The 275,952-nt window shown below is 45.0% G+C and overlaps 2 protein-coding genes across 4 annotated transcripts; one reads left to right on the top strand and one right to left on the bottom strand.

Annotated features, from left to right (window-relative positions):
• Positions 1 to 9,323: 9,323 nt before the first annotated feature.
• Positions 9,324 to 44,888, bottom strand: ATOH8 (atonal bHLH transcription factor 8). 2 transcript variants are annotated; one of them, XM_082223311.1, is made up of 3 exons: positions 44,069 to 44,888; positions 32,892 to 33,087; positions 9,324 to 14,938 (listed from the first exon to the last, which is right to left on the bottom strand). In XM_082223311.1, the coding sequence occupies exons 1-3, from the start codon at positions 44,636 to 44,638 to the stop codon at positions 14,850 to 14,852; spliced, it is 855 nt and encodes a 284-aa protein (XP_082079437.1). In that variant the 5' UTR covers positions 44,639 to 44,888; the 3' UTR covers positions 9,324 to 14,849. The 2 variants fall into 2 exon arrangements, with proteins under 2 accessions (XP_082079437.1, XP_082079438.1); XM_082223312.1 differs by having other exon boundaries at positions 9,324 to 14,941; positions 32,896 to 33,087.
• Positions 44,889 to 85,181: 40,293 nt separating this feature from the next.
• On the top strand, positions 85,182 to 260,898 carry FGFRL1 (fibroblast growth factor receptor like 1). Of its 2 annotated transcripts, XM_082223181.1 has the most exons (7): positions 85,182 to 85,201; positions 86,656 to 86,766; positions 175,583 to 175,855; positions 243,959 to 244,039; positions 251,902 to 252,186; positions 256,596 to 256,949; positions 259,313 to 260,898. In XM_082223181.1, exons 2-7 carry the CDS (start codon positions 86,706 to 86,708, stop codon positions 259,732 to 259,734), a joined length of 1,476 nt encoding a protein of 491 aa, XP_082079307.1. In that variant the 5' UTR covers positions 85,182 to 85,201; positions 86,656 to 86,705; the 3' UTR covers positions 259,735 to 260,898. The 2 variants fall into 2 exon arrangements, with proteins under 2 accessions (XP_082079307.1, XP_082079308.1); XM_082223182.1 differs by lacking the exon at positions 85,182 to 85,201 and having other exon boundaries at positions 86,658 to 86,766.
• The last annotated feature ends 15,054 nt before the right edge of the window (positions 260,899 to 275,952 follow it).

Genomic DNA, 275,952 nt, shown 5'->3' with positions numbered 1-275,952 from the left:
AATGTAGGTCTTTCAAGACCGGTGTTATATGGTCTCGGCGGCTGCTCCCAGTCAGCAGTCTGGCTGCTGTGTTCTGGATTAGTTGTAGTTTCCGGGTCACCTTCAAAGGTAGCCCCACGTAGAGCGCATTGCAGTAGTCCAAGTGGGAGATAACCAGAGCATGCACCACTCTGGAGAGGTATTGGTTCGGTCCTACCTTCTCTGGAGCAGCAGTAAGCAAGCTTGCTCCCTCCTCCATGCGACAGCCCTAAGTATACCCAGATCCTTCAACCGTTCCTCATAAAGCTTGGCTTTGTTATAAGAATTTTAAGGTCTCAAATATAGAATTAATATTCATAAATGCACACATATCTAAATATATGAACCATGTATGGGAATGCAATCCTGAAGCCATTTTGACTCACCCAATGACCTCAAATATTTCTCTGCAGTAAGGGAGGGTTTTTTCCCCTTTGCAAATTCCCCTTTGTTTTTTCCCCTTGCAAATCCTGTCTTAAGGGCGTATTTGTGTATGAATAGGGTGAGCCTGTGAACTGGATTCAGGAACTAAAGTATTAACGATAACAAAAGAAGGCCAGACTGCCCAGGTAATGCAATCAGTGACCATTATCAGGTATCCTGGCGGGCAGGATTTCTGCTGTAGACCGCCTCCTTCTGAGATGTATGTATGATGTATTGAGGGGTGGTCTTGGGCTATAAGGTGGGCAATTTCAAACGTCTATACAAGGGCTTGTGCACCATTGTTCAGGGTTCTCTCTCCTCTGTGTGGTGAGTGGGCACCCTGTTGCAACAGTTCCTTAAATAAAGATCAGGCTTACTAGCCACTTTGCTTCTCAATCAGTGGCGTAGCGTGGGGGGTGCAGGGGGGGCCTGGCGCAACATCTGGGGGGGTGCTCGCACTCGAGTGCTAAAATCCACGGGTTAGGGGGCGCAAATTACTTGCCTTGCCCCGGGTGCTGACAACCCACGCTACGCCACTGTTCTCAATATACTCTGGTTGACCTGTGTTTTCTCCTACCGAGAGCGAACCTACTTAAGGACTCTATATGGGCTCCAGAATACCCTATAAGGGAAAGGGAGCAGTTTTTCTTATAACTTCTAGCTCCTACACCCTTGATCACCCTAGTTGCACTCCTCTGCACACATTCCAGTTTGTCAACATCCTTGAATTATGGTGCTCAGAACTGGGCACAGGACTCTATGAGTCACCTTGCCCCGTGGGTGGGCCAACCCTGCTGAGCACCGTAGTTTACAATGCACAGTTATAATTCCCAGCAAGCCTCAAGCTACAGTGCCCAGAATTCTTTGAGGGAAAGAATATTCCTTAAAATGTGCTTGAACATTATATTGTGTACACAGCCATAGAGTCTGCATGCAGTCCTATCCAGCTAATTTCTATCTGAAATCGGGTCACCCTATGCTGGTGGGGTCACTCTACATTTTATGCTGCTGTGGCACACAAAATTTCCAGCTGCTCCTCTGCAGGGTTGTCAAACAACACAGGAGTCCAGCTAGGGTAACTGTTTGGCAACATAATTTGTACCTTTGCATCATTCACTTCCTCCCTGGTTGGGTGATGCTTAAAACAACATCACCCTGAGTTCCATGATGGAAAAAATGTGGGATAATATGTAATAAAATACCGTATTTTTCGCCCTATAAGACGCACTTTCCCCCCTCCAAAAATGAAGGGGAAATGTGCCTGCGTCTTATGGGGCGAATGCAGGCTTCCGCTGAAGCCTGGAGAGCGAGAGCGGTAGGTGCGCACCGACCCCTCTCACTCTCCAGGCTTCGCGGACCTCTCCCCAAGCAGCGGGAACGTTTCCGCTGCTTGGGGAGAGTTGCCGGCATCCCGAAGCCTGCGCGCACTGACCTCAGCGCATCCAGGCTTCCCGGATCTCTCCCCAAGCAGCGGGAACGCTCGGGAGGGCTCCCCCTGCTTCGGGCGAGTGTCTGCAAGCCTCGCGCACCCGGCAGGAGGTCCCACCGGGTGCGCGAGGCTTGGGGCGGCAGCCTGTCGCCCGAAACACGGGGAGCCCTCGGGAGGGCTCCCCCTGCTTCGGGCGAGTGTCTGCAAGCCTCGCGCACCCGGCAGGAGGTCCCGCCGGGTGCGCGAGGCTTGGGGCGGCAGCCTGTCGCCCGAAACACGGGGAGCCCTCGGGAGGGCTCCCCCTGCTTCGGGCGAGTGTCTGCAAGCCTCGCGCACCCGGCAGGAGGTCCCGCCGGGTGCGCGAGGCTTGGGGCGGCAGCGGACTGCTTGCGCGCACCTAGAAGCTTGGGGCGCATTGAGCTCAGCACGCCCCAAGCTCCTGGTGTAGCGCAGCGATCCGCTAGCCCTGGGAGAGCCCGACGGCTCTCCCAAGCCTAGCAGACTGCTTGCGCGCACCTAGAAGCTTGGGGCGCGCTGAGCTCAGCACGCCCCAAGCTTCTGGATTAGCGCAGGGGTCCGCTAGCCCTGGGAGAGGCGCCCGGCTCTCCCACGCTAGCGGAGACCTTACCGGCACGCAGAAGCTTGGGGCGCGCTGAGCTCCGCACGCCCCAAGCTCCTGGTGTAGCGCAGCGCACCTGGGGGGGAAATAAATTTTTTTTCCTTTATTTCCCCGCAAAAAAACTAGGTGCGTCTTATGGGCCGGTGCGTCTTATGGGGCGAAAAATACGGTAAGTAAGTAAATAAATCATTATTCCATTACTGTACAATTTATGCATATTTTTGTGTGGTTCTTTTTATGCAGTAGAACTTTTCCATGGCTTTTGTCCAGAGCTTCTCTCCTTACTTAATTCACTGACACTGATCCTCCAAGCAGATATGCTTAGAATCAGGCTGTTGGGCCACATTCCTATACCCAAGTACCTGGGAGCAAGACCCATTGAGTAGACAAGCATAAAACGTATAGCTGCAAAAATAGCAACAGTACTACAAACATGTATTTGACCCACCAACCAAAAATTTGGCTGAACTAGATTCAGTACAGTGGTACCTCTGGTTGCGAACGGGCAGTGGCGTAGCGTGGGGGGTGCCAGGGGTGCCGGCCGCACCGGGCGCAACATCTGGGGGGGGCGCACTCGCTGCCTCCGGAGTCGCCGAAGAGCCTCGGGCGCAGGCTGTAGCGGAGCCGCATGTCTCGCGGAACCGACGAGCTGTGCGCGCGTCCGGGCTGAAGGCGCCCGGCAGGCAGCGGCTCTCAGTGCTCGCCGTGGAGGACGCGCCAGGCACCCCTCCTCACAGCCCTGCCTCCGCCGGTGCTGCTGCAGCTGCTGGGCCGTTGAATTTTCCTCGTCTCTCTGCCCCCCTCCTCCTCCGGGCAAGCGGCGTCGTTTGGGCGGCAGCGCCAGTGGCAACTCACAGTTTAGGGGTTAGGGGGGCGCAAATTTCTTGCCTTGCCCCGGGTTAGGGGGCGCAAATTACTTGCGTTGCCCTGGGTGCTGACAACTCACGCTACGCCGCTGCGAATGGGATCCATTCTGGAGGCCTGTTCGCAACATGAAAAGAGCGCAACCCTCAGCGGCGCGTCTGTGCACGTGCGGGTTGCGATTCAGTGCTTCCGCGCATGTCATTTTGCGCATTTGTGCATGCGCGAGCGGCGAAACCCGGAAGTAACCCTTTCCGGTACTTCCGGGTAACCTGAAATAACGTAACATGAAGCAAATGTAACACGAGGTATGAGTGTACTGATAAGCTTGCAAACCACATTCAGTAATTCAGATCAATTATTATTTTCCCTATTTATTATTTAAATTCTATACATGCTATTTCAGTGTTCACTGAGTGATCTTCATCACTCTTCAGTCTCATTATTTGTATGATTTTGATCTATACCTATTTTGTTTGAATTCTATCAGTATATTTTTTAATGATTTCCCCCCACACACAACCACTCGTATGTTTTTTTAAAGCTGTTCTTATTAATTCTGTAAGTTGCCTTGAGCCCCTATTGTTGTTGTTGTTTAGTCGTTTAGTCGTGTCCGACTCTTCATGACCCCATGGACCAGAGCATGCCAGGCACTCCTGTCTTCCACTGCCTCCCGCAGTTTGGTCAAACTCATGCTGGTAGCTTCAAGAACACTGTCCCACCATCTCGTCCTCTGTCGTCCCCTTCTCCTTGTACCCTCCATCTTTCCCAGCATCAGGGTCTTTTCCAGGGAGTCTTCTCTTCTCATGAGGTGGCCAAAGTATTGGAGCCTCAGCTTCACGATCTGTCCTTCCAGTGAGCACTCAGGGCTGATTTCCTTCAGAATGGAGAGGTTTGATCTTCTTGCAGTCCATGGGACTCTCAAGAGTCTCCTCCAGCACCATAATTCAAAAGCATCAATTCTTCGGCGATCAGCCTTCTTTATGGTCCAGCTCTCACTTCCATACATCACTACTGGGGAAACCATAGCTTTAACTATACGGACCTTTGTTGGCAAGGTGAGCCCCTATTAGGGGTAAATGAATGAATGAATGAATGAATGAATGAATGAGTAAGTGAGTGAGTGAGTAAGTAAGTAAGTAAGTAAGTAAGTAAGTGTTATTACAATTCGGTAACTCGTTCTCACCCATTCACCTCCCATCGTAATTTTGGACATAAGCCACGTTGACGTCAGACACATACTCAGGGGGAGGGGGGAGAGGGGAGAGCAAAGGCGGGGCTTCTCCGGCGCTGGAGGACGGAGCTTTTCCCATTGGCTGAGCTGCGAGGGACGCTGGCGGACGCGCACGCCCCGCCTCTTCGCTACGCACAGAGAGAGAGACTGACTGACTGAGACTGGCGCATGCGCGTTTGCGGGCTTCCCTTCGCTCGCCCGCCCGGCTTTTTCGGCGCAGACGCTGCGGCGGTTCGTCGTCTCCCGCCCGGGCAGGGGCAGAAGCGGGAGGCGGCTCAGGTTTGGCTCCTCTCACGCCGTCCCTTTGGGGGCTGCGGCCTCTCCGGGGTGGCCGGGCTGAAACGCCTGAGGGGGGGGGCGGATAATGTGAGGGGGAGACAGTCTCTTCTTTCCCGCGCTTTTCTGTGAGGGGAAAACTCCCCCCTTCACTTTTTTCTGGGGGGGGGGGTACCTGGTCCATGGGGCGGTGACGTCCCCCCTACACCCCGAAGGCGGAGAACGGTTGTCATTTGCTAAAAGTTAAACGGTAAAGCAGACACGCAACAAGCAGCCGGCGGGGGGGGGGTGTCGTTGCCCACCCCCCTTTAATCGAGTAAATGGTTATAAAAATTTAGGGTGAACGCACATAGCAGACGCACGCTTCAGTCTTCCCAGCCTCCCAAAAATGAGGAAATGTTTCCTCGAGAAAATTGCATATTATTTTAGCCCACAGAACCACCCCCCCCAAAAAAAAACCACACGTCTTGGCTCTCCTAATGGATTATTTCCTCTGCAGAAGGAGAAATAATAATAATAATAATAATAATAATAATAATAATAATAATAATAATAATAATAATAATAATAATAATAATTTATTATTTATACCCCGCCCATCTGGCTGAGTCTCCCCAGCCACTCTGGGCGGCTCCCAATCAAATGTTAAAAACAGTACAGCATTAAATATTAAAAACTTCCCTGCCTTCAGAAACCTTTTCCCATAGTTCTTTCATTTAGCAAATCCTGCCTTAAGGGCATATTTTGTGCATGAATGGTTCATCTGCCTGTGACCTGGATTCACGGACTCAAGTGTTTACCATCACAATAGAATGGGCCAGGCTGCCCAGGTAACGCAATCCGTGAAAACGTCATCAGTGACGTACGTGTGATGCTTTTAGGGTGGCCTTTGGCTAAGGGGTTGAGCAACACCGAAAGTCTTTGTAAAAACCCAAGAATTACCAACGATAGAAGAATGATAGATGAAGATGATGGATTTTTTGGAGCTAGCCGACCTAACCGCAAGAGGCTGCAACCAGAAGGAGGAGGAGTATCAGGAAGAGTGGATTAAATTCAATGATTACTTACTTAAATATGTTAAGTTAAATTAACTGAAAACAGCTTGCAGACACATAATTGGTTTAGGATTTTATTTATGTTTAGTGATGTATTAATATGTTTAATTTCATAATGTGAAGATCTAAGGATGTTAATATCTAAGTTAAATTTTATAAGAATGTTTATTTGGAAAACCGTTAAAAGGACATGCAATGAAATTCAACCAAGGGGAAGCAAGGAAGTCACTTAACAATGTTGATAAGTGTAATTTTCAATAAGGCTATGATTTATGTTTGTTTGTCTTAAGTGTTTGTTTATAATGTTGTGAAAACCAATAAATTTTTTTTGGGGGGGGGAAAGTCTTCGTAAAGAATATAAAAGATTCCTGCGCACTTTGTTCTTCTTGGTCTCTCCCATCTCCTTGCAGGGCGGGGAAACCGCTGCAACAGGAAAATAGAGATCTGCCTTGCTTTGCACTGGATCCTGCCTCCACCCATTCTTCTCTGACTGATCGTGGACTTAGGGGACTCATCAAGTCCCTTTGGGGAGTTAGGTAGCAAAAGTAGCTTGGAACAGTCTCCCTCAAGAGGCTGTGGGCTCTCTTTGGAGGTTTTAAAGCAGAGGTTGGATAGTCACTGATGCTTTAGTTGAGATTTCTGCATTTCAGGGGCTTGGACTAGATGCCCCTCAGGGCCCCTAATCCCTGTCTGTTCCCTATCTGACTGTCAAGACCTATCTCAGCCCTAACCGAACCCTATCTAACAGTTTTAACTGCCAGGGTCTAACTTTTAACTCTCCTTCCTCCTGACTGGATGGAACACTACCCAGCTCTGATTAGTTTCTAGATCTACAGGAGGCTGACCCAAGGTCCACCCATCACAATATGTGATTGAAGTTTAGACCCTGTAGCAAAGGAAAATATTTGGGAAGTGTATACAACTCATAAAAGAGGTGGAAAAGTTTTGTTAATGGGTGAAATTATTCTGAAATAATCTGAGGGTGCTCCCAGATTGGAATTCATTGTGGTATTGGTGCTCGTCATGCCCTGCATGTAAATTTTGCAGTGTTCACACTACACTGCGATTAAAATATAAGCCCACGCACCCACACATCAGATTTCCTCTGCAATGAAACATAGTCCTGGAAATTTCCACATAATTTCCACAATAATATGTAAAGGAGCCAGAAGTTAACTCCGGGATTGCACACAAGTTCCTTAGGATCTCATATTGCCCACCCCTGCATTAACTATTGTTCAGGATTTTCTTTTCCAATCAAATTTTCCTCTTGCAGGAGCACGTTTATATTTAGCAAATGCCACCAGGTGGCACTGTAATACACCATCTCTAAACAAACCTAAAAATTACAGCAAACTTAAATACTACAAACTTAAATACTACAAACTTAAATACTACAAACTTAAATACTATGGAAGCTACAAGATTGTTAATTTTAATTTTTGTATTTTATAATGTTAGAGTGTTTCACTAAATTACCTTACTTTTTCTCTCTTTATAACCAAAGATTAAATAACAAAACAAGTTACGTGGTATTTCGGATTTTTGGGAGAATGGACCACTTTGTCAGATGTATGAAGTTTTCTCCTTACTTGGCAAACCATATTCATGGTTACGGACATCAAAATAGTAAAAACAGGCAACAGTGATGCATCAGATTTCTATGCACAGTCCAAATTATTTGAAGAAGGAAAGTATTGGATCAAAAAACTTCTTGCATAAAGTTATTTCTCAGTACATTTTTCTTATGTACTCAGTGATTTTCTCACTTTGAATCGTTTGCATCATCCTGTGTGGCTGAGACATAGACAAAACTTTCCTATCACTTGAAAATGCAGTATTTTTCAATGGAGGTAACTTATTTGGGTGGAAGTTATCAAGTGATGATTTTTTAAGTGCAAGTGTCAACCAGCCCTAGAACCAGTAGTGATCAGTGGTGTAGTGCTGGCAAAAGGGGTTTGCTCCCATGCCTCTTCAACGCTGAGGGTTGCTCCTGGTTTCTGAGAGGCAGAGGTGAGGTGCGGGGAGGTCAGCGCAATGTGGTTGAAGCCAGCCCAGCATTTCTGCCTCTGTATATGCACCACACTGATCTCCTATGCCTTGCTCCGCTCTTAGGAACCAGCAGCAAACCTACCACATATGAAACGAGTAGGAGTTTGACAATTTTTGAGCTGCCTCCAGCTTCCATTCACTTAAGAACACCTAAACATTATAATGTATCTTTAAATAAGTAGTCATTTACAGGATCGTTGTTGATTCCCCCCCGCCCCAAGCTGGCAAGGCTCATTGGACAGCAACAAGAAACTGTGTCTTTAGTGTCACCAGTCCAGTCGAGGGATGCTCTGCCAACAGAGATTCAGCAGGCGCCTTCTAACCTCTAAATGCCTGTTGAAAACATTTCTATGCTGCCAGGCTTACACTGGCAATTGAAATATCCCTTTGCAATATTTGATCTCTGGTTTTCAATTTTTATATGTTTTCATTTTATGGTTTTATGCCTGGTTGTTGTAAAGGGCTCTAATTTTTATGAATGGCGGTATATAAATGTATTAATAAATAAAAGAGATATTCAAGATTGTCTCATCTCTTGCATTCATCTATCTCTCCAAGAGAACTATGACATGAATTGCAAACCCTTACAAACCCCCAGTTAGTGACTTTCCATCCAGCCCCCTCTCCAGATTAATGGCTATAGGTCCTTTTGGGACCGATGTTACTATGAGGCATATTGAGCTTTTTGCCTCTGACATTAGATTGGGGCAGGTAGTGGAAGGATTCTGCTGCTGCTCTCCCTGATAGTTGCAGCTGCCTGGCTGGCAACGTGTCAGACTGTGGAAGACCACCGGTGGGTCACTTGTATTTTAAGTGCTGTCATACAGAACCAGCTGTCCAGCCATTGGCATTCAGTTAGACCAGCCAGCAGCATTGGAGCAGGCAGAAGCTGGCCGTGCAAGGGAGAGGTCTTCTACAAGTCTCACAGGACTTTGGGCCACTACTCTGACAATACAGTGGGTGCAATAAGCATTGACTGCTGCCACTCCATGGTGTGTGTGGGGGGTGTCCCTCTGTTGCAGGCCGCAAAATGGCTTGGGCCACATGTCTTTTCTGCACCTCTGAACTGACTGGAGTGACACTTAGATAGGGCAGCTTTTCCTGTGTTTTAAAAACAACAACCAGTAAGGCAGTAGACTGGATCTGCTGATTTTAACTGAATGTGTATAGGATGTGCTATTTAAAAGTATTAAGTGGGTTTTATCTTTGTAAGCAAACACGTTTGACTGAACTAGCCTTCATAAACTATGAGTTGTGTGCTAATTAAGTCCTTACCCTGTAATGAAAGCTCATTTTTCAATAATATTTAAAGGTTCCATATTTCTAAAGGAGTTCAAGAAAGAAAGAAATGATCCATTTAAATGGGATATGACTTTATTCATCACTGCACTGATTTTCATGGAATTTCTCTCTCACACAGAGACAGAAGTTGTATATGCAGGATTTTAGTATTTCCTCTCCGGCTCCAACTTCAATTTGAAAGACTATAAAAGTTTGACTGGGTTCCAGTTGTGCATGGTTTGCTGGCCTCTGCTATGCAGCAGAGGCAAAGCAAGCCACATATTAACAGGCATGCTGTAAATCTTCAAGAGGAGTGTTTCCTTTCTTTCAACAGAACTGAGTTGTAGTTTCAAATTCAGGAAGTCTCCAGTAAAGAGACCTATAGAAACCAGTGGCCCTTGCATGTGAACAGTGTGCAATTTGCTCATCCTTCTACGTAACAAGCTAGCATCAGCTAGGGCCGGCCCTAGGTGGATGCTTACTAGGCTCAGAAGGCATGGCTGGTATGGAGCTAGATTGAGGTTTTGTGCCTCATCTGCCACGTCTTGTGATGAACTGGATTCATCCCACCCCGTCTTTTTCATTAGGCTCCAAAATCTGACTTTCCCCCCGGAAGACCCTTTGAAAACACACAGCACTTACCTTAACACACAGCTTGCTTGGGAAACCAGCCATATTTAAGTTTTAAATTAGTTTGCTTTGTTTTTATAAAAAAGTGCAGTATTGAAAGAAACAAGGAGCAATCCAACCAAACCTAAGCATGACCAGTTTGTAAAATATGCACAGTGCTTATCTTTGAGCTGATTGTGAACTTGTGAATGGATTACGTTTGAATGTATGTGCTACAAGACATAACCTTAAACTGGTTTAAACCTTCAGGTAGGTTGCCGTGTTGGTCTGAAGCAGTCAAAATATAAAAATAAAAAATAAAAAATTGTCCAGTAGCACCTTAGAGACCAACTAAGTTTGTTCTTGGTATGGTACTGAAAACTATGGAGAGACCTGGTCTGAATAGAGATACTGGATTCCTGTTTCATTACATAAGCTAATCATCTGCATACTATCCCTTGCTTTTTCCTGTAGGTCTAGTTGCAGTCGTTAACTGTCGTCAACAGGTTTACCATACCCATCTCATACTACCCTCCAGAGAAAAACCCCACCCCACCCACCCACTATATATAAGGGTTTGGTGACTTCTGTTTCAGTATATCTGAGGACGTGCCTACACATGAAAGCTTATACCAAGATGAAACTTAGTTGGTCTCTAAGGTGCTACTGGTTTAAACCTGCAGAAAAGAGTGTTCTGGGGGACTGGTGGGGCAGGACCAGAAGAGGAGCACTTACTGGGGATCCTAAGTCCATTCATATTGGTCCTATGGCCTGGCAGCCCAGCAAAAAAGCGTAATGGCACAGTAGAAGTCAATGAGGATGGTGCAATCTTCAAAAAGTGGGTCCTCACTCACCTGAGATCCTTATCCACACTGCTCTGGTTGTGTGACCCAGCAGTCTGTTTTCGGTGATTTTGTCTGCTGCATTAGGTGGACAAATGCCATTCTATATGCTTTATCAGAATCAAACTTCTCTGAGAACATAGTAATTGAATCAAGTTCAAGCACAGATTGCCATGACCTAGTAGTATAGAATTTTGGCTATATTCCTCATAATGCTTGGTTTCCAGGCCCTTGATCATATTTGTTGCCCTCTTCTGCACACATTCCAGCTTATCAATATTCATCTTAAATTGTAGTGCCCAGAACTGGACACAGTATTGCAGGCAAAGTCTGTTCAAGGCAAAATAGAGCAGGATTACTGCTTCCCTGGATTTGGACACTGTACTTCTGTTGATGCAGCCTAGAATAGTATTCACTTTTTTTGCTGCTGCTTTTGTTGTCTCATGCTCAGTTTGTGGTTTACTGAGATCCCTAGATCCTTTTCACATTTACTACTGGCAAGCCAGATGTCCCCCCATCTTATATTTGTGCAGCTGGTTCTTCCTGCCTAAGGGCAGAACTGTACATTTATCTCTTGCAATTCATTCTGTTAGTTTGGGCCCAGCTCTCCAATCTGTTAAGGGCATCTTGAAACCCAATTCTGTCTTCTGTGGTATTAACTACCCCTCCCAGTTTGGTGTCATCTGCAAATTTGCTGAGCATCCCCTCAATTCCTTTGTCCAAGTCATTTATAAAGATGTTGAACAACAAGAGGCCCAGGACAGAACCCTGCTGCTCCCAACTTGCCACTCTTTTGCAGAATGATGAGGAACCATTAATGAGCACTCTCTGGCTTTGGTCAGTCAACCAGTTACAAATCCACCTCACAGTTGTTCAACCCACATTTTACCAGCTTCTCCACAAGAATATCATGGACTTGATACCCTACACCCATAGCATTCCCCAGATCCACCAAGATTATAACTATGTCAAAAAAAGAAATGAGTTTCATCTGACATGACCTGTTATTCAGAAATCCATGCTGTGATTTTGCATACTTTTCTAAGTGTTCACTGTTTAATCATCTATTCTAGGACCTTTCTTGGTATTGACATTAAGCTGACTAGTCAGCAGGAGGAGTAGGAGGAGTTATTATTATTAAAATTTATATACGTGCAGAGTCTTCTCCCCCCCCCCACTTTGAAGATGAGGACCACACTTGCCTGCCTCCTGTTCTCCAAGAATTATCAAAAATGATGGACATAGGCTCTGAAATTACATCTGCAAGCTCTTTTATTATCCTTGGGTGCAGTTCATCAGGCCCTGGAGATATGAATTCATTTCAAGTCGCTAGATGTTCCCTTACCACCTCTCTTCCTATTATGGGTTTCAGGTCGCTCCTTGCATCATTTATTATGTTATCTGGTTGGGCATTGCTTTCCTTTTGGAAGGAAGTGTTTAGCAGTCCCACCTTCTCTCTGTCACTCAATAGTATTTGTCCATCTTCTCTACACAGAGGACCTAATACTTGCTCGCTTCTCTTGTTTTGAACATTGCCAAAGAAACCTTTTAAATTATGTTTAACCTCTCTTACAAGCTTGAGTTCATTCTTAGCTTTGGCCCGCCTGACCTTTTCCCTGCAACTGTGGGCTACTCATGTGTACTCTTCCATCATGATTTCTCCTTTCTTCCATTTCTTATACATGCCCTCCTTACATCTTAGTCCATCTGTAAGCTCCTTATACAGCAACATGGGTTCTTTAGGTGCCTACCACTTTTCTTTCTTGCTGGAATTGTCTGCATTGTGCCTTCAATATCGCACCTTTAAGGAACTCCCATCCACCTTCAACCCCCTTCTCTTTGAGTATTTCTGACCATGGGACTTGACCCTATAGTTCCTTAAGCTTTTTGAAATCAGCCTCCTCAAAGTCCAGGGTGCATGTCTGACTACACTCAGTTTTCCCTTGCCTGTGTATAGTGAAACTCAAGAAGACACAATCACTTTCTCCCAAGGTTCTGTCTACTTTTAGCTTATCAGTCAGTTCCTCCCTGTTGGTGAGGACCAGATCCAAGAGAGATGACCCCCTTGTTGCTTCTTCCAAATTCTGGGAAATCGTTAGCAAGGCAACTGAGGAATTTGTTGGACCGTACATTCTTGGCTGAGTTTGAGTTCCAACAGATATCAAGATAGCTGAAGTCTCCTATTACTATGATATCTCTCTTCCTCTCTTCCTGTTTGATCAATTCCATTTGAGCAGCTTGTACTCCTCAGTTTCTACATTCCAGTCCTGAGTCTCATCCCACTAGGTTTCAGTAGTGTCTTCTGGGTCATATTTACCATTCAATATTAAGAGCTCAAGTTCTTCTTGCTTGTTTCCCATACTCTCTGCATTTGTGCAGAGACAACACAAACCATGAGTCATTCCTCTGCACACTGCTCGCTCCTCCCTCCTCCATAGGGAGTCACCTGCTACCACCACATGTCTCTTTTCCTTCTCTGGGAAGCAGCAGAAATCACACTGAACCTTCAGCTGCCACCTTGGTGTGTTCTGAGGTCTGCAACTGCTGTACTTGCTCCTCTGGCTGAGAACTGGTGTCCAAGGTGAGGGCTTGGAATCAATTTTGTAGCTCCAGAGACACTCCTGACAGTCCAGCTTTTTTGTCCTATTCCTCCAGGGGTTTATCTAGTATTAACCCACCATCACCACGCCAGAGGGAGAAAGTATGTAGAAGCCCTTCAGTGCAGTGAAAGTGGTGGACATCAACTGAACAGTCCAGAATTCTGCATTTTAGCTTAGGCTTAAAGTGTAGGATTTAGTCTTGTTCTAATACATATAATAAGATAAGAGTAACTTACTTGGTCTCCCAACCTGATAGGTACAAAAAGGCTAATTTCAAACCCATTGCATTTTGTAAATCAATACCCAATTTATACTGAAATAACAGAAACCCAAATTTAACTACTTCATACAACCATTTCATTTGACTTCAAAAGGCCATATTATTTGACTGTGAGACTGAATTATATTCTTCATTTTTAGCAGACGCCTTATGTATGACATGAACTATTTATAATGCCTGCTTACTCCAAGTGAGTTTTTTCTATACCTTTTTTTTTTACTTCAATTTGAAGTGAAAGATACAATATAGAATTCAAATGCCTTTGCATTACATGTGTTTTTAAACATTGCTACATTCCAAAATACGACTTGACAAACAGTTTTGGAATAGTTCTGCTACTTTACATTCTTGCTCTTTATCCTTTGTTTTCTTTTTTCTTTCTTTTTTTTGGTATAAAGGTTAATACATTGGGTTAAATGACATGTTTAAAATATGAAAATATGTTTCCTGTAGTTATCAGTTCTCTTTTCTGTCACTATTTTACTCCCTGTGTGTGTGTCTTTGTGTGAAAAACTATCAAAGAAACAGAACTTTCCTGTTGAAAGTAAGAAAAATCAATAATTCTGGAACAAACGTTGGTATGTCTTAGCTGCTTCCTCCTTCAAATCCTGGTTTCAGTGCCTCAGAAATATCCATTCAAATGGATGATTAAAAATAATACAGAAAGAAAAGATTTATGAAGTATGATCTGGGAGTGATAATGACATTATATAAGGGAATGTTGGGATTTTTTCTACTCCAGGACGGTGTCATATCAGTAAAAAACAAGACCCTGATGTCACAGCCCAAAGGACGTGTCCACACACATCAGGAATCACAAGCATACATCAGATATACATCCGAATGCACCCATTTGTCTGCATTTCATCGCTTCCACTGGGATTTACATCTCCATTCACTTCCAAACGCAGACGGAAGACGCATTTCAATGTGCATTCCATTGAAAGTAATCAATGACTCCCACAGCAAATCTGATTCATGCGGATGGCTCCTGATACATGCAGAGGACTGCTTTTGCTAGTGGATCATATCATTAGGTTGAGTGACAAGTGTATAATCACCACCAGATCTTTGGCATTTACAGTGAAATCGCAGTACGCTATATTGCTGGGGGTAATAATTCCTATGGAAGCAAAGGGGGAAAGTGCTCAATACATTGCACATACTAGACTGTGGTTGGCTTAAGAAGAGAATGATGTAAGAAGAAAGCATCTGCAACTTCTGGGATGGTTTTCTCACATCCAGAGAGTTCTTGTTGGCAGTCTTCATCTTAAGGAAAGGTTGTGTTTTCAGTTGGACAATGTGTGCTATGACAACATGGGATGGGACTGTCACTGGATTCACCCTGGTCAGTTGTTACTCCTAGAGAGAAAAAAGACATTTTATTAGAACATCTGACAACCAAGTAGGAATCACTCTTGATTCTTCAATTGATTAAAAGGATTATTTTCCTAAGTGATAATTTTGATTACAGTGCGTGCAGGCAGACGTAACATCCCACAGAACTGAATGCTGTCTAGACAAGCATCTAAGAAGAAATATTATGGTGGCCCAGGAAGAAAAGTAAAAAATGATTATGGTCACAGTCTTACTTGGAATTAATGGGATGTAAGAGTATGGGCACTGTGGGTTAAACCACAGAGCCTAGGACTAGCTGATCAGAAGGTTGGCAGTTCGAATCCCCGTGACGGGGTGAGCTCCTGTTGCTCGGTCCTAGCTCCTGCCAACTTAGCAGTTCAAAAGCACGTCCAAGTGCAAGTAGATAAATAGGTACTGCTCTGGTGGGAAGGTAAATGGTGTTTCAATGCGCTGCTCTGGTTCGCCAGAAGCAGTTTAGTCATGCTGGTCACATGACCCGGAAGCTGTACGCCAGCTCCCTCGGCCAATAAAGCAAGATGAGCGCCGCAACCCCAGAGTCGGTCACGACTGGACCTAATGGTCAGGAGTCCCTTTACCTTTACCTTTAATAGTACTTTAAGAAGCACGAGCTGCTGCAGCAAACAGCAACCACATGTTGAGTTCTCCCCTTTCCTGCTCTGTAATGTTTACTGCAATTTATCCCATGTCTGATTCTTCTATTGATTAGCAGGATTATTCTTCCCATGTGATCAGCCTCTCTGTACCTGAGAACTGAGAAGCAGTCAGTGTAACACCATTTTTTAAAATAGATCTAGGAAACTATAGAGTGGTTACCTTAAGGTGTCTTCTGGGAGAACTGGTGGACAGCACGGTCAAATAAAAAAATACCAAGGATATAGAAGAAGTCTTGCAGAAGCAGACCAGCATGGCTTCTGCAAGAGTAAATCCTCCTTCACCAACCTATTAGTTCCCTGGCAGGGCTAAGAAGTGCATAGATCGAGGTGACTCAGTTGACACTGCACACTTAGATTTTCAAAAATCTTTTAACACAGTACCTTACCAAAGATTCCTGAATAAACTTAGCGGTCATAGACTAAGATGAGAGGAACTGGGTAAATAGCAGGAAGCAGAGAGTAGGCATACATGGACACGGAATTAAGAAGTGGAGTCCCGCAGCAGCAATATTGGGACATGTGTTTTTTAACTTGTTCATAAATGATCTAGAGCAGAGGTTTCCAATTAGGGGTCCAGGTACCATTTTCAAAAGTAGGGGATCCATGGCCCAGCTTTCAAAAAATAGGGGGTCCTCAGTAATTAGCTAATTGGGAACCACTGATCTAGAGTTAAGAGTGAGGAGTGAGGTAGCAAAGTTTGATGATGACATCAATTTGTTCCGGATGTTTAAAAGAAAAAGAGATTGCAAAGAGCTCCAAAGTGAGTGAATGGGTAATAAAATGCTAAGCGCAATTCAATGTAAACAAGTGTAAAGTGGTATCACGTTGGGGGTCAAACACATTGTTGATATACATTATTCTCTTAATCTCATGTATATGCTCTTGGGGTCTAAACTGCCATTGAATGACCAAGAATGAGACCTCAGGGTCATGGTGGATATCTCCAAGAAGATATCAGCCCAGTTTGCAGTAACTGCTTAAATAAAGGTGAATTCCATACTAGGGATCATTGAGCAAAGGATTTAAATATTAATTTAGTTATTTCACAATATTTATATATCACTTGATTGTAAACAAAAATCTCAAAGAAGTTTAATGAGAAATAAATCTGCCACTGTCATAATACAATGATAGAAATCTATGGTACAACAACACTTAGAATACTGTGTACAGTTCTGGTTGTCTCAATCCCAAAAGGATACTGTGGAGCTGGAAAACGTTTCGAAAATAGAATGCAGCAGCTACCCTATGAGCAAAGGTTTCAACATTTTTTCGGGTGAGGGGGGTTAGTTTAGAGATAAGGTAGGAGGAGATTAGAGAGAGGTACGTGGAGCTATGTATAGTGTGAAGAAAATGGATGGAGAGACATTTTCCCTCCCTATCTCCTAACACTAGAAATTATGTACATCCAGTGAAGATGAATGTTGGAAGATTCAGGACAGACAAAGCGCTTCAACACATTTTCTATCCTGCTATTTTGGGCAACATGTCCAATTGGGCAATGATATCTTGGGAGGCAGGATGCGGGTGGCGCTGTGGGTTAAACCACAGAGCTTAGGACTTGCCAATCAGAAGGTTGGCGGTTCGAATCCCCGCGATGGGGTGAGCTCCTGTTGCTTGGTCCCTGCTCCTGCCAACCTAGCTGTTCGAAAGCATGTCAAAGTGCAAGTAGATAAATAGGTACCGCTCTGGCGGGAAGGTAAACGGCGTTTCCGTGCGCTGCTCTGGTTCGCCAGAAGCGGCTTAGTCATGCTAGCCACATGACCCGGAAGCTGTACACCGGCTCCCTCGGCCAATAAAGTGAGATGAGTGCCGCAACCTCAGAGTCGGTCATGACTGGACCTAATGGTCAGGGGTCCCTTTACCTTTACCTATCTTGGGAGGCAACAGAACCCATAGAGAATAGGCAGGCAGACAAACCACTTTCCACAATACATACTAGATGCATGCAAGTATGAAGTGAACACATTCTGCAAATATGTATTATAGGGTTGCATGAACTGGGAAAGTGGGATTGGTCACAACTCCTCACTGCGTGCACATGTGGTCACAAGCATGCACTTACTATCTTCTCAAGGCTAGGCACACTGAGCCTCTTGCTCCAGTTGGAGGAGCAGAAGAATGTGCTGCAGCTGCCTGGCCACCGCTGTGTCACCTTTTATTTTGTTTTAAGTGCAGCAGCTGCCACACAGAACCAGCTGCCTGGCCGGTGACCTCATGGCCACTGACATTCAGGCAATGACTTCCTCACAGACCAAGGCTTGGTGCATGGCACTGTTTTGCTTGCTCTAGCTTGCTTTCCCCTGTGGCAGATGTCTTCAATACACCTTTGCCACCACTGCAAGAGGGCAAGGTGGAACTCTGTGTGCAATGTTAGAAACATAAATAAAAGCTTTGTCAGGAACATAATCTTAACGGCAATAATCAGCCTTACCGAGAGAGAGTAAGGGCTTGCCATGACTTCAGCAGCAGCTAGAGTTGCACTGCAGAAGCTCTGCTAAACATTTTGTTGCCATTGCTCCTAAATATTTAAAGCATGCTCCCTGTAGACCTGTATCGGCCATAAGTGCTACAAGACACCTGCCGTAGTAGATTAAGGTATGCAAGAAAGGATTTTGCATAGTTTACCTCTAAACCAGTAACCTCCTGCAAATTAGCAAGTTCCACTTTCAGTTCTGAAATCCCTGCCTCTGAATCTGATATCATTTTCAAGGTATCATCAGCAAAAAAAACCTTATGGCCTGTTTTTCATCGCTGATCATAATTTCTTTAATGTCATAACTGGCGCTTATCTTATATGCTAAAGCCTCAGCCACAATTGTAAAGAGGAAGGGGGAAGGAGACAACCCTGCTTCATCACCCTCCTCACTGCAACCACAAGTCCAGCACCTTGACCCTAATTGCAGTGACCAGAGAACACATTGTTTTACTAGATCTAAAAACCTCTGACCAAATCACAATTTTTCTAGCAGTTTAAGAAAAAAGGGCCATTCAAGACTATCAAAAGCCTTGTGGATAACCAACAAGACTCCTGCCCCAGGCCTCAGACAAGCTCTGCACAGGCATGACCATGTTTGTTGTTGTCATTTAGTTGTATTTGACTGTTCATGACAATGCCTGCCTTTCTAAGCACCTATGATCTAGGAGGACTTCCCATGCTCAAGTGTCTCTTGGCTCAAATCCTGATGGGTGTGCAGTCCTTGGCCCTGACAATTAAGATTCTGCACACTGCTCAAGGTCTGCACACACCTCTCACTGCATAGCAATAAAAAATGATCTATAAATGTTTTTGGTTGAGAGCAGGTGAGAAAGCTGGAAGTACTCAGTTCAGAACTGTCACTGACTGGGGCCACTGTTTTAGTGGGCTTTGACACCTTCCCTGGGCCTTCCGCCATCACGGACCTTTCTTCTTCCTCCAAGAAGTCTGAAGAGAGCAAAGGATTCATGCATCCATCTTGGTTTACAGCCAAGCCATGTTGCAACCAGTCTCTTTGTTAAGTATCTCTTTGCGTGACCAAATAATATAGGTGACTGGTTAGCACAAAAACTACCAGCTAGAGACACTTCCAGATGGTCCCCTCTTGCCTGGATGGAGGTGTTGTCACTGGTGAAGATAAGAGAGCAGCAGACACGAGGGCAGTTTTTGTCTTGGGCTGGGCTTACTCCCTCTGTATGCCTAATCTGAATTTACAACTTTGCTCCCAAGCCTCCAAAACTAATGGGGGAGAAAGATCTGTTGGAGTGTTGATGCTGCAACACCTTCCAGCTTATGCCCAGCCTGTATATATGTGTAAATAAAACCATATACAGCACAGTTGCCAATAACCTTCATTCTAAGGAATGCAGACTTGAAATATGCATCCTTGAAATATGTCTGCTTGGACACTGGTGTGCATGTAACAGTACTGTGACTGATCTAGCAAACATTAGTTTGTGATGAAGGTCATAGTCACTTGTAATGCTTAAAACCACTTTCGGGCATCTCTAGTGCTATCTAGCTAACCATCTGAATGCTTGAGCAAAAGAAGAAGACAGGCATGTAAAATGCCAATGAGCTAATGGAGTCTGAACTAACCATGCACAAGACTTCAATGAAGATGCTGACCCAGGATGCCACAGCTGTAGGACTGTGCTGTAAGGCTCTAATTCCATGCACACTTAACCCCATGCACTTGTCCTATTAAACAACTTACTAACTTGACTAAACATGCAAATGCTCGTGCTATATACTCCTGCAGGATGTACTGCCAACTAACTTTTGCTGGATTGCTCGCATTAAAGGATCATAGAGGGGCAAGGAATCTCAAAGGTCATCTATAGTCCAGCCCCCTGCTGCTGAAGGAAATCCACTAGTATCCCTGCTAGATGGATCAGCCTCTGCTTAAAAAAAACTTCTACCGAATGAGACCTCCTAAGGCAGTCTGTTCCACTGTTGAGCTGCTCCTATCACAAGGAAGTTTCAAATCTCTCTCTCTCTCTCTCTCTCTCTCTCTCTCTGTGTGTGTGTGTGTTGGAATTTGTACCTATTGGCCTGGGTCTTACCCCTCGGGCCCTTCTAATATTTGAGATGGACATTATATTGTGTCTCACTCCGTGCTTTTCCAGGCTAAACATACCCAACTCCCTTCAAACTTTTCTCCCTTGAATCTATAGTTAAATGCCACCCCATTCAATCACTTAACATTTTTGGTTATCAGTAAGCAACTATATTTATGGATATGGTGATTATCACACAGTGGTCCATATTCAGCTGTTTACTTCTGCTAGTAGCAGCTACTGCAATGAGTGACAAAGCTTCCTCCCCCAGTGCCCCTCAACTGCCTTGGGAGGTGTGGGTCAGGAAAACCTTCAGAACAGTATGCTGGCAGAGGAGATGGCAGGTTGTTCTGTCTGGCAAGCAGAGATGCTGATGTAATTATCATAACAGCACAACACTGAACAGAGATGGCTCATAGGGAGTGCGCCTGTTGCAGTTACACCGGCTCAGAGCTTATGGGGTGCCCAAGTAGGCTTTGCCACTATTATTCCAATGGAAGGTGAGAGGCGGCGGTGGCAGCAGATTTTGGAGTCATCCATGAAACATGAGATGCCGAGGTCTGCCACAACTGAATCCCAGCTCATATCTATACCATAGGGTAAAGATAAAGGGACCCCTGACCATTAGGTCCAGTCGCAGACAACTCTGGAGTTGCGGCACTCATCTCGCTTTATTGGCCGAGGGAGCCAGCGTACAGCTTCTGGGTCATGTGGCCAGCATGACTAAGCCGCTTCTGGCCAAACAGAGCAGCGCACGGAAACGCTGTTTACCTTCCCGCCAGAGTGGTACCTATTTATCTACTTGCACTTTGATGTGCTTTCGAACTGCTAGGTTGGCAGGAGCTGGGACCGAACAATGGGAGCTCACCCCGTCACAGGGATTCGAACCACCAACCTTCTGATCGGCAAGTCCTAGGCTCTGTGGTTTAACCCACAGCACCACCTGTGTCCCAACATCTATACCATGGTTGTACCCTTATTTCAAGAATATTAAATTACTTCATTGGGTGTTACTTTTATATAACTGGTGCTACACAAGAATTGTGTGGCTCTTGTAACTGTCATGTACGACTCTGAGGTTGTGGTGCTCATCTCGCTTTACAGGCCAAGGGAGCCGGCGCTTGTCCGCAGACAGTTTTTCCGGGTCATGTGACCAGCATGACTAAGACGCTTCTGGCGCAACGGAACACCGAGACCAGAGCAGCACACGGAAATGCTGTTTACCTTCCTGCCGGAGCGTGCCTTCGAACTGCTAGGTTGGCAGGAGCTGTGACAGAGCAATGGGAGCTCACCCCGTCGCGGGGATTCGAACCGCCGACCTTCTGATCGGCAAGCCCAAGAGGCTTAGTGGTTTCGACCACAGCGCCACCCACGTCCCTCCAATTTGCACAAGCAATCTGCAGTTCCAAACCTTACAGAGTAAACTACATAGTAGTTGTTTAAGAAAAATTGCTCATGGACCCAGAAGTTTAAGTCCTGAAATCTCCTAAACTCTCCTTGGCACTTAAAACTGCAATATTACACACAGTTATTTGGGAATAGGCTACATTAAGCTCAGAAGGGCTTAGTTCTAAGTAACTATGATCCGGATGCACGACCATTGCAACAATGCGGGGGGGGTTGTGTTGGGGGGGGCGGGTAGTTCAACCAACTGCAACCAAATTGGTTATTATCACCATTGATTTATTCATCACCTTCTAACTTAGATTATAGGCAATCTTATTGTCATAAAGCATTTGTCTCATGTTCGCCTTTTGCATTCTAAAAGTAAAAGCCTTCAAAAAAGGCTGTCAAGGAAACCTCGCGTGAAAAACTTGTTTTGTTCTTTGTGCTTGATTTTATTTCAATCTGACCACTAACGAGCAGCAACAAAGTATTGGTACACCAATATTGTACAACATTTTACATTATAATCCTTTTATTTTTAATTCTCTGCATGTACACACACACACACACACACACACACACACACGTAATTATAAACAGAAACAAATTTTAGCCGAAAGCTTTTATTGAGCAGCAACTATTCTGTTATTTAAAAGCCCGTTTCCTCTCTCACAAAGAGACCTTTTGCAGGGTTCCCTCCCCCTCCTGCCTCCCCTAACAGCTGCTCTCAATGTTGTATCCTGAGTGATGATGAGGTTCTGAAAGTGTTTTTTTGGAACAGATGGCTAGGAGAGTGCTGGGGAATGTGCCAGCAGAAAGCTGGGGGTGTGCCAAATCCTGCAGTGACTGAGTGCTTTGGGTTCCAGCTCGCGTGCCTTTCCCCTGCCCTCTGCCCTGAGTGGCGCCAGCAGGACTTCCCAACTAGCATTCTGAACATCTGGAGTCTGGGACTGCCAGGAGAGCAAGAGAGGCGGGGGGGGGGGGGGAGAGAAGGAGGGGGGTGGAAAACCCTTCCTGCTCCAGCTCAGCTTCCATCTACTCAACAGTGTTGCTCGCGCACAGAACAACTAAGAAGAACAAAAAAGGAGCACACATGTGGGTACACACACAACACACACACACACACACACACACACACACACACTTGAAAGTTAACCAGTGGCAGGTCAACAACCTCCCCCAACGGCTAGTCACTGTCACATTCAGAAAACTAAAGCAGCAAGCAATATTGCCTTTCCAGCACTGGAGTCAGAGTGGCTGGGTGCTACAGAGAAGGGAAAGGGCAGCCAAGAAACATCTAGCTTCTCTCTGATTGTGATGCACATGAGATACTTTCTGAGGATCACATTCTGCTCCTTTATTGCTCCATTTCACAAAGAAATTTGAACACAATTCTCAGAATGCTGCTGGGTTTTCAAAAAGGTGACACAAACCATATAATGTCAAAATGAACCTATTCTAGTAGCAGTTCCAGGCAGGAAGCTGTGTTGGTCTGCCATAGTGGAAACAAAATAAAAAAATTCCTTCCAGTAGCACCTTAAAGGTAAAGGGTAAAGGGACCCCTGACCGTTAGGTCCAGTCGTGGCCGACTCTGGGGTTGCAGCGTTCATCTTGCTTTATTGGCCGAGGGAGCCGGCATACAGCTTCCAGGTCATGTGGCCAGCATGACTAAGCCGCTTCTGGCGAACCAAAGCAGCACACAGAAACACCGTTTACCTCCGTGCCGGAGTGGTACCTATTTATCTACTTGCACTTTGACGTGCTTTCAAACTGCTAGATTGGCAGGAGCAGGGACCGAGCAACGGGAGCTCACCCCGTCGCGGGGCTTCGAAGCACCGACCTTCTGAACGGCAAGCCCCAGGCTCTGTGGTTTAACCCACAGTACCACCCGCATCCCATCCGCCACCCACGTTGTTGTATGAGCTTTCGTGTGCATGTACACGAAGAAGTGTGCATGCACACAAAATCTCATACCAATAACAAACTTAGTTGGTCTCTAAGGTGCTCCTGGAAGGAATTTTTTTATTTTGTTTCTATTCTAGTAGCCTTTGTGTCCTGTGTCCTGTTTGTTTGTTGTACACACAGAGTTGATATATGGCAATTTTTTTTAAAAAATGATATTTATTAAGGTTTCAAAGAAAAGAATTACAAGAATTAGAAAAAACGAGAAAAGAAAGACAAAAGAAAAAATAAAAGAAAAAATACAAAATACAAAAAAGATAAAAAATACTTAAAAAAATACATCAGTCTTTCCATACCTTACATTCATTTCCTTGTTTCCTTGACCTCCTCACACCTCCCTTTTTTGTATCCCAATTCAGTTAGTTAATTCAGCAATTTCTTTCCCTCTTTGTTTTTATCTTAGTCCTTTAACATAATATATTATAACTTTGGATTCTCACCTGTTAACAATCCATTTTTACATACACCTTTATAACATTGCTGCTTAAACCACTTAACTTCATTCTGACATCATTCTAACATTCATTAATTTTGCAATATTTCTGTAAATAGTCTTTAAATTTCTTCCAATCTTCTTCCACCGACTCTTCTCCCTGGTCTCAGATTCTGCCAGTCATTTCCGCCAATTCCATGTAGTCCATCACCTTCATCTGCCATTCTTCCAGAGTGGGTAGATCTTGTGTCTTCCAATACTTTGCAATAAGTATTCTTGCTGCTGTTGTAGCATACATAAAAAAAGTTCTGTCCTTCTTTGGCACCATTTGGCCGACCATGCCTAGGAGAAAGGCCTCTGGTTTCTTCAGAAAGGTATATTTAAATACCCTTTTCATTTCATTATAAATCATCTCCCAGAAAGCCTTAATCCTTGGGCACGTCCACCAAAGGTGAAAGAATGTACCTTCAGTTTCTTTACATTTCCAACATTTATTATCGGGCAAATAATAGATTTTTGCAAGCTTGACTGGTGTCATGTACCACCTGTATATCATTTTCATAATATTCTCTCTTAAGGCACTACATGCCGTGAATTTCATACCTGTGGTCCATAACTGTTCCCAGTTAGCCATCATTATGTTATGTCCAACATCTTGTGCCCATTTAATCATAGCAGATTTCACCGTTTCATCCTGTGTATTCCATTTCAACAGCAAGTTATACATCTTTGACAAAATCTTAGTTTTGGGTTCTAGCAGTTCTGTTTCTAATTTTGATTTTTCCACCTGGAAGCCAATTTTCTTGTCCATTATCTGATAATAATGAAGCCAGTATCGCACTTTGTTTTTTAATTTCTCAAAACTCTGCAATTTCAGTTCCCTCTTGTTCCAAAATTTCCCAATATTTCGGCCATTTGACCTCCATATTGAGCTTTTTCTGAGCTTTCGCTTCCATCGGTGACAGCCACCTTGGGGTTTTGTTTTCCAGTAGGTCCTTATATCTTATCCAAACATTAAACAATGCTTTCCTGACAATATGGTTTTTAAATGCTTTATGTGCTTTGACCTTATCATACCACAAGTATGCATGCCATTCAAACACATTATTAAAACCCTCTAAGTCCAAAATGTCTGTGTTTTCAAGAAGCAGCCATTCTTTCAACCAGCAAAAAGCTGCTGATTCATAATAAAGTTTAAGGTCTGGCAGGGCAAATCCACCTCTTTCCTTTGCATCTGTTAGTATTTTAAATTTTATTCTATGCTTCTTGCCCTGCCAGACAAATCTAGAGATATCTCTCTGCCACTTCTTGATGATATATGGCAAATCTTTGTACAGTGGTACCTCGAGTTACATACGCTTCAGGTTACAGACTCCGCCAACCCAGAAATAGTACCTCGGGTTAAGAACTTTGCTTCAGGATGAGAACAGAAATTGTGCTCCGGCAGCGCAGCAGCAGCGGGAGGCCCCATTAGCTAAAGTGGTGCTTCAGGTTAAGAATGGACCTCCAGAACGAATTAAGTACTTAACCTGAGGTAGCACTGTATTGCCAATTAAGGGTCTGAAGGAAGGCGTTGGGGCAGAATTAGATATCATGCATACAAAGGGCCCCTGGCAAATATCTAGGGCAAATATCTGAGAATCAGGGAACGATTAACCATTATGCTATGAGTACCTTGAGGAATGAATCTGGCGTCTTCTCATGGCCAAATATCTAAGCAGTTCTGCACATTACGATAACTCAAGGAAACAACCATGTTACACCAGTTTTCCTACAGCAAATACATAAAAATATACACCCACACACACCCCTTGAAACCTTGGTCTAATTGAGATTCCCAGACCTCTGTACGTGCTTGCTTAAAGACGTATGGGCATACATTTATTACATTCACCCTTTATATATTTGCTGTGAGAAAGCCTGGTGTTTCCTGCAGGACTCCTAAGGGAATTTGCCTCACCCTGCATGAAACTATGCAACTATCTCAGGCAGAGCTGGCCATCAAAGCAGTGTGGCCTCCAGGAATATTCCAGCTGGCCTAGGGGAACAATATCCTTTACCTCAGTCCTACAAACAGCAGGGTCAGCTTTGTGGTCAGAATTTTAAGAGCTAAAGATATCCATTGAAGCACAGCAGCTGCGCGTTCAGACTACAAATGCAGCAGCTGACTGCTGACAGGAGCCTATTTGTTTGAACGCAGATCACACGGATATTACATTAGTTGCACTGGCTCCCACCTTGTTCCCAGGCTCAATTCAAGGTGCTGTTCCTTACCTTCAAAGCACAGGAGAGCACCTTCTTGTCTGTGGCTCCCCCAAACTGTAAAACTGCTGCAGGAAATACAGCGCACCACCTCATTGTGTGCTTTTATTGGGCTGCAGACAAAAGCACTTTAGGTGTGCATTTTATGGAAATGCTTGCAAATTCTGACTGCTCAGGTTTGTTGATCTGGCTGGTTGTTCTTAGCATTTATTACTGCTGGTGACCAGTTGCTTATTAACTTGTTATAACAGTCTGATAGCTATTTTACATTGTTTTGTACTGCAAGCTCCCCTGAGGGTTCAAAGAGGATGAAAAGTGTGAGGTCAATAATTCCAGTAACTTTTTTGCTATGCTCTGAATGCTCACGGGAACTATGCAGTAGGCAAGGAAGCGAGGCCAAAGCTCAGTGGCAGAGCAGATATTTTTCATCTACAAGGTCCCAAGTATAATCCCCAGTGTCTTCAGATAAGCCTGAGAAGGACATATGCCTGGGAACAACTTGGAGAGCTGGTGCCATTCATAGATTATACTGAGCCGATGTACCAAGGGGCTGACTTAGTCCTACGTTACCAGAAAAGAGCCACATTTTATTTAGTCTGCTTTATCAATGATCTGCTTCTTCTCAGCCGTCATTCCTGCAACAACTGCTGTAAGAGAAGTTCTTGTGTGTGCTGTGAGAGATAAAGCAAATGAAATAGTGGAAGTCTCCCATAATCCTCAAAAGCTGCATCTCTGCACAATTTACCTTGCCTCCTACGCATCGGTCTCCAAGAGTAAGTAGATAATCTGGTGGCAGGAATGACGATTGGAAATTTTCGGTTACCCCCATGAATTTCCCTGCACTCAGAGGACACAGTTAACTGACCAGGATTTGTGTCCTGTCCTGATAGATGAGCCACCAAAACCAGCAACTTTTTCTAGGAGCAGACAATGCTTGTTTTTATATCATCGGAAGTAAACTTTTTTTCTGAGCATAAGAGTGAAATGGGCCTCTGATTTAAATCAGAAACATAGGCTCCGTCTTGGCTAGTGTTTCTATGTTCTACCTCTACAGCTGGAGGCATTGTGCCTCTGAAGAAGTGTTGCTAGGAATCACAAGTGGAGACAGTTCCTGTTTGTGGGCTTCTGGTCGGCCGCTGTAAGAATCAGTGTTAGAAACTGAGATAGGAAAGATAGGAGCTAAATGGCACCTTAAAACCTAGGTTGGGGACTCAACAACTGAATGTCTAGGCGCACTTTTTTATAGCAAGAATACAAAGCTGAAAATGAACTGCAGCTAAAATATTGCATTCATTTTTCACATGGTGTAGTCCTTCCCCTGCCCACCCGCCTAATATTCTTAAGAGGGTCTCTTCTCCGGTCTTCAGTAGATGGAAGTGGGGAGGCAGGAAAAAGGTCCTCTTTTCCTTCTACTCTGCAGTTTTAATCTGAAATCTTAGGTACAGTACGGCACCCAGAGCTCAGAAACTGCTCGCGCTAATGAAATTCCCTGTCGCAAAATGCGCCTAGAGCAATGGGAGTTTCGAACACTGGTAAGAATAGGATGCTGGAATTGATGGCCTTTGGTCTAATCCTGCATAGTTCTTATGTTCAATTTTCTCCTATGGAGGGGGGGCAGCAAGCTTTTCAAAGCTGACTGAATGATGGCCCTCTAAGAGAGAAGCATAAAAATATATATATCTTTTTTAGTAGCTTATTAAACTCCTTATTTTTTAATTCCCAAACTACCTCCAGCACTCAATTAAACATTCACCCATACTGAATTCACCCATAGAGCTTAGCATTTTAGCACTGGAAGAAGTGAGATGGAGCACAACATTTATCCATGATTTCCTGCTGTAATAGCAAAATGGAACGGGGATGGGAAACAGTATTTCCATGCTGGGAGCATCATATAGATGATCGAACACAAAGGTTATACGCAAGCCGGTAAATGTAACATCTGGAGCCTCTGCCTGCCAGAACAAGCTCTAACCAGCTACATCTGGGGAGTGTGAAAAGCTTGCCCTGCAGTGGAAAAATGGAACAAGTCTGAAAGTGACACAGGGAGGGAGAAAGAGGGAGCAGACTGTAGTATTGCATTCTGCAGTCAGGTGGGCTTGCGGGAGACGGATTATATTGGCTGAATCTTTCAATTCACAATCAAATAATTTCCTATGGCTACTTAGTGAACAGCAGGCTAAAAACACACACCACACAGAAAGCATGTTAGTTTCCAGGTGGAAAAGAGAGGGTTTGTTTAAATAATCAAACTGTAGGACTAAGTCTCTCAGCCAGTACAGAAATGCTGTTGTACAATCAAAGATAAAATGGATAGATATCACATCTCTTTAACAGGGCTTTACATCTAATATGGACAGTGGACCATAGCTGTCAACCGTCCCTTATTTGGCGGGAAAGTCCCTTATCGCAGCGCTGTGTCCCGCTGCTGTCCCTTATTGATGATGTCCCTTAAATTTCCCAGGTTTCAAAGGAAGCAACTCCTCTCCCTCCCTGCCTGCCGGCCAGGGAGGAGGGAGGCTCCAACTGTGTTGCTTGGCTGCATTGCTCACCCAATAAGGAGTCTAAGAACGACTGGGGGGTGGAGCTTGCATGCCTTGTGCCGATCAAATCGGCCGCGTTGCCTGGGGACTCGCCTTTGCTCAGCGCTTCCCAGCGGAGAGGTGACGGTGGTTTTCCTTGCTGCATCCCCTTTGCCGGGTTGCTGCGCTGTGGGAACCACCGCTTGAGGCTTCGTTTGGCTGCTAGCTGGGCTTTCTGCCTTTGGCTCGGAGGGGCTCAGAAGTTGAACATACCTGTGCTCTGAAAATCCCTTATTTTGGCTGCTGGATCCCTTATTTCCGAGGCTGCTGGTCCCTTATTTTCAAATCTGTAAGTTGACAGCTATGCAGTGGACACAGATTATATAAAATATGAAGCTACTTTTAAATTATATATTTAGAGACAGGAACATAGGAAGCTGCCTTATACAGAGACAACCCATTGGTCCATCTTAACTCAGCACTGTCAACATGGACTGGCCAAGGCTCTTTAGTGTCTCCGATGGGAATCTTTGCCACGCACGCCTGTGGCTGTTGGGGGTTAAACCTAGCACCTTCTGCAAGCAAAGCATGCACTCTGGCGCTGAGCTACAGCCCTTCCCATGCCACCCTTTATTTTTGAAAAATGCATTGTATCTAACGGTACATGCATGATGCAGCTGGGCGACAAAAGGGATTTGCAAGCACTGCTGATCAGCCGATTGGTGGCGTCTGCAAAGCCTGTTCCAAGCCTCTGCAGAGAGCTGCCCCTGGCACTTTGAAGTTAGGGTTTGAAAATGCCATCCACAGTGCAGGGACTTAGCTACCTGTTCTGGCACCCGAAGCGGTGGGGTGATCCGCCCATGGGGGCGCCATGGCAATCCGTGCACGGAGTCTGCCTGGCGGACGCAAGCCCCACGCTGCCGTTTCTGGCAGCACGTGGCCCCGAGCCACCGCGTCACTCCCAGGATAGACGCGTGGCCTGGGCACACTGCAGGCTAGGCCCAGTGGTAAATGGGGTGTGCCATTTTGTCACCCCCTCAGGGATGACACCCGGGGCAAAGCGGGCCACACACCCCTCCCTATGCTCCTCCCATAGCGTGCTTCAACCTGCACGGTTTAATTTTAAACCTGACATCACGTTTCATCCATGCAGTTTAAAATTCACCTGTCGAACTTCTCCCATCAGTGAGAGAAGCATCCAGCTTGCTCTCCTGATCCAAGCCCCTTCCCCTCAATTTATGGGGTAAATTCATTTTTTGACCTAACCTCGCTGTGAAAAAAGGCTGTTGCACTTGCCTGCAAATCAATGCTGATTCTGCTATTGGCTTACCCCATATGTACATTTATTCAATTCAGCCAGGCATGTCAAAAGTCCGTTCCGAGGGCCTAATCTGGCCTGCCTGTCGATTTTATCCGGCCCCTGTGGCAGTGTATGTCCTGGGGTAAAATCCTTAAAAAAGCTCAACTTTGGTCGGCCCTTACGCATGTTCACTTCATCAAATCTGGCCCTCTATGAAAAAAGTTTAGGCACCCCGGAAAGCCTTTTTCTTTTCTTCTTTTCTTTTCTTTTGCCAATTTTTCAAAGCTAACAAATTGCTCCAGGGGAGGCAACTTTGTGATGTCACAGAGGTGAACCAATTCGCCAGTGATCCATGTGCTTGACTACGGCTGCGAATGCACAGAACAAAGTTTCTGGCCCTGATGCTAATTTACATTCCCTCCACAATCCTCTGATTTAGCCATGCTGATCTACCAATAAGTCTCTGATGGAGAAGAATGGGGTCGTATTGCTGTCTATTTATAAACTACATTTTAATGAAATGATTGCTAGGATAAACAGAAATCACATTGTTCTGGGGAGCAGGTAACTCTTAAGAGTCAAGAAGTATCCCTCAAGCTTAGCTATCCATTTGCCCATTAAAACCCAGCTGATTTATTACCCTGCATGCAACCGAGTCTGAAATGCAGACAGGAAGTTCACTCGTAGTTTAAAGATCTCTTTTTGTCATAAAACCCTGAGCAAAGGCATCAATCTCTCCTCCAATTTATCCATGTCACTTTCTGGGCGGAAAACTGACCGAATACTTGGTTTCCTCCTTAGCATAGTTTGATGAAGATTTCAACTAATTGACTAAGGGTTTTAAGTTAACCTAAAGGAATGCAGTGCATGACAGGTTTCTTGTTTATCTTTAATATTGGCATTTGCACCTCTCTTTTAAGTGTCTGTTCACATGGCAATGTTGTGTAGTAGTTATCCTAGTGTCAGGCTAGGAGAGGAGAGATCTCCATTCAAATCCCCTTTCATCAGTGAAACTCACTGCGTAATTCTGGGCCAGTCATTCCTGTCAGCATTATCTGTCTCAGGGGGTTGTTACGAGAATGAAAATGGAATAAGGATGCAGCCTTAAGCTCCTGGTATAAAAGGCAGGATATCAATATTTCTAAAAGCCTCCAGATGATTGCTTGGTACTTCCCAGCATGCTATTACAGAACTGTGCCATATGTCTGGGAAACCCAGTTCACGCATAACTTGCCCTTGTGTGTTTTTAGATCCCTGTGAGAGTCCTATAAATCATAGGTAAAGGTAAAGTCATGGACGACTCTGGGGTTGCGATGCTCATCTCGCTTTACTAGCCGAGGGAGCCGGCATTTGTCCACAGACAGCTTCCGGGTCATGTGGCCAGCATGACTAAGCTGCTTCTGGAAACCAGAGCAGCGCATGGAAACACCCTTTGTCTTCCCGCTGGAGTGGTACCTATTTATCTACTTGCACTTTGACATGCCTTCGAACTGCTAGGTTGGCAGGAGCTGGGACCGAGCAACGGGAGCTCACCCTGTCGTGGGGATTCGAACCACCAACCTTCTGATCAGCAAGCCCTAGGCTCTGTGGTTTAGACCACAGTGCCACCCACGTCCCCATATATATCATATGGGTGCACAAAAAGGCAAGCATAGGGTAGCTCCAGGATGAGAGACAAAAGCATGGGGAAAGCCAGTGGGTGAGCCTTCTTGTCAGAGGGGGAAATGCTAATTCAAGATTGCAACCTGATAATTCAGGGGCCAACATAACATGTCAGTACTCAGAGGGTAAAGAAGCAGTTCTGACAAGCCTGGATTCTGCTTTGGATGTCCATACTAGATAGGCTGGAGCCACGTCTGGTTTTGGGTTTTTTTGGCACATTAAATGGATTTTCTGTAGTCTGATAAAAGCTGGAAAACACAGAAGGACAACATTTTGATGACCCTTGGGAGCATCCTTGGTTTGGGAGTCATCCTCATGACCTCCTGCATGGGAGCACACTCTCTGTTCATGGGGGTGAAGGTGTTGATATTTTGACTTCTGGGGTTGGCGCGATCTGGAAATGGCAGATTCCTTTATTACTGCCCTACAAGTAGTGCTGCTTCACTCACCATAAAACTTTAGCTTTCCCTTTCAACCCCTGAGTATTCGTTATCTCACAGCCCAAATTACACTAATTGCCCTCTATTTGCTGCTATTCCAACAGAAAGAAGTTACAAAAACTAGTCATTCTGAAGATAGGAAGGCAAGGCCACAGTGGGGCCTCGTTAATCCTCAAGAGGCAGAACCCACAATTCTTTCTCACGGCCTCCAACCTTCTCAGTTGCCAGGGAAGTGAGAACAGCAGCCCAACGTGGGGTGTGTGTTTGTGTGCAGTTTGAAGCCCTGGCAAATACGCAATGTTGCGATACTCTCAAGCCGATCAGGTGTTCCAAGTCTCAGTAAGGGGAATGGGGTAGTGTTAAAAATTGCAGTTCCACCACTGGCGGCAAGGGTTAGGTTCAGAGAGAGATTAATTGCCTTGTCTTGTTGCCTTATGCTCCCCTCCTCAGAGATTACATTAAACAACACTGAAAAACATAGTTGAATAACTGTGTTTTTACTGTTTGCAAACAGTGTCCTAGAGATGGCTGTTTTCAGGGAATATAGCAGCATAGCTTCATCAATATTACTCTTGTATTCAAACATAGAAAGGAATGCAAGTGAAGCATGTAAATAAACTTCCATTAGAACGTAAATAAAAAGGTGAAAGGATGCAGAAGACTGGAGAAAGGCATAAGCGTAAACAACCAACAGCAAAAAGAACCAGCAAATGTTGGTAAGACTAAAGAGGTTACGCATCCATTTATAACTGGCTGTCATTTTATCCTCCAGAAACATACCTTCCTTTTTTTAGACCTCCCTTCCGCTTGCAAGGTCCTAGTACACTGCTCCACACATTCCGAGAAGCTCATGTTACTGTGGTCGGCACTGTAATCCAGGTTGGCTAGTCTAGCCAAGGAGAGTATATAGTTACATGCTATCCTCAGGATGGCCAGTTTGGATAGCTTCTGTCCATAGGAATAGCAGGGAACCTAGAAAGACCAAGAAGAGCAAATTAGAGCGGATCATCAAAACTCAACACTTGAAAGGCTACCAGGTAGACCTGTTTGCTCCTGTTTCATCTTGCGAAATATCAACGGGCAACTGCAGATGTGAAACTGTAACATTACCATAGATAGCAATGATAAAACCTCAGATGTCGAGCCTCTGTGTTATACAACATGTAGCTGTTGGTAAATAAATAAATAAATCATCATCATCATCATCATCAAGTTTCTTGCTCCTTTTATTTGCAAAGGGGTAACAATCTTGTTCTTGCTATTTTCCTGGAGAACAACTACCACTCGTTATATAGGACAAACATTACATGTATAAATAAATAGTCAGATATTGCATATTCTACTGAATGTATGGAACTGAAGCTATTGTCCATGCATAAACCTCAGATGGGACTGCTATAGAAACCATTGATTGACCTACATCATTCCAGGCTTGCAGCTGCAGACATCTGCCAACTGCTACAGAAGCTACCATGGTGAAGCCACGAGATCAACCTAAATGTGTTGATGCCACTGTGTGAACAAAAACAACAGTAGCAGCAGTTTTCAAGCACTTATTTCAGAAGTCTGCATAACTGACCGAGGGAGGCAACGGGGCAAAATAAATAAAGTGAAAAGCAAAATCTCTTAAGACAACTTTCCGCTCTCCCCAGACCTGTTGTCTGTCTCTATGCATATTAACCTGGGAGTAAACACAATAATATGATCATTTGCAGCTAAGTTGCATAATAGCTGGGCTATACAAGATGATGCTTTAGGTTTCTTAAGTAGATGTCACATAAACGTTGATGGTGTTACTGCTGCTTGAAGGTGTCTAAGTGGCAACTCTAGTTCCTTTCCCTGACCATAGCCCATTTCATTCCCTAACGCCACCATAGCTAGGTCACAGGTGTGTTCAGGTGGAGTCCCTTGAAGTCTTCCCATTGTTCAGGGTTTCTGAGGTCTTCACCAGAAGTCTAGACTGTGACTTGTTTCCTCAACTCCACTGTCACTGTGGCCTCAGCTCTACCAAATACTGTTACTGGAGTCCTCTCCCGCAAGCATTCGCAGCTTTCAGGTTGGCTACTCAATCTTCAGCCTCTGCTGCTTCTGACTCTTCCTCTCCAGGCTTCTTCGTGCCTCTTCAGAGTTCATCAACGCTTGCCTGCCTGACCCTCATAACTGTCCTGAGCTTGGCCTTGTATTCCCACCAGCTTGTTCTGAAGGAATTCCAAGTCTCCATTGTCCTATAATGATGGACTGATACAAATGACAACCTTTGGATGCTAGAGCTCTGTACATAGGAGGCAAAATCTTGAAAGCACACAGTCGCACCCTTAACAACAGTGACTATCACAGATTAACTGCCACTTGGAGGATTGCTGGGTACATTTGTGTTTCTCAAACAGTGGGCAGTGGGCCTCGGTGCCAAAGCCTGCCCAGAGCCTCCTGACTTGCCTGCCCCAACTCCTAACCATGTCCAGTGTCAACACAAGCAACTATTAGCATGCTGAGTAAAGGTGTCTTGGGGAAAGATGTTCAGAGGGGGAGAAAGTGTGGGAATCAGACTCTAGTTCCCATTTGCAGAGGAAGACAGCCCTGGGTCCTTTGACCCTTCAATTAGTTCTCTTTTCTCCTCCTATAAAAACCATGCAAGACAGTCTCTTTTAAAGTTTATAGAACAAATAACTTTTACTTAGTGTACTTGCAGTTGCAGATTAAAAATACAGTGGTGCCCCGCAAGACGAATGCCTCGCAAGACAGAAAACTTGCTAGACGAAAGAGTTTTCCGTTTTGGAGGTGCTTCGCAAGACGAATTTCCTATGGGCTTGCTTCACAAGATGACAATGTCTTGTGAGTTCCTGCTGGTTTTTTCCCCTTTCTCCCCCCTTTTTCTAAGCCGCTAAGCCGCTTATCAGCTGATCCGATCAGCAGATAAGCCGCTAAAAGCCGCTAAAAGCCGCTAATAGTGCTAATCCGCTAATCCATCAATGGGTTTGCTTCGCAAGACGAAAAAACTGCTAGACGAAGAGAATCACAGAACGGAATCTTTTCGTCTTGCGAGGCACCACTGTACCATGAGGGAGACGATACTTAAGTCGCAAAAACATCTTACATAGATTTGACTGGCATTTACAGACTGGCTGGTACTCTGAGACAGACAGTGGCACAACATAACATCCCTGCTGCCCTTACTGTTAAGACTGTTAACTGGCACAACTGTACCAATTGCCATAGCTGCCACAGAGTGCAAGACATCACAGAGTTCGACAGCTCTTGCAATTAATGCTTCACATATGCATTTTGGTTGCTAGCATCCCACGGAAAGGAGGACCAAAGGAGGTGTTGAAGGAGATTAGAAAGTGAGATTCAAGGTTAGTATTTATTAACAACAAATGAATTCATAAGCTGTGAATGAATATGAAAGATGCTACAGGAGGAAGAAGTGAATGTAAAAGGACCAGGGAGGAGGGAAACTGGTACATGGGCGTAACTGGGGGGAGCAGCTGTCCCCCCGCATCAAGTAAATAAATAAAAAATACTTAACTAACTGACCAACTGTGTCACAGATAACTAGGTTCTGCTCCTCTAGCATAAAAAGTAATTATTATTACTTTCTCTTGTGAGTTTTTCTTTATACTGGGAGGGAGTAATTCAGAGCAGTGAACAGATACTTAACCTGTTCCTACCTGGTGGGTGTTGGGTTTTTTACTGCAGGTTTCCTTTGAAAGTAATTCCCCCCTCCAGGGGCCCAGATGAATGCATGGGAGAGCAGACACACATCTGGAACCCTGTGGGGAAGACGTAGGTTGGACAATGGTATATCAAGTGGGAAAGTGACCACAGGGGAAGAATTAAGCATTCCCTGCTGCCAAAGCTTCTCTGTTCCATACTGGTCTGCTACTGATTGTTTTTTGGGTGGGTGGGGAAGCTTTTTCAGGGAGAGTTACGTATCTGAATATGTAACATCTAGTTCAGCTCTCCGAATTTCCTCCTTTGGAGATGAATTAAATCAAGTCTTTGAAGCTTACTCTACATGACTTTCTTACAGAAGATTTGAAACACATGGTTTGCATTTCCCCCCCTACATAGACATGTTATCTGTGCAGGAAATTCACCATATCTAAAAATTTGAAGGAACCCACAAAGTAGGTATGCTGAAAATACTCAAAGAGGTGGGGTGGGGGGGAAGAATGCAGCAATGTGCTCAAAACAAATAATGTTGTTGTTCTGCAAATGAAGTCTTCCAAAACAAATCTTGGCTTCCAACACAAATCTTGGTTTATCTGGAGAGAAACAAACCATGAACATTTGTTTGCATATGATGGTAAGCTTAGACTTATGGTTTGTTGCTCCTGGCTTGAAGTGCAAAGCAAAACATGAGGAGTTCAGCAGCACGCAGTCGCGCACTGTAAGCCATGTTCACAGTAAGCCATGGTTTTGGGCAGGAATGGAGAACCTCAAATCCAGGGGCCAAAACTGCCTCCCCCAGTTTATTTTTATATGGCACTTGGAACTCTTCCCACACCACACCTCTCACAGGCTCTGCTTCTCCCCCTGCTCTTGAGCTCTGATAATGCTCTTGCTCCTCTAGTTGGAAGATAGAGAGGAGAGTGTCAGCGGATGTGGACACTTGCCCACAAGTAAAATGTGCGCTTGGTGACTCTGTCCACCGCTGGCCCATGTACTGCGAAGATTGCACAGAAGGGAATGTGACCTCCCCAGGCTGAAGAAGGGTCCCCATCCCTTGTTTATGACTTTCTATGATGCGTAAATTTGGTTAGTATCTCCTTTCCAGTTAGCAGCTTCAACAGTTTATCAAACGGTATGGAATATTCCTTCTGCTGCAAGGGATGGAGAAAATAACTTGACAGGAATGGACAAGGAGACAGGGCTAGAGTTTTGTGGAAATTTTATCATAATCTGCTTTAATTGGTAAGTAAGATCATGGCCACTGGTCCCACCACCTCCTGGCAAATAGAAGGGGAAGAAATGGAGGCAGTGAGAGATTTTACTTTCTTGGGCTCCATGATCACTGCAGATGGTGACAGCAGCCACGAAATTAAAAGACGCCTGCTTCTTGGGAGAAAAGCAATGACAAACCTAGACAGCATCTTAAAAAGCAGAGAAATCACCTTGCCAACAAAGGTCCGTATAGTTAAAGCTATGGTTTTCCCAGTAGTGATGTATGGAAGTGAGAGGTGGACCATAAAGAAGGCTGATCACCAAAGAATTGATGCTTTTGAATTCTGGTGCTGGAGGAGACTCTTGAGGGTCCCATGGACTGCAAGAAGATCCAACCTATCCATTCTGAAGGAAATCAGCCCTGAGTGCTCACTGGAAGGACAGATCCTGAAGCTGAGGCTCCAAGACTTTGGCCACCTCATGAGAAGAAAAGACTCCCTGGAAAAGACCTTGATGCTGGGAATGATGGAGGGCACAAGGAGAAGGGGACGACAGAGGATGAGATGGCTGGACAGTGTTCTCGAAGCTACCAGCATGAGTTTGACCAAACTGCGGGAGGCGGGGGAAGACAGAAGTGCATGGCGTGCTCTGGTCCATGGGGTCACGAAGAGTCGGACACGACTAAACAACAACAGCAAAAAACAAGTTGTCACAGGAAAAAAAAATCAGTCACAACATCAAAATCCCATGCTGCTCTTCTGCTCTTTCTGGAGAGCCTCTCTTATGCAGAGCAGGGAACCTGTGGCTCTTAGGATGTTGTCTGACCACAACTCCCATTATTCCCAAACACTGGCCAAGCTAGCAAGGTCCTATGGGAGCTGCAGCTCAACAACATTTGGAGGGTAATCTTTTAGCAACTTCAGAATTGGCTCTGCAGAGTCAAAATAGGTAAGAGGTATATTAAACTGTTGAAAGAATATGCAAGATTTGAAGCTACAGAAACAGTAGTAGAAAGGACAGGTAATTTGTGATCAGTTATGAATACAGCAAAGCAACATCCATGCACATGTAAATACTTCCAAGAAAATAGCTAGACCACAAACCATTTAGCACATCAAAAGCTGTACTTAAGTCAGTAGGGTATTAATTACTGTTGTAACAAGCCAAGATTCCTGTTCAGCTCATTGTTCTTGGTTTTTCACAAGGTTTATACACAGGGTTGTTTATAAAGTCCTTGATGTGATTAAAACATTGAAATGTTACTAAACTGAGATAAAGCAGCCGTTCTACTTACTATATTAGGTTGTTTAACCACATTTTCTGTTTATGCAACAAAACCTTAATTCTGATGTGGCTGAAGGTGAACATCTGCCATATTATACAACAACAAGTAAGATGTGCTTCAACCTTTGCAAAATAGAACTAAATGATGCTCTACTTAGATGTTATGGGGGCTGTATAGCTGTAGCCAAGCCAGATCTTCCCCAATATGTCTCCTTGTTGGACAGGGACCGCCTTCAAAGGCAACATCGGCCCCTTCCCACAACTAACCTCCTTCAGTCATTCTCCTGTCACACAAAAAAACAGTTGTGTGGGGCTGCACTCACTTGCCCCTCATTTCCGATTCACATTAAGCACAGAACCTCCTTGTTGTGGGGGTAGGCTTTCCAGTCATCCCAGCATTGAGCATCAACTGATGTGTGTGTGGGGGGGTGTCTATCCTGCTTGGTTGCTATCTAGCCCACCCATGCTGGCCAACTTTGCCAGATGGGCACGTCCACCCACCTGCCAATCATCACCTGATGTCATTGTGATAGCTGATAACACAAAGTTGTCGGAATTAGTCCACAGAGGAAGACAAAGATTTGGCCTGCTGGGCCACAAAGGTTCCTCATCTTTAATTTAATACTTAGGATGGTGGGCAAAAGTCCCCAGACCAACAGTCCATGTCAATCTTCTGGAACCAACTTTCAAGTAAAGACTGAAACCACCATAGCATAGTGTTGCTAAGTCAGTTTTTGCCATGCAGTTTTTGCAGCTTTTCAGAATGCTTCAATCTGAATAAAGAGAAGTCGGCTGTGGCTGGCACTAAAAAGCTAGTGCCAACGGTATTGCCAAACTGCTGGGGCACATCTGCAACTATTTCCAGAATGTTCATTCTGTAAAAGGTAAAGGGACCCCTGACCATTAGGTCCAGTCGCAGATGACTCGGGTTGCGGCGCTCATCTCACTTTATTGGCTGAGGGAGCCGGTGTACAGCTTCTGGGTCATGTGGCCAGCATGACTAAGCTGCTTCTGGCGAACCAGAGCAGTGCACGGAAATGCCGTTTACCTTCCTGCCAGAGTGGTACCTATTTATCTACTTGCACTTTGATGTGCTTTCAAACTGCTAGATTGGCAGGAGAAGAGACCAAGCAACAGGAGCTCACCCTGTCATGGGGATTCAAACCGCCAACCTTCTGACCGGCAAGCCCTAGGCTCTGTGGTTTAGACCACAGTGCTACCCATGTCCCTCAACCAATGACTTAGGGAGAAGCATTCAAGCAGTAATCATCTTCATGACAACCAATCAGTCTTCTTAGCAAAATGATTCTGCATGTACCATGTCCAAGCAGATAAAAGCAGATAAAGTAGAGGGAACAGGTAAGCCTGCTGTCTGAATGAGCATTCATCTACTGATATACTAGGGAAATTTGCAACATTCAGTTGCAGCGGGGTTCTTTCCCTGGAAGAATTTGCTGTTCTTCACTGCTGAAGTTTGTCTTTGCCAAAGCCTATTCACCACAGTATAGGTACTGACTACAGACAGAATGATAATGTTCTTGGCTCTTCTTTCCTTACACTTCCTTCCAATATATCCACATATATATATTTGTATCCACACTTCACACAGAGCCAAGCATAACATATGACCAAAGTTTGCAAAAGACTTTGCAAAAAAACCCCACTAAACAGCAATTCCCTGCCCCCCACCCCATAAAGGCTCACTGCTTTCAGACGATTTAAAATAAGAAGGGAGGGAGACAGGGAGAGAGATAGGGAGGAGGAACTTAAGTCTTTTTGAGGTTCACAGGAAGCAGGTATACCTTTTTCAAGAGTATGGGTCTAAGACCAGCAGGTTAAACTTCAGGACAGCTTGGTGACCTTTATGAGCTGGATTCACGCTACTCTCTCAGACAGTGTTCATTCAGAAAAGTTTACTATGTGATATTATGTCTTAACTAGGAACAAAGGATACCAGTTTTGCCTTGGGATTTATTTCTTGTTTAGGCTTGTGGCTGGGTCTTTCTTTGGAAGCTCAAATATGGTTTACATCGAGGGTGAGAAACCTGCAGCTCTCCAGGCATTGGACATCCAATTCCCATCAACCCCAGCCTGCGTGAACAAAGATGATGGGCACTGTAGTCCAATGACACCAGGAGGCCACAGGTGCCCCATCCTTGCCTTGAATGAAGCTTAATTCCAGAAATCTCCACCAAGGTACAGGATCACAATTTCAGAGCTTCAAAAATGCTTCAGAATCAGGTGCTCCCAAAGTCCCAGTGCTGTAGGCAATTTATCAAGCCACTTCCTCCTATGGGTGAGGAGATAGCAAGAGAAGTCATTTGAGTGTTTGATTGTTCAATGAGTGTTCATTGATGCCCATAGGAGCGTCTCCACCCCCATCGTTCAGCCCGGACACTGAGGTCCAGCGCTGAGGGCCTTCTGGCGGTTCCCTCATTGCGAGAAGTGAGGTTATAGGGAACAAGACAGAGGGCCTTCTGGGTAGTGGCGCCCGCCCTCCCTTCAGATGTGAAGGAAATAAGCAGCTATCCTATCTTTAAAAGACATCTGAAGGCAGCCCTGTTCAGGGAAGTTTAGGGAAGCATACTATTTAATGCTGTATTGTTTTTAACACTTGATTGGAAGCTGCCCAGAGTGGCTGGGGAAACTCAGCCAGATGGGCGGGGTATAAATATATTATTATTATTATTATTATTATTATTATTATTATTATTATTATTATTAGCAAGCATAATACAATGTCCCATCAGAGATCCTGCTTTTCAATGGCACATGAGTTCTCATTCTTGCAGTCAGTGTTAGGCAACAGCTAAAGTATATTGACAGAAAAAGTCAATACAAATGTTCCTCATCCTCAGCAGTTATGCTTTTACCTATCTGCTGAGAAGCAGAAAAATAGAATCACAGAACTGTAGAGTCGGAAGGGACCCTGAGGGTCATCTAGTCCAACCCCCTGCCTTGCAGGAATCTCAACTAAATCATCCATGACATGTGGCCATCCAACCTCTGCTTAAAAACCTCAAAGGAGGGAGAGTCCATCACCTCCCGAGGGAATTCATTGCACTGTTGAACAGCTCTTGCTGCCAGAAAGTTCTTTCTGGTGTTTAGTCGAATCTCCTTTCTTGTAACTTGAATTCATTGGCTTGGGTTCTACCCTTCAGAGCAAGACGGAACAAGCTTACTCCATCTTCCATTTGGCAGCCCTTTAGATATTTGAAGATGGCTCTCACATCTCCTTTCAGTCTCCTCTTCATCAAGCTAAACATACCCAACTCCTTCAACTGTTCCTCATAAGGCTTGGTTTCCACACCCTTGATCATCTTTGCACACGCTCTAGCTTGTGAATATCCTTCTTGGATTGTGGTGCCCACAACTGTGCACATGACTCCAGCTGGGGTCTGACCAAGGCAGAATAGCAGTAAATGTGGATCACAGCATCCCTTTTGGTCATGTTTGGATTTTAATAACTTAATGTGGTGACTGGACATGACATTTGTGGTCTTTGACCAGGCAGTAAGTACCACTTCAAATGCTATCCAAAGTGTGGGAAAGCCTCTTTCTCATTTAGGATCTTCATTTCAACTTGAGGATCCCATCCAAGAGGGAATGGAAATCTGTTTTCTGGTGTCAAGAGGCTCTTATAAACAGAGAATTTGACTGAAATTCAATGTATGCAGATCAGTCTTACATTTATTTTTTCTTTGCTTTTAACTTGTGTTTCTATCTTATTATTTATGCTATTGTCTGGTTTTCTGTTTCTATATTGTACACCACTGTGATATTTCTTATCACATGGTGGTACATCAATATTTTTATAAATAAATAAAACTCCCGTCAGCCCCGGGGAGTGTGGCTGTTTTGAACTAAACTTCCCCATCAACTCTAGCACAGTACAGGAGCTATAGTCCAAAATACCAGGTTTTTAATGTCCACACGAGCTATGTTTTTGTGGCACAAGTCGCAAAAATGCAATTAATGACCAATACGGATACTGATATTAAGCCTTGGCCATTGTCTGCGAGGGCTGGTAGGAGCTGGTGTCCAAAGAAGTGCAACAGCCTGGTTCTAAACAATACATTCTAAAATTGTGTGGGAGACAAGCAGAGGGAACAAGCTTGTTTTCTCCTGCTCTGGAAGGTAGGATGGCTTCAAGTTACAATAAAGGAGATTCTGAAGAAACATCAGGAAGAACTTTCTGACAGTAAGACCTGTTCCAAGGTGAAACGGTCTCCAAAAGAAGGTTGTGGTCTCTCCTTCCTTGGAGGTTTTTAAGCAGAGGTCAGATGGCCATCTATCTTGCATACTTTGGCTGAGATTCCTGCTTTGCAGGGGGTTGGACTTGATGACCCTTGGAGCCCCTTCCAACTCTACACTTCTATGATTCTACGATCTCCCATCATTCCTGACCATCGGCCATATTGGCTGGAGTGGATGAGGCCAATAATATCCTGGGGGGCACCATGTTGGTGACTTCTGCCTTACACACACACACACACAATCCAAGGGGGAGACAGGATTTTTAACAAATACAACTTGGATTTCAGAGCTTGCCCCCCCGCCTGCCCCCCCTCTCTCTCGCATACACCCACCCACCCTGGGAAAACATGTTATGAGGACAGAGCTGGCCAACTGACAGGAAAGTGTATTTGATTAACAGGAAGATATAATTTTCACCTAGCATGAGACCCGTGTGAACTTTTGATAATGGCAATGCTTCATCCAAGTTGAGTTTTTTGGCATGGGATGGGGGGGAAAGGCAATTACAGGTCAACGCAAATCACAGTGTCAAGCCGAGAGCCACATACCATTCATTGTTTAAGCATCCTAGGAGAGAACCCAACGTTCTTTCGGAGCTTTCTACCCAAGCAAAACAGCCCCTTCCCTGCAACCCAATAATCAGATTAAGAATTAAGACCAACATCTCGTGAGCAAAGTGTTGAATGGCCCTTGGGCGACGCTGCGTGTTGTATAGGTCACCAACAAGTAATCTGCTTCTTTGGGTAGCCAATGATGCAAAGTGCAAGCATTTCACTCTCTTTTAAAGCAGAACCAATTATGGAAGTAGGACTGATTTGAGCACAGCCTGGCATTTGCTGTAACAGGGGTGCTAAGTTGAATAACAGGGGTGCTAAGTTGAGTAAGTAAGTCCTACCCCACATAATCACGTGACGTGGTGCATCGACACCATATGAATGGCAATTTTTTGGGGGGGAGGACCCCTCAAATATTTTATTGGGGAGACCAGAAGGGCCTCAGCCCCTAAGAGTTGACTGTAGGGTCCAACCTGAGTTTACGAGGACCCTAGCAGAGGGGTCAGGATTTGGATGCCACCCTGCAGGGGTGGGAAGAGAGCTCTGACCCAAGGTGTACAGCCCCCCAATAAATCCTCCTGACCCAGAGCTACTAAAATAAGCAAGGAACTTATGGGGTTGTCACGCCAAAGCGCTCTATCTTAGTTTGTGGCATGGGATTTCTCGTTTTTGTCCCCCCCCCCCTTCCAATTTCAGGGCTCCCTGGACCCAGTGGCGTAGCGTGGGTTGTCAGCACCCGGGGCAAGGCAAGTAATTTGCGCCCCCTAACCCGTGGATTTGCGCCCCCTAACCCCCAGATGTTGCGCCCGGTGCGGCCGGCCCCCCTGCACCCCCCCCCACGCTACACCACTGCCTGGACCCTGGTTTTAATGCTACGGCTTCAAAGGCGCCCAGAGGAGAGCGTTCCTCTGAGCATGGGCAGAGCGCCGGCTCCTTCTCAGCATCCCGAGGGGGGGGGGGTCCCTGCCGCTGACCTGTTTCCTCAGAGCCTCGAAGGCGGCGCTGATGGTGTGCACGCGGGTCCTCTCGCGGGCGTTGGCCAGCAGCCGCCTCGTCTGCTGGATGGCGCGGATCTCCGGGGACGCTCCCGCCGCCTCGCCCGCCCGCCGCCCGGGCGACAGGGACGCCTCGCCGCCGCCGTAAGTCGGGACGCGCGGAACGGGCGGGAAGGGGCTCTCGAGCGGCCGGCAGGCCATCACCCGGGGCGGCGGCGGCGGCAGGCTGGGGTCGGCGAAAGCCTGGCCGCCCCCCGTCCGGAGCGGCCCCTCGACGTCTTTCCTCGACGCGCGCGGGTGAGGCGCCAGCAGCCCCGCGGGGAAGGCGCCTTTCCTCGCCTCCGCGCCCGCCTCGCCGCCGCCGCCTTCGGGGGCCCCGTCCGGAGCGCCCGCCGAGGCCGCGCGGGAGCTCCGTCCGCCGCCGCCGCTGAGGCGCTGCTTGGCGGGCTCTTTGCTCCGCTTCCTGTGGAGCTTCTGGATGCCGCCGAGCTCCTTGAGGCAGAGGCGCCCCCAGCGCTCCTCGTCGCCGGCCAGCGGCAGGTTCCTCATGGCGGGAGCCGCCTCTCCCCGCCCGGCGCCCGGCCTCGCGCTCTGCCCGGCGACGCCGCTGTGCCCAAGCCCCAGCCGGATCAGCGCGTCATCTGGAGTCCCCGCCGCGCCGCCAGCCTCGCTGCGGAATGCGCGCCGCGGCGGAGAGACCCATCTGTGTTTGCTTAGCCGCCGTTGACACAGGAGCCCCTCGGGCGGGATCAGTCGGCTCGCCGGCGGCCTCTTGCCAGCGGGACGCCCGCCCGCCCGCCCGCCGCGCCCGCGCTGCCCCGCCGGTGCCCGAACAGCTGCGCTGCCCGTCTCTCGCCCGCTTTGTGCTCATGTTATTGCATCGCGCCGATTAAAGGCAGGCGCCTCCCCGCTCCCTGGGATTCCCGCCCCGCCACCGCCGAATCATCTCCCTTTTTAAAGGTCCAAGGGCTAATAAGAATGAATGGCAGATGGCCGGGGCAGTGGCGTAGCGTGGGTTGTCAGCACCCGGGGCAAGGCAAGTAATTTGTGCCCCCTAACCCGTGGATTTGCGCCCCCTAACCCCCAGATGTTGCGGCCGGCCCCCTGCACCCCCCACTGGGCCGGGGTCATCCCGCTGTCGCCCAGGGTGGGCTGCAAACTGTGGGGTGGGCTGTGATAGGTGGGAGGGGATGTTTGACAGCCACACCTTGGTTCGCAAACGTAATCTGTTCCAAAAGCAAAGCGTTCCAAAACCGAGGCTCGCTTTCCCATAGAAAGGAATACAAAACGGATTCCAGACTTTTAAAAACAATCCCTAAAACTGCAATTTAACATGGTTTTTACTATCTACGGAGAACATTGATGCGTCAAATGAAAGCAATAAACAATGTACTGCAGTCATGAGGTTTGAAAATCATTCGACGCGGTTGATGGAAGTCTCAGGCTTATAGCCAAAATGTTGTATAGGATGAGAGGAGATGTTCTGTTCTGTTTGGAAAATGTATGTAAAAACTAATAAAAATGTATAATAAAAACAAAACAAAAAAAATGTACTGCAGTCAAAATCAGTAGCTGAACTGGGTTCCACACAGTCACACACACACAAAAAAAAAGAGCCACAAAAATACAAAATAAATAGCAAAGACAGACATCAGCGTAACACTCAAAACAGAAGCGTGGCACTCAAAGCAGAAGCGTAACACTCAAAACGGAGCATGTTCAGCTTCCGTAAAAAGTTTGCAAACCAGAACACTTACTTCTGGGTTTGCAGTGTTTGGGTTCCAAGTTGTATGAGTCCCAAGGCGTTTGAGAACTGTAATTGCAATTGATCCTTCCCTATGTGGGTTGAAGAGAGCTTCAAAAGCCTGTCGGCAAAATTAAAAGCTTAGGAATTAGGCTATATGGCCTAATTTTTGAGCAAGTCCAGCTATCAAGGAAGCTGGCTCTCCCTTTCTTACCTCACTTAACAATGACTCAGGCCACAACTTGAGAAGTATTTTTAAAAATCTAATTTAATTACTTATAATCTTGCATTGCTTCGCAGCAACGGCAGCAGTAAAAGCCATGCAGGCGAAATACTTACATTTAAAGCATAACCAGCGTCACGCATCAGCCTGAGCTACAAACAAGCAGAGGCATGTCTGCATATCACTGGTCAAAGGAAGGGGGGAACAGGAAGTACTATATGCTTCCTCTCTAAGAGAGGAGAGGAAATGACATCACACAGAGCCTTCTCTACCAATTGTGTTTCTATGGTCTGAGTTTCTGCCTATCTGCAATACAGCTCTGTGGACTTAGCCCCTTCTCATGCTAATTAGCATGAATATGCATTTGTTAGGTTTGGCTGCTAATCTCCCACACAAATATTTCTTCAGAGATGTGGAGAACCTTAAAAAAAAGCCAAGTCTACTTCCCCACTCCTCTTCTGTTTACATTCAAATGGATAAGCATGTAATGAATCAATCAAAACTCCTTCCTTGGAGGTTTTTAAGCAGAGGTTGGATGGCCATCTGTCATGGATGCCTTAGCTGAAAATCCTGTATTCCAGGGGGTTGGACTAGATGACCCTTGGAATCCTTTCCAACTGTATGATTCTGTGATTCGTTAGTCAAGTGAAGTTTCCCATCTTGGGTAACAGGAGAGAATATATTTTCCTTCATTCTCCACATGCCAGGGAGATGAAAATGCCTACATCAGGAGAATAAAAGAAGGCTGAACCATTTTAAAGGTGTTTGCTTCCCTTGCCCCCAAGGCTCGCTGCAGAGCGACACAAAAGGCCCCCTTTGTATTTACCCTTTAACATTGGAAGCATGTGGGAGGTGTGGGGCTGTCTGGGTGCCCCTGCCCCTCCACCCCCTTGCTGTGCTGGCTGGGAGGTGGAGGTCTGAAGGGGGGGCTATATGTGCATCTGGCAGAACACACTGGGGACAATGCTGATGTTGGTTACTACTTCCCAGTTCTCTCAAAAGTTTGAAGCACTAAGAAGGAAAGTCCCTGAACCCCTAAATAAACATTGGGCTATCCCATATCATAAAGGTAAAGGGACCCCTGACCATTAGGTCCAGTTGTGGCCAACTCTGGGGTTGTGGCGCTCATCTCGCTTTACTGGCCAAGGGTGTACAGCTTCCGGGTCATGTGGCCAGCAGGTCAAAGCCGTTTCTGGTGAACCAGAGCAGCACATGGAAACGCTGTTTACCTTCCTGCCGGAGTGGTACCTATTTATCTACTTGCACTGATGCGCTTTCGAACTGCTAGGTTGGCAGGAGCTGGGACCGAGCAACGGGAGCTCACCCCATTGCGGGGATTCGAACTGCCAACCTTCTGATCGGCAAGCCCTAGATTGTGGTTTAACCCACAGCGCCACCCGCATCCCTATCCTATATCACACATACCTGCAATTGGGGAACTCATCACCTTCAAGCACAACAAAGTTCCTCAGTCAAAATGATCACGCTTCTGAAATGATTACAAATGCAACAGGACACCATAATATCATTAAAACCAATAATTTATTGAGGGTGCCCACAGCAAACTTTGTTTCAGGCCAGGACAAATCACACGCACAAAGGGAAGAATGTCCTCTATAAGATACCAATGCAACCCTCCTAGACCAAAACTTTCTGTGAGCTACTGGGGGGTGCCCACCCGAAAATCTGCTTTGAACCGGGACAAATCATACATCTAAACAAATGGGCAGTTGTCTTTTATGACACTGCTCTTCAACCTGTGGGTCACAGCCTGATCCAAAGTGGACCGCACCATTCAAATATAAGGTGAAAGATGAAGATCTGGATGCCCAAATGCATGTTTGGGTTAAAAGTGCTTCCTGGGTCTGAAAAGGTTGAAGATACGTGGCCTATGGGATGCCAGTGCACAGCTAATGGCAGCTATGCACACCAAAAGCAGACAAACCATGCAGAAAGAAAAACTATGTAACTGGGGGCGCCTACCCCAACATATACTTTGGGGCACCACAAACCATACAACAGGATATTCCAGTATTTGAAACTATGATGCCAAACTGGAGCAACAAAATTTTCAGAAACATTCAAGACCATGCAGTTTGGAACGATTTGGTCAGTCATCTTGATTGGAAATGGCATTCAGCCGCTTCCGAAGATAGGCCAGAAATCCCTCCTTGAGGTCAGGAACCGTCACACCAAACCGGGTGACAATATTTTCAGAGGTGTCAGAATTGGCGCAGCTGGCAATCATCACACCAAACTGAGCAATGATATCTTCACCAGCATCCTAATCAGTCCACCTTGGAATGGTTCTCCTGCCATCTTAAATCAAGATGGTGTCAAACTGCTTCCAAACACAGACCAAAATGTATTCTTCAATCTTGGGAAGTGTCACAGCAAATTGAAATGACAATATCTTCAGATAGCACCAAACTGGCACAGTTTGGGACCATCAAATCACCACCAGTGATATTTAAGAGGCATCCAATTCAGCGCAGATTAGAACAGTAAGGTCAGCCATAGATGGTGCTGTGAGAATCCTGTTTGACCCCATGGCTTTTGTCCTCTGATGCCCCACAGGTTTCATTCTGGCTCTCATGTTGCTTAAAATTTAGAGTTTTGTAGGACACGAAGAAGCAACTCTCCAGAAGTAATCCAACCATAAAATAACCAAGGCGTGTAGCATCATGCCAGATCGGCCTTTTCTAGGAATAGACACAATTGGACACATCTGCCAACTATGCATCTAGGTTCAAGGCCAGGTCCATGTGTAGGTAGGGCAAGCAGCCTCATGTAGCCAGAATGCTTGAGTCTAATTAATGCACGAAGGGGTTAATGCCATAGAGTAAGCTGTCCTGCCAGGCTTTGCCTATGTCACTTCCCGTCACCTTGGGAGGAAATGGGCCACCAAGCCATTTGTTGTGCTTAATTTACATGCAAATTTGGTGTGTGAGGAGCTCTGAGTTGCTCCCTTCACCCACATGGCTTTAACCGGCATCTTTTGTTTCAAACAGGAATGGAGTCTGTAACTAGCATTTTTCTATACCAATACAGTCATACCTCGGGTTGAATATGCTTCATGTTGAACGCGTTTGAGTTGCGCTCTGCGGCAACACGGAAGTAAAAGAGTGCGTTACTTCCGGGTTTCACCACTCGTGCATGCGCAGATGCTCAAAATGATATCACACGCATGTGCAGAAGAGGTGAAAAGCGACGCGCATGTGCGCAGAAGGGCCGTCGCTAGTTACGTTTGCTTCTGGATGCGAACGGGGCTCCGGAACGGATCCCATTCACATCCCAAGGTACCACTGTAGTTTAGGAACTCTTCCCATTTTGTAACGAAGCAACATTTTACTGCCCGTGCAAGTTTTTTTAAACTGCTATATGGAAAAACACATGAATCTGACCTTTGAAGAATTTTGTAAGTAAACCTTTTTATAACTTACCAAGTGTGTGGCCTGTGTGCTAGGGAAGTGGGATACTTTAGGATTCACTGGGAAAGGCACATTTTAAAGGTTTGACAGCCAATACTTCCATGCTTTTCTTTGCTGCATGTTTTGCCATGTTAAATCTCTGCATGGGTTCTCTCACCAAAGAGTACTTGCCCCAGTCTTGGGTTTGGGCTCCCAGGGATTCCGGCATATTGTTGTGGATGGTGCTACATAATCCAAGAAAAGCTGTTCCCCTCAACAACCTCTCCAGAATGGAAGGCAATGGAAAAAATGGAATAGAACTGGAAGTCATTCTCATTCTAGTAGCACCGCAGACAAAGGACCTGGTTGACCTAGCAGTTTCATATCCTAGAACAGCTTTTACCAACTTGGTACCCTTCTGATGTTTTGAGTCCTCCACTTCCATCTGCAACCAGCTTTTTCAGATGCATTTAAAAAACAAAAGCAAAACTAGATGTTAAGGAGCAAAGACAGAACAAGCCCAGTGGGTACATAGCTTGGCCATGAAAATGAAGCTAAGACTCGATCTTGTATTACGGCCTTCATTTTAATTATGGTGCCACAATTAACCATAAGGCAGCATAAGCATTTCGATTTTATTCATTTGCTTGCAAGAGATATATTTGAAATTTATTTTGTATGTATGTTGCAGTGTGTAAATGCACATAGTGAAAATCATTCATATGGAAGAAGCAATGAGCTAGTCCTACAGGAACAATTTTATAATGAAATATTGAGATAACATAAAAAAACACACAATTTGGCATGCATACGTCAGACCCAATTTCTATGCTTAAAAAAAGCACTTCCATAAAACTACATTTATAAAAATCAGCAGATTGATAATATAAAGAATATGAGAAGACAACATATAGTATTAATAAAAATATTTTCCCCAGTATTAGGATTCATGTAGCCTGTAGCATTGCCTAAAATGTACACTGAGAGTTGCTACAAAATGAAGTTGGTGGTCTCTCACTGGTGGTTTTTAAAGCTATTTCGAGACTTAGAAAGAATATACAGGCAGGATTATAAGAGAATTCACTTGGAATGGAATATGGCTAGTAAAATAAGGTACGAAACGAGTCTTTCCCTACCCAATATATATTGAGTGTGGCCAGCAGCCCTCCCATTTCATAAGCAGCAAGTGCAGTTTATTCCTTTCTAGTGAAAAGCTCCAAGATATGTGTGTGTGTATCATCAGTGTTGTGCCAATGCATAGTAAGCAAATAGCAGTGTTATATAGGTGTTCAGAATAATGTGTGAGGGCACAGCAGAAGGTGTAGGATGGCAGCTGCTAACCTAGCTTTCATTGGTGCCTCCAGGCAGGGATTCTAAGTACTGAGCTAATACTTCTTCTCCCTTAAAGTACCGTATTTTTCGCTCCATGAGACGCACCTGACCATAAGATGCACCAAGTTTTTAGAGGAGGAAAACAAGAAAAAAAATGTTCTGAACGAAACAGTGGATGTATGAATTTTATGGTTCATGCTGTGGCCACAGACATGTGATTTGACGGTGAGTTTGGGGTAGCCCAATGCAAAAACCCTGAGGATCCATGGGCTTTTACCTCCCCCCCTCCCAGGCAGCCTCCTTTACCTCTAGCGTCCCTTATCTCTCTCCCCGATCGCTTGCCGATTAGCTACTTCCTTTCAACACCCCCTTCCCTCTTGTTTGTCTTAGTGTCTTTTCCTTAGCTGGAGCAATTTTTTGCTTCACCTTTTCTCCTAATTTCTCTCCTCATTGCTTTAGTCTTCCTGTCTCCTCTCCTTGCAAGTTTGCTCTTTACTTCCCCCCTCCCAGGCAGCCTCCTTTATCTCTAGCGTCCCTTATCTCCCTCCCGATCGCTTGCCAATTAGCGGCTTTGTTTCAACACCCACTTCCCTCTTTCAAAATAAAAAGCATGATCTGCTTATTGCCCCTGGGCAATTCGGCTCCAGGGACCACGCATTCGCTCCATAAGACGCACAGACATTTGCCCTTACTTCTTAGGAAGAAAAAAGTGTGTCTTATGGAACGAAAAATGCGATAAGTCTCTACTCATCCTAGAAAGTTACGAAGCAAAATGTGCAGGTACCTTCTAATCACCACCTGTGAAATGAACCAGACTGCTTGATCCTGCCCGCCTGTATATTTAGCCAACGGGTGAAGTCGGAGCTGTGATTGGTAAGTGGGTTGTTTGAACATTAGGAATCCTTGGGGGCCTAAAGATCTGCTGTTTCCCCCTCCAGTTTAGTACACTTTTCCTACTTCTGTAGTTCTTGGAATCGCCATACTTTTCCCTTCCTTTTTTCATAGCAAGCAGGAATGCAATTTTTTCCTGTGGTGGGTTTGTCTGAGATCAGGTCCTTGCTCTTAGTTAGTTTCTGCAAATACACAGGAGTATTTTGTGTTGGCAAATGCAAAATGTTAGACGAGTCCCCTCACTGGGCGGCAAATGAAAACTTTGCAAATAATTTTAGGCATGCCTCCTGCTGCCTAGGACCAAAAGCCAGCCACTCATTTAGAATTCACTGTATAGTTAACTTACTGTATAAACTGCTTTGTTAATTATCCCTGACCTCTCAGCAACTTTCAATACCATCAACCAGGGTCTGCTTCTAGGGTGACAGTCCGAGTTAGGGGTGGGTGACGCTACTCTGCAGAACAGTGTGCTGAGATTGTTCAGCGGTGCAGCAGGATGTGCTGAGGGAACTGCAGGTCATGTTCAAGGTCTTATTGCTAACATGCAAAGCCCTGAAGAACTCAGGACCAGGTTCCCGGAAAGACCTGTAAGATCACTTAGATTATTCGTGGCAATTCTACTTATTGTGCCACACCCTACAAAATATCAGGGTGGTGATATAAAAACAGACATTTTCTGCTATTGCCCTATACTATAAAATATCCTCTAATCCACCATACTTGATGCAGCAACTATCAGTTGATTCAGGTGCCTTATAAAGGAGTATATTTTTGCTCAAGCTCTTTATTGACCCATAAGATTGGACCATTGTTTTTATATTCTTTCATACTACTGTTTTTATGTCATATTTTTGTTCTGAGGATATTGTTTATTGTTTTTATCTTGTACACTGCGTAGATATTTCAAAAATTTTAAGTGGTTTATTATTACTAAAATAATAATAGAAAGCTTCTAAATATACCGGATAAATATAAGAAATGGTCAGAAGTCCTACAATGTTTCCTTGCCTGCATATTTTGTTTCCCTGTTGGGAAGCAAGCAATACCTTTTGGCAACACAGATGAATTTATCTTCTTTGTGCATTTCTCTGTGTGTGAATCAGGAAGGGGGAAACTTCATCACAAGAATCATGATCAGGAGCAAATATAAGATGGGGGACACCTGGATCGCAAATAGTACAAGTGATTAGGATCTAGGGGTCTTAGTAGACCACTAGCTGAACGTTAGTCAACAGTGTGATGCAGCAGGGGAAAAGCTAATGCTATTCTAGGCTGCATCAACAGAAGTATGGTGTGCAGACTGAGGGAAATAATAGTATCACTCTATTCTGCCTTCGTCAGACCACACCTGAAATACCATGTTCAGTTCTGGGCACCACAATTTAAGAAGGATATTGAGAAGCTGGAATGTGTGCAGAGGAGGGCAACCACGATGATCAAGAGTTTGGAAGCCAAGCCTTATGGGGAAAGGTTGAAGGATCTGGATACGTTTCGCTTGGGAAAGTGATGACTGATGCTAGCCATCTTGAAATATCTGAAGGGCTGACATGGAAGATGGATCATGCTTGTTTTCTCCTGCTCTGGAGAAACTCAAACCAATGACTTCAAGTTACAAGAAAGGAGATTCCAACTTCCAAGAAAGGAAGAACTTTCTGACAGTAAGAGCTGTTTGATAATGGAACGGTGTCCCTCGGGATATTGGAGTTTTTAAGCAGAGGTTGGATGGCCATCTGTCATGGATGGTGTAGTTGAGATTCCTGCAGTGCAGGGGGCTGGACTAGATAATCCTTGGGATCCCTCTGAACCCTGTGGTTCTATGATAGCCTAAGAGAAAGGTGATCATTCTTTTGTCGATCTCATTTGTCCATAGGCATATCCTTTGCTTATTTACATCAGTTAGGCCCATAATAAAAATACAGCACTATCTCTGGCAGCTGCAAAATCAGATCTTCCCCAGAAATATCAATTCGTTTATATCACTTTAGTTGGCACAACTCACACCCCAAGAATCCTTTGAATTACGGTTTGGGAAAGGTGCTGAGAAATCTGTTAGTGGATCCCCACCCTTCCTTTCAGAACTACAGATCCCACGGCTGACCAATTACTGTTAAAGCACTTGAAGACCTTGGTGTAAAGGTAAAGGGACCCCTGACCATTAGGTCCAGTTGTGGACGACTCTGGGGTTGCGGCGCTCATCTCGCTTTATTGGCCGAGGGAGCCGGCGTACAGCTTCTGGGTCATGTGGCCAGCATGACTAAGCCGCTTCTGGCGAACCAGAGCAGCGCACGGAAACGCCGTTTACCCTCCCGCCAGAGTGGTACCTATTTATCTACTTCCACTTTGATGTGCTTTCGAACTGCTAGGTTGGCAGGAGCTGGGACCAAACACCCCGTCGTGGGGATTTGAACCACTGACCTTCTGGTCGACAAGTCCTAGGCTCTGTGGTTTAACCCACAGCGCCACCCGTGTCCCCTAGACTTTGGTGTAGATCTGGCCAAAGTTTAGGACTAGCCATTCAAATGGAAATATCATGAAGCATAGTACTGCATGCTCTCTCTACAGAGACTCTTGCCTTTCTGAGACATATCTCTTCTTTTCCATCTCCCAGAGTAATAGGGTTCTGTTTAAGAACAAGAAAAATTTACAACCCACCAATTAAAGAAAAGCGGCAGCGGGGGGAGAGACTAAAGGCATCCAGTTGCTTCCAGGCATTCTGCCAGTGATTGAGTGACCTGCTGCTTCCTCTCAATATTACATTCCGCTGGCATGTCTGTTGCCCTGACTGACGCCAGCCTCCCATCTCACCCCCAAAGCAAACATTTCCAGTTGGCATCCTTGCCTTGTTTTTCTGAGGAACTCATTCACGGTTCTTTTAGTTGAAAAAGGGGAAAGGGGTGGGTGGGATTTGATAGGTTGTGAGCAGGAGTCGCAGGGGAACTGCTGCAGAGTTTTGTAAGACTATCTCAGAAGTTTTTATCTGAGTATCTCCAACTATTTCTTTTAAAATTCTGTTTCTAATTCAGGCATAATTGTTCCCTGAGGGACACAGTCCACCCCTTCAAAACATGATCAACTAAAATGACCTGGAGAAAAACAAACAAATAAACAAAAAGACACAGTGAGCAGACACAAAATGGGTCACAACTGAGAGTTTTCAGCTTCTCTTATGGTCAGGTTCATTTCTCCCATTTACAGATAAAAACACACATGAGACACACAGAATTATTTGGATTTTAAATCCTGTGGGGATATTTGTTTGTGAGGAGTATACATGTTGCCTTATTTTTTTCATACCACGGAAAGAATGACTGCTGAGAACACAGTGTTCTTGCCTGCTCGGGGGAGTGAGGGAAAGGACAGCATTGCTCTGTGCTGACTTGGTCTGATGGACATATAACCAGGTTGGGAAGAAAGCCAAGTGCTGCTGATCAAAGCCAGCTAAGATGTGCGGCAACAGAGGATCTCTCTAGGAATGGCAGCATTGTGGACAGTAATACACCTGGACAATACTTTGTCATATGCTAACTGCTATCATAAGGGGCATGGGTGGCACTGTGGTCTAAACCACAGAGCCTAGGGCTTGCCAATCAGAAGGTCAGCGGTTCAAATCCCCGCGACAGGGTTAGCTCCCATTGCTCGGTCCCTGCTCCTGCCAACCTAGCAGTTCAAAAGCATGTCAAAGTGCAAGTAGATAAATAGGTACCACTCCAGTGGGAAGGTAAACAGCATTTCTGTGCACTGCTCTGGTTCGCCAGAAGTCGCTTAGTCATGCTGGCCACAGGACAAACGCTGTCTGCGGACAAACGCTGGCTCCCTTGGCCTATAGAGCGAGATGAGCACCGCAACAACAGAGTCGATAGCGACTGGACCTAACAGTCAGGGGTACCTTTACCTTTACCTACTATCAAGGCAGATTAAAGGTCTCTCATTGGCTCTTTACCAACAGAGATAGTGTGGTGTTCCATGATAGCCAGACACAAATTTGGCTGTCAATTTTCACTTCCAAAAAGAAGTTGGAACAAAGGGATGAATTTCTTGTTGCTTTGAAAAGTTGCTCTTTGCAGGATAGTGAGATTGCCAGGGGGCTGTTTTCCTGCCCTGTGTATCGAGGGACTGGAAGTCAAGGTCTTTCATCCTGCCCAAACCACACTGCAGTCCCGTTATGGACTCTGGGACCACAAACACCTCCCTTTCTGAATTATCTTTGGAAAAGGACAACTTACAACTTAAGAGAGAGAGAGAATTTCTGAGGATGTTGATAACAAAGAGACAGTCTCTGTGCCCCAGCTTACAGTCTGAAAAGACATGACACAAAAGGAGAATGGATTGGGAGGGAGAAGGAAATAAGCAAATGCACGTAGAAGTTCTTTGTAACAAAACAAAGTAGAAAGGAATAACTCACCAGAGACAACTTCTGAGTCGTGGTTAGGAAACACTAGTGTGATGACTGAGGCTAAAGGTCATCTGTAATTTGTAGAAAAGACTCATCAAGCAGCATGTTGTTTCAAGTCCAGGAGAAAGTCAGTCAGTCAACAAAGCGAAAAACATCCCTGAAGAAATGAACCCTCACCTCCAACACAAACAGAAAATTAGTAGACCCCAAACACAGAAAGAGTGCCCCCCACAAGCCCACAATCATGAGGCGGGGGCCCTGGCAAGAGAAAGGACAGTGCCCCTCTCGTAGTTCTGAAAGGAAAAAACCCTCCAAAAGGAGGCGTTGGAAAAGTCGCCTCTATTGCCCAGAGATTTCCCATTCAAGCCAAAGCGTGTCTTCATACCACCGCTACCCTGAACAGAAAAGGTTTAGCAACCTTTTGGAACCAGTGAAGGCAGCAAACATCCTGTGTGAGTGCCTGGAGGCGGTTGAAGGATGTATGGCTGTTTATGGATTGAGGTTGAATCCCAACAAGACAAAAGTACTGTTTCTGGAGGACAGGGGATGAACAGGGCTGAGAAACTCCCTGGTTCTGAATGGGGCAACTATGCCCCTAAAGAACCAGGTGCGCAGCCTTGGGGTCATTTTGGATTTGCAGCTGTCCATGGAGCCGCAGGTCAACTCTGTGTCCAGGGCAGCAGTCTACCAGCTCCATCTGGTACGCAGGCTGAGACCCTACCTGCCCACAGACTGTCTTGCCAGAGTGGTGCAAGTTCTGGTTATCTCCTGCCTGGACTACTGCAATACGCTCTATGTGGGGCTACTTTTGAAAGTGACTCAGAACCTACAACTAATCCAGAATGTGGCAGCTAAACTAGTGACTGAGACCATATAACACTGGTCCTAAAAGACCTACATCAGCTCCCAGTATGTTTCCAAGCACAATTAAAAGTATTGGTGCTGACCTTCAAAGCCCTAAACAGCTTCGGACGTGTATTCCTGAAGGAGCTTCTCTACCCCTATCAATTCAGCCTGGACATAGAAGTCCAGCTCCTAGAGCCTTCTGGCGGTTCCCTCACTGCAAGAAGTGAAGCTACAGGGAACCAGGCAGAGGGCCTTCTCGGTAGTGGCATCTGGCTTGTGGAATGCCCTCCCATCAGATGTCAAGGAAATAAACGACTATTTGATTTTTAAAAGACACCTGAAGGCAGCCCTGGATCAGGAAGTTTTTAACATTTGATGTTTTACTGTGGTTTTAATATTGTGTTGGGAGCCACCCAGAGTGACTGGGGCAACCTAGTCAGATGGGTGGCATATAAAATCATCATCATCATCATCGCCGTCGCCACCACCACCGTCATTATACCTGTACCACCAGTTGCAAAGTGTTGCCTGTACTCTTCCTGTCCAGAACAGAAACAAGTGGAACTGACTTTGGAAAGGGGTTTGTGCTCAGCCTACATTTAGCCCAGCAAAGAATGTGAACCTTCCGCAAGCATCAAGGTGGGTGCTTATAGGTGCCGTGCCACCTCTGGCCTTCATGCTGGCAACCCTCTGTCTTTAGGGAAGAGGTAATAAGAGACTCCCCTTCATGGATCAGTGGCGAAGGGGCTTGAATAACTCAGAGGAGCTCTGAGCTATGATGCCGTGCAGGGCCACCCAAGACAGACAGGTCATAGCTGAGAGTTTAGACTAAATGTGATCCACCTGGAGAAGGAACTGGCAAACCACTCCAGTATTTTGCCAAGAAAACTCCATGGACATAAAAAAGGAGAAGCTATGAGAAGAAATTGAGAGTTTCCTATGCATGCTCTGGTCCATGGGGTCACGGAGAGTCAAACATGACTAAGACAACTAAACAACAAAGAAGAGACTACTCTGTTGTTGGTGCTGCGGGCAAAGGGAGACGGGCAAGGGAGTGCGAGCTGGACTAGCCAGGTGAGCAGAAAGTTGACCAGCCAAGTAATACCTGTCTCCTTTTATAGTCTTTCCTGCAGCTGAAGAAACTGAGGTTGCCTTGTCCAGAAACTATTGTATCCAGTGGTGATTGTGGTGTTGTCAACAGTGGCAGTGTGACTGATATATCACTTCTTGTCAGTGTAGATGATTGTGGTGCCAGAGCCCTACCCTTTAAATTTCCCCAGAACAAGTTTTTTTTTATTAAAAAAAACACCTTCCCAGTTAAATAGGAAAACTAGGACTTTCTCTGTGGCACTGATTTTTTGTTTCGTGTTTTTTATGGCAGAGCATTCCACAATATGATGCCCACCTGCAGCCTGAAATGGCGTAATCCATTTTACCAATAAAGTTTGCTCTGCACCATTCTGCTGCATGTTTAGGGCCAGGGCGCACGAAATCTTTCCCACAAACTGATGGCAGGTACAGGTTTCGGTTTCAGTTTAGAAAGAGCCTAATTCAAGCACCAAAATGTGTTTCAGATAGCTGTCAAAATGCTAAGGCAAAAGAGGCAAGAGGACTAACTTTTTAAAAACTATTCTGTGCTGCCCTCTAGTGCTTTAGGATGAAGTAATTCATCAGACCTTTTCTGATTTACCAAACTGTCTTTGGAGCAATGTTTTGACAAGCATATTTGTGGTCAGTGCATGCATGAGGCAGTGGCCAGCTTGGAAGATTTAAAGTTAAATCCAAGCAAAACATTGTTTGATTTTTTTAGATGTGCTATAACTCCGCAGAGGTGTACATTTGAAACAAAATTTCAAAGCTGAAATGCAGAGTGAATGCAGCAAAAACTGGAGAAGGGAAGATTTGAAGATGCAGCAGAAAAAATTTATCAGAGAGACAAAATATCCACCCACCCACAACGTTTCCACCTCCCCAGGGTTCAAGCACAGTTTATCAGCTCTCACAACTCCATCCCTTCAATGTTCTGGACCATACAGATCCTCTCCTAGTTCAGGTGTTACTGTGAAATAGAGCTGCGTATCAGCATACAGTGGTACCTCTCGTTATGAACTTAATTCGTTCCGGAGGTCCAGTCTTAACCTGAAACCGTTCTTAACCCGAGGTACCACTTTAGCTAACGGGGCCTCCCGCTGCCACCATGCCACCGGTGCGTGATTTCTGTTCTCATCCTGAGGTAAAGTTCTTAACCCGAGGTACTACTTCTGGGTTAGCGGAGTCTGTAACCCGAAGTGTTTGTAACCCGAGGTACCACTGTACTACTGATACTTTGCCCCCAAATGCATAATGTCTACTCCCAACAGCACCAGCAACAGGATCGTGCCCATAGCAGAAGGACTGGAGGATTGAGACAAGAGACGGTTTTGAGAACCTTTGAGTCAAGATGGGACCCTGGGTGGCTTATTCATTTGTGCATGCAATTGTTTTATTTGCCTGAGAAGAGATTTGTGGCAAGTTGCAATCAAACATAACTAGTAATCTTAGGGCTAGTTAATGCATGAAGGGGTTAAGACCACAGAACTGTATTGCTAGAATCAGCTAGGTCACGTCCTAGCTGGAATGAAGGAAGTAAGTTCACTTTCCTCCTCTGTTTATTCTTTTTTACCATGTGAACTCACCAAGCTAGGACGCTCCTGGGCTTGCTTTCTCCAAGCTCAGACTGTGTTCTTAGAGCTATTTCACTATATTTTCTTTCCGAAAAGAATTGAAGACAGTTTTGTTTTGATCAGCTTTTCCAGCTGGATGTAAAGGTCTCTGCCTTGGGTTTAAAAACATTACAGAATAAAAACCTATCTTTAGTTGTTTTTGTACTGTTTTTAAAGCTACTGTTAGTTGTTTTTATAAAAAGTTGCCCTAAGACTCATGCGGGTTAACTGTTGCAGAGAGATGAGACATTGTGATCTCAAGTTGCCAATCGATACACTGCACAGCCAACTTCTGCTTCGAACTGGAAAATAAACTAGATAAAAAAACACAAGCAGTGTTTACTTTGTGTCCACACAGAAAAAAACTTTATGCTGAAACACACAGAATTTGCTGTGTGTTTTCATCGTATTTATAGCCAGCTCCACATCTTTTAACTGGGAGATGGGTTAGGTTTCTATTCCTGTCTCCTGTGTCCCAGTGTGGACAGATGACTAAAGACACTACAGTGGTACTTCGGGTTACATACGCTTCAAGATACATACTCTGCTAACCCAGAAATAGTGCTTCAGGTTAAGAACTTTGCTTCAGGATGAGAACAGAAATTGCGCTCCGGCGGCACAGCAGCAGCAGGAGGCCCCATTAGCGAAAGTGGTGCTTCAGGTTAAGAACAGTTTCAGGTTAAGTACGGACCTCCGGAATGAATTAAGTACTTAACCTGAGGTACCACTGTATGTCCTGTGCCCCAAGGGGAAATTTCACGAGCAGAAATGAAGCCTTAATCGTTTAAAAGACTTTAGCCCTTTCCCTTTGTTTCTCTTAATGGCCCATCACCCAGGCTATCACCTCAACACAAGAAGCTAGCCTGGCTAATATTTAAACACTTGCTGGATCCAGGAGGCATAGTGATGATTTCTCCTTGAGCTGGGTGGGCAAAAGTTCAACAGCCTGAATCGCTCAGTTGGTTAGAGAGTGCTACTGATAAATGTCAAGATTGAAGATTTGATCCCCATATGAGGCAGCTGCATTGCAGAATTTGGATTAGATGACTCCCAGGGTCTTTTCGAACTCTACAATTCTGTGATCAGCCTGGATACCCTTTTTGTTCTGGGAGATACTCCTTCTTCAAGCACACTTCAAACCTGCCCATTCTTGACTATGGTCCTTGAGGAGCCCACAGCAGTGCTAAGTTATTTAATATTATTTAATATCATTGCCTTATCTATGATATATTCAACCAATAAATTTGTGGATGTTTATTCAAAACCTGCCAAAGAGTCCAAATCATTTTGTTGTCTGATTGTTGTTCAACATCTTTTGTTGTTGTTTAGTTGTGTCCAACTCTTTGTGACCCCATGGATCAGAGCACGCCAGGCCCTCCTGTCTTCCTGTCAACATCTTTATGTAACATTAAATAAAAAGCAGAGACATCACCTTGCCAACAAAGCTCCGTATAGTTAAAGCTATGGTTTTCCCAGTAGTGATGTATGGAAGTGAGAGCTGGACCATAAAGAAGGCTGATCGCCGAAGAATTGATGCTTTTGAATTATGGTGCTGGAGGAGACTTGAGAGTCCGATGGACTGCAAGAAGATCAAACCTCTCCATTCTGAAGGAAATCAGCCCTGAGTGCTCACTGGAAGGACAGATCATAAAGCTGAGGCTCCAAGACTTTGGCCACTTCATGAGAAGACTCGACTCCCTGGAAAAGACCCTGATGTTGGGAAAGATGGAGGACACAAGGAGAAGGGGACGACAGAGGATGAGATGGTTGGACAGTGTTCTCGAAGCTACCAGCTTGAGTTTGACCAAACTGCGGGAGGCAGTGGAAGACAGGAGTGCCTGGTGTGCTCTGGTCCATGGGGTCACGAAGAGGCGGACACAACTAAACGACTAAACAACAACAACATATATACAGGCAGGTTGCAATCCTAATTCGTCTCAGACAAGGCTTCTGTGTGTTTAACAAGCAACTGGAAATCAAACATACTTAAATGAAGCCCCCAAGATGTGAAAATGCCCTCTGCCACTAATCCTCCTGCAGGTGGCAATATTTAGCTAGATTTTGAGCCTGTTGCTGGTGTAATAGGGGGAGGTCAGTTCATTCATTCCATTGATTATATGAATGTTTGCTGCATTTCCATTTTGTTAACTAAGAAGCAGCTGTCTAGCTAGATATCAGAGTTATTAAGGCACATGTAACTGAAAACCCAAAAAATTATTTCACATATTCTGTTATTTTGAAACAAAGGATAAACAGCTGCAGTGGAACCTTTTTTAAACAACAACAACAACAGCAACTCCCCTCTCTTGGTGGATCTACACACAGATATTTAGCTGGTGCACATTTTCCCATTCCATCTTCATGCTAGGAAAAAATTTGCTCGCTAAAAATCCCAATATTCAGCTGATGATGATACATGAGGAAGTATGAGCCAGTCCAAAAAACTGCAGTGGTAGCACCGACCGTTTCATTTTCCCGAAAGGTGAGTCCCACACAGTACTGCAGGAGAGGGGCGTAGGGGACAGGCTATACTAATTCCTTTCAGATGTACCTAAAACCATCACAATTCCGTTCCCCTCATTCTTCAAGCACGATTTCCAATACAGTGGTACCTCTGGTTAAGAACTTAATTCGTTCTGGAGGTCCATTCTTTTTCCCCCAAATTTTTTTTTATTAGTTTGCACAATATTTGTTTCTTTATAATATTGCACAATATTATAAACAAACAAACACACAAGACAAACAAACATAAATCATAGCCTTATTGAAAATTACACTTATTAACTTTGTTAAGTGACTTCCGCGCTTCCCCTTGGTTGAATTTCATTGCATGTCCTTTTAACAGTTTTCCAAATCCCAATTCTTATGAAATTTAACTTAAATATTAACATCCTTATATCTTCACCTTATGGAATTAAACATATTAATTCATCACTAAACATAAATAAAATCCTAAGCCAATTAAGTATCTGCAAGCTGTTTTCAGTTAATTTAACTTAACAAATTTAACTAGATAATCATTAAATTTATTCCACTCTTCCTGATACTCCGCCTCCTTCTGGTCGCAGACTCTTCTGGTTAGGTTGGCTAGCTCCGAGAAATCCATCATCTTCATCTGCCATTCTTCTATTGTTGGTAATTCTTGGGTTTCCCACTTTTCAGCTAACAAAATAAGAGCAGCAGTTGTGGCATACAAAATAATTTAACATCTTTCTTGGGCAATTCCAAACCTCTGGAGGTCCATTCTTAACCTGAAACTGTTCTTAACCTGAAGTACCACTTTAGCTAATGGGGCCTCCCGCTGCCGCCGTGCAGCCGCTGCACGATTTCTGTTCTCATCCTGAAGCAAAGTTCTTAACCCGAGGTACTATTTCTGGATTAGCGGAGTCTGTAACCTGAAGCGTCTGTAACCTGAAGCGTCTGTAACCCGAGGTACCACTGTATATTAATCTGAAAGAGCTTCAAGGTCCCTTCCATCCCCATTGCTGCTGAATCTTGATTATTTTCTGTAGCAGTGATGGACACAGAACCATAGAACTGGAGAGTTGGAAGGGACCCCCAGTGTTATCTAGTCCAGCCTCTGCAATGCAGGGATCTTTTTGCCCAACGTGGGGCTCAAACCTAAAACCTTGAGATTAAGAGCTGCGTGCTATGCCAATTGAGCTATCATAGTTCTCAATGTTTTAATAGAGCCGCAGTCACAGGGACCACAGAAATAACTACATACTTTAGCTGCCTTGTTATATTTTTTTTAAGCTGCTTTGTGTGCATGTGCAAAAGTTGTTATAACAAAAGAAACCATAAACTGAATTTAAGATGCTGGGATTATGGAGCCTTGAATGATCGGTATTATATTTGTCACAGCATTTTGTAATTCAGGGTTATTTATTCCGGGTTAAGCTTTAATAAGAAGAGGCTATAGACTTTTTGAATGGAAGGCTTAGAGAACACATCAGCAAGAAGCTAGACAAGAGTTTTATGGTTGTTCTGCTTAAACAAGAACAGAACAGCAACAGTTTAGTGCCATCTAGTGACCAAATTATATAATGACACTATCCACACAGTTTTAGAGATACAGTGGTACCTCGCAAGACGAATGCCTCGCAAGACAAAAAACTTGCTAAACGAAAGGGTTTTTTGTTTTTTGAGCTGCTTCGCAAGACGATTTTCCCTATGGGCTTGCTTCGCAAGACGGAAATGTCTTGCAAGTTTGTTTCCTTTTTCTTAACACCGTTAATACAGTTGCGACTTGAATTCGAGGAGCAACTCATAGCACGCGGTGTGGTAGCCTTTTTTGAGGTTTTTGAAGACTTTGGTGATTTTTGAAGCTTTTCCAAAACTTTCCCGACACCGTGCTTCGCAAGACGATAAAAAACACAAGACGACAAAACTCACGGAACGAATAATTTCGTCTTGCGAGGCACCACTGTACAGTGGATGCTCGGGTTGCGAATGTGATCCGTGCGGGAGGCACATTCGCAACCCCCAGTGTTCGCAACCTTCAGCGGCGCGTCTGCGCATGTGCGGGTTGCAATTTGGCGCTCCAGCGCATGTGCAAAGCGCAATTTAGCGCTTCTGCACATGCACAACATTGAAATCCAGAAGTAACCTGACAAAACGCAACCTGAAGCGGCTGTAACCTGAGGTATGACTGTATGTGGATTTCTCTGTCAATTGAGTTGTTTATCTTCATCTATCATACAAATGAAGACACATTTGAGACACTTAAATAGTTTCCTGCCAGACCTGGTCCTTGTATGCTAAATGGCTCGCTAAAAGAAGTGTGCACCAGGATCAGGCATGTTCTATGGCAGGGGTCAGCAAACTTTTTCAGCAGGGGGCCGGTCCACTGTCCCTCAGACCTTGTGGGGGGCTGGACTATATTTGGGGGGGGGGCGGAATGAAAGAATTCCTACGCTCCACAAATAACCCAGAGATGCATTTTAAATAAAAGGACACATTCTACTCATGTAAAAACACGCTGATTCCCGGACTGTCCACAGGCCGGATTTAGAAGGTGGTTGGGCCGGATCCGGCCCCTGGGCCTTAGTTTGCCTACCCATGTTCTATGGCAAGGTGATAAAAAATAGGACAGAAAGAGGAGTGCCCATCAGCCTCCCACTATTGCAGCTCTAGAGGGAGGAAATAATACACAATAATAAATTCTCTTCTTCTTCTTCTTCTTCTTCTTCTTCTTCTTCTTCTTCTTCTTCTTCTTCTTCTCAGGGTTCTGGGAGTGAAAAAATGTCTAATTTAATTAAACATTTGCCGCAGTCTACTGTCTAGGGGACAGTAAGACAGTAAGACACAGTAAGACAGTAAGAGGGATGCGGGTGGCGCTGTGGGTTAAACCACAGAGCCTAGGACTTGCCGATCAGAAGGTCGGCGTTTTGAATCCCCATGACGGGGTGAGCTCCTGTTGCTCGGTCCCTGCTCCTGCCAACCTAGCAGTTCGAAAGCACGTCAAAGTGCAAGTAGATAAATAGGTACCGCTCTGGCGGGAAGGTAAATGGCGTTTCCGTGCGCTGCTCTGGTTCGCCAGAAGCAGCTTAGTCATGCTGGCCACATGATCCGGAAGCTGTACGCCGGCTCCCTCGGCCAATAAAGCGAAATGAGCGCCGCAACCCCAGAGTCGGCCACGGTCAGGGATCCCTTTACCTTTTACTGTCTAGGGGTAGCCTTCTTTTGCTCACTCTCAACAGGAACATTTTCAAATGTTATCCCCATTGTTTTATGCAGGCTCGTTATCAGCTCTAATTAGAAGCATTTGTACATTTAGAACACTCTGCTGGATGAATAATTGCACAATGCAGCTTCATGCCCGATGCTGGTTGCAACCTGGCCCCAATTCCATTGCTGTTGCGTGTAAGGAATCTAGATCCCTTGCAACCCAGCCCTATGCATGTTCCCTCACATAAATTCCAAACTTCATTTGCTCTTCATGGTGCTGTTCCACCGAACTAGGCTTCTGAAATGAGTCAAGGAACAGTTTTAGCTTTCCATTAAAAAGCTATTGTATACCTGTTGTTGTTGTTTAGTCATTTAGTCGTGTCCGACTCTTCGTGACCCCCTGGACCAGAGCACGCCAGGCACCCCTGTCTTCCACTGCCTCCTGCAGTTTGGTCAAACTCATGCTGGTAGTCTCCTTTGTTGGCAAGGTGACGCCTCTGCTTTTTAAGATGCTGCCTAGGTTTGCCATTGCTTTTCTCCCAAGAAGCAGGCGTCTTTTAATTTTGTGGCTGCTGTCACCGTCTGCAGTGATCATGGAGCCCAAGAAAGTAAAATCTCTCACTGCCTCCATTTCTTCCCCTTCTATTTGCCAGGAGGTGATGGTACCAGTGGCCATGATCTTCGTTTTTTTTGATGTTGAGTTTCAGACCATATTTTGCGCTCTCCTCTTTCACCCTCAATAAAAGGTTCTTTAATTCCTCCTCACTTTCTGCCATCAAGGTTGTGTCAGTTGTATACCTCTGCAGGCCTTTACATTTGTTCTAAGAAGATTTTGACAGAAGAGAGGTTGTTCAGGCACAAGTAGTATGGGGGCAGTTAGGTGCACATCGAGTGCATTTTCCTTTTAAGAAAGAAACAGGATTGTTTACATCCAGGCCCTTTCCCCAGCACAGTTGCTTGTTTATAGACTGTTTATATCTTATAGTTTAACTATGTGCAGCATGAAGATCAACAATGAGTTTCTTTGGATCTCCTTGAGTTCTGGTTTTTTGAGGCAGAGAGAAAAACCTTTCTCTATCCCCCTTTTCCATTTCATACATAATTTTATATACTTCTAGCATGTCACCTCTTAGTTGTCTTTTCTCTAAAGTAAACTGTCCCAAATGCTGCGACCTAGTTTCATAGTTGATCATTCAGCTTGCCCTTTTCCAACTCTACAATATCCTTTTTGAGGTGTGGCAACCAGATAGCTTAGATAGACCAGATCTTGATAGTTCAGGGAAAAAAATGAGATCATTTTCTTAGGCTGGCTTTTCTCCCCAGATGCTAACTTTGTGGAGATAGCAAATGGCATTTTACTGATGCAGAAACGATACATGCAAGACGGATGGATACAAAAGCTTGGACCGCCAAAGCACATTTGGAATCAATTTCCTTGAACTTCAGTGTGCAACAGATGGGAGCTTGTTCAGCTCTCGCATTCCACGCTGAACACCTGTTGAAGCCTTCTGCAATCCCTGAGGGTTAAGGGTCACTTCATCGTAAAGTTAACTTGAATGAACAGCACCAAAAAGAGAAAAAGCACACAAGTGCATCACCTCCACAAAAGCCTTCAAATCCAGAAAGGTAGCCAATTGGCTTTGAGCTCTTATCTTAACATGGAGCCACAGTTTACTGATCTGAAATCATTAAGCTACATAGCAATTGATGTTTAGAGACACTAATCACCGTAGAGTCAGGGATAGCTGAGCTCACTAAAAGTAGTCCTATTCATAGAACCAAGAATCATAGACTTGTCCAATCCCTTGCGATATTCCTAGGGCTCCAGGTACCACTTCCGACGCTATAAACCGCACCTTTGTTCAAAATGCTTTCAACTGAAGAAAAATCACATTGTCCTCCTTGTATCCTGTTGCTTTGCATCAATTTTCATTCACAGGTAGCTCCAGATAGCATGAATTAGAGTAAAATCTGTGGCTGTTTCCTGTTGCTGTGGTTAAACTTTATAAGTATTCCCTGAATGATGTACACATGTGCCCACCTGGCTGCTTTGGTTGGAATCGGCACTGCTATAGGTGCCTCTTCACACCTGTCCTGCGTCCGTAAGAACTCAATCATTTAGGACTTCCAGGTGAGGAAGATGGCAGACTAGACTTCAGCACTAAAGAAATACAGAACACAATGAGATCACCCCCAAAATAATAAAACACCTGGTCTGGATGGATTAGCTGCGGAATTTTTTAAAAAAGCTTTCTAAGATACATTGATGGGCTCATTAAACAGCTTATTTAGATAATGTAGATTCTTGGAAAATCTTGGGAAAGTGCAAAAATAACACAAATTTACAGTGGTACCTTGGTTTAAGAACAGTTCTGTTTACGAACAATTTGGTTTACGAACTCTGCAAAACCAGTAGTGTCCTGGTTTGCGAACTTTACCTTGGTCTAAGAACAGAATCTGAACAGTGGAAGGGCGCCGGCGGCGTGAGGCCTCATTAGGGAAAGCTTGCCTCAGTTTAAGAATGGTTTCGGTTTAAGAATGGACTTCTGGAACGGATTAAGTTCGTAAACTGAGGTACCACTGTATAAGAAAAGAAAATATTGTTACAGATCAGTATCTTTGTTAAATCAAGTTTTATTATAGGCCATTTAATATCAGATGATACAAGAAGAGTGCAGTGTTTAATCAATGAAAGTTGTTATAAAACTGAACCATCCTTCTTCTTCACAGACTCTGAAAAAACATTCAAAAGTATTTCTATTCACTGTTGGAGAAATTAAATACAGTGGTGCCTCGGGTTAAGTACTTAATTAGTTCCGGAGGTCCGTACTTAACCTGAAACTGTTCTTAACCTGAAGCACCACTTTAGCTAATGGGGCCTTCCGCTGCCGCTGCGCCGCCAGAGGACGATTTCTGTTCTCATCCTGAAGCAAAGTTCTTAACCTGAAGCACTATTTCTGGGTTAACGGAGTCTGTAACCTGAAGCATATGTAACCTGAAGTGTATGTAACCCGAGGTACCACTGTATTATTATTTAGGATTTCAGGATCTCCAAGATGATCCACATGCTGTTTTGTGGAAAGCTATTTAATTAGATCTTGTAACTGTAAATCAGTATAAAGTGATATCTGTTCTACAGGTGTGTTGTTGCCAGAAACAAAGGAGTATACTGAATTTGATTTATGGGTTTTGAACGGCATCTTCCAGGTGTTGGATTAAGCTTGATGGGAAGATTGGATATATGTTTTCCCCACTTTGTTCTTGCAAACATGCCCTTTCTCAGTCTCCAGACACTGAACTGGGAAACCAGGGAGGTCAGTGGCTTATGCTGGAAATCCTCGCTTACGCATTGATGTGAATTCCAGAGTATGTTGCAGTGGTGCAGAAATTGACAGAATGGGTAGGACGAAGGGGTTAACCAGTCACACACCTCAGAAGGTAAATACTCTTCCAAAGACAGCAATCTCCTATAATACAGCCTTTGGGTTGTGACATAAAAAGGTAAAGGGACCCCTGACCATTAGGTCCAGTCGTGACCGACTCTGGGGTTGTGGCGCTCATCTCGCTTTACAGGCTGAGGGAGCCGGCATTTGTCCGCAGACAGCTTCGGGGTCATGTGGCCAGCATGACTAAGTCGCTTCTGGCGAACCAGAGCAGCACATGGAAACGCCGTTTAGCTTCCCACCAGAGCGGTACCTATTTATCTATTTGCACTTTGATGTGCTTTCAAATTGCTAGGTTGGCAGGAGCTGGGACCGAGCAACGGGAGCTCACCCTGTCGTGAGGATTCGAACAGTCAACCTTCCGATTGTCAAGCCCTAGGCTCTGTGGTTTAACCCACAGCACCACATACCTGGGCAAATAAGCCAATACTTCTCCCCCACCAAAACATTTAACAGGAGCGCCAGTCATATCAGCCAGAAAATCTCCCAGAGCTGTCTGAAAACCCATTGGATCCATCGGCCTCCAAAGGAAGGCCATCTTAATAGGTCCCCCACCTCTGCAACAGAGAAAAGGTGCTAAAAGCCTAAATCTCAACAGGAAGTGATCTGACCACAACAAGGGTCAATATCCCCCACTTTCAAACCACCCTCTTCCTGTCCAGCTGAGAAAGCAAGGTCCGGGGTGTGGCCTGCCACATGCATTGGGCCAGTGACATGTTGAGGCAGCCCCATGGTTGTCATGGCAGCCATGAAATCCTGAGCCACCCCAGAGCCAGTTGCCTCAGTGTGGATGTTGAAGTCTCACAGAACCAGCAGCCTCTGAGACTAGCTTGGCCAGCTCAGGCAGGGAGACTGCTGGCCATCAAGGTGGGCGGTAAACCAGAAGAATCCCTAATCCAGCGGTCAGCAAAGCTTTTCAGCAGGGGGCCGGTCCACTGTCCCTCAGACCTTGTGGGGGGCTGGACTATATTTTGAAAGAAAAAAATTGAACAACTTCTTATGCCCCACAAAAAACCCAGAGATGCATTTTAAATAAAAGGACACATTCTACTCATGTAAAAACACGCTGATTCCCAGACCGTCTGCAATCCGGATTGAGAAGGCAATTGGGCAGCATCCGGCACATGGGCCTTAGTTTGCCTACCCATGCCCTAATCTGTCCCAACTGCCCAGTGCCAGCAACACTCATATCAGGTCATCTACTGACAGCTGCTAGGAGCCACGAGTGAGGGCTGACTGCAGGGTGGGGACCAGAGGCGTACAAATTACTTCAGAAGGAGAACAACGTGTTCCCCACCAGAGGTACTGCCCTATTCCTAACATCCCATACACCCCTAGGTCACAATGAGGTATATTTTATATTGAGTTGTGGCAAGCTCCCTCAATAAACATGGGAGTGAGGTAACTCCAAAACTTAGAAACTCCTTGTCAGTAACACTTGATAGGTTGATATCCAGCAGCAAGGGAAACCTGTGACCAATGGAGAGCAGGATGAGGCACATGGTAAACAAAACTGGAATTGTATTTTACACACTCAATGGGGACTAAAACATAATGATTATTCTGATTACAGTGGTACCTCGTGTTATGGATGGGATCCGTTCTGGAGGCCCGTCTGTAACGTGAAATGCCCACAACTCAAAGCGCTGCGTCTGCGCAGACGAGTGGCGGCGCTTCTGCGCAGGCGTGAAGTGCAATTTAGCATTTCTGCGCAGGTCTGAGCGATGAAACCCGGAAGTAACCCATTTCAGTACTTCCGGGTTGCCGCAGGATGTAACGTGAAAAGACGCAACATGAAGCGAACGCAACACGAGATATGATTGTACTCTGATTAGGCACAAGGCTTCTTCTCAGTCAGAATCACTTTTACGGAAGTGATGAAGAACTTTATGAGTTTTCCTAATTAAACGGATTCCTTCTAGAATAGCTTTGGATTCAGGAGAACACTTCCAGCCCCTTTCTAGGATATTTTCCTTTGAGGGAAGCAATCTGATTTCCCCTGCCTAGCAAGCCCTAGGTCAGGGGTCTGCAACCTTTAAGACAAAAAGAGCCACTTGGACCCGTTTCCGAAAGGAAAAAAACTGGGAGCCGCAAAACCGGGAAGGTGATGTCGGGATGGTACGTGACTAACGCACGCACTGCCCCCATGCGACGTCACAGCCAGTACAGCGCCCGCCACAGTGGGGAGTGTCGGGGTGCACAATGCGCCTCCTCCCCTCGCTAGTATCCGCCCCGGAGCCGCGGCAAAGGTGTAAAAGAGCCACATGTGGCTCTGGAGCCGCGGGTTGCAGACCCCTGCCCTAGGTGTTATGTACTGAAGTTCTCACCCTGGGCCAGCAGGGGGATACTGTAGATAGTTTTCACTCAGGTCCACATATGCAAATAAGGGATTGAAATAGTTCAGTGATTGGATAGTTACAGAAAATGGTTACTGTTGCGTTCTAGTGGAGCTCTATATAAGCAGGCTGGCTGAACCCTTCAGTTCAGTTCTATTTCTGGCCTGTGAATAAACAAGAACTGTTTGAAGAATCGCTGTGTCGTCTGATATGTTCACCCACAATCCAACACTAACCATCCAGCGAATTCCTTGGCCAAGCCCTTTCCAAACCAAATCCAATCCCCATTTAAAAGTTACATACAGTAGTCAGCTTCTCTCTTTCTTCTCTCCACTCCCTCCTGAATGGATGACACTCTACCTGGTGATTGGATGCAGGGTGTCCAGGGAGATGGTCCAAGGTCTGTCCACAGCACAAATTATGCCAATCTTTCTCATGCCATGATTTACAGAAATAAAGCATAGAAAAGGTTCGGATTGCCACACACCACTACAATGCCATAGCAGCTTTTTGTCTTCACAATGGAGCTGCAAGGCAACTCTGCTAAGCTGGAGAAGTTCAAGTGACCCACATTTCACATAGCCAAAGCCTTTATTTTAGCCACTACACAGCTCTGTCTCTGCTCTTTAAGACTGCATGCAATGTGTTCTGTTCGTGTTTTGTAGCTGTCATGGTTAGAGTGGAAGTGAGATGTTTGCTTGCTGCATGGGGTAGACTTCAAAGGATTCGGATAAGTATCTAAACTAAAGATGGATACTCTGAACCAGGATCAAGAATTTTAGCACCAAGAAATGTTGGCTTAGCCTGTATCTGAAGATCACTATAGCCTCCCTTGATCTCTTAGCTTTGGATGAGTTCAGATCTAGGGCCAAACTCGATGCGATGGTGGGCCACTGCTGATATGAAACTGATGGGGCTTAGCTGAACCTTGCAAGCTTTATGCATCCCTGGGGCTGAATCTGCCAGTGTTATGGATGGCATCATCATTCCTTTGCATTGTTAAGAAGCACTTCACACCATGTGCGTAGCTCATTTTGATCCTGGCTGCGCCGCATTGCAACTTTCATCTATGGAATTGCTGGCTATAAATAAGGATCCTGCTTGTGACTGACATTTGAACCAGCCCAGAAGAATGACAGACATTTAACCCAAGTAGTGCTTTATTTTATTTTTATTTTATTTTTATTTTTGTGCCGGGGCTTTGCTATGTCCTTGGTAGGAAAACTGTGTCCCAATAAATACCACCCAGATTCGTCCGCTCAGAATTCTTCCCTGCACTTCAAAGGCAGATCCAAGCTGAGGGGGCAGCTGTTTTGTTTTCATCTTAGACTATTTTTTATTTATTTTTGGCTTTAAGCTACAACTTGGCGTCAGCTAGGACTGGAACTAGCTTTTTCATTAAAGAATAAATGTTCCTACTTCTCGTTTGCTACCTTCAACACCACTAGTTGCAGATCAGTCAACCCCTCGTTGGCTGGCTTTTGTATTCATTAGTGGGGCAAATGTTGTTGTTTAGTTGTTTAGTCAGGTCCGACTCTTTGTGACCCCCTGGGCCAGAGCACGCCAGGCACTCCTGTCTTCCACTGCCTCTCGCAGTTTGGTCAAACTCATGCTGGTAGCTTCGCGAACACTGTCCAACCATCTCATCCTCTGTCGTCCCCTTCTCCTTGTGCCCTCCATCTTTCCCAACATCAGGGTCTTTTCCAGGGAGTCTTCTCTCCTCATGAGGTGGCCAAAGTATTGGAGCCTCAGCTTCAGGATCTGTCCTTCCAGTGAGCACTCAGGGCTGATTTCCTTCAGAATGGAGAGGTTTGATCTTCTTGCAGTCCATGGGACTCTCAAGAGTCTCCTCCAGACCAGAATTCAAAAGCATTTATGGGGCAAATACCTACTGCTATTTTCTTGAGTTACCTTTGTATTTTGGCCCATGGTTTAAGACCACCAACTTAAAAGGGCACTCCATGCGTTTCACAAACTAGACTCATTGCTGGCACTTAATATATCACATGACACCGTTTTTGCTGTGAGAGACTTAACATGGTCACCCAATTGGATTATGATCCAGTAGGTTTAACAACAAACAGACAGAATGTCTAGATAGGGAGGAAAGGATAACCGAGGGGGAAAATAAGTGCAATAGTCATTTCATAAGGAAATGTACAAATAGATTAGTTGTACGGATGCCATTGAAACAAATGGATCCAGTAATTTTCAAAAAGTAATGGATCTTGTATTTTGGTGGTGAGGCTCTAGTTGTAATGCAAAGAGACAGTTTGAGAGGGGAAATTACACAAATACTGTAAAACACTAACTCAGTTTTTTGTAGAGAAATGCACGTTTTAATAAATAAGGATTATTATTATTATTATTATTATTATTATTATTATTATTATTACAGAACTGAAATAAACATAGCTCAGTGGTAGAGCACATGATCTTTTCATACAGAATGTCCCAGGCTCAAGCCCTAGCAAAGGGTAAAAAGGTAAAGGACCCCTGGACAGTTAAGTCCAGTCAAAGGCGACTATGGACTCTCGCCGTTTGTCCACAGGCAGTTTTCCAGGTCATGTGGCCAGCATGACTAAAGCGCTACTGGCACACCGTGACGAGTGCCAGAGCGCATGGAAATGCCATCTACCTTCCCGCTGGAGTAGTACCTATTTATCTACTTGCACTTTGACGTGCTTTCAAACTGCTAGGTTAGCAGGAGCTGGGGCAGAGCAACGAAAGCTCACCCCGTCGCGGGGATTCGAACCGCCAACCTTCCAATCAGCAAGCCCAAGAGGCTCAGTGGTTTACACCACAGCGCCACTCGCGTCCCCAGATTGAGTTGTGAAATCCTGCTGCTCAACCAGAGCCATCTTTCCTATTGGGCTTACTGGCACATGGCACCAGGGTGCTGGCCTCTCAGGGGAGCCCCAGTGAGTGGGGGAGCTGTGCGGCTTTGCCGGCGGCCTCCCCTTTCCCTGCATGCCTGACAGCTGTGCCCCATCAACCATAAGGCTGGCGGGCATGCAGCTTGCCTCCCAACCCTCCGCAGGAGGAGAGCAATCCCTGCAGAGGCTTAGGATGGAAGCTGCGCCCCGCCAATTATATGGCTGGCGGGCGGGCGGGTAGTTACCTTCCCAAGCCTCCGTGGGAGGCAGTGGCGTAGCGTGGGTTGTCAGCACCCGGGGCAAGGCAAGTAATTTGCGCCCCCTAACCCGTGGATTTGCGCCCCCTAACCCTAACCCCCAGATGTTGCGCCCGGTGCGGCCGCCCCCCCTGCACCCCCCACGCTACGCCACTGGTGGGAGGAGAGAGATTTCTGCAGAGGCTTGGGAAAAGGTCAACAACTCCGGAAAACAGCGGGGGGCGGGGCGCTGGAGGGATTCCCCCCCTCAATTTTTTTTATTGGTTTCACAGAATTATAAACAAACAAACACATAAAACAAACAAACATATATAATAACCTTGTTAAAAATTACACTTATTAACATTGTTAAGTGACTTCCTCGCTTCCCCTTGGTTGAATTTCAATGCATATCCTTTTAAGGGTTTTCCAAATCACAGTTCTTATAAGGTTTAACTTGAACATTAACATCCTTAGATCTTTTCATTTTGAAATTAAACATATTAATCCATCACTTAACTTATATAAAACCCTAAGCCAATTGAGTAACTGCAAGCTGTTTCCAATTAATTTAACTTGACATATTTAACTAAGTAATCATTAAATTTGGTCCATTCTTCCTGATACTCCTCCTCCTTCTGGTCACGGAGAAGGAGTATCAGGAAGAATGAACCAAATGGCCGCCGGAGGGATCTTTGCACTACGGCGCCAGATATGCTTAAGATGGCGCTGTGATCAGCGCTGGCAGTGCCAAGCTTGATGGGCAAGTGGTCTGACTCAGTTATAAGGCAGCTTCTTGGTCATTACGCCACAAAATTAAAACCAATTTTCTGTCACCACATGGTTATAAGCCCATACCTTATGTGTTAAATGCCTGAGGCCTGTCTGTGTGAAAGATAAAAGAAAACAAGGAGAAAAGGAGAGAATGTGGCCGCGTTGTTTATTAAGAGCAGCTATTTCAGTGCTGACACTGCAGGTTGTGTGTTTAAAAGTTCTCTGTTCGCATTTTCTCAGCATGCCAAGATATGCTGAAAAACTGGCCACTGAAATATAAAGCAGGAAACACATATATAGCTTTTGAAATTCACTTCTTTGGTTACATAAAAAGCAGCCAAATTTTCCCCTCTCAGACCCTGGCATCTCCTACATTCCAAATGTTTCTCTGCTTCTTTTAACATTTTAAATGCTGGCCAGAATACACATTGGTTCTCAGGCAAGGTGACAAGAACAGTTGTTTTTCAAAAGAATTACTAAGGCCTACGGGGGAAAAAACTTCTTGATCCCCCTGAAGATGGAAATGAGCAGTGGGACTTGCTTCTGAGAAGGCACTGGGCTACTTGAGTCAGAACACATGCTTGATGCACAAAGCCCTTTCCCAGACTGAAATGGTGAGGGTTAAATACTTCTTACTAGAGCAATGCCACTGGTCCCATCACCTCCTGGCAAATAGAAGGGGAAGAAATGGAGGAGTGAGAGATTTTACTTTCTTGGGCTCCATGATCACTGCAGATGGTGACAGCAGCCACAAAATTAAAAGACGCCTGCTTCTTGGGAGAAAAGCAATGACAAACCTAGACAGCATCTTGAAAAGCAGAGACATCACCTTGCCAACAAAGGTCCATATAGTAAAAGCTATGGTTTTCCCAGTAGTGATGTATGGAAGTGAGAACTGGACCATAAAGAAGGCTGATTGCCGAAGAATTGATGCTTTTGAATTATGGTGCTGGAGGAGACTCTTGAGAGTCCCATGGACTGCAAGAAGATCAAACCTATCCATTCTGAAGGAAATCATCCCTGAGTGCTCACAGGAAGGACAGATCGTGAAGCTGAGGCTCCAATACTTTGGCCACCTCATGAGAAGAGAAGGCTCCCTGGAAAAGACCCTGATGTTGGGAAAGATGGAGGGCACAAGGAGAAGGGGACGACAGAGGACAAGATGGTTGGACAGTGTTCTTGAAGCTACCAGCATGAGTTTGACCAAACTGCGGGAGGCAGTGGAAGACAGGAGTGCCTGGCGTGCTCTGGTCCATGGGGTCACAAAGAGTCGGACATGACTAAGCGACTAAACAACAACAACAACTAGAGCAATGCAACCAATGTGGCCAAAGTCAGACATACGAACTGAATCAGGATGATTTGCACTGTACACAGGATGATATCCAGAACTGGCCCACCCATGAGGCAAGGTGGAGCCACTGCCTCAGGCGGCAGATCCCAATGTCAACCTTTCTCTCCTCACCCCTTGTTTCTGATGCAGATCTTCCCTGACCCCTTCTTCCCTGGGGTGGTGGTGCCATTTTTGGGTCTGCCTCAGATGCCAAAATATCTTGGGCCGGCCCTGGGGGATACGCATGGATCATGATGGGCTGTGCAACCCCTTTTGGCAATCATGAGTAAAAAAGGAGTAAGTCAGACTGAGTGTCTCCAGAACAGAAACAAAAGGAAACAGTCACCATGTATGGAAAACACCAGAGTGGGGAGTGGGGGGAGGGGAGCTGGACTCCGCTTTGACAGACGGTACCTTCTTCCAATCCAGGGCCAGTCTTTCTTTCCCCACCCTCTACTCTCTCTCTCTCTCTATCATCTATCTATTATCTATATCTATCTATCTATCTATCTATCTATCTATCTATCTATCTATCTATCTATCTATCTATCTATCTATCATCTATCTATCATCTATCATCTATCTATCTATCTATCATCTATCTATATCATCTATCTATCTATCTATCTATCTATCTATCTATCTATCATCTATCTCTATCTATCTATCTATCTATCTATCTATCTATCTATCTATCTATCTATCTCTATCTATCTATCTATCTATCTATCTATCTATCTATCTATATCTATCTATCTATCTATCTTCTATCTATCTACCATCTATCTATCTTCTATCTATCTATCTATCATCTATCTATCTATCTATCTATCTATCTATCTATCTATCTATCATCTATCTATCTATCATCTACCATCTACCAGTATCTATCTATCTATCTATCTATCTATCTATCTATCTATCTATCTATCTAATCTGCCACTCAGGCAAACCTGCAATCCTGTCAGTAAATTTCAAAAAAAGCATCCAATCAGAAGCCGCGCTTTGGTTTCTGAACATTTTGGAAGTCAAATGGACTTCTGGAACAGATTCCGTTCGACTTCCAAGGTATGACTGTACTGGGTTGAATCCCGTGGGCAGAGAGAAAGCAGACCTGCTCAACACCTAGTTTGCCTCTGTCTTCACCCAAAAGGAAAGCAGTGTCCAGCCTGGTGATAACAGAATAAACAATGCAAGGATTGGGGAGCTGTATCCCAAGAGATGTTGTCTAGACAGCATCTTAAAAAGCAGAGACATCACCTTGCCAACAAAGGTCAGTATAGTAAAAGCTATGGTTTTCCCAGCAGTGATGTATGAAAGTGAAAGCTGGACCATAAAGAAGGCTGATCGCTGAAGAATTGATGCTTTTGAATTCTGGTGCTGGAGGAGACTCTTGAGAGTCCCATGGACTGCAAGTAGATCAAACCTATCCATTCTTAAGGAAATCAGCCCTGAGTGCTCACTGGAAGGACAGATCATGAAGCTGAGGCTCCAATACTTTGGCCACCTCATGAGAAGAGAAGACTCCCTGGAAAAGAACCTGATGTTGGGAAAGATGGAGGGCACAAGGAGAAGGGGACAACAGAGGATGAGATGGTTGGATAGTGTTCTCGAAGCTACCAGCATGAGTTTGACCAAACTGTGGGAGGCAGTGGAAGACAGGAGTGCCTGGCGTGCTCTGGTCCAGGGGGTCACGAAGAGTCGGACACGACTAAACGACTAAACAACAACAGCAACATCCCAAGAGATGAAAAGAGGTGGTAAGGGAACACCTAGCTACTTTAAATTAATTCAGATCCCCAGGGCCTGATGTGCTGTACCCAAGGGACTAAAGTTGTACTAAAAGAGCTTGCAGATGTAATCTCAGAAGCCCCTTCTATAATTTTTGAGGACACGCAAACACAATTTGAACAGTCCAAAGATCTCAGAATGCATTCTATAAACCTTAACACAGTAGGCCAGCCCACTATTTTAAATTTACTGCTTCCTGGAAGACATGCATCAAAAATATATAGTAGCTGCAACAGAAATGCCAGGCATTTTTTAAAAAAATGATGTATTATCAGAAACTTCAGCTTAGCCATCTTTCGCAAGCGCCAACTTTGAAAAGCATATTTAACGGTTTTCCTCCTTCTGGTCACTAGGTGGCAACAAACATGTAGCATTCAAAATCCTACACAAACTAGGACTATAGTAATAAGACATAGCTCGGAGATGTACAGTATGTTACCACTGTGTAGGTCTTGGGTTTGGCTGTGTACAGACCTAATAGGTATTGCCTGTCTCTCTCTCTCACACACAGCATGCAATGGCTGAAGTGTTGAACTACTGACAATTAGGTTGAGGTGAGTGTGAATTTATCCTCAAAGTGTTTATCAAATAAGTCACGGCAGATCACTTTGTACGCCAAACTGGAGAATGCTGGAGACCGCTCAGAAAAGCTCTGAAAAGCTTCCTCACTTGCATTTGAGTTTTCTTCTTCTTCTTCTTCTTCTTCTTCTTCTTCTTCTTCTTCTTCTTCTTTCTGGTCAGCTAAGGACTTGGCTGAACTCGTGTTCAGTGGGAGAAGGTGATTAGGAGCGATCATACCAGCTGCCCAAGTTACTGCCATATCTCACAGAAGGACTGGGGCTTCGACAGAAGCACCATTTGCATCAATTGAAAACCCCTCGGGTTGGATTGAACTACTAGCAGAAGTCAGAACCAAGCCTTCCACTAGTGCAAAGGGGGCTTTTTGACCCTCTCTTCCCCCATGCATCCCTTTTCCTGCCCCTTCCCCACAAACTTGGCTTGGGTGGTGATGGCCAGGAGAACCTCCGCACCAAAGACGTGCAGGGAGGAGAGAGGAGATGCTTCCATCTGGTCAACTTAAATTCTTGCCTTGACAGAACAATCTCCTTAGCACTATGTTGAGTTCCTCACATGTCCCGGATCCACCAGCCAGGGGAGAGAGGAAATAATGTAAACAGGTCCATGAGCTTTGTAACTTTCTTGGGAGAAAAGCAATGACAAACCTAGACAGCATCTTAAAAAGTAGAGACACCACCTTGCCAACAAAGGTCCGTATAGTTAAAGCTATGGTTTTCCCAGTAGTGATGTATGGAAGTGAAAGCTGGACCATAAAGAAGGCTGGTCGCTGAAGAATTGATGCTTTTGAATTATGGTGCTGGAGGAGACTCTTGAGAGTCCCATGGACCACAAGAAGATCAAACCTATCCATTCTGAAGGAAATCAGCCCTGAGTGCTCACTGGAAGGACAGATCATGAAGCTGAGGCTCCAATACTTTGGCCACCTCATGAGAAGAGAAGACTCCCTGGAAAAGACCCTGATGTTGGAAAAGATGAAGGGCACAAGGAGAAGGGACGACGGAGGACAAGATGGTTGGATAGTGTTCGCGAAGCTACCAGCATGAGTTTGACCAAACTGCGGGAGGCAGTGGAAGACAGAAGTGCCTGGCATGCTCTGGTCCATGGGGTCACGAAGAGTCGGACACAACTAAACGACTAAACAACAACAACAAATGACCTTTGTAGATAGAGGTAGTTGCTGCAAGGCTCTAATCCACACTAGGGAGAAGGCTGGCCCAAGACATTTTGCCACGGAAGGGGTGAGTGAAGATCTACATCAGGAACAAGGGAGAAATCCTTCAACTCTACAATTCTATGATGCTATGAAGATCTACATTGGCCCTGTGGAGCAAGCTGCATGGGATGCTGGACTCACCTTGCCTCATGGGTGGGTGCTAGGGAGTGGTGCTAACCTTATTGCAGTACGAATTTAGTGTAATGTGCCACTGAAATTGTTGTAATAATATTATGGCATGTGTTTATAGAAAACTTCAACAATTTTATTTTTGGTTTCCTGTTTCTTGTTTAGTCTGTTTCTTGGATGCTTCTCAAATGAATTTTGTATATAGAAACAGTGGAAGACTTATGAGCTGAGATGAATGAAGAATGTGTGAGTGAGATTTCCTATTCATGGCAATATGATTTCGGGTGGTGGTAGTGTTAAATTAGCTGTGCAAGTTCTGTATCAGCCAAAAACAAAATAAGAAATACTGTTATTAGTAGCAGATGCTTAGGCAGGGACCCTTTTCTTGTATTTAGTCTATTTTGTGAGTGTTTTCAGATTGGTTTGCATCATTTTTGATCAGATGGAACATTTCAGCCTAGTAGTACACAACACTAAATTAAAATGAAATATTTTATTATGCTTCATTATAATACTTTCTTACAATATAACAAGGATATTTTCCTCTTACTTCAGATAGGTTTACAGCTGACTCATCATATTTAGATAATGTCTCTCTAGCAATTATCTGAACAGCTGTCTGCTACACAATATGACTAAGCTGCCCAGATTGCCAGATATTGCTGATTTTATGAGCATCCCCTCAATTCCTTCATCCAAGTCATTTATAAACACATTGAACAACGGGTCCAGGACAGAAAGCTGCAGTTCCCCACTTGTTTCTTTCCCCCCAGAATTATGAGGAATCATCAGTGAGTATTCTTTGGGTTCAGATAATATAGTATTAACTCATACAAAGAGTTCCTTTACAAACAAGAAAGAAATATAAAAATATTACCCACCTGTGAGTTCCATCATTAATGAGAACAAAGGTTCCATAAAGTCTTAGATGAGCCAGACATTTGCATATACTGGTGACACCATCAATGAAACATGAGTCAGCAATGTGATGTGGAGTGATTTTTAAAAATAAGTTAAGCAATTCTAGGATACCTTAAGAATAGTGTCCAGATGGGTTAATTATTCACTAAGTAATACACTTCATTTCAAACTCCGCAGTTAAGTCACAAGCCCTCCTGCTATTGACATCTTTTGAAAATTCACTTTTGAACGTAACTGAGGATTCAACCATTTCTTTGTCAATATGTACAAAATACTCATAACAGACTTAGGTACTGAAATTGAAGAGGCTGCCTGGAACAATTTATGGGCAAAGAAATCCTTTAAGTTCAGTGTCAACCCGTATTAGGAAAAAAACATTTTAAGTTGATTTATAGACAGCCCTTGACACCTTTAAGATACAGCTACATAGGCAAAGCATCCTCATCGATGTGCTGGACAAGTTGGTACAACATTCTGCATGTGGTGCTTATGCGAACTTGCACAGCCATTCTGGGAAAGAGCATTTGAGGAAATAAGCAATATTGCAAATTGGCATGGGAACAGTAGAATATTCTGGGTTTGTTCATAATATTTAAAGGAGATCAGGTCAAACTGCGACGACTTCTCATTGCACAGAACTAGGATGGACTTAAGCACCTATGCACATGATGGCAACAGAAGGCACGGGCAATTGCCTTATCTGAAAAAATAACAAAAAGTGTGCATGCTTTGAGTAGTGCAAATGATGCGGACAATTTTGTTGATACTCAAATGAAGATTCCAATGACAGGCATCCAACCAAACTTGCAAATAAGCTTATGGAAAATTTTGATAATCTAATCTTTTCTTGGGGCGAGGGAAGAGGACAGAAACACTATGTTTTGTTGGTATTTTGTGGAACTTTAATTTAAAAATTCCGTTAAAAAAAAACCCTCAAATGTCCAGATCACAAGATGCTCAGGCCTCACCTAAACTGCGGTGTCCAGTGCAGAGCAAAGGCTGGGTTGTATTCAATGAAAAATTACTCAGAGCTGAGCCATTGATATTAATGACCACGGCTGGTCATTTAAATTGGTCTTCTTTGAGTAAAAGTTGGTTGAATACAACTGACCTCAACAACCTGGAGGAACAGAACCAATGGACTCAGATTAGGAAAAATTCCCTAGCACAAGTTGTTTGACAGTGGAACAGGAAGGTGAGGGACTGACATTTGTCAGATTTTTTTTTTAAACAGAGGCTGGATGACCACCTATCAGAAATGCTGCAGTAGTGGATTCCCCGCATCAGCAGGAGGTTGGACCTTTCAATGATTCTTTAGATGTGCTGCCTTTGAAGTCTCTTTGGAAACTGCAGCTAGCTCAGCATGCATGTTGCTCCTCCTAAACCAGTTGCTCTGTCTATTTCTGAGCCCAGTTCAAAGTGTTGGCTGTGACCTTTAAAGGCTTAGGACCAGGGCACCTGAAGACCCACCTGTCACCATATGTGCCTGCACATATATTGAAGGCCTTCTGTGGTGCGCCTGTCCTCTGAGGCAAGGAACTCTGGCAAGTGGAATTGTCAATAGTTTGGAGCAATAGAGGTGACCGGGGCTAAGTGTGTCTGTGCTGTACAACTGGACTGAAAAATCCACTGTACGTACTCAGTGTTCCATATATTCCCTAGCAGTGAAACAGGTTCCTGGGGTGCCCTTGGTGGAGTCAGACTTTTCAGCAAAAGTGATATACAGTGGTACCTCGGGTTAAGTACTTAATTCATTCTGGAGGTCCATTCTTAACCTGAAACTGTTCTTAACCTGAAGCACGACTTTAGCTAGTGGGGCCTCCTGCTGCTGCTGTGCCGCCGGAGCCCAATTTCTGTTCTTATCCTGAAGCAAAGTTCTTAACCTGAAGCACTATTTCTGGGTTAGCGGTGTCTGTAACCTGAAGCGTATGTAACCTGAGGCGTATGTAACCCGAGGTACCACTGTAAACTGAACCAAGGGTGCTAGGAAAGCAGTTGATTAACTATGACCCACTGAGGCTCTGAATGGATGTGTTAGTTAAGCATGCGCCCTGCTTTATGTGCCTATTTTGGATGCTTCACATGGTGCTTCACAAGGGAACAAGCAAGTGAGTTCTTCAAAGGAATAGCTAGAATCCGAAGGTTTATAGCCAAATACAACATTTCCGTTACGTTGCCCTCCATGTTACTAATTACTTTACTTCATATTGGTCATATAGGGAGAGTTGTAGTCCTTGTTGGCCAGCCTGATGCGGAATGCACTGAACACCGGAGATGAAATGTCAGCCAAAATGGGAATGGACTATTATGGAACGCGTGTCCCTATCATTAGTGATATGCCTCTAGCATTGCTAATTCCCACGGGAGTGTTTCCATAACCAAGTCCCACAGTCATTGTTAGAAGTTTTATTTTTCCTTTGCACAGAAAATAGCACGGCCAAAAGATGCTCACAACACAACACAGAGTGTTATAGCCCTATTGGTTCAATACCTCAAAGAAAGTAGAAATGACTTTATAACTTGATCTGACACACACTAGTGACAGCCATCCATTTCAAACTCCTTTTGAAATGTATGAGAAGAGAAATGCAAGCTGTATCCGTTCCTTTATCACAAGAAGTATTTCCTATTTTAGCATTGCCCAAGCAATTCTCCTCCTTCTTGAGATAAGTTGCAATGGCAGATAATAGAAGGCTAAAACTTTAGAACTAGGTGGAGAAGGAACTTAATGAATGGTCTGCATGCCAGAAGCCAAGGTAAATGGTCAGTCATTCTATGAGGATGAAATAGAAAAGGGGCGATCAGCTCCTGAAAAGAGACTAAATGGGTATGATAACATCTTCTCTGAATTCCTAAAGATCATGGGAAAAAGCAGCAGACAATAGCAATCCACTTTCCTATCCAAAGCCATTCAGGAAAATACAAAGAGTGAGAAGTGTCACAGAGAAAAGGATAAATGGTTTGAGAAGGGAAAAAAACACATGCTCGGCCCAAGTTACCGCTCTGCTGTTGATGCTCGTGATTTGCCAGCACAAATTACTTAGCCTTATTAAGAGTTTGAACGCAGATTAAAACTGATACCAAGAATGCCTTCGGCACAACCCGCGGCGCTATTTCACTGCGCGTGTGATTGCGCCCCAGGAGGAGCGACGGAGCTGCTGCTGCGGCTTTCGCAAAGGTAAGCCCAATATTTTAGTTGCTGAGAAACCCAATTTCCCTCCCATTTGTTTTTCTGGTGTTGGCAACGAAGAGCGGTTCACGGTCCTGGGGTGAGACTGAGGATCTCCGAGGGGCGCGCAGCTGCCTTCCTCCCCGACTGGAAAAGGATGGGGGAGCTCCTAGGGTTTGGATTGCAAACTCCAATGAGTTTGCAATGAGCTTGCAATGAGCTCCTAGGTCCAGGATTGCATTTCAGCAGGCGCACAACAATGCAAATGTACCGGAGCGAATCAGAAAATCAAACGAATACAACCTCCCCCGCCCCCCCCCGGACTGGCAACGCAGAAGCCCAGACGGCGCGGAAGGGATGGAGGAAGCCTGGACCAAGAGAAAGCTCTTGATCGCCAACGCGGTGCCCGGGGGCGCCTTTTGCGCAGGTGGGTCGCCAGCCCCGGGGGAGGGGGGCGTGGTTCCTTCCGGGGGGGGCATCGCCTTTTCGCAGCCGCACTAGCTCCGCGAGCCGGGCAGAGGAGAGAGGCTCCTTCCCGGGCCGCGAGGAACAGTCGCGGCATCTTCCTGGCCGGCGGCCGAGGGGTCCTCTGGGCGCGGCACGCGAAGGGTTAAGCGCGGGGCGGGGCGGCGGCGCGATTGGTGCGAAGTTTGGGGGTGGGCGGGGCGGCCCAGAATCGCGCAGCCTGAAGGGAAGCCAAGCCCCGCCCCCGCCGCCCCCCCCCCCCGCGACGGGACCCTGAGGCGGACGCAGCCCGGGCGGCGGCGGCATCGCTCCCTCCGACCCTCGCCCGCCCGCTCGCTCGCTCGCTCGCAGGGACCGGCAGCCCGAGCCAGCCCCGCCGCCGCCGCCGCCGCCGCCGCCGCCCTCTGGGTCCGAGCGCCCCGAGCCGGTGCCTCCTCGGTCCGTCCTCCCGGCTCCTTTGTGAGGAGAGCAGCCGCGGCGCCTCCGACAAGTGCGCGCCAAGTCCGGCGCGGCTGAGGGGACTCGGCGTCGCGGCACATGGGGCGAGCGGGAGGCGGAGCGCGCGGCGGCGGCGGCGGCGGCCCAGCGGCGCGGCAGCCCCGGCGCCCCGAGGCGTGAGGAGACCCCGCCGTCGCCCAGGTACGAGTCCGGAGCCCGTGGAGCTGCAGCGCCGCCAGGGGAGGGAGGCAGGCAGGCGGCGGACACCTGGGACACCGCGGGCAGCAGCCCCGGGGAAAGCGCGCGGCGGCAGCCTCCTTCCGAGGGGAAGCGGAGTGCGGGGAAAGCGGGAGGGCGGCGGCGGCGCCGTCGGAACTGCCCGCTGCCGGGCGGGAAGGGCAGGCAGGAGGCGTCGCCGATCGCGGGGCAGCCGATCGGCGGCGATGCCGGTTGCGGATCGGGGCAGTGTGCGGACTCCGCCGGGCATTTGAGCGGCGAGGCTGTGCTCGCTCGGTCGTTCCCCCCAGTGGCGTAGCGTGGGGGGGGGGGTGAAGGGGGGCCGGCCGCACCGGGCGCAACATCTGGGGGTTAGGGGGCGCAAATCCACGGGTTAGGGGGCGCAAATGACTTGCCTGGCCCCGGGTGCTGACAACCCACGCTACGCCACTGGTTCCCCCCCCCCCGCCCCGTAGATGCGCGGGTAGTCGAGCTACAGCAAATTGGGAGCAGGGTTTAATTCGATCAAGCTTGGAAGTGGGGTGCCCCCTCGGCCTTCGCCCAAGACACGCGTGCTTACTGTCGTGGGGATGCTGCGCACGTGTATCTTCGCTACGCCACTGGTTCCCCCCCCCCGCCCCGTAGATGCGCGGGTAGTCGAGCTACAGCAAATTGGGAGCAGGGTTTAATTCGATCAAGCTTGGAAGTGGGGTGCCCCCTCGGCCTTCGCCCAAGACACGCGTGCTTACTGTCGTGGGGATGCTGCGCACGTGTATCTTCGCCCCCGGCACCCTCCCTCTCCCCGCGCGCCCCGCGGCGTTACAAATTTGTAAGGTAATGGCAGCGTGTAATTATTTGCTTTGTCGGAGGCTCGACCCGGAGTGGTGTTGTGAGTCCCGAGGGCAGAGAACGTTTAAATCGGGGAGTTTACAAGAGGGAGGAATTCGGCGCGTGTTGGGAGAGCCGGAGCGGGCGAAGCGGGCGGGATTCGCGGCCGTGGATGGGGCGCGCGTTGGTCTTTCAAAACAAGGGTACTGCTGCTGGAGAAGTAATTAAGAAAAGAAACGATTTAAATCGGTGCGCTTCGAGCTTCAGAGAATCCGCGTGTTACTCACTGCTGAAGACCGTCTGATGCAAAGCTGCACTATTAGCAGTTTATGCAGAAAACGGCTTTTCTCTATTACGGATACCCCTCTTCCCTTTTAAGAAGTGCAAGGGATCTTTTTAAGGGCAGCGCTAATTATTATTGTGATTCTTTTTGAAAAAAACACATGCAGTTTAATTGATTGTGTGTTTCTAAAACTACGGCAGTGCGTTTTGATCTTTACTACTGACCACTTTCGTTCTTTTTAATTCTCACATAAAGTGTTGAGTTCGGCATTTGATATTTACAGCTCTCTCTCTCCCCTCCCCTCTTTCCCTGCTCTCCTATTTCCAGGTTGGAAAGAAGAAGGAATTGGAAACTAGAGACAATCCAGCTTTTGAAATGGAAATTCAGTTTGTGCTGCTTTTTGTGGGCGTTCTTGTGTTTGCTGATTCTGTGAGAGGTAAGTAGAGAGGGCCTCAGGCCGCCTGCAAATGGTTTGTGCTCTGTATTTTTGCCCCATTGGAATACATTCTGTCTGTGTGCATTTGAATTCCTTCCAGAGACCCTCTAATAATATAATGTTCCTTGTTGCATAGAAAGCTTGCTTTCTCTTTGCAAATGGGGCAGAACTATTATACTCTCTCTTGGTCCTTCTTTCCTGCCAGGCAGGTGTGCTCTGGGGGGGCTTTCCAGTTGCTGTTATTTCTTAGGTGTGAAAATACGCAGTTGGCTTCCAGTTTTCAGTCTGGAGTAAAAGGAAAACAATTGCATTCCTCGGTGGATCAGGAGAGCCTCTCCCCTTCTGTAATCTCTCCCAGCCTGGCTCTGTATTCCCAATAGCGCTAAACTAAACAAACAAATCCATTAAGTTCACCCAAGTGACAGGCAAATGACAGTTCTCAACAGCTAGCACATATTTTAGCACTGGGGTTTCAGTGTGTGATCAGATTCCCTTAAACAGGTTGCATTACCAGAGGGAGGCTGAGGAAAAACAATAACCAAGGAAGTAGAGTGTATAATTCCTTATAAAGAATAGAACTTAACAGAGGAACAGTTAGGGGAGCTGTTGCTGTCTCTTCCTTATCAGAGGGCTGGAGCAGTCATGTTGACGCTAAGAAATACTGGGAACCAAAAAATGTTTTTTTCATTTGACACATAAAATCCCCTGTTGAGAGCACTGTTCAATTAAAGCCACCTTAACTAGGTATTTTACTTAGTGTACTTTTGACGATGGGTACAAGCACTGGTTCATACCATTTCAAGGCAGGTGCCAGAACTCTGATAGATGTTGATAGTTCTGGACTGCAACGATGAGCTGCGGAAATAGGGAAGAGTCATAGCTTAATGGAAGAATCTCAAAGGTAGGGATGGGGGAAACTGCCTAAACTTTGGAGAACCACTGCCAGTGAATTTGGAAGTACTGTAGATGAACCAGATATGACTTGGGGAGGAAGGGAGTCAAAGCCTTGCTCCAAGAATTAGTGTCCACTTGATTAATGTGTGTTTCCTCTATTGTGCTCATTCCCTAGCATATATCTGCCATTTATGTTGCATGCCTTATGAAAAGAAAATAGTATATGACTTTGAAAGACCTGAAGGTCCAGTCACAGTACGGAATGAACTGAGACGATGTCATACATTTAGATTCATATATCATGCAGAACTCAAGGAAGGATCCAGAATGACTTACAGGCAATAAGGGTGTTGTGTTTACTTTGGATGTGAAACTGATTTGAAATACTATTTGTCAGTTGTTTAACTGAATGTTCAAAATGCAATGTGGCACTTGCATTGAAGTCTCCCGGGTAATGATATTTTATTAAACTAAGAGCACAATGGCTTTTCTTTTGGGCTTTGTCTACAGAGGAAATGTGATACCTGAGACAAATGATGAACATTTGTGAACTTTTGATTGCTAAGAATAGGTTTGTGATTTTTTAAAAGAAAAAGCTATAATTACAGCTCCATGATGCAGTGTTGATGGAACATGGCATGTCAGTGTGATAAAGTGGCAGGCTTAAAGATCACCACTTTGCTTCAGTCTGGAAAAAAACTTTAGTATATTTCAAAATGAATGGAGAATCATTTTCTGCTAGAAAGTGCCACAGTTTCTAAAGTGTGCCTGTGGTGTGTTCCTTTCCCCATAGGTCCAGGTAGATGTTCACTGCAATTATATAAGAGTTTCCTATTTCAACCACTCAGGTTTTGTGTGCAGTACGGGGTGAAGTCACATGGTTAATTTGTGTTAAGGAGGAATAACTGGGTGGGTAAGAACAGGAACATCTAAGTGGCAGCTTGCTGGGTAGAGCTGCCTCTTACATTTGTGGCCCTGCCAGATTTTAATAATGGAGTGGTAAAACCTTTGCTCTACTTCCAGACGTAAGGAAAATGAGATTTCTTGCTCCCCAGTTGGTAAGACATTAAGAGGCCACACTGTCTTAAGTATGTGTCATAATTATGAAGCTCTTACTAGATAATGTAAACTTTATTATGCAACTTGACCATACATTAATAGGTTGGTTTGAGTGACAAACTGCATTCCCACTCACTGCAGTGGTGTCTGGAGAACAGAGTCACCTACGAATTTGCAGTAGCTGCCCATTCGTGGGCTTAATAAACAGGAATTGTCTATTAGGGTTAGGAAGGATGGAGACGAAAGGAGGGATTGGGGTAAAACTAATTTGAGAATGAGGATGGAGAGTGGCTGCTCTTGGGCTTGTTTTGGAGGAGATGGTTGCATTATGGGCGACACAACTGAGTAAATGAGATAGCTTGCATTGCAGGGGGTTGGACCAGATGACCTCTGTGGTTCCTTCCAACTCTACAATTCTATGATTCAATGCCCTGTAGTTTTTGAACGTTCTCTGTAACGTACCTTGTGGCCTCAGCATAGAGATGCATCAACGTATAAATAATAAATCCAGGATTCTGGAATGTTCAGATATGAAGCTTTGGGAAGAAGAATGATGTAGAGCACTTGATTTGCGCAGTCTGACAGTCCTTTTGGACTTTGTGGGTCAGAACATTTGCACTGAGCTGCAAAATATAGATTCGAAAACAAAATGGGATTTCTCTGTATGAAACAGAATTAAACTCAGAAATGTCGATTCAAGTAAAATTAAAAGAGTATTGCCAGATGGTGGCATGAAGGGAGTGTGATATTCTTTTCCATGTGTATTTGGACGTGCTCTAAAATTCCTGGATCCTGTACATTATTTTCCTCTAATCTGAAAGGATTACACAAGCATTCGAGATTCCCTGGGCAAGCTTTTGCATCAGTTTCGGGCTCCTGGATGATACACCAGATTATATTGGGCTGGAAAATTTGGAAGTATAATAGAACAGGTGCTTCAAGAGACTCCAAAAATTTATTTCATCTCTGAGCCTTCAAATGTCCCAGAGGGCTGACATCACAAGGAGTCATTCTGGGATAACAATCCTGTGGAGTTTCCATGGTCAGGTGATCACATGTGCATGTGGTTAGATTAAACTGGGCATCTGTCTTTGTGAATGGCACTCAGAACTAGTCCCAGTCACCAGTCTGGCAGCTGCATTCTGGATTAGTTGTAGTTTTTGAGTCACCTTCTGTCTTGTTGGGATTCAACCTCAATCCGTTAACTGCCATCCATCCTCCAATCGTCTCCAGACACACAGGACATTCACCACTTTCACTGGGCCCAATGTAAACAAGAGGTAGAGCTGGGCATCACCTGCATATTGGTGGAGAGAGAGGATAGAGCCCTCAGGTACCCCACAAGTGAGCGATTGAGGTGGTTTCAGTCCCATGATGGGGCCTGAAACCCGATTGGAAGGGGTCCAAAATAACCTTCATTCTTCAGGTGGGCCTGGAGTTGGACCCACTCAATCACTTTGCCCAGGAATGGAATATTTGAGACTGGGTGATAATTGGCCATAGTGGTGGGGTCCAAATAGCTTTTTTAAAGAAGCAGCTTGATAACCACCTCTTTAAGGGGTTCTGGGAAGGCTCCCTCCAAGAGGGAAGCATTCACCAACCCATGAAGTCCATTGCCCAGCCCTATCTAGCTCCTTTCTGTGAGCTAGGATGGGCAAGTGTTAAGAAGACAGGTGGTTTGGTTTTACTCGTCCATGCAGCCTGTCCACATCCTCAGAGGTAACAGGTTGAAATTGATCCCATACAACTTGACTAGACAGAACACTATGGCAGCAAATAAGATTAACAAATATTTCGTGTGTATTAACAATCACTGTAACATATTTGTGTGTGTGTTTGTGCAGTACAATTTAGGTTGCCTTCTCAGGTGCACACCCTATTGACTTTGAGACTTAGTCCTAGGTAAGCGTGTATCTTAAAAAGACGAAGGGACCCCTGATCGCTGGGTCCAGTTGCAGACGATTCTGGGGTTGCGGTGCTCATCTTGCATTATTTGCCAAGGGAGCCGGTGTACAGCTTCTGGATCATGTGGCCAGCATGACTAAGCCGCTTTTGGCGAACCAGAGCAGCACATGGAAAAGCCGTTTACCTTCCCGCCGGAGTGGTACCTATTTATCTACTTGCACTTTGACGTGCTTTCGAACTGCTAGGTTGGCAGGAGCAGGGACTGAGCAACGGGAGCTCACCCTGTTGCGGGGATTCGAACCGCCAGCCTTCTGATCAGCAAGCTCTAGGCTCTGTGGTTTAGACCACAGCACCACCCATGTATATTATTGCTACCTAAATCAGCTTTGTCTATGGTACTCACAGAAAAATGAATCGAGTGAATCTGATATTTGACTGGTTTTGGTTTTTTTACATTGTATGTAAACTCCATGATAGTCACACAAAGACCTTTTAGTTTGCCTTGGGTTGGGGGAATACTCTGAATGCCGCCTTTTACTTATTGAGTTTGAGAGTTATCAATGCAGCTTTCTCCTTCTCCATAAATTTGTAGCACCCAACCTGGTCTGCACTGACTTGTAAAATCATGGTTTCTTCCCCTTCAAATGGTCTGCTTTCAAATTAATCCCAGTGTTGCAGTGCTTAGTGGAAACTCTTTTCCTTTGGTTATATGAAAAAAATGATTGTTTTATTTCATGTCAAAATGTTTGCCTTCTGTTTCACTTTTACATCAAGGAGCATGTGTTTAGTTTCAGCTGGAATAGTTCTTTGTGTAGATTGCTCTTTAGTCAGGAGTTCTTGGTTTTTCCCGGCAATGTGAAAATACAGGGCAGTCTCTTGTTCCTCTCATGGTCTATAGCAGGAAGAGCCAATGTGGCACACTCCAAATATTCTTGGACCAAGCCAGCATGCCCAGTGGTTAGGGAATGAGAAGATAAGTTCTTCCAGGTCACTTAATGGTTAATTTCACACAATTATTAAAATCCATTTTAACAAATACAGTGGCACCTCAGGTTAAGTACTTAATTCGTTTCGGAGGTCCGTACTTAACCTGAAACTGTTCTTGACCTGAAACACCACTTTAGCTAATGGGGCCTTCTGCTGCCGCTGCGCTGCCGGAGCACGATTTCTCTTCTCATCCTGAAGCAAAGTTCTTAACCTGAAGCACTATTTCTGGGTCAGCGGAGTCTGTAACCTGAAGCGTATGTAACCTGAGGCACCACTGTATACTACTGAGAGACTTCAAATGAGTGCTACATTGGATACCACCCAATATGCCCAAATAGTTTAGTTCTTTCATTTTCCAGGGGATCATGGTAAATTTTGAAGGCCTATTTTTGACTTGGATTGGGTTTTCCTATTACAGTGGTACCACGGGTTACAAACTTAACTTGTTCCGGAGGTCCATTCTTAACCTGAAACTGTTCTTAACCTGAGGCACCACTTTAGCTAATGGGGCCCTCCACTGCCGCTGCACGATTTCTGTTCTCATCCTGAGGTAAAGTTCTTAACCCGAGGTACTACTTCTGGGTTAGCAGAGTCTGTAACCTGAAGCGTTTATAACCCGAGGTGTTTGTAACCCGAGGTACCACTGTACTTTCCCTGCCCTGTTTGGGGATTCATTCAAAGCTTCTGACCTATTTCCTTTCATGAGGAATCTTATCATTTAAATGTAGTCAAAAGGTGAAAATGTGGGACTTGCAGTAAAAAACTGCAGTTGTGGCCTGTGCTTATGTGAGAGGGGTCACTGGAATTGAGACCTTCATTCTTAATCCGTATTGCAGCGATTCACGATTTTTGGCATGGCAAGTAAAATCCTTTTGAAGTGTAACTAAAAGAAAATAGATGGTTCGTCAGGCAAAGTTCACTGTTGCTTTTAGTCCTGGGAAGGAGGGAGGGCACCAGTGCAGAAAGAGCAAGAGAATTGCTCTGCCACAGTATAGCAGACAGTGATTCATTAGTAGCCTTAAGAGTCGATTATTGCAGTGCAGTCTGTGTGGAGCTACCCTTTGGCCTGATCCGAAGGCTCCAGCTGGTGCAGAACATTGTGGCTCGACTGTCGATGGGGACAGACCATAGCCAGCACATAAGTCCTGGGCTCAAAAGCTTGCATTGCCTGTCCACATGTTACCTGACCAGGTTCAGGGTTCTTGCATTAATTTACAAGGCCCTTACCAACTGGATACCTCTGGAACAGCTTATATTCCAACCCAGCCGCTGAGGTCTTTGCGGGAGCCACTGTTAGTGGTTCCCTGTGGCTCAGGTCTGCAAGGTGTCATGCGTTGAGTCAGCCCAATTTTGTGGAAGTCCCTTCTAGTTGAAGCGAGACAGGCCCCCTTCTCTGTTGAACTACCAGCGTTCACTGAAGACTTTATTATTCCAGCAAGCTTTTAACCGAACTCTGATTTTATAGCTTTATTTCATGATTTTGGTCTTATTGTATTGGGTCGTGTACACTTCTTAGAGATAACCATGAGTAAGTGGTACACAAATTGTTTAAACAAACAAACAAACAAAAACAGTGCCCCTGAAGACAAGGTAATGGGTATACAGTGGTACCTCAGGTTAAGTACTTAATTTGTTCCGGAGGTCCGTACTTAACCTGAAACTGTTCTTAACCTGAAGCACCACTTTAGCTAATGGGGCCTCCTGTTGCCACTGTGCCGCCGGAGCACGATTTCTGTTCTCATCCTGAAGCAAAGTTCTTAACCTGAAGCACTATTTTTGGGTTAGCGGAGTCTGTAATCTGAAGCATATGTAACCTGAAGCGTATGTAACCTGAGGTACCACTGTAATACCAATATGGCGCAAGGTGAGTGTTCTATCAGTGCAATATTTCCTGCTTCCTCAATGGAACATTCTCCTCCCCTTTTGTACTCCCTAAATCTGGTCCAGGGATTTCCCCAACTCTTTGGAGAAGATTTGGGGAGAGTGTAGAGCAGTGGTGGGAGGAGAAGGGCACAAGTGGAAATACTTGCAGTGATGAGATGGTTTAGTTGAATATATCACATTGACTTAAAAACATGTTGGGAGAAAACTGTGAGATCCCTTGAGGAAGGAAGATGAAGGATGATGGTGGACCAAGCCCAAAATATCTCTGTTCCCTGGTGGCAACAATGAAATCCTTTTGTGCAAGGAACAGGAGGAGAACAGAACCGAGGTTTTGATACCTGCCCAGCAATGGAGCTTGCAGGTGACCTTGGCCCTGTCTCTTCATCTAACTTACCTGAAAGGTTTGTCGTGAGGGTAAAATGGGATGACCTATATGCTACTATGAGCTCCGTTGGAAGAGTTAACAAAAGTGATTATCCACATCAGTTCTAATCTGGTGGTGTATCTGTTGACCCCATCAGGTCACAGGCATTTATTTATCTCTTGTGGGGTTGTGAAGACTCTTTCATAGATCACTGCTAGTATAGTATTAGTCTCTTGGTTATAAAGTGAGTGTTTTATGAAGCTACAGTAACTCTTCTTCCGTATTCTGGAAGTTACACAGTCTTTGTTCCCTGCCCACAATGCTCACCAACTTTTCTCTGGCCTATTGCATCTGTTGCAAGTAAGTTGGTCTGTTCTAAACATCTGGCCTAGTAAATTTGCCTGCAGTTGAGACAAAGTAACACCCTCCCCCTGTTTTTTAGTGTCACTTTGTGATGTGGTATTGCAAGCCTAAGAGCTGTTTTATACATTACATGGCAACCAACCAGCATTTTTCATTGAATGTTCACTCAGCCGAAAGCTGCAGTCACCCCTGGCTCTCCGATGAGGGTGCCTTTATTTCCAAACCCCAACTTCGCCACCTTCAGACTTCGCAATTTTGAAAATAGGTGAACACATCAAAAGGCCTTAGAATTAGTCATTAACTGGACAGGGACAAAAGCATAAGGGTGGGAAACAGGGGCTAGGACACAGCCCCAAGAGAACCTTGGAAATCCAGACCGGAGTTTTTTGCAGGGATCTTTGTAGCTGAACCATGCAAATTGTTGGTGCTTTCTAAAGTGAGTGCAGTGTCTGTGTTACTATACTGGTTCAAAGCTTGCATGTTATGAGTTAATGCAAACTGCCTACCCTCAAAATCCAAGCCCCTCTCCGATTCCCCCCCTCTCCCTTCACAAGTCAGATAAACATCGCTGCCTTGCATTTTGGTTAGTTGCCCTGATTATACAGTCTCCCCATTGTGTTTTTGTAGAAACATGGTATCCAGCAGTGCTCTGAATAACCTAAGTTTTATTTCATCAGAACCCATCCAATTTTCAGGAAGAAATCCAGCCAATAACTCTAGGCTACTTCTTATATTAAGTGCTCAAACTTAATTTTGAACGTCAGTAAAGGAAGAAAAATGTAAATTGGGAACAGAGACCTCTTGGAGAAAACTTAGATTTGTCTTGATTTTTGTCCTTTTTGAGTCTCCAGCCCCCCCTCCCCTCTCATAATTGCTGAAGAAAAGTTTCACTCTTGGCAGGAAACAAAGTGATTTCTTTTCATGCCTGTTAAATTTATTTCATGAAAGATTTACACAATCTTAGGTATCCTGTCAAGTGACTGTGGAAGGAGTAATGGAAGATGTGTCACAAGCTAGATGCCTCTCAGGTTCTGTTGCTTTTTTAATGGGTATTTTTGGAACTGTCCGTATTTGTACCTGAAGAACTGGAGAGCTGATAATTCCAGAAAGAAAGAAAAAACTGAAAAACTTGGGCAGTGGTTGTTTTTAACTTTTGGTGGGGGGGATGCCATAGCTGTCCCCCACGCCTACCAGGGCAGTTTCAAAATGGGTTGTCAAATTGTACTTGCCAATTTAATGGTATTTAGTGTAAGCAGTGAAAAGGCCCCTATGGAAATTCCGGAAAAGTAGTATGTTGTGTTTCTTGGAACATATTCCTTCCATTACACATCCATTCATGTAGAGTGCAGTTTAATTGTTCTGAAAAGTAGCTGACAAACCAGGTTGTGATGGTTCCTTGTACCTATCTGAATCTGAGATACAAACTTCTGTCCTTGGCCCTGTAAAATGTTGATGCATTAAGGCCAAATTATGAAGAATGGGAGATGGGGGTGATCCATAGGAGCAGTACCAGATTAAAGTTTCTGTGGGGTCGGGAGGGAAAATCAATCAGATCAATGACTAGGTAAGATGTGTTGCAGAAGGGGTGGGGCATAGCTGTCAAGTGTCCCTTATTTTAAGGGACAGTCCCTTATTCCAGCGCCATGTCCCGCCGCTGTCCCTTATTGATGGATGTCCCTTAAATGTCCCTTAAATTATGTCCCTTAAATTTCAAAGGAAGCAGCGCCTCTCCCTCCCTCCCTCCCTGCTGGCCAGGGAGGAGGGAGGCTCCAACTGTGTTGCTTGGCTGTGTTGCTCACCCAATAAGAAGTCTAAGAACGACTGGGGGGTGGAGCTTGCATGCCTTGTGTGTGGCTAGTTAATGCAATCTGAGGGGGTTTTTGAATGCTGGACGCCATTTTTGTTGCACGTGCTGCTGCAAACTTTGCAGTGCAAAGCCAGGCCAGGGAGCCATCTTAAGTTGAGGCTGCATAGGCCTTGTGGAGGAGGACAGGAAGACTGGAGTGCCTGGAACAGGTGAGGCTGCAGGTCCCTTATTTTGGCTGCTGGTCCCTTATTTTCAAGGCTGTAAGTTGACAGCTATGGGGTGGGGAGATCTCTAGCCTGCAGTCCAGATTAGGCCCACCAATTGGGTCTGCGAGGCCATTTTCCTCAAACGGTACCTACTTGCCCCACATATGTGATGTCAGATGTGAGGCAGGTAGAGACATGGCCGGATTGGCTGTGTGGTCAAGGCCACTTTGGGAAACTGCTTCGTACCGCTGACCCCAGCAGAGAGCAGGGCTGACGTCACTATCCTTCATCTCACGCACAGCAAGTGCAAGCCTTACAACAGATGACTCCTATCTAGACTCCTATCTTCTTCCTGGTCGCTGCTCTCCCAAGGCCTCAGAAATTATTCCCAGCCCTTCTACCATAGAGTCCTTGACTGAAATTGAACCTTGGGCCTTTTTCATTGTAAAACCTATCCTCTGGCACTAAACTTTCCATATGAACCTACCCAGACCCTGAGATCATCTTTTGAGGCCATTCTTAGTGTGCCTCTTCTTCGAGAGGTCCAGAGGGTGGCAACACGAGAACAGGCCTTCTCTGCATCTGTGGGATGCTCTCCCCAGGGAAGTTCGCCTGGTGCCTTCATTAAACACCTTTAGGTGCCAGGCAAAAATGTTCCTCTTTAACCAGGCCTTTGATTGATTGACATCCAATGCCCTTTTAAAATGACGTGGGGGTTTTTTGGGTTGTTGTTTTTGTTTCAATTGTGCATTTTGTGGTTTTATATTTTGATTTTATTCTGTGAACCGGCCTGAGACCTCCTGGTATAAAGTAAAGGTAAAGGGAGCCCTGACCATTAGGTCCAGTTGTGTCCGACTCTGAGGTTGTGGCGCTCATCTCGCTTTATTGGCCGAGGGAGCCGGCGTACAGCTTCCGGGTCATGTGGCCAGCATGACTAAGCCGCTTCTGGCGAACCAGAGCAGCGCACAGAAACGCCATTTACCTTCCCGCCGGAGCGGTACCTATTTATCTACTTGCACTTTGATGAGCTTTCGAACTGCTAGGTTGGCAGGAGCAGGGACTGAGTAACGGGAGCTCACCCCATCGCAGGGATTCGGATTGCCAACCTTCTGATCGGCAAGTCCTAGGCTCTGTGGTTTAACCCACAGCGCCACCCTTATTCTGTGAACCGGCCTGAGACCTCCTGGTATAGGGCAGTATATAAATTGAATGAATGAATGAATGATGCTGTTACTCAGCTGCCTGGTGGATCACGTGCCCTTGTAGCTCATTTATTTGGACCACCTGTTAAATAACAATAAACACATTTTCTTTCCCACTGCAACTGAAGCTGAATTGGAAAACTAATATTAGGAAGGTGTCAAAGGCATATTAATGTAAGCCTGGAAAGTTGGGACCCTCGGCAACATGGAAACAGAGAGATCTTTTTAGACCACGAGCAACTTGCAGCTCAGATTACGCAATAATATTTAGTGTACATTCCTTTCCAAATAAATATTTTAAGTCATTGTTCGATGCACATGGGAAGATTGATTAAGGAGCTGTGAGTTTCTGCAACACTTTCCTTCTGAACTGTGCTGAAAAGCAACCGCCAAATATGGTTTCGTCCTTAGCTCTCTGTTACTTGGTTACAGAGAAATAGACCAGGCCCTGTGGTACTAACAATATAGACCTGCACCAAGCCCCACTTGTTGGCTGGCCATGCATGTCAATAGAAGTTGTTGAGTCAATCGGAAGCTTTGCATTGTCCAGACTAATTTCATCAAGGATTAATGGGATTGGGGTTTCCTGCTTAGTAAGACACAGAAAAACGTTTGTCCCTCCCCCGCTCAATGTGTGAAATTGGCTTAGGAGAATTTAATCAGATGTCTCATCTGAGAGTGTTTTACTCCGGTTCTTCCTGTGTTAGACATTTGCCATTCATGCAGTCCTTGCCACCAAAGGATGCAGACAAACATGCCATTTCTGGATCCTAAGCTCACACTCAGAAGTTGCTGTTATTTGGTCTGAGGAGTTAATTTTTAATAGTGGTTTTCAAACTTCCTAGCTTTCATTGAGGTCTCCATAATAAACTTTAAAGGAACATCAGGTTTCCTCAGGTTGCAATTTTAAAATGACTGGTCCAAGGCCTGCTTCTTCTCACATTGATTACAGTGCTAAACATGGACCTACACTCACATGCACTTTTTGCAATTAACAACAAATGGGTAACAGTTCCTGCTTTTATTTTCAGTCCAGATTGGCAGAAAAACTAGGGTTGACATATTTCAAAAAGTTAAAATTCAGACACAAATGTTGTTTAGCTTTTTTTTTTTTTTAGTTTTGCCCAAAATCACAAAAAATGGAGTTTTTGTGCTCCACATCCTTCTACTATTTACTCAGTTGAATAGTTGGTCAGGTTTTTTACTCCGATGGATGAGAACGCACACAGGGCAAGCCCAAGCCATTTTTCTGCCTGAGGCAGAAGTCACTTCCCTCCTCACTGTCAGTCACCACTTACCCTAGATGTTGCACCACCCCAGAGAAGCCACCCCAGATTGGGAGATCTGGCCAGGCAAGACTTGTGGGAGGCCTATATAAGGTGTCTTTGCATGTGAGTGGGTGCTGCCCAGTCAAGTGCTCTAGCTCTTGACTGGTGTAGGTATATAAAAAGGTAAAGGGACCCCTGACCATTAGGTCCAGTCGTGGCCGACTCTGAGGTTGCGGCGCTCATCTCGCTTTATTGGCCGAGGGAGCCGGCATACAGCTTCCAGGTCATGTGGCCAGCATGACTAAGCTGCTTCTGGCGAACCAGAGTAGCGCATGGACATGCTGTTTACCTTCCCGCCGGAGTGGTACCTATTTATCTACTTGCACTCTGACGTGCTTTTGAACTTCTAGGTTGGCAAGAGCAGGGACCGAGCAATGGGAGCTCACCCGGGGATTCGAACCGCTGACCTTCTGATCAGCAAGTCCTAGGCTCTGTAGTTTAACCCACAGCACCACCCATGTTCCTGGTGTAGGTATATACCAAGGGGCTATTGAGTGTCCAACCAGGTAGTTGCCATTGCTAGCTTTCTCTTTTATTTGAAGTGCAGCTGCTGGTGCTGATGCAGGTCAAAAAGAGCAAGAAGGTGACCTGGCAGAAGTGGGGACTGAAGCAGCGTGGTAGAAGCTCAGGTGATGGGGGGCAGTGTTATTGAGCCTAGCTGGGAGTTTGATTGACCATGGAGCATTGGTTAGAGGCTAAGTGGAATGGCGGTAGCTGGTGGGGTCTGCATGCATTCATTTGCTGGTGCAATGGGGGCTTGTGGGGGCACACGCTCATTGCGCCGCACCACCTGCTATCTGAAACCAGAGGCCCGCCATTCCTAAAGGTAGGGTTGGCTCTGAGTACACAATTTTGGCAACCGATTTATAATGTATGTAATGCTGATCAGGAGGTTGGCGGTTCAAATCCCTGTGTTGGGGTGAGCTCCCGTTGCTCAGTCCCAGTTCCTGCCAACCTAGAGTTCAAAAGCACGTCAAAGTGCAAGTAAATAGGTACCGCTCTGGCGGGAAGGTAAACGGCGTTTCCGTGCGCTACTCTGGTTTCACCAGAAGCGGCTTAGTCACGCTGGCCACATGACCTGGAAAACTGTCTGCGCACAAACGCCAGCTCCCTCGGGCAGTAAAGCGAGATGAACACCACAACCCCAGAGTCGTCCGTGACTGGACCTAACGGTCAGGGGTCCCTTTACCTTTACCTAATGCCAAGTAAACATTTGTGGACAATCACTGGTTTTCCAAAGGTTAATTTTTCTGAGTTAGTGTTCATAACAATATCTTATGGTAGCATTGCATGGGGTGTGACTAGGTGACCCTTGGAGTACTTTCCAACTCGATGATTGTACTTGGCTTTGGGTTTATCCACATCGTGTAATTACAGCCAGTTTTAATACAGCCACAAGTGCACAGCTCTGCTTCTTGCACAGTGTGTTGGGGATTTGTCCCATGTTTCATCACAGCAAACGTGTGTGGAAGGCACTGCTTGAAAAGCGTATTCCAGGAGGAAAGAAACAATAACTCAGAAATTTGGGTAGCATCTGCACTGTCTGTATTGGATGCTACCTCTGTGTGAATTGGATCTGAAACATAGTTTGCCTTTGAAGAGAACTGAACCCTGTGGAAGTTGAGTCATTGTCAAACAGGGTAAGAAGGCGTGTGAATACTCTGTTAAGAGGAAAAATAGGGGTGGCAGTGTTACTCCCACAAGAATTACTGTATTTTTTGCTCCATAAGACACACCAGACCATAGGGCGCACCTAGTTTTTAGAGGGGGAAATCAAGAAAAAAATCTTATTTCCCCCCCAGCCCCAAAGAGCAGTGTACAGGCTGCACACAACCTCTCCCTGCCGGAGGGGTTGCGTGCGGCTAAGAAGCCATAGCCACGTGCAGTCTCTCCCTGCCTGAGGGGCTGCGCGCGGCTATCCCTGAAGCCTTCCGAGCGCAGCGCAGGTTCCCGCTGCACTCCTCAGGCTTCGGGTTCCTTTTGCTGAAGCCGGGAGAGCAAGACTCTCCTGGCTTCAGCGAAAGGAACCTGAAGCCTCCAGAACGCAGCGGGAACTTGCGCTGCGCTCCGAAGGCCTTCAGGCGGCTATCCCTGAAGCCTGGAGAGTGAGAGGGGTCAGTGCGCATCTACGCCTCTCGCTCTCCAGGCTTCAGCGAAAGCAATGCGAAGCCCCCGGAGCGTGGAGGGAGCGCTCCCTCTGCGCTTCGGAGGCTTTGCATTGCTATCACTGAAGCCAAGGAGCCTGCATTTCGCTCCATAGGATGAACACACATTTCCCCTCAATTTTTGGAGGGGAAAAAGTGCGTCCTATAGAGCGAAAAATACGGTAAGTTTGGCATACCCTGGCCTGCATATTTTTGTAACAGTATGGGATAATTTAATTCATTTGTAGGGGGTGACCAGTATGGAACACCAGCTACTGCTGTCTTCTCACCCTAGATAAAGCCAGGGGAACTTTTTGTTGCTTTGAAGAATAAGGCCTCAGTAAGTGGAATCTGAGGCTTATTTTTTCTTTATCCGTCTAAAGCCACTAAATTCTTCCAGTGCAGTCTTCCAAGAATTTTTAACCATGCTGTATATGTATTAGAAAGTGGGGGGCTGGGCAAGCTAATTCCCATGACTGTGTGCCTGCCCTTTCCCCAAACTGTGCTGATCTAGCTGTTGGGAGTCCAGCCTAGGTAGCACACTCAGGAAATTATTTTGCTGATAGAAAACAACAAACTGGCTCCAAGTCCACATGTTGGCTGCGGTAGCTCTTGAGACTCAAATAGCATGTGGGAGATAGCTGCTGGGATGAAGAAGGCAGCTTGTAGATAATACTGGCTGATTTCCTGGATCTTGTGAATTTACCAGCTGTCTATCAAGCTGAAAAATAAGCGGGGAAAGTTAGCTGAAGCAATGGTAGACTACAAGGAATAATTCTGCACCATGAAATAACGTCCTTTTCTAAAGAGGCGTTTGGTCATGTTATCACCCCTCCTCCTCCTCCTCCTCCTTGTAATCGACTCCTGTTTACTTTTCCTGTTCTCCCTCCCCCAAGTTTATTACCGCTGTTTGGCCAGAGGAAATGAATTAACATAATTTACTGTTTTAAAAACAAGACACACACACCCTTCTCTGGCACTGTGCTGAGACGCATGTTTGCGGAGTCTGGGTCCATTTAGAGAGAACAATACCCTGATTATGGTTTTAAAAGTAGCTACTGCCCTTTTGCGAGGTACATGTAGCATGAGCTGTAAAAACCCCAACTGTTGTTGACACTAAACTGGAAGCCATTGTTCTTGGTGGAAGTTGGTTTTGGGGAGGGACCGTAGGTGGGGAGCGAGGGTGGCTTGAGCGCAGACCGTGCCAAGTTAGGCAAAGCTTTGTCAAGATTTCTAGTCGAATTGTAAAGTGCAAGCAATGGCTGCTAAATTGCAGAGTGGGAGCGGCAGAACGGGAGAAGCAACAATGAATTTGCCTCGGACAATGCTAGGCAATGGTGGCTGACAGCACACAATGAATTTGGCAGGTGGACAGGACCTGTCAATCACCTGGAAACACACACGTCCGGTGACTCGGTGCTTTGAAGCTCCCATAATCAGATGATTGTAGGGACTTATGAAGAGTTGTTTAGTTCTTTGGAGCGGCAGGTTGCAGAACAGTTCAGGGAATTTTGGCAGCTTCTCACAACTTCCCATGCTACCATTTTCCAGCACTCTATTCTGTGCTTCCTGGTCCATGGGAAGCCCACCAGTCCCTTAACCTGAGCATGGCAAATATTCAAAGATTGTGTAGGAGATTGCTCCATGTGCAGTGGGAGCAGCGGAGGAAAGGCCAAGGGAGACAATGCTTCAGAACAATGCTCAGAAGCAGAAAAGTGTCTTGTGGTACATGGTTATGCCTAATGCGTTCCAATACAGTGGTACCCTCTGGTTACGAACTTAATTCGTTCCGGAGGTCCGTTCGTAACTGGAAACCGTTTTTAACATGAGGTGCGCTTTCGTTAATGGCGTCTCCTGCTGTGCCGCTGGCGCGTGACTTCCGCTCGCATCCTGGGGCAAAGTTTGCAACCGGGAGCATCTACTTCCAGGTTAGCGGAGCTCATAACCTGAAGCGTTCGCAAGAAGGACTGTATGTAACAAGAGGTTCCACTGTATATAATTGTCTCCAAAAAGTTAGAAACTCAGATATATAAGCTAGGCTACAAACCGCTCTTTAAACCAGGGTTACCATTGCCAGAACGGAATGTCTACTTGCCATTTGGGGGCCGGACAGCTCAAAAGCCGTATTTTTCAAGACAAGTTTTTGGTTCCTGAAATGTTTTCTGATTGTGCAGATAAAACATCACAGATAGAATTCTCCAGTGTGTGAAAACAGGCAATACCCAAGGGCTTCCAGGCGTGCACCTCCAGATGGTGGAGATATCAGGTGCCACCTAGACACCTAAACATCTTAACTTGGTCGTAAGTGGCCGAAAGCCAGGTGCAAAATGTGCCTGACAAATTTTGAACAGTAGTCTCCAAAAGGGTTGGCATGAAAGCATTTTTTGATGTCTCTTACGCACCTGATGAGAACCTCAAAGGTTTTTGATGTCACGGCTGCCCAGTTGCCTATGACATTCCCCAGTGTTGCGCCACTTAAACTCGTTGTAGCTCTCCTTCAGCAACCCAATATCCAGCCGTCTGTCTCCTTGCCCTATATCCTATCCTGACGTGTGTCCATTCATTGTGGATTTCTCAAATCAGGGCCAGTAATTGCTGAGGTGGCTTTGCTACATGCAAAGGCACAAGGTCAGCTCCCCTTGCATTTTGCTAATAGCTTCTTGGAACTGTTTGTGCACATCCCTCAATGCAAGAGAAATGGACTGGGGTGCAATTGAGGCGCAGAAGTGGCGAGGCGATGTACAGTTGCTGAGGAAGATTGCGAGGCTTCTTAAGGGTGGGGGTCAGGTCAGAGGTAGAAGCCCAGACAACTTTTACTGGAGGCTTTTGAAATAACAGGGCAGATTCCTAGTGAGGGTTCCTTCTGTCTTCCTGTCACTTTCCCATTGACAAAAAGAAGATTGCCTGCCCCCAGCTGTTCCTTCTGTCACATTACAAATGAGATGTTGAAAGGCAACTCTTGGGCCGCAGATAGCTTTTCTCTTTCCATTTCATTCTGCTTGTCAGTTGCTGCCAAACAATGCTGTTTTATAACTAGTTTATATCTTTCCTTTGAGCAGGAAAAGCTAAGCTTATATGGTGTGCAGTAAGTTGAGCAGGAGTTGTGGAGAAAGAAAATGGAAAATTGTTTATGTGGGGAGTAACTTATAAACGCTGTTCTCTTTTGTCTCCTGGATTCCCCGAAAGTAAATGTAACAGTCCTGGCAGAACAGGACCGGAGTCCCTGTGGATCAGTAACTGGTTAAAGAACAGAAAGTAGTCGGTAGAAATAATAATTAAAAAAAACCCCAACAATACTTCTTGCAATGGAGAGAAGAAAGTTGTGAAGTTCCCAAATATCTGTATTTGGCGCTCTTTCATTTATTCACAAATGAGCTGAAACCAAGAGTGAAAAGTGAGGAAACTAAGTTTGCTTATGGCATCAAATTTCAGGATGGCAAAGACTCAAAAAGGATCCAGACTGTGTGAATTGGCATTAAAACAGCCAAAATAATGGGCCAAATAACACCTCACTTTACATGTTATTCGAGGTAATGTGTAAAGTGAGGTGCAGTGGGGCAAAAAAAAATAAATTAAAAAAATCCTTACTTTGCATATACACTGATAGGGTCTGAATTAGTGGTGATGACTGAGTAGGAAAGAGATCTTGCGACCAAAGAAAACACCAATTTAGTGTGCAGCAGCTACCCAAAAAGGCACTTTTTCTAGGGATAATTTGTGTAGGGATTGAAAATATAACACAGTGTAATAAACCAGCATGCAAATAATGTAACTCTCTAGGTGCCTGCATTTCAAATACTTTGGGCAATTCAGAGTGCAGAAGCGGGCAATCAAAATTATTGAACAATCTGAGCATCTTCCATAGGAGAAAATGCTATAGCATTTGGGGCTTCATTCATTCATTTTTTAAAAAGATGAGTTATGAAACCCCGTGCACACTTACCCAACAATAAGCACCAATGAATACAAAGGATTCTGCTGCATGGCTGTGATGTAATACATCCTACTTAGGCTGGCTAGAGTGCAAAGCTCCTGCAAGTTTGAAAGTTGTGCAGAAGAAGACATTATAGCAGGCGTATTTTGTCTTGAGAATTAGCCCTACTGAATGTAGTAGGACTTATTTCTGAGTAAATATCCATAGGATTGGGCTGAATGGTTGAGCGTGATCAAGATTTATATAATAGCACATGGTGCGAAGACAAGCAGATTCTGGGAAGTTTCCTTCCCTCTTTCATGACAGGGTAAGTTGCATTGGAATTGTCTGGAAATAAATTTAAGCACATTATTGAATGACGGAATTCGTAGCTGCAAAATGGTTTAGGGGGCTTTAAAAGGGGATGAGACAAATCTGCAGAGGATTGGTCTGTCAATGGTCGTTAAATGGGAATCTTCTTGCTCAGAGCAAATATACCTGTGAATACCACTGGTTGGGGGGAGCAGATAGGAGAGAGCTTTTGTCTTCATTCTATGCTTGTGCACTTCCTGAAAACAGCTGGCTGGCTCCATCGAGAAACATGGGCATTTGAGCTAAGCAAGCAAGACTCTTAAGTGTTTTCAAATAATGTAAACTTTTGTGAGCATCTAAACACAGCAGTTTAGAACAACTAAGAATCTCATTGTCTGTATTCATTCTTATGAATTGAAATAGCTGAAAGTATACATTAGAATAATAAAAAAATGACTCCCACCTGCTAAAAATCTCTGCCTATCGTCCATTTTTGCCAGTTGCTTATGCCTGTCACTCGCAGGTTCCCAAGAGGCAAAAAGCATGAAATGAATTGAATCAAGGCTTTGAAATTGCATTTAGAAAACCATTAAACATAGTAAAAGGTATGATAGCAACTTTATTTGCTCTGTGTTTGTTCTTATTTGACAAACAAGCTCCCACCCAGAATTACAACTTTCTAATGACAGGGTTTATGTACCTTTGACAGCTTGATGACAGGCAGAAATCAGAAGTCAAAATGCTGGGACCTCCCCACTTCAGACATACCGCGATAAAATAAACATCACCTGCTGAATTTCTGTCTGATGTGCATATGCTGCAGCCATAGTTGCTCACCGGGAAAAAGATGGCAATCCTATACCCAGAAAGTCAGGGGTAGGCAACCTAAGGCCAACGGAGGCTGTTTAACCGGCCCACGAGCCACCCCCGAACTGAGCCGCCTGCTCAGCGAGTCCCTGTGCGCTGCGCTAAACCGGTACAGTGTGGCGCGGGGACTCTCTTCTGCGGCTCCAGAAATCGCCCAGATGCCGAAAATTGCTTCTGCGCAGGTGCGATTTTCGGCATCTGGGCACGTGTAGAAGCGCTTTCTGGCGTCACGCTGCGCCGTTCTGGTCCATGGAGGATCTCCGCGGGAGTGATCCGGCCCATGCCCGGTAAGCCTTGCCGACCCCTGCAGAAAGTTATCCAGAACATGTTACTTACCTTTCGTTCACAGCTGATAAACTGAAAAGCCTGAATTCAGAATGGGCGTTCTGAGAGATATCCGCTTGCCTAGTGATAGTGGGTTTTTAAAAACCAATTTCTCTTCTGCAGTTTTTGTTCCTTCCAAATGGTCTTGGCATGATCAAGAAACTCCAGAGAGATAGCTCTGTTCTGTTCTATTCTATTCTGTTGGTTTGTTATGCCACCCTTTCTCCCAAAGGAATATTACGGCATTTTAAAGACTTAACACTTATAAGCCCACTTTGTCAGACAGCTGTATGCACCTGATGAAGGCGGCTGTAGACTTCAAATGCATGTTTTGTTTATGCCACAGTAGTGTAACTCTGATACCTCCTTCTTGTTTTATTGTGATGAATCAATCCTCAATACTGGAATCCCTTAGCTGTATTTACGCAATAAAATACTCTTGAGTGGACGTGGCAGCCATCAACAAAGGGAGGATGCTCCTTACATCAATCTTTTAATGTTTTAAGGGATTCTCAAATTCTGTATATTAAAAGGAAGGTTTGCAAAATGCATTAACATTTACATAGTTAGCTTGCCACGGTAACTGTGGCATCCCAGTGGTACCCAGAACCTTTCATGGAGCAGGATTTTGAAGGTTCGGCTGTACAGGCAGTCCCGCAAAACATGTTATCTTGTGTTGATGGCCTCGGATATAAGATCACCAGGTTGAATGGGCCAGACTAAAGGGACAAAAAGGACTGATAATCCCGGGACCGGGGGGAGGGGACGCTGGAAGAAGATTGGATTGTTTTTATTCTTTTTTTTTCTTTTATTGTCAGAAATGTTTTTATGAAAGTTGCAAAAATGCTGAAATGGATTTACTAGGCTCTTGTAAGAATGCTTAAAGAATTAGGTAAAAAGGTAGTGGTTATGGGAAGCTGGAATAAATAAGATTTAAATTTTAAGTTTTAAGGTTTAATATAAGATAAGTTGAAAATAGAGCAAGGTAATGTATGTTGATATTGCAGAGTCCTTTGCACAACGGAATGATGAACAGTACGTGCCACATGCTTAAAGTTGCTTTATTTTCAGTTCAAAGTGGAGAAATTACAAACATGCATCTTGCCTCTGCGGGAGCAGAGAAGCAACCCTCCTTCTCCTCGAAATAACGAACACCGAGAGAACAGTGAAAAACAGGAAACCAGTGTACGTCACATCCAGCTTCCCATTCCTGTGTGAAAACCCAACAGTACTCTGACTGTGGAATGTAAACATTGTCTCGTGACAAGCACTTCGCTGCACAGTGAAGAGAGCTGAAACTAACATCCTCCCCCTTTCTGTGAACATCACTGGGCAGCGTGTTCGTACAATATCAGTACAAACCCAACTTCTGTACATAGGTACAGTGTTGATCCCTTGATACAATCTTGGATAATACATCAGCAGGAATTTCATTACCTGGCATATAGGACACCGTTACGAGTCCCTTCTGAATATGTTCCCTAGCATGTTGCACCTTCAATTGCAAGTGCTTCGTGCTTTGCTTACAACCTTCCGAATTCAGCAAAGCCAAACATGCTTTGTTGTCCTGGTAAACCTGGATTGGACATTTGACAGGAATTTTCATGTCTTTGCACAATTGTAACAACCATTCACAATCCTTAAGTGAATAAGACAGTGCATTCAGTTCAGCTTCACAAGTACTTAAGCTAATTGTTGTTTGCTTCTTGCATGACCAATCAAAAAGACCCTGATTGTACATGTAGCAAACTCCAGACGTACTTTTCCTGTCTGCAGTGTCACTTCCAAAACTTGCATCTGCAAAGATCTCAAGACCACCAGACTTCTGATTGTTAAATCTCAGTCTGTAATGCATAGTGCCTTTCAAATAGCGTGCTATGCGTTTTAAAGCTTTCCAATCCTTAATAGTAGGATTGTTGGCTTGTCTGCTTAGCAAATTACAGCTAACAGCAATGTCAGGTCTTGAACATCTGGCAATGAAGTTTAGCTTGCCTAGCACACTTCTGTACAGTGTAGTGTCAGAAAATGCTTCTTCAGTGTCTTCTACCTGATAACCTGTTGTCATCGGTGTGTCTACAGGGTTAGCATCCATCAGGTTTAGTTTGCTTAACACATCAGCAATTTTCCGTGACTGGTGTACTAGAATGTTACCACTTTGATCTCTCTCTATTTCCAGAGATAGGTAGTTGTTTACCTCACCAAGATCTTTCATGTCAAAGTGCTCTTTCAGTTGAGCTAGGGCGTTATTGTACATTGTGACATCTTTCCAAAAGAATAAAATATCATCAACATAAAACAAACAGTACAGCTTCTTTTGCCCCTCCTCTTTGACAAATACACATGGATCAGCTTTCCCTTGCTGAAAACCTAGAGAAAACAATGCTTCAGTGAGTTTTGTGTGCCAACACCGTGCACTTTGTTTGAGACCATAAAGGGACTTCTTCAGAGCACAAACAAATCCCTGTTTTACCTGTACGCCATCAGGTGGAAGCATATAAAGTGATTCACCTAGAGATCCGTACAAAAACGCTGTATTCACATCGTGGTGACTAATGTGTAGATTCTCCTCTGCAGCTAGCTTGAGCATAAGCCTTATGCTCTCATATCTCACTGTGGGTGAGTAGGTCTCGTGATAGTCTTCACCTGGTACCTGTGCAAAACCTCTGGCTACCAATCTGGCTTTGTGTCTGACTATCTTGCCATTTTGATCAGTCTTCGCTTTGAAGACCCATTTGCTTCCAAGCAGTTTCATTCCTGGAACTACTGGAACTAGCTCCCAAGTTTTGTTCCTTTCTAAGGAATCAAGCTCAGCCTTCATGGCATTTAACCATGGCTCAGCTTCCTTAGAATCCAAATCTTGGATTTCTTGGAAACTTGAAGGTTCAAATACCTTCTTGGAGCTTTTAACAGCTGCTACTGCTGTCTTAGCAAATTCATCAGCAAATCTCTTTGGAGGTCTGCCTTTTGTGGCTCTTTGTGACCTGCGAATTAGCCTTTGGTCTTCAACACTCTCCTCTTCCTTCTTAGGAGAAAAATGACCTATTGTGAACAATGGTTCTTCCAATTCCTGATCAGAGCTTTCAGAGGGTCGCATAGAGGCTTTCGCACTCTTGAAATCCTCTGAATTATCCGATTCAGTTTCAGACTCAGAATCAGAACCTTCATCAGTGGGTGTGGGTTGTTGTTGCTTATCCTCAGTCTCATCACTGTCATCAGGATAACATTGGAAAATTCCCACATTCTCCCCCCACTTGGCATTGTACTCAACACTTCTTGTGAGCCTAATTGTCTTAGAGTCAGTCATCATTATTCTGTAAGAACCTTTCTGATAACCTAGAAAGATACCATGCAATCCACGTTTGCCTAACTTGGAGCTTTGTGGCGAGTGAATCCACATGTCAGAACCAAAAATTTTCATGTGTTTGATGTATGGTTTCTTGCCAAACATCTTCTCATAGGGGGTACAACCAATCGCTGAAGATAACCTGCGATTGTAACTGTAAACAAAACACGAGAGAGATTCGGCCCAATAACTCTCTGGAAGATTGGCATCATGCAGCAAGGTTTTTAACCCTTGAAGCAATGTCTGATTTGCCCTTTCGCAAAGTCCATTCTGCCATGGCGAGCGAGGACTGGACAAATCGTGTTGAATTCCTTTCTCAGTCAGAAAAGCTTCAAACTGCTGAGAAGTGAATTCTCCCCCGCGATCTGTGAAAAGAATTTTTATCTTCTTACCATGCACATTTTCCAACCAAGCACAGAATTCCTTGAACCTTGGAAAAGCCTCTGATTTCTGTTTGAGATTGTACACGTAAATATACCTGGAAAATGCATCAATGAGAACCATGAAGAACCTATTGCCACCCAAAGAGGGCGATAGTGGACCAACTAAATCAGCATGAACAATCTGGTATGGTTCTGTAGCTTGTCTACTAGACACCTTACCTTTCGCAGCCATTTTCACCTTGTTTGCTGCGCATGCCTTGCACTTCATGTGGTACCTGCAGGGTTTAATAGTCATACCTTCAACCAAGGCAGGCATTTTAGATACTGCCTCAAAATGCAAATGACCAAATTTCCTGTGAAAATCATGAATACATCCTGCATGCAAACTTTTGTTAGAACCTGCAATGCAACAAGTATCATTCTGCACAACATCATCATAATACAAAACAAACAAACGATCAACACATTCAGCATGCAATACATAATCTTTTTTTCAATAAATATCATTAAAAAAACAAAAAAAAAACATGTTATCTTGTGAATGGAGTATTCACAAGCAGGTTGCTGGACAGAGATGCTGCTCAGAAATAATGAATTAGGTTGCAATTCCATTGAGATCTATTTCGGTGGAGAATTGGTTAGGATTGTGCTGTTAGGCCCGTTCTTCCAAGACTTTTGATACAATAGACCTATTTAGCTGGCTGGGGCTGCAGTACTTGTTGAAGCTGCGATATATTGGGTTAAGAGTGAGTGATGAGCTGCCAGTTCCCAGTTTGAACCTCAGCCGTGGCCTCATAGGGGCCAGATTTTCTCAGTTTCAGTTCCACTTAATGCAGGAAACAGAAATGCTGTCCAGTGTACCTGTTGTAGGGATACCTGGGAACAGAGAGATGTGTAACGTACAGTATTATGCTAGAGTTCTCGCCAAATTCTTCCACTTTAGCCTGCCAGCAGGGAAAATCACATTTTGGATGTTGCCAGATTTGAAAGGGTCCTCAGCCTAATGCCCCCTCCTATATCCGGGGCTCCCAGAGGGGAGGAGGTGACAGCAGCAGCAGTAATATGAATCTGAAACATGTAGAGGGCTACATTTGAATTTCCTGTAATGCCCTCAAGCGCCCCATTTCTTAAAGCGGGTTAGGGCCGTGGAGTGTTGAATCTGGTAGAGGGCTATTTGCTGTTTGTGGTGGACTTGGCACCTGTATTGTTTAAAAGTAGCACAAGGTGCTTTCCTCTAGGAAAAGTAGCTTGCTTGCTTTTTCTCTTCCTATCCCTTTCCCCCTTTAGCATTGCGTCTGTAAAATTCAAAGCGAGGGTTGTCTTATTGTTTGATGCCTCTACAGGGTGTATAATTTGTGCTTTATAATAAAATTGACGAGCCTGCCTTGTCATCTGTTAGAAAAAAATGCCTTGCCATTTAAGCATCCTAGCTCTTTTGAGAGCACTAATTGGCAAATACAGCAGCAATGGGACCTATGGATTAATTCTGCACCGATGGTCTTAAGACTTCGTTTTAACCGAGTTTGCTTTCTTGTTTCTCCAATTTCCAGTAAGTAAAATGTTTTGTTCTGACAGTTATTCAACTTTCAGTATTTGAAATAAACTTCAAATACACATCTCTTGACAACTGTGTTCAGTAATGGGAGCGAGGAACAGAAAAGTGAGTTCTGGATGTCTGTATTCGTAGGAAACTGACCACTGTGGTGTTGTGGTCACAAAATTCTATATGTTGTGTAGCTGTTGTAGAAATACAGTAATTTATCTGTTTTCATTGCAGTTTACAAAATGTATTTTGTAAGCTACCAGAACGTACTAATTTCCCCACCATTGACGTCACTTTGACCTTCTGTCACTCATAGAGATAAAATATTCTCTGTTTCAAGGGATGGAAATAGTTGACATTGGAAATAAACAGCACCAACCTTGTGTTATACAGACGGTTATGACTCCCACAAAATCTTACATTTCTTGCTGAAGTAATTGGCTTGTTGTTGTTTTTTGCATCTTTGTGGACCAGAAGAACTGAAACAGTGTATAAATACTCTCTCCACTCCTTAAAACAAAGCCCCAAACTGAAACATTTGGGCAACACAAACCTTTTCCATCTCTATGTCCCTTCCTCCTTTTTGAAGGATCTCTTTTATTCAACTTCCTGTCTTAGGAGTTAAAACAGGGAATTCTTCACGAAGGAAGAGAGTTAAATCCAAGAAACTTGTTGAGTGGAAGCACTCCACAGAGATGCTGAGATAAGGATAGTTTGTTTGAATGTGTATGTAATCCTTTAATCCGTTTGTAACTCATTTCTCCCCGCCTGGAAAAGAGGGGTGCCACTTTTCCACCGCCTAGGAACATTAGACAAAGTTCAGTAAGCATTGTTATATCATCTAAGATTCTTAGAGAAAGGAGGCAAACATGGGCATTTTTGTTGCGTGTTTCATGGAGGGATTAATGTTGATGCCACTGAGTTTTCTGGTAACAGATGACTAGACTGGCCAAAATATAAATAAACGAAGTTGTTCTTTGAGGTTTTCCGTCGGAGCCCACTTGCTAATCTCCGAGATCTCCAAATCAAGTTAATTGGGTTATGTCTGACTGCTTACTACAGTATGGTAGCCTAAAGGGTCGGGGGTTGGTCTATAATTTTTTTCCTTCAGAAAATGGCTTTGACACATATATAAATTATGCTTCCATGTATTACTAATGATAGATTTCTTTCTACATCCTGTGTCAGTCTTTCTCTGGAGACAGACAGTCTGTGTTATTTTAATGAAATGGAAAAAGATTAGCAGGAAGGTTTCTACTGAGGCTTCAAACAAAAAGGAAGGATTTGAGGCACGGACCAGAATGCACTGTGGTTTTTGCAGCTAGCCATTTCTCACCGGGATTGTATATCCCATATGCTTTTGTATATCAAGAAGAGGAATGCTGTTTTCTATGTAAAGGTAGTGGAAACAGCAGCATCCCTCCTTGTATTCAGGAATGGAGAGCCTCATTCAGGAATGGGGAACCTCAGGTGAGGTGTCTGAATGTGGTCAGAGGAGTCTCTGACCTCAGAACACTCGTGAGGTGGCTGTGGAAGGTACAGTGCACAGGATGATTCCTGCCACCCCACAGAGGAGGAAGAACTAGGAGTCATTATCCATTCTTGACCTAACCCCTTCCCATCTAAGGCTATTGATTTTGGATGGGTATGCACTTGCTACCTTCCAAGGAAATGATCTCAGAGAAAGGGAACTGCAGTCTGGAAAAGGCAAGTTGAGAGAAAGGTGTAAGAAGTACTTGAGTCATAAGGTAACCTATTACAATAGGCAATTTCTGGGCACCACCATTTAAGAAGGATTGAAGCTGGAACGGGTGCAAAGGAGGGCGACCAAGATGACCAAGGGTGTGGAAACCAAGCCTTATGAGGAACGGTTGACGTATCTGGGTATGATTAGCCTGGAATAGAGGAGACTGAGAGGAGCTATGGTAGGCATCTTTAAATATCTAAAGGGTTGTGCTAAGTTGTGGCTGAACATACAGACGACACAGTGATTCTTCAGACAGCTCTTGTTTATTCACAGGCCAGAACAGAACTGAGCTGAAGGGTTCAGCCAGCCTGCTTATGTAGAGCTCAACTGCAACGCAACAATAACAACAACAGTAACTATCCAATCACAGAATGTCACTTTCAATTCCTTATTTGCATATGCGGACCTGAGTGAAAAATATCTACCGTATTCCCCTGCTGGCCCAGGGTGAGAACTTCAGTACATAACAGGTTGTCACATGGAAGATGGAGAAAGTTTATTTTCTCCTGCTCCAGAGGGTAGGACCCACACTGCTGGATTCAAGTTACAAGAAATGAGATTCCGACTCAACATTGGGTAGCACTTTCTGACAGTAAGAGCTGTTCGACAGTGGAACAGACTCCCTTGGGAGGCTGTGGACTCTCCTTCCTTGGAGGTTTCTAAACAGAGGTTGGATGGCCATCTGTCATGGATGCTTTAGCTGAGATTACTGCATTGCACAGGGCTGGACTAGATGACACTCAAGGTCCCTTCCAACTTTACTATTCTATTATCCTGTTGGTGAAGGGGTGTGTGCATGTTTGTGGGGGCGCAAACCTCTGGGTTTTTGTTTTGTTTTTACTTGGTTGGAAATTAACCTAATGTACAAGTAGTGTATGAGGGCCGTGGTTGGCGCTGTGGGTTAAATCACAGAGCCTAGGACTTGCCGATCAGAAGGTCGGCGGTTCGAACCCCCACGACGGGGTGAGCTCCTGTTATTCGGTCCCTGCTCCTGCCAACCTAGCAGTTCGAAAATACGTCAAATGCAAGTAGATAAATAGGTACCACTCCGGCGGGAAGGTAAACGGCGTTTCTGTGCACTGCTCTGGTTCGCCAGAAGCGGCTTAGTCATGCTGGCCACATGACCCAGAAGCTGTATGCCGGCTCTCTCGGCCAATAAAGCGAGATGAGTGTCACAACCCCAGAGTCGGCTACGACTGGACCTAATGGTCAGGGGTCCCTTTACCTTTACTTTTACAAGTAGTGTATGACCACAAGCAGGTTGCTCTCTAGGGAATGTGTTCCCCAGACTGAACAAGGTTCCCCACTTCTGCCATGAATGTTGCTTTATGTGTTACTTTAGCAGTCACGGGTGAGTAAATTGTATCTCAGGTTAATACGCAGAGATATGAACCTCCCTTTTTTACTTATACACACAGCCCCCCTTTGTTCTTTCCTTTGTGTGAGCCATTACCGAACCAGGAAGTCTCTGATGAATCATAGTTTCCCATATCATCTGAACCAGGAGCCAATAGTTACCAGGTTGAGATCAAGCTAGGCTCACAAGCCATGGTTTGAAGCTGAGATCATTGCTTGTTCTGAAGCTTCTAACCAGATTTTTATTCGTTAGACAAAATCGGAAGCTGGTTCATTCGACTGCTGCATTGCATTCAGGCCTGCAAAGGCATTGTGGTTTTTGGCTTTCCCTGTGCTGCTGTGACCTCAAAATGTAATGTAAACCCCAACTGGTACTGCTAGAAATATATGTTTGAGGTGTGGTGAACTCCAAAGCATGGCCTTTTGATCATATGGAAGTGTGGGGGGGGGGTCAATCAATACCAAGGACCCCCCCACACACCCTTTTTGGTCCAATGGACAGCTTTGGAAAGCTGTGGAGGTGTCATGGGAATTGCAAAATCCCAAGGAAAAGTACAGTGGTACCTTGGGTTACATACGCTTGAGGTTACATACGCTTCAGGTTACAGACTCCGCTAACCCAGAAATAGTGTTTCAAGTTAAGAACTTTGCTTCAGGATGAGAACAGAAATTGTGCTCTGGCGGCGCAGTGGCAGCAATGGGAGGCCCCATTAGCTAAGGTGGTGCTTCAGGTTAAGAACAGTTTCAGGTTAAGTACGGACCTCCGGAACGAATTAAGTACTTAACCCGAGGTACCACTGTAATGATGCTCAGAGAAACACCCATGTCCCTCAAGGAAAAACTGCCAGCACCCCCCAGCAGACCAAAAACAGTAGGCAGAACTCCCCTCTCAGTCTTGCAAACAGCCCAGCAGCGAAAGCCCCCCCCACAAGGAAACAAAGGGAGCAGACCAAAAGCACGTGGCAGAACACATAAAACAGCCAAAACACACAAAACAGGCACAATCCCAACACCCTGCAAAAGGGGGGGGGGACAGCTTGACATTTTGGACTTGTAAACCTGAGGGATGAAGTTTTTAAAAAGAATGAATGGGCAAGACACTCCCCCCAACAAAACTTTTAAAAAATTTCAAAGTCAAAAAAAGAAAGCAACCCCCCCTCAACTTGCAGAAATGCTCCAGAACACAACAAAGCAGGCAACATGCATGTGTGCGCACCCACATCCACAAACTGGCAAAGTCCCCGTCCTGGTCGTTCCTCATAGCTACTAGACAGCAGAAGGCCTCAAGAAAAAGCGCAGGCCTTCAGTCTCCTCACTCGCGTCCTTTTATTTCCTAGGAAGAATGCCTGTGGGCCCAGGTAGGGGCCAGAGAACGTTTATCTGGTTTTTACATGTGATTTGGGTCGGCCTGACTTGCTGATCAGAAGGTCGGCAGTTCGAATCTCCACGACAGGGTGAGCTCCCATTGCTCGGTCCCAGCTCCTGCCAACCTAGCAGCTCGAAAGCACATCAAAGTGCAAGTAGATAAATAGGTACTGCTCCAGTGGGAAGCTAAACGGCATTTCCATGCACTGCTCTGGTTACACCAGAAGCGGCTTAAGTCATGCTGGCCACACGACCAGGAAGCTGGCCGGCTCCCTCGGCCATTAAAGCGAGATGAGTGCCGCAACCCCAGAGTTGGCCACGACTGGACCTAATGGTCAGTGGTCCCTTTACCTTTACCTTTAAAGTGGAACAATAATGCATAAAGGAATCTGGCGCTGGTTGGGTTTGACATTTTGCAGCCAGCCACTGCATTACAATGTAGGCATGGTACAGAGCCACAAAAGACGGCCTCATAATGTTGAGTCTTGTAAAGCATATTAGGGTCCTAGAGACAGGATGGTCCAGATCTTTGAGGATCCTGATATTATTTCCAGACTGTTTAAGGACCCCTGCCTTCAGCGAAATGCTCTTACAGTAACCGGCTTAGCACCAACTTACCCCATGGACCGCTTCCTCTTATCCTCCGCAGGAGAAACCACAGCATCAGGGATTGTGTCTCAACTCCACACTCCTTGTGCTTTGGTGTGCTGCAAGGCATGATCCTATCCTTGGTGCTGTTTAACATCTACATGAAGCCGTTGGTAGCAGTCATTAGGCTTTGGGGGGGGGGGCAAAGCGTCACCAGTATGCTAATGATACGCAGCTCTGTTTCACCTTGACATCTGAGCCAGGAGAAGCAAAATAGGGTCCAGAACATTGTCAGGGATGAAAGACTTCCGGGAAAAGGTTTATAATGAATTGAAAAAAAATGTTGAAATACACATTTATAAAGAAACCAGAGGCCTTTCTTCTTGGAAAAACAGGTTTGGAATTGCCCAAGAAAGATGTTAAATTATTTTTGTATGCCACAACTGCTGCTCGTATTTTGTTAGCTAAAAAGTGGAAACCCCAAGAATTACCAACAATAGAAAAATGGCAGATGAAGATGATGGATTTCTCGGAGCTAGCTGACCTAACCGGAAGAGTCTGTGACCAGAAGGAGGAGGAGTATCAGGAAGAGTGGAATAAATTTAATGATTACTTAGTTAAACAAGTTAAGTTAAATTAGCTGAAAACAGCTTGCAGATACTTAATCGGCTTAGGATTTTATTTATGTTAAGTGATGAATTAATATGTTTAATTTCATAATCTGAAGATCTAAGGATGTTAATGTTTAAGTTAAATTTTATAAGAATGTGATTTGGAAAACTGTTTAAAAGGACATGCAATGAAATTCAACCAAGGGGAAGCGAGGAAGTCACCTAACAATGTTAATAAGTGTAATTTTCAATAAGGCTATGATAAGGTATGTTTGTTTGTCTTATGTGTTTGTTTGTTTATAATGTTGTGAAAACCAATAAAAAACCTTTCAAAAAACAACAACAACAGAACATTGTCAGGGATGGAGTTGTGAAATGAATGAGAGCTGATCAACTGAGTTTGAACCCTGGGAAGGTGGAAGCACTGTGGGTGGGGGACTCCTGTATCCAGGAGTGTTTAGCAGTATGTAGGAGATGGGCAGGAATACCCAGTGAGGTTTCCAAAATGCATAGGAGACCACTGGAAGATAAATTAAATGTAAGAGGGCATGTGTTTTTTCCACATTACATTTTAGGTGCATCCCTGCTATGTTTTAAGTTACTCTAAAAGAGGTAAAGTGTGGTAATGTCAAGATACTAGTTCCCTGCTGAGTACGCTAGGAGGAAAACCTGGTTTGCCTCTGCTGTGTGTGTGAAGTAGTGAAAACCGTGAGTTATTGTTTCACAATGAAGCTTTAGTGTAAAGCCCTGCCCATGAAAGGACTATTCATATTGTGCTGCTTTTCAGTAAGTTGATAAAGGGCCAAGAGAACCAGTTCATTCGTGACATGAAACATTATCTGCAAACCATATAAATGCAGACCATGTGAAATGACTCTTTGCTTACATCTTGTAAGCTTTGAAAGATAAATGATAATGAAGGTAGAGCAATAATGAAGTGATTTGTTTTGAAGTGATTTGAATGTGTGTTTCGTTAATGGTTTTATGGCATCTTTTTTTTGTGTGTGATAACTACTGGAAGGAGGAATATAGTACTTTTGCTCCCTTGAGGGTTATATTTGCGGCTCAAAAAAATCTTCCAAGGCCCAATTAAATTTGTGTAAAATAAATGGCCTCTTTGGGGCTTTTTTTTGGGAAGTGTTTGGCAACAGATATTGTAGCAACTATGGAGTTCCATACTGAGGCAAACAATATTTCTTAAGTGAGAAAATCCACGTTATTTTGTATTGGACTGTGCTGGCCCCATTCATACAGCATGATTTGGTTTTAAGGAAGATTTTTCAACAGTCTTCTAATATTTCATTGATTGCTGCTGACCAAGCAGAGATATTGGTCTATTACAGGCATAGGCCCTCCAGATGTTTTGGGACCACAGTTCCCATCATCCCTGACCACTGGTCCAGTTAGCTAGGGATGATGGGAGTTGTAGTCCCAAAACATCTGGAGGGCCGAGTTTGCCTGTGCCTGGTCTATTACATACCATGTAATAAAGCTTGCTTGAACCTCTCTACCTCACGACTTTAAACATTAGTGCAAACAGTGTCGAGATATTCTCTGTATAATAAATTTAGGAGCCTTGGGTAAACATTGTGGCGTCAGTATCTGAGGAAGATTATGCTGACCAACGTGAAGCTGTTTTCTTGGCTTGATGTTAACTTTTTGGTGAAGAAATAGCAACCATGTTGCAGTGAGTTCAGTTCTAGGATCTACAGGTAATTTAGTTCTAGGGCAGTGGCGCCCACCCTGTGGAACGCCCTCCCATCAGATGTCAAAGAAATAAACAACTATCTGACATTTAGAAGACATCTGAAGGTAGCTCTGTTTAGGGAAGTTTTTAATGACTGATGTTTTAATGTATTTTTAATCTTTTGTTGGTAGCCACCCAGAGTGGCTGGGGAAACCCAGCTAGATGGGCGGGGTATAAATAATAAATTATTATTATTATTGTTGTTGTTGTTGTTGTTACTATTCAGCAGGATCAATTCAGTTACCAATCCAGCATTTGAAGGATTCAATTTTTCAAGGAGGAAATTGGCCTTGCAACTTTCTAGGAATGTGGAAGAATGGAAAATGAAAGAAGAGATCATTTTGAGGCATCTCCTTACATTCAGATACGGGCGCCTTCCCGTTTAGTAGAAGAAGGATTCTTGATTAATGCAGGGGTTCTTGAGAGCAGAACCAGCCTCACCATTTTTCTAATCTTAATGAGAGGCAGAGGAACACACAGAAATAAACATGTCTGTCTTGGAGTTGTTATGATGAGACAGCCTGAGGTTAGCTGTGGGATTTTTTTGTTTCGTTTTGCAGATTTGAAAAGCCAGTGTTTTGGTGGGGGTAAGATAATTCATGTACTTAGAGGCTTTCAGAAGAACTTGGTTATTGGGTAGGCAGATGCTTAAGTAAGACCAGGGCATTAATCAATTATTTGAGACATACCTACTGAAAAGTAAATTCGCTTGCTTGTAATCCTAAGTAAATTCACTTACCTCAATAGCTTCCTGGTAGTTTCTGTCACTTAGAGACATGCTGCATGTCTTTAATGAAAATTACATTTTAAATGCTAGGTCTCGAACCTCCATCTCTGTGCATTTTGACATGAAAAAGTGATTGCTTGTTTGCAGGGTACTTTAAGTACTTTACAAAGACACACACAATACAGCATCATTAGTGTGATGATGTCTTTAGAGAGTTTTGTGAGCATTTTGTGTTTCCAGTCTAAACTGGACAATGGCGAAAACAGGAAAAGAGTCAAAAGTATGAAGGGGTGAATGTGGGCATTTCCATGTGCGCAGACTTAAAAATTGGCTACATCTGGGAATGAGGGCTAAGAGAATAAGTGTATTTATCACTCTGTTTGTATCTCTCAGATAACAAACTTTTATCAGTAAGTCAACAAGATGACAGTTTCCACCTGTCAGATGTGTGATGCTAAATGCGGAATTTTATTTTCTTATTTCATACAGTGCAAGCCTTTGAGAGACTCTTGGTGATATAATTTAAAGTGCATAATTAAAATAACTCTCCTCCAGCACTGCTCTATGTAAATAGTCCTAGGAGGTGGTGCCATATTTATGTAGCATTAAAATCTCTCCCCCTCTAACATCCAGTCATGCAGTTACATCATAGAAACACAACATTCATTATAGTTGGCATGTACAGACTTTGAAAAGTCTTATTCACAGTGAGGCCTATGTTAGACTTGCTTTCATGCAAACTGAATTCAAATGCACATGAAGATGTGTGCCTATAAACTTTATGTGTCTTAGCACTTTAGGTGACAAGATATGAGTAACACGCATTATTTGTCTCCCGAAGAAACTTGGTGTTTACGTATTCAATTTGCGGCACAGAGTAGTACCAGGGACCAGCTAATGAAAGGCTGGTAAGAAATTTCAGAGGTCCCCTCTTCTGCCCCCCTCCCTCTCTACCTCCAGAAAGGAGTTTTAAGTATGCATTGGAAGCCTTCCATGGACTTAACTTCCTCCATTGTTTTGTTTCACAGTAAAAGCTTGACTGAAAATGTCTGGGGCAGCAGTAATGCCTGGCTGCACTTGGAGAAAACACTGTGCCCCCATTTAGATGCTTCGTTTGAAAGAAGCCTCCATTATCTCCCTATTAGCAGTTCTAGGTAGCAAGAACCGCTATGCGTATGTGCTATGTCCGTATCTTTTAACACAGGGAGCCAGTATTCTTTGCAGCAAAAGCATTAGAATTTTACAGCCATGGTTGATTAATAAAAATGCAACATTTCGTGTGATTTTTTAGCTGTTAATAAGGGAAGGGCTAGTGATGTATGGAAGTGAGAGCTGGACCATCAAGAAGGCTGATCGCCGAAGAATTGATGCTTTTGAATTCTGGTGCTGGAGGAAACTCTTGAGAGTCCCATGGACTGCAAGAAGATCAAACCGATCCATTCTGAAGGAAATCAGCCCTGAGTGCTCACTGGAAGGACAGATCCTAAAGCTGAGGCTCCAATACTTTGGCCACCTCATGGGAAGAGAAGACTCCCTGGAAAAGACCCTGATGCTGGGAAAGATGGAGGGCCCAAGGAGTAGGGGACGACAGAGGATGAGATGGTTGGACAGTGTTCTCGAAGCTACCAGCATGAGTTTGACTAAACTGTGGGAAACAGTGGAAGACAGGAGTGCCTGGCGTGCTCTGGTCCATGGGGTCACGAAGAATTGGACACGACTAAATGACTAAACAACAACAACAACAACAACAACAACAACAACAACAACAACAACAACAAAGGGAATGGCTGCTGGTTTTTTGAAACACTCCCTTTAAAGAATGGTTGCTGCCTCTGCTTCTACCTTCTCCCTTGTCTTCTCCAATCCCACACCAGCCCCTACTGAGGCTCCCTGCCCTGCAGAAAGGTGGGGAGGGGTGGAGACCTGGAATTCCCACTCCCTCATCCCGGGTGACTGAAGCCAGGGTGGTAAGGGGAGATCTCCCCCCTCCAGCTCAGGTTCACACCATTCAGCACCCCCACCCTGTTTCTTCCTGACAGAGGTCAGTGCCTGCCAACTCAAGCCTGATCCTAAACACACTGTGGGGCTCATAAGAAACAATGGGCTATTTAGCCACTTTTGTTTGTTTGTTTGTTTGTTTGTTTGTTTAGACTTTCCTGTCTCTAGGTTTTTGTGGCTTTGAATAATTTCCTCATTTACTCCCAGAATGTTCTGCTGTTTTTATATTGTAATATTCCATCTGTCTGTCTGGCCGTTTTTAACTGTATCTGGGTTTTGAAACTGTTTTGTGGGTCTTTGGACCTCAATAAAGTTTTGATGATGATTTTCATATTGATAAATATTGGCTTAATATGAGTGTTTTGGTAAGTCCTCTTCAGGCATTTGGAAATGTGAGCCTCATCACATTTCCCAAGCAAGAACCATAAATTTCCAGAGGAGGCTCTCTGCTTCCAAAGGTCATTAAAATGGTATCTCTGGTTGCGAACGAGATCAGTTCTAGAGGCCCGTTCGCAACATGAAAAGAGTGCAACCCACAGCTGTGTGCGGGTTGCTATTCGCCGCTTCTGCGCATGCGTGTGATGTCATTTTCCGCTTCTGCACATGCACGAGCGGCGAAACCCGGAAGTAACCCTTTCCGGTACTTCCGGGTCGCCGTGGAACGTAACCTGAACGAACGTAACATGAAGTGGACGTAACATGAGGTATTACTGTATGTTCAGAATGATGAAATGGGTGAGGGGGCAGAGTTAGTTTGTTCCTGTGTGTTAAGATTGCTGATTTTATGAACACATGCAGAGGGCTAAATGGTGCGGTTTCTAAATGCATTATGAAACAAGTACACCCCTTTCTTAAATAAGATGTGTAGTTCCTCTGTAAACAAAAAGTACATGTGTTTATGGGCACGAGGTTCTGGAGGATAGGACTTGAACCAATGGATTCTCAAGTTATAAGAAAGGAGATTCTGACTAAACATCAGAAAAAAATTTCTGACAGTAAGAGCTGTTTGACAGTGGAACAGACTGCCTTGGAAAGTGGTGCACTCTCCTTCCCTGGAGATTTCCAAGCAGTGGTTAGATGGCCCTCTACTATGGATGCTTTAGCTGATATTCCTGCGTTGCAGGGGGTTGGATTAGCTGACCCTGAGGGTCCCTTCCAACTCCACAATTCTATGAGGGTGCCCACACTGAGGTGTCCACAAACAGGCAGTGTTAAGTAACATTGCTTTATTTTCTTCCTCTTCTCCCTTCTCCTTAAAGGTAAAGGGACCCCTGACCATTAGGTCCAGTCGTGACCGACTCTGGGGTTGCAGCGCTCATCTCGCTTTATTGGCTGAGGGAGCCGGCGTACAGCTTCTGGGTCATGTGGCCAGCAGGACTAAGCCGCTTCTGGCAAACCAGAGCAGTGCACAGAAACGCCGTTTACCTTCCCACTGGAGTGGTACCTATTTATCTACTTGCACTTTGACATGCTTTTGAACTACTAGGTTGGCAGGAGCAGGGACTGAGCAACGGGAGCTCACCCTGTCGCGGGGATTTGAACCACTGACCTTCTGATCGGCAAGTCCTATGCTCTGTGGTTTAACCCATACCGCCACCCGCATCCCATGCCTTTATTTCTCCTGGGAGACACAATTCACACTTTGAAAAACTAGATCCAAACAAGTTTCTTTCGGAGCGTATTGAAGCTAACATTCTTATCCAGAAATGACCAACATCTAAATTCATGAAGACCAGTGTACCTGGTGGTATCTTGTTTGCTTGCATCCCTTGGACACGATTGGAGCAGAGCAATGTCGTTTTACGGAGTGCGACCATGAAATCAACAAGTTGAGCATGTAATGTCTCTTCATTGTGCTTAATCTTCAGGAAAATGCTATGTATGTAAAAATAGTCACATTGCTTCTGTTCTTCTAATACTCTGATTATTTGGCATGCTTCCTGTCCAGCTGTTGTCTCCTCCTCAGTCCTTGCCTCCTGGCCTGTCATAGTGAGACTACTACAGCTGTGCACAGGTCTGCTCCATGAATCATTATCCGCTCCTTTTCCAGCCCATGTATAAGAGCCTCCCGTCCCCTGGACTGCTTGTTTGGCTTCCATATTTGGTGCAGCCACAGGCTCCAATCCTGGCCCAGCACACTGCTGCTGACATGATTCATGCCTCTGGTGTCCAGGGCTACTGTTGAAGAGCACTACTGCAGAGCTACCAGGCTGCTGTTGTTACTTGAAAGTGACTTCTGCATGCTTCTCTTGGGCTGGGCAAGCAACCTTCTCCCTAGCTTTCATTCAGCTTGGCAGCTAAGGGTGCTTGTGTAATAGGCATCAATGGCTAATTGATGGTCCTAGAACCAGGAATGTAGGTTACACGTACCTGCCAGACTGGGAGCTGAGTCAGGAGGAACAGAGGGAATTTGGATCTACTTAAGTGAATTGATCTTAATTTGGGCTCTAGCTTGCATGTTTTGCAGGGTATTGCTGACTGGGTTTATGCCCAGCACCCCCACTGCATATTTCTAAATAACCAGGGGCTCACTCTGCCCACCCTTGCCACCCCCCACATTAACACCATAGAGCTTCCCCTTCACACCTGTGCAACTACTAACCCCCCTTTTCACCTTTCCAGACTCATTTCTGAAGCCACTTCTCTCTTCTATTCTGCAGCCTTGCTTTTGCACCTGTTTTCACTTCTACCCCATGCCCATGCTAGAGCTGGGCGATAGATCAATATATTGTCCAAAACCTGTTTGAAGTCCATACCATGGCATCAGTTTCATAATTTTTGACCTGGCCATGTAGTGTGAATCATGGTGTTTATGTGTGCGCGCACTATGCAAAAATCACAATGTGGGAAAAACTGTGAAGCCAGCCAGTGCCTCTACAGACATAATGATATATCAGTATATCACAATATTTAGGTAAAGGTAAAGGTACCCCTGCCCATACGGGACAGTCATGACCGACTCTGGGGTTGCGTGCTCATCTCGCTTAAGAGGCCGGGAGCCAGCGCTGTCCGGAGACACTTCCGGGTCACGTGGCCAGCGTGACGAAGCTGCTCTGGCGAGCCAGCACCAGCGCAGCGCACGGAAACGCCGTTACCTTCCTGCTAGAAAGCGGTACCTATTTATCTACTTGCACTTAAGGGTGCTTTTGAACTGCTAGGTGGGCAGGAGCTGGGACCGAACGACAGGAGCTCACCTCGCCGCGTGGATTCGAACCACCGACCATACGATCGGCAAGTCCTAGGCACTGAGGTTTTACCCACAGCGCCACCCGCGTCCCACTATCACAATATTTAGCTGGTGATATATCACAAAGTTGAATACCAGATATTGCCAGTGCCCATCTTCACACACAGACCACCTCATGGTGATCTCCTGTAGCTTTTTCCTCCCATACATTTCATCTTCTAAGCATCCATGTCATCCTCTGCCCAATTATAAAGCTGCTGGCTCCTCCAGATTCTTTAATGCCCCTATTTTCATTTTCAAACTCGTTCCCATGCCTCCAACTCCCTGATTTTTTTCAACCCCTTTTGCACCTTCTTTTTTTACATTCTCTCCCCTTTTTCAGCTCCTTTACACACAGACCACCCCCATTTCCATGCCTCCACCTCTCTCCTATATTTTAGCTGCCTTCCCCCCTCCAATGCTGATATACATAAAAGGTAAAGGTAAAGGGGCCCCTGACCATTAGGTCCAGTCGTGGCCGACTCTGGGGTTGCGGCGCTCATCTCGCTTTATTGGCCAAGGGAGCTGGCGTACAGCTTCTGGGTCATGTGGCCAGCATGCCTAAGCCGCTTCTGGCAAACCAGAGCAGTGCATGGAAGCGCCGTTTACCTTTCCGCCGGAGCGGTACCTATTTATCTGCTTGCACTTTGACGTGCTTTTGAACTGCTAGGTTGGCAGGAGCAGGGGCCGAGCAACGGGAGCTCACCCTGTCACGGGGATTCGAACCGCCAACCTTCTGCTCAGCAAGTCCTAGGCTCTGTGGTTTAACCCACAGCGCCACCTGCGTCCCTGATATACATTACTGTACTTTAAAGATGACTAGAATTTTCAGAACAAGGCTGTCAGCTTGTCACGTTAGAGAAAGCTTAGTTCAGTTTTCGGATGTTGTATATATATGGGTGTTAATAAAATATCTCTTCTATATTAGTATGTTGATTCTGGAAGTTCATGCTACAGACAAGACAACACGTGGTAGTAGAAGGGAAATAACATTGTGGAAGGGTACTGTGGGAAATTTGAGGAATTTCTTATCTCTCACACATGAAGCAGCTGAGGAATAGTAGTGGTAGAAGATTAAAACAGCACCCCTGCCCCCACCTTTCAGTGTCTCTTCTCTTCTTGCTGTATATAGACATTGACAGAAGTTTGAGTACAGTCATACCTTGTTTTGTGACTGGGATCCGTTCCAGAGCCCCAACTGCTAGCTGAAAAGGACGGAGGGCAAAGGGCTGCATCTGCGAACGCATGTGGAACAGTTTGCGCTTCTGCGCATGCGTGAGCGGCAAACCCAGAAGTAACCCGTTCCGGTACTTCCAGGTTTGCCGTGGACATTCACCGGAATGGATACTAGACGAGGCGGATGTTTGTGGAGCTATTACTGTACAGTGCACGTGGAGAGACACTGAGATGAAAATTGTGATTTTAAATAATGGCAGAGGTTTCCGAAAAGCAGGGATGGGGTGTCACTAAAATTTGTTTGCTTTTTTAAACCATCCAACCAGTTTTAACAAGGAGAAATGGCAGAGGGGCATACAACACATAAGCCCACACCAAAAAGATGACACAACAGAACTTTTTCCAACTCCCTTCTCACTGTTCTCAAAAATCTTGTTGTAAATTTCCCCTCTCCTCCCGCCCAAATATCACTCTCTGCATACTGTATTCAAGCCTTTGACACTGTTTAAAACTGCCACCTTCCCCCTCTGTTTGTCTCCATCCCTGGTTTATTCAAAAGTATGCTGTTCTTTAAAACAGCCACTTTCCTTCCTTTCGTTGTCTTTCCCTTGTCTCAGTACAGTGGTATCTTGTTTCTCAAACGCCTTGGTTCTCAAACGCCAAAAACCCAGAAGTGTTCCAGTTTTCAAAAAAAAATCAGAAGCCGAACCTCCAATGCGGCTGTCGGCTATTGTTTCCAAGGCGCCTGCACCAATCAGAAGCTTCACCTTGGTTTTCAAACATTTCGGAAGTCAAAAGGACTTCCGGAGCAGATTAAGTTTGGCACTTTTGTTTTTTGCTGTTTATTTTGCGTTTTTGTTTTTGAGCCTTTTTCAGTTAATTTGTTTTTGTGACTTTGTGGAACCCAGTTCAGCTACTGATTGATTGATTGATTGATGGATTGATTAGTTGTGTGACTGCGGAAATGGATAAAAGGCCCACATCCAAACAATGACTATTATGCAGATAAGTTTTTTTTTAAAAAAATCTACAATACTGTCTTATTTGTTTTATAGTACAGTACACTGATCATTGCTTTCATTTTATGGATCAATGATCTCATTAGAGAGTAAAATTCACGTTAAATTGCTGTTTTTAAAAGTCTGGAACGGATGAATTCGTTTTGCATTACTTTCTATGGGAAAGCGCACCTTGGTTTTGGAACGCTTTTGTTTTGGAATGGACTTCTGAAACAGATTAAGTTTGAGAACCAAGGTAGCACTGTACTCAAATTTCCCCCTCTTCCATGAGAGATAAAGGATACAGAGCCCTCAAATATTCCATAGCACTTTACTCAAACCTCTGCTGTTGTTTCAAACCACATCGCTTCTCTCTCCCATGTCATGGCCATTGCTTTTGTGCAGCCTATCTCCTTATTTTGCTTCCCTCCTCTGCCCAACTTTATGCAAATCCAGGATTGGATGCGGCACTACATATCCTACAGTGGAAACTACGCGCTGACAGCATTACATTTTTATTATATTGGAAGATAATACAGGGGGGAGGCCAGTGCTGTGTAATAAACAGAATGTCTGATGTGGACCAAGGATACCTGGGTTCAGATTTCTGCTTCAACCATAGCTGACCTTCACAGGGCTGTTGGGAAGAAAAAAGGAAATAATAACTAATAATAACCACAGCCTTAGCCTTTTTAATCAACAGAGTGATGCAAGGCTGTTTATCTCAACGGAACGATTTTATCTCAAGGCCAGAAGAGTGTATATTTTCCAAGGGTGTTCAGTGCACAAAATTCTGTCCATTGGAAATGTGAGCCTACAATATTGTTAGGCAAGCAGCCTTAGGGTTCAGATCTGCCTGTGGGAATAGCACATTTTGACTTCTCTCTTCCATGAGAAACATACGATTGCAACTTTGCTGCTCCTGTGAAGCTGGCCTGGGGCTTAGAATGCAGCCCATTAGCCCCTTCTGTGTGTGTGTGAAAACAACAGTTAACTTGGTTAGCTGTGTCTCATAGCATGCTCCAGTGGTCCCCAACCCCTCTCAGGGGGGAGCATCCAGCTATGTAATCCTCCCCACCTGCCACCTGAAGCAGTAAAGTCCACAGTCTTAAAAGATGAACTGTTTGTACACCCATTTCCCAGTTCTAGCATTCAAAAGCTTGCTGTAGGTGGAATTTCTGTGTGAGTGGAGAGCAGGAGTAGGAACCTCTGTTTGGTTTGTCTGTGGATGGGGGAGGCACCCTTTCCAGGCTGAGTTCTTGGGATAGTTAAAACAGAACTCTCCCCTCCCTTTCACTGCTCTTATGCTTGGCTTAACAAATAACTTCCTGGTTTGATCATTCCAACCAGCAAGTCCTCTAAAGCAGGATTGCATATTGCAGTTCGATTCTGGTTTGCAATCTCGGTTTTACAAACTATGAATTGATCCAACCAGGCAGTTAAACTCATTAAACATTGCTCCTGTAGGTATTTTGAGAATGACACGATTCTTCTCTTCCTGGTACGGCTTTTACTTTCTTCATTACTAGCTTCAGTGGAGCTACTGGATTGCTGCCCTCCTAGTGTCCAAAGTCAAAGGATGCGGGTGGCGCTGTGGGTTAAACCACAGAGCCTAGGGCTTGCCGATCAGAAGGTCGGTGGTTCAAATCCCCGCGACAGGTTGAGCTCCTGTTATTCGGTCCCTGCTCCTGCCAACCTAGCAGTTCGAAAGCACGTCAAAGTGCAAGTAGATAAATAAGTACCACTCCAGCAGGAAGGTAAATGGCATTTCCGTGTGCTGCTCTGGTTCGCCAGAAGCGGCTTAGCCATGCTGGCCACATGACCCGGAAGCTGTCTGCGGACAAACGCCGGCTCTCTCGGCCTATAGAGCGAGATGAGCGCGCAACCCCAGAGTCGGTCACGACTGGATCTAATGGTCAGGGGTCCCTTTACCTTTTTTTTACAACAGACCCATTTGAGGTCATTCTAGAACCCAGAAAGTCCTAAGCAGATCCATGGATTTTCCTCCATCAGGATGTTAAATGTATGGTCCAAGCAATCAAGGTTCTCTGTTCTGGTTTAGGGTGAATGTTGTAGCCATTTTCCTGTGCACAGTGTCTGACGTGGTACTAAATGGGGCATAGTTCCGTGGTTTGCTGTAGTTGCTCACACCTTTTGGGGTTGGTGCTAAGCACCAGAAGTAGCTTGCGTGTTTTACCTTGACTCCTGTACATGCTCTTGAGTTTTCCTGCTATTTAAAAACACTTTTAAGATTCTGAAGCAGATTTTATTCAGAGCCATACGCTAAGAGCATCTTGCTGCACAACCCCCTTAAAGGAGCCTGCTTCCTAGCTCCTCTTTGGAAAACAGCGTTTCCATTTTAAACACATCATTTTTTCAACTTTAAAGCAACAAACCTTTGCAGTTCCCCATGTGTCTGGAGCGGCCTGCCTGTAGCCAGCCCCTGTCTTGCTGAACTCTGCCACAGTTTTCCAGTGTTCCCCGCCACAGTTGTGTTGGCTTGCCTGCATTCACACTTAATGTCTAAGAAAAAAATATATCCAAGAAGCAGCCAGACAGTCCTGCTGTACTCTGGGTTGTCCTTGTGTTTTCGCTCCCTCCCTTTGCAAAGATAAGGAGTCTGTGAAAGGCCGTGCAAAGCACCATGTCGTTTCAATCAGCACATGGGGGAGAAACCAGATACGCCTTGTTAGCGTGGGTCTCAGACCAAGCTTGCAATCCAGGGGAGGTGGGTACAGCCACAGGAACCGGGTTAGTCTCCTAGCCGGGCCTGGCGGCATTCAGGCCCCAGGGGAGGGGGATTGGATCAGTGTCCTTGAGGAAAGCCTTCTGGAGCCAGGCAGGCCAGGGGTGAAACTTCAGTGCTATGTCTAGCAGTTCTAGTTTGTAACCCATCGTGACTCATGCTAGCGGTTTGTACGACAGTATTAAGTGGTGCTTTGGGAGCGGCTGCAGTCTTTGTTAAAAATTTGACGTGAATTACAGGAAAAGCAAGGTGGGGATAGACGTCCAGGTGGTCTGCACAAGGGCAATCTCCTTTTGCACCTCAAATGATGAAGATCCTGCAAATTTAGCATTAGCGCTCAATGTGTTTGGCCACTCCTCTTTCTCCTCTGTTTTTCACTGTATGCAGATTCTCATTGCTTTGCATGAACCTCCTATGCACCTTTGCACAATCTTTTGGGTTTTCTTAATGAACACAGCAGCCTTGTTTTTGTTCATCCTCCTTTTGGCCCTTGACACTTTACTCAAGAGCTAAGGATTGTCATAGAGATGTGGGCACCTGTTCCCCTTCCAGGTGATAGTAAGTGGGTTTAAAGGAAGATTAAAACAGTTCATGCAACTCCACGTTTAATGGTTGGTACCCTTTTATTGAATGAATGAGTGTGGCTTCCCCCATCAAAGTTGGGAAGCAAAAATTGCCCGCAAAAATAAAAGAGTGAGGGAACTCAGCTTCTCCTCCTAGTTTCTGGAAGGGTTGGTTTGGCTTGTTTGGTGCTGTATGTAATTCTATATGCAGTTTTATGTGCATGATTTTCTCTGGTTTTTAGCGTACAGACTTCGTCTACTTGAAATTTGCATGCGTTTAACTGAAAATGTAGTTTGATTTTCTAATCCTTGCAGCTCTGTTAAGAGGTTATTTCTCCAAAAATAAAAAATCAAAAATCAATTCATTTAACTTTTCCCTTCCTTGGTACCAATATTGTTTTGTGTTTTTCCTCCCCAAATCAGCCAATAATTCTACATTGTAGCCTGTTTTCTTGTGTCTGCTACATCCTCACTGTTGCATTCTTAGAGTCTTTTATGTTCAGGCAGGCAAGCTTCAATAAATTGATAGGTTGAATTTCCATCCTCTATCAAATGTCTGACAATATTCAGGTATTTTCAACAGTGGTAGAATGGAGGCACTGCATAGAAGAAGGCCCGTAGTTCTGTACCTAACAGCTACTGGATTTCTGGTATTGGAGCAGGCAGGGAAATATTTAGTTATTTAATTATTATCTGAAATTATTTAATTTTTAGCTCCTAGCTGTGTCCTTCCCCCAAAGAGACCTTTATATTTTTCTGAGATCCCAGGTGCACAGAATGAGCTCCAGGCACATGTGTTTTAATTCTGAATGTTAAATGCCATTAGGATTTTACTGTTTAATGACTACTGGTGGGCACATGTGTTGTGCTTTTGCCCTGGTCAAAGGCATATTTGAATGGGCTTCTCTGCTTAAGAGAGTTAATATAGCCATGTGGGGAAGTGTGTGTCTCTTGCATGCCAGGTGTGTGCTGAGGCTTCTGGCATCATGCTGAGCTTCAGAAACTGGGGAAATGAAAGTGAGATAGTTTAAGCTCCCTTGTTTCCTGTGGGATCTTTGGGTCCTGGGCTCCTCCATCCTAGATGCGAGCTCTCTTCCTTCCACCAGCTGCCAGGGGTGGCAGAGCTTTTATCCACAGATTTGGCAGACAAAGGGAAAATTCTGCAATTTCCTCTATAGCTGGCCCTTCCAGTTCACTAGAGCGATGTGGTTGTTGGTGACGCCATCAAGACACATGATGGACCTGCCACCAACTGGGCTGGTGTTGCTTTCAGAAGGCCCTGTGGGACTTAGTGCTGTGGGTGTGAGCCCACTCACTTGTATACTTGTGCTGTTTTGTTTTGTGAAAGAGAGAGTGATGAAACAGAATTTACGTTGCCTCCAAAACTACTTAAACTTGCCACATTCACTCTGGCTCTCAGGGAATTCGTTACTGATCACTCCTGCTGGCATTTTCTCTTGCTGTGCAGTTGCAGGGTATTATTTGTTCTTTTATTTGGCTTTGGAACTTGTTACTATATATAGAGAAAGGACATTTTCACAAGCAGTCTTTTAAATTGCTCTTTGCATTTTCTGCATTTGCAACTTTATGCAGAAGCATCAATACAGTGGTACCTCTGGTTACGAACACTTCAGGTTACAAGCTCCACTAACCCGGAAGTAGCTGCTCCTGGTTGCGAACTTTGCCCCAGGATGCGAAGGGAAACCGCGCACCGGAGGTGCATGCGCAGCGGGAGGCCCCATTAGTGAAAGCGCGCCTCAGGATAAGAACGGTTTCAGCTTAAGAACAGATCTCTGGAACAAATGACGTTCATAACCAGAGGCACCACTGTACTTGATTAAATTTGCTTATGAATAACAGTCACACGTTATTTAAGCGAACAAAACAGTGTCCTCCTCTCAGGCAAATATTTAGCTTGTGTTATATCCCTTAGTGTTTTAAAATGTGCACCAGCGACATCCAAATAATTTGTTCTGTACAGGTAATCTATGATAAGGAGGTTATTGATTCAGGTAGGTAACTGTGTTGTTCTGACGCAGTAGAAATATAGAAAATAAATAAATAAATTGTCTAGTAGCACCTTAGAGACCAACTAAGTTTGTTCTTGGTACGAGCTTTCGTGTGCATGCATACTTCTTCAGATTGGTTTGTCTAGCTTTTGTTAATGGTATTATTATTTATTTTGTGTTTTCATTTTGTGTTTTTATGTTGTGAACTTCCCTGTGACCTTTGAATGAAGAGTGTTATATAATAGTAGTAGTAGTAGTAGTAGTAATCATCATCATCATCACCATCATCTTTTAAGTGGTACTCCACAAAGGCTAAAAACAGTTATTTGAGAAAATCTGGCTGGCACACTATTTCTCTTCTTGTGGGAATTGCTGAAATTAATATCCCCTTTTCACCCCTCTGCTGGTGATGCAGTGAGACTCAAGAAAAGAAAACCATGAGGTGCATGGAAAGTGCAATCCTAAACTCACTATTTGGAAGAAAGTTCAGTTGAAATCAGTGGCACTTGCTTCGTGGTGAATATGCTTAAAATTAAAGCTGACAAAATTGGTTGTGAAGTGTGGGCAAGCAGCTTAAGGCTTCCTATACAGTTCCAAATTTTCAAAAAAAAAGAAACCCCGGCACCCTCAACTCAGAACAGCCAGATTATCCTCTGACATTGGAATTTTTGGAAACCACTTACACAGACTTGAGCTCCAGCTCTAAGATTCTTTGTTCTTAGTGATGAAGCAGTGCAAAATGTCTGCTCTAGTTGACTGTCGAAAGCACACAAACGTTGCTTTTCTGATAGGCTTTGAGGTTCACTGAGAATTTTCTTCTGTTGTTCAGAACCACGTTGGTTTCTGCTTTGGTGGGCTCATCTTTGGTTGCCCGCAAACCCTCTGTAATTTTGCGGTCCTTCTCTAATGTTAGACCTTACAAACTACTTTCCATAATTACAGAGTGTGCAGGGCAGAAACATTAGCTTTAAAAATTATCTGTTTCTACCCCAGTTCATGTAAAATATAAATGAATTCTTCAGTCGGGCACTAGTAGAGCATGAGGAGGATGCAAGAATAAATTCAGAGTGGGATGTGATCCTAGCAAAGGATGGGTTCGGATCAATTTTGTGCTGCTGCTTTTCACAGCGAATTGCTTCTGTCCTAGACTGTCCTCATCAGCCCCTGGACCTTCATGCCTTGAACCCTGGCACCAGAGTGCTTTGAATTTGCTTGCAGAAATAATGTCCTCTTGTCCATCAATGGCTTCACAACATGCTAGATTAGCAGACTGTGGACCCAGGTTCTTAGATTACCTAAGTAAAGGATAAAGGGACCGGACCCCCTGACCATTAGGTCCAGTCGTGGCTGACTCTGGGGTTGCGGCGCTCATCTCGCTTTATTGGCCAAGGGAGCTGGCGTACAGCTTCCGGGTCATGTGGCCAGCATGACTAAGCCCCTTCTGGCGAACCAGAGCAGCACACGGAAACGCCGTTTACCTTCCCGCCGGAGCGGTACCTATTTCTCTACTTGCAGTTTGACGTACTTTCGAAGTGCTAGGTTGGCAGGAGCAGGGACTGAGCAACGGGAGCTCACCCCATCACGGGGATTCGAACCGCCGACCTTCTGATCAGCAAGTCCTAGGCTCTGCGGTTTAACCCACAGCGCCACCCGCATCCCTAGATTACATTAGCTGATAGGTTTTCCATAGTAATAAATGCTGGGATTCTGGAGAATGGTTTTGTGCTGTTTGTTAAAGACAGTAAGTTTAAATTTCACCATATTGAGTTGTCCTGTTACAGCATGTTGAGTTCTGTTGGTGTTACAACTGAAGTTGCTACGTACTGACATCTTGGAAATGAGAACTGAACCAGGATACTTCCAGCCCATGACAAGCTGTGTTAGAAACCCAGATATATAAGCTAGGCATCAAATGGCTCCTTAAACCAGGGTTGCCAAAATGGAATGCCATGTTGCCATTTTGGGGCCAGATGACTCAGAAGTCAATTTTTTCAATAGAACTTTCTGGTTCCTGAAATACATTCTGATCGTGCAGATGAAATATAATGAATCGAATTCTACAGGATGTGTTGCTAGTGTGTGAAAACAGTTGAGATCCAAAGATGCCCAGGCATGCACATCCAGATGGTGGAGATGTCAGGCGCTATCCTGTCTCCTGGGCATCTTCACTTGGTTGCAAGAGGCTGGTAAAGGTAAAGGGACCCCTGACCATTAGGTCCAGTTGTGGACGACTCTGGGGTTGCAGCGCTCATCTTGCTTTACTGGCCAAGGGAGCCGGTGTACAGCTTCCAGGTCATGTGGCCAGCATGACTAAGCCGCTTCTGGCGAACCAGAGCAGCACACGGAAACACCGTTTACCTTGCCACCAGAGTGGTACCTATTTATCTACTTGCACTTTGACATGCTTTCGAACTGCTAGGTTGGCAGGAGCAGGGACCGAACAATGGGAGCTCACCCTGTTGCGGGGATTCGAACTGCCGACCTTCTGATCAGCAAGCCCTAGGCTCTGTGGTTTAACCCACAGCGCCACTCGCGTCCCGAGAAGAGGCTGGTAGCTAGGTGCAAAATGTGCCTGGCAATTTCCCAACCCTGCTGACAAGCTGACCAACATAGTTCAGCATATACGTATATCTCAACCATAGGACTCATCCTCAGGGCTTCTGTCACAGCCCCATGCAACTGTCAGCGAAGAGCAATTCTACCCAGAGAGTGCTTCATTCATGCAAGTCTGCCCATTACATGTAGATGTGGGGCTGGCGTGGAGACTTTCCTGTGTTTCAACCGAGTCTCTGACAGCTCTGAGCTGCAAACAAGGATTCTACCAAAGTGTTGTTTACCCTCCCACCTTCTGCTTTTGGTGTGAGGAAAGAATGGCAAGGGAGCCCATGACATTGGAATTGGTAAAATAAGGGGTGGATTTATCTGTACACAATCAAAGCTGCACTGAAAATGCTTCATTCAAAGTTGAGTCCTTTTCAAAAGTTGGCAGAGAAGCAAGTTTGAGGACATGAAGAGATGTGGCTCAAGTTTGGGGCCATATTATTTGCCTGGGTAGCAGTGTAGCACTTGACAGAAGAGCTTTCAAGAAATACAACTCCCCTTTCTTCAGATAATTCTGAACAACCTGATCGTAGGGTTTGGTGGTGGCTGTCTCCCCACACGCCCATCATACTGATAAACACTTAATTGAAGTAAGTAGGGGAGCAGAGATTGGCAGCTCAGACGGAAGAGGCCTTTTGGTTTTGCCTCACTGCAAAGTCCCTGTTCTGACCCTCTGACTAAGGTTACTGCTTAGAGAATACAGTGGTACCTCGGGTTACATACACTTCAGGTTACAGACACCGCTAACCCAGAAATAGTGCTTCAGGTTAAGAACTTTGCTTCAGGATAAGAACAGAAATCGTGCTCTGGTGGTGCGGCAGCAGCAGGAGGCCCCATTAGCTAAAGTGGTGCTTCAGGTTAAGAACAGTTTCAGGTTAAGAACGGACCTCCGGAATGAATTAAGTACTTAACCTGAGGTACCACTGTATGGTTCACATTTGCTACTTGCACCTCTTGAGAGGCAGGAAGTGATGGCAGGTAGCAGAGGTCCAGGTGAAAAATCAATCAGACAGTATTCCAAGTATTCCTAGCCATTGAGCTAGGAATGAAGAATTGAGTTGGTCATGTGATTGAGGCTGCAGTTCTTAGACCTGCATTATGCTGTTGTACAAAGGCCATGTGTTGATGTGCACTACTGCACTGAAGAGGCAGGACTGCAAGTTGGTTATCATCATGGTCTTATGTATTGTAGTAACCTGAGCCACCCTCTTCCTTATTAAAGAGATGTGCAGTGAACTTTGCTTGTTCCTCTCTTTTGTCTGGCACTGGAGCTGCTGCTTTGCAGCCAGAGATAAATACGGCTGACGAATACGGAGGCAAATCATGGTTTTGGTTTATATACCAATCAACAAGCAAGTTACATGCCCAAAGGAGCAGAGCCCCAGAATTATTGATAAAGGATTTGCCCTCAGATATGTTATGTTAATGAACTTCAGATGCAAGGTAAATGGACTTTGCTTTTTGCCATTAGTTACTTTGGAGGGAACTTAGGAGTTTGAATGTGCTCTGTGTGCATTCATGAAGTTTGCTTTGAGTACATGGTTCAGTGCCAAAGAGGAGTAACTTTAAGCAAGAGTAAAACATACTGCAAAGACACTGCTCGGGCTGTCTGGATTTACTAGAAATCTTGACAAGTTAAACAGAGGCTGAGATTAAAGGTGAATGGGGCCTGTGTTGGAAAGATCAATCTTGGAAGACTGTAAAAAAAGAGAGGAAAAAGTTAAATCAACATAAAGGTCACCTGACTAATGAGAAAAGAATCCAAGCATGTGGGCGGTTGTTGCTGCCGCCACCACCATCATATTAAAACAGGCGACTTGAGAGATGAAGGCCTGAAATGGTCGGAGTGAAATTAATTGCGGTGCAATTCCTTCAGCAGGAGAGGCATGGAGAAACTGCAGAGGAGCGAGATGATAACTACCCGCAGCAGAAACATGGCGTCACTTGAAGGCACTCCCAGAGCCGACTCCAGACGTTCAGAAACGTCTCCATAAAATGCAGGTTGACTCTGCTCTCCTCCCTGCCGCCTGCCTTCAGAGATTCATTCCTGTGCAGGGCTTTTTCAAATAATAAACTATGGTTGGTTTAGCATTACACATATGAGTCTTGGGTTCTTGTCCTCCCCCGTTCCCCTTCTGTGGTTTGGTTGTGAGGAGAATAAAAGCTTTCACTTCTAAATTAACCAGAGTTCTCTGTTATTTATGAACTTGAGGAGCTTTGAATAGCATAAAACAATGACTTGTTCAAGAAAGCCAGGATCAACCCTTGTTTTATTATCTAATTTTTATTTACTAATTATAGTGGAGTTCCCTAAATTTGGATGTAACAGAGAACTTGGGTCAGTTTAAAAATGGAAGCAAAGCTTCCATTCTAAATAAACTTGTCTTATTTTGCCTGAATTGATTCTGCGTGAAACTATTAGTAGATTGGGTTGCTGCCACATACTTACTCAGATCCACATTTATTTCTTATTACTAGCAATAATTTTTTTTTTTTTGTCATAAAATGTCTAGCACAAGCACTCTTTCCTGACAATTGTGAATGATGGTTGCATCAAAATGTGAGGTGGCCACATCTACTGAGGTGAGAGACAGCGAAGGTCTTGACTGGCACACGGGAAAGGAGCTGCTCTTGAAGTATTTACCTGTCTGAAGCTTCAATATTATATATACTTGTTGTTGTTGTTGTTTAGTTGTTTAGTCGTGTCTGACTCTTCGTGACCCCCTGGACCAGAGCACGCCAGGCACTCTTGTCTTCCACTGCTTCCTGCAGTGGAATATACTTACCTGGGAGCAAATGCAGCTGAACTTAGTGGCACTTTTATCTTGGTTGACATGCATAGCATAGCATTCCCTGTGCGTACTTCAAGCTGTGGACTAAATCAAGTGTTTCTTTGTTAACAGGAATCATTATGGTTCTACCAAAGTGTTATTTTCACATAGTATCTCTATTTCACACAGAATGTTTAGGAAAGTGTCAAAGGAGGATACAGTGGAGCAGTTAGAAAAGCAGAATTTACACCTATGAGTCAGACATTCTCCTTGTAACGATGCGGGTAGGTGTTTCTAAGGCAGTGTTTCCCAACCGGTGTTCCGCGGCACACTAGTGTGCCGTGAGACACCGGCTGGTGTGCCGTGGGAGGGAGGCGGGCGAGTCGGGCGGCGAGAGGCGGCGGCGGCGAGGATCCGCGTCGAGCCGGGGGCGGCTCCGCGGTGGTGGTGCCGAGCGGCAGGGCAGCGCGCGCAAAAGGGAGGAGCGCGAGACAGAGGAGGAGGAGGAGGCCGGCATGTCCGGGCAGCAGCAGCAACAGCAGCAGCAGCAACTCCCGGCGACGGCTCCTCCTCCGCCCGCTATCGCCGCCACCACCACAACAGCCGCCGCCGCCTCAGCTGCCGCCGTCCCTCAGTCCCTCGCTCTGCTGCCTCCTCCCACCCCGGCAAGGGGAAGGGAAAAAACGTTCACTTTTGTGCGTCCCTCCCGGCGTGACGCTGCGCGCTGACGTCACGGGGCGGGGCTTTAATGGTGGTGTGCCGCGAGATTTTTTTCCGGTAAACAGGTGTGCCGTTGCCCAAAAATGTTTGGGAAACACTGTTCTAAGGAACTTTCCTTAAAGTTCATTAGGGATGCTTCATAGTAAATTCATATGCATGTACACCTGGAGGTAAAGGTAAAGGGACCCCTGACCATTAGGTCCAGTCGTGACCGACTCTGGGGTTGCGGCACTCATCTCGCTTTATTGGCCGAGGGAGCCGGCGTACAGCTGCCGGGTCATGCCAGCATGCCTAAGCCGCTTCTAGGAAACCAGAGCAGCACACGGAAACGCTGTTTACATTCCTGCCAGAGCGGTACCTATTTATCTACTTGCACTTTGACGTGCTTTTGAACTGCTAGGTTGGCAGGAGCAGGGACTGAGCAATGGGAGCTCACCCCATCACGGGGATTCGAACCGCCGACCTTCTGATCGGCAAGTCCTAGGCTCTGTGGTTTAACCCACAGCACCACCCGTGTCCCTATACCTGGAGGTAGTTCTTGTTAATTGCAGTATACTGTTTCAGGTGTGTGTGTGTGTGTGTGTGTGTGTGTCTTTTTAGGCTTATTTCTCGGAGACTGGTCTCCATTCATATTCTGGACCTCATGTATGCAAGGCCTGTGCCTTTCCACAGAACCAGTGGCGTAGCGTGGGGGGTGCCAGGGGTGCCGGCCGCACCGGGCGCAACATTTGGGGGGGGCGCGTTTGGCTGGCCCTCCTCGAGGAAGCAGGAACCCCACTGTCCTCGGACCTCCTCCGAAGGCTGGCGGTGGGGCGGAGAGACCTCCTCCCGCCGCCAGGCTTCAGATGGCTGTCCTGAAGACTTGTGGTGGGAGCAGTGGTGTAGCGTGGGGGGTGCAGGGGGGCCTGCTGCACCTGGCGCAGCATCTGGGGGGCGCGGAAGAGACTCGAGTGCTAAAATCCACGGGTTAGGGGGCGCAAATTACTTGACTTGCCCCGGGTTAGGGGGCGCAAATTACTTGCCTTGCCCCGGTTGCCGAGAACCCATGCTACGCCACTGCACAGAACTCCCCCTGGAGGTTGGGAGGCTGGTCCATTGGGGCAAGTGGAACATTGCCCCACCAAACCTGCCCTCAGTCTGCCCGCCCACTGCTTTCTTACTTGCATCCAGTCTTGGTAATGGTGGTGCTGGCTGTTTCTCGTCCTTCGCCTCAGTGTTGCCCTTGGGGAAGTCAGCGGCAGGGAGGATGGGAACACACCTGGGGAAAGTTGACTTCGATGGTCATTCTTCTGTTGGTGTCCCTTCCTTCGGCCCCACCAACCCAATGGGCACCGGTTGTCCTTGCAAACTGCAGCTTCATATAAAGAGCTTCTTCAGTATTGATACATTGAGCTGGCAAAGGTGGCATGTCAGGACCAGCCTTCCAGGAGATAACAAGCACCTTGTGACGTCAGCTCTGCTCTGCAACCCACATTTTAGCATGGCCACCTGAGGTGAAGAAATCTTGGTGCATTTACCCCTTCCTTTGGTTACATCCTTGGAACTCTAACTGCCTGGAGGTAGGGCTGTATGCTATGCTGGCCGGGCCAGAAGTCTTCTTGCTTTCCCTCTGCTGGAAGATGCAGTGGTAGCAGTGGCGTAGCGTGGGGGGTGCAGGGGGGGGCCCGGCCGCACCGGGCGCAACATCTGGGGGTTAGGGTTGGGGGGCGCAAATCCACGGGTTAGGGGGCGCAAATTACTTGCCTTGCCCCGGGTGCTGACAACCCACGCTACGCCACTGAGTGGTAGAAGACTAGGAAAGGGAGCCATGGATGATATTTTGTCCCAGCATAAAGTAGCCTCAGTTCCTTCATATTTTGGTAATTTTTTTGGAAAAGCTGTTTTCTTTTCAGATGTACATACTCTACTAAAATTATTCATAAGGGATCTGGACTCCATCTTTATTTATGAATATAAGAAGATGGAATAATAAAGTTCACACCCAATATCAGACCGGATGTAACTCGCCTTCAGATAGTTTTCAGCATGAGCGCAAAAGGGTATTATTTCCCCTCTTTCAATGAGATAATATGCAAAAATATTAAGTCTTGCTTCCCATCATCACAAGTGAGATTTTTTTTTGGTTTGAGGGAAAAAAATCAAATATTTTAAAAAAACCATTATGTGGAAAGGCACAGAACTTGCATGCATGAGGTCCCAAATATGAATGTAGACTAGTCTCTGAGAAATAGTAAAATACAATTTTTATATTTAAGCTTAGTTTTGACCATTCAACAAGTGTACAAAATACTAAGAGAACTGGATGAAACGAGGTAAAAAAGTTGGATCACTTGATATGGAATGACCCTCCAGACAATGCAAATTGTGATAGTTTGCATAATTCATTTCCCCTAAATAATTCCAAATTTTGCTCTACATCATTGCTCTTTTTCAGCCATGGGCCAGTCTACCATTCCTCAGACCATGTGGGGGGCTGGACTATATTTTGATGATGATGATGATGATGATGATGATGATAATAATAATAATAAATTTATTTATATCCCACCCTCCCCAGCCGAAGCCGGGCTCAGGGTGGCCAGCAACAATCAAATAATCAAACAACCAAATAATCCAACATTCTAAAAACATTTCATTATAAAAATTAATTAAAATCAAATTAATGGCAACCGTTGAGCAAAATTCTGTGCAGGTTGCCAAAGGAGGGAGTCAGGCTGGGCCCTGAACAAAATGAACAAATTCCTATGCCCCACAAATAACCCAGAGATGCATTTTAAATAAAAGCACACATTCTACTCATGTAAAAACATGCTGATTCCTGGACCGTCCGCGGGCCGGATTGAGAAGGCGATTGGGCCGCATTCGGCCCACGGGCCTTAGTTTGCCTACCCATTGTCTACATGGTTTCTTCTCATTTTGCTAATCATGAGGAGGGATAAAGTGCCACAAAGACTACTTAAAGGATTGCATGCTTGAATGTTTACCTAACAGATAAAACTGGGTTGAATTCTTCTCTCTGACAGGATTTTCCTATATGCATGGAGTCGGGTTCCCCCCTCTCCCCTGGGGAGCATTCAGGCATGCTATTTCCTTCCCCTCACTTGGGCTGAAACAGTACACTCCTGCTGAATGTACAAACTGGTTCTCACTCTGGAATAATTTAATTTATTTCAGCAGGAGTATGGACTGTGTTTGGTAGATTCTAGGACTGTGGCCTTTGATCTCCCTTACAATACTGTGACTTAAATGATCCAGAAGTACTGTCCAAGTGAAGGCGTTCCTGGTTCCTTTGTTGTCTCTTGACACTTTTAGGAAAGGAGGGTGCCTTTTTGCATGTGTACGTGTGTGTCTCTGCATGCACATGTGCCTATAACCCACTGTCGCCCAGTAAATTATATGGTTTAGCAAGGTCAGCCATTCTTAGAACTTGCCCCTTGTGTCTATCCACTAGATTTAGAGGGGCAAGGGAGACAACTTGTTACAGCTTGGAGAGAATTTCATAAAACCAGAATGCCTCTTAGTGTTTCAGCTTTTAGACTAAAGTGACCATAATGTGCAGCAGCAAAGGGTGTGTGTGTGTGTGTGTGTGTGTGTGTGTGTGTGTGAGAGAGAGAGAGAGAGAGAGGGATGCCTGAATTACTGGCATTCTTGCAGCCTCAACAAACCCTGTTTAATCTCTTCCAGCCCCTGAAGGTTTCCACTGAGTTCCCAAGCCTCATGCTCTTTTGCGCCTGATAACTTTGTCATTGCCTGGATTCCAGCAAGTCTGTATTACATAGTTTAGTTATCAGCTGAAAGGCAGCAAGATAAAGGCCATAGTTTAAAGTGAGCACCAATCGTAATTTAGATGTCAGGGATACGTAGCATGTCTTTTCGGAGGAGCAATGGAAATTTAAATCTATGGAAGCTGGTTCTGAAAGATAATAAAACATCTCTTTGGGCAGCGTGCTGAAGAACCTGACTGCTCATGTGATGGCTTGGATGTGGATGAATCATCAGCTACCTGCCCCGCCCCAGGCAATTTAAATTAGAAAAGTGTTTAGGAAAAGCTCCAGGATTTAGATGTAATCCTTTGGAAGACTTTCCTCCACTTTGGAGTGCAAGAAGGATCGGGCCAGGAATAAAGCAGCATAGAATTAGCAGGCAACGAAAAAAACAGATGCCAGATTTCTGATTTGCTGATAGTTGGGTGATGTCTGAAGGTGTGTGGTGTGAAGGCGGGAGCTGGAAGAACGCTGAGCCTCACGACCACAGTCGTACCTTGGATCCCGAACACCTTGGTACTCGGACATTTTGGCTCCCGAATGCCTCAAACCTCGAAGTGAGTGTCTGGTTTGAGAACGTTCTTTGGAACCCAAACGTCCGATGGGGCTTCCGCAGCTTCCGATTGGCTGCAGGAGCTTCCTGCAGCCAATCAGAAGCTGCGCTTTGGTTTCTGAACATTTTGGAAGTTGAACAGACTTCCGGAACGGATTCCATTTGACCGGCAAGGTATGACTGTATTATGCTTTCTGGAAATGGCATGTGGAGGAATCCTACAAGTAGGGTCAGCCCAAAGGAATAGTTACCCTTTGGTGTTGCCTATAGTGGTGGCCTCCAAAGAAATAGGTTTCTTCCCTGAAAACAAGCTAGAGTTGTGGAGTTAGTTCCTACAACAGTCTGGTGTTTTCCAGGTTCCTAGTCTGGTTAGTGTTCTTAGCCTGTTTTAGAGCATTATAGAAATAAATGGAAAAACTGCTGACCATTCTTCTGTATGGAAGAGATCATTTATGATATTTCCTCCCTATATAATGTAGGAAATCACATTGTCTTTTATTTGAGTCTCCTGTTTCTCCTTAGGCTTTATTTCAGAAATAGTCTAGAGCTGCCAAGCTGCTATAAAATGATAGGGGCTAGTCTGGAGAGTTCTTTATTGTTAAAACAGTTCTGCAGTGTAAAAAATAATTTGATGTTTCTCTTGTGGTTAGAAAACCAGTGTTGGCCTAGGATCTGAAAGATGTGCATCAAGTCACAGCTAAGCATAGGGTCTGGAACAGAAGCCACCCTAGGTCCCATAAACTGTTTCTTGATGGGACATGGTGGTTCCTTTGCACACCCATCCATGCAAGTGGAAACCGCTTCCACGCAATACTGACCCACTGATGTAACTGCATCGTCAAAATGAAATTCGCTTCCAAGCCTTCTGTTGCCATCTTCAGCTCCGTGCAGGTGGGCAGGCCTCAAAAGGATTTTGTTATTATCACCCCCTGGTTCTGCACCCCACAAACATACTTGGAAAATTGAGTGGTGGTGATCGTTGTGGCCTTCTGTCCTCTCTTTGTTCTGCAGTCACAGTCTGGTTTCCCTCTATAAGAGAGAAGTTCACAAATGATGCATTGAAGTGGAGTGGGGCAGGGAAATAGAGATGGGAGAGAAGGACTTGCCCGACTAGTACACTAATCCATGCACATACTAAGGATGGGGGTGGGGAGAAATGCACAATAGAAGATATATTTTTGCTGGGTTTGGGCAACAGGCAAAGCCATAGCCCAATTTTCCAACTTCAGATGGTTGCCTTTCATAAGTTGGCAGGTGATAGAAATAGCGAGGAAGGTTGGGCTTAGCTAGTGCGCTTGACCCCCACTGCACCCTCACCTTCATATTATCCCTTATAATGCCTGAATGTGGCTTACGATCTGTCACCAGCCTTCCATCCTTTGCACATCTAGATAAGAAGAGACGGTGCAAGTCTGAGATTCAAGGCTGCTTGTGTTCATAATTTGTGTTGGGGGATGCAAGTCAAGATGAGAAATATGATGAGACATTTCTGACCTATTGTGTTTGTTTAGTGAAAACCACACCTAAAACAATGGTCCTGGTGACTTCAAAGCAAACTATAACAAGGGGAAGGGCTTGAGATGACACAATAAAGTTGTATTCAGTGGCTGCACAGATGAAGGACCAGACTGATTTTTATCTGTCACGGCTAAAATGGCCGCTGTTTCTTTAATGCGAATAAAGCTGGGTCAGCATGACTCAGCGGTCTGCACCAAGTTGTATATATAAGTGAGAAATGTTAGTTTGGGCTGTGGCTGGTGTTTGGGTTGGTTGGTGCTGGTGTGTATAGGTATTCAGTCGTGTTTTGCACAAAGACTTTTAATAAAACTCTGCAAGGATATTCCCGTGGACTCTTTTTGTGCCAACAAGGAGGCTGAGAAGATAAAGGGAGGTCAGAACCCTTTCCTTCTTTTTTGCTTTTTACAAACACTGTCAGGTTATGGGCCCAGTGTTTCTGAGCATGTGCAGAGTGCAAAACAACTAACAGCATTTCAGCAAGGAGCTGGTGAGTCCTGGTGGTGCCTGGAGACAGTGGCTGTGCGTTGGAGCAGTTGGTGGCAAGCTGTAACTGTCTGCAGCGACGCTGGAGCGGCTAGGATCTGAGGATCAGGAAAGCACTCAGCGTCGGCTACTGGAACAGTTTGAACTGCTAGAGGACCACAGTAGGCGACTCACAGAGCGGCTACACCAATTGCAGAGCCAGGCGGGACCTGAGGGTCAACAGAGGCAGCAGCTAGAAGCCGGTGAGTGCCAGCCAGGACCATCTAGTTGGACTCTAAAAGGAGAGTCAGGAGAGATTGCTGGAGGCCCTACAGAAGGGGCTCAGCAAGCACCAGCAGAGATGGCAGATTTCCAGTCTTCCCAAGTTGTAAATATTGGGGGAGGCATCCCTTTTGAACTTCTCTTAGAAAGCAACTGGCTGAGTTGGTCAATTAAAATACAGCAGTTGTTAAGGAGAGATGGACTATGGGACTGTGTTGAAACTGAGGTTTTGAGAACTGACTCTGCTGAGAAAAAACGGCTAGATGAAAGGGCCCGTGCCCAAATTATGCTGTGTTTGAGCAACTCTCAGTTATTGCATGTAGCAAATGCCAGCACAGCGTTTGAGTGCTGGAATTTATTAAGGGCAATGCATGTCAGAGAAACTGCTGGAACTATCATTTCTCTGACCAGAAGGCTGTTCAGGACTGTTATGAAGGAAGGCGAGAGTTTGGCAACTCATCTTCAAACGCTGAAATCTCTGTTTCTTCAACTACAACAGAGAGGTAAGCGTTATGATGAGACTGACCAAACCTACATTATCCTTTCAAGTTTGCCTGAAAGCTGGTTGCCTGTGATTAACAGCATGGAGAGTATGCGTCCCCGAGATCTGACCCTTGAGTATGTGGTTGGCAGATTGACCGAAGAAGCAGAAAGAAGGTCAGATAGACAGGCTGAACTCCAAGAGCGGAGGAGTTACAGCGAAGGGGGCCAGCAGCAGAATCTGCCAATGGAGCAACGCCAAGGTTTGGACTTGGCCATGGCGGTGAGGAGGTGCTATAGATGCAACCAACCCGGGCATCTCCAACGTCAATGCAGGGCAAGACTTCCAGGAGACGACATGGAGCAGAGACAGCAATCGACACAGAAACGTAAGCAGAAGGGGTTCTCTTCAGGGAAGAAGAACACGCGTTCTGCTCAGTTTGTGTCTGCATTTTCTCGGGAGGAGAGGAAAATACCTCGAGGAACATGGTTGCTGGACTCTGGCAGCAGCAGGATTATCTGCAATAGTCGGGAGGACTTCAAGACCCTGGAGAAGCCAGCTGATGGAAAAGACTCAATCTATCTTGCTGATGGTCGTAGAAGCAAGATTGATGGCCAGGGAACATGTTTCCTGCAGTGCTTGAACACTACTCTACCAGAGACTCTGTTTGTCAGCAGTTTGGACTATTGTTTGCTGTCTGTAAGCTGTTTGATTAATGCAGGGTATAGTGTTAAGTTCACGCAGGATGGCTGTCTGATAAAGAATGGAACTCAGGTATGTGGCCATGCAAAGTTGGAAAATGGGTTATATGTAATGCAGGACAAGCCTGTTAAAGCAGCCCAGGTGGTTCAGGATAATTTGCCAGTTCAAAAGGGGTGTGTACATCACCTGCACAGAAAACTGGGTCACGCCAATTTCCGTGTGCTTTCAGAAATGCAAAAGGTGTGCAAGAACCTAAAAGTAAATAGCTGTAACTGTTTCCTAGATTGCAATGTATGTAAAATGGCCAAATCTAAGAGGAAGCCTGTGGCTTCTAAAAGCGACAGAGTATCTAAAGAGGTTTTAGAACTTGTCCATTGTGACGTGATAGGCCCTTTTCCACAGAAGACTGAAGGGGGCGCCAGATATGCTTTTCTGGTAATAGATGACAAATCACGTTTTAGTTGGCTGTTTTTGTTAAAGCAGAAATCTGAGTGTTTCCCCACATTCAGAGAATGGGTTGCCCAAGCTGAAAAGCTCTTCGCTCGCCCTGTTGTGCAGCTGCAAACAGATAGGGGCGGAGAATTTCTGAACAAACAATTTGGGACATGGTTGCGACGTAAGGGGATCACTCACCGTTTGACTAACCCTTATAGCCCTGCTGAAAATGGTGTGTGTGAAAGACGTGGGGCTGTGATACAGTCAGTAAAGGACTGCCTGCTAGTGGATGCAGGATTAGGTCACAACCATAGGCTGTGGGGTGAGGCTTTTCTGACCGCGAACTTTTTGATTAATAGAACCTGGTCTAGCTCTATAAAAGATATTCCATATCGTGTGTTGTTTGGGAAAGAACCAGAGTGGACAATGCTCCATAATTGGGGTTCTTGGGCACATGTAAACATTCCCAAAGCTCAGCGTCAGAAAGGGGGCGCTAGAGCGCAGAAACTGCAGTTTGTGGGATATCAGTCCTACGGCAAAGGGTGGCGTTTCAATTTACGCCCAGGACGCGTGGTTCTGTCACGAAGTGCAGACTTCGCTGACCAGGACAGATGGACTGTGATCCATGCCAACCCTGACTGCCTACTGCCCCTGCAAGTAAGAGAAGAGGCTCCTCCTCAGCCATTGGCAACACAGGAGCAGAATGAGGAGGAGGAGGAACAGATTTCCCCAAAAGATGTGGCAATAGATAATACTTCTCTAGAGGAAGAGGAAGAAGAGCCAGAGATAAGGGGGGAAGAAGAAGTAGTTGTGCCTAGGCGCTCCCAGCGTTCAAACAAGGGTGTACCTCCTCAGCGTTTGACCCTAGGAGGAGTGAGAGTATGCAATGTGAGTTGTGTGGAACCACAAAGTTATAATGAAGTCTTAGACTTACCCCCTGGGGAACGTGCTTTGTGGGAACAAGCTATGAAAGAAGAAATGGACTCTTTTAAACGTAACAAAGTGTTTGAGGTCATAATGCCGCCACCTGGTGGCAGAGTGGTGTCATGCAAGTGGGTTTACAAAAGTGGGGTTCCCCTTGCATCTGGGGAACCACGTTTTCGAGCCAGATTAGTAGCCAGAGGGTTCACTCAGATTAAAGGGGAGAGTTATGATGAAGTGTTTTCTCCCACGGTAAAGAGTGAAACTTTTCGTTTAATGCTTTCCATTGCTGCTGTAAGACAACTAGCAGTGCACCATTTTGATGTTGATGCTGCATATCTGCATGCAAATTTAGACCATGAAGTGTTAATGAGACAACCCCCTGGGTTTGAAGAGGAGAATGGTGCAGTCTGGCGTTTGAGAAAGGCTGTTTACGGTCTCAAACAAAGTGGAAGGTGTTGGAACCAGTGTTTAAATGAAGCCCTTGTAAAACTTGGTTTTAAAAGGAGTGTGGCTGATCCATGTCTGTACACCAAGGGGACAGGCAACAAATATCTAATGCTCTTAGTCTTTGTTGATGATTTGCTTGTGGCAGGGAGTTCCACAGATGAGATCCAGAAGCTCACAAGTCAACTAGAAAAGAGGTTTAAGCTTAAAGCCTTGGGGCCTGTAAGCAATTACTTGGGAGTAGAAGTAAGGCAGGAAGCTGATGGAAGCTTCCTATTGAGTCAGAAAGAGAAAATTCTTCATTTGATAGAGCAGTTTGGCATGGAAAACTGCAAGACAGTTCAGACTCCCATGACACCAGATTTCCCAAAGACACTGTGTGATGATGAATTTGATCAGCCTGAATTGTATCACTCAAAAATAGGATCACTGTTGTATTTAAGCCAGTGGTCAAGGCCAGACATTGCATGTGCTACAAATGTTCTGAGCCAACGTGTATCTAAACCCAGTACTGCCGATTGGTGTGCTTTGAAAAGGCTTATCAGATATCTAAAGGGGACATTAAATGTATGTTTGAAGATATCTAGTACACAAGATGAAAAACTAAAAGTATTTGTTGATGCGGACTGGGGAAGCTGTGTACCTACTAGAAAATCTACAAGTGGAATGGTCATGATGTTTGCCAATTCCATAATTGGATGGAGGTCAAAGAAACAAGGATTTGTTGCGACCTCATCCTGTGAGGCAGAATATGGGAGCCTGTCGCTAGCATGCAATGAAATCATATGGTTTATACAGATACTAAAAGATCTAGATTGTAAAGTAGATTTGCCTATCCAAGTGTATGAAGATAGCCAATCGTGCATTGCATTAGCGGGCTCGGAAATAATGAAATCCACATCAAAACATATTGCTATCCGTCATGCGAATGTGAGAGACTGTGTACAGAATGGGGTAATCAAACTGGAGTATTGTCAATCACAAGATAATATTGCTGATTTGTTTACCAAGCCTTTGCCAGCAACATGCCATAATGAATTGATGACAAAACTGGGTTTATGTATATAATGTATTGTTGTATTGTTGTAATGTATTGTTTCTGTTGGGGTTTTTCGCATTTAAGAAACAGAAGGGGTGTCACGGCTAAAATGGCCGCTGTTTCTTTAATGCGAATAAAGCTGGGTCAGCATGACTCAGCGGTCTGCACCAAGTTGTATATATAAGTGAGAAATGTTAGTTTGGGCTGTGGCTGGTGTTTGGGTTGGTTGGTGCTGGTGTGTATAGGTATTCAGTCGTGTTTTGCACAAAGACTTTTAATAAAACTCTGCAAGGATATTCCCGTGGACTCTTTTTGTGCCGACAAGGAGGCTGAGAAGATAAAGGGAGGTCAGAACCCTTTCCTTCTTTTTTGCTTTTTACAAACACTGTCATTATCTTCCTCCTGCTGCTTCTTGTACCCACTGGAAAAGCACCCCCAGAGAGTTGGGAGACCTGCTGGACACTGTGGGCTCTGTTATATGATGTGGCAGTGGGTGGCCAGAAACTGGACAGGGGGAATTCATCCTTTCTGGTCCTGCCATCCTCAGCCTCTTGGTGGGAAGGTCCGTACGCATGTAGGCTGCCCAACACAATTTTGAACCTTGGGCAACCAGGGTTTGGAGCTGCTTGGGGAGCCCAGATGCCTATAGCCGTCACCCTGCTTTTCTGCCTGTGTACCAAGAATTGGGGTAGACCGGTGAAGGGGAGTACAGTGGAGAGACAGAGACAATTCAGCACAGCCCTGCTGTTCCCCTCCTACAAATCTAACCGTGTGAGGACTGAGCTCCTGAATAGGGCTTCCTTAAAACTGTAATTAGGAAATGAGAGGGGAAGGGAGAATAAAACAGTAAATGGTTTGGGATTTTTTACCCATGGCAATGAACAGAAATGTGCAACCTTAATGTGAACTGAAGAAACCTAACCTCTCTCCTTGTTTCCTACCCTTTGAAGACGATGCATTTTGTATTCTCTGCAATTACCATTTGAATCAATAAAAATCCAGCATCTTGATAAAAGAGAGCCCAGATACACTTTACTAGACCCCATCCCATAAGGTAACTGGAGCAGCTAATTTTCCATTAGCCATTGTGGCAGCTCAGATTATGTTCTTCAAAGACTGTCTCTCTTGTTCAAACAGAGGGTCCATATCTTGGCTGAACATTAATGTTACTTGATAGGACTGACGTCCAGCTCCACCTTGCCCTTCCCAGTGAATTAGGTTTTATAATAATAAGCAAAAGGAATAAAGGTCTTTTTGTTCTGCTGTTGGGTCCATCCCGTGAAACTAATCAGGGACCAGGATTGATTACCATCAGGAAGGCAAAGAACTGATAACCTACAGAATCTGTATGTGGAATCATTTGAAACTTACCAATTTGTAATTCTGACTTATGGATTTTTTTTAAAGAATGTAACATTAGCAGCTTGGAAGCTAGTAAGTATCAGTTATAATTTAAACAGCCTATAAACCACAATTGGTGCCATCTCGCTCCTCCATCTCTCTCTCCCACCCTCATTTTGTTGTGGATAAATTTGGAGGTTTACAGCATTAGTTTCTACTATCTACCTGTGAAACTCAGTCCTGACACGATAGTGTAACAGTATTATCTACGCTTCTCAAAACACACTGATGAAATTGTATGACTCCATATCCTTCAGGTTTTGGGGGGGGGGGTTCCTCCTCCTCTTCTTTGTTGGCCATGACAATTGAAGCTGATGGCTGTTGAAATTCAACAACATTATGAAGGACACAGATTCCTTACCCCTGCTCTGCACATTTACCTGGGAGTAAGCCCCATTTAACTTAATATTTGCTTCTGTGTAGACACTAATAAGATTGCACTGTCAGGATTTGTATAGGTTGATGAACCCACAAAATTACTTCATCGTCATCATCATCATCATTGATTCATTCCACAGCTTTTGATAGTTCCTTTAAATATTAAGCAAAAGCTACTTTTTGTTATTTTCTAGTTAAAAAAACTGGGAAAATATGGATTTTGGCTAATAAGGATGCCAGTTTTAATTTTCTAAGAATTTTTACTAAAAACCTGGGAGATAGTGATACCTTCCAAAACTTGTTTGGGGCATGACTGTAGTCCTATGCTTACTTTCCTTTCATTCATGGTGCTGCTGCTTCTGAATGCATAGGCTCAACTTGGGCTCTAACAAAGCTGAAATGCAAAATTAAGCTTTGATTAGAAATACAAACCATATGCATGCAGTGGTGGGCTGGAAGACGGCCAATAAACTGTGTTTGAATCCTGGGAAAGACGGAGGCTCTTTGGGTGGGTGGTTCTCATGTTTGAGAAATTGGCAAGCTACCTGTCCTGGATGAGGTTGCACTCCCTCCGAAGGAGCAACTGCATAGCTTGGGGGTACCAGGATTCACCTCTGTCTCTAGAGATCCAAGTGTCTTCTGTGGCTAGGAGGGCCTTTTCCCAGCTTCTTCTGGTTGGCCAACTACGGCCATTCCCGGACAGGGAGAGCCTTACCACTGTATAGTTCATGCATTGGTAACCGTGAGAATGGACTACTAAAATTCCCTCTGCTGGTGCAGAATGATGCGGCCAGATTGCTGCTGGGAGCTGCTGGTCATGTCACGTGACACCACTGGCTGCCCATCTGTTACCAAACTAGGTTCAAGGTTCTTGCATTACCTTACAAAGCCCTGAACAACTTGTGTCCAGGATACCTCTGGGATAGCCTGGACCCTTATATTTCTTGATCGCTGAGGTTGTCTGCAGGAGTGCCACTGGTCATTCCCTGAGTTGGTGAGGCTTGTTTGACAACAAGAAATTGAGCTTTTAGTGTCGTCAGCCCAGTCCTGTGGAACTCCCTGCCAACAGAGATTCCTTGGGCCCCTTCTGTGCCAACTTTTAAATGCCTGCTGAAAACTTTTCTATTCCACTGGGCCTATGCAGGCAATCAAGAGAGTACACACAATGGTTACTGGTGTCTTGTTTTTAACTGTTTTTAACTTTTTAATTGTTTTTATTGCATGGGTTTCCATTTTTATTCTGTAAAGCCCTTTGATATTTTTAGGATATAGTGGAATATTTTTTTTTGGGGGGGGGGAATCAAGAAGAAGTGTTACTCCTTAAATTGTTAGCATATACAGTGATACCTCTGGTTAAGAACTTAATTTGTTCTGGAGGTCCGTTCTTAACCTGAAACTGTTCTTAACCTGAAGCATCACTTTAGCTAATGGGGCCTCCTGCTGCCGCTGTGCTGCCAGTGCACAATTTCTGTTCTCATCCTGAAGCAAAGTTCTTAACCCGAGATAATATTTCTGGGTTAGCGGAGTCCGTAACCTGAAGCGTATGTGTAATGGGTATGAGTTACTCGTGCGTAAACTGGTGCCTTTCTTGGTTAATTTGCCTTGTTAAAACTTTCTGACTGCACAGCCCCTTCTCATGGTGGCTGCCTCAGTCACTGGCAGAATCCGTCAGTGGGCGTTTCTTGAACCTCTTCCAACATAAAAGTTGTTTGACACCCAGTCTCCTCCTCCTCTCACTGCGCGGGAGTCTTCTGCGCAGGGAAGGCGTGGGTAGCGGAGGACCTGGGCTCTCCTCACTGATGTCCAGGGAAGAGTCCTGGAGCCCTCTCTCCAATTCCCCCGTCTGCCCCCCTTTATCCCTGGTGTTGCGCTGATTGGCTTCCCCCTCTACTGAGCTGTTTCTCCCCCTGCTGCTGGGTCCTTCGCCAGCATCATCTGGGAGCCTCCCCTTCGCCTCTCGCTACGATGTGAGTTCCCTGACAGTATGTAACCCGAGGTACCAATGTATAGGGTAAGGCAATCCCACAGTCAAATTTGTCCCAAGCCATTAAGAACTTTATATATTAATGGTAACACCTTGCGCTTGGCGTGGTAGCAAAAGGGCAACCAATGCAGATCTCTAAGCAGAAGTGTTCTGTGCAGACAGGGTCTTGATCCTGTTAGCAACTGTGCTGCAGCATTTTGCACTAAAAATGATAATAATAATAATTTATTATTTGTACCCCGCCCATCTGGCTGGGTTTCCCCAGCCACTCTGGGTGGCTTCCACAGAGACCAAAAATACACCAAAATGTCACACATTAAAAACTTCCCTGAACAGGGCTGCCTTAAGATGTCTTCTGAATGTCAGGTAGTTGTTTATCTCTTTGACATCTAATGGGAGGGCGTTCCACAGGGCGGGCGCCACTACCGAGAAGGCCTGGTTCCCTGTAGCTTTGCTTCTCGCAATGAGGGAACCGCCAGAAGGCCCTCGGCACTGGACCTCAGCGTCCGGGCAGAACAATGGGGGTGGAGATGCTCCTTCAGGTATACTGGGCCGAACTGCAGGTTCTGGGTCAAGTGCAAGGGAAATCCCGCACAGAATGCATCGCTGTAATCTAATCTCGAAGTCGCCAGTGCCTGAGCTACTGATGCCAGTCTTTTCTTGGCCAGGAATAGCTGTCGCTATTGCACAAGTTACATCTGGCTAAAGGGTCTTCTAACAATCGAGGCTACCTGGGCCTCTGACGACAGAGTTGGATTCAGACACACTCATTTACAAATGCTCCATCGAGAGTGAATTCAGCACCATCCAGGCAGTTGACCAATTTCTTGGACACGGAAACAACTCACACACAGTGCTTCTGTCTTGTCAGGATTCAAGCTCAGCTTATTTTCCCTCACCTGTCCTACCAACATACTTAGGGGCATGGTCCAGGGACTCCACAGCCGATGCAGATGTTGTACCGAAATAGAGCTCACTCTCATTGTCCCCCAACTCCCAATGACTGCTCTCTCCCAGCATTAAATAGCATAAGGGATCGAATTGGGCCCTGTGGCAGCCCACAGTGTAACTGCCAGAGGCTAAAAAGCTGTCTCCCAGTGCTACTTTCTGCACTTGGCCCCATAAGTAGGACCAGAATCTCTGTAATACAGTCTAGGAAGATCCCTATGGCCAAAGGTGTTGAAATCTGCAGAGAAGCAGGAGCAAAGTCTCGCTCCCCTTTTGTAAAGGTCACCCACCAGGAGGTCCAAGGCAGAGTCGAGGACAACTTTGTTTGCTTAGCTGCAAGCCAAAGCAAAGCAAAAACGGTATTCAGAGTCGACCCGCAAATTTGGCTTTTAGTTTCCCTGCAGTCGACACAAATAGAGAAACACGTGAGGTAACGTACTGTATTTTCCGCTCTATAACACGCACCCGACCATAACACACACGTAGTTTTTAGAGGAGGAAAATCCGTAGGTATGCCACCCATAGGCATTTCCTCCATAACACACACAGACATTTCCCCTTACTTTCTAGGAGGAAAAAAGTGAGTGTTATGGTGCAAAAAATACGGTAATTTCCCTTATCCAACAGCAAGAAGTACACAAACTCACATGGGGTAACAATTCCCTGCAGCTGAACTCAGACGGATATTTTTCATGAAAGTCTTTATATTGAGGGCACTCCTCTATAACAGGCTTGACAGGACACACTGAAACACTCTTCCGAAGGCAGTTTCTCATAGCAGCTGACCAAGGTAGAGTCGTTCCCTTGGCTAGGCCTGAACCCAGATTGGTATGAATTTGGTCCTGCCCCGTGGCACACGGATCCTCACAGCCTGAAGTGAATAAGTCTTTATGTGTTTTCTTCTTCCCATAATCGGAAGCCCTGAGCAGTTTCTTGCCTCTGAAAGCCGTTCTGGTGCCTGGAAGGTGCGGGTGATGCTTGAGGAGGGCAGCTGCGTGTTTTGGTGGGGCCCCAAAGAGTAACTCCACATTCCACATTCGCTCCCTTTCTCTTTTTGTGTGAGTAATGCGTAACTGCAAGGCAAGCAGACTGAAATTGAAGGAAGTCCCCTCCCCGCTCCTTTCAGTCACTCAGTCTTGTTTTGGGTCAGGGTTGCTTCAATTGGTTAGCGCAGGTAAGAAAACTGCACAAGCAGAGAAACTGGTTTGGGTTGCTCTTATCTCCACACCTTTTGAATGTGAGCTAAATTGTCACAAACAAGAACCGTTCATTCACTCCTCTGAGGTGGGGCAGCCATTGCCACAATTACCCACATCAAGTGGCTTTGTCGGATAAGTTCATTACTAAAAGTCTGGTACACACATTACCTGCAACAACATGGGAACCACTTCTTATAATGTATGAAATAGGATTTTTAAAAATCCTTAAACTTGCCTTGAACAACCACCACACCCTACGGCCTTATGGTAAGAGGCAGCTTTGCCTCCAAAGTAATCTCTTGGATAAACAGGAAAAATAGGCACACAACCCACCTCCATGTAACTGTACACATGCGTTTATTTAATTAAAATGAATATTATATAGCATAACTTTCTAACTGTTCATTTGTTGTTTAGTCGTGTAGTCGTGTCCGACTCTTCGTGACCCCCTGGACCAGAGCACGCTAGGCACTCCTGTCTTCCACTGCCTTCCACAGTTTAGTCAAAGTCATGCTGGTAGCTTCGAGAACACTATCCAACCATCTCATCCTCTGTCGTCCCCTTCTCCTTGTGCCCTCCATCTTTCCCAACATCAGGGTCTTTTCCAGGGAATCTTCTCTTCTCATGAGGTGGCCAAAGTATTGGAGCCTCAGCTTCAGGATCTGTCCTTCCAGTGAGCATTCAGGGCTGATTTGCTTAAGGATGGAGAGGTTGGATCTTCTTGCAGTCCATGGGACTCTCAAGAGTCTCCTCCAGCACCATAATTCAAAAGCATCAATTCTTCGGCGATCAGCCTTCTTTATGGTCCAGCTCTCACTTCCATACATCACTACTGGGAAAAACCATAGCTTTTACTATACAGACCTTTGTTGGCAAGGTAATTGTTCATATAAAAGCGCAAATAAAATAAAAGACACCAAGAACGAAAACACCAACAAAATCCCACAATCAAATTAAACTGAGCTCTTGATGTTTGCAAATTCCAAAGAATCAAGCTGACCGACTGAACCTCAACATGTGAGTGGATTTACGTGGAGAGAGGTGGTCCCTGAGCGAGGAAGCTCCCTAGACCATGCAGAGCATTAAAACAAGCTCCTTGAATCATGGCCAGAAGCAAATTGGTAGTTATCTGTAGCTAGCGCAGAAAATAGCAAGTCCGATTGTCCCATTCATCACTGAAGGTTGGCACCAGCTGAATCTTCCAAGTCAACCTCAAGGGCAGCATTTTGAAGCATCACAATAATCAGGCTTGGAAGTGAAGGGAAGTCTTGATTAACATAGCAAAGTCTGACCTGTCTAGGAGAAGGAACAACCTCCTCGTGAGCAAAAGTTGCAAAAGGGTCAACAACTCCAGCTGACTTTTCAAAAGCCAGTTGGCGAATGGTGGACTTCAGGTAGCATCCAAATGTGCAGTGGAAAGTGGGATTAGCGTATTGGTAAAGTAAAAAGTAGAGACATCACCTTGCCAACAAAGGTCCATATAGTTAAAGCTATGGTTTTCCCAGTAGTGATGTATGGAAGTGAAAGCTGGACCATAAAGAGGGCTGATCGCCGAAGAATTGATGCTTTTGAATTATGGTGCTGGAGGAGACTCTGGAGAGTCCCATGGACTGCAAGAAGAACAAACCTATCCATTCTGAAGGAAATCAGCCCTGAGTGCTCACTGGAAGGACAGATCCTGAAGCTGAGGCTCCAATACTTTGGCCACCTCATGAGAAGAGAAGACTCCCTGGAAAAGACCCTGATGCTGGGAAAGATGGAGGGCCCAAGGAGAAGGGGACAGCAGAGGACGAGATGGTTGGACAGTGTCCTCGAAGCTACCAGCATGAGTTTGACCAAACTGTGGGAGGCAGTGGAAGACAGAAGTGCCTGGCGTGCTCTGGTCCATGGGGTCATGAAGAGTCGGACATGACTAAACGACTAAACAACAGCAACAACAAAAAAGTGCTCTGAGCAATCTCTCTCGCTTTCTGCCTCCAGCCAAAGTATGACCTTTGTAACAGAAGTGTCAGTGGAGGCTGGTCTACTAGGGCAGAAGGGGCCTTGCCCCACCAACCACAGCCTGCCCCCCCCACCTGCCTGCTTGCCTTTCTTGCTTACAGCCAGTCCAAGGGGGCTACTGGCTGTCTCCTTTCTCCTCCTTAGTCTCAGCTTCACCCTCGTAGAACTCGGCGCGGAAGAGGATGGGGCAAAACTATAATTTGTTGGCTCTGCCTTCCGTTGGCTGGTTCCAACTCCTGTTGGCTTTTCTGCCTTCTGCCTTGCCAGTCAACTATGGGCATCAGCCGCCACTTAGGAGTCTAATGGGGAAAGGCGTACAGTCGTACTTTGGTTTTTGAACAGCTTAGTTCTCAAACGTTTTGGCTCCTGAATGCCACAAACCCGGGAGTGTTCTGGTTTGCGAACTATTTTTGGAAGCTGAATGTCCAACGGTGCTTCCAAGGCTTCTGATTGGCTGCAGGAGCTTCCTTGGTTTCTGAATGTTTTGGACTTCTGGAACGGATTCCTTTCGAGAACCAAAGTACAACTGTACTTCTTATTTGTCAGCTATTTTTATTTTGGTCTTAAGATTTGCTGGGTTGGGTTGTTTGTTCTAGATGTATCACCCAGGCTCTTTTCAAAAGCAGAGAATGAGGGTTTCTGAATTACTTTCACCCTTGGTTTAAATCTCTCGTGAAATATTTTGGTGGTGGTTGCTGTTTACTTGGGAAAATTCATGTGTTTAACAACACTGTTACACTTACTTAGTCCGTATTTTGTTCTACAACTCTTTGGATGTGCTTGCCATCCCATGTACTGAATTCTGGAAAAGATGTTAATTCCTTGACAACCAACTCCCTCCTTTGTAAACACAAATGCAAGAAGAAGAGATCCCTCATTTTTCTGCAGCCAGTTGTGCTGCTGCTTCAATGACCACTTGATAATAACCACAAAGGAGATGTTAAAGCTTAGGAGCCTGAGGAAGGCTAGAGAAGTCAGGAGAAAACACTGGAGGAAATAACTTGCTGAAGATAATTACTAGCATGTTAAAATCAAATGTTGTGGCTATAGGCTGATCCGTACGATTGCTTAATGCAATATGTGAGCTCTGGGAGAAGATTGCGGCTGCTTCACTCAGGGTTGGATTAAGATATTTAGAGACCTTAAGCACTGAAAAGGTTATGGTGCCCACCATTTGCAATTCAAACAACGTGCACTGGTGTGTGTGTGTGTGTGTGTGTGTGTGTAGAAAGAAAAAAACAATCAAGTACACATAATTCAGAAGAATATATCAATAATAAAACATAGATTTATTGAAGCATATGAAGGCTCTGATTTCCATGCATTATTTTTATCTGTGTTAGTAGAATGAAAGCATGAAGAGTCTAGTATAAGGAAGTCTAACAAAATTCTGATTTCCCCCATGATTATATATACCGTATTTTTTGCTCTATAAGACTAACTTTTCCCCTCCTAAAAGGTAAGGGGAAATGTGTGTGCGGTCTTATGGAGCGAATGCAGGCTACGCAGCTATCCCAGAAGCCAGAACAGCAAGAGGGATCGCTGCTTTCACTGCGCAGCGATCCCTCTTGCTATTCTGGCTTCTGAGATTCAGATTTTTTCTTTCTTGTTTTCGTGCTCCAAAAACTAGGTGTGTCTTGTGGTCTGGTGCGTCTTATGGAGCGAAAAATATGGTGTGTGTGTGTGTGTGTGTGTGTGTGTATAAAATATATATATATGCAGGTTTTGGTGTCTTCGGGTGTCTTCCCGTGTAAGAGTCGGGGTGTCTGTGCGACGTTTCGACGAGGTCTCACTCGTCATCTTCAGGCTGGTGCTTTCGGCTTCTTGTTACTGGAACAGAGCAGAATCTGGTGTTTGAGTTCCTATAAATACTGTTGAGGGGTGTGGTGTATAGCCTCCAACGTTCTGGGCAGAGAGGAAGTTCCTAGATTAGTGTGCCTCTTCTTCTTTTGTTCCTTAATTACTTGAGGGATATCTTGAGTGATTTCATGAGTGATATTCTGAATACCACTGGGTGGGTCATTAAGTGTAGATTAGTTGCTAAAGCTTTTGTGTCTTGACCTCTTGAGCTTGTGAAGAGTTTTTCTGAGAAGATGGCTGTGCTGCATTTAGTTGTGCTCTGGCTTGGCCAGATTCTGCTCTGTTCCAGTAACAAGAAGCCGAAAGCACCAGCCTGAAGATGACGAGTGAGACCTCGTCGAAACGTCGCACAGACACCCCGACTCTTACACGGGAAGACACCCGAAGACACCAAAACCTGCATTCCTGTACCCGTGAAAATCTACGAAAGCAAATATATATATATATATCTCAGATCCTTAAAACACACACACCAATTTTATTTTGGTTCCCCTGCTTTGCTCAGCATGTGCTCAAGTCTTCACTCCTCCCCCTGGATCTTGTGCTGCACTGAGCGGTGCCATAGTTTGGCTTAACATGTTGTCCAAGCCTGAGTTGATGATGGTTTTGCTCCTTCCAGACTAACCAAGGTTTGGATGACATGCTAATCCCAGTGTGGCAAAGCATCAGGACAACCAGGGGAAAGTGAAAGGGTGACGATCTCTCCAGGATTACAAAATGCACAAGTGAGAAGGGATGTCCAACTGAGTTTTCACTAAAAAGAGAAATAATATAAATTGGTAATGATAGACTTCATGCTTCATCTCCTGCAATAAAATAACAAGCACTTAGTTTCCGTGTGTGCCAGGCTCACCTCCTTGCTTGCTGTGTGTGTGGCCTCTCCCAGCAATTAACCTGAGGGTCTACTTTCCTTTTCTAATTTGTAGGAAGTGGCTCATGACATCTGTTTGGGCCCCGGGGCTACTTCTTGGAAACCTTTAGTTGTCTGTAGGTTGTTTGATTTCTTTCACAGCGGGAGGACTAGAAAGATACATAACAACTGGCAGACTTGATTCATAGCTCTAGGAGGAAGAAAAAAACATTTTCAGATTATAAAGGAACTACTAAAAATACAGAGACTAAAAGCTTTTATGAGAATGAAGTAAACATAGAGGGGAATCCATAGATTGCTGAAAAAGGATTTGTGAATATAAAACTCCCCAAAAAGGCCCTTAAGGGTGTCTCCCGCTGCTAGAAATTTAGATGACTAAGCTGAAAGACCTGCCTATTGGTTGCTCAATCCACTTGAAAGTTCGCTGTGAAAGCTCAGCTGGGCAAGAGTATATTTATTTCAATGAACCATCTGCAGGAGATCTTCTTGGCAGAATGTGTTTCTTTATGCCCATTTTGCCTTATTGAGCCTTATTGTGCTCTCTCTGTGGCTTTATCCTGAACCCATTAATTTTTTGAACAATGGAACCACATCTCCTTTTCGAAAAGGCTGTGCTGCAGAAAAAAACACAACCCTTAATAGAGTCCAGGTCAAGGGTAGTAATAGTACCACTCTATTCTGCCTTGGTAAGACCACACCTGGTATGCTGCATCCTATTCTGGGTACCACAATTTAAGAAGGATGTTGACAAGCTGGAACATGTGCAGAGGAGGGCAACCAAGATGATCAAGGGTCTTAGGGTTGCCATATTTCAAAAAGTGAAAGTGCGGACACAAAAGTTGTTGAACTTTTTTTGGCAAGGTTGTTGAGGGTTTTTTTTGGCAGCTTTGTTGAGCTTCTTCTAGTTTTGCCCTGGACAAAAGGGTCTGAAAACTAAGCCTGATGAGGAATGGTTGAGGGAATTGGGTATGTTTAGCCTGCAAAAGGATGCGGGTGGCACTGTGGTCTAAACCACTGAGCCTAGGGCTTGCCGATCAGAAGATTGGCGGTTCGAATCGCTGCGATGGGGTGAGCTCCCGTTGCTCGGTCCCTGCTCCTGCCAACCTAGCAGTTCAAAAGCACATCAAAGTGCAAGTAGATACATAGGTACCGCTCCAGTGGGAAGGTAAACGGTGTTTCCATGCGCTGCTCTGGTTTTACCAGAAGCGGCCTAGTCATTCTGGACACATGACCCGGAAGCTGTCTGCGGAAAAATGTCGGCTCCCTTGGGCAGTAAAGCGAGATGAATGCCGCAACCCCAGAGTCGTCCACCACTGGACTTAACGGTCAGGGGTCCCTTTACCTTTAGCCTGCAAAAGAGGAGACTGAGAGGAAATATGACAGCCATTTTCAAATATCTTAGGGGCTGTCACATGGGATATGGAGCAAACTTGTTTTTTCCTGCTCTGGAGGGTAGGACTTGAACTTCAACTTACAAGTACAAGAACCTTCTGACAGTAGGAGCTGTTCAACAGTGCAACGGTCTCCCTCAAAAGTGGTAGAACCTACTTCCTTGGAGATTTTAAAGCAGAGGTTGGATGGCCATCTGCCATGGATGGTTTAGTTGAGATTCTTGCATTGCAGGGGGTTGGAGTAGATGTCCCTTCCAATTCTACAATTTTATGTACATGGCTGTTAGTGACTTTTATCATCATGGGATGTTGTTTAGTCGTTTAGTCATGTCCGACTCTTCGTGACCCCATGGACCAGAGCACGCCAGGCACTCCTGTCTTCCACTGCCTCCCACAGTTTGGTCAAACTCATGCTGGTAGCTTCGAGAACACTATCCCACCATCTCGTCCTCTGTCGTCCCCTTCTCCTTGTGCCCTCCATCTTTCCCAACATCAGGGTCTTTTCCAGGGAGTCTTCTCTTCTCATGCGGTGGCCAAAGTATTGGAGCCTCAGCTTCAGGATCTGTCCTTCCAGTGAGCACTCAGGGCTGATTGCCTTCAGAATGGATAGGTTTGTTCTTCTTGCAGTCCATGGGACTCTCAAGAGTCTCCTCCAGCACCAGAATTCAAAAGCATCAATTCTTCGGCAATCAGCCTTCTTGATGGTCCAGCTCTCACTTCCACACATCACTACTGGGAAAACCATAGCTTTAACTATACGGCCTTTTGTTGGCAAGGTGATGTCTCTGCTTTTTAAGATGCTGTCAAGGTCATGGGATATTGCATACTAAAAACTACCTAATGCAGTTGTGTGTTGGTGATCCATGCACATAAATGCACCTACGTCACCTACTGACAGCCTTTTGTAGGGGTGCAAGAAAAGGGGCCCTGTGCTATGCTTTGCCACAGGTTACCTCTCTGTGACCCTACTAAAAGCCCTCAGTGTTTACTCTCCTTTCTTCCTACTCAGAGAAGAATGAATTGGGGTGGGGAGAGCTGACAGAATGCAATGTGCTTGGTAGGTAGGAATCCAAAATAAACAGATGATCTGATTGTGTACTTGGACATGTTTAAATGGTGGGGGCCTGCTTTGATCTTCGGAAGATAGCTCTACACCTTGTTCAGCAGCAGGGAAAAATTGCTGAGTAAGCAGGCTTCTGGTTTCAGAGAGGTGAGCAAAATCTTTTCTTTCTTTTTGGGGGGCACTAAAGCCTTTCTTGCTGCAGCTGACAGTAGGCCTGCCTACTCAATGGCCTCATATTCTTTCCTTTTCCCAAATAGCTGGTAGTTAGGAGATATCATTCCAGTTACTGTGATGTACTACTATCAAGCGGATAAGGTAAAGGTAAAGGGACCCCTGACCATTAGGTCCAGTTGTGACCGACTCTGGGGTTGCAGTGCTCATCTCGCTTTACTGGCCGAGGGAGCCGGTGTACAGATTCCGGGTCATGTGGCCAGCATGACTAAGCCGCTTCTGGCAAACAAGAGCAGCGCATGGAAACGCCGTTTACCTTCCTGCCAGAGTGGTACCTATTTATCTACTTGCACTTTGACGTGCTTTCAAACTGCTAGGTTGGCAGGAGCAGGGACCGAGCAACGGGAGCTCACCCCATCGCAGCGATTCGAACCGCCAATCTTCTGATCGGCAAGCCCTAGGCTCAGTGGTTTAGACCACAGTGCCACCCGCATCCTTTTGCAGGCTAAACATACCCAATTCCCTCAACCATTCCTCATCAGTCCTAGGCTCTGTGGTTGAACCCACAGCGCTACCTGTGTCCCCATCAAGTGGGAAAGAGAGGCACAAAATTGCTTTTGTTGTTTAGGGCAATATACTTTTAGAAAAGCACCCAGCATCAATAGGCCAACAAGCAAACTGAACATTTCGAGTTTGATGGTTAAACTTTATATTAGCTCATGTTTGCTTTTTATAAAGTCATGTTTAGCTTTTACCACTTTCTTTTGAGGAAAAGCATCTGTGGGGAAGGGGCTCAACTGGATTCAGACTGTGGGGAGAAAAGGTTAAGCCCCCTCCCCACCCATTTCCAAAATCACCCCCCCCCCTCACCACTGTTCCCCCTGAAGTTTCTGTAAATGGAACTTTCAGGGTTAAAATAACAGCTGGGGAGATTTTCAGTGCCTTTGGTTTCCTAGTCTGGTGTGGGGCCTTGCACAGCTGCTTTGTCTCTAAAAAAGAAAGCAGCCAGCATAAAATGTGCAGCTTAATCCTGATTCACACAGTTTTAGAAACAAAGCTGGGTTTTGAAACAAAGATTAAGCTTTTTGGACATGTTGGCACAGTTAAATGACCAGTATTTTTTCCCATGTTGTGTCCTTGGCCCAGTATACCTGAAGGAGCATCTCCACCCCATTGTTCAGGCTAGACACTGGGGTCCAGCTCCTTCTGGCGGTTCCCTCATTGCGAGAAGTGAGGTTACCGGGAACCAAGCATAATAATAATAACAATAATATTCTGTTGGGAGCTGCCCAGAGTGACTGGGGAAACCCAGCCAGATGGGCAGGGTAGAAATAATAAATTATTATTATTATTAGTCAGTGATGGATGCCTACAGAAGGGATGATGATTGTGATTCCTCACACTCTTCCACATATTAGGGTACTATCCAGCTGTAGCTCTGCAGAGTACCTTGAGGCCAAGGGAGATGCTCCAGCTGTACTTGAGCTCGTCCCAAGGTCTCGCATGACCAAACTGGCACTTGCCACGCCATGCCACAAACTGGCACAGAGTCTTATCAGGACATGACATGACCATGATTCCAGTTTTGCTGGGTGTGCCAGAATAATCACACAGCAGTGTCTCCAAATGTTCAGTGCACACAGCCACCATGTGCAGAACTTGGCATGTGCATCAGTTTCAATGGATTTCCCCCATCACCCTTGTCTTAATGAATTGAATTACAACACTCCTGGTATTGCAGAAGAATGATGTAAGGGGAAATGAAGAACTGCTAAGGTGTTTTATTTTTAAATGCATTATCAGTTTTCTAGCATTTTTCTATCCAACACAAGGCTATCAATACTGGACATTCATTATGATAGGGTTGGCAATGTTTGCTGCATTTATGCATAGTAAAAGTCCGGGCTTCGCCTACCCAACAAAGCTGCTGTTATCGAAATTAACACCTTTCTGTCCATTACACCCAGAATGACCCAAGAAAATCAATTCTGAGTTATCGTGGTTTAAACCAATGTGGAAACAACCAAATAAACAATGCTAGGAATTGTGTATTAATGAAGACAAAGCTAGGATTTTAGCCATGGGCATAGCTGGGGAGGCAGGCAGGGCTCAGCTGCCACCCAAATTAAGTAAATCAATAAAAATACTTAACATAGGTTCTGCCCACTCGCATCATAAAGCCTGTCCCCTCCCCCAGCATAAATCCTGGCTATGCGCATGAATTTATCTTTGTTCAGCCTCCAATAATCTGGTTAAAGGTTTCTTGTAGCTGATGTAAGCAGGCTCACTTGCTTTTATAAACTTATTTGCCTAAATGAAATTATGTGTATATATTCATATACTTAGTCATACTTGAAGCTCTTTCTAAAGTTTCCAGATGAATTTTTGAAAGCTTTTTGCTACAAACTTCCTGTACCTCATTGAGAAGGAGCTCCAGGGATTTCACATTACTAGACTGTGAGGTAACTGAGCTATGCTAAATGGTATTCCAGTTTCCCTGTATCTCCGTATTCATCAGGTAGGCACGTCCCATTTTATTTTCTGCCAGTGTAGTGACATGATGAAATTCTACTAGGTTTGATGGAATTGGTAACTTGGATCAGTTTTATCTGAGAAGGAAGAGCGCTTGCTTGAATTCATCTAGCACATGACAGGGAAGGGTTTTATGCAAGATACAATAGTTGTCTTGTCTATCTGTTGGTGCCCAGCATTATAACTTTGTCCGAATTCTAGTGTCACGCTAGCCAAGATGAGGAACTGGATTTCAAGAAAGCAAGGTCTCTTTTGCTCAGTCTTAGTTCTTGGACTGACCATGGTGGAAAAAGGGGAAAGCACAGGGGAGAGACTACATATTCATCCTCTGCCCATGTAATTTTCTGTATGTTATACAGAAGTAACTGGCAACTACATCCTATGGGAAGTTTAGCTGCTGTTCTACTAAATATTGGGCTCTTGTAGATGAAGCATAATCATTTGTCCCCAGGGTTTTGTAGGAGCATTAGCACAAAGCCAGAAGATTAACCTGAAAAATAGGTGCCAGGTGGAGCAGAATGAGATGATTCTCTGTTCACATTACACCTGTGGTGGACCAGATACTGCAGCTGTCACACTCCTGTGGGTGGCTTGAGTCCCAGTTCTAGGTGATGTAAGCCACTGTCCAAAATAGTCACCAAGAAGGACAGGTTTGCAGCCGCAGTGTAGCCCAAAGTCAAGTGCAGAGAATCAGTCTAGGCCCAAAATGTGATCCAGAAGCAGGATCAGGCAAAAGTCCAAGATCCAGCACCTCGATGTCATATTCAGCAGCTGGAAAGCTCAAGAGAGAGACCTTGTTAGCTTACAAGGTGACCCCATACTCGTGGGCTGTGCAATCACTCTGAGTCGGTAGATGCATGCTATGTTGTTGCTCAGTGGTCTTCAGCTTGTGTCTCCTCTGGTGGCTCTCAAGTGTTCTTTAGCAGATCTCAACTCAAAGAGCCTTTCAATGATATCCTCAGCGCTGGTTCCAGGGGACCCTGTTGGCTGGCCAAGTCCTTGACCTGTGGAGGGTCTTGTTCATCCTCTGTGGATGCCGTATCTAGTACCAGCTCAGAGCTAGGCACGGCAGCTATCTGGACAAACCCTCTTGTCATCCCCATTACTGAAAGTACAGCTGAGTGCAACAAGAACTGGATGCCAGCTGAATGCATTCCATTGTTAGCAGCCACTATTGCAGGGGTTAAATGTGACATGAGGTGTGGAGCAGGTAGAGATGTGGGGGGGGTTGCCTGCTCATGCAGCCAATCCCTGCAGAAATCAGACCTGAACTCCCTGCATGTAAGCTGCTGCACCTAGAATTGAACCCTTTCTTTGGGTGTGGGGGAGAGTTCCATATGGGGAACTCTTTCACTCACCCAAGCCCTGAAGAAAGCAGGATTGGACATCCACTCCCGCCCACCACCCCATGTGCATCAGCTAATGTGCAAGGGGTTCAGTCCAGCTTGGTCCGTATCTCCCTCCCTATGTGTCATGGGGTGGTTGGGTTCAGAGGAATGGTGGGAGGAACCACCTGGGGAATCACCAAGGGAAGAAGGCACAGAGCCTGGGGAGTAGTGGTGGGACAACGATGAGTGGTTAGAGGGAGAAGGCTGGGAAGAAGAGGTATCAGGGCTTGGTGAGCTGGGAGAGTCTGTGGCAGAGAGCAGTCAAGAAATAGAGGCAGAAGCTGAAGCAGGCGAGTGGGAGGAGGGATGTCAAGAGGCAGAGATCAGTCTGGCTGGTGAAGAATCAGGGGTGTCTCTCCCTCCTGCTGTGATAAGCTCCCCTCCCTCCTTGGCTCCCAGAACCAGAAGAGGCATGAAAAGGGTGGAGGGGAGTTTGGTTTCGCTCAAGAACGGTCTCTGATTGCTTGGAAAAGGCCCTGAGGAGGCAGGGAATTTCAGTTTTGGCAACTGAATTTCATGGAGGAAGACCAGTGGGAATGAGCTGCTCTGCTCATTAGACATGACACTCAAGTCTGTGGAGATTGTGGTTTTGCTAATAAGGAGTTAGCTCCATCTTTGAACCGTGTGATTACTGACTGGCATGCTTCTGTGACGATACATGTCAATTATCTGATGTTGTTATGATGACATCAGAGCTGGGTGGTCTTGTCCACTTGTCAGAGGTGTCTTGTGGAGTGGGGGAAGGTAAGGTCTGGCCAACTGAACCAATAAGATGCCTCACCTCCATGCTATAGTGATGTTCCTATATTACAACAATCACATTAGCATATGCTAACAGCAACAGGTGACAGTAAAAGGGCCAGGTGGTGCGTAAGAATGAGTTCAAAATGTAGTAAGTCCGGCTGACCGATTAATTTGATGGATAATATTTCTGTTCCGCTTTTCATTCAAATGAATCCCAAAACAGCTTACAAACAATAAATGACAGTAACATGATAGAACATCACAAATACAGCATCAGTGAAACAATTAAAATCTGTAAATCACTGTTAAAAAATCAACAACTAAAAAATAAGCTAAACGTCACAATTAAAGCAAACGTCATATACGATTAACAAATCCACACGGCATCTATAATCCATAAATCTATCTTAATATTAGCAAAATAGCAACCAAACATTAAACCAAGCACTATGGAGTTCATACACACGCTCTCCCCACCCCTATGACCAATAATCTTTCACTCTATTCATCAAAATACAGATCCACATAATTCCTGTGGCAGCAACTTCCTTCTGAAGCTTCCTTGGGCTGAAGTTGGGGAAGCCCTGGTGAAACCAACCACCCCCTGATGGCAAACAGAGTTTCTCTCCCCTCACAGCTCTTCTTCTGGAAACAACTCCCTTATGAAGGCCCCTATGGCTGGAGGGTGGGGCAAGGCAGGTGGAAAAAGCCATTAGTTGCTGGCCAACATGTAAGGAACCAGTCTTCCTTTTTTCACCCAGAAGCATTCACCAAAAACATCCCCTTAATGCCTCCTGATGACATGGAAACCTATGGAACTTGTAGGAAAATGTTTAGCTGGTTCATCGATGTTAACCATTCTGATCAATTAAAACATCTTGAAATGTCCACCGAAGTGTCTTAATTTCTTTTTCATCCAGCAGCCTCCTGCCCCACCAGTGGTCCGTTGGTTATTTTTATGTGTAGGAACCTTTCCTTCTTCATCTTTTCTTGTACTACCTGAAAATGTGGACTGCACACATGGTTCATGAATGAAGCAGAGTTTCTGTGTTGCAAACGTTAGTTCAAAAGAAATCTTATCTTTGTAGAAAGTCAACATGTTTGGTATTAAATAATAAAATAAATGAGACCTGGGGGGCTACTAAAAATTATTTAACTGCTTAATAAACGTTACGATCCAATATATATATTACTTTTCCATTTTGGGAACTTGTCCAGGCTAGTTGACACTCTTTGGAATTTTTTGCAATTATATTTAGTGTGTTAATAAAGATGACTGTGAACTCTGTTGTGGCCAAATGGTCTCCCAGGACATGGTTCAACAATTCTGCAAAGGCCCTATGTGAATCTCCAGCCAGATAACTACTCCTTAGCTCAAAAATAACAAGGCTGAATCTAAACAATTGTTGGCGAAATTTCCTTCTGCCTGTCTGCCTCAATTGAGCAATAAAAGGTCTGTGCACACTCTGGAATGTGTTGTGTGGGAAAGCACTTAACCTTCAGTTTTAGCGGTGTTACTACATTATATTATTCTGTTCAAGTCACAGTCAAAATACCATACATCTGAGGATTTTTCCTGAAGAATCATAAATCTGATTTGTATATACTTGCGTACTGAATGGCAGCACGACCTCTGTAATTCTGTACAGAAAATATATGTTGAGATCACATGAGTTCTTGTTAACTGAGAAGAGGACGGGTAGTGGGGAAGATTATAGATGTTGTATTTTTAATTAAACTCCAAGCTAGTTTTTCTGTTTTTAAGCAGCCAAGTTTAAAGCAAGATCTGAATTTGTCAAGCAGCTTGAAACAAAGATTATGGCTATATCTTAAAATAAAAACCCATGATGTTTTAGAAGAGCTTAAGGCAGGGGTCAGCAAACTTTTTCAGCAGGGGGCCGGTCCACTGTCCCTCAGACCTGGGGGGGGGGGCAGACTATATTTTGAAAATGAATTCCTATGCCCCACAAATAACCCAGAGATGCATTTTAAATAAAAGGACACATTCTACTCATGTAAAAACACGCTGATTCCTGGACCGTCCGTGGGCCAGATTTAGAAGGTGATTGGGTCAGATCCGGCCCCCAGGCCTTAGTTTGCCTACCCATGGGCTAAGGAGTGAACCCTACACAATCCAGAGTGGAGTCCCTAAAATGGTTGTGCTTGTGTTCTGAGACCTTGGACCTTATCTGCTGATTCACATATGGTAGGCATGTCCAATCTGCCAATCGCAAAAAGCTCAACAGCTTTGGGTCTTCCTCCCCCCCAAAAAGCTCAACAACTTTAGTCAATCCAATAGGTAGATCACAGTCAGTTTTTTTTATAGTGGGAGTAGATCGCAGCCTCTTGGGAGTTGGACATGCCTGACATATGGCCTTACAGAAATGTCTGTCCAAATCAGCATGTGTTGGGGGCTCTATCTCGCCCTCAGGATTGTGAGTGCCCACCGCTGCAACGCGAGCATGCAACATCACACGCACATGCAGTGCGTGTGTCATTGCACATGCTACGTGCAGGTGTTTGCATGTGACGTCACACATCTGCGTTGTGGTGACTCCTCTTCCTCCTTTTATCCAAAGGGCAGTCTTTTCCATGGGCAGAACAGCAGGGACCACCCTACATCTCAGCACATGCTCCACTAAGCCCACCTCTTGCTTTTGTTTCTTATCTACTCTGTAAATTAAGAAGGGTGGTGCTGTGGTCTAAACCACAGAGCCTAGGGCTTGCCGATCAGAAGGTTGGTGGTCTGAATCCCCGCGATGGGGTGAGCTCCTGTTGTTCGGTCCCTGCTCCTGTCCACCCAGCAGTTTGAAAGCACGTCAAAGTGCAAGTAGATAAATAGGTACCACTCTGGTGGGAAGGTCAACGGTGTTTCCATGCGCTGCTCTGGTTTCACTAGAAGTGGCTTAGTCATGCTGGCCACATGACCCGGAAGCTGATAAGCGCACACCCCCAGAGTCGTCCGCGACTGGACCTAACAGTCAGGGGTCCCTTTACCTTTTTATGTTTTGCAACATACTCAGTTCTCAAAACTATTCATAGTTAGATACCCTTGATAACGAATTAATTGCCATCTCCTGGGCAAAATTTTGTTCTAGATAGTAAGGGCTAACCTCTTCTTCTAAAGCCATTTGGTCTTTGCCCTCCAAACAAAAGCCCCTTCTCAGAGTTCTTCTGTATGGAGAGAAGCAAGAATAATTCGTGATCGAAACAATAAAAAATAGTTCGCTTTCTGTTTGCGCAGACCCAAATTGCGCGGCAATAACAGGTTTCCTATAGAAGCATTGTAACACGTACTAGATTCTAAAATGGTAAAAATATTGTTTAAAATGTGAACGTAAGAAATCACACTAACATTCTTCTGGGTAGTAGAAATTGGTTTGATTTCGATGACATGCTTACTATCTGCCACTAGCTTTCAGAGTACATCTGGCATATTATAATAGTCAAAACATTAATTAACTATGCAACTAAATAATTAAACTTGTACTGTAGCTTTTACCTTACATCTCCAGCACGGCTTTCAATAACAAAGCAGATAAGACAAATAATTAAAACTGCACAAAACAAAACCAACCAGCCATCTGTAAACTACCACTAATCAGCCCAACATCTTAATTACAAAGAACTGCAGAAAGCGAGAGAGAGGCTTATAACTGGAGCCTGGAGTTTCTGCAGTGTCAGTGCAAGATAATCCTCAGAGCAAGGGGTGTTATCTGCTCATGAATCACTGTATTTTGATGAAATATAGAAATAAAATAAAACAAATTGTCCAGTAGCACCTTAGAGACCAACTAGGTTTGTTCTGGGTATAAGCTTTCGTGTGCATGCACACTTCTTCAGATACTGTATTTTGATGGTTATATCAGAGGCCTTCAATCTTTCTGGGCCTGCGGCACATTTTGAAATCTTAAGAAACTTGCCGCGGGTATCACAAAACATTAGTTTCCCAGAAGAAAAACAAGTGGCGATATCAAAACAACAGGCTGGCGCACCTACATCCTCCATAAAAACAAATACAAAATGGTAATTTGTACTTAGACAGTAACACCCCACCCAACAAAAATAAAATATGAGAGGGGCAGGAGGTCAATGGTTCCAATTAGACTTTTTTCCTTGGTGATTTAAACCATGACTTAATTAAAATCAACCCTCCCTGACGGTTATGAATGCTTTCTAAATTTATATTGTCACTAAGAAATGAGTCTACTTGCTGAGGCAACGTAGGGGGAAGGAAGTGAAGAGGAAAGACAACTGTATATTTTAAAGGTTTTAACAGGGTAGCAGCCAGAAGTCCACCCCCCACCCCCACCCCCAATGGTATCTGATAAAAGAGCCTCTGCCATGGGATCTAAACTGAAGATAACTCAGCTGCTCAGTGAGACAGGTGTAGGATCCCTGATCTCTTTTTATATCCAAACAGAATGGGGATTCCAGTTGCTTGTAGTTCTAGGCAAGGGAATTACATCAGCCCATTTATCTCTGTATGTGTGTTTGTTTGTTTGTGTGTGTGTGATCTGAAGTACTTAAACAAACAAAAGTTGCCATAACTGATTTATTCACTACAAATGCCCTTATGAATTCACATTGCTGTTGTGGTTAATTCAGTTTATATGCCGCCCTTTTATCAAAAGATCTCAGGGCGGTGTACGGCATTAGAAACACAAAGCATCAGCGATAAAAACCATAGTAAAAAGCATACTGACTGACAGCCTAACAAATGGTAAATTCTTAGATAATCCGCTCTTTCCTTTAAAAATAGGGTTTCTTCAAATTCTGTTAACATTCTGATTGCGTTTAAATATTTCAGAACAGCAAGTGTCATTTGAAAATACCCAAACCATTCCAGATTCTTAGGGTATCGTTTGTTGCTTAACCTGGCATAATCAATAGTTTTTGCGTTTTTAATAACATTTTGTACCTAAATAGATGACTTTTTTGTTTGACTTCTGATATTGAAATTTGTCTGCAGGTCAGCTAAAATTGATTCAGAGGGAGATACAGGTAGGCTTTTATTGCGGCGCCATATTTTTCACCAATTGGATACCAAAAAAATGGCTTTTCATTATTTTTCTGTACGTTTTCTCTCTATTTTTGAAAAAAAATAATCAGTGCAACTTGAAATTTGTGCACACTTTGCCCGTCAGTGTGCCAGTGTGGTGTAGTGGTTAAGAGCGGTAGTCTCGTAATCTGGGGAACCGGGTTCGCGTCTCCGCTCCTCCACCTGCAGCTGCTGGGTGACCTTGGGCCAGTCACACTTCTCTGAAGTCTCTCAGCCCCACTCACCTCACAGAGTGTTTGTTGTGGGGGAGGAAGGGAAAGGAGATTGTTAGCCGCTTTGAGACTCCTTAAAGGGAGTGAAAGGCGGGATATCAAATCCAAACTCCTCCTCCTCCTCCTCCGTCACTGAGGCACAGCCTCTGACAGCCCTGTCCTTAGGTCCCTGAGTGGACAGAAGAGGCTGCTTAGCGGTTGTCAAAGAAGACACACTCCACCTGGTCCCACTCCCAGACTAATACGCCTGAAAATATTTTATAAGACATTGCTATCAAGCCATCACTCCAAGGAACAATGTTATTCAGTGAGCCTGGCCACCATGGGGATATTCCAGGACAATCTGCTACAGCACCATCCATCTCTCATTTCTATCTCCTCCATCCTGTCCCCTTGCTGCCCCTCTGTATCCCTCCCCGCCCCTTTGGTGCTGTTAGGAACTTCGCATGGGGCTTTCCACACACATATCCTTCCATTTCCTACTTTTTCACCATTGTGGGAGTTTTCTAGGAGGTTGCTTGCTCGGGTAATATCCACCACAGACTCTCAAGTCTCTGTGAACCAACAGGACATTTGCTCCTGTTCTTTTTGCCCTGGAATAGGTCATAGTTTGAACTCTTCCGTCAGTACTTCTCTCCTGTTTCCCTGATCTCACTGTCCTTTCTGCCTCCTGTCATTTGCATTTGAGTTTTCCTCTTTGCGCTTAGGCCTCGATTGTAGCTCATAAGTCTTCACTCCTTATATGGCTACTGAAATATTCTCTGCCGAATCTATCTCTTTATCCAGCTGTACGTTTTTTTGGGAAGGGTGATGCATAAGAAATTAATGCATGCATTTTACTTTGGCACTTTTGCTGCCTGTGACCCTTTTTTGGTGTTTTGCAGTAAACTAAAATGCTGCTGTCCCCAAATCTACTGATATATTTTTTCCTGTGCTAATCGGAGCGCAGGCCAACACCCCTGTGGTAATTTGCTGTTCCGGACCTGGGGTGTTGAAAATAGCATATCCACTGGTGATGTTTGTTTATATATGTGCTGTGTATATAAAAAGGTAAAGGACCCCTGACAGTTAAGTCCAGTCGCGAGTGACTCTGGGGTTGTGGGCTCATCTCGCTTTACTGGCCGAGGGAGCCGACGTTTGTCCGCAGGCAGTTTTTCCGGGTCATGTGGCCAGCATAAGCCACTTCTGGCGAAACCAGAGCAGCACACGGAAACGCCGTTTACCTTCCCGCTGGAGCGGTGCCTATTTATCTACAGTGGTACCTCTGGTTACGTACTTAATTCGTTCCGGAGGTCCGTTCTTAACCTGAAACTGTTCTTAACCTGAAGCACCACTTTAGCTAATGGGGCCTCCCGCTACTGCCGCACCACCACCACACGATTTCTGTTCTCATCCTGAAGCAAAGTTCTTAACCTGAAGCACTATTTCTGGGTTAGCGGAGTCTGTAACCTGAAGCGTATGTAACCTGAAGCGTATGTAACCCGAGGTACCACTGTACTTGCACTTTTTTTAGGGTGTGCTTTCGAACTGCTAGGTTGGCAGGAGCTGGGACCGAGCAACGGGAGCTCACCCCATTGCGGGGATTCGAACCGCCAACCTTCTGATCGAAAAGCCAAGAGGCTCATATACTCAGCCTGAATAGCTCAGTTGGTGGTGCTGATAACATGAAGGTTGCAGGTTCATTTCCCATATGGGTCAGCTGCATTGCAAGGGGCTGGACTAGATGATTCTCAGGGTCCCTTCCAACTCTACAATTCAATGATTCTGTGTAATGCATAAGCAAAGGCACATGTTTGAAACCCTGGCATATAGGGTACTGGAGTGAAAGCACCAGCTGTCTGAAGTAGTGGGTCCCGGACACCTGCGTATGAGAGTGCAGAATGTATGAATTACTGGAAGTCATCTCATTTTATTTTGTTTGGAAATATTATTGGGAACATGTTGCTGTTAAAATCGCAAATGCCAAGATAAACGCATTACAAAACTGAACTTCAAGTCCTTTCAAGGGTGGTAGAGAGAGTTTAGCTGAGCATTCCAAAACCTTTGGAATATAACATTGGATTTGTGCTCAGTTTTTCCCTGTACTTGTTCCATGGTGTCCTAATATTTAGCATCACACAGCACAATGGACTTGCTTCATAACCATCTGGTTGAGTACTAGGTTCTTGCTTCTCTTCAATGAGAGAAAATTCATTTATTCAGAAAGCTATTATGTTAGGCAAGAGGCTAGAATGTATCATTTTAACTGCCAACACTCTTACTAATTTTGGTTTTCAGATTTGTCATTTGTAACTTTGTCTAGCTGTTTGCTGCGTGTTATTAATTAAATTGCTTTATTATTACATTTGTATCCCACTTTCCTTCCAGGTTTTTTTTTTAAATAAGCATCTAGAACAGTGTTTTTCAACCACTGTTCCGCGGCACACTAGTGTGCCGTGAGATGTTGCCTGGTGTGCCGTGGGAAAAATTGAAAAATTCGAAAGATTTTATTTTATTTTTTTTAAAAAGTCAAATTTTCGCCCACTAGGCGGGCGCTGGACTGTGTCCACCCTATTTCCCATCCATCCTGGGTGGGGATCAGATCGGATGGGATTGGATGAGAGCAGACAGGCGGTCCGCTCTCATCCGATTCCCCATAGAGAGCAGCGGGGCTCTCACATCTCCCTCTCCGCACACAGTGGTGGTGTGCCTCATGATTTTTTTCATGAAACAAGTGTGCCTTTGCCCAAAAAAGGTTGAAAAACACTGATCTAGAAAATGTTTACAAATTGATTTTATCATCATTTTTTAATGATTACCACAAATTCAGCAGAGAAATGGGAGGGGGCACAGGGAGAAAAGAGTAGTGGGAGAGTAATTTTACAATTTATCAAGATGTGAGTACTGGCACCTCATGTTTCACCCCCCCAAAAGACTATTGTTATACAATCCATATAAAGTGTCGTATTCTTTGATGGTGTCTCAAACTTTGATCATAGAATCATACAGTTGGAAGAGACCACAAGGGCCATCGAGTCCAACCCCCTGCCAAGCAGGAAACACCATCAGAGCACTCCTGACATATGGTTGTCAAGCCTCTGCTTAAAGACCTCCAAAGAAGGAGACTCCACCACACTCCTTGGCAGCAAATTCCACTGTCGAACAGCTCTTACTGTCAGGAAGTTCTTCCTAATGTTTAATGATCAAGAAAGTTAAACATGTTACTTTTCTTTCTTTCTTCCCTTGCTTAGGCCCACCCAGAATTTCCGATAAAGTGATCCATCGGCAGTCTGTGAGATTAGGAAGAACCATCAAGCTCCCTTGTCCCGTGGAGGGTGACCCCCCACCGCTTACTATGTGGATGAAGGATGGAAGAACCATCCACAGTGGTTGGACGCGGTTCAGGGTCCTCCAACAAGGGTTGAAAATCAAAGAGGTGGAAAGCGAGGATGCCGGAACATACATCTGCAAAGCCACCAATGGTTTTGGTAGCATGAATGTGAACTACACCTTGATTGTGATTGGTGAGTACCAAGAGTGCTCTTCAGAGATGTGAGCCTTTGAGGGCGGCAAATCTGCTCTGTAAATAATCTACCAGCCTCTAGTTAAACTAGTCTGTCCCAATATTTACAAGCGTTTGCAGCGCTGCATGTCTCTGTGTTGCAGCCAGCAGCTTCAAGATAAGATTAGCCAGCCTTGTGCCAAAGGTTGCAAACAGACGGCAGTGATGCAATAATAGCTGATCACAGCGAGTTCCACACAGGAAAGGTTGAGTGATAAGGGGAGGTCACACTAGCCTTTGTGGTTGCTGCTGGAACATAATTGTTCTCAAAACAACCCTTTCTTCAAACCCATGTTTCACCTTGGGTAGCAAGGCAGTGTGCTACCATTATTGTCAAGAATAGCGGCAGGTGCCATAACTCATAGAGTCGTAGAATTGTAGAGTTGGAAAGGGACCGTGAGGGTCATCTCCTGCGATGAAGGAATCTTTTGCCCAATGTGGGGTTTGAACCCATGAGTCTCATGCTCTACCAACTGAGCTATATATATTATAAAGTTTTACTGGTGGCTTAAAAATATGGGGTGGGGAGAATCTAATCTGCCTGTGCATTTCACCATAATATTCTGAATGAAGAAATAGGTGGTCTACAGCCACAAAGGAGAACACAGAGTGGCAGGGCTTGAATAGACTAGCTTTGCCCCCCAAATTAATTTGGGACCAGACCTAGGTTAGGTTAGCTGGAATCGGATTGGGGTGGCGGGGGTGGGTAACTATTCACCGAACTGAATAAAGCCTTCTTTGTAGTCTTTTCTTTTTCTCCTCATCTTTGCAAAATAACTTTTCTCTTCGTAACCTGCCTTTCTTCTGGAAAACAGATTTTTTAGCTCTGTTTCCGAAATCATCTCCATGGGGAGAGCATAGGTTTGATCATCCAAATTCATAAAGGAGAGAGCTGATTCAAACTGATCAAAGCTTGCTTAATTTACTCCCTAACGGGCCATGCACAGTGATGGCAGTTTGTAGATTGTAGATCATCATATAAATGAAGATTTATAATATTCATCTGAAAATGGCACCTAATACTATGTAAGTGGAGACTGATGGGTTTAGGTATTGATATACTTGCTACAAGGTAATTTGCTTCTGTCTGAGCTAATACTTGCTAAAAATAGCATCTCTTCAGTGTTCTAGAACGTGTTTCTCGTTTGTACAATAGCTACCACTCACTTGGATAGTTTCTGTTTGAAAGTACTATTCCTCCTGGTGCCTCATATTTGTGGCTCACTAATGCTGTTTCTATTTAAACTCTGTTTATATTTTCTGTCAGGGGTTCCAAGCGAGCACAAGGGGTGACTGTCTGGCTCTTTCAAAAGTTTCACTTGACTCCACATTTAAAGTACATGTGGCAAAGGCTGGGTGTTAGGGAAAATGCTCTTTTTTGAAAGCTACTCATTTTGTGTGAAGTTCTGGGATATATTATTTTTTTATATATGGTGATATGAGAGCCAGGACCAACCCCTATTTCAGAAACCCTAGGATTCTGTAGAATAGATGGGAAAAAAATCAATTTCTTTTGGATCTCAGGATGCAGATCTGTTTCTATTACAGTGGTACCTCTGTTTAAGAACAGTCCGGTTTAAGAACGATTCGGTTTACAAACTCCCCAAAACTGGAAATAGTGTCCTGGTTTGAGAACTTTACCTTGATCTAAGAACATAATCCGAACGGTGGAAGGGCACCGGCTGCAGGAGGCCTCATTAGGGAAAGCGCGCCTTGATTTAAGAACGGTTTAGGTTTAGGAATGGAGTTCCAGAATGGATTAAGTTTGTAAACCGAGTTACCACTGTACATCTCCTCTATTCTCAACAAAGCACCCATCCTCTCACATGAGGTGCAGAAGGAACTTGTGACAAGTTCTCTCATCCAACTTCCTCCAGGCTTTTTAAAACACCTGAATACAGTGGTGCCCCGCAAGACGAATGCCTCGCAAGACGAAAAACCCGCTAGATGAAAGGGTTTTCCGTTTTTGCATTGCTTCGCTAGACGAATTTCCCTATGGGCTTGCTTCGCAAGACGAAAAAGTCTTGTGAGTCTTGCCATTTTTTTTCGCTCCCCCCTTTTCTAAGCCGCTAAGCCGCTAATAGCCTTTTAGCCACTAAGCCGCTGAACCTTTAATAGCCGCTAATCCGCTAATAGCACTAATCTGCTAAGCCGCTAATAGGGTTGCTTCGCAAGACGAAAAAACCGCTAGACGAAGAGACTCGCGGAACGCATTATTTTCGTCTTGCGAGGCACCACTGTATTTCTAACGTTTCTAACTGAATTAGCCTTCTTACGAGAACTGGCAATGCTTATATTCCATTCTTCTGTTTTTACCTAGTTTCTGCTGGCATCTGATCTCAGGGCCTTATAATCCAAGGATCCTTTTCTTCTTTACCTCCGCAAAAAATAAAAAGCACAAGCAAACCTGGAAACTAAACCAGAAACCAGTGTTAAGTAGAATGTACAGTTTCTTCCCATAGCTGAGCTTGAAAGGTTTTGTGGCTTACCACAAGGTTTTAGATGCTAAGTACAGCGAAGAGACAGCTTTTAATCCAAATTCACATTCCAATGATTAAGTACAAGAGTTGCTTATCTGTTAGAGCAGTGGTTCCGCATTAGCTATATACAGCGCCCCCCCCTGTTTTTCAAAAGCCAAGCCATGGACCCCCTATTTTTGAAAATTTTTGATACCTTTGTTGTAGTTTTTGGTATGTGAATGGTGCCCCGGACCCCCTACATCAGTGGTGTCCAAGCTTTTTTCAAAGAGGGCCAGATTTGATGAAGTGAAGGGTCATGAGGGCCAATCAAAGGACCAACACAGGAAATAAACTGTTGCAGGGGCTGGAAAACGGACTTTAGACATGCCTGTCTTACATGGATTCCTTAGGATCAATGGACTCCCAATTGGCAACCCCTGCTAGAGAGTCTTCTGTAGTTCAGAAAAACAATGGTGCTGTATATTTTGTACAGCTTCTGCATAAAAATCTTGCACGAAGCTCTTCTCTTCAGCTGCCACTGAATACTTATTTCTTTTCTTTTTTTTAATACCACTGGTCATTCAGCAACTACATATAAGTATTAAAAGTAAGCTGAGGCCCTAATATGTAGCGCTTTAATCGCTTAAAAATGAAGAGCCCATGCAGGTACTATCTTACAAAAGTAGTTTCTGTTCAGAGAATGCAACCATTTTCAGGAGCCTGAAGGAATTTTGCCTCTTTCTGCAACAATATGTTAAGTGATGCTTGGGTTGTTGTTTTTTAGTTATTGTCTGCAGATTGCAAAAGTGCCTTCACTCAAGACACGCATTGCCTTATCCTAAGTCATCCACAGGGCATGTGTCGTTCTTAAGAGCCACAGTTTGTGAATTCATGTGTAGGTGTATTTCATTTGCAGAGTGCAGTTGAGGATATCATACACAAAAGCACCTAACTGTTTAAATACTCTGATGGGGAATGTTGTTTATTAGAGCTCTTATTTTACCAAAAGTGTAGCTCTTGAAGGCAATAGTACAATGTCTACTGTACACAGCATTACCTTCAAAATAGCCTTTTCTTGCTAAACTGGTTATTGCTTGATTGCATTTTACAAGTTCTATGAAGTACAATCTTTGATACTTTGGCATATATATTAAAATTTGTAATAAGAATCTATTTTTTTAAAAAAAAATAAGATTCAGCATATATACCCACAGAGAGATACTTTGGCTGCCATTTTTTGTTTATTCAGTATGACATAGTTAGAGCCCATAATGTCTTCTGTGTCCATAAAAGATGGTCTGTATGACAGGTCTCTGGTGATCTCATTAATTGGTATCTCAAAACATCATTTTTAGCATTAAAAAGCTGTGGAAGCACGTGGAATGAGAAATGTAGGTGGCATCTGACATCTCTGTTTACACTGCTGGCTTCTAAGCAAACACTTATCTGCATGGATTTGCTTCAGTTTTGGCCCTTGCTATTTGTCCAGAACCAATGGAACAAAACTTTTGAGACTTCAGAACAAATTAAAAAGCAAACAAAAATAGGTAAGAATGAAACTCTCTGATCAATGAATATACCTTTAGCAGAGTGAAACAGCTGGCTTTAGGTGCCATGAAAGAGCAATGTTTTGATGGCTATTTATTTTATTGTTCTTGTATTTTAATTGCCAGGGGTGGTGAGGAGGTGTGTATAGGATTTTCTGCTGCAGGTTCCACGATAACTTGGCTGGCTTTAGGTACATTTTGGGGTGGTGTGGGGGGAGCATATGCTGCTTTTATCTTAGTCAGGAAAAATTCTTGGGTTGGCCTTGGATCAGCATTATCTCTGAGAGGGAAGCAACATATATCCATTATAAAGAATTTCTGACTCTTCTTTTGGTAGCAGCTCATCTTGTGGTCACCCAGCATTGGATGAAGCTAAGTCTACACTTTCTAAGAGGACTGGCATCAACAGTTATTGCAGGTGGCACTGAAGGAACAGTTAACAAAACATACATGGATAAACGAAGGGTAGATGGAAAGCTTTTGTGACATATGGGCCAGCTTTGTTCAATATTCTAGGGTTGCAGAGCATGACGTATATACCTGGTCACATGGATCTTTGTAGAAGATGACGAAGTCTTTTACTTTTGAGAAGCCATGGAAATACATAATTCTACTTACTGGGGTTGCTTTCTTTGAATGTTTTGGCAGCAGTTCTGTGTTGAAATTCCTCCTGGTGGTTGTAAATAGTTCACTTTGTGTGCATGAAAAAGAATAAAACTACAGTTTTAACAAAAATCGCAGAGCTGCTACTTCATTTCTAATGCATTGGCCACATTCAGACTATTATATTGCAGCTTAATAAAGCAAGGTTTGAACAAGCCTCATGCTCCTTCATTCTTCCCAACACTCAAGCCAGAATATTATCATTTCCTGTTATGTCTGAATGAACGGAGAATCTTTGGTTAACAGCTTCTGAACAAGCCAGGATATTAAGCCAACTTTAAATCATGGCTTTATATCCTAGCTTGTTTGGAAGACATCAACTCTAGTTTCCTAGTTCAGACATAATAGGTAACTGTAGTTCGTGTTACCAAGACACTTGTTTCAGATGGCAATCTACATACGCCCTCAAAAGATGTGTCTGTTTTGGCTTTCTTCTAGGAAATGAACATGGTGGCATTGCAAAGGAATTGGAGCAAGCTATAGTGGTTTAGGCCAAACCTCCCATAGCAGCGGGACGTGGGTGGCGCTGTGGGTTAAACCACAGAGCCTAGGACTTGCCGATCAGAAGGTCGGTGGTTCGAATCCCCGCGACAGGGTGAGCTCCTGTTGCTTGGTCCCAGCTCCTGCCAACCTAGCAGTTCAAAAGCATGTCAAAGTGCAAGTAGATAAATAGGTACCGCTCCAGCGGGAAGGTAAACGGCGTTTCCGTGCGCTGCTCTGGTTTGCCAGAAGCGGCTTAGTCATGCTGGCCACATGAATAAAGCGAGATGAGCGCCGCAACCCCAGAGTTGGTCACGACTGGACCTAATCGTCAGGGGTCCCTTTACCTTTTACCCATAGCAGCGCCATGAACCATCTTGTTGTCTTGATTAGTCCCTGTGACTTTTGCCATGTCTGTGGCAAGCTGATGGCTCTGTTGAACTATTAATTAACTTTGGGGAATGAAACAAAAAGGGCTTCCTCTAGCAAGCATCTTCCACTCATAATTTAGAAAGGTACCCCTGCCCGTACGGGCCAGTCTTGACAGACTCTAGGGTTGTGCGCTCATCTCACTCTAGAGGCCGGGAGCCAGTGCTGTCTGCAGACACTTCCAGGTCACGTGGCTAGCGTGACGAAGCTGCTCCGGCAAACTGGCACCAGAGCAGCACACGGAACGCCGTTTACCTTCCCGCTATAAAGCGGTCCCTATTTCTCTACTTGCACCCAGGGGTGTTTTCGAACTGCTAGGTTGACAGGTGCTGGGACCGAGCAACAGGAGCGCACCCCGCTGCGGGAATTCAAACCGCCGACCATGCGATCGGCAAGTCCTAGGCGCTGAGGTTTTACCCACAGCGCCACCCGCGTCCCACTCATAATTTAATCAACTCTAAATTTTCGTATTCTGGGAAATGTCAACACCCTTTCCCATGAGGGACTCTTCCGTCACCTGGCCATGAGTTCTGGTTGTTCAGAGACCCTTTCATGACCTCCCTGCACCTCTGTGGAAGGAAAATGGTCCTTTGTCATTTTATGTCACTTTCTCATCCAGTTCTGTCAATGAGTTCACCTGTTGAGTAGTTAGAGCTAATGCCCATCAGAACTCTCTTTCCTGTAACTGAACACTTCTCAGTCACCCCTTTGTTCAGACCTCCACACTCCCCTTCCCAAGCTCAGTCGCAGCTCTTCAGATTCTGCTTCACTCCAGCTAGAACCTTCACCTGGGCCTCTTCTCCCCATCACCCCGACTCCCAGCTGTGTTTGTTGTTTACTTCAGATTAGTCAAGACCCTTGCAGGAAGCGTTCCCAAAGAAAAACCTTTTTTCTATTTTTGGAAATGTGAAGTGGATTCCCCCCTTTAAAAAAAATAATGGTGAGGGCACATAAAAGTATTCTCCATCTGTCTGCAAAGGGCCCACCACCTGTTCCTTTAGTTGCTGTCAGAAACTTCTGACTCAGACACAGTTGTACACCCGTAGTTCATGGTAAAGCTCGGGAGACTGATTCTGTTCAATTATACCTTTCTCAGGACGGGTACTTAACAGTGTTTTTCTCCATCTTCCTACCTCTGCCTTTCTCATGTCATTCCAAACCCTGGTGTGTTTAGGCTTGCGCTGCAAGTACGTCTCATTCCTAGCACCTACCAACTAGTACATCCACTACAGATAAGATAGTATTAGTATTAGTATTAGTATTAGTATTAGTATTAGTATCTGCCTCCCCACAGCACTAAGATCCCTTCTGTCTTCCCTACATGCTCTGTATAATAATAATAATAATAATAATAATAATAATAATAATAATAATAAACAATAACAATAATTTATTATTTGTACCCCACCAATCTGGCTGGGTTTCCCCAGCCACTCTGGGCGGCTTCCAACAAAGACAAAGAATACACTAAAATGTCACACATTAAAAACTTCCCTGAACAGGGTTGCCTATGTAACTGACAATGACACTTGGCTTTGGGAAATCAGGCCAGCAATGCTCACATTGGCTGCTACTGCCCTTCGTCACTCACTGATACCCCCAATATTAGTAACTAGATTCAGGATTAGACCAAGGTAGTATGGTGGTTTTCCCAGTAGTGATGTATGGAAGTGAGAGCTGGACCATAAAGAAGGCTGATTGCCGAAGAATTGATGCTTTTGAATTATGGTGCTGGCGGAGACTCTTGAGAGTCCTATGGACTGCAAGAAGATCAAACCTATCCATTCTGAAGGAAATCTGCCTCCCCACAGCACCAAGATCCCTGCTCTCGGTCCCCACAGCACCAAGATCCTTGCTGTCGTTCCCAGCTCCTGCCAAACTAGCAGTTTGAAAGCACACCGAAAAAATGCAAGTAGATAAATAGGTACCGCTCCAGCGGGAAGGTAAACAGTGTTTCTGTGCGCTGCTCTGGTTTCGCTGTTCCCTTCCGCCAGAAGCGGCTTAGTCATGCTGGCTACATGACACGGGAAAACTTTCTGTGGACAAACGCCAGCTCCCTCGGCCTGTAAAGCGAAATGAGTGCCGCAACCCCAGAGTCGTCTGCAACTGGACTTAACTGTCAGGGGTCCTTTACCTTTACCTTTAGTATGGTGCCTGAGTTGGAATGAGTTGACTTTCCACCCATTAATAAAGATGGTGCACAATACACTGGGATATTGCAGGCAGCCCCGTTGTTTTTTATTCCGTCCGTTGGTGAAATGGGGTATAATGGAAACCCATTGAAAAAACCTGCAAACACCCTGCCCTGCCCTTTTTAGTGACGTTTCAGTGACATCCTTATGACGTTTCCGGGCCACTTCTGGGTTCGACGTGATGCATGTATAGATGGTCACACACGTGTTGAACACACATAAACAGGACACTGCCTGTAATGGGAGCTGCCCTAGTGTATAGTGGTTTTCTTGTGTAGCGCCCATTAATTTAAATGGGACTTGTGTCAGAGGGTGTCCTTTTGGATAATGCCCAGTAGGATCAAACCTGTCTTCTCCCATTCTTGTCATCCTTCATGGCATCCAGCATCTGTTACCTGTTATAGCCTGCACACCTTGTAGAGATGTACCGTATTTTTTGCTCTATAAGACTCACTTTTTCCCTCCTAAAAAGTAAGGGGAAATGTGTGCGCGTCTTATGGAGCGAATGCAGGCTGCACAGCTATCCCAGAAGCCAGAACAGCAAGAGGGACTGCTGCTTTCACTGCGCAGCGATCCCTCTTGCTGTTCTGGCTTCTGAGATTCAGAATATTTTTTTTCTTGTTTTCCTCCTCCAAACTTGTGGTCTGGTGCATCTTATAGAGCGAAAAATACGGTATTTAAAAGAGAATGGGTGGAACTGGTAGGAGCAGGATTTGATTCCTTTTGTGTAAGCGGGGATCAAACGTGGCCAGTGGTGATGTCAACTTTCACTGCCTGCCCCAATGTTAAATTAATCGTTATGTTCTTCTTCCCCCTTCTTTTCTTTAACGAGATTCCCCCTCCTCCCACCCCCCAAAAAAGTTTTCTTGGTTTCATTTGATTTTCTACCATGTTCAACTGTTGGGTTTATCAACATGCCATGAAATGGCCAACAAAAGACCCTCAGTTTAGAAGCAGACCTCTCCTCCCTTCGCCTCCTCACCCCATGAAGTTGTAACATAGGAGTTAAGTTCAGAAGGTGACAGCACCTGTTTGCAATTTAAAGGAAATGAAAAGATACATTTTCCATGGCTATAAGCATGAAATTCATACACATACGTATGCATATACAGTTTCACCAGCGTACTCCGTCTTGTGGTACACAAATGCAAACCAGAATTACTGCCAGTGTCAATTAAAACCCTTGAAGACATCTGGATATGTTTAACCCACAATTCCTTGCAGATGATTTGGAGTGTGTGTGGCGGCGGCTGTTACATCTATGCAACTATCAGGCCTGCACATTTTAATAATTACATTTATTATTAATAGTATTATTTTGAAGGAATGCAATGCAACATGTCAACTGGTCTGACATTTGACCTGGACCATAAATGGCTTCCTTTTCATTAGGTGAGAGGAACTGAATCAACTGCAGGGGGGCGGGGTTTGGAAACCTGTGGCCCCTCCCACCAGCACTAGCCAGCATGGCCAATGGTCACTTGTAGTGAAGCCACAGGCTCCCCATTCTCTTCTAGGCACACTCTTTTCTGTTGTGTGCATTTCTTTTATGCGGTGCAAATGTCATTGTCCTTTAACAATATGTGCTTTCAGTTGCAGAAGATTTCTGGGCCCTCTCAGTTTACCACCATCAAAGCTTTAAAGCCCTAAACGGCCTCGGTCCAGTATACCTGAAGGAGCGTCTCCATCTCCATCGTTCTGCCCGGACACTAAGGTCCAGCGCCGAGGGCCTTCTGGCGGTTCCCTCGCTGCGAGAAGCCAGGTTAGAGGGAATCAGGCAGAGGGCCTTCTCGATAGTGGCACCCGCCCTGTGGAATGCCCTTCCACCAGATGTCAAAGAGAAAAATAACTACCAAACTTTTAGAAGACATCTAAAGGCAGCCCTGTTTAGGGAAGCTTTTAATGTTTAATAGGTTATTGTATTTTAGTGTTTTTTTGGGAAGCCACCCAGAGTGGCTGGGGAGACCCAGCCAGATGGGCGGGGTATAAATAATAAATTATTATTATTATTATTATTATTATTATTATTATTATTATTATTTATCAAAGACAGCAAGTGACAGTTTTTAATGATACAGAAACACCAGTGCGCATGATGCTTTATGGACATTAACAAACTTCCTACCCTTAGGAACATACCATTTCGGGTGGGGTAGGGTGGAAAGGAAGACAAGGTTGAAAGAGATTACCTTTTTAACCTGCCAGCAACAGATTTTTTGATGTGTTCACCCCAAATGTGCTGCATTCATTAGCATCTGCCCAGCTCCAGAGACGCTGTGACTGCAGCTTTCTGTTTGTTGTCAGATTCACTGCTTGTAAGGTATCCTACAACTGTGGTTTTGTTTTACAACAAGAAGGTTGAGATGTCAAGATGTTAAAAGCATGGCGGCATCATCTGCCAAACTGCCTCTGCCCATAAGGTGTCAGCTTCTGTTGTTTCAGTTCCTCAGAGTAGCAGCTGCCCCCAACCCTCTAACCAAGCAAAATAAATAAATAAATAAAATTTGTAAGAGAAGTAAGCAGATGTGCACTAAGAAATGTCCCACGTTTTTACATCTTCCAAGATAAGCCTGGGGTGTTTAAGAGGGTACATTTTTAAGTCAGAAGGCTGGAAGAAGAGAAATCAATCCTGTTAGAAAATTACATTGGACAACTTTTTCTTTTGTGAGGAAGCCTCCATCTTTCTCCTAGTTTCACTGCTGTGATTTCGTGTTTCTGTACAATAAGAAGAACAGTGAAAACAATGCAATTGTTTTGAACACTTAAGTAAATGGCTGGCAGTTCTTTCATAAAACCAAATCCAGTAAGACAAGCCAGTGCTTTTCCATCCCAGAAGACCCGCAACTAGAGTCTCTTCCCTGCTTTCTTTTAGCATTTTCTCAAATACATGTTCCCTCTTTGTGGAAAATTAGAAGCTCAAAGCAAGTTGTGCCAGGGGAAAAGATGGAAAATTCTCATAGCTTTAAGGATTTAAATTAGCCCAGTGTTGAAATAAGGAGGGGGGTGCTTTGGAAACATTCATACATTTCTACACCATTTGCAAAGGGTGCAGTGCTATTCACAATGTCATAATGGATGGAGGGAAGGAGGGATGTGCTTCTACCTGATGCAGTCATTCATTGTATACAGAAGAGGTAGAGAAGTGGATCCAGCCAGTGTGATGAAGCGGGGGGGGGGAGGCCCTAGAGAGTCCTCTTGCACCCTCTTTGTTGCCCAAATGCAACACAGCAGCCTTGTACAGCTGCCAGTGTGTCTGGTTGTTGCTGCCACCACCCTCCTACTTATTCCTGCAGCCTCAGGTGGGGAAAGAATCTGGGATGTACTACTACTACTACTACTAAATTTTTATTTATACCCCGCCCACCCCAGCCAAGACCGGGCTCAGGGCGGCTAACAACCAATAATAAAAACAAGTTGATTAAAATACAATTTAAAAGATTAAAATACAACATTAAAACATTAGGATGCAGCCTCTTCACAGGAGGAGAAAGGAAAAAGAAAGAGGGGGAGGGAATCAAACTGATTCTAAGCCAAAGGCCAGGTGGAACAACTCTGTCTTACAGCCCTGCGGAAAGAAATCAGATCCCTCAGGGCCCTGGTCTCATGAGAAAGAGCGTTCCACCAGGCCGGAGCCAGTGTTGAGAAGGCCCTGGCTTTGCTTGAAGCTAATCTAACTTCCTTAGGGCCCGGGACCTCTAGGGTGTTGCTATTTATGAACCTTAAGGTCCTTCGTGGGGCATACCAGGAGAGGCGATCCCATAGGTACAAGCGTCTAAAGCAATTCCTTTTTGAAAGGTTCTGAGCCAATGCACCAGCACTCCTCACTTCAACCTACAGCTTTTTGGTTCATTCAGAGTGTAACAGCAGCCTGCTCTCTGAGTCTCTCCCAGACCTCAGAAGAATGCGCTGGCGACTTGCAATGCCAACCCTAAACTCCCAGGAGCCCGAATGCCAAGCATCTGGGCACACGGGGATTCTGAAACCCTGAGATTGGCAACCACACACACCTCAGCAGTCATATTAAGGAACTCCATTAGGAATAAAAGCAGGGGGAAAGCAGGCAGAAGGTCCAAACATAATACAAAATAAAACCAAGCATTGTGGCTCTAAACCTAGTTTACGCACTGCACTCGTTCTTCAAGCTCGAGCGCAAAGAATCAGGAAGGCTAGTGAGCATCGTGGAAGATCCGGCTTGGAATCCTGGTGCTAGAAAGGGAACTGGATCCCCCTCAGGTTGGGAGGGGAACAAGCTGCAAGAAACATCTCAGCTTTTTTAAAGCCTATCTCATAGGGGGGGGCCTAATCCTGACATACCTTGGTAGGAGATATGTGCCTTCTAGACTTTGGGAAACGACAGGCACCTCAGGACCTTTCTTCACAAAGCAGTGAGTCAGATCCTTATCTCCCCCACCCCACTGGGCCAAGTCTCTCTCTCTCTCTCTCTTTAAGTTTTTTTAACATATCATTTTCAACAGTAATTAAACATACGTTTACATCTTATTCAAATTTTTTACTTCCACCAATCCTGTCTGAAAATTTTCCAGTCTAATCTCTCAGTCTGCATTTCTTATCTCCCCTATTACATTTCAAACTCATAACCAATATCTCTATCTTTTCCCACTTTGTAACACTTCCTATATTTCTCCTTACAAAACTTCTTGTAGTCCTACTAGCGTAATTTGTTGATTACAGTTGCTCTTCAAATAATTCATATACTTCTTCCAATCTTCTGTAAATCTCTGGTCCCGCAGGTTTCGAATCCTTCCTGTCATTTTCTCCAATTCTGCATAGTCCATTAATTTCATCTGCCATTCTTCTTTCGTCGGAATTTCTTCTTGTTTCCATTTCTGGGCTAACAATACTCTTGCCGCAGTTGTTGCATATAAAAACAATTTAACATCTTGCCTATTAATGCCCTGACCTATAATACCAAGTAAAAATGCTTCTGTTTTTTTTTTTTTTAAATTGTATATTTCAACATCTGGGCCAAGTCTGACAGGAGGCTGGGGCTGCCGATCTACCAGTCACTGATATCACAATGATATCAGGTGCTCACACAATCGGCTGGGAAGGGATAGACAATTCACTTGACAGGGAAGGGGTCTGACCTGCATCTTGCTCTCTCCAGAGAGACCCTAGGAATCTTTCCAAGACAAGTAAGAGCGCCGCACCAATTCCTAGTACCGTTCACTGTGCTGGGCTTGTCCTGAAGTAGTGTCTCCTGCCGGCTGCAAGCCCATTCTTTCCTTTTCTCTTTAGCCAGTACTTTGACATGGAAAGTGACTCTGGAAGAAACCTGGGCTATACTTATCGATAAAGTACACTTAAGTGTACTTTTCCCAAGAAACCAGAAGCCTTTCTCCTGGGCATTGTCGGCCAATTGGTGTTAAAGAAGGATAGGACTTTTTTATGTATGCTACTACAGCAGCAAGAATTCTCATCGCAAAGTATTGGAAGACACAAGATCTACCCACTCTGGAAGAATGGCAGACGAAGGTGATAGACTATATGGGACTGGCTGAAATGACTGGCAGACTCCGAGACCAAGGGAGAGAGACGGTGGAAGAAGATTGGAAGAAATTCAAAATTTATCTTAAGAAATATTGCAAAGTTAATGAGTGCTAAAATGTTGAGGGTATAGAAAAAAGGGGATTGCAGCTGAAAAGGGTCAAGTAAAAGAAAAGAACAAGGGAAAATTAGATAAACTTAAGGAGGAGGATTTGCTGAAATTAATTTGGAAATCGGGATGCAGAAAGGGGAGGTATGGGGAAGTCGGTGAAGTAAGGTTTAAGAAAAAAGGATTCGAAATTATACATGTTTGTTTATGTGTTTGTATGTTTGTATTGTGTATTGTTTGTGTTTACATAAATTGTGAAAAACCAATAATTATTTTTTTAAAAAATATATATACTTATCGATAAAGTAGGACTGAATGAAGGAGGTGTGATCAATCACTTTCTTTTTCAAATGGTTGGAGCAACCCTTTGCCAACCTGGTGCCTTCTAGGTGTTCTGGAGATTAACTTTCATCATCCTGAGTCAGCACAGCTTTGCCGGGTGAGGCTGATGGGCGTTGTGGTCCAAAACATCTAGATGGCACCAGGTTGCTGATGGCTCGGCTGGGCAATACATGTTTGCCATTAAAAGGAAGTGGATGGCAAAAGATTTTATCATACTTTTAATTATATCATGTATTGTCTTACAGTTACACCATGTAGAATTGTTTTACAGGGTCTCATAGTAAAGGTAAAGGGACCCCTGACCATTAGGTCCAGTCATGACCGACTCTGGGGTTGCGGCGCTCATCTCGCTTTATTGGCCGAGGGAGCCGGCGTACAGCTTCCGGGTCATGTGGCCAGCATGACTAAGCCGCTTCTGGCGAACCAGAGCAGCGCACGGAAATGCCGTTTACCTTCCCGCTGGAGTGGTACCTATTTATCTACTTGCACTTTGACGTGCTTTTGAACTGCTAGGTTGGCAGGAGCTGGGACCGAGCAACAGGAGCTCACCCTGTCGCGGGGATTCGAACCACCGACCTTCTGATCGGCAAGTCCTAGGCTCTGTGGTTTAACCCACAGCGCCACCCACGTCCCACCACAGGGTCTCATAGAGTGATGGATTATTTACCAGCTCTCTGCATACAACCGACTTCTCAATGTCAGGTGTTCCTCCAATTGCAACCATGTCTGGGTTTGGGGAAAAAATCTAAATCAAAGATCAGGAACACCAAACTCCCATTTCCCCACCACCAGGAAAGCAGCCCACAGGGAGGTGAAGTTTAACCCTCCCCTCCTCAAGCATTATCCCAATGGTAGTTGATAGTTGAGCAGGGATGACTTCCAGCTGTATTGGGGTTGCCTCTGGGGATGGAAGGGTTAAACCTCCACACCCTGTCCATTTCAGCCCAAGTAAAAGTTACCCCCTCTCACTAGAATTTCGGTTTACAAAACCCATGGCTGCTGTCCAGACAATTGGATTAACACTTACTTTGGCCCCTTGGAGCCTGGCTCGCTTGACAAGGCTTGCTGTTTTCCAAACTTGGTGAGTAAAAGGAAGCCTAAAATCCCCACTAAAATACCACTGAAATATATGTCAAAATATGCACCGTATTTTTCGCTCTATAAGACGCACCAGACCACAAGACGCACCTAGTTTTTGGAGGAGGAAAACAAGAAAAAAATATATTCTGAATCTCAGAAGCTAGAACAGCAAGAGGGATCATTGCACAGTGAAAGCAGCAATCCCTCTTGCTGTTCTGGCTTCTGGGATAGCTGCGCAGCCCGCATTCGCTCCATAAGACGCACACACATTTCGCCTTACTTTTTAGGAGGGAACAAGTGAGTCTTATAGAGCAAAAAATTCGGTATTTACAGTACTTCTCAGTTCTGATCAGATAGTTGTCCTTCAGAGGAAAAGATGCTAGGTACAGCTTAGGGTAGAAGAAGTAAAAGTGTGAAAAGGTTTTCAAAAGGGAAAAAACTCACTCCACTTGTGTAATTTTTCCCATGTGCAAGACAAATTGTAAAAAGGTCTCTCTCTCTCTCTCTCTCTCTCTCTCTGTGTGTGTGTGTGTGTGTGTGTGTATATATATATAATGGAATAGCAGTTTGGCTTCTTGGTGAATGCTTTAAATATCCTTCCTGACGGTGCTATAACACCTTGAGGCACTTGTCCTTTGGGAGTGGAGATGAATTAGAACCCATAAAAATTTCCATGTCTGGTCAGGAGGGTTACCTTGGGTAATTTTGTTTCCGAAATGGGGCATAGGCAGTCCATTCTGGAAGCTCAACAGTAGTTGAATTGAGGCAAACGCAAGCAGTAGTTCATGTATGAAAAGGACCTTTGTAGAGAATCATTTAAGGAATAAGTCCAGAGAGCAGTGATCTTAATTTGCCGCTCCTTGTGCATTTAAAATGGGCTCGCATAAGTTAGAGAGCTGTTAACGAAAATGAATCTATTTTATATATTTGTCTCCCATTAGGAAGGAAAAGCTCTCTCTCAAGTGTGTGTGTGTGTGTGTGTGTGTGTGTGTGTGTGTGTGCAGGGGGGGGCATATGTGTGTGTGATTTCTCCCCACCTCCCCCCAGTGCTTTACTCCAAAGCAGTTCATTCTGTTCTTGCGAACAGAGCTTGACTAGGAGAAAAGCACCTGGTGAGACTAACTGTGACTCCAGGATTGGAGGGAGGTTTCACTTCATTCACTCACATGCCCTTTGGCCCTTGAAATAACTCCCATCCTGAGAAGTGAATGGGGACACCCAAGTTTAACAGTGTGGACCTATTGCCATCATATCTGGAGGTAACAGCCATGTCAGTGCCTGGCGTGCTCTGGTCCATGGGGTCATGAAGAGTTGGACATGACTAAACGACTAAACAACAACAACAACAGCCATGTCTTGACCCACATGTTTTGCCTTCTCATATGCCTATGGAGAAACATTCTTGTGAAACGTGGACCACTTATAAACACCAGCTCCAGCTCCTCAAAAGATTCCATCAATGGTGTCTCCTAATTTTTTTACACATCACTTGGGAAGACAGGTGAACTAATGCCAGTGTACTGGAAGAAGCAAAGATCACCAGTGTCGAAGCGATGATTCTTCAACATCAACTTCGTTGGACTGGTTATGTTGTGCGGATGCCTGATTATCATCTTCCAAAGCAACTACTCTACTCTGAAGTGGAAAACGTAATGCTAGAGGTCAACAAAAGAGGTTTAAAGGCAAATAAAAAAAAAAGTAGTATAAACACCGACAACTGGGAAACACTGGCCTGCGAAGCGCTCCAGTTGGAGAACAGCCTTTACCAAAGGTGTCATGGGCTTTGAAAGACACTCAAACTCAGGACGAAAGGGAGAAACGTGCTAAGAGGAAGGCACACTTAGCAAATCCACACCGTGATTAACTCCCTCCCAGAAACCTATGTCCCCACTGTGGAAGTGCGTGTGGATTCAAAATTGGCCTTCACAGTCACTTACAGACTCACTGTTAAAACTGTGTTTATGGAAGACCATCTTACTCATCTATTCTTTGATCACCAAAGAAGGAGGGGGAGGGGGATATAGGGCCCTTTTTAATATATGTTTTGACAGCCAGCACCACAACATCTAGTTTGTTCTTGCTCAGAACTGCTTCACACACCTGCTTTTACACCGTAAGTTGGTTTGACTGGTAGTGGCTGTACTGGAGTCTCCAAAGAGTGGGGGAGAGTGGTCAGAGTGCAGTACAGTCGTTGCAGCACTGCACACCCGGCTTTCTGATGCTGAGCATTGTTGCTGCCTACTGGGAGAGTAAGGGGCAAGCCCTTGGGACCTCTGCTCTCCAGGTGTGGTGGTAGGAGCCAATCTGACCCTGCGCTGAGCTCCCCACTCTTCTCCTCCCAGTTGGTAAGCGGCAGTGATGCTCACCATTGGGAAACCAGGTATGCAGTGCTCCATCCTTTTGCTACCTGAGATCCTGTAACTGGATTGATCCTGTAACTGGGTTGAAACTTGGAGTATGCAGAACATCTGCTCTGCTACGGAACCACGTGATTGCCCTAAGAATGGCTGCCTTTCTCATCGTGTCGCATGCAGTGAATATGTCCCTTGGGGAAAAGAGCAAGTGTCTGTCAAGGTGACCTGATAGTACTGAAAATGAAAATTGGAAAAACAATATGTACAGCCCATTCTGGTTAAGGACACACATCTTGCTGTAGTTGCTGGCATAAAAAGAAACCACCAGCCACTCGGAACCTCTCTTGTGCAGAGGAGGCAGAATAATTGGGTGGCCATAAATCTTAGTATGCTACAGAATATAGAACCGCTGAGTTGAGAGCAGGCACAGGGCTTTCGTTAGCACTGTGGTCTAAAACCACTGAGCCTCTTGGGCCACAGCGGAATGAGCTCTCGTTGCTCTGTCCCAGCTCCTACCAACCTAGCAGTTCAAAAGCATACCAGTGCAAGTAGATAAATAGGTACCACTGTGGTGGGAAGGTAAACAGCGTTTCCATGCACTCTGGTTTCAGTCATGGTGTTCTCTTGCTCCAGAAGCGGTTTAGTCATGCTGACCACATGACCCGGAAAGCTGTCTGTGGACAAACGCTGGCTCCCTCAGCCTGAAAGCGAGATGAGTGCCGCAACCCCATAGTCGCCTTTAACTGGACTTAGCCATCCAGGGGTCCTTTACCTTACCTTTACCTTTTATAGGGTTACATATGAGCAAAGCTACAGCAGGCATTTGACCTGCTCGTGTAGTGTTGGATTAAGCCCTGTTACCTCTTCAGCCTCCGATACCTCCTCCTCCCAGTCTGCCCCCTTTTCTCCCTCTGACTACTCATCATTGTCCCACCACCAATCCCCTGGCACTGAGCCTTCTTCTCTTGGGCGTTCCTCAGTTGGTTCCTCTCCTGCAGGGAAACTGCCCCCTCAGGTTCCCAGAGCCTTTAGCAGTCCTAACAGGCAGAACAGGAAGCGGATGGTAAAATGAAGCACGGCAGCAGTCTACCTGGGCAGGTACGCGACGGCCGTTATCTTTTTACAGTACCATTCTGCTTTCACCTTTGTCCACCTGGCTGTTGATGTCTTGGGTGCATTGCTGCTCTACTTTAAAACATAGTTAAAATGCTAAGCATCTGGATAGGCTTGTCTAAACAGGAATGTTTTTATCAGGCTCCGAAAGGAATACAATGAAGGTGCCTGCTTGATCTCAATAGACAGGGAGTTCCATGCTTAAATTTTATCGCAGTTTGGCTCAGTCCACAATGTCGCGCCTGGGTCATGCCTCTGTGATGTCTAACTTTAGCCACAGTATGCTGAGAGAAAGTAGGATTAAACAGAGGAGAGAGGCTGACAATTTTTGGCTTTGCTTTTAGCCGGAAGCTAAAATCGCTTGTAGCTTTCCAGCACCACAGAGAGAGACACTGAATGGTTAGTATTTTCGGAACATCTTTTTTTCTTACAATAGCCAGCCAACTGCAAGATTTAATGTGAGTCTGGCAGATTGATTTACAAAGCACTCTTACAGATTCATTCTGCTCCAACATACCAGAATGTGACAATTAAGCCAACATCTGGAATTCATTGGTGGAGCAGATCCTAAGTAAACATTATAGCACTGTTGATTTCCTCGGTGCTGGATTTCCTCTTGCTACCACAGCTTAACTAGTGTTGTCCTGTCAGATAGGACTAATGATAAAAGCAGAGCAAATGCAAGAGCTGTAATCCAGGCCTGTTTACACCATCTCCCTTTAATAATCTATATCATAGGGACACAGGTGGCGCTGTGGGTTAAACCACAGAGCCTAGGACTTGCCAATTAGAAGGTCGGCGGTTCGAATCCCCGCGACAGGGTGAGCTCCCGTTGCTCGGTCCCTGCTCCTGCCAACCTAGCAGTTCGAAAGCACATCAAAGTGCAAGTAGATAAATAGGTACCACTCTAGTGGGAAGGTAAACAGCATTTCCGTGCGCTGTTCTGGTTCTCCAGAAGTGGCTTAGTCATGCTGGCCACATGACCAATAAAGCAGCCAATAAAGCGAGATGAGCGGCGCAACCCCAGAGTCGGTCATGACTGGACCTAACGGTCAGGGGTCCTTTATCATTGGTTTATTATTATTTTTTGCCATGCAAGGTTCAGCACACACATGCGCACACAGTTGTGGTCTTGCCGTGCGCCATGAGTTTTCCTACCTTGAATATTCCTGTAACCAGAGAGCCGTGGCTTCTGCTTTCCCACGGCTTGGTCCCATGGTCCCATACCCTTCTGATCCTGTCTGAACACCAGAATCGCAGGAGCTGTTCTGTGGGCAGTGCTTTTACCCTTCCCCAGCAGATGTAGAAATGGGGTTGTCACGTCCCACTTGATCTGCCCGGCCCACAGAGCATTTTTTGACTAGTACTGAAATGACACGAGATGCAGCCAATGGAAAGTAGCAACCATACTGGTTCTGTAATACAGGGATTGTTGTGTAGGCTGCCGTTCCGGTGTGGAAAGGCACCATTATTGTCCTTTGCATTTTTGAATTATGACTGAGAGAAGAGTCATCTGATGCTGGCAGAGTTCAGGAACTGGCTTAATCCTGCCTCATCCTGCACTCCCAGAGAACAGAAATGAGTGGTAGTAGTTGTTTAAACCATTTCCTCCCGTTTTTCGTCCCTACCGTTTCAGCATAATAAGAAAAGGAGAGAAAAATGATATACTGTATTTTTCGCCCCATAGGACGCACCTAGTTTTTTTTTTGGGGGGGGGAAATAAAGGAAAAAGTTGATATTAGAACCACAGTGACATGACACTGACAGCTGTAGGCTTGGAGCTGTAAGGGTAAAGATGAAATACTTTAAGAACAAGAAAAAGCATAAACTGATGAGTGTGGCCTTTACCCACTGTGTCTAGTTTAGGATTTCTCATTGGTTCCTTGGTCAATTGGAAATTCATGTAGGCTGGGTGTGGCGTTTGCCTCCTAGGATGGGTCATAAGGAAAGGGTTAAAATAGGTGTGATGTGATTGGCCAGTGAGAACGCAAGGGGGGAATAAAAGTTAGAGTGGGAGGTTTTGAAAGTCAGTTGATGCTGAGTGGAGTTGAGGAGGGTTGAGGTTCGGGAGTTGAAGAAGGAAGAGGGAGGTTTAGGTGTGGGTTGGTAGAGTTGTATTGTGAGAGAGTGAGAGGAATTGTTAGGTGGAGTCAGATAGATAGTTGGAATAATCAGTTTGAAGTTGTTAGGAACTAAGATTAAGAAACTGTCAAGAAAAACTAACTGAAACCATAAGCTTGTTCCTGCATTTAAAAATAAACTTGATGATTTGTTTATGTTAACAACTGACTGGACTCTGTGTGTCCCCGTGAGATACGGGGTGGTGGCAGCGGAAAAAGCAATCGCAGTGGCGGCACAGGGTCAATAGACCGTCAAACGTCCGGGGGCCCTGTGTGTGATCGTCACACTGGGCACAATCTGTGTGGCTCTTGGAATTTCTGAATTTGAGACTTCATCATTATGAGAGCCAATTATACACATGTACATACAGTGTGGTCATGTTCTTAGGGTGCCTAGGTACTTCCTGTTCCCCATGCATTGGAGTTTGCAAGAACTGGGGATCCTAAGTGGGTGTTCTAGCTGAGAGCCACGGCTCCTTCTGGCTAGAGTTTGGGAAGCAGGCTGGGTGACAGGAAATGCAAGCGCCTTGTGCTTTCTGTCGTCATGCTCTTTTGTGCCATCCATGAGACAACTCGCACTTCTATTGCCAAAGTGAAACAAGCAAGCTCCAGCAAAAGGGGTGTGTGTGTGTGTGTGTGTGTGAAGAAGTGGAAGTTGTGTTTCAGACAATATGGAAAGCAGGAGGAGTGAGGCTCTGGCAACTCTCCCCCTGCTACCCCCCATCTCTGAATGTGTGAAGCAGGGAGAATATCTCCAGAGAACAGTGGGGCAACTGTATTATTATAAGGCAAATCTTTGCTTCTTTGCTGCCTTCTTTCTTCTTTTTAAAAATAAAAGTGTGGTTCCTGTGTTTCACTTACGGGTTATTTAGTAATGTGGGCTCCCTTTCTTTCCATTTCCAAACACAAGCACAGTTCAGGAAAAGAACTGTACCATTGTGCAAACCCAAAAGAAACACTGGTTAAGAAAATGTGAGGAATTTTTAGTCCATGATATGTTTGGACTAGGGAGCAGGGGACTTTTAGGAATGCAGCCTATGGTTCCAAAAATATTCCTGCCCTAGTGCTCTTGGTCAGTAACTGTTATTTTTATTGGCCCATAGAACCCCTTAAGTGGCAATGATGTCATTCCTTTTCCTGGTGGAGGGGGAAGGACAAAGAAAGTTCTGTAGTTTTCGAGAGGTGAGTGGGTAGCTAAGACACTTGTGTTAAAATCCATCTTTTGCGTCAGTAAAACCTAGCCTCTTGAAAGCTTGCTTTGACTTCAAACAAGCAAACAAAATGCCACAGATGCTTTTATTTAAGTAATACCCCCCCCCAAAAAAAACCCCTGGTAACCTGCTGTGCAACGCTGATCCTTTTTGTTGTTGTTGATCTTAAGTCTTTTTGTCCAGAGATGCATGTTCGTTTTAGCATGCTGTTTTATACTTTAAATTTCTAGCAACATAGATGGTGCTTGTTCAATTCCTCCCCCCTTTAAGAAACAAATCAGTGCCTTCCTTTTCTCCCGGCTTACAACAACAGTGAGCAGTTAGCAAGAAAAGAAGACAACCTCATTTCCTCTATAGAGGCAGACTGGTCTTGAGGGGATACAGCAATGGGCTAGAAGCCAGAATTGTGTCTTGAATACGAGTGGATGTTCCGTTGATGTACTTCTGATGTGCTCATCAGTAGGAATGTCAATACAGTTGCTTTACTCTAAGAAATATTCCAGGACTTCTGTTTTTCAAAAAGAAGGAATGAAACAGGCTGGAATGTTTCTTGACGTGACCCATCTATGTGATTCATAAGAGCGCTGAGACCTAAATTCTGGGTCAGGAAAACATTGCATTGGACTTCTGGGTCAGCGCCATCGGTGAATGGCGGAGTTCCTCCGTTCGGAGGAACGGGCTCCGTGGAAACTGGGTCTTCCCGCCGCGGCGAAGGTGGGGACCCGCTAGAAATCCCAGGCGGAGGAAGCCTGGGAACGTGGGGTTCAACAGGGCACCAGGAGCGCCCCCCTACTCGCAGGGAATCCCATTTAGGGGCTCCGGAGCGAAGTGGGGTGAGAAGCGCGGTGCTGCGAACTGACTGCTACTTTCACGGAGTGAAGCCGCACAGCCATTGCCGGAGAGCGCTGACTTTTTCCTGTGGACAATTGGATTTAAAACAAGTAATCTGGGATTTGTGTTGTTTTCTTTTTTCTTTTTATCTTTTTGTTGTATTCTTGTATTGGTTTTTGTGTTTTTTCTTTCTTTTTTGTCTATTATAGAGTTGTTTTTTAATGTTTCTTTTTTCTTCTTATAATTCTGAAAACTACAAATAAATATTTTTTTTAAAAAAGAAAACATTGCATTGAAGGCAATCTTATTTCCTCATGAAGGGAAGAGGATGGCTGTGGCCCTTTCTGCAGTATACGTTTAAAGCAGTATCGCCCCACTTTAAGCAGCCATGGATTCCTCCAAAGAATTCTGGGAACTGTAGTTTTGTTAAAGGACACTGAGGGTTGAAACTCCCACAGTGGTTTAACCGTTAATCCCTCTTCTCAGAGAACTCTGGGAATTGTCGCTCTCTGAGAAGAATATGGGTCTTCTAACTACTCTTGGATTGGTGGCGCTGTGGGTTAAACCACAGAGCCTAGGACTTGCCGATCGGAATGTTGGCAGTTCGAATCCCCACGACGGGGTGAGCTCCCGTTGCTCGGTCCCAGCTCCTGCCAACCTAACAGTTCCAAAGCACGTCAAAGTGCAAGTAGATAAATAGGTACCACTCCAGCGGGAAGGTAAACGGCGATTCCGTGCACTTCTCTGGTTCACCAGAAATGGCTTAGTCATACTGGCCACATGACCCGGAAGCTGTACGTGGCTCCCTCGGCCAATAAAGCGAGATGAGCGCTGCAACCCCAGAGTCGGTCACGACTGGACTTAATGGTCAGGGGTCCCTTTACCCTTTACCTTACTTGGAGTTTGGCTCTTATGGAAAAACTGACCAACAGTACTGAATGGACAACAAACAAAAATGGTCAAGATACTCGTGGTATCTTTAACTGACTACACTCCCCGCAGTTCTTTAGGGAAGCCTTGGCTGTATCATGGGATGATACTGTTTTAAATGTGCATGTGGGCTTGTGAAACATAGCAGTATATTTTTCACCAGCTATAGCAATGCTGCTGCAAAATGCTTCAGTGTTTTCATACCTGGGACCGACCTTTAACCCAAACAGGCGTTTGGGGAGAAATTCCTTAATGTTTTAATATTTATTTGTATGGTAAAGCCCCGTAATATCATACCACAACCTGGTAATGAGTCTTGACCCACCAGTTGGAGACCAACAGAGTACATAATATAACATTGACAATGATATGTAGCATTTACATTGAGAGCATGGACCCAAGGAGCCAACAGTGTGACGCGGCAGCTAAAAAAGCCAATGCAATTCTGGGCTGCATCAATAGGAGCATAGCATCTAGATCAAGGGAAGTAATAGGGCCACTGTATTCTGCTCTGGTCAGACCACACCTGGAGTACTGTGTCCAGTTCTGGGCACCACAATTCAAGAAGGACACTGACAAACTGGGACGTGTCCAGAGGAGGGCAACCAAAATGGTCAAAGGCCTGGAAACGATGCCTTATGAGGAACGGCTAAGGGAGCTGGGCATGTTTAGCCTGGAGAAGAGGAGGTTAAGGGGTGATATGATAGCCATGTTCAAATATATAAAAGGATGTCACATAGAGGAGGGAGAAAGGTTGTTTTCTGCTGCTCCAGAGAAGCGGACACGGAGCAATGGATCCAAACTACAAGAAAGAAGATTCCACCTAAACATTAGGAAGAACTTCCTGACAGTAAGAGCTGTTTGACAGTGGAATTTGCTGCCAAGGAGTGTGGTGGACTCTCCTACTTTGGAGGTCTTTAAGCAGAGGCTTGACAACCATATGTCAGGAGTGCTCTGATGGTGTTTCCTGCTTGGCAGGGGGTTGGACTCGATGGCCCTTGTGGTCTCTTCCAACTCTATGATTCTAAGGACAGTGGTATCTCTAGTTACGAACTTAATTCGTTCCGGAGGTCTGTTCTTGACCTGAAACTGTTCTTAACTAGAGGTGTGCTTTCGCTAATGGGGCCTCTTGCTGCTGCTGTGCTGCCGGCACACAATTTCCGTTCTCATCCTGGGGCAAGGTTCTCAACTCGAGGTAACTCTTCCAGGTTAGTGGAGTTTGTAACCTGAGGTGTTTGTAACTCAAGGCACCACTGTAATCTGCTTTCTCGGGGTAACTCTTCCAGGTTAGTGGAGTTTGTAACCTGAAGCGTTTGTAACCTGAGGCATTTGTATCTCAAGGTACCACTGCTATCTGCCTTCTTTAAACATACCTGGAGCAGGGCCACCACCACCTCTTTAAGCACCTTGCCCAGAAAAGGCGTTTTTGTTGTTGTTGTTGTTGTTGTTGTTGTTGTTGTTGTTGTTTTGCCGCTTAACACATCTGGATCCAGGGAAGTCTTATAGGACCTGCTTTGGTTCCAGAAAGGTAGAAGTGAGCACCTTTCAGAGCTTTGCAGGAAGAGAGACTGCTCAGTGTGTGCACACACATACATGTGAAGGGGGAAATGCTATTATGTAGGAATACTCTGAACAGATTTCCCCTGCCGCAGCTGCACTGCATAACAGAGCAGGCACGGCAAAATAAGGAAGTGCTGAAATAATTTGCAGTGTTATTGTTGTTGTGACATGTTTATACCCGCTCAGAACCCCCTTTAAGCAAATTTCATTTCGAAAAATAAACCACCTGCTCTGAAGCCACTACCTAATATTGCAAGATTTGGGTCTGTATATTTGGATTTCTGTCTGAGGGTCCAAATCTACATCCCTGTGTTTACGTTGTGTAAATACCGAAAAAAAAGCAAAGCCATGTTTAAAGCATCTTGGCTGTCTGCCTTCCCACAGAGAGGAGGTGGAAGGGGCAGCAGGTAGTCTTGAGTTGCTTGTAGTTTGGGTTCTGATTCTAGGTTCCTCACACTGCCGCACACCAAAACACCTATCACAGCGTTTGATTTTGATATGCAGCTCATTTGCACGAACACCTGGAGACAATGCACATTAACTCTAGTTCTGGTGTTAAGGTGGAATGCGTCTTATAGGAACACAAGGAAAGGAACTGCAGCATGTAGTATTGGAAACAGAATTGATTTCCTTTAAAATCTCAAGTGACTTTTTAAAAATGCAAACTTCTAGCCTTTAATTGGTGTGAATAAATGTTTGAACGGTGTCCTTTGCATTTTGACAGGTCTTGGTAGCTGAGGCAAAATTTGAGGTCACCAGAACACATGCCCCCTTTCCACTTCTTTTGGATCATGCGCTGCACCTCTGTGCAATGCAAGGTCAGGGACCAGGGCTGTCTTTACTCAGGAGTGTAAGGGGTTGTGGGGCACCTGGGCACCGAATTCTGGGGGGGCGCCAGGCACCCGCTGCTGAAGCTGCCTAAGCTCTTAACTATCTACCTGTTATGAAATAATAAATAATTTTGATCAAGCTAGAAAAACAAAATACAGTGGTACCTTGGGTTAAGTACTTAATTCGTTCCAGAGGTCTGTTCTTAACCTGAAACTGTTCTTAACCTGAAGCACCATTTTAGCTAATGGGGCCTCCTGCTGCTGCCGTGCTGCTGGAGCCCAATTTCTGTTCTTATCCTGAAGCAAAGTTCTTAACCTGAAGCACTATTTCTGGGTTAGCGGAGTCTGTAAGCTGAAGCGTATGTAACCTGAAGCGTAAGTAACCTGAGGTACCACTGTACATATATACATAGGTATTACCAAAATGTATACCTACTGTTTCACTAAAGGACTTTCGACTTTTGTGCGCTCATTTACCAATTCACAATGGCGGTGCTTGTCAGACTCAATGGCGCCGTGCACACGAAATTAACTAAATTTGGGGGCGCTGGGCGGATCATTGCACCCCAGCAGCGCATATGCTAAAGAAAGCCCTGTCAGGGACAGTTCCTGATCACCCTCCTCACCAACAACAACCCTGGAGTGGAGAAAAGGGCTGGGGGACCAGTCCTCCAGTCTGCCCTTCAGCTCCAGTTCTGCTTTTCAGTTTGATCACGAGAGGAAGCAAAGATCTCCCCTAAAGTTGTGCTGGGCTTCAGTGGACAATGGCTAGGGCAGCCCCTCCACCCATTACCCCCTAGTTCCAAGCTGGAAAGGAGGGCTGAAGGTTGTTTTGGGGCTTTGTTCCCCAGACACTCAAAGGGTTTTGTGCCAGAATGACAAGCCAGCTGGACAATCGCAGCTGGAGAAGGAAGGCCAGGGCTTGTAGTTTTGGCACTGTAGTTTTGAGGTGCGCAGAATACCATGGAAACCCAACACTTCCAAAGCACAGTGCGGCTGTCGCCATGATCCCCTTTGCCAGCTCCAGGGTTGGCTGGAAAGTTGCTAGAGAGCACGATAACACTTGCAATGGTGGATTGTGGGGGGGCGGACAGAATTGTGGGGGGGCTGGTGGTTGAAAGTATTGGGCAATGCCTGTTGAAATCAAGGCAGACAGAGGGTTGTTTGGAGAAAATTTCTAGTTATTTGGGCTGGGCTTCAATGCCCCACATCAATCCTTCCGAAGGGCTGGCAAAACTCGGAACATGAAAAATAGTAAGTGTTGCAGAACAAATTTAGGGGAAGCAGCATTTTCTTATTCTTCCTAGCATATAGTTTGATTCCCTAGTTCTGAATTTTATAATCTGAATCAAGTGAATAAATCACTGCGTCTTGTATTGATGTGGGGGTTACAGTGGTTAAGTACTTAATTTGTTCTGGAGGTCCGTTCTTAACCTGAAACTGTTCTTAACCTGAAGCACCACTTTAGCTAATGGGGCTTCCCCCTGCCACCTCGCCTCTGGAACACGATTTCTGTTCTCATCCTGAAGCAAAGTTCTTAACCCGAGGTACCACTGTACACAGTTTACTGGTTTTTTTGGCCTTCACTTGGATACATTTTTGCAGTACTGGACATAACTTGGGAGACCCATGAGATCTCTCAGTACCTTTTTAATCTAACTACTAGGGGGTGCTGCCTTTGCTCACTTCACTTGCCAACTTCCCCAACAAACTCCCTATCGCACTGGCAACACCCCCCTTCTCTTTATGCCTGATCAACCCCCCCTCCTTTGCCAAACTCCCTCTTCCACCTTGCCCCCAACCCTGCTTCTCCTTACAGCTCATTTAAAAAACAAAACAAAAAAACCTCCTCTTCCCCTTCACTTTAGGCATTCAGGTTGTGCTTGAATCTTTTCCCTTTGGTTTACTAAAAAGGATCTCTTTCAGCTTGTGTGCCAAGGCAGAATGTGATGTCTACCAGACATTTTACATCTCCTTTGTTTAGATTTAGACTTTCATAAGCTAGGACCAGATCATCTGCCTAGGTCAGAATGTATGTTCACCTGTTGTTTCGGAATCTGCTGTACAGGCTTGAATCTGCTTTACCTTGTACAAAGACTTCTTTCGAGATGTTATGTACTGAAGTTCTCACCCTAGGCCAGCAGAGGGATACTGTAGTTAGTTTTCACTCAGGTCCACATATGCAAATAAGGGATTGAAACTATTCAGTGATTGGATAGTTACAGAAAGTGTTACAGTTGCTTTGTAGTGGAGCTCTATATAAACAGGCTGGCTGAACCCTTCAGTTCAGTTCTGTTCTGGCCTGTGAATAAACAAGAGCTGTTTGAAGAATGACTGTGTCGTCTGATATGTTCACCCACAACTTAACACGAGAGTGCTTGGTTCAGCTTTCCACTCCATCTCTTGCTTCCTGTTTCAATCCATAAATGCTCTTCTGTAACTTGCATGCCTGATGCAGTAGTTTGTTCCGCTTATCTAGTGGTACTCTGAGCTTCAAGCACCCATTGATGCAGGTGGACAGTGGCAGGTCATCACTTCGTTGACCAGGGTAGGGCTCAAACCCACAACCCTGAGATTAAGATGCACTACTGACTGAGCTATCCTAGAGCTGAGAGAGAAAGCACTCTGTGTGCAACTTGGAGGTGTTTTTTTTTGTTTTTTGTTTTGGAAAAAGAATAGAAGAAGAGTAAATGGAAGAGGTACCGTAATTTTCTTTAAATCAGGGTGGAAAATCACAGCAAATGCAGCAGGAAATGGGAATGAAAATACAGAAATAGGTGGCGTTGTGGTTTAAACCACAGAGCCTGGGGCTTGCTGATCAGAAGGTCGGCAGTTCAAATCCCCGCGACGGGCTGAGCTCCCGTTGCTCAGTCCCTGCTCCTGCCCACTTAGCAGTTCAAAAGCACATCATAGGTGCAGGAAGGTAAACGGCGTTTCCGTGCGCTGCTCTGGTTCGCCAGAAGGGGCTTAGTCATGCTGACCACATGACCCGGAAACTGTACGCTGGCTCCCTCGGCCAATAAAGCAAGATGAGCTCCGCAACCCCAGAGTCGGTCACGACTGGACCTAATGGTCAGGGGTCCCTTTACCCTTTACCTTAATGACTATATAATAAGAATTATGGAATCTTATTTTAATATATAATCACAGTGGAGAGACTCCTGTGTGGGCAAAGATGGAAAGATTTATTATTGTTTAATATTGTTTAATTTTTTTGTTTGTTTATGTTTTCTCTTTGTCTACATGTTTTTGTTTATATTAAGATTTATTTCTTTTATTTTACTGTATTATGAAAATGTTTTAATAAAATCTTAATTTTTTTAAAAACAGCAGTTCATGTGACACGGAATCAGAGGTGCAGAATGTACAATTGTCACCAAAAAGGCAATAAAATCAATATGCAGCAATTCAGTTGTTTTAATGAGGAGAACTAAAGCCTTTCCAGAAAGAAAAATGCATTACTAGAGGATGGTGATCTGTAGTTTACTTATTAAGAAAGTTTACAAAAGGAGACCAGATTATATCCTGAATTAATATATTTGGTTCGGGATTTGCATGAGGATTCCTATGAGGACAGCACTCCAGCAATACTATTTTATGCATCTTTCTTTAGCATATATTCCTTTCCCTAAATGTTGACTAAAGGAAACTACCCCCAGGGCTTATTTTTCAATCTGGGTAATAAAAGCCAATGTCGTATTTTCCTGGCACAACACACAGATGGTTGACTGAGCAGTTGCTATCTTGCAAAATACACAAACCAATAAATTTTTTCTTGACTGGCAAAACATGGTATATGTTTGGGCTCAAATTAGTAGCTGGCCCTGCCACAATTCAATAGAACTTTTCTGCCTAACGCCATCACCACCAAAGGTTACATTTCCCCTTTTATTTTTAAGAAATGTACTGGGACAAAAAAAAACAAAACCAAGTCTACAAGGAACAAAGCAGGACACAACCATATAGACACATTTCTTCGACTTCTGCACCCTTGAAATATCTGTATGTTTGTCCTTCTTGGTAATAGATTAGATGCCTTTTCCATCCGACTTCTATGATTCATCAGTCTTTTGGATGAAACATAAAACCAAGCCCTTGCTCACATAACATTCTTTTTTTAAAAAAAAACAACAACCCACAAAACCTAGAGGAACTACCACAAATGTTCTAGGATAAATCTCTCTCTCCTTCTTCTTTTACAAACCTGTGCATTCTTCCTCACTAAAGTTCCATCTATCGTTTCAGTTACAGACACAATGATTTGCTTGATGACAAAGACAACAGCAAAAGATAAACAGTATGGTCTGTTTCTAAAAGTCCAAAATAAGGAGGTTGGTAGAGGAAACCACACCTGAAACTGTGATCTCTAGTGTATGTTGCTGTTTGAAATTCTGGGAAATAAAGCCACTTAAATTATTTTCATGGCCAACACTCACAATAGAAGGGGGGGGAGAGAGAAATACTCATGTCTAGTAGGACTAAAACAACATTTCTTCAAAATTCTGTGAATTTGCACTTCTAAATTCTGGTCAAAAATTGACTTTAACATTTAATGTTCAAACTCTGATTTGAAACATAACTTCCAAATTATCGGCTGTTTTGATTGGTCAAATGAATGAAGTTTTCTTTTTCACTTAAGGAATATACCGTAGTGCTAGGCTGGGCAGAATGTAGATTGCAGGACACCCAAAAACAGTGGTTGGCCAACTTTCGTCAGCTTTCATTTGAAATTGGAGCAGCTGGAGAATACGGGGGGGGGGATAATAACCCCCCCAAAAGAGTACTGAACTGACACTAATCCCAGTTCAGATATACCTAGGCAAATACCCCACAACTGCATCTGATTCAGAAATCATGGCGTTAACAGTACATCAAATTCTCTCAAATTCTTACCACGGGGTTATGTGTCTAATGTACTTCCAGCCATGTATTTAGTTCCTTGCATATTCTATTTTGCTAATAGTGTGAGTTTTAGGTAAACTGTGGCTGGTGGCAGTGACAGCGTTGGGCAGCTTGGCAGGTGGTGTCAGCCATGCAAGCTGCAGCACGATGCATTTGTATACCGTATTTTTCGCCCTATAAGACACACTTTTCCCCCTCCAAGAATGAAGGGGAAATGTGTGTGCGTCCTATGGGGTGAATGCAGGCTTTTGCTGAAGCCTGGAGAGCGAGGGGGGTCGGTGCGCACCGACCCCTCTCGCTCTCCAGGCTTCAGGAAGCTATCCGCTAGCCATGGGAGACCCAGCTCTCCCACAGCTAGTGGAGAGCTTGCCGGCACCCAGAAGCTTGGGGCGTGCTGAGCTCTGCACGCCCCAAGCTTTGGGATTAGCGCAGCGGTCCGCTAGCCATGGGAGAGCCATGCGGCTCTCCCACGGCTAGCGGAGAGCTTGCCGGCACCCAGAAGCTTGGGGCGCGCTGAGCTCTGCACGCCCCAAGCTTCGGGATTAGCGCAGCGGTCCGCTAGCCGTGGGAGAGCTGCGCGAAGTCTTTTGGCTCTCCCACGGCTAGCGGAGACCTTCCGGCACCCAGAAGCTTGTGGCGCGCTGAGCTCCGCACGCCCCAAGCTTCGGGATTAGCGCAGCGGCCCAATATCCGTGGGAGAGCCGCACGGAAAAATATGGTATATTGGTGCTGTGAGAGTAATTACTACAAGGCTATAAGTTACTAGTGTGTTATATGATGCCACCAGGCTATGCAAAACCAGCCAAGAGGCCATTTAGCATGGCAGCCACGAAAGTGTGGACTTGTTTATGTTTCTTCCAGCCACCTTTGAAACATTTCACAGGGCTTACTGTCCAAAGCAGTAAAGGTTGAAGATTTGTAATACAAGATTAGGCTTCTCTTTACAGGGCTCAGTCAAATTACGATGGGTTTTGCCAATTTGCTGTCTCACATCTGGATTGTGGCTGAGATTCTTCCTGGCCCGCCCCTTTTCCTTCACTGTCAGTTCTGTCCAAGAGTGCTGTCAGAACCTGGGATGGCGCCAGCCACAGGTGTAAACTAGCCGACCCTTCAGATCAAAGGAGCACTGCCTTCTCATAGCTGATTTGCCCTCATTTTTAATTAAAAAGTTCTCTTTAACAACAACGAAAAAGAATCCTGTTTATACCGTTTTAATGAGGCAGTTGAAATAATCTGATGACCAATGACACTGGAGTGCTGTCCAGTCTAATGCTAATTCCCATGTAACAAGGCTGCATTTTAGTTACTCTAAAATCACAATGGGCAATTGCAGTGGGAAATAAATGACCCTAGGTATAGGAAGTACTTATTCCAAGGGAATCTTGGCTAATTGGCTTTCCTGATTAAAGCATACATTTATAGCTCTCATTCTGCGCAAGGGAATTTTAGGAGGGAAGACATTGGGTGAGCTGTGTGCTGTCAAGACAAATTAAACAATAGTACAGTCAGTCATCTTAAAAAGCAGAGACATCACCTTGCCAACAAAGGTCCGTATAGTTAAAGCCATGGTTTTCCCAGTAGTGATGTATGGAAGTGAGAGCTGGACCATAAAGAAGGCTGATCGCCGAAGAATTGGTGCTTTTGAATTATGGTGCTGGAGGAGACTCTTGAGAGTCCCATGGACTGCAAGAAGATCAAACCTCTCTATTCTAAAGGAAATCAGCCCTCGGTGCTCACTGGAAGGGCAGATCGTGAAGCTGAGGCTCCAGTACTTTGGCCACTTCATGAGAAGAGAAGACTTCCTGGAAAAGACCCTGATGTTGGGAAAGATGGAGGGCACAAGGAGAAGGGGACGACAGAGGACGAGATGGTTGGACAGTGTTCTCAAAGCTACTAAGATAAGATTGACCAAACTGCGGGAGGAAGTGGAAGACAGGAGTGCCTGGCGTGCTCTGGTCCATGGGGTCACGAAGAGTCAGACATGACTAAATGACTAAACAACAACAACAGTCAGTGACCTCTTTGAGGTGCCTCCTTTATCCTGCCTGCTGTCTTAAATCTGTGCCCTAACTGCTGTGGCTGGCATGTTTTTGAATTACTGGATGGACAATTTTGTTGTAATAATACACTTACTGACTTACGCTTGTGTGCATGAAAGGGTTAACCTGAGCTCAAGTTGCAGGTGGATATAGCTTAGCAGATTCTCAGCTTCTTCTGCTCCCCCTTGTTTCTCAGACTTTCCTGTTTGTGCTTCCTGGAACAAGTGAAGAAGGTTCCAATCACTTGCAACTGATTTCTATACTTAAGTCCTGACAGATCATAGAGAAAGTTATTAACTAGTGAGATACCAAGATAATACAGTGGTACCTCGGGTTAAGTACTTAATTCGCTGGAGGTCCATACTTAACCTGAAACTGTTCTTAACCTGAAGCACCACTTTAGCTAATGGGGCCTCCTGATGCCGCCGTGCCGCCAGAGAACAATTTCTGTTCTCATCCTGAAGCAAAGTTCTTAACCTGAAGCACTACTTCTGGGTTAGCGGAGTCTGTAACCTGAAGCGTATGTAACCTGAGGTACCACTGTAGTATTGAAATGTGGTTGTGTAATGTAACTGGCTGTAATGTAACTGTAGTAAAGTTATGTACAACTTGTTTTCTCAAGTTCCAGTTACAAAACACAAATACCAAATGTGTGTCATGAAATTAGTAGTAGTACAGTCGTACCTTGGCTGTCGAATGGAATCTGTTTTGGAAGTCCCTTCGACTTCCGAAAACGTTCGAGAACCAAGGCGTGGCTTCCCATTGGCTGCAGGAGCTTCCTGCACTCAATTGGAAGCTGCGTCAGATTTTTGACTTCCCAAAAAAGTTTGCAAACCGGTACACTTACTTCTGGGTTTTCGGCGTTCAGGAACCAAAACCTTTGAGTCGCAAGGCATTCAACAGCCAAGGTACGGCTGTCTTTGTATTAAGAAGATGGGTGCTCCACCTTTTGATCTAATGAGCCTCAAGTGGTTTGCAATAGATCACAATTTCAGTCCAGCAACCCTTCTTCCCTGGGCTAATTGATGGGGCCAAGTGGGCTTCCCCTTAGCTCTGCAGCCTCGAGGCAACTGGCAGCTGGAGCAAAGCACTCTTTTGGGGGGAGAGGGGAGCTCCTTGCAGCTCTCCTCATTTGGGCTGGTGGATGGGGTCAGGCTGGTCTTCCCCTTGCAGGGATGTTCTTACTGGGTGGCCAGTGGTGCATCTTCTCTGCAGCCCCAAGTCCCCTGGTCAACGCAAGCCGTGTGTTTGCCTGCAGCCCTGCAGCCCAAAGGCAAAGGACAGCTGAAGCCAAGTGCTGTGTGTGGCAGCCAGTTCCTTGAACTCCATGTCTTCTCTGGGTAACAGATGTGAAATACCCACAGTAAAAGGCAGTGCTAAAACAATTGTATCAAATAGCATCAGGTTTGGGGGAGTTATAATTATTGGGATCATTGATGTTCATAGCTTGGGACAAATAGCCAAAGATGAAAGGGTTATATTCTTCTTCCCTGCCTGCTATGATCCTGAAAACCATCCTTGCACCCCACTTATTTGCATTTTAAAAACCTGCACATTATTTAACAGATGTCTAAATTAACCTAGAGATGAATTATTCCTTATATATAAATCTTTAGGTTAAAGAAACATAAATGACAACACAGTAGTGGTTTAACAGTTGTGGGTTATTGTTTTTCCATTAAACAATACCCTTTATGTTTTTGTCGTATTCACTCGAAAATAGAAATAGGGATTCGAAGTGAAATTATATCCAAAGACAAAAACGCCTGCTCGGAAGATATGTTTGCAAGTTAAGCAAGATTTACTCACATTGCTTTGGGAGAGTAGGATAAAATTACACGAGGAAAGAGGCAGTACAAATTGCCAGTATAGCAGGTGAGAGAAACCTCAGCCTTTCTGTCAGCTGCTTGGGCAAATATTTAATTTGTGTTTGCTAAGAAATGATTTGCTTTTCTTTATTGTGAATGTTATAAAGCCACTTGCTGAGGCCTCTTTTGATGTTTTAAAAACCCATTGTAAGTGGGACTTTAATTTACATAAGAGTTCTCCCCCCCGTCTCTCTAAATATAAATTGTTTTGTCTTTAAAAGGAACCAGCTATTTCCAGATTTTTTATACTGTCCTGTACACCTGGGATTAACAGCTTCCACTCTGGACTAGTGGAATGAGTTTTATAGCCAAGATGGGTGAGGATTAGTTTTATGAAAAAAGAACAATAATGGGTAAATCTGAAACAGCTTTAACTTGGAATTTGTGGTGTTTGCAAGGGGCATGTGTACGAGGGCCAAATGGATAACGAAGACAAATATGTCTGGAGAATATTGACACCTCAATTTTCCGTGGTTATATGTAGATAATCCAAAAGGTTTTTCTCCTTGGCACTGTCTAATATTGCAGTTGATACCTCTCAATGTAGCACTTCCACCAGTGATAGATCATTTGACAGACTTGAGAGAACTTTGCTTCAAATTCTTTTTCATCCATAAGCCCTGGATGTAGGGCACAGCTGCCAACTTTCAGATTTGAAAATAAGGGATCAGCAGGGTCAAAAATAAGGGATCAGCAGCCTCACCTGTCCCGGGGAGAGTCTACGGGATATCTAACAATCCGGGATAGCAGCGGAAGCAGCGGGAAATGGCGCTGGAATAAGGGAATTTCCTGCAAAAAAGGGGAAGGTTGACAGCTATGATGTAGGGTTGAGTGAGCCAAAAGAAAGGCTGTCACATGGATGATGGAGCAAGCTTGTTTTCTCCTGCACCAGAGAGTCGGACTCGAACCAATGGTCCCTTCCAGCTCTACACATCTATGATTCTGTGACAGCATTTAAGCCAATTCTGCAGCCTATCGGGCTCCCTTGATCTATGGAAGCTGGGCTGGCCACTGGTGAACCCAGTTTGAATCTCCTCAGGCTCTTTTCAGCAATTTGGAATTGCTTTGGTGTTCAGGACTCTTGACGTGAAGGCTCCAAGAAGGTGTGACATGTTGCTTTCTATGTACTCAGTTTAATTGCTAAAGAAGAAAGTGTTGGCGCATTGAATAAAACAATAGAAGGAGGCAGAACAAAGTCAGCATGTTCCCTGGTCAGGTGATCCTACTTAGATTGTTTGGAATAAAAATAATGGTTGGAAAATCAACAGAAGGTCATGTTCTCTTTGCAATTGTTTGGAGAAGAAAGAGGTTGCGCAAGACATGAACAGCAGGCTTTTAAAGGAAGCTTCAGTTATAGTGGACCAACCTGGTAAATGCTAGTGTCTAATGTCAAGGGCCAAAGGAATGCTGATAGGTAACTCTTTTATCGTCAAAGCTGACACTTGCAGTAGTTTCCAGGGCTCTCAGTAGCCATGCCCACCATCCTAGTATCTAGGCAGCTATTCCCCAATCTGTGCTCTATTGAACAGTTCCAGCAACAGGGGGCTCTGCCCCTCCACTGGTTTATGTACTTTCCCCCAATGGGCATGCGCATGCACATAGCCAGCACCTGTGAATGCATGGAAGCTTCCTTTGCTGTTCCTGCTTCAATCTCCTCCTGGTTCTGAGAGGCAGTAGTACAGGAGAGGGTGGCCCTTCACTTGCCTGACTTGTCTCTTCCTCCTGTGCCCCACACTCCCGCTCGGAAGCTTTCCCTGCCTCCGACTATGGCTTCCTGGCACTGGTCTCCACAAATAACTGGCCCCCTTTTCTGAGTCAGACTTCAGCCTCCCACCCACCTCTGCACACACCTTAGCATCCTGCCATTTCAACCAGTGTACCGTGGCACCCTGGGGTGCCTTGAATGATGGTCAGGGGTGTGGGCAACACTGGTCTCTGTCCCTCTTTCCTTCTCTCCCTCCTCTGATGCCATCTTGCGCCTCTGCCTCCCAAAGGCTTGCACAGCTGTTTGTTGTAGCAGCCCTGGCTACAAGCTCCGCAAGCGAATGGTTCCTCTGGGGCTGGCCAGGAGGCAGCTCAGAGACCAGAGGTGGCGGCGTCTGCCCAGAGGACTCCCAAGGAGAGGGGAGAGGAGAAGAGGCTGAGGGAACCCTCCACAAGGGAGGGTCTTCAAAAAAGGGTGAGAGGCTGCCAGCTCTGCAGGCAAGGGGTGACATAACTGGGCTCCTGAGCCCCACAGGGGTGCCATAGGAAGAATGTAGTTGGTCAAGGGAGCCATGGACTGAAAACCTGGATTATGGAGTTGAGCCCTCAGCTGAGAGTACATGCTCCTGCAGAGAACTCAGCAACTGGTTTATTTTTATTATCACTTTAAAACACATGAACGCAGGTGATGAGAGCTCCAGCCACAGCTTTTACTGAAAGCAACTGCTACAGGAGAGTTTTACTTAATGTTTAAGCACTCGGGTGCTCAATGCAACATGTAGAAACACCTTTGTCGCTGGCAATAGTGGGTTGATATTGGACTGAAAGTACAGTGGTACCTCGGCTTGAGTACTTAATTCATTCCGGAGGTCTGTTCTTAAATCTGAAACTGTTCTTAACCTGAAGCACCACTTTAGCTAATGGGGCCTCCCGTTGCTGCCGTGCCGCCGGACCACGATTTCTGTTCTCATCCTGAAGCAAAGTTCTTAACCCAAGGTACTATTTCTGGGTTAGCGGAGTCTGTAACCTGAAGTGTATGTAACCTGAAGCGTATGTAACCCTAGGTACCACTGTAGTTGTTGTAAGGAGGGTCAGAGTTGGAGAGTGTTCCTTGATCCTGACATTTAAGGTGTAGTTTAGGAAATTTGTACTGAAGCTTTTCTTTAACACACCAGAAAAGTGTGATCTGTCCACCTGGGTCTCAATATAATACTTCTACTAATTCCACTATATTCCACTAATATAATACTTCCCAGCCTAGCAGCTGCCTTCTGCACTAACTGCAGCATTCAGACTATCTTCATGGGCAGCCCTATGTAGAGCGAAAGATGGTCCGTGTGCTCAGCCACTCCTGTATGCAGAGCAGGACCCGATATTATCCAAATTCCAGAGGATCGCCCTACCTTCAGAGAGGTTACCTTTATAAAGAAGTGTACAGTTTTTTAAAAACTGCAAGTTAACTTCTGTAGCATGCTGCTCAATGGGCTCAGAAGCTGTCCTGCAAAAGAATAAGACCGTTGCTTGCATTTCCAGTTTGTTCATCCCCTGCTAGGGTATTGAAATATAAGAGTGTTTGTTGCTGGGATTACAGGTGCAGAGCCAGTGGCAAGTTGCAAGTGTTTAGCATTTCCTGGTCTGCATCAAGGCACACAGAAAGTTCATAACTAGATTGAATTTTCCGCCTTGGAACTCCAAAAGGAAAATAATGAGTTGTATTGTTTACAATGTGCAAAATGTACTGTATGTTTCAAGGCCCAACAAGAACACTTATCAGTTTCCTCATGTCAGTACTGATCATGTGCACCTCAGATTAAACACTGCTACTGTTATGTACTGAAGTTCTCACCCTGGGCCAGCAGGGGGATACTGTAGATAGTTCAGGTCCACATATGCAAATAAGGGATTGAAAGTGATGTTCAGTGATTGGATAGTTACAGAAAGTGGTTACTGTTGCGTTCTAGTGGAGCTCTATATAAGCAGAATGGCTGAACCCTTCAGTTCAGTTCTGTTCTGGCCTGTGAATAAACAAGAGCTGTTTGAAGAATCGCTGTGTCGTCTGATATGTTCACCCACAACTTAACAGCTACATCTGGGTGTACTACTTTAAAACTTTGCAAACGTATATGGAGAAGCCCCATATGAAAGACTGCCCTCCATGTGCACTGGGAGCAGAGGTTCATGGGAAGCAGACATCCCTTACATTGCAAGTCATAGAGTTCAATGTGCAGAACCTTCAGGGGGCGGAGCTGGTAGTTTTCTTCATTTCCACATATGAATGAATGGATTCATTTCACATTTATTTTTTTAAAAAAGCAGCATCAGATATGTAATGGCCACCAACCAACCAAACCATAGCCACTGCTTTAAAATCAGGACAATTTGAGGTTAGGTTTTCCTCCAGAACAGAGCTCTGAAAACCACAGCTGTTCCTGCTGAGTCGGGACAGTTAATGGGCAAGAGCGTGGAGCGAACTTGATTGCCCTCTCTGGTAGCCTGAAAGAATGCACTGCTGGCTTTCCCCATAATATATAATATCTTTCAAAGAGCATATTGCTCCCCCACCCCCACCCCCAGCTTTGCCTTTGGCTCCAGGTGAAGAATAAGCATTCCCCGTTTGTCCTGTTTGTGCATTACGAGGCAAAAATATTCAGTTTCAAATAGTGCAGTGTTGACACCAGGAAAAATGAAGTAATTGCATGAAATACTACACAAAAGTCTCACGTGTCACTTTCATTGCTTAATCTTCAGGCAGGAAATAACCAGAATTCCTTTTGTTTTCTGGCTGCTCAATTAGCTGTGCAAATACCCTCTGCAAAGGTTAGGAACTGGGCTGCAGTCTATGACTTGTGTATCATACTCACATGCTTATCCAGTGGAGGCTGATGTTCTCAGCTTGAGACTGCCTTGAGCTGTTCTGGTCTTTTTCCCATCCACCTCTCTTGCAAAGGTGCTGTGGATGTTTAAGAACCAAAGTAGAATTTAACCCCTACCTCAACCGAAAAGTGTCCTCCTTTGGTTCAGAAGGGGGTCACAGTTGCTTCTCTGCTGGGCGGAACATTTTGTGGCCTCCACCTGCTCTGGCTCTATTCCATTCCTCCTCCTCTGCAAAACAATAACAACAGTGGACACTTGACTACTTATTCATCTGCAATTCTTAACACCTACCTTGGTGCCTTAAAAGGGACGCGGGTGGTGCTGTGGTCTAAACCACTGAGCCTCTTGAGCTTGCTGATCAGAAGGTCGGCAGTTCGAAAGCTTTGAAAATTTATATCAAGCCAATTACAGACCCTTATAACTGTGGTGGGGATGTGTCTACAATAGTGGGTTGAATGAGGAGTGAGAGTGGGTTTAAATTGCCTGGAGGAGTGTGCATGTGTGTGTTGGTTGTTAGAAGGACGATATGGCTTCATGGTGTATTGGCTGCCCACAAGGCAAAATGCTGCCCCTATGGCCATGATTGTGGGCAGAGTAGAATTGGAAGGGACTCTACGTGGGGCTACCTTTGAAGGTGACCCGGAAACTACAACTAATCCAGAATGCGGCAGCTAGACTGGTGATGGCCGCCGAGACCATATAACACCGGTCTTGAAAGACCTACATTGGCTCCCAGTACGTTTCCGAGCACAATTCAAAGTGTTGGTGCTGACCTTTAAAGCCCTAAATGGCCTCGGTCCAGTATACCTGAAGGAGCGTCTCCACCCCCATCGTTATACCTGGACGCTGAGGTCCAGCGCCGAGGGCCTTCTGGCGGTTCCCTCATTGCGAGAAGCAAAGCTACAGGGAACCAGGCAGAGGGCCTTTTCGGTAGTGGTGCCCGCCCTGTGGAACGCCCTTCCAGCAGATGTCAAAGTGATAAACAACTACCTGACATTCAGAAGACATCTTAAGGCAGCCCTGTTCAGGGAAGTTTTTAATGTGTGATATTTTACTGTATTTTTGGTTTCTGTGGAAGCCGCCCAGAGTGGCTGGGGAGGCCCAGCCAGATGGGCGGGGTATAAATAATAAATGATGATGATGATGATGATGATGATGAGGGTCATCTATTCCAACCCCCCAACAAAGCAGGACATTCCCCTTATTAGAACACAGTTACCCCCGTTGCCCCTTCCACTGTTAAGCCCCCTGGTCCCACTGCGGTGCTACTGGATTCCAGGTCAGTTTGATTTTTAGAACTAGCATTTTTGTATTGCACCCCATTTTATCTTGCTGACCAACACTTCAGATTTGCGAAGCGGTTTATTAAATTTGTAAAATAAATAAAGTAAACAAATAAACATAAACATGGAGGAAAATTCAGTGAGCACCAGTTTGCAGTTTTGTACATAGTTACCTGGGAGTAAGCATCACTGAGTGCTGTGGGACTGACTTTTCATAGAATCATAGAATCATACGAATATAATTGAGGCTGTTAAAATAGTAGCATGCCTGTAATACTCAAAGCACACTAACAAATACAGTGGGTCACAAAGAGGTCAGAATGTGGAGTTCTATTCTAGACCATAGATTCAGGATATTTCACATATCCTGAAATATTTTTAGATATTTCTAGATAGCCTAATAAGTAAGATTATTACCTACCACAATGCCAAAAGAAATTAAACCAGACAAAAGGTTTTGTAGTTACTAATAAAAACAATTCTAGATGCCATTTTCATTGGGGTTTTTCCTGGTATTTTTTCCTGGTAGCTAATGAAATAACCTAATGAGGCTAGGAGAGGAGTTGTCAGTGTCCTTTCAGTGCCTGATAAAAATGTCTATCTCCTCCCAGTCATTTGATGCTGTTTATTATTATTTTTCTGTTGCTGAAGTTTTTGCTGTTTTGCTGGGTCTGTTTATGGGTTATTTCAACATGTTTTGATAATAACATGTTGATTTTATGCTATCCCAATTTTGGCTCTTAATGTTTTGTAAATTGCTTAAGAGACTTTTTTGTAGTAAGTCAAACTAGTAGGTCAACTAAATAATAATAATAATAATAATAATAATAATAATAATAATAATAATAATAATAAAGAAACCATCCAAAGTGAAGATAGGTGTTTCATCCATCCAGGAAGGGTGGGGAATAAGGATTTTTATTTAAACAAAATTGCATTTTAAATGTACCTGATAAGCCTGAAGGAGCTTATCTCCTGATGGATCTCAGTTCAAGAGTGCCTCTTCTTGATGATGCCTTTTCTCCTGCTTCTTAGCATCAGAAAAGGGAATGGGATTTTAACAGACATTGGGGCTGGGATTCATTTGCCTGTGATTATGCTCAAGAAAGGAAAGAAGCCTTTGTCCCAAATAAAAGAAAACTTGTAGTTCATTAAGTGGCAGCAGATTGTAGTTCTGCTGAGCACCCTGCTTGCAAAAGGCACTAGAGATATCTTCTGGCCCTATCTCTGAGATGAACTTCATTTATACTCTCTCCTGTAGTTTTTTAATGGTTGCCTGAAGAGGAGCATGTCATTACAAGATTCTTTTCTGATTGGGGAAGGGGGGGCTGGTCTGGCGTCTCTCCCCACCTGGCCCTCCACACTAGTTCATTATGGAATGCAACTAAACTGGGGGAGGGGGGGAGTGTGGAAGATAACTTTCCGAACAAAAATAAATTAAAAGTATTCATAAGGTAAAGGGATCCCTGACCATTAGGTTCAGTCGTGGCCGACTCTAGAGTTGCGGCGCTCCTCTTGGTTTATTGGCCGAGGGAGTTGGCATACAGCTCCCAGGTCATGTGGCCAGCATGACTAAGCCGCTTCTGGCGAACCAGAGCAGCACACAGAAAAGCCGTTTACCTTCCCGCAGGAACGGTACCTATTGATCTACTTGCACTTTGACGTGCTTTCAGACTGCTAGGTTGGCAGGAGCTGGGACTGAGCAACGGGAGCTCACCCCGTCACGGGGATTCGAACCGCCGACCTTCTGATTAGCAAGCCCTAGGCTCCGACGGGAAGGTAAATGGCATTTCCATGCGCTGCTCTGGTTCGCCAGAAGCGGCTTAGTCATGCTGGCCACATGACCCGGAAGCTGTAGGCCAGCTCCCTCGGCCAATAAAGCGAGATGAGTGCAACAACCCCAGAGTTGTCCACGACTGGACCTAATGGTTAGGAGTCCCTTTACCTAGCATAGAAGGTGAGTATCTCAGAGCACCAGGAGAGCAGCAGCGCCACTACGCTCTTGATGCGCGAGGGGCCTTTCAACATGCGCCCTGAAAATCCCTGATGCAAAACTTCTCACCACGGCTTCATACAGGGGCAAAAAATGGCAGAGACACTTATCCCAAGTGGTGGTTATGCCAGGATGGGAACAAGTGCTATAGGCCACTTAATCATTGGCCAGTGGCTGTTTCACCCAACTTTGCACCCCCTTTCTGTACCATAAGAGCTCTGTGTGGAGCATGCCTGTGCCGTGGAGATCACGAAATCAGTGCAGATGGCAGCTAGAATCCTAGAACTTGGACTGCCAGCTTTTTCTTTTCTTTTTCTTTTTTTAAGTTACGTGCTTTATTTTATCCACATGCTTTTATCTTTTTCTTATTGCAAAGTAACTACAGTGGTACCTCGGGTTAAGTACTCAATTTGTTCCGGAGGTCCGTTCTTAACCTGAAACTGTTCTGAAGCATCACTTTAGCTAATGGGGCCTCCTGCTGCTGCTGTGCTGCCGGAGCACGATTTCTGTCCTCATCCTGAAGCAAAGTTCTTAACCTGAGGTAATATTTCTGGGTTAGCGGAGTCTGTAACATGAAGCATATGTTACCTGAAGCGTATGTAACCCGAGGTACCACTGTACATCAAAACATAGCAATACATAAAAATATAATAACAAATAAAGCAAAGAACAGAATAAAAGAAAAGATGAAGAAAGAAAGAAAAAAAGAAAAGAAAAGAAAAGAAAAAGAAATAATGAAAGTAGAGAGAGAAAGTAGAAAAGAAATAGGAAACAGGAAATGGATAAAGAAAAATACCTCAGAAAAACCATTAACACTTTTTAACATAAATAATAGGTAATAAATAATAGACTTCCCCCAATCTCACAGCCCTTCCTTTCGTACTTAACATGCCTATCTGTATTTCATTATTCTTCTTATCTTAATATGTGGACTGCCAGCTTTTATGTGTGTTCCTTTAAACCAATGCAGGGAGCAATTACGTTCTGCTCTTGTGCACCGTTACGTTTGTGCTGTACTTAAAGGATTTAAATCCACAGCTAAGGGTGTCAGGGAATTCTAAAGAAAATAGGAGTAGAAATTGCAGCTGTTTATTTATTCATCCCATGTCCAGAGCAGAAATCAACCCACTGGGTACAATCTGTTTACGTTATTGCTGTTTTACAATAAGTAATTGATCTTCTTTCCCATTTGCATTGTGTTGACATAAATTGAATTGACACAAATGGTCTTTGCCTGAAACAAATTAACATGGAAATAACATGATGATAGCTTAATTAATTATGTAAAGTTCTGCCCTAGTGGTCCTTAGATGAGTAATGTCGTTTTGTTGGAAGCCGAACCGCAGTGGAACTGAAACAGCACTGCAAGGGAGGAACATTTATTTCCTTTAAACAACAATAACAACATATTTATTGATACTTAAGCTATACAAAAATACATACCCACTACAAAGTATCTTTTTATAATTTACTAAGAATATACAGCTTTCCCTTCACCTGTCATCTTTTTTCTGTGAAATGCTTCTTGTCGTGAAATCCACAAGGGTGTCTTTTGGCACAACCTAGGTATGTATTTATTCCAAATTCCTAATATGGCACTTCTAATACAGTGATTTTAAATCCATATTAACTTTATTGTACCACAGATATCAATGGGACGTGGGTGGCACTGTGGGTTAAACCACAGAGCCTAGGACTTGCCGATCAGAAGGTCGGTGGTTCGAATCCCCGCGATGAGGTGAGCTCCCGTTGCTCGGTCCCTGCTCCTGTCAACCTAGCAGTTCAAAAGCACATCAAAGTGCAAGTAGATAAATAGGTACCGCTCTGGCAGGAAGGTAAACGGCATTTCCGTGCGCTGCTCTGGTTCGCCTGAAGCGGCTTAGTCATGCTGGCCACATGACCCGGAAGCTGTACGCCGGCTCCCTCGGCCAATAAAGCAAGATGAGCGCCGCAACCCCAGAGTCGGTCACGACTGAACCTAATGGTCAGGGGTCCCTTTACCTTTACCTACCACAGATATCAATGCCATCCAAACCTTAGTCCTTCTATTTCTAAAGTCCTCTCATTTCTCAGTGTCAACCATTCCCTTATGCACATTAGACAACAGGATGCAAAATAAAATTGTAGATTTGGCACACCTAATCCTCCTCTTCCCTTTGCACCTTTTAAGACTTTAAATTGACATCCCTACCCACAGCCAGGATACTATTGGTCATCAAAATTAAAGTGTGGCCAAAATTCATTTTAAACCACTTTTCTATATTAAGACCAGTTTTCCATATTATAACCTGCATTTGAAATTTGCAGTTTGCAGGAAAGCAATTCAAAACTCAAAGCAAGAAGTTTGTGGCAATAGGTTTGCAAGCATGTGGACTTAATGGAAGCAGGGCAGGCTACACAACTAAGCTATGCTTGAACTTCTTCCAGAAGTCCCCAAGGGCAGGTGTTTGAAAAAGGTGGATAAGCCCTTCCTTTGGTTGGTTCTGACATAGAGGCATTGGCACCCTGGACGTACCATAGACTGTATCCCACAGTAACTTTTAAAGTGCTGCTGCAGCAACAGCAGCAGCAGCAGCTGCCCATTGGAAATTGGTAGGTGCTGCAACAGAAACAGCAGGTGCCAGTTGAAGAGTGGATCACAAGATAGATTTTAGGGCTCAAGGGGGCAAAGTGGACATGCCTTCTGGATGCTGATTCTCTTCTTGAGATATTTATAAAGGTAAAGGGACCCCTGACCATTAGGTACAGTCGTGGCCGATTATGGGGTTGCCGAGGGAGCCGGCGTACAGGTTCCGGGTCATGTGGCCAGCATGACTAAGCCGCTTCTGGCGAACCAGAGCAGCGCACGGAAACGCCGTTTACCTTCCCACCGGAGCGGTACCTATTTATCTACTTGCACTTTGATGTGCTTTCGAACTGCTAGGTTGGCAGGAGCAGGGACCAAGCAACAGGAGCTCACCCTGTTGCGGGGATTCGAACCGCCGACCTTCTGATCAGCAAGTCCTAGGCTCTGTGGTTTAACCCACAGCGCCACCCAAGTTCCTCTTAGATATTTATACACGCCAGTTTTATCCTTCCTCTAAGAAACTTGGGAGTGATATCTCCACAACAACCTGCTGCTGTAGACTGGGTTGAGAGAGAATGAGTGTGTGTGTGTGTGTGTGTGTGTGTGTGTGTGTGTGTGTTTTGGTTTAAAGTCACACAGAGCATTTCATAGTTAGGTGAGGATTTGAACTTAGTCTTGCTAGCCTGACATTCTATAACTGCTGTACCACAATGTGCTCTGTTTTTGGTGTCCCTGCTGTCCCAGAGACCTTTCAAAGTGAAAACGTAAATTGAAAACAACTTATGCCAGCCTGGGAAACAGTGGTTTTCTTCCTTAGGATGCCACTTTTGACATGTCACAAGTAACAACAATACTTCATTCCTTCCCCCCACAAATAAAAATGTGAATAGAAACACTACTCTTCCTTTTGTGGTTGAAGAACCCAGCTGTGACAGTAAACCACAGAATGTGTTTGTACATGTTAGTTGCAAAATGTGGTAGTTGCAAAATGTGTGGTAGGTTAGGGAAGAGTCTAGTCTTGATTCAAACCTGCTACTTCCATTCCATCTTTAGTTTTGTAATAAGAGAATGGATTTTGTAAAGTTACGTTTTGGCTTGAACAAACCGTTTTGTTCATTTTTTTTAAAATGAAAAAAGCACCTAGTTATTGTTATTTTTTTTAACAGCTTGGAAGGAAGTTGAATTTATGAAAAGCTCAAGCACATAAGAAGCTGGGAGGAATACCAAGGGGTTTTGTCATTTTTGGCAGGCATGTCTTCATTAAACCTACTTTGAAGCTTCAGTTACCTGAATTACCATGGCTGGAACGGAGGGGGAAATGGCTAATATTTCTGGAAAATAAAGGAGCGAGTTGGCCATTTTTATTGTTTTTAAACATTTGAGCACATTTCCAGACTTCAGTTTTATCGTCCTGGACAGGTGCTAAGATACACAAGTACAAAATTCACGCTTGGTGTGTTGCCACTGTAGAGAGACTGAGAAGTCCAGGCAGCCATTCTCAGGTACCTGGACTCTCTTTCACCCAAAATATCTTTTTGAAAAGGATGGCAATTACAAGAAAACTGGTGTGTGCATCTTAGAATATGAACATGAGAGGGGGACTGCGTTTATATGCAGCTAAAAGAAGTGGTCCTAACTGTTGTTATTGTTTAGTCGTTTAGTTGTGTCCGACTCTTCATGACCCCATGGACCAGAGCACGCCAGGCACTCCTGTCTTCCACTGCCTCCCGCAGTTTGGTCAAACTCATGCTGGTAGCTTCGAGAACACTTTCCAACCATCTCGTCCTCTGTCGTCCCCTTCTCCTTGTGCCCTCCATCTTTCCCAGCATCAGGGGCTTTTCCAGGGAGTCTTCTCTTCTCATGAGGTGCCCAAAGTATTGGAGCCTCAGCTTCAGGATCTGTCCTTCCAGTGAGCACTCAGAGCTGATTTCCTTCAGAATGGAGAGGTTTGATCTTCTTGCAGTCCATGGGACTCTCAAGAGACTCCTCCAACACTGTAATTCAAAAGCATCAATTCTTCGCCGATCAGCCTTCTTTACTTCCATACATCACTACTGGGAAAACCATAGTTTTTACTATACGGACCTTTGTTGCCAAGGTGATGTCTCTACTTTTGAAGATGCTGTCTAGGTTTGTCATTGCTTTTCTCCCAAGAAGCAGGCGTCTTTTAATTTCATGGCTGCTGTCACCTTCTGCAGTGATCATGGAGCCCAAGAAAGTAAAATCTCTCACTGCCTCTATTTCTTCCCCTTCTATTTGCCAGGAGGTGATGGGACCAGTGGCCATGATTGCTCTATAAGACTCACTTTTTCCCTCCTAAAAATTAAGGAGAAATGTGTGTGCAATCTCATGGAGCGAATACAGGCTGCACAGCTATTCCAGAAGCCAGAACAGCAAGAGGGATTGCTGCTTTCACTGCACAGCGATCCCTCTTGCTGTTCTGGCTTCTGAGATTCAGATTTTTTTTTCTTGTTTTCCTCCTCCAAAAACTAGGTGCGTCTTGTGGTCTGGTGCGTCTTATAGAGCGAAAAATACGGTGGGTTCCCCATTCCTGATGTAAATATTACAGTTATTGGATAATGATTGGGTGATATCATATTTTGACAACAGCTGCTCAATCAAAATGCATGCCTGGTCCTGAGATCTAATTTCTGTTTTCTGACAGTATCCTGAATCTGAACCAGTGGTGGGTGCTCTTTGGCAAATATGAATAAGAGAGTGATTGATTTAAATAAAACAGACAGTGATAACGTTATTAGTATTCAGGGTTATTTAAATAAGCAACACATGTCTGATTGCTGTCAGAGGTGAGGTCCTGAAAGATGAATGACTTTTACATACATCTGCACTCTGGCCCTCTTCCTCCATGGAATTCGCATGTAGTATACAACAATGTGCTTCCCTTCTGAACTTTTTTGGGACACGGTATGGCAAGACTGCTGCAGCCTTCATCCAGTCAAATCCCAGATGGATATTGGTTTCAAAGGGAATGATGACTAGCCAGTATGTTAAATATTTTAATTCAGTAAACCTCCTGTTCTCCTTGATGTTTGCTAAAGTTACTCCCAGCAGCTGTAGAAGAGAATGCGTACGAGGAACTGAAGGAGAATCCTGTGTCCTTCCTCCTGTTGCCTGACCCATAAATCTCAGCGCTGAGTAGGCACTTAGCGCCAGGCACTCCTTGCTTTGGTCTGCAGCACCAAATGTTTGATGAGAAGTGTTTGTTGTAGAGTCAGGATGAGCAGAAGGTGGATAGGAATCTACTGGTGGGTCTTGGGGATAATTTAAAGGACAGCCCTGTACCTCAGTTGTACTGACTGAGGGGTTCTAACAAATGGCTGAAACTACCCTACACTGCCGCCATGCAAGGTAAATGGACACTGCTGGGAAGATACGGTGCCGCCAGGCCAGGCCAGCATATTTCCTTTGCACAACCCTGCAGCAGGGCCGTCTTAAGCATATCCGGCGCCATGGTTCAAAGATCCCTCCAGCACCTTTCCCCAGAGTTGTCGACCTTTCCCCAAGCCTCTGCGGGGATCGCTCTCCTCCTGCGGAGGCTTGGGAAGGAAGCTACACGCCCACCAGCCATATGGTTGATGGGGCACAGCTGGCGGGCGTGCAGGGAAAGGGGAGGCCACCGGCAAAGCCGCCCAGCTCCCCCACTCGCTGGAGTGCCCCTGAGAGGCAAGCTGACAAACTGGAACGTGTCCAGAGGAGGGCAACCAAAATGGTCAAAGGCCTGGAAACGATGCCTTATGAGGAACGGCTAAGGGAGCTGGGCATGTTTAGCCTGGAGAAGAGGAGGTTAAGGGGTGATATGATAGCCATGTTCAAATATATAAAAGGATGTCACATAGAGGAGGGAGAAAGGTTGTTTTCTGCTGCTCCAGAGAAGCGGACACGGAGCAATGGATCCAAACTACAAGAAAGAAGATTCCACCTAAACATTAGGAAGAACTTCCTGACAGTAAGAGCTGTTCGACAGTGGAATTTGCTGCCAAGGAGTGTGGTGGAGTCTCCTTTTTGGGAGGTCTTTAAGCAGAGGCTTGACAACCATATGTCAGGAGTGCTCTGATGGTGTTTCCTGCTTGGCAGGGGGTTGGACTCGATGGCCCTTGTGGTCTCTTCCAACTCTATGATTCTATGATTCTATGATTCAAGCGCCCTGGCGCAACGTGCCAGTAAGCCCCATAGGAAAGACGGCTCTGCCCTGCAGCATATACTGGTTGCACCAAATACTGTACCCATGTAAACACTGAACTTGACCCCAGCAACAAGGCACACACACACACACACACACACACACACACAGTGGGGGGAGAGAGAGGAGGCACTTCACACAAAGCAGCCCATCTCCAGAACGCACATAGGAAGGTGAAGCACATAGACAACAGGCTTTGGCTAGAACTCTTAACAGATACTTCGCCCTGGGATTCCAGATGCAAAGGCTGAAAAAATAAGCACTGCTCCCTCTGCCACAACTCAGAATGCCAGGACAGACCACCCAGCATTGGTGAGCTAGGGGACGAGGCAACTGTGCCACAAGGTATAGCTGCCACAACTGTCTCCAGTCTCTTCCCCAGCCCTTTGTTATATCAGATGCAAGTACCGAGTCTTGCAGAAGCTATATTGCAGCACTGCTCTGTTCTCCCATCAGCCAATAGCAATGTCTCCCACACATGGTGAGCACTTGGCCACCATTCAGAGGTAAAGCTCCCTGAACACCTCGCAGGCAGGTGTTCCTCCAACCATTGCCATTGCCCAGGAGCGCGTTGCCTTGAAAGGACATGGCCTGGGCACCTGGAGCAGTGCGCCCTTGTACACACCCAATTTCATTGCAATCTCCAGGGATGCGGGTGAAGGGAATCCCCGGCAGAACTCTCAGGTGGCACTTTTCTTCTTCAGTCTGGGTTCAGGAACTCTGAGCTGCTTCCTATACCTCATTCCATGCAGGCCATGAGGAAGATCCACCCATGGCCAGCAGCAGTGTCCACGATGCTCTCACCCAGCAATTGCTGGACTACAACTCCCATCATCCCTGACTACTGGTCCTGCTAGCTAGGGATGGTGGGACTTGTAGTCCAACAACAGCTGGGGATTCAAGTTTGAGAAACACCAAGGAAGAGAATTGCTCAGGGCTAGAGAAAGTATTCTGTAATGCTGTTCTTTAATATGGCATACGAACGAGGGGCTACCAATAGTCTGAAATGTCATTATATGGACATATAGAAATAATGCTTGGGAATCTTTTTGTAGCATAATCTCCGTTCTTTGCATTGCACCACTTTATATAATTCTAAGGAATCCTTTTATGTGTATTGCTCTTCCATTCGTCAGTGCTGAGAAGACTGGATGTGAACAGGCAAACGGTCTTTACATTTATAAAGCTCTTAATCTGCCATGTAGTAATGGTTATGAAAGTTCCCTGAAAAGACAACCGCCTTATTTTTGCTACTGTGGGTACAGTATTTTTAAGTGTAACATTGTGCATGTGTCTCCCTTTGCTTTTTATGGCTTGGGTTTTATTTTAAACTATAGCCATGTGGTGCCCTTATTTTCATAGCTCAAGATTCAAATTTGTTATTTTACACTGTGTGGGAAGCTATTTTCATTCCGCCCTGTAAAAAACGTTTGCCAAGTGCTGAGCTTTCATGTAGATTGCCATTTGTTTTTCAATAGGATCCATTTGTAAGAGCCAATCCTCCCACCTCCAGCATGTTCCAGTGAGTGTAGTTGCAAATGGCCTCTCTAGGCCAAACCCTCTCACACTGCTTAGAAAGAATTCAAGAAAGGCATTGTGGTTTCTGTGAATTTGTGCAAAGCTACAGACTTTTCTGCAGTCACTTCCCCCTGTACTGCCCATGGCAGCCTCAACACAAGAGGGGCAAAACCTAGGCATCTCCTTTCAGTGGCCTGCCTGGCCTCACATGGTGGTTTTCAGTGCTCTCATTGCTCGCATGGTACTAATGACTGGGGAAGAGCCCATAAGAGGATGTGCAGTGCATGGAGCCCCTTGGTCAGTGATATGCATACATTTAGGTAAAGGTAAAGGGACCCATGACCATTAGGTCCAGTCATGGCTGACTCTGGGGTTGCGGTGCTCATCTTGCTTTATTGGCCGAGGGAGCTGGTGTACAGCTTTCAGGTCATGTAGCTAGCATGACTAAGCCGCTTCTGGCAAACCAGAGCAGCGCACGGAAACGCTGTTTACCTTCCTGCTGGAGCGGTACCTATTGATCTACTTGCACTTTGACGTGCTTTCGAACTGCTAGGTTGGCAGGAACAGGGACTGAGCAACGGGAGCTCACCCCATCGCGGGACTTCGAACCGCCGACCTTCTGATTGGCAAGCCCTAGGCTCAATGGTTTAACCCACAGCACCACCCGCGTCCCTATGCATACATTTATTTGGGCACAAATATGTAATTAAGAAGTGAAAAGAGATACAGATCTGCACTGGAAAGATTCTAAAACCACGAAATATGCAAACCGCAAGCAACCTTGATCATATAACATTAACTTAACAGCAACAATAGCAGAATATGGAATTGCCACTTAATTTAGTTAATGCTAGCACACCTAGGGCTCAGGAATAGCACAAGGCGCCACCTGTCACCTACACACACACACACACCATTCAGTTTCTGTATCTTTGCAATTATTAGCGCTCCCTTTTTTGCCCAGTACTATTTCCCGCATGGTTGCAATTTTCTGCATCCGTCAGAAAGTTGAACAACCTGGTATTTTCCTCCTCTTGAATAATTTATGTCTCCTTCTGCATTGGGTGGTGCTGTGGTCTAAAACACAGAGCCAGGGCTTGCCAATCGGAAGGTCGGCGGTTCGAATCCCCACGACGGAGTGAGCTCCTTTTGCTCTGTCCCTGCTCCTGCCAACCTAGCAGTTCGAAAGCACTTCAAAGTGCAAGTAGATAAATAGGTACCACTCTGGCGGGAAGGTAAATAGCGTTTCCATGAGCTGTTCTGATTTGCCAGAAGGGACTTAGTCATGCTGGCCACATGACCTGGAAAAACGGTCTGCAGATAAACGCCAACTCCCTCATCCATTAAAGTGAGATGAGGCCAGAGCCGTCTGTGACTGGACTTAACGGTCAGCGGTCCCTTTACCTTTACCTTCTGCAATGACCGTGTAATGTGCTTGTTGTGGCATATCATACATAAAATAACAATTGCACTGCAAGCACCCCCTGCAGAGCAGGAACAATGTTGAAGTTCAAGTAATGAGCCTTAGGAACTGTAGAGCAGAAAATTGGCCTGGCCTTCAATGATTTGAATTCGAGCTAGCCAGAGAATGCATATGGGTTCTGGATTCACAAAAATAGATTAATGAATAAATTTAGCATTTGTTAATCTAATGTCAGTTTCGTAGGATTTCAGAATCCTATGAATTAAGTCTGTTGCCATGTTTGCTGGCAATACTAAATTGTAGCTTAAAATAAACTTACCTTTGCTCTTTCCACACTCTGGACTATGCTCCAGGTGCTGAAACAAACCAGAAACAAACCAGACTCTGGCTTGCCACTGTATGTGAACCTGGGTTCACATATCTCTCCAGGCAAATGAGTGAAAACATACCGCAAGCCCAGCAAAAAGCCAAACTCTGGCATTTTGGTTCCTGGCATATTTCTTCCCCCACACAGCACAACCAGGAGTGTGTTCATGCTCATTAAACTAAAGTGTGTTTTAAACCATGCAGAGTCAGATTATAATGGTACAATTGGAGTGATTACACTTGCTTGCTGTCTGTCTGTCTTTCGGTCTCTCTCGCCTCTAACTCTCCTAGGAGAAGAGTTATGAAGCAAAATGTACAGGCAACCTTCTAAAGCCAGAGGCTACATTTTTGGGCCAGTGAGCACATTCTGAATTTTGATAAAATGCTGTGGTTGCCAGTCACAAAATACCTGCCATGGGGTGAGGGGTGGGTGGCTGGGATAAAGCAACTTGTGCTAACAAGTTCACTTACTCCGTAGATTTGCCTAATGCCCTTATGACATGGACAGCCTTCATTTACCTTATAATCCCTAACACGGAATTTGCATTTTTCACAGCTGCCACACACTGGGTCAACATCTTTGTCAGGCTCTCCACTACAACCCTTGTTCCTGGTCAGTCACCTCCAGTTCAGACCCTGTGACACATGTGAAACTGAGAAATTTTGCCCTCACATGCATCCCTTTACACTTGTTCAGATTGGATGGCATTTGCCATTTCCCTGCCCAGTTTGGAGAAATCTTACTGGAGCTCTTCACAATTCCCATTTTGTTTTAACAACCCTGGACAATTTAGTGTCACCCTCAAACTCACTGCTCAGTCCTAACTTTAGAATGTTTATGAACAAGTTAAAAAGCACACGAGCCAATATTAATTACCGTATTTTTCGCTCTATAACACGCAGATTTTTTCTCCTAAAAAGGAAGGGGAAATGTCTGTGCGTGTTATGCAGCGAATGTGTGGTCCCTGGAGCCGAAAAATCGGGCAAAAATCAAACCGCGCTTCAGGGAGCTGGGAAACCTGAAAGGGAAACCTGAAAAGAGGAAGTGGGTGCATTCCTGCATTCTGCCTCAGGGTCTTACTGCCCACCCTCTCTGTTTCCTTACTGTGTTTGCTCAAACGGAACAAAGAGCAGGGAAAGCCCCTCCCCTCCAGGAAAGAAGAGGGGAAAGCAGAGTGTCGTTCCTTCCTCTCTGTGCTCCGCTCCTTCCTCTCTGTGCTCCGGTGCTGCTGAAAACATGCAGGTGGGAGAGAGAGAAAGAGAAAGAGAGAGAGAGAGAGAGAGAGAGAGAGAGAGAGAGAGCGCTGGCTGGCTTGGGTGGGTGCGTGGGGGAAACTTTTGCCTTCCTTTTCTCTCTCCCGTTATACCCCACTCCTGCATTCTTAGCCCTTCTGTGTTTTTCCTTCCCTCCCCACTTAAAATGTGGTTAAAAAGCATGGATCCACATGGATCCTCAGGATTTTTGCACTGGGTCACCCCAAATTCACCATCAGAGCACATAGCATGTCCATGGCTACAGCCTGCCCCCCCCCAAAATCATGCACCCACTGTTGCCTGGGGCTGCAATGGTGCAAAAATGTGGTTAAAAAGCATGGATCCACATGGATCTTTGCATTGGGTCACCCCCAAATTCACCACCAGAGAACATAGCATGTCCATGGCTACAGCCTGCCCCCCCCAAATCATGCACCCACTGTTGTCTGGGGCTGCAATGGTGCAAAAACGTGGTTACATAGCATGGATCCACATGGATCTTTGCATTGGGTCACCCCCCCAAATTCACCATCAGAGCACATAGCATGTCCATGGCTACAGCCTGCCCCCCCAAATCACGCACCCACTGTTGTCTGGGGCTGCAATGGTGCAAAAATGTGGTTAAAAAGCATGGATCCACATGGATCCTCAGGATCTTTGCATTGGGTCACCCCCAAATTCACCACCAGAGAACATAGCATGTCCATGGCTACAGCCTGCCCCCCCAAATCACGCACCCACTGTTGTCTGGGGCTGCAATGGTGCAAAAACGTGGCTACAAAGCATGGATCCACATGGATCCTCAGGATCTTTGCATTGGGTCAGCCCAAATTCACCATCAGATCACATGTCTGTGGCCACAGCATGAAGCACAAAAATGATACATCCACTGTTTCATTCAGAATGTTTTTTCCCTTGTTTTCCTCCTCTAAAAATGATGTGCGTGTTATGGTCAGGTGCGTGTTATAGAGCGAAAAATACGGTATGCAGCTCTTCCCTGCAGACAACTCATCTGTACGTACCTCCCTCTCACTCCCCACCCTCTCTCCCGTTCTCATAGAGGACACATACAAAAGAAGGGCCTGCCATATAAACCCCCCAAAATCACAAGGGTCATTGGTGATTCCTGTGCTAAGCAATTTTCGTGAACCAGCATAGCTGCTTCTGTTTTTCAGTGTTTTTCAATGAGCTTTCAAGTCAGAACAGTTGATGAGTGAGTTGCTTGGATAGCAGGCTGTAGCTATCCCCGAGGTCTTAAAAAGTGCATGTTTTTAACCCCCTTTTAGTGGTGCCCCCAACCCACCTTAACCTGGCTTTGAAGCTATGATTTACCACTGCAGAAACCAGTCCATTGGATTGTCTTTGTGACTTGCACCAATGTCTTTTTAAAATGGTGGTAAACATCCTTTTGCCCCCAGTTTCACCCTTCAGTGTTTCTGGCAATTTCAGCCACTTGGACTCCTGTTTCTCAAAAGAAACACATCTCAGGTATCACATTAATTAGATTGGTATGAGATTATGGCTTACAAATTGCTGTTTTTGGATACAGATTCCTTATCCATTTTAAACTTCAGCAGTTAGTGTGTAATAATATACCATAGTAGTCAACTTCTCGCAGAAGAGTAGGCAAAAAAATGTTTATTAAAATAGATTGCAATCCCAGAAGCAGGAAATTTAATATTATTAATAAAAACAGGTGGCATTATTCGGAATGTTTTCACTATATACCACTTCATTCATAACACAGTATTTAAAAGGCCCTGCTTGTGTTTTTTGTCTCAATATAGCATAAATCTTTTTCTCTGCGGAATTGTTATCTGTAATGGAAAGAGTAGCTCAAATTAGCACCGTGACGGGGTTCAGGGCAAAAAAAAGTGTTCTTGTAGCTATGGCAAGTTATGACAAGATACTGCTTCCCTTTTCTGTTGCATATGTTGGGTCTGTAGAAGGATCTTGGGACTCCTTTAGGCCAGGCAAGGGAAACCTGTGGCCCTTTAGGGCTACAACACCTATGAGCCATAGAATCATAGAATAGTAGAGTTGGAAGGGACTCTGGTGGTCATGTAGTCCAACCCCCAGAAATGCAGGAATCTCAACTAAAGCATCCACAACAGATGACCATCCAACCTCTGCTTTAAAAACCGCCTAGGAAGGAGAGTCTACCACCTGGCTTGAGAGCAGTACATGTGAAAAGGATCTAGGAGTCTTGGTTGACCACAAACTTGACATGAGCCAACAGTGTGACGCGGCAGCTAAAAAAGCCAATGCAATTCTGGGCTGCATCAATAGGAGTATAGCATCTAGATCAAGGGAAGTAATAGTGCCATTGTATTCTGCTCTGGTCAGACCTCACCTGGAGTACTGTGTCCAGTTCTGGGCACCACAGTTCAAGAAGGACACTGACAAACTGGAACGTGTCCAGAGGAGGGCAACCAAAATGGTCAAAGGCCTGGAAACGATGCCTTATGAGGAACGGCTAAGGGAGCTGGGCATGTTTAGCCTGGAGAAGAGGAGGTTAAGGGGTGATATGATAGCCATGTTCAAATATATAAAAGGATGTCACATAGAGGAGGGAGAAAGGTGGTTTTCTGCTGCTCCAGAGAAGCGGACATGGAGCAATGGATCCAAACTACAAGAAAGAAGATTCCACCTAAACATTAGGAAGAACCTCCTGACAGTAAGAGCTGTTCGACAGTGGAATTTGCTGCCAAGGAGTGTGGTGGAGTCTCCTCCTTTGGAGGTCTTTAAGCAGAGGCTTGACAACCATATGTCAGGAGTGCTCTGATGGTGTTTCCTGCTTGGCAGGGGGTTGGACTCGATGGCCCTTGTGGTCTCTTCCAACTCTATGATTCTATGATTCTACGTTTGCTTCAGGTTGAGCGTTTTCCGGTTGCGTTCCGCGGCGACCCGGAAGTACCGGAAAGGGTTACTTCCAGGTTTTGACGCTCACGCATGCGCAGACGCACAAAATGATGTCATGCGCATACGCAGAAGCGGTGAATTGCAACCCGCGCATGCGCAGACACGGGTTGCATTCTGCTTATGTTGTGAATGGGGCTCCGGAACGGATCCCGTTCGCAACCAGAGGTGCCACTGTACTGTCACTTCCCTTGACCTGGACGCTATTAAGGGTTTTGTTTTTTTCTGCAGCAGAGCCTTTTCTTAAAAGAGATGTGGTTCCATTGTTCAAAAAATTAATGGGTTCAAGGTGAAGCCACAGGGAGAGCACAATAAGGCAAGGTGTGTAGGTATAATGAAACAATACACCTTGACAAGATACCCACATTCTTCAGTGCAGGCCCATTCTTAATTGGCCCACCAAGGGATCCAGAGATCTTGGCCTTGTATGTCAGGCTAATGTAAATTGAACATAAGCAAAGAGGTTTCAAGATTGTCCTGCCATGATTGCAATATGAAGCAAAGTATGATTTGGACCTTGCTTTGAGGTTTCCTAACAAATGTCCAAGTGGCGTCGTGCTAGATCTTTCATTTATTCCTGAGAGAATTCCTCATTAAGGTTTTTCAAGCCTGACCAGATTACGTCACTTTCCCTCTCCTCTCATTCCTTGCCCACCCTTTCTCGTTCTCCTCTTTATTCGCTCACACTCCTTGTTCTTTTAAAGAGTTGCGCTACTCCAAGGAGTTGTGCTTTGAGCCAGCAGCTGCATTAATGATGCTTGCTGATTGCTTCATTCTACACACACACACACACACACACACACACACACACACACACGGTCTTTGAAGTGCGCTCAGGTCTCAGGCTTTAGTTCAAAGGTCACTTTGTTTATTTATGCAAAGCTGGTTCATCTGTGAAATGGGGCTTTCAAGGTCTCTGACATCAAAAGCGCCAAAGCCAGCCACAAGCCAGTCAGTGCAGGGACTGGCATTGTCCCATTACAAATCTGAACTACTATGTGGACTGCAGAGAAATGCAGGAGTTGTGTTTTTAACTGAATAAACGAATCCTGACCAGAATCTGTTGCTAGCTTAAACCAAGTTGCTCATTGCTGTCTAAAGCAAAGATCTTCTGAAAGCCAAGTACAAATCTTTCCATTCCAGACTCAGGAATAGAAAGGTTTTTTGTTCAGATTTATCCAAAACCAAACATTTCACTCAAATATGTGTTGTTGTTTTTTCCCTGTTCAATACAGCTAGCAAAATACCTGTCAATATGACGCATACCCCCCAACATTTCTCCGATGAAAATAGTAACATCCTATTCCATCATCATCATCATCAACAACAACATCTTTTTACTATTTATATCCTGCCCATCTGCCTGGGTTGCCCCGGCCATTCTGGGTGACTTCCAGCATATATAAAAACATATATAAAAACATATAAAACATATAAAAATATAAAAAATATTACATAAAACATATAAAAAAATATTAAACATTTAAAAGCTTCCCTATACAGGACTGCCTTCAGATGGCTCCATACCCTCCCAACATTTCTCTGATGAAAATAGGGACATCCTAAGGAAAAGCGGGACATTCCAGGTCCAAATCAGAAACTGGGATGGCTTCTGTAAATCCAGGACTGTCCCTGGAAAATAGGGATACTTGGAGGGTCTTGTGCATCTTGGAGGGACAGCCTATAGAGACCCTTGCTTCTGGGTGCACCATGGCCAGATCTGTGTGAGATCTCCTTGCGGGATCCCTGTCAGTAGGCCTGGGCCAGTATAGGGTAGATTTTACTCCAGCAGCAATACTCTTAAGTACAGTGTGTTCCTTTCCCTCATAGGAGTGAATGATAATAATTTATTATTTATACCCCGCCCATCTGGCTGGGTCTCCCCAGCCACTCTGGGCGGCTTCCAACAAAACACTAAAATACAATAACCTATTAAACATTAAAAGCTTCCCTAAACAGGGCTGCCTTCAGATGTCTTCTAAAAGTTTGGTAGTTATTTTCCTCTTTGACATCTGATGGGAGGGCGTTCCACAGGGAGGGCGCCACTACCGAGAAGGCCCTCTGCCTGGTTCCCTGTAACTTGGCTTCTCGCAGCGAAGGAACCGCCAGAAGGCCCTCGGCGCTGGACCTCAGTGTCCGGGCAGAACGATGGAGGTGGAAACGTTCCTTCAGATATACTGGACCGAGGCCGTTTAGGGCTCTAAAGGTCAGCACCAACACTTTGAATTGTGCTCAGAAACATACTAGGAGCCATTGTAGGTCTTTCAAGACCGGTGTTATATGGTCTTGGTGGCTGCTCCCAGTCACCAGTCTAGCTGCCGCATTCTGCATTAGTTGTGGTATCCGGGTCACCTTTAAAGGTAGCCCCACATAGAGCGCATTGCAGTAATCCAAGCGAGAGAGAACCAGAGCATGTACCACTCTGGCGAGACAGTCTGCGGGCAGGTAGGGTCTCAGCCTGCGTACCAGATGGAGCTGATAAACAGCCGCCCTGGACACAGAATTGACCTGTGCCTCCATGGACAGCTGAGAATCCAGAATGACTCCCAGGCTGCGCCCCTGGTCCTTCAGGGGCACAGTTACCCCATTCAGGAACAGGGAGTCCTCCACACCTGCCCGCCTCCTGTCCCCCAAAAACAGTACTTCTGTCTTGTCAGGATTCAACCTCAATCTGTTAGCTGCCATCCATCCTCAAACTGCCTCCAGACACTCCAGCTCCATTAGCTGATATGGGAGAAAGTAAAGGCTTGCACTCAAGTACACCATTACTGCTGCTGAAGACCAGCGCTCCCCTATCTGTACAACAGCAGCTATATGAGCCACTCCGCCCATTTGCATAAGGCAGGCATCCCCGAATTCGGCCCTCCAGCTGTTTTGGGACTACAATTCCCATTATCCCTGACCACTGGTCCTGTTAGCTAGGGATGATGGGACTTGTAGTCCTAAAAATTTGGCTGGTGGGCCAAATTCCAGGATGCCTGGCATAAGGCATTACAAGATTGATCTCCATTGTCCCCTTTCAGGTGTGGAGGGTTCTGCAGCAGATTGTTCCAGGATGAGGTCCTCTTCTGGTCAGCAAGCAAAAGTGCAGGCAGAGCTATTCTCAACGGTATTCCCTTGGGCTTTTTTGCACAATCTCTTCCAGAGCAGGATTAGTTAGGGACTACTTTGGAATCTCCTCTAGGGGGTTTCTTTCTTTCTTTGCTGCCCTCAAACTTGGGAGTCTTCTCGCCTCCAAAAGTGGCACTGGGATTACTGGCTTTGTTGCTATATCCTCCAGAATGAATGGATAAACCATAATATTTTTTTGATAGCCTGTGACCCTGGTACGAAGCCACATTGGGCAGTGGTAATGAGTAATTTTCTCCCACACACGTATACATGGGCTTAATTATGTATACTACTAATCATAATAATAATACTATCCATTTTGAGGCTATAATCTTCACATTATTTTGCTTAATTTGGGCCCAGGAGTGCTGAAATTTAATGACTAGAAAAGATTCATAACTTTTGGAAGCATGCCTGAAAAGGTGCAGATCAGATATTACAGTCAAACCTCTTCTTACATCCGCCTCTGCTTGTGTCCATTTCGCCCAACCTCCGCTGCAAACCCGGAAGTAACTGGCGGGTTTGCCGCCATCTGCGCATGGGCAGGAGCGGTGATCACCTTTCATACATGCGCAGAAGTGGGCAATTGCCGCCTGCACCTGCGCACAACGCTGCCTCTCCCAGCGACCCGTTTCAACCTCTGGATGGACCTCTGGAATGGATTATAGTCACAGGTAGAGGTTCCACTGTACTTTTGATTTTAATTGTGGATAAAATTGTTCATAAAGGCCAAAGTGTGGTATGTGTTCATAGAGGATAAAGTGTATTTAACATATACTAAAATTTTCTTCATTAAGCCTGCTATCTGATACTGATCAATCATATCTCTGTTGAGGTAGCATTCCTGTTGTAAATCAATAGCGCTACTCCAGTCAGCATCCTGCCTTCCAAATACGTAGACCTCTAAATGTCAGCACCATCTTAAAGCTACTCCTTATTGACGGCCAACAAGACTTGATAATTTTAATATGTTCCTCCAAGTTGACATCATCTGTTCATCTCATATAGTAATGACCACCCCATTTTTAGACACCTGGCCCATACACTACTACCGGAGAAGTTAACCACCTGCTTGCCTTCTCTCCTGCCTCACCGGAGATGAATACACATCGATTTCTTATGGATACAAGGCCAGTTGAAGATGCTTAGCTAGCTGAGGTCTAAGATGTGGATGGACTAGGATGTTCACATATGAAGTACAGTACATAATATCAGCACAGTTGCTCTAAGACCAAGCCAAGCAATCCATCAGATGATTCCAGGCAATTCATCTGTTGCCTTTTCTGTAGAAAGTATGGCTGCAGGAGGATTTGGGGCAAGGAGAAGGATCTGGTTAACCCTTACCTCCCCAACACACATTCTTTCAACAAGGACAGGGATTTCTGCTGTCCTCTCAAATCCCCCTCCCCCCATTTCTCTTCTAATTTGCACATGGGATTCAACTAAGATATATCGATTTTGTAATGTTAATTCTGGCGTATTAAGCTTTGTCCTCATGGTATTCTGGAGTCTTTGCCTTCCTCCTGTTAGTTTTCAGTGGAAGTCAAAATTTATCTATTTAGCAGAATTTTATTGCTTTTCCTAGCAGGGTTCTTTGTGACTATGTGGAATTCAAGGGAGAAAAATCTCCTCAGCTATAGCAAAAAAGAAGAAGCAATGAACAAGCTGGTGCCTCCATTATACTGCCACTAAAGCTATGGAAAGTTTGTTGCTAGCCAGAAAGGACAGCTGGTTTGCCTTTCTGTAAGGCCTGCGTTTGCAGCTAAATCTGCCATTCTTTGTTTTGCAATAAACTGATGAAATTCAAAGGCAGAAGAACTAGAAACCAACTACAGAGAGTGCACTAGAAAATGTAACGTGAGCCTCAAACCAAAAACAAGCAAACACCTCAATTAACTTAATATTAGGGAAACAACCAATTCTGCAAACATGGTTTCTAAATGTTAAGCACAAAGTTATTGCAGCTCTTCACATCAGTTGATCTGCTCTGTTTGTTTTTCTTCAAGTTCTAGGATGTAGGCGTCTCAACTGTGGCAATTGCATCAGTTTCAATCAGGGCATCAATGGAATCTCTTGAGATACCACCCTGAAAACGCATCCCATTATCCCAGCTGCCAAAATGAGTAATGAAAACATGCAAGTGTGAATGTTTGCTGTTGTGCATTTTGTTCCTACCATGTAATATCCCCTTTCCCCATCGCTTTCGTATGCCTCTTACCAGTTCCTAGACCCAGAGCTTTCTCACCAAAACCATCGAAGGAGCTTTGCACATGGCTAGTCACCTTCTTCTGTATGCATATAATTCGCTAGATTGGTCTGTATTGTTGGGCTTTCTGTGGACCCAACAAGATGTGCATCTAAATGCATATTTAAGCACAGATTCTGTCTTATCTGCAATACTTTGCTTTCAATGGAACACTGGGGTGTGCATCCAGGTGTAGGGCCATCTTTACCCAGGGGCGCAAGGCACCTGGGGGGCTCCAAATGTATGCCTACTGTATACCGATCCCTCTCGATTGGCGGCAGTGAAAAAGCAATGGAGCGAAAGTCCCCTCCTCCCCTCTTCCTTCGCTCTGCTACTCTGTAGCGTCAAATATTCCTGACGAGTCAGGAGCAAAAGCAGTTATTTCCGCTGCGTAGTTGTTACAGGTGAGCAATTTTCCTCCCTCCCCCCAAAGTGAACACCTTGAGCTTTTGGGGGGGGAGCCAAACAGTGAGTTCACCCCCTCCCTAAAAAATCTGGGGACAGCTAAAGTAAATTTGGGGGCGCTGGGTGGATTGTTGCACCCCATATGCATATGCTAAAGACGGCCCTGTCCAGGTGTTTACCTTGATAGGGATTAGAATGCACATTTGCATTTTCATCCAAGTGAACATTCAGTTTGTTAGCAAGGGAGTGAAGGATAGGCAGCCAGTTTAATTAGATACATATTAGCAACAGCATCTTTTCAAGTTCCTGGGAAAAAGTGGTAGTAGCTGTGGTTTGGAAAATGCATGCATGAAGACTCATAATTTCTGATTTACTGTGCTGCTTTAAACTGTGAAGGGCTTCAAGTAGATCACAATAAGCCAGAGTATTTGCCCAATACAGAAGACTTAATGTGTTTTAGAGCTCTTTAACTTTGTGGGCTGAGGATGGGAAGAATGATGTTTGGGGAAAGCATGAGGCAGCTTTATAAAATGATGTCGTCGTGGGTTGGATTGGCATTATTTCACACAATGTGTAATGCACATGGAATTCCCTACTATGTTTCCTTAAAAAAAGATTTTAAAAACTGAGGGAGGGTGCACCCTAATTCCACACACTTTTCACATGAAAGGAAGACCACTAAAAATGTTTAGGGAAATACTTTAAACAACACTAGGTCTCTTGATGGCAGAGAGCTGCTCCTTTGGGATGGCCTTTTTGTTGTTTTGTATCAAATATGTGGAGATATTAGCCTTTGCCTCATTCTTCCTCCGCCTCTAATTCCACATGATGTCATTGACTGGCTGGCTTCCGAGTAGTGGTGGGAGACGCCAGCTGGGGAGCCCTCAAGGGAAGAAGGCTCAGAGCTCGGAGGTTGGTGGTGGGACGACGGCGGATGGTCAGAGCGAGAAGATGGAGAAGACTGGGAGGAGGAGGTGTTGGAAGCTGTAGAAGTAACCAGGTTTTGTGAGCAGGAGGAGTCTGTGCCAGAGGGAGGAGCAGAAGCAGAGGCAAAAGTGGAGGCTGGAAAGCAGAGGGAGCAAGAGGCAGGGATGAATCAGGCTGGTGAAGAAGCTGGGGGGTGTCTCTCTTTCCTGCTGTGACCAGCTCCCCTCCTCCCCCCATGTCTCCCAGAACCTGCAGAGGTATGAAGAGGGCGGGGCAAAGACAGGCATCGTGGCATAGTCTCAGATTGCTAGGGAAGGACCCAGGGGAGGAGGGAATTTAAGACAGCTGTGGGAAAGTAGGGACCTTAGTCCCCATAACTGCCTCATAGGGGCAGTATCTACCAGGATGAGGTGTTGTGCTCTCTAGGCCTAGCCTCCTGAGTCTACCTTGTTTTCTTGAAAAAGCCCATGGAACTACAGTAGAGAAACAGAGACAGACAAAAACACAGAGAGATCGTGGACAGAAAAACAGAGCAACACCAAGCTTTGTGGGAGCTTTGATCTAACTCGGGGTGCTTTGTTGACTTAATGGCTCGACATGGATAAGGATAAACTCACTCCAAATCGCCATGATTCACTGCATTATTTAGCCTCAGTGCACACATAGTATTTACTGTGGTTTCCTATGAGACCTAAGCCATCACAGGTGGTTGTTGTTGCTGGATCTGCCTGTCCCGAGACAATGGGGTGTTCCTCCAGGGATGAAGTCAAACTGCTGTGTTAGCAGCACCAAAGTGACCTCCCTGGGGCACAGATCTGGGCAGTGTGTATGGAGGTCCTGGACTGCAAGGAAGACAAGACCACCCCCTTCTCGGCCTTGCCGATGTGGTCCCAAGGAAAGCAGAGTGATGCGTTTGACACCAGCTTGGCTGAAAAAGTTTCTAGAAGGAGATGTACAAGGAGCCATCCAACCACCTTAGGGATTCCAGATTTGTTTAGGGCTTATACTCTTTAGCCTCTTCTTCTCCCAAAGACTTTCTCATGAATGAGTGTAGCTGCAAGGCAGCAGAGGTTTAGGGATCAGACTTTTCCTTCCCAGGCTGACAAGTAGGATCCAGGAAACACAATGTTGTATTTTATGAGAAAGCATGTTCTCCTTCATGGAGAGCACATGTTGCGGTGGGGGCCACCAGGACACTCCAAAGTTGGGGGGCGGGCTAACTGATTGTTGGCCACCGATGCGATTGGGGCTTCCCTTGTTGTTGGGAAGAAGTTAATGTTGCCATTTATTGATTGACAGCCAGAAATAGTAAAACTCCTTGCACGAGGCTAGGGCTTCCTCTTTTCGCCCGTGCATCGGATTGCCCGTGCCCCCTCCCTAGAATAGGGTTGTTCGCTTTGACCTTGCTATGCCTGTCATGGGGTCGTCTGCTCTTGGGACAGGGGCCCGCTAGGAATTTTGTCCATCTGGCTGATTGGCTGGGGCCAATGGTTTTTGCCTACTGCGTAGCAAATCGTCACAACTTGTAAGGTTCGCGGTTAGGCATTGGTTTATGGTTTGGTTGGTTGAGGGGCATGGATTGGCTGTGCCTGCCTCTCTAATGCTGCTGCTGCAAGGGATTCCATTAAAGGAATCAGGGGCTAACTATTGCTTGTCCACTCTGTCAAGGGGGCTCGGGCCATAGCAATGAGCTCCTAGTTGCATTTGGGGTGAGGGCAGGTTCCCTGCTCCATCGTAACCCCCAAGTGTATTCCCCCATTCTGACTTTCTCATCGTGTGGAATGTCAGTCTGTCCCCCATGGTGGGGGCAGATAGTCGTAACCAATGCCTACGCAACCACTCACAAATTTGTATTTTAATAAAGTTGTGGCCAAAATTATGCCAAAAATCTTAAACAAAAACTTCTGTGTGATGTGTGAGTTATTGGGGTGGACCTGGGGACCTGATCCCACCTCCACAATCATTTATTCCAATTAAAAAACCTCAAACTGCTTGACTGAGATTTGCATTGAGTTCCTTTCCCTAGGAATCTGTTATGATAACTGTACTAACAGAACAATGTGCAAATTTACTTTCATGGGGAAACACCACACTTCTCAATAACTATGAGCACCTTCTGAAACGTTCTGGGGATTTCAAGGAAGTCATCTTGCTTGTCATACAGGCACAGATAAATCCATGAATTTGACAACTGCTCCCTTGTCTTTAAGCTGATCCAATTATGTAGTGCAAAAGTCTACTGCATGCAAACTGATTATGTTTCAGTTGCTACTGTGACCAATAAATATGTGTAATTGTCCGTATACAGTGCTGCAAAATCAAAATTGATTTCATTCCCTTCTTGCAGTGATTTAAATCCATCCCCCCTGTAAATGAGCATAAAAGTTAGATTGTAGGTTTCTTTATTTTTACGCAGCAACAGTGTTCACCTTCTCTACATTTCAGCAGTCACCTCTGGCACAATCCCTCCTCTCCCACTCCACCAAAATCTGGCCTTCCCCTGCCATGATGTTTTCTGAAACCCTTCTGTTCAATATATTCACCTTATCTGCATTTTTAATTCACCCACGCCCATCCTTCAAACTTTTTTATTTTTGGGGGAGAGCTTTCCTGATTCTTGCATGCAGCTCCACAGTTTGAGGATTTGGCTGGATAACGAGCAGCGATCTTCAAAGGATCTGGCGCATTCACAGCAATTTGGTTCACATGAAAGGCTTGGCAGCCTGTCAAGTGCAGCTGAGAATGCCAATTAGTTGGTGTGCTTGAGTGGAGTTGGGGGCTGGAGGGGGCTGCACTCTGGTGGGCATACTGTAACATGAGGCTGGAGACAAAAGAGGGGAGTCCAGCCTTGCTATACAGGGCTGGGCAGGATTAAGTTCTAATTGACAAAACCTCTGCTTAAAATCTGCAAGGAAGTCCTGTGGGCATTTAATGGATCTTTTTACTGTCTTCCCCTGTAGGATTTCAGGGCTCGGCGCTGCGTTTTCAAAATCCTCGTTTCCAGTATATTATTGCCATATGTCGGTTTGCTTTGCTACTAGCTACCTGTAACAAACAGCTCCAAATATACCCCGAATGGTTCCTTATAAATTTCTTTTTGAGTTGCAGAAACTTGCAATGGTAAAATCTGCAAGCAATTTCCAGTTTTGAGAAGTGAAGTAGGCAGAACTCTGCTGCTCTGTGTTGGGAGCGTTTTCGAGAGCATCCTCAAGAACACTAGGCCATTGTATCTTTGGTGTGGGAGGCACCCGGTTGCTTGTTCTTCCTTTTAGAACCTCCACTGCATCCTGATTTTAGAAGGACAAAGTACAAGATGCAGGTCTTGTCAGAGTTGCCCTTGCATGGGACATACAGAAGGGTAGACTGAGGCACCAGTTACCTAGTCAGCTCACTAGGCTCAGGAGCAGTCGGCATGTCTGTGTTGGTGCCACAGAGATGGCCTAAAAACAGTAGCAGCCATCCCCCTTACCAAGATGGAACAGAACAGGGGGGCAGCAACAATGGGGTGGTGCTTTCTTTCTTTTATGCATAAGGATAGTAATTTATTATATGCACATCCTGCCTTTTCTGGGGAGCTCAAAGTAACACACATGGTTCCCCACGTTATCCTCCCAACCACCTGTGAAGTACTGTATTTTTCACTCCAAAAGATGCACCAGACCATAAGGCGCACCTCGTTTTGGGAGGAGGAAAACAAGAAAAAATTATTCTGAATCCCAGAAGCCAGAGAACAGCAAGAGGGATCTGGCTTCTGGGATACCGTGTGGCTGTTCTGGCTTCTGGGATAACGACGCCAAGCCTCTTCAGGGCAGCGGGATGAAGTTCTCTGAGAGGGAGAACTGCACAGCGCCCCTTCAGCGAAGCTGGAGAAGGAACAGAAGGGTTTTCCCTCCTCCTGCTGCTTCGCTGAAGGGGCGCTGCACAGCTCTACCTCTCTGCGCAGCGCCATTCGCTCCATAAGACGCACTCACATTTCTCCTTACTTTTTAGGAGGGAAAAAGTGCATCTTATGGAGCAAAAAATACGGTAGGTCAGGCTGAAAGGTGGTGAAGTGGCCAAGGGTCACCGAGAGAGTGTTATGTCTGAGCAAGGATTCGAAGCGAGGTCTCCCCGCACCTTGTCTAATACTCATAAGCACAACAACATCTGCTTTGTCCTCAATAAAGTAACATTCAGCACTGATGCTTTCCCTTCGCCACAGCTTTTCCCCACTGCTGGTCTCCCAAACGGTTTCATTGGCTCAAATAAGCACAGATTTATAGAAAGGCACCATGTAAGCTTCAAAATAAATAAAGCAGTTTTTCACTTCCTGGATCTTTCTGAATTCTGTGAAACGTTGCCTCCAACATGGCCGGTTCCCAGAAGTCTCAGTTGCCTCCTCAGCTATAATTTTGATTTATGCCATCATTTGCAAGGAGTGTAAAACAGTTCCATCTCCTCCTTGGGAACGCCAGTCGGTAAACATAAACAAAAGGGCTTTGGTTCGCTATTAATGGAAGCATTAATTAATCTCCCATCATGTTAGTAGCCAGCTGAAAAGCTAAAAAAACAGGAAAGAAACTGAACTGGCAGCAGGTAGCAAAAACATATTCAGCGTGTTGGAATGTGCCATTTAATTCAGTTCCTGCAAAAGCACAGCTGCGTTCCAGTTTCAGATGCTGCTTTATGATGTTTTAAACTGTTCCTCCTTTCCCTGTCATTGAATCTAGATGATGCAAGTTCAGGAAGAGAGAGTCTAGCGCCCGAAGTTCCCAATAGCGAATCTGAAGATCATTCTGGAAAGCTCTGGGGTAAGCAAAGACGCATGCACTTTTACTAGCTATGTTATGGCTAGAGGATAAGAAGACGGAACACAGTTCCAGTTAACAGGGACTTCACTGGCAAGATATTATTCCTGTGGAACAAACACATATTGCAGCCAAATAGACTTCGACTGATGTCTTTTTTAATGTAATTAAGATTTATTATTGTAAATAATTACCGTATTTTTCGCCCTATAGGACACACTTTCCCCCCTCCAAAAATGAAGGGGAAATGTGTGTGCGCCCTATGGGGCGAATGCAGGCTTTCACTGAAGCCTGGAGAGCGAGAGGGGTTGGTGCGCACCGCCGGGCTCCCAAGGCTTGCAGACAACAGCCTGCAGCCCGAAACCTGGGGAGCGCAGTGGAGTGCGCCCCGGGCTTCGGGCAGATATCCGCAAGCCTGGGGAGACCGGTGGAAGTTCCTGCCGGGCTCCCAAGGCTTGCGGATAGCAGCCTGTTCTGGGGGCTGGGGTCGGGGGAAGCTTGGGCTGGGAGGGAAATAATTTTTTTTCTTTATCCCCCCCAAAAAAAAACCTAGGTGCGCCCTATGGGCCGGTGCACCCTATAGGGCGAAAAATACGGTAGCTGATGTGAATCTTCCTTTTGACAGTTCGGGTGGCCCTTTCAATGTCTGACCATTTAACGGCATCATGCTCGCACCTTGTATTTTTGGCAGAATCTGCATTTTCATATTTCAAACTCTCCTTGCCAAAATATCTGCATTGTTGCAATAGGGTGATCTTTCTTTCTATCTGTATTTTCGTGACATTTTAACCTGTAACATCAGTTCACCTCTGTGTCTTGTTTAATGGCTCTTTAAACAACCTTGAAGTTTCTAACCCATGATGCACTGCAGTAATAAGGTAAACACAGAGGGACAAATAGATCAAGACTATTTACCTAAGCTGAGTAATTGTTTAAATTGGTGTGCAAACAATACCTGCTACAGTTCAAACTGACAGCTGAGTTTTCCACACACACACAAAAACAACACAAAAATATGAGAGACACTATTGCAAAGTGGAAATTCTCCAGCTGGTTTTGCAGATAACTAAGAACCACCACATGATCCGCAACGTAACATCTGTGTTTGCTGTCTGTTTTCTCTTAGAAACACTTGTTTTTAAAATAGCACAACAGATTTTATAAAGTCAAGTCATGGCATGACCAATGGAATAAAATGTAATAATGCTGCTCTGAACTAGAAAAACAACCACAACTTTGTATTTCTAGATGTTATCCTTTGCTTTTGTCAGATATTTTGCATATATACAGGGATCTAACAGCTGATCAGGAAACGCATATGGCCTACCATGTTAGCACACGACATCTTTTAGTTGTTTAAATTATTTGGCTTCCCATGATCTGGGCTGAACAATGGGGGTGAAGACGCTCCTTCAGGTACACTGGGCCAAGGCCAATTAGGTCAGCACCAACACTTTGACTTGTGCTCAGAAACATACTGTGAGCCAGTGAAGATCCTTTAGGACCGGTGTTACCGTATTTTTTGCTCTATAAGACTCACTTTTCCCTCCTAAAAAGTAAGGGGAAATGTGTGTACGTCTTATGGAGCGAATGCAGGCTGCGCAGCTATCCCAGAAGCCAGAACAGCAAGAGGGATTGCTGCTTTCACTGCACAGCGATCCCTCTTGCTGTTCTGGCTTCTGAGATTCAGAATATTTTTTTTCTTGTTTTCCTCCTCCAAAAACTAGGTGCGTCTTGTGGTCTGGTGCGTCTTATGGATCGAAAAATACGGTATAGGGTCCTGGCGGCCACTCCCAGTCAGCAGCCTGGCTGCCGCATTCTGGATTACAAAGCAAATTCCCAGGGATGTGTAGTGGAACACTTGAAAAAAGAACATGAAATACGAGGTGCTTTGTACAAAAATCCTTTGACCCTTTTGGTCTAGCTAGCAAAGCGTCAGCAAATTATACAGATTTTGGAGCAGGTGTTTACAGAAAAGAAAGATAACTCCCCCTTTCATTGCCTTTCTTTCTTTCTTTCTTTCTTTCTTTCTTTCTTTCTTTCTTTCTTTCTTTCTTTCTCCTTTGTTAACTTGGCATCCTTTCTTTTCCCCACCCCCCCAATTTTCATTCCATTTTTTTTCCTGGGGGAGAAATTTCACAACTGTTTGATCTGGCTTCAGTGTCACATACAGAGAAATGGAGAGCAGCTTAGGCGAGGCAGGTAATCACTTTACCTATTTGAGAGAGAGAGAGAGAGAGAGAGAGCGCAAGCACACTCCAAAAGTATTGCTTTCGTTTCTGATTGTTGTGAGCAAGATGAGTACTACTACTACTACTAATATTTTATTTATATCCTGCCCTCCCCAGCCAAAGCCAGGCTCAGAGCAGCTAACAACAGTAAAAATAGCACAGTTTACATAAAATCACAGTCCATTAATTGAAATACATTCTAAAATCAATTCAGAATCAAATTAATGGCAACCATTGGGCTAGAGTTCTATGAGGATTACAGAAGGAGAGAGGGGGTCAGACTGTGCCCTGGCCAAAGGCCTTGTGGAACAGCTCTGTCTTGCAGGTCCTGTGGAAAGATGTCAAGTCCCACAGGGCCCTAGTCTCTTGTGACAGAGCGTTCCACCAGATCGGGGCCACGGCCGAAAAAGGCCTGGCTCTGGTTGAGGCCAGCCTAACCTCCCTGTGGCCCAGGATCTCCAAGATGTTTTTATTTGAAGACCGTAAGGTCCTCCGTGGGACATACCAGGAGAGGCGGTCCCATAGGTACGAGGGTCCTAGGCTGTATAGGGCTTTAAAGGTTAAAACCAGCACCTTAAACTTGACTAAACTTGCCTAGGGTAGAAATGAGGAGAGGATGGGAGGAGGCAAACTACAGACCATGGATTACATGTTGGGGGCAACACTAAGTAAGCCAGCAAAGTTAGCTATTACAGAGTTACCTGTTCTCGGGATTTCATTGTGCAGTGATACCTCGAGTTAAGAACTTAATTCGCTCTGGAGGTCTGTTCTTAACCTGAAACTGTTCTTAACATGAAGCACCACTTTAGCTAATGGGGCCTCCTGCTGCTGCCACACTGCCGGAGCACAATTTCTGTTCTCATCCTGAAGCAAAGTTCTTAACCCGAGGTAATATTTCTGGGTTAGCGGAGTCTGTAACCTGAAGCGTATGCAACCTGAAGTGTATGTAACCCGAGGTACCACTGAATTGTAGCTTTATCATAAAGTCTGGGTTTTTAGAGTTACTTTGAAGGAAAGAAGGTAACATAAGGAACAAACATGCAGGATAAACCAGTGTAGACTCAACCTCCCCCCCCCAAAAAAAAACCCCATTAGGGGCTGCAAATATTGATGAGACATGTGGTAATTTCCATCTCTTCCCTTTCTAGTTGACTTCCAGGTCATGCATGTAAACTCTTATCACTGCCTTTTTAATTAGACTTAAGCGCGTGGTGCTGTGGGTTAAACCACCGAGCCTAGGACTTGCCAATCAGAAGGTTGGCGGTTCGAATCCCCATGACGGGGTGAGCTCCTGTTGCTCGGTCCCTGCTCCTGCCAACCTAGCAGTTTGAAAGCACGTCAAAGTGCAAGTAGATAAATAGGTACCGCTCCGGTGGGAAGGTAAACGGCGTTTCCGTGCGCTGCTCTGGTTCGCCAGAAGCGGCTTAGTCATGCTGGTCACATCACCTGGAAGCTGTATGCCGGCTCCCTCGGCCAATAAAGCAAGATGAGTGCTGCAACCCTAGAGTCGGCCACGACTGGACCTAATGGTCAGGGGTCCCTTTACCTTTTTAAGCCTAGAAATGTTTCAGAATTGTGCACCCCAGAGTTGTTTGGCAGGTTGTAGTCATACTCAGCAAGACAATGGACAGAATCATGCTGACTTAACACGCTTCCTAATCTATCTTTCCTGATGCTCTCCCAAGTTTTAGAGGGTAGATTAAGCATCTCAGAAATGTTGGGAAATGGCACCGCTTTTACACTGCCTTGACAGTGTACTCAGTGGCTAAATGGTTGGGTTTGGGCATTGGAAACCCACCTTAAAATCTCTGTTTAGGAAAGAATCTTGCTGAGTGGCTTTAGGCAAACCACAATATTTCCACGCGTTGCTTAGTTTGGCTCCAGAATGCATATTTGTTGTTGTTCAATAGCACTGATTGGGATCGGGGCAAGGGATATGGGGCTGAGACTAACCTTTTTCTCTGTGCTATTTGCCATGGGAGGGGAGCTTCTTTTGACAGCAACAGCAGCTTCAGACAGAGCCATTTTCAGTAGGACTGCCATGTGCAACACATGGGAAAGAGTTAGTCCCTCCCCCTTGTGCCACAGTCCTGGTGGTGAACAGGGGGTATTGAGATTGCCACTTAGCAAAAAATATCACTGCGTACCCAGATACAGCAACTGCATTTAGGTATTTGCCTATCAAATAAAGCATGTTCAAGTGTTTCTCTGGACGTGCAAAGGCTTAACACACACACACATATACAACTGTGGTATTTCTACAGACTATTGACCTGTACACCACTACTTTATCCCACCTCCGCCACCAATTTTGTGGAAAAGACCCAGGGTTCCCCAGTAAAGCATTGAGTCTCAGTCAGGTAGAGTTAACAATGAAGATTAAAGTTTATTTCAAACACAAACAAGTTTTACAATATATTTGAAACGCTGTCACTCTATTCCTTCTCAGTCTTGTCCCTGTCTCTAACTCACTCTGACTCCTCTATCTCCCCCCAAAAGAACCAACCGAACTAACTGTCAAAACCTCTGGGCTGAGCCTCAAAATCAGGTAGGCTCCACCCCCGGGCTTTCTTATTGGTCAACCTATTAACCCTTTCTCTCCCCCAATACAAACGTATCCCCAAAGAATGGGCAAACACCACAACAATGCATACAGATAATTGTACAGTGGTACCTCGGGTTAAGTACTGAATTCGTTCCGGAGGGCTGTTCTTAAGCTGAAACTGTTCTTAACCTGAAGCACCACTTTAGCTAATGGGGCCTCTCACTGCCGCCATGCCGCTGGAGCATGATTTCTGTTCTCATCCTGAAGCAAAGTTCTTAACCCGAGGTACTATTTCTGGGTTAGCGGAGTCTGTAACCCGAAGCGTATGTAACCCGAGGTACCACTGTAGTAGCAATTGTAATAAAAGCAACATGGCAAATCTGAATGAATCGGTGCAGGAGCAAATGCCTCAAAATGGCACCCGTGTGTGGCAAGGTAGATTGATAGACTAGAAGTGAAAGAAATGGCGCTAGACTGAGAGTAAGTCATGAGGGTGAGCAGTTTGGACCTCTTTTTCCTTAAGAACCTTTTCCTTAACAGTTGCTTTAGCAGGGCTGGGATTTTTACCTTCTAGATTGCTTGGTGTGGTGTTGCTCAGACATCTAATAGCTCTGCTGACAAACGGGGTTGTCTTTTGAAGCTCCCATGGAGCGTGATTGTTTTCGCTGCAAGGGATGCCTCCCGCTTTCAGGGAGATGATCTGGGGAATACCTACACATTTACACACCAGTCCCTACAGAATGAGCTAGGATATCACACTTGTCACTCCAGCTGTCTGCTAGCTCGTTGAATGCCGGAGTCACTCCCGTTCATTGGGTTACACATGAAAGCCCATGAGCAGAGAGCAAAGCATTTCTGTGCTGCGCAAGAAAGAGTTTGAAATAAAATATCCTGACGTGGCCGAGACCCAGAATGTCAGGGTGGGGTGGAGAAGGGGACACTTGCTGCTCTGGCTAAAAATGTTCCTGGAGGTACAATGTACATAAGGGAGATGTTTGAGCTGGATTCCCCCATCAGATGTATCCGAAATATGAGGTCAGTGTGTGAGAATAGATGGACAGGCTGAACAGGAGGGGGAACGGAGATGAGGTTATGAGGGAAAGTCTGCGCTTTAAAGCCTGCTCACATAGTGAGAGCTACGCATATCCTTTCCGTTTCCACGTTGTGTGTTGGGAAAGAGGAGCCGCCACACTCTGTTTTGTTGTTTGGCCTGAAGATAAGGAAGAATGGCTGGGAGGAGGGCATATCTGTCTCCATTCCGTCCCCTGCATGTAGGCAGATTACATTTGCCCAGCTGCATGCTGGAATTGCCAGAAGCCCCTATGGGAATGAACTTGGCACTGTCCACCTTTCCCTGCAGCACACACCTATGGATTGCTTTACTGATCAGAAAAAGATCTATTCATCTCTCCATTCTAATTTTTTCAGCCCATCTTCATAAAATAAGTGATCCAGTGAGGTATCAATGTGTAGGGAAGCAGGTGCACTGTGGTCTAAACCACTGAGCCTCTTGGGCTTGCCGATCGGAAGGTTGGTGGTTCGAATCCCTGCGACAGAGTGAGCTCCCGTTGTTCTGTCCCAGCTCCTGCCAACCTAACAGTATGAAAGCACGCCAGTGCAAGTAGATAAATAGGTACCGCTGTGGCTGGAAGGTAAACGGCATTTCTGTGTGCTCTGGTTTCCGTCATGGTGTTCCGTTGTGCCAGAAGCGGTTTAGTCCTGCTGGCCACATGACCTGGAAAGCTGTCTGTGGACAAACGCCAGCTCCCTCGGCCTGAAGCGAGATGAGCGCTGCATTTCATAATCACCTTTGACTGGACTTAACCAGGGGTCCTTTACCTTTACCTTTATAGAATGCACACATATCAACGTATCTCAGTAATTAAAATTAGTACATTCAGAGTGTTTAATTTTAAGAGCACTTGTGTAATAAGATGGCAGGTGCAAAGAAGAGCTCTATATCATCAGTGTATTGTTGACAGCTTACTCTCCAACTCCAGATGACGCCACTCACTGGTTTCATGTAGGTGTTAAAAAAGCATGGGGGATAAAAGCAAAACTCATGGCACCACCCTCAGAAAATAACCCAAGTAGAACTGGATTGGTGCCACCCAACCCAGCTTGGACAGTCACTTCAGAAGAATGCCACGGTCGACGGTATCAAAGGCTGCTTAGATATCAGGAAGAATTAACAAGGGTACACGGTTCCTGTCTCTCTCCCAACAAAGATGATCATACAGGGTGATCAAGGAATTTCCCATACCAAAACCAGGCCTAAACCATGATTGAAATGGATCTGCAGTATCACAGATAGATTTTTGAAAAGGATAAAGGTAGTCCATGGGTTTTTATTAGCTTTCTTTGAAAAAGCTTTGATACAATCTGTGTGTGTGTGTGTGTGTGTGTGTTTGTGTGCTATGGTTCTGTGTGCTTCTGATTCTTCCTTGTGTTGATGGTTTTGGAAGGTTCCCAAATGTTAGCACTAAAGAACTGTAAGGTTTGTAGGATGATGGACTCTGCGTCACCTGTGTAGCTTAGTGCCTTATAGATTTGGCTTTCGTTGCTCATGGGCATAACCCTCTGACTCACTGTATACCCAGTACGTTTCCGAGCACGATTCAAAGTGTTGGTGCTGACCTTTAAAGCCCTAAACGGCCCAAAGGCCCAGTATACCTGAAGGAGCGTCTCCACACCCATCGTTCTGCCTGGACACTGAGGTCCAGCGCCGAGGGCCTTCTGGCGGTTCCCTCTCTGCGAGAAGTGAGGCTACAGGGAACCAGACAAAGGGCCTTCTCGGTAGTGGCGCCCGCCCTGTGGAACACCCTCCCATCAGATGTCAAAGAGATAAACAACTACCTGACATTCAGAAGACATCTTAAGGCAGCCCTGTTCAGGGAAGTTTTTAATATGTAGCGCTGTATTGTTTTTAACACTTGATTGGGAGCTGCCCAGAGTGGCTGGGGAAACTCAGCCAGATGGGCAGGATATAAATAATAAATTATTATTATTATTATTATTATTATTATTATTATTATTATTCCGTTTTGGCAGTTTTCTTCCCCCCCTTGATGCCTTGCTTGCCTTTGCAGCTCGCCCTCGGTTCACTCAGCCGGCCAAAATGAGAAGGAGAGTGATTGCCCGACCTGTCGGGAGTTCGGTCCGCTTAAAATGCATGGCTAGCGGGAATCCTCGACCGGACATCAGCTGGTTAAAAGACAACAAGCCTCTTATGCCGCAGGTGATGGGGGAGAACAAAAGGAAGAAGTGGACGCTGAATTTGAAGAACCTGAAGCCAGAGGACAGTGGGAAGTACACCTGTCGGGTATTCAACAGAATTGGGGAAATCAACGCTACCTACAAAGTGGAAGTGATACGTAAGTACTGAAGCATCCTCACCTGGATGTACCGTATTTTTCCGCTCCATAGGGCGCACCGGACCATAGGGCGCACCCAGTTTTTAGGGGGGGAAATCAAGAAAAATAATCTTATTTCCACCCCAGCCCCAAAGAGCAGCGTACAGGATGCACGCAACCTCTCCTTTCCGGAGGGGTTGCGCGTGGCTATGTCACAAGCCAAGGCAGCCAGCGGGATGGATCCCGCTGGCTGCTTTGGCTTCCTCTTTAGCCCCACGCAACCTCTCCCTCCTGGGAGAAGGTGCACGGGGCTAAAGAAGCCATAGCCACGTGCAGCCTCTCCCTGCCGGAGGGGCTGCGCACGGCTATCCCGGAAGCCTGGAGAGTGAGAGGGGTCGGTGCGCACCGATGCCTCTCACTCTCCAGGCTTCAGCGAAAGCAATGCGAAACCTTTGGAGCACGGAGGGCGTGTTCCCTCTGCCCTTCGGAGGCTTAGCGTTGCTATTGTTGAATCCAAGGAGCCTGCATTCGCTCCATAGGACGCACACACATTTCCCCTCAATTTTTGGAGAGGAAAAAGTGTGTCCTATAGAGCGAAAAATACGGTAAGTCCCACTTAAATCAGATGGGTTTGCTTCCAGGCTTAGGACTCAGAAATGAAACGCATACAAAGATGATCCCCAAACTCTACACCTCTTTGTGATGTAAATACTGTAGTGGACCCAACAACATTTAGAGAGGTAGTGTGTGCACAGAGATAAGTTTTATTGGCTCAGATATAGACCAGAAATGTAGACGAAGCTAATCAGAACTTTTCACAGCTATCTGACCGGGTCGAGTCTGTAAAAAGAGGCTAAGCAATTGGGAAGACCTGGGATGCCTGGAACTGTTCCTGATTTTGGACCCATAAAACGATTACAAAATCTTAGCAGCAGAACTCTTGGGACAGATATGCTAACCCTAAACGGATACTCTGCTGTCAGGAGAGTCGATGAGTAGGGATCCACTCTAACAGAAAGCTATAATTTGTCAAAATGAAAAGTATTTGAAGAGGTGGTAATTGTGCGTTGACGTTTTTATCACGTAAAGGAACACCGGAAAACGTTCCTTTTTCATATCGGCAGTGCTTTGTGTTTTGGGCTCAGTGACAGAAATGCTAATAATTGGGGCAGCTAAAAGTCACTGAAGAGAAATGGTAGAATCTCATCACTTGAATTATTGAAAATGTAAGGCTTGTGGGTGATTAGATCATTCCCACGTCGCCACTATCACTGCCTTCCCTTGTGATTTTGTGAACTGTCTCCTCCATCTCATTTGTTTTCTGTGCCAAATCATGATCTGGTGTTACAACATTATTCTATGTTGACTCAGAAGACTATTATTATTGTACTAGAAGAGAGATTGCAGGAGGAAAGCTCAGATGTTCTGTCCAACAACCAATGGGCCACATGGTATCTGCTATCTGCTACGTGCTTTTCCTAGGTGTTGCTTAGGATGGAACATAACAGTTACTAACCTGCGGTACTATGCACAATGTGACCTTATGGCAGTGCCATTATATTGTCTGCTTCGACAATATGTAGGTCCAAGTCACATTCACTGAAGTGAGCACCACCACTCTCATTGATGTAATAGATCTGATTTGTACCCCTTGGTTTTTGGCGTAATAAAATTAGTTCTGCTGTGAAAATTCCCACATCCAAAGGGAATCATCTGCTCAATGATAACTCTTTTTCTGTGTAAAAATGTGAATGAAAAGCACATGTGGCAGGATTCTGTTTTGTGTTGAGTATACAAACCTGCTGGACATCTGGTAATGATGAAGAGGCAGCTCTGTGGAGGCAATAAAAACATGTGTTTACATTAAAACCGGGAGCAGAGACATGGAAATGAATCAAGCCTCATCTTAATGTCAGAGGCGGCATTTTTACTTCATCAAAACCAGGCAGCACTTGTAACAAGTTCTCTTCTCCCCCCCTCCCATTTATCTTGACTTTTATCAAGCCAAAGATGTAGATATCCTTTGTTTTCATGAGCTTTGGCAGGCTAAGAATGAAAGTTGCCAGACTTAGGCAGATAAAGGTTTGAAGGGTTTCTTAATATTTTGGCAGAGGGCTGAGGGGTAGTTCAGGATTTACTCCATTTCCTCACTTAACCCTTCTCTCTAAGCTACTGGTCACTTGTCACCTGCTTATCAAAATTTAACTCTTTCCAGCTTGTGTCTGCCACAAACGTGTTAGTATAATTTACGGCAGGGATGGGGAACCTTTTAACAGCCTGAGGGCTGCATGGATAACCTTTTAGGGGCCACCTGGCAGGGCTGGGCAGGACCAGAGACCAAATATAAGTGGGCAACAGAGGAAACGCTTACCGTATTTTTCGCTCTATAGGATGCACCTGACCATAGGACACACCTTGTTTTAGAGGGGGAGAACAAGAAAAAAAAATCTCCCCCTCTCTTCTCAGCGCCCCTTCAGCGAAGCGGCAAGAGAAACGGAGCCCCTTCCATTTCTCCTCCCGCTTTGCTGAAGGAGCGCTGCGCAGCTCTCCCTCTCTGCTGAAGCCAGGAGAGTCTTGCTCTCCTGGCTTCAGCAAAAGAACCTGAAGCCTCCGGAGCGCGAACTACTTTTGTAGGCCACATTTCAGCCATGCAAAAAACAGGTTCCTGCACATTCTTTTCCATCCTCCATTCAGGCAAGCAAGCAAGCAAGCGGCATTATCGCAGTGCAAGGCACTTGGGGAGGGTGTGAAGCAGAACCATTGTGGTTTCTCTGAGGCTTGCTCTTCTATGTGGTTGGTTGTTTTATCTTTAACAATACTTCCCACCAGTTTTCCTAGGATGGATGTTAAGCTAACTGGCCTGCAATTTCCAGCCAATCCCCCCCCTTTGGATACCCTTTTTAAAAATTGGTGTTATGTTGACCATTTTCCTGTCCTCAGATGCGGAGGCTGATCTTAGAGACAAGTTGCATGTTTTTGTTAGAAGATCAGGAATTTCGTAATTGAGTTCTTTGAGCACTATCAGCTGGATGCCATCCAGACCTGGTAATTTGTCAGTTTTGCTTTTGTCAACAAGGCCAGAACTTTTGTGTCTCAGCACCAATATTTGTCTGAGTTCCTCAGACTCCCTTATTGTGAAAATTAGTTAAGCCACAGGGATCTGACCTGTATCTTCCACTGTGAAGACTTGCAAAGAATTCATTCATCCTCTCTGTAATCTCCTTATCTTCCTTTAGCACATCTTTGACTCTCTTGTCTTCCAAGTGCCTCCGTAGCCAGTCTCCTGCTACTAATGTATTCTCTCTTTTTTTAAAGCATCCCTTATTGTCTGCTTGCATTTCCTTTGTCAACATTTACATTCCTTTTAGTTCTCATTCAGACTAGATTTCTATTAGTAGCAGTAAGATTTTATTAAGGCTTTTCATAATACAATACAATAAAAAACAAACTAATCTAAACAGAAACAGAAAGGTTTCCATTTTCTAAAAGAAGCCTTCTTGCCTCTTATGGCTACTTTGACACTGCTCATTAACCACACTGGCGTTTTCTTGACCCTTGTGCTTCTAACATTGTGGTTTTAAACAACTCCCAAGAGTTTTGCAGAGGTTTGACTCTCGCGATTTTACCTTTTGACCTCTTTTCACCATTCCCCACATTTTGGGGATGTTTCCCCTTTTGAAGTGAAATGTGACAGTGTTGGATTTTGCTGGTAATGGACCACATAGAAGTGTGGCTGATTTAACAGCAGAAGGAAGGAAGGAAGGAAGGAAGGAAGGAAGGAAGGAAGGAAGGAAGGATTGGTCAGATGACCCCTCACGTGTAAAGGAGCCCCATAGTCTGCATGCTCAATGCATATGTGAAGCAGCTTAAAAGCATACTGTGCCTAAAGGTGAGGGGGAATCCAGAGTTTTGTTAACAGTCCGTCATAGTCCACCAGAAGGAAGATTTCTGAATGCATTAAAAAAGTTGTTTGGTTTGTTCTTACTTCCTTCCCCCCCCCAAAAAAAATAATAATATTGGTTTTTACAATGTTATAGGCAAACAAACACACAAAACAAACAAACATGCCAAACATAACAAACATAAATCATAACCTTATTAGAAATAACAGTTATTAACTTTGTAGAGTGACTTCCTCGTTTCCCCTTCGTTGAATTTCATTGCATGTCCTTATAACGGTTTTCCAAATCCCAACTTTTATAGAATTTAACTTAAACATTAACATCTTTAAATCTTCTTCTTATAGTATTAAACATATTATTTTATCACTTAACATAAATACAATCCTAAGCCCATTAAAAACCTGGAAGCTATTTCCGGCTAATTTAACGTAACAAATTTAGCTAAATAATCATTAAATTTATTCCATTCTTCCTGATATTCCTCCTCCTTCTGGTCGCGGACTCTAACCGGTTTGTTCTTACTTCCAGAGAGAACAAGATCCAAGCCAATTCTTACCGGGACACATCCTGTGAACACAACGGTAGACTATGGGGGGACAACCTCATTTCAGTGTAAGGTGAGGAGTGACGTCAAGCCTGTCATTCAGTGGCTGAAGAGAGTGGAGTATGGCACTGAGAACAAATACAATTCCACCATCGATGTTGGGGGGCAGAAGTTTGTGGTGCTGCCTACGGGAGAGGTCTGGTCGCGTCCTGATGGCTCCTACCTGAACAAGCTCATGATCACAAGGGCTAAGGAAGAGGATGCTGGAATGTACATCTGCCTAGGGGCAAACACCATGGGATACAGCTTCCGAAGCGCATTTCTCACAGTGCTACCAGGTGAGGTGCTAGGTTATTCCCTTGTTTATTGAGCACTAGCCTGTCCTTCATTCGTTCCCGGAGTTTATTGTTGTGGCCATTAAAATGGCCTGGCTGAGTTCTAAGGCAAAGCCTACACAGAAAGTTCCACTCTCCTGTACAGAACACCACTTCAAAAAGACAAAGCTTAAGGTAAAATACTCAACTGTAGGTCAGAAACGTGAAGATAATTTCTAATATTCCATGTGTTAAGATGTGGGTGAACATATCAGACGACACAGCGGTTCTTCAAACAGCTCTTGTTTATTCACAGGCCAGGACAGAACTGAACTGAACTGAAGGGTTCAGTCAGCCTGCTTATACAGAGCTCCAGTACAACGTAACTGTAACAATTTTCTAAAACTATCCAATCACTGAACGTCATTTTCAGTCCCTTATTTGCATAACTATCTACAGTATCCCCCTGCTGTCCCAGGGTGAGAACTTCAGTACATAACACCACGAAATACACCCTACAGACAAGCATCAAGAATTCCCTCTCATATTCTGCTTATAGGTCAAATGCCAAGAAAGTGAGTTCTTCTTAGATGAACCAGCAGGTGGATTTCAACAAGGTGTCTTCAGTGAATAAACATTTGTAATCTTAACACAAAACCCTGTACCAATAATAGTGGTTTCATGCCTCAGATAAGGTACGAAATATTGTTTAAAAAACCAGTATGTTATACAACCTTACCATTCACCCATAACTTCAGTATAACAATTTCAAAACTGGAATAAATAGTAGTCCAAATTCAATATATTTAAATCCAGCACAAGAAATAAAAAAGAGAAGTTCTTTGAATTATAAAAAGAATATAGTCCAAGATTACAACAGATTATACTAAGCATATCTTGCTCAGCGTTAGCTACTTGCCCCTTTAGTCTCTAGTTCTGTTACAGACATCTGAAGATTATTATTAATTCTAAAAACCATTACGAAGACATTGCCATGAATCATCATCTAAAATCATTAAGTCTGACGAAAGGCCCATGGAACTGTCAGAGGAGGACACAGAGCTACTTCCCTTTTCGCAACGGTGTTATTTGAGAAAGGGAGGATGGGAAGTAACTTCCAGGCTTAGGGAAGGATGGGGAGTCAGTCAATGTGATATATAGCCAGACGAGTTTAGAACCAAAACTCTCCATTTTATGAATTCATCAATAAACTCACAAAAAAAGAGAAAAGCAATACAAATTAATAAGTTACCAGGCTTTAAATCAGGAACACAGGGGTGACTGTTTCCTCATATCATTCCTGGCTTCCTCCCTTCCCTTACTGGTTTAAAAATTACTCCTTCCTCTGGCAGACCTTTCCGGCAATGTTGCGATTGGTGGAGTCTTGACTGGTGAGGTGAGGGGTGGGGCAGAATTGGGGGTGCAGCAACTCTGCCTTATTCAGCTGACCCCTGACCCATGTTTATCAGTAACATGGCAAAAGCAGCATTGAGAACCTCCTTCTATGTTAACCGAAGGTTTAGTCCCGGTGAAATGCTTGGTGTACTGCAGCCCAGATACTCTGCATTGCAGCAGAATTCAGCGGTGAACAAAACCAGCCTTTGCAGTTGAGCTGCATCTAGGCTGAAGTGCATAACTAAGTCACATAGCTCAAGTCCCAACTCCTGGCGCATTGATGCGAAGAAGGCATTATTGACAGGAGCTTCAATTCTCTATCTGCTCTGAGCTGCCTTATTACCAAGCGCAGGTGTTAGGAAACCATCTTTATGTGTCACTCGACAAGTAAATAATTAATAATAATAATAATAATAATAATAATAATAATAATAATAATAATAATAATATATTTATACCCCGCCCATCTGGCTGGGCTTCCCCAGCCACTCTGGGCGGCTTCCAAAAGAATATTAAAATACTGTGTTACATCAAACATTAAAAGCTTCCCTAAACAGGGCTGCCTTCAGATGTCTTCTAAAAGTCTGGTGGTAGTTGTTCTCTTTGACATCTGGTGGGAGGGCCTTCCACAGGGCAGGTGCCACCACCGAGAAGGCCCTCTGCCTGGTTCCCTGTAACTTGGCTTCTCGCAATGAGGGAACCGCCAGAAGGCCCTCGGAGCTGGACCTCACTGGCCGGGCTGAAGGATGGGGGTGGAGACGCTCCTTCCGGTATACTGGACCAAGGCCGTTTAGGGCTTTAAAGGTCAGCACCAACACTTTGAATTGTGCTTGGAAACGTACTGGGAGCCAATGTAGGTAAAACACAATTCAGGAGAGCGTGTGCAAGCTTCTGTGTGCCTGGCATCTGATCCGAATCTCCCTGGCCTGCTTCTAATTAACCTTTTTGCTCTCTTGCTCTCTCTTTCTGTTCCCCTGCAATGGGCCATCCAGATCCTAAGCCACCCAGCCCTCCCGTGGCTCCTTCTGCCAGCAGCCTTCCGTGGCCAGTGATCATTGGAATCCCAGCTGGAGCTGTCTTCATCTTTGGAACAATCCTTCTGTGGCTCTGCCAGACCAAGAAGAAGCCATGCTCTCCTCCCGCGGCAGCGCCTATGCACAGGCCGCACCCCCGGGACCGGGTCTGTGTGCCGCAAGTCCCCGACAAAGACTGCATCTCCTCCATAAACTACGAGGAATATGTAGGAGCCCAGCAGCAGCAGCAACAGCAGCAGCTGCTGAGCCAAGGGTCTGCCCTGGCCCCAAACATGGCTTCCAAAATGTACCCAAAGATTTACACGGACATCCACACTCACACGCATTCACACATTGAAGGCAAAGTTCACCAACACCAGCACATTCATTACCAGTGCTAAAAGGCTACGCGGAGTTTATCCTGCGGTACACTCTGTGCAGACTTCTTTGAGTCTGCAAGGTGGGGGGGGGGAAAGAAACCAAATTGAACAAAACCAATTATTCCCCAAAAAAGAAGAAGCGATTTTGCAGAGAAATGCGGAGAAAGGGTTTTGTTGTTGCTGCTGTTGCCGTTTGTTGTTGCTGTGACAAAGGAATGATGAAGGAATTCCCAAAAGGTCAAAGGCAAATGCTTGCGCCCCTGGAAAATGGGAAACTCCTCTTGCAAAATCCAGAGGGAGAAGGGAAAGGAAGCTGGGCCTGACCCTGTCTGCCCAACCCCAACCTCGGTCGCTGCTTCTGCCCTTCAGCCACCTGTGGAAGCCCGAGGCCAGTGTGGCTGCATCCTTTGGCACACGCAGAGAAGGTCCGATGGCAAAGCAGAACTTAGACACAGAAGCATTTGAGTGACAGTGCAAAAGACGAAAAAGGCCACTGTGGCCGTTTCCGGGGGAGAGAGTTCTATTTAAAGTTGTGTAATGCTGCCTGATAGTTAGCAATAAACAAGCTAGTTGTGAATGGGTGACACTCTTTGGCCCGGGGGGGGGGGCTTCCTTTTAAAGGACTTGGCTCCCCTTTCCCCCAATTGCCCCAAAAGCAAAGGACAATGTTGTACAACTCGCTATATTTATATTTAATTATAATAAGGATAATCATGCTGGTTGTTGTGAACATGAGAGAAAGGAAGAAACACAATCCCATTATGCTGCCCTCGTCTGCGATTGCCAGATTTTTCAAGATTTATAGTGGTGTGCCTCTGAGCTGACAAGTGATAATACAAAACAAAGTTAAAGACGGTTCTTAAAAGAAGAATAAAAATTGACTCCAGGGAATTATGAATATGCTGAATATGCACTTGTGGGCATGGGGGGCGAGGAGGGAGGGGAAAGGGGGATCATTTTGTTATTTAATTCATTTCAGTTTGGGGTGGGGTGGGGATACAGCAAAACTGGACCATATTTTCCAATGATCTAAACCTTTTAAAATCTATATAGAGTTTTAACAGAAGACATGTATATTTAATTTATTTTTTAAAAGAAAAAAAATGTATGATATTTGTCTCAAAAACAGGCATTTCTATACATATTTTTGATCAAAAAATAAAGAATTTTTTCCAGGTTGTTATAGATGCTAGGTTCTCAAATACAAGAAATATAGCTTTTAACAGTACAGTGGTGCCTCGCAAGATGAAAAGAATCCGTTCTGTGATTCTCTTCGTCTAGCGGTTTTTTTGTCTTGTGAAGCAAGCCCATTGACGGATTAGCGCTTTTAGCGGCTTTTAGCAGCTTATCTGCTGATCGGATCAGCTGATAAGTGGCTTAGCGGCTTAGAAAAAGGGGGGAGGGGGAAAACCAGCAGGAACTCACAGGACATTGTCGTCTTGCGAAGCAAGCCCATAGGAGATTCATTTTGCGAAGCACCTCCAAAACGGAAAACCCTTTCGTCTAGCGGGTTTTCCGTCTTGCGAGGCATTTGTCTTGCGGGGCACCACTGTACTTTATTTAGGATCTTGAATGTCATATATTTGTTTGGTTTGTTACAATGGCTTTCTGCTCCCCTTCTTTTCTAGGCTACTCTCCTGTGTTTCTTTCTGTCTTTGTTCTCAAGATTGTTCAACAAATCTTGTTCTTTGCAAAAGAAATCACAGATTATTTTCCAACAAGAAGGGACTTTAAACAAATAGCTGGTGCTTATTGATTTCACTCACGAAACTGCCAAAAATCAAATATGCAACAGTGGTTAAGTTTACTTCTGAAGGAGAGCTTACATTTGAGATCACGCCCCCTGCATGGATAGTATTTCCAGAATACCCTTTTTTGCACAGTAAGTGTGCAGCCATTACTCACGTGATGCAGAGAATCCATCCAGTCTCCTCCTCAGAGTAGCAAATCTGTTGTCTAAACAGTGCATTTTTCTAGGATTCAAACAATGCAACCTATATTTTTTTAATTGCAGGGGAAGTGCACTTTCCTCCATGTGAGATTCATTTTGTGTGCTGGGTAAAATGTCAGACTCCTTCGATGCCACTAGCGACACAACTCCCTCACTTAGGTCTGTGGCATGTTGTGACCTCTTCTAGGCTTATTTTTAAACAGGCGTCAAAAGCTCTGTGCTCCCTTTCTGTGTAATTCTGTCGCACAGGTAATACTGTAGCTTCAGATAAAACTAATGCAAAATGGGGAGGCCAAACAGCCAAGCTATATCGGCACCACCGCACTAGATGTGCACATGCTCTTCTCGTCACAGTTCCAGGGCCTGTGCAGAAACCCATCAGTAAGCTGCGCAAGATAGTTGCCCCGAGAGAGGGTAGGGGAAGAGGGAGGCAGAACTCTACTCACCTCCATGATACCCAATTACCGTATTTTTCGCTCTATAGGACGCACCGGACCATAGGAGGGGGAGAACAGGAAAAAAAAATCTCCCCCTCTCTGCGCAGCGCCCCTTCAGCGAAGCGGCAGGAGAAATGAAGCCCCTTCCATTTCTCCTCCCACTTAGCTGAAGGGACGCTGGGAAGCTCTCCCTCTCTGCTGAAGCCAGGAGAGTCTTGCTCTCCTGGCTTCAGCAAAAAGAACCCAAAGCCTTCGGAGCGCAGCACAAGTTCCCGCTGCGCTCCAAAGGCTTCAGGCAGCTATCCCTGAAGCCTGGAGAGCGAAAGGGGTCGGTGCACACCAACCCCTCTCGCTCTCCAGGCTTCAGCGAAAGCAACGTGAAGCCTCCGGAGCGCGGGGGGAGCTCTCCCTCTGCGCTTCGGAGGCTTCGCGTTGCTATCGCTGAAGCCAAGGAGCCTGCATTCGCTCCATAGGACGCACACACATTTCCCCTTAATTTTTGGAGGGGGAAAAGTGTGTCCTATAGAGCGAAAAATACGGTAACCCTGAGCAATAGGATTTGGGGTTAGAAATGTGACCTATTACAGCCACCTCTCTTAAATGGTCATTCCTAACCACAGGTATGCCAGTGCTGCACATAGGATAATGCAGGCGTGCTGAGTGTTCAATGGTAAAGTCGCCAAAAGAAGTGATGAGCATTGGTGTTCTATGGGAAGTGGGTCGAAAAATGAAACAAAAACATGATGGATGATGGAACGCAAACTGACATGTGATGGAAGGACGACATTTGCCATTCACAGCCTGTCTTATTAAGGCCTCTGTTCTTTTTTACCATTATTGGTGTGTAATTTTTTTTGCCTGTGTATTAGCTCATGGTTTGAAGAATCGGGCCTTTCTTAATTATTGCCGAGGGATTTTCATGTACCTCTACGTTATCTGCAATAGGCATAGTCTAAATTTGAGCGGGATATAAATTTTATAAATAAATAAATATAAATTATAAGCATGTTTAATGTGTTTAAATCCCATTAAATTCAGAGGAATGTATTTCCACGTAGATGCTGGCTGCCCCAACTTTCTTGCCACAAACCTTACAAATTCTTTGCTAACCTGGATTGCTCAGCAGTCTTGGTAAGACTGCCAAATACATTGGACATGGGCACTCCCATTTAATTTTGAATCTCCTCCTTAGCTTTTCTGGATACCTGAATACCCAAGATCACTAGATTTGATACCAATATCTGGGTACCTGTATCTTGGAACACACTTGAGAACGGCGATGCTCTGACATGTCTCTCATTCATTCCAATGGAGCTTACACAAAATTGTGCCCAAGGAGTTTTTGTTTACATGGCTTGGGGGTTGTCACCGAAGATGTTCTAAAGATTACAAAATGGTGGTGTCAATTTGGAGAAATCAATCCGGCTTCCACACGAGCAAAGGGTACGTGCTGTGAATCAAAGGTGAAACCACGATTGAATTTTGCCAGGTAGGTTTGGTCTGTCTGTCGCCCGTATTGTAGCTGCACACCTCAGGTTGACCCAGCGAAATATCTACTGAGCATATGTTTTCTATTCCTAAAGTGCCACAGCTGTTATTTGAAACATTTCTACTACAGATGCAATAAACTCTTCTGCTTTGATGGTTGTGTGTTAACATGGACACCATAAAGGTTTTGTGAGAAGACGGATTCAGGGCGAGTCTTACGGGTGCCACCTGCCCCTGATAATCTGGCAGAGGCCTTTGAAGGTACCAATGACAGGTGTTTTCCAATGCAAATTATGTATTCATTTGATTTATTGGTCATTGACATAATTTGAGCAGCCATAAGCATCAACCCGTCCCTGTGCCAGCTGTGATAGTGAATACAGCCTTGATTCTGGGTGTGATTATTCAGAAATAAGTTCCACCATTCAATCGGCCATTCTCAAAGGCGAGTGCTAATGAAATCTAGGTGAATTTTACTTGTGTGGGATGGAGGCTTATGAGCCAGTCTCAAGCACAGTTCCTAGCAAGTACATCCCACTGAACTGTTAGGATTGCACTTAGAATTACTGCAAATAGTTGACTCCACTCCACACTTTCAGGTGTGTGTTGTCTCTATGTGGCTCAGGACAGCAGGGAATGTGATCTCAGGATCCACTATTCCTATTGAATTTAAAAAAGCAGAATGTGGCAGCAGACTCCCCATTCTCTTAAAGCACATAACTTCCCCCAAAGAATATTGTTAAGAGTGCTGGGGGTTTAGCTATGTGATGGATAAATTACAGTTGTGTGTTGAGGTCCCCAGGGCCACCCCAATAACTCGCACATCACACAGAATTTTTTGTTTAAGATTTTTGGCATAATTTTGGCCACAACTTTATTAAAATACAAATTTGTGAGTGGTTGCTTAGGCATGGGTTGCGACTATCTGTCCCCACCATGGGGGACAGACTTGACATTCTGCACGATGCGAAAGTCAGAAAAGGGGAATACACTTGGGGGTAGCGACGGAGCAGGGAATCTGTCCTCACCCCAAATGCAACCAGGAGCTCATTGCTATGGCCCGAGCCCCCTTGACAGAGTGGACAAGCAATAGTTAGCCCCCAATTCCTTTAACGGAATCCCTTGCAGCAGCAGCATTGGAGGGGCAGGCACAGCCAATCCATGCCCCTCAACCAACCAAACCATAAACCAATGCCTAACCGCAACCTTACAAGATGTGACGATTTGCTACGCAGTAGGCAAAAACCAAATGGCCCCAGACAACCAGCCAGATGGACAAAATTCCTACCGGGCCCCTGCCCCAAGAGCAGACGACCCCATGACAGGCATAGCAAGGTCAAAGCGAACAACCCTATTCTAGGGAGGGAGGGACGGGCAATCCGATGCACGGGCGAAAAGAGGAAGCCCTAGCCTCGCGCAAGGAGTTTTAGCATTTCTGGCTGTCACTCAACAAATGGCAACATTAACTTCATCCCAACAACAAGGGAAGCCCCAATCGCATCAGTGGCCAACGAACAATTAGCCCGCCCCCAACTTTGGAGTGTCCTGGCGGCCCCCACCGCAACACGTGCTCTCCGTGAAGGAGAACACGCTTTCCCAGGATTATTTGTAGTGTATATGCACCCTGTGTTCTACCAAATTTTGATACACATTTTCCTGAACTAATGATACAGGACAACAGACTGCGACTTCATTTATTTTAACAAAAATAGTATTGTTCAGGCCAAGGTTTCTGCTAAAACTTACCAGAATCTCCTAATGGATATAGGAGTGTCTGCTGTATGGTGAACTACAGTCACAGAAGTGGCATTAGTGTAGCTGAAACAAAAATCCCTTGTCAATCTGGCCTGTGAACTTGGTCTCAAATGTCAAAAGTTCAAAGTGTTTCTAAACTGCCCCCCCCCCGTCTTGTACTTTTCAGCCTTCTCAAGGTGAGAAATTTATCAAAATATTGCAGTTTTTAAAAGTGTGGAATCGGTAATCACGTTGTGAAGTGGTATGAAATACGGGGAAAATGAGGATTTTGGCATAAACTTGAAAATTCCATTTTAAAAGCTCATCTTTAATAATAATAATAATAATAATAATAATAATAATAATAATAATAATAGAATGTAACATATTTACACTGCTACAGATTGTCAGAGATGCAGCCTTTGCGGGTTCTAATTAAGGCAATTTTTGAAAAGTGAGAGAGAGAATAGCCAGGAAAAGCTTTGTGACACCAGTACTGTTATTGATGTGTCTTTACCCAGAATCCTCTGTCGATCCTGTGAAGCAATACATTTTCTGCCATATGCAGAATCAGAATCCATGGGTTCATAACCAGATGGTTTTTTTTGGGGGGGGGAAGGGGCCACTGTTGCTTTTCCTTTAGCAAAATGGTTGAATTGTCTGGCCACACCAGAGCTGCCTTTATGAATGGGCTGGCAGTGTGAAGGAAGAGGTTGTCAGGTGAGCAGTCATCCTTTCCACACTGCTACCTTAAATCACTCTGTGTACAGGCTCTCAGCTCTCTTGAACACAGATGTTGAAAGGGTTTTTCCCTCCTCTGGTGCTTTAAACTTCAGAACTGGAGAGTATTAAATAATCACTTCAGGAAAGACTTGGGTGACACTTGTTTTCAGCCATTCAGTTCAAAAGCTATGCTGAAATGTTACAACACACTTTGATAAATTCATACATTACTTCCGCCATGGTAACACTTTCTAGTTCAGTTTTATTTTAATTGGGGGTTGATCTACAGACAGGCATATACCTTCCCATGTGGCTTTTGTCACATTAATCACATTTCCATCAATTGCTTTCATATTAAAGCAAGCTGAAGATCCACTTAACAAGAGTCGTAAGTAAAAATGGCAGCTCGGGTTGTTTTCCAGTTCATTACAAGTTGTAGCCATAAAAAGCCAATGCTTTGCCATATGTCATATTGACGTTTTTATGGTGGTTTTATTACCTCTGGCTCGTTTCCATGCTAAAGAGCAGTACCTTTGTAACACTGCCTGCTTAGCATGTTCTGATTATCATATTCCATTGGCCACATTTTGTACACCAGTTGTTTTCTTGCTCAGAATTTGAATAGTTAACTGCTGAATAAATAGTTAATGGTTCTACGGATGGGCATTGGCTTGAGATGAAAGACTTGATGTCACCAGAATGCAAATCCACCATCTCTGAAAACATCAGAGATGCCTCCATTCTCTGTGTAAAGGCTCTGTCAGCTAAGATGCTCCTTTAGCAGAGATATGCCCACAGTTCCACCCCTAAACAGGATAAAATTCTGGATGGGACATGGGTAGCCTGGGGGAGGAGCATCATCATCAGAAGCCACCCACCTGACTGGGTTTCCCCAACCACTCTGGGCAGCTTAAAGGTAACGGGACCCCTGACCATTAGGTCCAGTCATGACCGACTCTGGGGTTGCGGCGCTCATCTCGCTTTATTGGCCGAGGGAGCCGGCGTACAGCTTCCGGGTCATGTGGCCAGCATGACTATGCCACTTCTGGCGAACCAGAGCAGCGCACGGAAATGCTGTTTACCTTCCCGCCAGAGCGGTACCTATTTATTTACTTGCACTTTGATATGCTTTCGACCTGCTAGGTTGGCAGGAGCAGGGACCGAGCAACGGGAGCTCACCCCGTAGTGTGGATTCGAACTGCTGACCTTCTGATTGGCAAGCCCTAGGCTCTGTGGTTTAACCCACAGTGCCACCCACGCTCATTAAACACAGTAAAACTTCAAACATTAAAAACTTCCCTATACAGCGCTGCCTTCAGATGTCTTCTAAATGTCAGTTGTTCATTTCCTTGTCATCTGACACGGCATTCTACAGGGTGGGTACCACTACGGAGAAGGCCCTCTGCCTGGTTCCCTGTAACCTCACTTCTCGCAATGAGGGAACTGCCAGAAGGCCCTCAGAGCTGGACCTCAGCATCCAGGCTGAACGATGGGGGTGGAGGCACTCCTTCACGTGTACAGGACTGAGGTTGTTTAGAGCTTTGAAGGTCAGCACCAACACGTTAAATTGCGCGCAGAAACGGTGTAGCCTTCATTGAATCCCATCTCCCCCATTTCTCAAACATCCCCACAAATACAGGAAATCTACACCAGGACAAGACCGGGCATAAGTAATTCCCCTCCTTTTTTGAGTCCAGTGGGGAAGGAAAGGATTGCTTTCCATCACTTTTTGTTGTACCGCTTCCAAGCTGGGGCTGGATTGAATGCAATGGGCATTAATGCAGACATCACTATGAGCAGGTCTCCACCCCGTGAAAATGTGACTATTGAATGCTCTGCCTGCCTCCAGCTTTGTGTCCATTAGACTCTGCCTACTGCCAAGTCGGACCACTGATTGATCTAGGCCGCTTGGTCTACTGCAGAAGTGAAACTCCAAGATCTCTAATGCTGTCTGAGATGCTTTTAACTATGAAGCTGAAGGGTTGAACCTGGGACTTGCTACACCCCAAGCATCCTCTTGGACGCGGGTGGCACTGTGGGTTAAACCACAGAGCCTAGGACTTGCCAATCAGAAGGTTGGTGGTTCTAATCCGCGCGACGGGGTGAGCTCCCGTTGCTCGGTCCCTGCTCCTGCCAACCTAGCAGTTCAAAAGCACCTCAAAGTGCAAGTAGATAAATAGGTACCACTCCAGTGGGAAGTTAAACGGTGTTTCCGTGTGCTGCTCTGGTTCGCCAGAAGCGGCTTAGTCATGCTGGCCACATGACCTGGAAGCTGTACGCCGGCTCCCTCAGCCAATGAAGCGAGATGAGCGCCGCAACCCCAGAGTCGGTCACAACTGGACCTAATGGTCAGGGGTCCCTTCACCATTACCTTTAAGCATCCTCTGCTGCTGAGTTCTGGCCCCCATGTTTTTGAGATCAAGCCTTATTGAGCAAACTCTTGAGTAAAAATGCAAAGGATTGGGCTGCTCAGGTTGGAAGAAACACCAGTAGTACAGCCAGTACTATTAGTAGCTTCAAACTGTTGAATAAATGCTTGTACTGAAGTTTACACAGACATTGTTTATTTATGCATACCGGTGGGAAGGTAAATGGTGTTTCCGTGCACTGCCAGAAGCGGCTTCGTCATGCTGGCCACATGACCCGGAAAAACTGTGGAAGCGGACAGATGCCGGCTCCCTCGGCCTTTAAAGTGAGATGAGCGCCACAACCCCAGAGTCATTCACGAATGGACTTAATTGTCAGGGGTCCCTTTACCTTTATTTAAATATTGAGCTTTCCCATTTCAGCTATTGTCTCCAACAGCCCTGATAATCAGAGAGGCTCTGCTACATCTCCCTAAACAGATGCTGAGCTCTGTTGTTGAAATGGGGGGGGGCAGGGTGTCCCATTTTGCTGCCTGAGGAAGCCTCCCTTACCTGGGTCACGTGGCAATGCCTGCAAAGCAGTGGTGGTGATAGCAGGTTCTGATGAGCTCTCGTGAGATTTTGCTGAGATTTAATGAGATCTCGCTGGAAGCCACTGCCAGTGGCAGAGGCAGCGCACAGAGAAGCCCCTACTGCTCCTCTGCCCCCTCTCATTCCGCCACCCAAGGCAGCTGCCTCAGCCTGCCTCATGGGTGGGCTGGCCCTGTATTGAAAGCTAGGTGCATACAGTTCTTGCTACTGGGTTCAACTTTTCCTCCCAGGGGAACGCAAACAACAACTGCTTGTCCATATATGAATTCCTATTGGATTAGAGCAGGGGCCAAAGTCTGCCAAGGCACAACTGATCAAGCTCCTTTATCAATACTGAAAAAGAAACCAAGGTAAGGAACAGCGGCAGTAGCAAACGTGTGTTCTGCTCGATACAAGAGACCTTCATCTCGATATTCATTGCTGGAGCCTTCAAAACCCTGATGGTTCAGCTCAAAATTCAGTCTAGTTGTCAGGAGCGAGCTGGCAATAAACTATGAGCAAGAACATAATCTCCCCAGACTTGGTGGAGCGTCAGCCCAGATGAGCTACACAGCTCTTACCCAGTGGATCAGTTGTTGAGACTGAGTTGTTGAGACCATGCTTCATGTGAGCTGAATGCAGTATGTAAGCAAAACACTCCACTTGCATGAAGTCGCTATGTCTGAGCAAATGCTCGCATTGACGCTTCCCTCCCTATTCAAGGGTCCTCAAATGCATGTTCAGAGCTTTCTTGCATACAGTTTGGCTCTTTCACAAATGTCAGAGACTGGCTGGATGAGGAGGAGTGGTGGAAGCCACCTGACCAAGAGCATGGTGTCCAAGGGAAGTAATAGTACCACACAATTCTGCCTTGGTCAGACCACACCTGGAATATTGTATCCAGTTCTGGGTGCCACAATTTAAGAAGAATATTGACAAGCTGGAATGAGTGCAGAGGAGGGCAACCAAGATGATCAAAGGGCTGGAAACCAAGCCTTACGAGGAGTGCTTGAAGGAGCTGGGTATTTGGCATGGAAATGAGGAGATATTATTTCCATCTTCTAATATCTAAAGGGCTGTCACATGGAAGATGGAGCAAGCATCTTTTTTCCTGCTCTAGAAGATAGGACTCAAACCAATGGCTTCAAGTTACAAGAAAGGAGATTCTGACTAAACAACAGGAATAACTTCCTGACTGTAAGAGCAGTTTGACAGTGGAATGGACTCTCTTGGGCAGGGGGTGGACTCTCCTTCCTTGCAGGTTTCTAAAGAGAGGTTGGGTAGCCATCTGTCATGGATGATTTAGTTGAGATTCCTGCATTGGACTAGGTGACCCTCAGGATTCCTTCCAACTCCATGATACCAAAATGCATAACAGTACATAGTCTGATGGGGTATTGTGTCCTGACCTGCAAGCAAGTTCAGGAGCCACCGGGTTCAGTTCTCCCATTATGAAAAGCATGCTAACAATTTCCTCCTCCATCCCTAAATGCAGCAGATAGAAAATAAGGCACGGCATGCAGCAGGAAAGACTATGTCTATCCAGCTGGTGTGCAATAAAGGTAAAGGTCAAGGGACCCCTGACCATTAGGGCCAGTCGTGGCCGACTCTGGGGTTGCGGCACTCATCTTGCTTTATTGGCCGAGGAAGCTGGTGTACAGCTTCCAGGTCATGTGGTCAGCATGATTAAGCTGCTTCTGGCGAACCAGAGCAGTGTACGGAAACACCGTTTACCTTCCCGCCAGAGTGGTACCTATTTATCTACTTGTACCTGACGTGCTTTCAAACTGCTAGGTTGGCAGGAGCAGGGGCCGAGCAACGGGAGCTCACCCTGTCGTGGGGATTCGAACCACCGACCTTCTGCTCGGCAAGCCCCAGGCTCTGTGGTTTAACCCACAGCACCACCCGCATCCCTCAGGTGTGCAATAGTGCACCACAATGCCACCAAACACAAAGCTACCCTGTTTTATATCTCTCTGTTTATAGAGCTCATGAGGTTGCCGTTAGTGTCTTCGTTAAGCACTCTGTATCTATTTTAAGAGGGCATACAAGGTTGTCATTTTCTTCAAAGCCCTGTCAATTTAGCGCTAAATATGTTAGCTTTGTTGGGCTTTGGATCAGGTCCTAAATGATGAAAATAGATCCATCTCTAACACTTCTCTCCCTTTAAAGGTGCGCTAATTCCACTCACTCTCTTTTATCTCTCCCTAGATAATCTAAAGCCATTTTTTCCGCTATGCAAAAGGGGCTGCTAGGTATAGGTTCCCTCCTTCTCTTCTTGAGCCGCCTCTACAAGTGATATCTTGAGTGTCAGCTGCATTCACTCCTTTGAAATTTGATTTGTCCTGCTGGTCCCGGTGCTTGACCGAGGGCGGGCCCTTTAATGTTAATATCGCCATTGGTAATCATATGTATTTCAAGAATGCAGTGTAACAGAACCTATCCGATTGTTGACAGCCATGAGTTTCCATGGATTCCACAGCTTCTATTGTTTGTTTGCTCCTATATTTTGGTGATTTGTCGTGAGCAGGTGTGGCTGGAATGCAAGAAGGCATTGCTTTCGCCATATTCACCAAGAAAAGATGTGAAGACTTCTTCAAGTAGACATCTCCTGCCATGTGACACTGCTTGGCCTTAGGCACCAGGGAATGCTTTGTGCATTACCCAAGGGCAAAGGACTGACCAGCGCCTAAGCAAGCACAGTGCCAGCGTAACAGATGGGCATCCACGAGGTAGCCAAGAAGCCATGTATGTACATCAAGTGTATTTCAGAGCTGGATTCCCAGCCAAGAACAGCTGTCTATCCTTAGTTTAGATGCCTATAGTTTAGTGAGGGATCTGCCATTGCTAATCCAACTTCAGAGCAGGTTTAAACTTTCAAAAACGTATAAATAGCTTTCCCTGCCACAGGAGGAGAGCTTTGGACCCACTTTAAGCTGAGGGAGTCGAGTGTGTAAATGGGCTTTAGGAGAACCTTTCAGTGCCCCCACTTACCTTTCAGTAGCGGTTCAAGTGGAAACTCCATGACAGAAGCATTTCCCCCAAGCCAGTTCTTGGTAGAACAGGGCCAGAGGGGAGGGAAGGATCTCTCATGAACACAAAGTACATGAAAGTCTTGGAGCACCCAGATATGGGGGAAGGGTTCAAAAGCATTTTGTGCTGAAACATCAGCATCAAGGGTGCCGACTTAAATAAAATATTGGGGGTTGAGGAACATAATTGGTCTTGGAAACTGATGGACTAGGCAGAATTAAATAAACTAACGGGAAGAATTCGAAACCGGCGGGACCAGAGATTCACGGAAGATTGGCGTAAATTTATGGACTATATGAAAAGTAATTGTGATGACCAGATTACATTTGTAGGTTTGCAGGAAGTTTTGTGAGGGGAATAATTTGTATTACTGCACTATTGAACAAAAAGGATAATATTAGTTGTGATAATTAAAGACAATATGAATTCAAGAAATGCAGAAGAAATTATAAATATGGAAGATCTACAGAGGCGCTGATGGAAGTCCAAAAAGATTGTATACGAGGTGAAATTTGGTGGAATGTTTGTTAAACAATATGTTTTAAAATAAATAGAAATTATTATAAAAAAGAGGAACATAATTGGTCACATGATGTGGTGCGCCCACACTGTTTGAATGGCAATGCCCATCAACATTGGGGAGGGTCGAAGGGACCTTGGCTGCTAGGAATTGGCTCCTATGATCAGCATGGAAAACTTGTGATGTTATGCAACTAAAAAGCACCAGAGGTTGTGACACATTTCTTCCTGCAGAGCACTGATCACTGCATTGCATGTGAAAGACTTAAGATTTTATCAGAGGAGAGATTTGGATCCTTGTATCCCAGCACAGTGGTGTTCATTTGCAAATACCTTGGTAAGGGGGAAGGAACATAATGTACCAGAAGAATCCTAGTGCTTCAATTATGTTTTGCTTTTTACATTCTATACATTTATTGGGAAGCTGCGCACCAAATCATTAATGGCTTATTCAGTTGGTATCTATGTTGACAATGTGATTATTAGTATCCTTCCCAGAGACTAATGCCCACAGATGTGTTAAGTGTTGAATGTTATTTTTGGCAGTATTACTATCTTTCTATTTTGAATATGCCAATTCCATGGACAGCCTCACTTCATATACATGCTCCCTAGAGTCGTGGTAAGCATAATTTCTGGTTCATTTCTCAGCAGTGTGTTAATGTTTGAAGAAACCAAACACACCTGGGACCCAAACAGCGGCTTTCTAGAAGCTCAGTATTAGGAAATGGATCAAGTTTGCTAGAACAATAAATATTGACTGTTGAAAAAGGCTTTAATGAAGAAAACAACGATACATTTGAGAGGTACTGTGTTTATCTTATACAAGGTGGGCAAAAAGTAGTAGTAGTAACACCTTGCCCATAAGACTGGGTTGCACATATATTGCTTATTTCATTTCACTTATTTTATTTGCTTCTGTAATGTCAGTTTGCGAATCAGAAACACTTATTCCTTTTAAAAGTTGCCCAGTTCCCCGCAACTCAGTCTTATGCTTTTCAAGGATATGTGCAATGTCTGGGCACAAGCCATATGACAGAGATTTATGGCCAAGAAATTTCTTATGTTCCTTTTCCAGGAGAGTCTAAATGATAATCACATAGTGGGATCTCCTTAACCCCCCCCCCTACTCTGTTATATTTTGGCTCACGTAAAACTGTATTTTGTGCTCTTAACTTAGGAACAAAAACTCATAAGCCCCTGAGGAATTTTGCATAAATACATAAATAAAAGTGTATGGGAAGGGATATTCCCAGGAGACTTTCCTTCTTAAGAGGAAACTATTTCATTGGGGGGGCGCGCACACACACACACACACACACACACACACTGCACATATGTGTTATTAATGTTCTCCAGTTTGAGATTCTGAAGTTCATTTCTCTGCACCTGCAGCCAGGTTGCCTATGAATCACAATGGAATGTTCCTTTCCTCCCCCTTCCCCACAATAAAGGAATGTTCAAATTAGTCATGCAAACATGTACAGAAAAGCGCTTTGGAGTTGGTGGCAGTGAGAGTTGATATTTCAGATGAAGCAACGTCTGCCCAGGTACACCATAGCTTGTGGCCGGTGCTCCTCACCAGTGACATCACTGGGGATTCCAGTGACTGCGCTGGACCTAGAAGCATGCAGAACACCTCCAAATTTTACTGTTATTATAATATATGTATAGATAGAGATAAAGAATAGAGGCCAGTTAAGACTTTTATTTGATGTATGGAAGTGAGAGCTGGACCATAAAGAAGGCTGATCGCTGAAGAACTGATGCTTTTGAATTATGGTGCTGGAGGAGACTCTTGAGAGTCCCATGGATTGCAAGAAGATTAAACCTATCCATTCAGATCGTGAAGCTGAGGCTCCAATACTTTGGCCACCTCATGAGAAGAGAAGACTCCCTGGAAAAGACCCTGATGTTGGGAAAGATGGAGGGCATAAGGAGAAGGGGACGACAGAGGACGAGATGGTTGGACAGTGTTCTCAAAGCTACCAGCATGAGTTTGACCAAACTGTGGGAGGCAGTGGAAGACAGGAGTGCCTGGTGTGCTCTGGTCTATGGGGTCACCAAGAGTCAGACACAACTAAACGACTAAACAACAACAACAAGACTTTTATTTATTCATGAAACAAATAAATCAGCTCACTCTTCATCTGATGACCTCAGTGTGGGTTACAACAAACACTGCTACAGTAACTTAACCCCCACTCAAAGCCCAGGCATAGAAATGTGTCCTGGACCAGCCGCCCAAAAGTGAGCAGTCACTTTTGGGTGTCAGATGAACCTCTGAGGAGATGTCATTTCTGAGATGAGGAATGAGATGGGAAGACTCTATTCTGTGCCACCACAACACATACCTTCAGAAAGGGCTTCTCCTGACTATCTTAACACATGAGCATATAGAGAGTTCTTTCAGATATTTTGGGCCAAAATCATTTAGGCCTTTATTTGTCAGCATTAGGGTCCTGAACTGGGCTCAGAAACAGAGACAGGCTACACAGTCCTCTTCAAACATAGTAGCTGACATCCTGGCTGCTGCTTTCTGCACTAGCTGTAGCTTCTAAACCATCTTCAGGAATAAACCCTCATTATAGTAATCCTACTGGTCAGTTACCAGCCCTGTCCTCCATTTTGAATCAAGATGGCTGACTGAAATGTCACTTTAATGTGAATTTGCCCATTTTTTGGCATAGGGTTGGCCCGCTTCGCAAGATATAATTGACATACTCAGCACAAGGCTTTCGGAGGTGGTGGTGGTGGACTTCATCACTATTTGGACACCAGGTGCCATTCTGAATCAAAATATCAGACCAAAATGTGACTTTGGCCTGACTTTACCTCAATAAATCCACCGTGTGATAAAAAAACAACACAGAATTTTATCTCATGCAAAAAGTATGGTGTATCTTACACAAAATAGCTTTGAACTTGGAAACGACTTTGCATTTTGTCTATGACCCATCACTAATGTGCTACAGAATTTATTTTTAATGTAAGCAAGAAAAAAGGTATCTGTGAACAGGAGTACTGTATTTATTAAATAATGAACATATCTAAAATTTTACTGATGCTATTTTCTAGCTACACTTTGCTTCTTTAGCATCTCTTCCGAATGTTAACAAGAAATACGCCAGCATGCTGGGACTCCACCTGCCTTCATACCTCTTTTCCTTGGCAGAAATTTTTTGGTAAAACTGCTCCCCATGTTCACTGCTTACAGCAACCAATCGGGGTGGGAAAAAGTCAAGATGGAATCCAAGACCACCTTGTTTTAGAGTATAATGTGCCACAGAGCTACCTTTTCTGACCAAGCCTAATGCAACAGACATTGAAACGCCAAGAAGAGACTTGCTGGTTATTAGTAATAGAGAGTTTGTCTTACAGCACATTTTCTGGATTATATTGTTCTTAAAGGTAAAGG

Source organism: Podarcis vaucheri (genome assembly GCF_965113315.1).
Source record: "Podarcis vaucheri genome assembly, chromosome: 5".
Taxonomy (NCBI): domain Eukaryota; kingdom Metazoa; phylum Chordata; class Lepidosauria; order Squamata; family Lacertidae; genus Podarcis; species Podarcis vaucheri.
Note: the sequence above shows the minus strand (reverse complement) of the source record. Positions and strands in the feature narration are given on the sequence as shown.

Coding starts and splice junctions, on each gene's coding strand:
- FGFRL1 (XM_082223181.1), top strand. CDS start 86,706: ATGGAAATTCAGTTTGTGCTGCTTTTTGTGGGCGTTCTTGTGTTTGCT. Junction 244,040..251,901: donor TCATTCTGGAAAGCTCTGGG/GTAAGCAAAGAC, acceptor TTGCCTTTGCAG/CTCGCCCTCGGTTCACTCAG. Junction 256,950..259,312: donor ATTTCTCACAGTGCTACCAG/GTGAGGTGCTAG, acceptor TGGGCCATCCAG/ATCCTAAGCCACCCAGCCCT.
- ATOH8 (XM_082223311.1), bottom strand. CDS start 44,638: ATGAGGAACCTGCCGCTGGCCGGCGACGAGGAGCGCTGGGGGCGCCTC. Junction 33,088..44,068: donor TCGAGGCTCTGAGGAAACAG/GTCAGCGGCAGG, acceptor TGGTCTTTCTAG/GTTCCCTGCTATTCCTATGG. Junction 14,939..32,891: donor GTCTAAAAAAAGGAAGGTAT/GTTTCTGGAGGA, acceptor TCTCTCTAGGAG/TAACAACTGACCAGGGTGAA.